The following is a 288,358-nucleotide window of genomic DNA, read 5'->3' as shown; positions in this document are numbered from 1 at the left end:
CACTGCCACTACCCTCCAAGGCCCTTTAAATTACCACCCAAGTCCTGTTGCTGAAGCCCTGGAGTAGCAGCTGCAGGGCTCTGGCGGTGATTTAAAGGGCCAGGGGCTCCCGGCTGCCGCTACTGCAGTGGAGCCCCGGGGCCTTTAAAGCTCTGCCAGAGACTGGGGCCCCCTCTGATGGTGATTTAAAGGCCCTGGGGCTCCACTGTGGTAGCAGCAGCTGGAGCTCCGGGCCCTTTAAATCACCCCCAGGGCTCCCAGCTGCCTCTGCAGCTGGTAGCTCCAGGGGTGATTTAAAGGGCTCAGGGCTCTCAGCTACTGCTACCACAGCCCCAGCCCCGAGCCCTTTAAATCCTCATTTAAAGTGCCTGGGGATTTAAAGGTCCCACCTCTTCCGGTAGAGGCCATGCCTCTTCTGGTTGAGGCCCCTCCCCTCCCAAGGACTCCAGAGTACCGTAAGTCCTTTAAGTTACTTTCACCCCTGATGATGCCACACATATTATGTGTCATACCAGATCACAGTAATTCCAGGACATCAACAAGAGCTAGGCACAAAACAGTGGGTTAAAAGCAGTGAATTTGATGTCTCAAAATTTCCTTACCTGTTCTCTTAGTGTGGACTATTTGTTATTTCACAGCCCCCAACAAGTTTGCTGGAGCTGCACAGTATAACACGGATTTTAAGGACTTGAAGTTTAATTTAATGACTTAATGAAGGGACAAACGAGTAGGGGAGGTACAACATGGTAATATGATGCTGTTACACAAAAAAGGTATGTGCCTAGCATGTGCGAACAAAAATGAACGGTGTCTCATTTGTGATAAACATATGTTCATATAAATTAATATAATGTTCTATAAAACAAATGTCTTGGCTGACTGGCTTCTTGCTGGCATCACAGTGATCTTAAGGAATTATTTGAATGAGGGTAGAGATCTAGCAAACCAGTTTGGGAAGGATATTCTAGGCATAGAGTCTGGTGCAGAAAAGGACCAATGAAAAAACAGCTGAATGGGGCATCACTAAGGCAGGAGGGGGAATGACTGAAGTCATTGACTGATGTGGGTGAGTGTTTTCATGCACTACTTTAAGGTGATAACATAAGGGCTGGTTCTTAAAAAGCTGATTCAACCTCAGTGGGAAGCTAACAAGACGGACGGTCCTATCACTAAGAGTATAAGATGTTTTTAATTTTGCTTTCTTTAACACATCTTTGCCTTTGGAAGAGGACTCTCGATTTTAGCAAGTCAGCTAAAATTCCACAACAATATTAAAACCAAACACTTTGTAAAAGTCATTCGGAACAAATGTTAGGGTCTGTACAGTAAGCTGTATGTTTGGGATGGACATTCTATGTGGCCTAGCTCTGCTCCCACTGCAGTAAAAGTTCCATTGGTTTCAATGGGAGTAGAGATAAGCCATTGCCAAGTATTTCTAAAAATCCCACCCTTACTGTAAACCAGGGTTTCTCTTCCTCTGTGAATGCCACTGAACAGATAACGGAATTCATTATATAAATACTTCAGGCAACACTGTAACTAAAACAGCCATTTACTGTAAATAATTCTCAGTTTCTTCAAGCTCAAATAAATAAGCTACTTATTTTTCACAAAACCTCTAGTATTTACACTTAAATGATTTAATTTCTATTTAATTATCAAGTACTTGACAGATCTGGGGTTCTATTAATGACCAATAAAAATGTCTACAATAAATACTAAGAAAATACAAAATTGATAGCCAGGCCCAGAGTCAAAGCATCATACTTCAATTTACGCTTACTGAACATTTTGCTGACTTTGAAAGCAAGGTCCTATATGTTGGGATATGGGCATAACTGCAGCATTATGCAGTCTCTCACCCCTGCCAGGGAAGAATTTCAAGGGACATCTGAGCTAACATTCCAGTCACCTCCCAATACCAGTCAGAAAAGTAAGATATTCCTTAGGAAGATCCACTGCAGTTCTTCCTCTGCCAAATATTTCCTTTCCCCTGGTTCCAAAGAACAGAGGACATATCACAGGGGGAATATCTTCCACTTTAGCTGTAATTAAACTGAGTATGATCCACATTAAAATATTTCATGATCCACTTCAGCTGGATGACTATTTCCCCATGGAAAAATGAAGGACTTTTAGCAGACAGTGACAAAGGCAATGGGTTGAGTACAAGCACAAAGGAGCCACTTGTACCAAAATACTCATGTTTGGAGAGTTTTAATCTCTTCAAGTGCTCCAAAGCAGAGTACTGGAGGGCTACCCACTTCCAATATGATACTTACATTGTCTCTGTAAATTTAATCCTTATTGATGGCACCTCACTATTACCTAGCTCTTACCAAGTTCTGAACTTCTTTGCTCTCTACCTTATGATGAAGTGTCCTCCCCACACTTGCCCTGAAAGGGTTGAGGCAGGCCAGAGGGGCCAATTGGCCTATTAGGTGGCAAACGGGGGGGAATTAAGACTTCAAGAGAAGCCTTAATTAGAAGAAACTCACCGGTGCAGGAACAAGGCCTATATAGGCCAGGAAGCTGGCAACAGAAGGGGCTGCTGGGAAAGGCTGCAGGCATTTCCTGGTAAGAGTGAGGAGCCTCCAGTTGCTCCCCAGGAGGATGAAGGGTGAAGTTGGCAGACCCAGTGTCATAAACAGATAGCTAAGGGTTAATGTCTCTTTCACCTGAAGCACCTGACCAGAGGACCAATCAGGAAACCGGATTTTTTCAACTCTGGGTGGAGGGAAGTTTGTGTCTGAGTCTTTGTTTTCTGTCTGCCTGTTTTCTCTGAGCTTTGGAGAAGTAGTTCTGCTTTCTAATCTTCTGTTTCTAAGTGTAAGGACAAAGAGACCAGATAGTAAGTTATATGGTTTCTTTTCTTTGGTATTTGCATGAATATAAGTGCTGGAGTGCTTTGATTTGTATTCTTTTTGAATAAGGCTGTTTATTCAATATTCTTTTAAGCAATTGACCCTGTATTTCGTCACCTTAATACAGAGAGACCATTTGTATGTATTTTTCTTTCTTTTTATATAAAGCTTTCTTTTAAGACCTGTTGGAGTTTTTCTTTACTTCAGGGAAATTGAGTCTGTACTCACCAGGGAATTGGTGGGAGGAAGAAATCAGGGGGAAATCTGTGTGTGTTGAATTTGCTAGCCTGATTTTGCATTCCCTCTGGGTGAAGAGGAAAGTGCTTTTTGTTTCCAGGACTGGGAACGGAGAGGGGGAGTCACTCTGTTTGGATTCACAGAGCTTGTGTCTGTGTATCTCTCCAGGAGCACCTGGAGGGGGGAAGGGAAAAAGGATTATTTCCCTTTGTTGTGAGACTCAAGGGATTTGGGTCTTGGGGTCCCCAGGGAAGGTTTTTTCAGGGGGACCAGAGTGCCCCAAAACACTCTAATTTTTTGGGTGGTGGCAGCAAGTACCAGGTCCAAGCTGGTAACTAAGCTTGGAGGTTTTCATGCTAACCCCCATATTTTGGACGCTAAGGTCCAAATCTGGGACTAAGGTTATGACACCCAGAGAAGGAAGGGAGAGCCAGAAGGTTAGGAAAAGTCTCAAGGAGATGCAGCAATGTACAGGGTGTAATAGGCCTTGATTGCTGATTAGAGGGTCCCTGAGCAGGAACCTGGACTAGAAAGCGGATCAGGATTCCCCAGCCAGACACCAGGGAAGTGGCACCAATGAGGCAGTGCATAGGAAGACCGCCTGAGCTGGTTTGGGAGAAGAGACCTCCCCCTCCTCCCATGGAAGGGGAAAACCACATAATGACCTCGCTGGAGGGCTAAGTCTTGAAGAGGCCACAAGAGCAGCTCCTGGAGTGAGAGCGGGGCTGCAGGCAAAGAAACAGGTGGGGGGATAACTTGCAACCATGGGGGAGAGGTGTCAGCTTGGTGAGCTATTCCTCAAAGTGGCCAGGAGGAGATTTCATATTTTCAGTGAGTAGAGCACCCTGTCATACATCTATTGTAGTGAAAAAGTTATTTTCTACTGGACTCTCTACATTTAAACCTGGTATCATCTAGTATGTTTAATGGGAGACTAGAGTTCAGTATCTTTGCAAAGTTAAGGTGACTAGAGTGTCTTCCTACTCTATTTTAAAAACAATCAATACATTTACTGAAATATATCCAAACTCATGCCCAAAGTTATGCCCGATATTCAGAATTCAGGTTGAGCAAAAAGCTACACTATTCTTATAAAAATACATCAGACTTGGTCGAAGATTAAAAGAGGCACAGACAACACAGAGGCCTGATTCACCTCTTATTTAAGTGTAAATCAAGAGTAATTCCACTGAAGACAGGAGAGAAACACTGGTAATAAACAAGAGAAGAATCAGGACTTCAGAATCCTACAGTTCACTAATAGTGCAAGTCAGTGGGCCAGATACTTGGTGTAAATCAGTTCAATTGAAGTCAGAGCTACGTCAATTTATAGCAGCTGAGGATCTGGCCCAGAATGCATTTAGTTCATATAGACTGGTTTGTTTTAATACAGAGAACCAGAATTAGTGAGGGATCGGAATACAAGATATTTTAGTCAGGAGATCACCCTACTTAATGTGCCTGCACTTCCTCAGTCCCACTACCACACCACATGTCATACCACCCCTTTTTGTCCTCAGATAAACTAAAGGCAATGTTTCACCCATCACTGTGTTGTCCAGGCACTTCTAATGTTAGATTGAGTCTGGGCCAGTTTTAAACTCCCACTTCATGTCTCTCTATTGACTTTTCACTGATTCCTTTCGTAATTTGTAAAGATAGCATGTTCTGGGTATTCAGAGAAAGGATGGTCCAACGGTTAGGGCACTAACTTAGGAGTCCTAGGTTCAAGTCCCTGCTCCCTTGTGACCCGGGCAAGTCCCTTTGTCTCTGTGCATCTGTAAAATAGGAATATTAGTATTTCCCGACCTGAGAGGCGTTCTGAGGATAAATACATTAAAAATTGTTATGTGCTCAGATATTATGATAACGGGGGCTCTATAAATCTCTAGGATAGATATCCAGTCTCAACGTACTATAACAAGATGATGTACGGAGAGTATTAAGAATCTAAATGCTTTGCTTTGGATTGGCATGATAGCTCTGCCGTATTATTCCATGACATTGTGGGGGGAGGGAGTTGGGTTCAATTCCCCTAACAGCCTTCAGATATCTGTCTTGCAGGGATTGGGATCAATGTGGTGGCTACAACAAGGACCTTGAAGATGGGTGGTGCTGGAAATAGAATTCCAGCAAAGGTAAGTGGAGTTCTCTCCCCTCCTTGACGAAGAAGAAAGTTGTCATGATTCACTACACAAGCAGCATTTGAAATCTTTGCTTTTGTGGAAACTTACGGCTTATAAAGAATAGCTTTATGAGCATTTACTGCCTTCTTGTGTTGCATCTCTGCCACGTTGTGTAAGATGGTTAGAGAGGAGATCTTCATCCACTCCACACCGGGTATAGTCAGCAGAAAAGACCCTGGGAAATCTCAGTCATAACCTTCAGCTTTTCTGCTCCCATGCCCTGTACTAAAGATCTGGCCAAATACTTTTACAAAGTAATTTCACTGATAAGAGAAAACTCTGCTTATTTAGGTGATTTCGTTGCTGCCACTTTAACTGAACAATTAGGATGGGAATAACAAAAAACAGGGTTGATTCTCATGTCAGATTCTTTTTAAATTGATGCAACTCTAATTATTTCAATGGAGTTATTCCTGATTTATATTAGCATAAGAGAAGAATCAGGGAGAAAAAATATATACTCGGATCCAGACCCTTTTTTTTTATTTATTTACATGAGTAGTCCTCAGGTGAACAGTCCCACTGATATCAACAGAACTATTTGTGCGAGTAAGGATTACCCCAACGAATCGGTACTGCAAGATCTTGTACTTAGCCTTTACTAGCTTTCACACTGATAGAATATTTGTTTCCTCAAATAGGCATTTGGAAAATGGACAGGGCAGGAGGAATAAAACTCATAGTTGGGGCTGTTTTGACTACTATTGCTTTTGCTTAATTGCCTTTGAAAGGATTTTGCTTAATTATTTAAACAGGATTTTAGGAAGAGAAAAATCCAGCATTGAGGCCAGTCTTTCAGCACTTAAACATTTCCAAGGAGATTTACAGACATGATCTTTGGTACTAGAACAATCAAACACAATCCCAAGCTCGAATCAAAATGTTAGCCTACTTAGGGCTTTTCATCTCCCTTGAGAAAGCATGGGCTCTTAAAAGACTTTGGCAGACTTGGCTGGATACTATGCTACTTAATATGCAACAGCAAGAGTGAACAGGCTTGTGAACAGCCATTAAATCACAATCAAGGATGCAGTTTAATCAAGTCTAAAAAGAGCAACATTACGTTTGAGCATGCAGTTTGTTATCAGCTGAACACATTAAACCATTTAAAGCATTCACACATGAATATGATGAATAATTTCACAGATAGATAATACCAGGATTTGAATATAAATATAAACTGGCTTTGGGTTGAAATGCCTTTTATGCTTTTAAACTGATGCCTTGCACAGTGGTTCTTGTCTTGGATGACACATACTTCACCGCTACACAAAGGTCTGAGGTAGGATGCAGGAGATGGAGGAAAAGACATTACTATTAAAGAATAAATCCTAAAATGAGAGCAGCGGGGAGGGGGCGGGGGGAGGAGGAGAGCGGTAGCAAATATTTTCATCTCAGCTGTTTCCACCTGTTTAGACGAGAAGAGAAGTCGATGTCTCAATTGTAAGTGACTGTGACAGGAAATCACGCTGCCAAGTTTATTTGGATTTTTTGTCTCCATCTGCTGGTAGGAATGCATATGACTAATATCCAGATTAATGTAAACTACTACTATTATATTAATTTTAGAGAAAGAATGACACAGAAAAGATAAATGAGTCAGCAGCAGAGCCAGGAATAATATATAAATGAATATTTTCACTTATATAGCAAGCTTTTATTCAAAGACTACGAAGTCCACTACAAATATTAGCTCTCACAGCAAGACCGTGTGGTTCTTATGATTATGTCCATTTTGCAGAGGGATAAACTGAAGCATGAAAAAGTTAAGGCCAGTGTTTCCAACTCTGAGTGCCTAAACTTGGTCTGAATATGAACTTAGGAGACCACGATTTTTAGAAGTGATTAGTGATTTAGGTGCCTCAATCTGAGGGTGACTTAAAGGGACCTGATTTTCAGAAACTACTGAGCACCAACCCTGTGAAAATCCCTTTAGCAAGTCTCAGGTTGGGTATCTAAAAGTGATGCAGCCGTAACCAGTCACTTTGAAACTCTCGGTAGTAGACTACTAAATAAATCTGCTTTTATTTTACAGGTATTAAGCCCCAACTGAAGGCAGTGGGAGCTGCAGGTGCTCAGCACCTTTGAAAAATCAGGCCCATTTTTATTTAAAGGCCTAAATATACATTTCAGATGTATATCCAATATCAGATTTTGTAGTGTGTTCGTACAGCACCTAGCACACTGGGATCCTGGTTCATGACTAGGCCTCCTAGGTGCTACAGTAATACAAATAAAAACAACAACAGTAGTGGCAGAGCCAGCAACTGAATCCAGAAGTCCTGACTCCAAGCCTCCTCCTATAATAGGGCCTCCCCAACAGAACCCAGAGATCCTGGCTCTCAGTCCCATGTTCTGACTACTCCATATTAAAAGGCACAAAGTGGATTTAGTTAGATCACTTCCTTAAAATTTGTCTCAACTTCAATAAACCTTGAGTGTGACAGAAAACCAGCAGATAAAACAGGAGTATCAACAGCATGTGATTGCACACCAGAGACGGTGGCACTGCCAACTAATAACAACATTCAGAAGACTGACTCACTGACCATCACAACAATCCACTCTTTCTAAGTCTACCAGTTCACAAAGAAGGCAAAGCAGCAGCAGTGGGGCATCTTAAAGCACTAAATAAAGCATAGGCATGTACACAGACAAAACACAGAGATTAAATTAAAAGTGAATACATTATGCAAAAAAAAATTCAAAGATTATTCAAATACATTGGAGATTACATGTACAGTAGGGTTGGGGCAAGGGTAATTCTCAAGGTTGTGCTGTGGCATAGATCACTAAAAACAAGTTGGGAAGCACTGTATTCAGGTACTATTAGAAAATTGATTAGAAAGGGAAGACTCATGTTGGCCCACCTGAACTTTGTAGGTTCCGAATGTCTACTCCTGTTGGGCAGTTGGGTTAGGGTGACCAGACAGCAAATGTGAAAAATTGGGACAAGGGGTGCGGGGGTAATAGGAGCCTATATAAGAAAAAGACCCAAAAATCGGGACTGTCCCTAGAAAATCATGACATCGGGTCACCCTAAGTTGGGTTCACGTTAACATTGGGGAAAACTGAGAAAGAAAAGTTCCATTAATAAACTAAGGTGAATAGTGGAACTGAAAGCAGGAGGAGTATAAAAGGAGAACATGAATAAAGGAACAGAGAGGGGGAAGAGAGAAAATTTCTAATGCAAGTATAAATACAGAGGACTGGGTTACACTCATGCAACCCTTCTGGATTCAATGGAGTTGCACAGACATCAGAGACATTCTATACACTTCTTTGGATGTCCAGGCCACTAAGCAGCTTGCAGTAAGTGCTAAGCACCTCAGAGGACTGGGCCCTTTAACCCAAGGAAGAATTTTTCCATTATATGTGGTATGAAAAGTACATACAAGACACATATTTGTACCAGCCTAATATTTAATGGACAGTAATGAGGCTTTATTACTGCAATAGAGCACAGGTTTCTCTTAATCTGAAAAAAATAAGCGCCTGTGTTCTTAACTGAACCAACCTTGAAAGAAACAATTGTTTTAAATTACAAGGAAAAAGTTGTGCAAACTCAAACGGAACAAAACAAGTCTTATTTCACATAACTTCACAGGTTTTACCTAGTCCTAGACATACTTAGCAACATTATCTTCTACCCAGAAAAATATTTCAACTATTTTCTGTGCAGTCAAACCTGAGAGGCATATGATTAGATAATATTAACACTCTTTCTGGGTACTACATTGCCCTGATCACCATAATATCAGATCATTAAACACACCTTAATAAATTAATTCTCACAGTAACCCTACAAGGTAGGGAAATCTTATTAATTCCATTTTACAGCTATAGAATTGAAGCACAGAATTCAAGGCCCTGGGACTCTAATGTTTCAACTTGGGCACACACAGTCATTGCACCCGAAGTATTCACTTTTGAAAATTTTGGCCTAAGTGACACTTGGCATCTGTGGCGCAGCCAGAAATTGAAGCCAGAGCTGCTGACTCTCAGTTCAAGATCCTCCTCTCTCATCCCAAGGCTCCAATCCTGCACACACTTACACACATGCTTAACCTTCAGCATGGGAATAGTTTCACTGAAGCTCCATTAAAGCTAAGCTTACATGTGTGCTTGCAGAACAACGGCAAATGACAGTAGTCAAAAGTCAAAACCTGAGTGAAGGGCCACTATGAAAAACAAAAGGTGAAATACATCAAAGCTAAATCTAATACAATTTACAAATACAGCAGCAACGTACTCTGGGGTGGGAGTTTTGCTCATGGTCAAACGTGTTTGAATCATGGTTGTAGCATTTTCCCAAATTAATGCTAGGTTCCTTTCCTATTTTTATTAAAGGTTCTCTCTGCTATACACAAACTCACTGCTTGCAAGAGGGGGAAGTATTGCCTCTTAGAGGCACCGAGGAGTGGTGTTTAATTTTCCCAGATTACTGGGTGAGGACTCAAGATGGATGTGTATTGTGCTGTTAAGAGGGACCCCGGATATTGAATCTGCCCTTGTTGCTGCCAACTTCACCTGGCAGAAGGGTTACATAAGAGACAACATAATCGGCTGGAGCTTACATCTCTAGCTCCTTCTGTGCTTCCTCTATGTAGTGATGTAAAGACAGCAGAAGGAAGTTAGATGGCAAGGCAAACACAAATCATCTCCTCTAATTAACATCACACTTGCCTTCCTGTTTCCTGGCAACTCAGAGTTTCACTCGTCAGATGGCAAGGATCTGCTTGATACAAATCACCAGAAATTCCTCATCACAGTTTTTACAGGGGGAAAAAAAATATTAGATTATGGGGGATGGAGGTTGGTCAAATCAATATATTGTTCCAGTTCTAAAATGTATCGCCCCTTGTTTCACATAGAAGACAAAACAACCTACCCTTGTTTCAAATGAATGATGAAAAAGGGGTCAATCTGGGTGCATAGACTCTCTTTGGACATACTTTAACTAGGCCTGTAATCATGTATGAATTAATCTGGCCTGTTCTTTTTGCCAAGAATCTGTACACCCATTTGTGAACATAACAAGCAGTTAGTGCCTAGGCTATTAAGACAATAAGAAAAAATGCCCTCTATATCAGTGGTTCTCAAAGACACACAATCAAAAAGAGTGACAAGAGACCATCCTTCTAATGTGGCCACATTGTTTGCTCTCACACAGAAAACCCTCAGTAGAAAAGAATTCATCTCCAGTTCTTATACCGCCTGTCACCATAGCATCCCAGCACACTTGTGTAAATCAGGAATAACTCCAATGAAGTCAATGGAAGAAGACTCGGGCTCTCTAAGCAGGTGTCATTTCTAGCTCTTTCTCTTCTGCTTTTCTGCTATATGACCTAATCCAAATCCCACTTAAGTCAAGTCTTTTCATTGACTTCAATAGGCTTTTTGGATCAGACCCTGTATCTCGAAGTTTCTACCTTGTAAGGGAAAGGAAGCAAGTCTGTTCAGAAAACCTTTTAAAAAGGGTTTCTTCCATGACGTTTTTCCAGGGTCACTTTAATGGAAACGACATCCCTGAGACATCTCCCATGAAAAGCTGGTCTTGGAAACTTGACAGAAGTCACTTCATCTTTGTGGCAATCTAACCACAAATCATTCTGTTAAGAATATGGTGTCCATAACGTGGCTTCACTAAATATCCCTGCTACTGGAAGGTAAGTGCTGCTAAGAGGTCCTGAATCATAGTTTGATACAATCAATCCTCTTAGGCCTCTGTTCTAAATCAGAACATTTTACATCGATAGGGTACTCAGAATTACACAACAGCTAGAATGTCTTCCAAGTGCTTTTGAGGCTTTCCTCCATTAGCCCAGATTATATTTCAATGCCACAATATTCACTTCCTCCCCCTCCCCCTCCCCCTCCCCCAGCCCATTTCTGCGGACCAATGGATAAACCCTCTCACTTTGTTTTGCTCCGTTATCCCTACGCAAGGGAAAAAAATATGCCTTTTCAGTCTGGATGACTTTTATTAGAGATTAAGGAAAGCAGCAAAGAGAACCAACAAGTCTCAGAGAGCACACATGTTGTGTTACTCGAAGAGATACTGATTGACTCACAGCACTATTCCTGAGCAAACAGGCATGTAAACTAACATTTGAAGGTGCAGTATGCAAGACAGAATCAGATACTATTCCTTTTCTGGCTTGTCTAACTTGCCTATTAATTTCTATTATCTTCTGCCTTTCTTCTTATTAAAACAAATGGAATATGGATGTTCCACTTTAGGCTTGCTTAGCATCTAGCAATGACCAGCAAAAAAAAAAAAAAAAAAAATCTCCTGACAGATTTTCAAAGCAATTACAGTACATAGTTAAACTAAGGGGATTCGGAGCATCATCATTTCTTCTTCCCTGACCCATAAAAAACTCTGGTGTCTGCATAGTTAGGGAAGCAGGGGTATTCTGTTCCTCTATCCCAAGCTGCAGAGATTCAAACTGTTGGTTTTGCAGAAAGGAAGCCAATGTACTAAAGGAATCAATAAACTTAAGTGTGATGAAACAACTTGCCCCTTCAATAACAGTACTGCACAAATTCTAAGTCATCTTCAGGCTCAAACAAAAAAACCTGTTCTTCAACAAACCCGTTGTTTAAGGAGTTACTTTAAAAGGCAACGTGTGCTGTTGTAAAGGATTCTTGGGCTCAGCCATAGCGGTGTTTGTACATCTCACTCATAACCTCTACTTATTCTATTGATTCAGAACCAGTTCCTCAGGGGCAGTACTAACCAAAGACCACATGGTAACTGGTCCCTGTGTAGGAAAGGAGAGGGATGGAATAAGAAGCTGTCCTCCCCTCTTGCATGTTCCACACCTCAGTCAGTCACAATTGCAGGCTCCGAGCAAGGCAGCAGGATGAGACTGGAATTCCATCCCCTTACTCAAGCAGCCAGTGAAGCAGCCCAAGTGCACAGAGGGGACGATTCTTCACCATCCTAAAATGGATGGTGCATCACATGCAGTCCCCCTGGGAGTTATAGGCACAGACATCCTGTGCATGAGTGCCTGCAGTGTTTTTTAAAACACCGTTTTCTAGAACCCCTGGAACTCCTGTGGCTTGCCAAACAGACTCAAACCATTTGGCACTGAGGTTTTAAAACACTCTCTCTAGATTGTAGGAAGTTGTATAAGTGAGTGTTAAGGATTAATATTGCAGCAGGATACGACTGTGTCCTCTCCTTGGCAGTACTCGCTCACCAATGAAATCTAGCCACTGTGGTTTGTTTTGGGGGGGTTTCCCTCCTCCATACTGGATGGGATGCTCACTGTCAGACACGGGTCTGAGTCACAAAGTTCAGATCTAGATTATTACTATTTAACAGTGTATATAGTGGTATCAGAGAGAACAATGACTTAGCACTGGCCCTAACAATGCAGTAGTCCAGTTAAATATCAGATATGACACAAGGAGAGAACATCAGGCAAAATTATTCATCTAAACTGTAGCTGGTTTGTGTGAGAGTGTGGGTTGCTGTAAAACAGATTACCAAAAGAAGTGGAGCCAAGACGCTTGGCCTGACATTTTCTACAAACACATGGTATGAGAAAGTCATTGCATTCAACAGCTTATCTAAACAGGCAAACAAAGAGGAAGAGAAAGAAATTATTCCCATTTTAGAGATGGGAAACTAAGAGAGACAGAAAGACTAATTGATTTGTTCACATTCAGGGTATGTCTACACTATGGGATTATTCCGATTTTCAGAAACTGGTTTTGTAAAACAGATTGTATAGAGTCGAGTGCACGCGGCCATGCTAAGCACATTAATTCAGTGGTGGGTGTCCATGGTCCAACACTAGCGTCGATTTCTGGAGCGTTGCACTGTGGGTAGCTATCCCATAGCTATGCCATAGTTCCCGCAGTCTTCCCCATCCATTGGAATTCTGGATTGAGATCCCAATGCATGATGGTGCAAAAACAGCGTCGCAGGTGACTCTGGGTAAATGTCGTCACTCAATCCTTCCTCCATGAAAGCAAAGGCAGACAATCATTTCGCGCCCTTTTTCCCTTGGATTGCCCTGGCAAACGCCATAGCATGGCAACCATGGAGCCTGTTTTGCCTTTTGTCACTGTCACCGTTTGTGTACTGGATGCTGCTGACAGAGGCGGTACTGCAGTGCTACACAGCAGCATTCATTTGCCTTTGCAAGGTAACAGAGATGGTTACTGTCCCTATTGCACTGTCTGCCATTGTAAACTGGTGATGAGATGATGGTTATCAATCATTTTGTACCATTTGCAACTGGAAATTGGTGATGACGGTTATCAATCATTTTGTACCGTTTGCAATTGGAAATTGGCGATGACGGTTAACAATCATTTTGTACTGTCTGCTGCTGTCATGGGTGCTCCTGGCTGGCCTCACTGAGGTCGGCTGGGGGCGCATGGACAAAAATGGGAATGACTCCCCGGGTCATTCTCTTCTTTATGTTTTGTCTAAAAATAGAGTCAGTCCTGCCTAGAATATGGGGCAAGTCTACTAGAGAGCCAGAGAGCACAGCCGCTCCATGTCAGATACCGCAGAAATGATGAGCTGCATGCCATTCTAGGGGGTACCCCTGCAACACCCGTTGCTTCCCTCCTCCCCCAATCCTCCTGGGCTACCATTTGTACCTCAAATGCTGGATCTGATCGCTGTTTGGGGAGACAAATCTGTTTTATCAGAGCTCCGTTACAGAAGACGAAATGCCAAAGCATTTGAAAAATATCTCCAGGCTATGATACAGAGTCCACAGCACAGTGCTGCATGACAAGCGTAACAAAAAGCCAAAGAATCAAATGGATGGCTCAAGAAGGGAGGGAGGGAGTACCAAGGACTCCAGCTATCCCACAGTCCCCACAGTCTCCGAAAATCATCTGCATTGTTGGCTGAGCTCCCAATGCCTGAAGGGTCAAACACATTGTCCGGGGTGGTTCAGGGTATATCTCGTCAATTTACCCCTTCTCCCCCCCCCCGTGAAAGAAAAGGGAAAAAAAATCGTTTCTTGACTTTTTTATATGTCACCCTATGTCTACTGCATGCTGCTGGTAGACACGGTGCAGCGGCAGTGAACAGCAGCATCCTCTCCCCTCCCTTCCCCGGTGGCAGACGATACAGTACAAAAGGACTGATAGCCGTCCTTGTCATCATCCCGTGAGTGCTCCTGGCTGGCCTCAGGTGAAGTCGGCCGGAGGCGCCTGGGTAAAAATAGGAATGACTCTCGGTCATTCCCGGTAGATGGTACAGAACAGCTGGTAATTGTCTTCATCATAACAACTGGGAGCTGAGCTCCATCAGCACCCCCCCCCCTTTTAATGTCTAAAGAAAAGATTCTGTACTGCCTGGACTATCATTGCAGCGGAATGCTGGGCTCCTCTCCCCTGCACCGTTTAATGTCCTACCTCGACTATCATAGCAGCTGGAGGGCTGCCTCCCCCTCATTTTATCTCACTAAAAAGTCAGTGTTTCTTATTCCTGCATTCTTTATTACTTCATCACAGAAATGGGGGGACACTGCAACGGTAGCCCAGGAGGGTTGGGGGAGCAGGGAAGCAACAGGTGGGGTTGTTGCAGGGGCACCCCCTAGAATGGCATGTAGCTCATCATTTCTGCAGGATCTGACACGGAGCAGCTGTGCTCTCTGGTACACTGGTTCTCTAGCATACTTGCCCCATATTCTAGGCAGGACTGACTCTAGTTTTAGACACAACATAAAGGAGGGAATGACCCCGGGGGGTCATTCCCATTTTTATCTTTGAGCCCCCAGCCGACCTCAGCCAGGGGCACCCATGACAGCAGCAGATGGTACAGAACGACTGATAACCGTCATCTCATCGCCAATTTACAATGGCACAGCAGACGGTACAGAATGACTGCTTACCATCTCTGCTATCTTGCAAAGACAAATGAATGCTGCTGTGTAGCGCTGCAGTACTGCCTCTGTTAGCGGCATCCAGTACACATACGGTGACAGTGAGAAAAGGCAAAACGGCTCCATTGTTGCCATGCTATGGTGTTTGCCAGGGCAATCCAGGGAAAAAGGGCGCAAAATGATTGTCTGCCATTGCTTTCACGGAGGAAGGAATGAGTGACAACATTTACCCAGAATCACCCGCAACACTGTTTTTGCACCATCATGCACTGGGATCTCAACCCAGAATTCCAATGGGCGGGGGAGACTGCGGGAACTATGGGATAGCTACAGGATAGCTACCCACAGTGCAACGCTCCAGAAATCGATGCTAGCGTCGGACCATGGACGCACACCACCGTATTAATGTGCTTAGTGTAGCCGCGTGCACTCGACTTTATACAATCTGTTTTACAAAACCGGTTTATGTAAAATCGGAATAATCCCGTAGTGTAGACATACTCATTATTTTGCTTCTCCCTTCCACTGTCTGAATGATCCTACAGGAGATCCTATCACTACTAAGGCCCTGGCCAGAGACATGCCTTTAATTTATTTTACATAGCTTGTGCATGATCGTAGCTCACTTTTATCTTTCTCTAGGAAGTTGCTTTTGGATTCATGCACAGGGAAGGAATTGTGTATTTGTGAATGTTACTGCAACACATTGTTTCAGGATCTTTACGAGCAGCAGTGACAATTTATGCCACTCAGTAAATTCCATAGAGCGGACTGAAAAGAACTAGGGCCACTTAAAGGCTGTACAGTAAAGGGAGATGCCTGCTTCTAAACTGCTGCCACATACAGAACACTAATATTTGTTGTCTATTATTGCAGTAGCACCTAGAGAGACTCTTACCAAGATGAGGGATTTTGTTAGGTGATATATGAACATATAGTAAGAAAGTATCTCTGCTCCAAGTGCTTACACTCTTCATAGGCAATATAGGCAAAGAGGGAAGCAAGGGATGCAACATACAAGCAGAGTGACCACAGTAATGGTTTGCAAACATTATTTCCATGCTTTCTGAGGTAGGACTGAGAGGGAAGAAGATGAAGGGCAGATTAAAATATTTATGCACAGAAACACTCTATTATGCAAGTTAGAGATACGACAGAAAACAGAAGCAGAAAATTCACACTTTAATGGTGAAAAACCACCTGTAACATCTACTCTCCAATACCTATGCAATAGAATAACACATTTAAGAGTCAGAGAAGGCAGCACACAAAAAAAGTGCAAGGGACGGAGCAGTGTTAGTAGCTGGACTGCTGCAGAGTAATTTTGGAGACCAGGTTTTCAGACTTGGTTGCCTAAATTAAGCTCTCAAAAAATCTGTGCATGAAAAACAGGTAATCGCTTTAATGAGAAAAAAAACAAACAGGTAATTGCTCACGTCAATGATACATGTGGGTACCTTCAAAGGTTGAATCCCCCCCAGCAGCACATTGCCAGGCACAGTTGGGGAGGGGATTAACATACACACCAGTTTTGTAAACACAGCGTAGGCAGCCAGTTCTGCAAACATAGCTGTAAGAGTGCATAAGGCAACTTCTACTGAAAGACAGCAAAAGACTGTAAAAGGGTTTGCAGGCATCTAAGAGATTTCCTTATGTTTCTATTCTTTAATTCCTGTTCTGTAATTTTCCCTCAAAGCGCCTGCTGGGTTCCGTTCTCATAGCAGTATATGATGGATTTTTGTATATAACTCTACACAAATCAAGAGAATGCTATACACATACCCATGTCACATCCAAGCTATACCACTGTCAAATGTACACCTAATTGGGCTTTCCTTTAAACTGATTTGGAGGCTATGACTGCAGCAGAACCTAGGATGGACCAATGGAGCCCCCAGGGAACTGGAGTGGCGGTCAATACTGCAAATTCAATTCAGGGCCTTAGTGTTAAACAAAGCCCTTCATTATCTAGACTTGTAAGCACTTCTATAGTCACCTCTGAGCTTATAACCCTGCCCAGCAGCTAGAATTGGCCAGAGCGGGTCCCTAGGTTCAGTCAAGAATGGGCTGGGGGCAAGATCATCTCAGTCAAGGGTACTGGGCTGCAGCAGTCCATCCCAGAGGTAGTCTGCCAGGCTTCCTTTTTGGCTGACTTTAGCATTCTGCAAGCCCCATTTATTTCAGAGGCTTATTCCAGACCAAATTGTATACCTCCTTTTGTTTTAAACAGTGTCTGCTATCCGCATCCCCCCTATTTTTATGCCAGTTGGGACAAGGTTCCTCTTGTTAGTGGGTGGCTGACTTGCTTGATATTAGGTTTGCCATGTGCCCAGTTTGACAACATTTTCTGGCTGTGTAGTTGAGCTGCCTAACAAAAGACTTCTAGACTTTTTATAGCTTTGTATCATGTTTTTATATGACAGTTTCAGTAGCTGTTTTGCAACAGGCAATTTATATGTTGATTCAGTCGAGGATAATACCCCGTGTTCTGTACATTGCCATCAAGAGTAAGCAATCATGACTTTGGTAATGGAAGTGAAAGGTAAGGTGCAGTACCCCAAACCTAAAATATTTACATTAATTTCTCATGCGCAGCCTGCAGCAGATGGTGAGATATTCATTATTTTCCAATAAATCTTAAAATAGGGTAGCTCTTTAAAACCAAATGCATTATGACCATTAGCAATGTTAATGCAAAGCCCATTAAAAATGAATTATCTACAGATCATAAATTAAAATCCCCTTCAAGTATATCTAGGTGCAAGATAAATACAGAGGTTTATTATGTCTATAATTATAAACAGTAGGTTATTCAACATTAAACCATCTAACTATTTCACCATTTAAGGCCTACTGCAGCAATAGAGCAGTGAATCTTCTGCATAGCAGATGTGTAGATTCCAGGCCTCCAAAGGAAATAGCTTAACAGATTATGAGATAGGTACATTTAAGGTAAATTGAATTTGTAGCCTATACATCTTAATAATGGTCTATCTAAAAATAATAAGGGCAAAGTTAAATTCACATCCTCATTTCAGACATGGAGAAACTGAGGCACCGAGAGGAGAAACTGAGGCACCGAGAGATTAAGACCCTGATTCTGCTCCCATCAAAGTCAACTGAAATTTTAAATCACTTCATTGGGAGCAAGACCCAAAAGAGTATTGCCCAAGGTCACAATGGTAGAGCCAGAAATAAAACTTAAGTCTTCTAACTCCCAGCCTTGTGCTCAATTCACTAAACCACAGATATCTCATTACAGAACTAAGACATGGCAGGTTTTTTAGCCCAAAGAAAAATTTTACAGCACTTCACTGCTTTGTAATTCCTCCACTGTGGAGAAATAGTTGTGTTACTTAGCAAACATTTTAAATACCAATTATTTTCTTTGCTGAACCCTGCAGTGAAGCTCATACCTAAAAGAGCTCCTGTAAAAGTATTTCTAATACTCTGCTGTTCAAACAGCACTACTCCTCATCTGCTTCAGTGATTTTCTACCCAACAGGTATAGCACTGATGTAATGAGCATTGTAAAATTTAATACAGTGCCATATATATTTTATGGCCCTGCAGATTCAGATCACAGACCATCCAGATTGTTTTTAGAGAAATAGAGAAATAATGCTGAATGCATTTCTAACTGCTATGTGTATGATGCGTCTTCAGAAAAACTTAGCAAATTAAAGCAGAGAAAAAACAGTAATGAAAATGTATGAAAAACAAATGTTTAAGGAAGGTAAACACTATGTAAACACTGTGTACTCAAAGTAGATAGTCATCCAACAGAAAACTGCACCTATTTTGTTCAGCACAATAAAGTAAAAGCTAACATAGTAAGAAACATGTACTTCATGTGAAATGTATTTAGAAGGAAGAAAATCAATCTTAAAATCCCATCCCTGACATGATACAAAGCAATAAAATTTAGGACTTTAAATCACATGGAACTCAGTGTAAGAAACTATACTGGATTAACATGAGAAATATGACTTACCTATTTAACCTGCATCTCTGTCCTTCCATTTATCTGAGCTACCTTATATTACCCTCATTATCACTACCAAATTTACAGCCATGAAAAACACATCATGGACCATGAAATCTGGTCTCTCCCTGTGAAATCTGGTCTTGTGTGCTTTCACCCTGTACTATACAGATTTCACAAGGGAGACCAGCGTTTCTCAAACTGGGGGTCCTGACCCAAAAGGGAGTTGCAGGGGGGACACAAGGTTATTTTAAGGGGGTCACGGTATTGCCATCCTCACTTCTGCGCTGCCTTCAGAGCTTGGTGGCCAGACAGTGGCAGCCACTGATTATGGGCCCAGCTCTGCAGGCAGCAGGGCAGAAGTAAAGCTGGCAATACCATACCAGGACATCCTTACTTCTGCGCTCCTACTGGCAGCAGTTCTGCCTTCAGAGCTGGGCTCCCAGTCAGCAGCTGCCGCTCTCCAACTGCCCAGCTCTGAAGGCAGCACTGCTGCCAGCAGCACAGAAGTAAGTGTAGCAGTACCGCAACCTGCCCCTACAATAAACGTGCAAGCCCCCCACTCCCACCCTCAACTTCTTTTTGGGTCAGAACCCCTATAATAAAACTGTGAAATTTCAGATTTAAATGGCTGAAATCATGAAATTTACTATTTTGAAATCTTATAAGCATGAAATTGACCAAAATGGATCATTTGGTATGGCCCTCATTATCACAGTACTGTAGCACACTGCAATCTTTAATGTGTCCTTACAACACTTCTGTCAGTTAAGAGGGGGGAAACGCATTTTACAGATGGGGAACTGAGGCACAGATTAAGTGACTTGCCCAATGTCACAGAGGGAGTCTGTGCTACAATAAGAAATTGAACATAGATCTCCCAAGTCCCAAGCTAGTGCCTTAGCCATTAGACCATGCTTCTATGGCAACATCACCTGAATAGGAAAGGTATAACCCACCACCACTCTGTCCCCGCACTGGCATAGAATCTACTACATTCTATTCTCATGATATTGCTAAGTCTGGGGGGAAAGCTCATAGGATTGCAAATCCCATAAGAGAGGCTGGTTTCGGAAGATTTCCAGACCAAACAGCTTCAGCTAAGCATCCATACACGATACACCCTAACCAGATTTTCAATCTGTCAGAAGTTTGTATGTCTCTATTTGTTTCCAACACCTGCTTTGGTCTCCCCAGACCAGAAAAGAATTATGAACTTGCCCCTGCACTCACTGCTACTTGGGAGAACTGAGATGCACTGCTCATGAGCTCAGCTCTCTAAAAACGGTGCCATAACTGAGGCAAAAGGCACTTAAGAACACCCTAGGACTGACATGTCCTGGCTCCTCTCCCTTTGTCTCAGGAGGATTCAGGGACCTCCTATCTCTGAATCTCCCTACTTACCACCTTCATTGCAAACTTTCATATGGTAGTTGTATTTGTAGATATGTGTAATATAAAAACATCCTGAAAGATGTTTACATGAACAGGAAGAATCTGTAGGTGTTGGTCCCTGTCTGAGGGGTTAGAGCAGATGCTCTAACCCCTCAGACAGGGACCAACACCTACAGATTCTCCACCAAGCATTCTCAAAACTACAATACCCGCACGAGGAAATAAGGAAACAGATCAACAGAGCCAGACGTATATCCAGAAGCCTCCTACTGCAAGACAAACCCAAGAAAGAAACCAACAGGACTCCACTGGCCATCACATACAGTTCTCAGCTAAAACCCATCCAACGCATCATCAGGGATCTACAACCCATCCTGGACAATGATCCCACACTTTCACAGGCCTTGGGTGGCAGGCCAGTCCTTGCCCACAGACAACCTGCCAACTTGAAACATATTCTCACCAGTAACTACACACCGCACCATAATAACTCTAGCTCAGGAACCAATCCATGCAACAAACCTCAATGCCAACTCTGCCCACATATCTACACCAGCGACACCATCACAGGACCTAACCAGATCAGCCACACCATCACCGGTTCATTCACCTGCACGTCCACCAATGTAATATACGCCATCATATGCCAGCAATGCCCCTCTGCTATGTACATCGGCCAAACTGGAGAGTCTCTACGGAAAAGGATAAATGGACATGTCATAAACAGATAGCTAAGGGTTAATGTCTCTTTCACCTATAAAAGGGTTAACAAACAGTGACCTGAAACACCTGACCAGAGGACCAATCAGGAAACAAGACTTTTTCAAATCTGGGTGGAGGGAAGTTTTGGGTGTGAGTCCTTTGTTCTTGGTCTGTTCTCCCTCTCGGCACTGAGAGTGCTCTCTCTATCGCCAAGCTTTCTAATCTTCTGTTTCCAAGTTGTAAGTACAAGGATAGTAAGACAATAGGTTTATATTGTTTTTTTTGTATTTACATGTGTGTAGTTGCTGGAATGTGTTAAATTGTATTCTTTTTGGATAAGGCTGTTTATTCATTTTTTCTTTTAAGCAACTGACCCTGTATATTGTCACCTTGATACAGAGACCATTTTATGTCTTTTCCTTTCTTGTTATATAAAGCTTTCTTTTTAAGACCTGTTGGATTTTTTTTTTAGTGGGGGCTCAAGGGGATTGAGTCTGCAGCTCACCAGGGAATTGGTGGGAGGAAGAAGACAGGGGGAAAGGGAAAATCTCTTTGTGTTAGATTTACTAAGCCTGACTTTGCATACCCTCTGGGTGAGGGGAGAGAGAGATTGATCTCTTGGTACTTGTGTTTCAAGGACTTGAAGCAGGGAATATCCTAGAGTACCCAGGGCAGGGAAATCTGGGAGGAGGTAAAGAGGGGGAAGGGAAGTGGGTTATTTCCCTTTGTGGTAAGACTCAGGGCATCTGAGTCTTGGGGTTCCCCAGGGAAGGTTTTGGGGAGACCAGAGTGAGCCAGACACTGGAATTTTTCTGGCTGGTGGCAGCGATATCAGATCCAAGCTGGTAATTAAGTTTGGAGGTTTCATGCTAACTTCTCATGTTCTGAACTCTAAGGTTCAGATTTGAGTAGGAAAGTTATGACAGGACACAAATCAGATATTAGGAATGGCAATATACAAAAACCTGTAGGAGAGCACTTCAACCTCCCTGGCCACACTATAGCAGACTTAAGGTGGCCATCCTGCAGCAAAAAAACTTCAGAACCAGACTTCAAAGAGAAACTGCTGAGCTTCAGTTCATCTGCAAATTTGACATCATCAGCTCAGGATTAAACAAAGACTGTGAATGGCTTGCCAACTACAAAACCAGTTTCTCCTCCCTTGGTTTTCACACCTCAACTGCTAGAACAGGGCCTCATCCTCCCTGATTGAACTAACCTTGTTATCTCTAGTTTGCTTGCATATATATACCTGCCCCTGGAAATTTCCACTACATGCATCTGATGGAGTGGGTATTCACCGACGAAAGCTCATGCTCCAAAACATCTGTTAGTCTATAAGGTGCTACAGGATTCTTTGCTGCTCTTAGGAAGAATCTTAGCTCAGGAAAACCATTAATACGCATACAGGTTACTTTACAAGTAAATCTGATAAACAGACAAAGCCAATACATACTGTATATTTAAAGTGAGAAATTTTAAGAGGAAATGCAATGGATTCTAAAATTGTACATGTATTTTTTCATGTTTCCATTTTTTCCTGTACAGAACCTCAGACTTTTGCTTACAATCTGGTAAATAAGTGTTGAACTAGTTGATTTGTACATGTAACTTCAGTTTGTACACACAAGTCTGAGATTTTGTGCATTCTAACACTTTCAATGTGAGAAAACCAAGACCCAAAAAACTGCAGCTGCAATTTTATAGGTCACTTTTCAAAATCCAACCAAATCATTTCATAATGGGATCACTAATCAAAAATTAAGCCTATCACTGATATGCAAAGCTTAAGTAATAAAGGACTGTTTGCTTCTCCCTAAAGTTTGAAAAAGCTATTTAAAAAAATCACTGACCAAACCTACATCAGACAGGACTAGCCTCCATGGACCAACCAGATGAAACTTCAGCTAGGCCAGAGATCAGATTTGTGCATAAAAATCAGAGACATTTCAGCTTGGAGAACAAACATATAGTTTCACAACTCTCTGATAGGGAAACTCTCCATCATGATGCCTTTAGGGCAATGCTGGTTAGATTAGGTTCCCTTCAGCACATTCTCATACATCTTAAAGACATTGCATCCGGGCCGCTCTATGTTTTTAGCTTGCCGGATGTGCCTGCCGCTGAATTACCGCCGAAACCGCTGGACCGCAGAACCTCCCACAGAAACGCCACAGAAGGCAGCCTGACTGCCACCCTCATACCAACCAGCAGGCCGCCTCCCGCGGCTTGCCACCCCAGGCATGAGCTCCCTGTGCTGGTGCCTGGAGCCAACCCTGCACTGCATTTGATTCTGCAAGGCACTGAAAGGTGCAGCACACATTCAACTTCCATATATCAAAGCAACTCTCAGGAAACAGTATCTTGCTGGCTCAGGCCAACTCTATAGATACGTTACATACTACTGCTTTAAGTTAGTTACATTTAGTTAACTGAATAAAGCTATCCCAGTTGAATATGCCCTGAAGTTATGGTATAAGACAAGGATCGGCAACCTTTGGCACACAGCCCGCCAGGCCAAGCACCCTGGCGGGCCGGGACAGTTTGTTTACCTGACAGATCTGCAGGTTTGGCTGATCGCAGCTCCCACTGGCTGTGATTCACTGCTCCAGACTAATGGGGGCTGTGGGAAGTGGTGCGGCAAACCACGGCCAGTGGGAGCTGCAGTTGGCCAAACCTGTGGACGCAGCAGGTAAACAAACCAGCCCAGCCCGCCAGGGGCTTACTCTGGTGGGCCGCGGGCCAAAGGTTGCCAATCCCTGGTATAAGAAATACTGTCCAGTATGTTTTGGTATTGCCTTTAATCAGTCCTGAACGAAGAGACGTACAAATAAATACAAAGCCATTGTCTTCCATGTCTCTCTTCTTGTAGCATTTAAATTCTGTCGAGCCAAAATTGTTCCAAATTATTTTACGATTCTATGGTTTAGAGTTGAAGATCCTATATTAGTTCCTGATCCTGCAACACTTACAAAGACTTCACCTGAATAAAGACTGCTGGGTTGCCCTTGGACTGATTCATAATTTGTAGGTGTCAAAGCTGAAGAATGTTCTAATTAAACACATTAGCTACTGAAGAATGGTCAAACTGATTGTTTAATAATTTGCTCCAGGCTCTTTCCAGGTATCAAAGTTAGGCTGACTGGTCTATAATACCCCACGTCCTCTTAGTTCCCCTTTATAAAGAAAGGTACTAGGTTTCCCTTCTCCAGTCCTAGTGGGATCTCACCTGTCCTCCAGGAGTTCTCAAAGACAATCATTAACAGTTCCAGGATTGCTTTAGCTAGTTCCTTAAGTACCCCGAGGATGAATTTCATCAGGCCCTGCCAATGTGAATACATCCAACTTATTTAAATAGTCTTTAACTTGTTCTTCCCCTATTTTGACTTGTGTTCCTTCTGCCTTGTTAATATTAAGTGTGTTAAGTATTTGGTTGCAATTTATCTTTTTAATGAAGGCTGAAGGAAAACAGGCCTTAAACACCTCAGCTTTCTTGACAACAAATTATAAGTTCTTCTTCTCTAGTAAGTAAAGGACCCATACTTTCCTCCTTCTTTCTGTTGCTCCTAATGTTCCTCTAAGAACTATTCTTATGGCCTTTTATGTTCCTTGCTAGGTGTAATGAATTTTGTACCACAGCCTAATTTTGTCCCTAAATGCTTGTGCTATTCTTGTGTACTCCTCATCAGCAATTAGTCCATGCTTCTACTTTTTGTAGGCTGCTTTTTGATTTTCAAGTAATTAAAGAGATGGAGTCATACTGGCCTCTTACTATTCTTCATATTCTCCTTCGTATCTGGATAGTTTGCTGCCTTTAATATTGCCTCTTTGAGAAACTGCCGGTTCTCCTTATCGACTTTTCCCTTCCTGTTTTCTCCCTGTAAGACCTTAACTATCAGTTTTCTGAGTTTGTTAAAGTCTGCTCTTTTGAAGTCCACTGTCCTCACTCTGCTGCTCTCACTCCTTCCTTTCCTTACAATCAAGAAGGCTATCATTTTTTATCGCTTTCACCCAAATTCCCATCAACCTTCAGATTCACAACCAATTTCCCCATTACTCAGAATCAAGTCTAAAATGATCATCCCCGATTACTTCCTCCACATTCTGAAACAATAAATTGTCCCCAATACATTCCAAAAACCTATCAGACATTTTTTGTGTTCTGCCACATACTTTTACAACAATTATATGGGCAATTAAGGTCCTCTATTGCTTCTAGGTCTTGTGTTTTAGATATTTCTATTATTTGTTCTAGAAATGCCCATCCACCTCATCCTCCTGATTTGGTAAAGTAATAAAAATACAGAGAGCAAAAGCTTACACTAAACTTCTGATTGACCTTGTTTACCTCATATTTAGGAATAATCTAAACAGGTTCATTTTTTCAAGATCAGTTAGGGTTGTCCCTTTTTAAAAGCTTGTCTTTAGTGACAGATTTGTCATCACAACATGGTGACATTTGCCTCATGATATGCTGACTGTATACTACCACATCAACAAGCAAATGTCACCATGTTGTGACATAACACTGAGGCTAACAGAACTTGGTTGTATGGCAATGATGTTGCATGACAACATTTTGACTCCACCATGAAAACTGGAACTAATGACACCCCTGGGATCAATGCAGGAATGATTTTAGGGCAAATATATCAGTTTATTTCTGAACTGACAGCACCAGAAAAGCTCTAAGTAATGTGTGTTCTGATACAATGAGGATAAAAAAAGACATATCAGAATAAGAACAATGTTCTCCTCCAAAGACCATTTAAATGGCCAGGCTAAACAAGACAATATCAAACCCCCTCACCTGACATTTCTAAACCTAGAGATAAGGGAGGAGAGACCAAGTTAATCTACTAACTGTGTCCTCTTTAACTTGAAAGACAAGGTGGGTGAACTACTATCTTTCACTGGACCAACTTCTGTTGGTGAGAGAGACAAGCTTTTGAGCTTATACAGAGCTCTTCTTCAGGTCTCTCTCACTCTTTAACCTCTTTAACTTGAATGTTTAAGCCATTACTAAGTTCTACAGTCCATGCATGCAAGTTCTGATGTACTTTTGTTCCTTCATCCAAAAAAGTGAAGGGGAGGAAGAAAAGAACCAGAATGTTCCCACATAGCATCATGATAGTCCATCTATTAACATATTTCCTCACTCTCCACAACAAAAGTACTTACTAAACTTAGTTTGCATATAATGTTACAGTAAGTACAAAAGAGAAGGAAGTTGCCATACTGAGTGTAGTCAAGAAAATATCCCAGATTTCCCATTAAGTTCAGCCTCATAAAGATAGCAAGTTAGGGATTTCATTTAATACTTGTTGTGAATGGCAGGATCACTACACTGATAAATATCCACTATGCTTCAGTGTCACTCTAGATGCATCTTGATTAGCAGACGTGAAACCAGCCCAGCCAATCTGGTATTTCAGTGGTCTAATCCAAAGCCTACTGAAGTCAATTAAAAGACTCCCACTAACTGCAGTGGACTCTGGATCAGATCCTGGGAAAGTAAGGCTTTACATGTCTGATCCTGAAAGAATTGAGAACCACAACTCCCTATACCTTTGTGATATTACAGTGCTCTGCATTTCTTAAAATCAGACTGCACAGAGGGAGCCTTCTGCAAAGGGAAAGTGATTAGGATTGTGCAGTCTGGGACACTTTTCCTCTGCATCAGGTTCAGTGTGCAGAAAGATTGATGCAAAAGGTCATTAACTAATTCCAGTCAGTTTCCTTCTGTATGAAAGGGCTGCAGAGGGAAACTGACCAGGATATTAGTTTCCTTTCAGCTGCCAGCCCTTCTATATGTAAAGTGTTAGTGTAATAACCTTAGTCCCAGATTTGGACCTTAGCGTCCAAAATATGGGGGTTAGCATGAAAACCTCCAAGCTTAGTTACCAGCTTGGACCTGGTACCTGCTGCCACCACCCAAAAAATTAGAGTGTTTTGGGGCACTCTGGTCCCCCTGAAAAACCTTCCCTGGGGACCCCAAGACCCAAATCCCTTGAGTCTCACAACAAAGGGAAATAATCCTTTTTCCCTTCCCCCCTCCAGGTGCTCCTGGAGAGATACACAGACACAAGCTCTGTGAATCCAAACAGAGTGAATCTCCCTCTCTGTTCCCAATCCTGGAAACAAAAAGTACTTTCCTCTTCACCCAGAGGGAATGCAAAATCAGGCTAGCCACTTCAACACACACAGATCTCCCCTGATTTCTTCCTCCCACCAATTCCCTGGTGAGTACAGACTCAATTTCCCTGCAGTTAAGAAAAACTCCAACAGGTCTTAAAAGAAAGCTTTATATAAAAAAGAAAGAAAAAATACAAATAGTCTCTCTGTATTAAGATGACACAATACAGGGCAATTTCTTAAAAGAATATTGAATAAACAGCCTTATTCAAAAAGAATACAAATCAAAGCACTCCAGCACTTATATTCATGCAAATACCAAAGAAAAGAAACCATATAACTTACTATCTGATCTCTTTGTCCTTACACTTGGAAACAGAAGACTAGAAAGTAGAACTACTTCTCCAAAGCTCAGAGCAAGCAGGCAGCCAGAAAACAAAGACAAAAAAAAAACTCAGTTCCCTCCACCCAAAGTTGAAAAAATCCGGTTTCCTGATTGGTCCTCTGGTCAGGTGCTTCAGGTGAAAGAGACATTAACCCTTAGCTATCTGTTTATGACACGCCCCCCAAATTGCAGACAGTGGGGAAGCTCACTGGCGGCGATTTCCTTCTAGAACTTGAAAATAAACAGATTAATACAACACATACACCTTTACATATACTCCTAAGTATATAACTAACAGACTTCTACATTTTAAGAACACTTTTTAACTACTGAATTCTGGGAAACTCTCACGGGAGAGTGCATCAGCAACTTTATTAGAAGCTCCTGTGATGTGTTGAATTTCAAAATCAAAATCTTGGAGAGCTAAACTCCAACGAAGAAGTTTCTTGTTGTTCCCCTTGGCAGTATGAAGCCACTGTAGTGCAGCATGGTCAGTTTGTAGTTGGAACCGCCGTCCCCAAACATATGGGCGTAGCTTTTCCAGGGCGTACACAATGGCATAGCATTCCTTTTCACTGACTGACCAGTGACTTTCCCTCTCAGACAGTTTCTTGCTGAGAAACACGACAGGATGGAAGTTGTGATCTGTTGCTTCCTGCATGAGCACCGCTCCTATACCACGCTCAGATGCATCTGTGGTTACTAGGAAGGGCTTGTCAAAGTCCGGGGCCCTGAGCACAGGGTCCGACATGAGCGTCGCCTTAAGTTGGGTAAAGGCCTTTTGACACTCATCAGTCCACTTAACTGCATTTGGCTGGGTCTTTTTGGTCAGGTCGGTCAGTGGGGCAGCGATTTGGCTGTAGTGTGGTACAAATCGCCTGTAGTATCCGGCCAAGCCTAAGAAGGATTGGACCTGTTTCTTGGACCGTGGGACAGGCCACTTTTGGATAGCATCCACCTTGGCCTGTAGGGGGTTTATGGTTCCTCGACCCACCTGGTGCCCCAGGTAAGTCACTCTGTTTTGGCCTATTTGACACTTTTTGGCCTTAACAGTTAGTCCGGCCTGCCTGATGCGCTCAAAGACCTTTTTCAGGTGTAGTAGGTGTTCGGGCCAGGAGTCTGAAAAAATGGCCACATCATCGAGGTAGGCAACTGCAAATTCTCCCAGTCCCGCTAGTAGACCATCTACCAGCCTCTGGAAGGTGGCGGGTGCATTTCGAAGGCCGAAAGGAAGGACATTGAATTCATACACCCCCGCATGGGTGACAAATGCTGACCTCTCCTTGGCAGGTTCATCTAGTGGTACTTGCCAGTACCCCTTGGTTAAGTCTATTGTAGAGATGAACTGGGCACGTCCCAACTTTTCCAATAGCTCATCGGTACGTGGCATTGGATAGTTGTCCGGACGAGTTACAGCATTTAGCTTACGGTAATCCACGCAAAAGCGTATTTCCCCATCTGGTTTGGGTACCAGAACCACTGGAGATGCCCATGCACTGGTAGATGAGCGGATTATACCCATCTGTAGCATGTTCTGGATCTCCCGTTCTATAGCAGCTTGGGCATGAGGAGACACTCGGTAGGGTGGGGTTCTGATTGGGTGAGCATTACCTGTATCAATGGAGTGGTATGCCCGTTCAGTCCGTCCTGGGGTGGCTGAGAACAATGGGGCGAAGCTAGTGCACAGCTCCTTGATTTGTTGCCGCTGCAGACGTTCCAGGGTGGTTGAGAGGTTCACCTCTTCCACGCCACCGTCTTTTTTCCCGTCGTAGTAGACACCGTCAGGCCACTCAGCATCCTCTCCCTGGACTGTAAACTGACAAACCTGTAAGTCTCTGGAATAGAAAGGCTTGAGAGAATTAACATGGTACACTTTAGGCTTTAGTGAGGAATTGGGAAATGCTATGAGGTAGTTTACAGCTCCCAGGCGCTCTTGGACCGTGAAGGGCCCTTCCCATGATGCTTCCATCTTATGGGCCTGTTGCGCCTTCAAGACCATAACCTGGTCTCCTACCTTGAAGGACCGATCTCTGGCATGTCTGTCATACCAGGCCTTTTGCTCTTCTTGAGCATCCTTTAGGTTCTCTCTAGCAAGGGCTAAAGAGTGTCGGAGGGTGCTTTGTAGGTTGCTTACAAAGTCCAGAATGTTAGTTCCTGGAGAAGGCGTAAACCCCTCCCATTGCTGCTTCACCAACTGTAATGGCCCCTTAACCTCGTGACCATACACAAGTTCAAATGGTGAAAACCCTAAACTGGGATGTGGTACAGCCCTGTAGGCAAACAGCAACTGCTGCAACACTAGGTCCCAAGTATTGGAGAATTCGTTGATGAATTTTCGTATCATGGCCCCCAAAGTTCCATTGAACCTTTCAACCAGGCCATTGGTTTGATGGTGGTACGGGGTGGCAACCAAGTGATTCACCCCATGAGTTTCCCAGAGTTTTTCCATGGTCCCTGCCAGGAAATTAGACCCTGAATCTGTAAGGATGTCAGAGGGCCAACCTACCCTGGCAAAGATGTCTGTTAGGGCCAGGCACACAGTGTTAGCCCTGGTGTTGCCTAGAGCGACTGCTTCTGGCCATCGGGTAGCAAAGTCCACTAAAGTCAGTACGTACTGCTTTCCTCTGGGCGTCTTTTTTGGGAAAGGACCCAGAATATCCACAGCTACTCGCTGAAATGGGACCTCAATTATGGGGAGTGGCTGGAGAGGGGCCTTGACCTGGTCTTGAGGCTTTCCCACTCTTTGGCATACCTCACAAGACCGGACATACTTGGCAACGTCCTTGCCCATCCCCTCCCAGTGGAAGGACTTCCCCAACCGGTCCTTGGTTCTGTTCACCCCAGCATGGCCACTGGGATGATCATGGGCTAAGCTTAAGAGCTTCTCCCGGTACTTAGTTGGAACCACCAACTGTTTTTGCGGCTGCCATTCTTCCCGGTGTCCACCAGAAAGAATTTCCTTGTATAAAAGTCCTTGGTCTATAACAAACCGGGATCGATTAGAAGAGCTGAGAGGCGGTGGGGTGCTCCGTGCCGCCGCCCAAGCTTTCTGAAGGCTGTCATCCGCTTCCTGGTCAGTCTGGAACTGTTCCCTTGAGGCTGGGGTCACCAGTTCTTCCTCAGACTGTGGACTTGGGCTTGGTCCCTCTGGAAGCGATGTAGGTGATGGGGTTGTTTCCGTTGCTGGTGAACCGCTCTCCGCTGGTGCACCTGAGGGTATTTCAGGCTCTGGCTGAGCCTTTTGGGTATGGCTGTCTGTTGCTTCTGCCAGTTGTGGCTCGCTGGCGCCCACTGGCGTTGAGTTTGAAGAGGGGGTTTCACTTGCTGGTGCTGGTTGCTGTTCCAGTTCCGGGCCTGGGACTGGAGATGCTGTGGCTGTTTCAGTGGTAGGCATGGAATCCGGGTCCACTACCTCTGTCTGGGTCTCTGGTAACACAGACGGGGCCTCTGTGGACGGTTCAGGAACAGGAATGGGTCTGGAAGCTTGCCTGGTTGCTTGCCTGGTTTGGCTACGTGTAACCATTCCCACTCTCTTGGCCCGCCTCACCTGGTTGGCCAAGTCTTCCCCCAGTAGCATGGGGATAGGATAATTGTCATAGACTGCAAAAGTCCACATTCCTGACCAGCCTTTGTACTGGACAGGCAGTTGAGCTGTAGGCAAGTCTACAGCTTGTGACATGAAGGGGTAAATTGTAACTTTGGCCTTTGGGTTGATGAATTTGGGGTCAACGAAGGATTGGTGGATAGCTGACACTTGTGCCCCCGTGTCTCTCCACGCAGTAACCTTCTTTCCGCCCACTCTCAAATTTTCCCTTCGCTCCAAGGGTATTTGAGAGGCATCCGGGCCTGGGGATCTTTGGTGTGATGGTGGTGTAATGAATTGCACTCGCATGGTGTTTTTGGGACACTTGGCCTTGATATGTCCCAGTTCATTACACTTAAAGCATCTTCCATCTGATGGGTCACTGGGCCGAGGTGAGTTACTGGAGACTGGTGAGGTTGAAGGGTAGGGTATCTGTGGCTTTACTTGGGTGGTATGTGGGGTCTTTGGCTGTCCTCGGTTGTAGGGTTTATGGTCTGTGTGCCCCCTGGGGTAATCGTTCCCCTTGACAGTAGCTTTCTTGCTTTCTGCCAGTTCCATCCATTTGGCTCCAATCTCCCCCGCCTCAACGATATCTTTGGGATTTCCATCTTGTATGTACCGTGTGATGTCTTCAGGAACACCATCCAAGAACTGCTCCATTTGTATGAGGAGGTTCAGTTCTTCCAAGGTTTGAATGTTGTTTCCTGTTAGCCAGGCCTCATAGTTTTTTGCAATGTAGTAGGCGTGTTTGGGAAATGACTCCTCTGGTTTCCACTTTTGGTTTCTGAAACGCCGACGGGCATGATCTGGGGTTATCCCCATCCTGTATCTGGCCTTGGTTAGAAAAAGTTTATAGTCATTCATTTGGTGCTTAGGCATTTCAGCTGCCACCTCTGCTAAAGGTCCACTGAGCTGTGACCTCAATTCTACCATGTACTGGTCTTCGGGAATGCTGTACCCAAGACAGGCTCTTTCAAAATTTTCCAAGAAGGCCTCGGTGTCATCACCTGCCTTGTAGGTGGGAAATTTCCTGTGCTGTGGAGCAATATTTGGCGCCGGGTTGTTAGGGTTGGCTGGCACATGCAGCCCAGCTTTTGCCAACTCCAGTTCATGTTTTCTCTGTTTTTCCTTCTCTTCATTTTCTTTTTGTTGTTTTTTCCATTTCTCGGCGGTGGGCCGCCTCTCTTTCTCTTTCTCTTTCTCTTATTTCCATCTCTGTTTGTTTGATTTCCAGTTGTCGCCTGTGTTCAGCTTCTCTGACTTGCTCTTGGGCCTCAATTTTTGCCTTAGAAGTCATGATTCCTGTTTTCTTGTGTTGGGGTGCCCTCCGGTGTTTATCTTCTGAACTGCAGGTTCTCTGTTGCCTCCTGAAGTCTGCCTAGCAACAGTGTTTTTTGTCCTTTTCTCTCTTTAGCTAATGTTCAATGAAGGGAAACCAGAAAAACCACTTTATTTGCATGCCTATAAGTGCTGGTCTTGCCTCCTAATGGGAGGGCTATTGCATGACAAAAGACCCTTAACAGGTTCTTAATGGCTTCTCGCTTAACATGCAAGCCACAAACTGCGAGAGAGAGCAGAAAAAAAATTCTCTCTGGTTCCCTTTTAAAACCAACTGTTTCTCTCTGCTAAAAAGCCCTTAGCAGAGAAAAGAAAAATATAATATTCCTACTGGCTTCTGGATTCTAGTCCCACCAGCTGCACACCATGTAATAACCTTAGTCCCAGATTTGGACCTTAGCGTCCAAAATATGGGGGTTAGCATGAAAACCTCCAAGCTTAGTTACCAGCTTGGACCTGGTACCTGCTGCCACCACCCAAAAAATTAGAGTGTTTTGGGGCACTCTGGTCCCCCTGAAAAACCTTCCCTGGGGACCCCAAGACCCAAATCCCTTGAGTCTCACAACAAAGGGAAATAATCCTTTTTCCCTTCCCCCCTCCAGGTGCTCCTGGAGAGATACACAGACACAAGCTCTGTGAATCCAAACAGAGTGAATCTCCCTCTCTGTTCCCAATCCTGGAAACAAAAAGTACTTTCCTCTTCACCCAGAGGGAATGCAAAATCAGGCTAGCCACTTCAACACACACAGATCTCCCCTGATTTCTTCCTCCCACCAATTCCCTGGTGAGTACAGACTCAATTTCCCTGCAGTTAAGAAAAACTCCAACAGGTCTTAAAAGAAAGCTTTATATAAAAAAGAAAGAAAAAATACAAATAGTCTCTCTGTATTAAGATGACACAATACAGGGCAATTTCTTAAAAGAATATTGAATAAACAGCCTTATTCAAAAAGAATACAAATCAAAGCACTCCAGCACTTATATTCATGCAAATACCAAAGAAAAGAAACCATATAACTTACTATCTGATCTCTTTGTCCTTACACTTGGAAACAGAAGACTAGAAAGTAGAACTACTTCTCCAAAGCTCAGAGCAAGCAGGCAGCCAGAAAACAAAGACAAAAAAAAAACTCAGTTCCCTCCACCCAAAGTTGAAAAAATCCGGTTTCCTGATTGGTCCTCTGGTCAGGTGCTTCAGGTGAAAGAGACATTAACCCTTAGCTATCTGTTTATGACAGTTAGTCTGGTCTATTTCTGCTGACTCTGCAGATATTGAAAAACAAATAGAAAAAAAGAAAGAAAAAAGATGAAATAAATGCACAGAAAGGAGGCAAGGGGCAAAAAAGGGAGTAAAAGCAAGAGCAAACACAGAAGGGGGGATCCATGATTGAGTTAACAGATTCTTTCTACAAAAATGTAATAAAAATGTTAGAAAAAGAGAATGGTGAAGATATAAAAAAAGAGAAATGCAGAGAGAGGAATGCAGAACCACTGATGTTATCTGGGTCTGTTCCATGTGTTTCTTGCTCTCCTGTACCTTCCCTCTTTCCAACACTGTGTGAAGGAGTTCCAGGGGCAGCTCCAGGCACCAGCACGCCAAGCATGTGCCTGGGGTGGCAAGCCACGGGGGGCGCTCTGCCGGTTGCCGGTTGCAGCGGCATGCCTGCAGAGCGTCTGCTGGTCCCGCGGCTTTGGCAGACCTCCAGCACGTGCTGCCGAATCCGTGGGACTGGGGACCTGCCGCAGGCAAGCTACCAAGAGGGCCCCAGTGGCCTAATGGATAAGGCACTGGCTTCCAAAGTCAGACATTGTGGGTTCTAGTCCCATCTGGTTTGAAAATCTGCAAGCTGCCAAAGGCAGCCTGCCTGCCGTGCTTGGGGCAGCAAAATACCTAGAGCTGCCCCTGAGGAATTCACTCACCACAGGTGCTGTCTCTTTGTAGCTGCTCTGGGGATCAACTCTGACCTGGTTTGGCATTCTCTTCCATCAGTTAGTGAAGCTACAACCCCTCTCTCTTCACATGTCAGAGAACTCCCTCTTTGTGATTGGGCCCTCTGGCCAGGTCACCATATAGTCCTCCCCTTCCAGGGTAAGGAAGTCTCTCCAGACCAGCTGTCTGGTTGGCATTTCCAATGCTCCTGTAATACTTCACAATGGCTGGTAAGAGAACACAGACCCATTTTTTTACTGGATTCCAGCCCAGGGACCCTATAGCAAAGAGCCAAGGTCTGCACAGTCCTACCCTTTGCTGCTATTTCCCTGCATTTCTTCTTACTTGGTTCTCTCAGGTGCTCTTTCCCCACAACCTGTCTGGGGATGGCCTTTCTTCCACAGCTAGAACCCCAGGCTTATTTTCTCTTCTTCTCCCTCTCTGCTCCCAGGGAGTGACTGCAGACTCTCTGTGCAGCCTCTTTCTGCCGCACACTTCCTGGCTTTATAATCCAACCCACTCCTGCCCAGCTGGGCTTCCATTTCTTTTTCCTCCACAGAATATTCGAGTTAGAAGGGACCTGAGGAGGTCATCTAGTCCAACTCCCTGCTCAAAAAGTAAGGCCAATCCCCAGACAGATTTTTGCCCCAGATCCCTACATGGCCCCCTCAAGGACTGAGCTCACAGCCCTCAGTTTAACAGGCCAGTGCTCAAACCACTGAGCTATCCCTCCCCCTAGCTCTCCTACTAGGAGGTGACTGGCTACAAATTGGCCCCTCAGGCCCACACTAACCCCTTCAGGGCCTGGCTGGGGTGCACATCCCATCACACACAGGTTCCTCCTCTTTTTTTCAAATGAGAATTATAGAAGAAACCAAGATTTAGGAGCTAGATCTACAGCTGATGTAATTTAATATCGCTTCATTGAAGTCAATGACACTAGGCTGATTTATACTAGCTGAGAATTCCCTGGGGCCTAGAGATAGATAGCCCACTAGATTGTCACACAGTAGAATGATTTAATTGCTGCCCTTCTAGCAAAATTTTAGAACTATAGAGGAAGAGCTAGACATTTTTTTAAGAAGATCATGAGACATTCATAAATGAGAAAAGACAAGAAGGTTTTCCAATGATCTTTGCCCCCAGCCTTTCCCAAAACCCTTGGGGACAAACAGGCAATAGTCAGGCCTTTAAAACAAAACAAAACACTACTGGGCTTCAAGTCACTGCCATGACTCTCCATTTGATCAGAAAGTTGGTGGGATTCTTTGTTTGGTTTTTTAAACATTTCCACCAACCGTTTTTATTGAACCAGCAAACCAAGCCTAATTATGCTACAGAAGCCTTGAGCTAACAAGAAGCAAAGCTTGTGTACATCAAAACAGCTTTCCCACACAGCACAAGGAAAGATCGATTATTTAAAGTCAAGCATTCAGACATCAAAGGCACCCATTTCTTAATGATTTAGAAAGGGCCAGACATTTGAATAATGTCAGGTAAACTTTCATAAATAAAAGATGAGACCTCACTTGTAGTTAAGAGCATCTACCACTCATGTACGAAGAGACTAATGCCTTAAATTCAAGATTAATCCTCAAGCAGACAAGACTGTCCATTTAACTAGCATTAATCCCACTTCAGATAACTGGAGAAAACATTCAGGACATGTATCCTGTCTTTCCAATGAATGAATTATTGAAATATTTCTAAAAATAATGCTTCAATACACAACAGCAAAAAGACATCAAGATGACAGTTTTTCATGTACGTTTCACCCCCTGAAATAACAGTCTCTAACCCAAGCGACAATACACGTATCTCACTAAGTCGGAACCTCCTACTAGATTTTAAGAGCAAATGAAAACAATAAGTTATTTTAACAATGGCACACAGCAGGGCGTGGCAATGCTTTTTAATGTCACCATAACCCTCAGAGGTCTTATTTGCTATTTTTAAGAGACTCTGCTGGAAATAAGATACCACTTAAATCAAACTATTTAGAGATCATTTTCAAGATTCTAAGCTCTGGCTACAATGTTTAATATTTCTACTGCTTAGAATATTCAGAAGCCAAAGCTCAAATCTGAACCCCTTTCAATTTGGGACACGACGGGTGTCATTCTATCTGCAGTGTGAGTGCCAACCTCAGGGCAGACTGTCAAAAGCAGGGCAGTCGCCCCAAACTGGTGATATGTTCTGTAATTAGATTTCATCAACCCAGTAACAAATGTGAACTCCTGATATAACATAACAGTCTTACCACAGAGTCAGACAGTCCCCTTGGGCATTCCAGTCTATCCTGCTACTCAGGCAAGCTGGACTTGGTGATAAATGACCACTTATACCAAAGATCACAAAATATTCAGGTTGCTCCCAATCCCATGAAACCAGTCGTTTACCCCGGGGTCAATTTGTACCTTAGATCTCACATCAAAGACAATCCTGTACTAACTAACTGAAGGTTTATTAGCAGGTTAAAGCAGGCAACATATACACATGAGTTACAGTCTACGGTTCTGAAAGGTGACAGTTATAGGAATCTGTCAGCACTGAATGTCTTTCAGGGCAGTGGTTCTCAACCAGCGATCCGGGGAGCTGTGAGCAGGTTTCAGGGGGTCTGCCAAGAAAGACTGGCATTAGACTTGCTGGGGCCCAGGGCAGAAAGCCGAAACTCCATCACCTGGGGCTGAAGCCCAGGGCTACAAGCCCCACCAACTGGAGCTGAAGCTTGAGCAACTTAGCTTTGCAGGGCCCCAGGAAATTGCCCTGCTTGCTACCCTCTAACGCTCGCCCTGGCTTTTATATGCAGAAAAACAGTTGTTGTGGCACAGGTGGGCCATGGAGATTTTATAGCATGTTGTATGGCCTCAAAAAGAAAAAGGTTGAGAACCCCTATTTTAGGGCTAACCCAGGTTGACCCTGGGGTCCTCTGCTTTTGTTTCCTAGCTCTAGCCCTGTGAGAGTCCAAACAGCAAAAAGATGAAGACTTTTCAAGTCAGCTATTTTTATTTCCCTCTCCCAGCATTAAGGCTGATGCAACGTGCCTCCTTGCACATAGTATCTTCACAAGTGTGACAGGACCATTCACCCAGTCTTTGTATTGTGATGCTTCACAGTGGCCCACTTAGTTTTGATAGTCCTTCATGATAGCCCTCCTGCCTGGGTTCACAAGTTCAGACAGGTATGACAAAGCAAAACTTACATGATACCTTATAGCATAGGATACAAATATTAGAAGTAAAGATTAATGCATCCAGCAACTTACAAGCATTTTATAGAGTCTAAACACATCTTTATAAGTTTAATACCTATCTTGAACAATATTAACATACAGGAGAGCTGGTCTAGTTTCCAGCTATGAATTTGTCAGTGCTCAGCTGACACCTACTAGCTTGTCAAGAGCTGGCACTGATCTCCCAGTATCACAAAGGGAATAGAATTCAAAACTCTGTGTCTAAACTCACACCTACAATTTCAGAACCAGTAGGGGTCCATTTTCTGGTCTTGCCAGAATCAAAAGACTTTGGTCCAAGGTGATAGAAACTTCACAATACCTTCACATGGAACCTGATCTTGCTACACAAGCACAGATCCAGTGCCGCCCCTCCCCCGTTTGATCTTAATATGCCTCCCTGCGTCAACCTATTTCCTACTGCAGTCCTCTCTTAAATTATCCATAATGAAAATACAGCGTTTCTGCTTAATTGCATGAGTAGTTGTGTTGTTTTCCACAGCAAGATCAAATTCTTTCCCTGGATATACACCAAAGGCTCCCATTAATATCTATTCCTTCACTCCTGCATTAATATAAATATAGCTTGTAAAAAAAGGACACAGTCAACTTAAAATCAACCTTGTGTCTATGTTTTCTGCCTACTATTGTTACAAGTCACACATAGGACTCCAATCCAGCCAAGACTTACTTAGCTATGAGCACATAAGTAGTCTCACTGACTTGAATGGCTATATTCACATGCCTAAATTTAAGCATGTGAAAATCATTGCAGGAACAGGGCCTAAGATTGCTAGTCCAAAACCAAAAAGCTTTAACCAGTTTTGAAACAAAGGCTGCTAAATACTGAGATAGCTCTTCAACACATTATTTACAAAGATCAAGCATCGGGGGTAGCCATGTTAGTCTGGATCTGTAAAAGCAGCAAAGAGTCCTGTGGCACCTTCTAGACTAACAGACGTTTTGGAGCATGAGCTTTGCATCTGACGAAGTGGGTATTCAACCACAAAAGCTCATGCTCCAAAACGTCTGTTAGTCTATAAGGTGCCACAGGATTCTTTGCTGCTTTTAAAGATCAAGCACTGAATAGTTAAGGATGTTGTAAATCCTGCACTGCTCCAGTAATAAGCAAATACACTATTATTATCAAGCATTTTAAAAAACCTAAATATTTAATCAATCTACCGGCTTTGATTAAAATAATAAAACAAAGAAAAGTTGCAAAAGTTAGAAGTCAGAGCTTGACAAAGGCAAGAAAAGATCAGCCTCTTTAGAGCTGCCCCATTACCCTCCTCCCTATGCAAGACAGCTGGGCTTGGTGAGGAGTGTAGCTACTTGTATGCTGCACCTGGTACAGGGTACTTCCTTCGCAGAATGGCTCTCTGACTCTGAGTCACACGGTGCCTTTCTGTCTGTTCCAGGGACAGTGTAACAGCATACTGCCCCTTGCTCAGAGCTGGTGGCAAAGATAAGATTGAGCCCTAAAAGTTCAGTAATAGGCAAACATATCAACAATGAAAAGCTAACAGAGACCTTAATTTGAGACCTGCTGTGTCAGAACACACACTCTTCAATACACATGCACATTCTTTGATGCTCATGTCTGTAAAATAAGATGTATGATTTATGCATCTGAAAAGTTTTCAGTTATTATAATTCAGCTCCTTAAGACAGTGTCACTTTCATATTAGATCAAAGCATCCTAATTCTACCAATCTCCTTCGGTGCATAAACTGCAGGGACTGCACAACAACTGCTATCAGTGAAACAACTTACTCCAGACACACTATATAGCCTTAGTACTTTGTTTTCAGTTAGCGGCATCAGCTGTGTTTGTTGCTTTTAACTTCACCTTTGCAAGGCTCAGTTATAGCCATGGGAGCAGTTTAGCCTGAATGTTGAGCTGCAAAGTCTCCAATCATGACAGCTTCACATACATTTGCTGTCTGTTCTCTCTGCAGCTCACCTTTGCTTTTCAAAGTGTCACTCATTTTAATTATTGCAGATGTATTCTTATTCAATAGCTGCACTATGTCACAGCCTGTAAATCTTTAATTGCATGGGAAAACAGATTTGTTACCAATACATTGCAACAAAAAGTAATGAGGAATGCTTTGCAAAAAGTCATATCAGTATGAGTCCTCAGCCGGAGTACAATGTCCAATTCTGGGCATCACACTTCAGCCTGGTCTACACTATGCGTTTATACCGAATTTAGCAGCGTTAAACCGATTTAACCCTGCACCCGTCCACATAACGAAGCCCTTTATATCGATATAAAGGTCTCTTAAAACTGATTTCTGTACTCCTCCCCGACGAGGGGAGTAGCGCTCAAATCGGTATTGCCATGTTGGATTAGGGTTAGTGTGGCCGCAATTCGATGGTATTGGCCTCCGGGAGCTATCCCACAGTGCACCATTTTGACCGCTCTGGACAGCAATCTGGAGTCGGATGCACTGGCAGGTAGACAGGAAAAGCCCTGCGAACTTTTGAATTTCACTTCCTGTTCGCCCAGCGTGGAGAGATCATCAGCACAGGTGACCACGCAGAGCTCATCAGGTAACAATGCAGTCTCCGGAGAATCGAAAAAGAGCTCCAGCATGGACTGCACGGGAGGGACTGGATCTGATCGCTGTATGGGGAGAGGATTCCATGCTAATAGAACTCCGTTCCAAAAGACAAAATGAAAAAACATTTGAAAAAATTTCCAAGGCCGTGATGCAGAGAGGCCACACCAGGGACTCCGTACAGTGCTGTGTGAAAGTTAAGGAGCTCAGACAAGCCTACCAGAAAACCAAAGAAGCAAATGGAAAGTTTGGGGCAGGGCCGCAAACATGCCGCTTCTATGCTGAGCTGCCTGCAATTCTAGGGGGTTCCGCCACCACTACTCCACCCCTGTCCATGGATTCCGAGGTGGGAGTGGTAATCGCAGCCATGGCTGAGGATTCTGCGGATGGGGAAGATGAGGTGGAAGAGAAGGACAAGCTTGTAGACAGCACACAGCGCTCCGTTCTCCCGAACAGCCAGGAGCTTTTTCTCACCCTGACGGAATTACCCTCCAAGCCGTCCCAAGCCACTAGCCCAGACAAGCCATGGAAGGGACCTCTGGTGAGTGTACCTTGTAAATATAAGACATGGTTTAAAAGCAAGCATTTTTTAATGATTAATTTGCCCTGAGGACTTGGAATAAATTCGCAGCCAGTACAGTTACTGGAAAAGTCTGTTAACATGTCTGGGGATGGAGCGGAAATCCTCCAGGGACATCTCCATGAAGCTCTCCTGGAGGTACTTCAAAAGCCTTTGAAGAAGGTTTCTGGGCAGCGCTGCTTTATTCCGTCCTCCATGGTAGGACACTTGACCACTCCATGCATGTAGCAAGTAATCTGATATCACTGCATGACAAAGCCTAGCTGTGTATGGTCCTGGTGATTGCTGGCATTCAAGCAACATCCGTTCTTTATCTCGCTGTGTTATCCTCAGGAGAATGATATCGTTCATGGTAACCTGGTTGAAATTAAGGGGACAGAGATGGCCATTCCTACTGGGCTGTTTGCCTGTGGCTTAAAAGAAATCCTTCCCTGCAGGTAGCCAAGCAGGGGGAGCGGTGGCAATTGGCGCTGAGCTTTTCTGCGTTTGGCTAGCAGTGATCTTCCCTGCTACCAGCCATGCGGTTGGGGGGGGGGACTGTTTAGCAGTGATCTTCCATGATACCAGCACGCGGTTGAGGGGGGGGAGAGGGTGTTTAGCAGTGATCTTCCATGATACCAGACACAGGGTGGTTTCTGCTGCTGCACGTTAACAGGAAAGAAGCAGCACTCAATGGGCTTTGCCTGCTATTTGGGAAAGGAGGGTGCTGGACAGATGAAATCTGCAGAAGACGAAAGACAATGGCTTACCATGGCTGCATGCAAGCCGAATTCTGCTGCCGGACCTGCGTCAGTGATCTGTAACACCAAAGCCGCAGGCACTCAATATTAAGATGCAAAATGCGACCTTGTAGTGAAAACACACGTGCTATGTAAGGTGAATAGTGTTGTTCACCGTGAAAGAGTATGACCATTGTTCTCTAAAAGATATCTTTTTAAATACTTCTCTCCCTTTTTTCCCTCCCTCATGCAGCTGCAAATTTTTCAAGCCTCCCTACACTGTCCCGAAGGCTATCTCAGATAAAGTGGCGGAAAAAAAAGAGGCGAGAAGAAATGTTTCCGGAAATCATGGAAGTGACCCACAATGAAAGAGCTCATCTGAATGAGTGGAAGGACATGGTAGCAAAGTACAGGAAAGATGCCAATGACCATGAGGACAGGAGGTACCAACGTGAGGACAGAAGGGACCAACGTGAGGACAGAAGGGACACTCGAGATGAGAGGTGGTGGCAGGAAGATCAGTGGTGGCAGGATGCAACTCTGGGGCTGCTGCGTGATCAAATGAACATGCTCCGGCGTATGGTGGAGCTTCAGGAACGGCAGCAGGATCACAGAGGGCCGCTGTAGCCCCTGTGTAACCACCCTCACCATGTTCCTTAGCCTCCTCACTCGCCAGACGAGTAAGACAGGTAGTGGACAGCCCAACCAAAAGGCTCTCATTATTATGAAATTTTTCTACTAGCTTTTTCCTTCCCTACTATCCTCCTCCCAAATCCCACCCAGGCTACCTTGTCAGTTCTCCCCCTCTTTTTATAATTAAGTAATAAAGAATACATGATTTTTAAATGAGAGTGACCTTATTTCCTTAGAAAGCAAGCTGTGATCGAAGGGGGGGTGGCTTACAGAGAATGAGTCAATCAAGGGGTGGGGGGTTTCATTAAGGAGAAACAAACACAACAGTCACACTGTACCCTGGTCAGTGATGAAACTGGTTTTCAAAGCTTCTCTAATGTGCACCACTTCCTGGTGTGCTCTTCTAACCGCCCTGGTGTCTGGCTGTGCATAATCAGCAGCCAGGTGACTTGCCTCAGCCTCCCACCCTGCCATAAAGGTCTCCCCCTTACTCTCACAGAGATTGTGGCACACAGAGCAAGCAGCAATAACAACGGGGACATTGGTTTGGCTGAGGTCTGAGCGAGTCAGTAATGTGCACCAGCGCGCCTTTAAACAGCCAAATGCACATTCTACCACCATTCTGCATTTGCTCAGCCTGTAGTTGAACAGCTCCTGACTACTGTCCAGGCTGCCTGTGCATGGCTTCATGGGCCATGGGATCAAGGGGTAGGCTGGGTCCCCCAGGATAACTACAGGCATTTCAACATCCCCAACTGTTATTTTCTGGTCTGGGAAGTAATTCCGTTGCTGCAGCCGTTTAAACAGAGTAGCATTCCTGAAAACACGAGCGTCATAAACCCTTCCCGGCCATCCCACGTGGATGTTGGTGAAAGGTCCCTTGTGATCCACCAGTGCTTGCAGCACCACGGAAAAGTGCCCCTTGCGGTTTATGTAGTGGGTGCCCTGGTGCTCTGGTGCCAAGATAGGGATATGGGTTCCATCTATCGCCCCACCACAGTTAGGGAATCCCATTGCAGCAAAGCCATCCACTATGACCTGCACATTTCCCAGAGCCACAACCTTTCATGGCAGCAGCTTAGTGATTGCTTTGGCTACTTGCATCACGGCAGCCCCCACAGTGGATTTGTCCACTCCAAATTGATTCCCAACTGACCGATAGCTGTCTGGCGTTGCAAGCTGCCAGAGGGCTATTGCCACTCGCTTCTCAACTGTAAGGGCTGCTCTCATCTTGGTATTCTGGCATTTCAGGGCAGAGGAAAGCAAGTCACAAAGTTCCATGAAAGTGCCCTTATGCATGCGAAAGTTTCGCAGCCACTGGGAATCATCCCACACCTGCAACACTATGTGGTTCCACCAGTCTGTGCTTGTTTCCCGGGCCCAAAATCGGCATTCAATGGCTAGAACCTGCCCCGTTACCAGCAGGATCTCCAAAGCGCAGGGGCCCGCAGTTTGACAGAATTCTGTGTCCATGTCCTCATCATCGCTCTGCCGTAGCCACCGCCTCCTTGCCTGGCTTTGCAGGTGTCATAAACAGATAGTTAAGGGTTAATAGAACAGGAGTACTTCATGTCTCTTTTGCCTGAAAAGGGTTAACAAGTCCAGTGAGCCTGGCTGTCACCTGACCAGAGGACCAATCAGGGGACAGGATACTTTCAAATCTTGAGGGAGGGAAGTTTGTGTGTGTGCTGTTAGTTTTTGGTTGTTGTTCTCTCTGGGTTCTGAGAGGGACCAGACGTGCAACCAGGTTTCTCTCCAATCTCTCCAATACAGGCTCTTATAAGTTCAGAATAGTGAGTACTAGGTAGATAAGTCGAGTTAGGCTTATGGTTGTTTTCTTTATTTGCAAATGTGTATTTGGCTGGAAGGAGTTCAAATGTGTATTTGGCTGGAAGGAGTTCAAATTTGTATTTTGCTGAAAGGATTTTAATTTGTACTTGTATACTTAGGCTGGGAGGGTATTCCCAGTATCTATAGCTGAAAGACCCTGTACTTATTCCATTTTAAATTTACAAAGATAATTTTTACTGTTTTTCCCTCTTTTTAATTAAAAGCTTTTCTTGTTTAAGAACCTGATTTTTTTTTTATTCTGGTGAGACCCCAGGGGACTGGGTCTGGATTCACCAAGGCATTGGTGGGGAGAAAGGAGGGAAGAGGGGGAGAGAAAGTTTAATTTTCTCTCTGTGTTAGGATTACTTTCTCTCTCAGGGAGAGTCTGGGAGGGGGAGAGAGGAGGGAGGAAGGTGAATTTTCCTCTCTGTTTCAAGATTCAAGGAGTTTGAATCACAGTGATCTTCCAGGGTAACCCAGGGAGGGGAAGCCTGGGAGAGGCAACGGTGGGGGAAAGGGTTTACTTTCCTTGTGTTAAGATCCAGAGGGACTGGGTCTTGGGGGTCCCCGGGCAAGGTTTTGGGGGGACCAGAGTGTACCAGGCACTGAAATTCCTGGTTGGTGGCAGCACTACAAGTACTAAGCTGGTAATTGAGCTTAGAGGAATTCATGCTGGTACCCCATCTTTTGGACGCTAAGGTTCAGAATGGGGAATTATACCATGACAGCAGGTCCCGGTTCAGCGTTGACTGCACGAGAATGCGCGAGGTGTTTAAAACGTCCATGATTGCTGTCTTGAGCTCAGCAGGGTCCATGCTTGCCGTGGAATGGCGTCTGCACAGTTCATCCAGGAAAAAAGGCGCGAAACGGTTGGCTGCTGCTGCTTTCACGGAGGGAGGGGTGAGGCTGTACCCAGAAGCACTAGCGGCAATTTTTTTGCCCCACCAGGCACTGAGATCTCAACCCAGAATTCCAATGGGTGGGGGAGACTGCGGGAACTATGGGATAGCTATGGGATAGCTACCCACAGTGCAACACTCTGGAAATCAACGCTAGCCTCGGTACATGGACGCACACCACCGAATTAATGTGCTTAGTGTGGCCTCATGCACTCGACTTTATACAATCGGTTTTAAAAAACGGTTTCTGTAAAATCGGAATAATCCCGTACTGTAGACATACCCTTCAGCAAAAAGGTGGATGAATTGGAGAGAGTGCAGAAAAGAGCAACAGAAATGAAAAAAAGGTTTAGAAAACCTGAACTATGAGGAATGATAAAGAAACTATTGAATCTTGAGAAAAGAAGACTGTGGGGGGGCCTGAGAACAGTCTTCAAATATGTTAAGGGCTGTTATAAAGAGGACTGTGATCAATTGTTCTCTGTGTCCACTGAAGGTAGGACACAAAGTAATAGCCTTAATCTGCAACAAGGAAGATTTAGGTTAGATATTAGGAAAACCTGATTTATAAGGGTAGCTAAGCTCTGGAATACGCTTCTAAGAGAGGTTGTGGAATCTCAATCCTTGGAGGTTTTTAAGAACATGTTGGATAAATACCTGTCAGGGATGGTGTACGTTATTTGATCCTGCCTCCACACAGGCTGAACTTGATGACTTCTGGGAGGTCCATTCCAGGCCTACATTTCTATGATTGAGTCATATGAATTGTGAGTATCCAGTAGTATCTGAACTAAATTCCGGTAACAAAATCTGTAGTGATATCTGGGATTATAGCAAAATGCATAGTTTCCCACAGAGCCTCATTTGTGTATTAAACATAGTATTTAAGAGTTTTTATTAAACTGGAGTGAATGAGGTTGGATGACTCCGTGGCACAGATACCACAGTGTGTGGGGGTGGGTGCAGGGGATATATAAATACTTAGATTAGGGTGGTATAGACAGAGAGACAGATTACACAACTGGATGACTGATAATGGGATATGGAGCTTTTCATTTGAAAAGTGATCAATCAAATCCACTCAGGAAGGTGATGACTGAAAGCTGTTCCGCTCCATGGTAAGGATGTCAAACATCCGACCCACAGGCCAGATTCAAACCACAGGATATGTTTATGTAGGTTGCACTGAATCCCATCTTTCAATTTTTAAAAAAACGTTTCTAGATCCTTGTGGCTTCAGAGGCAATCTTCCAAATGGGAGCCTCACGGAGCCAAGGCAGTGATGTCTTCTATCTGAGTCTACAGACAGCATGAAACAAGGACTAAGAGGTATGAGCATAGCTCCAGTTGCTCCACTGTCTGCTTGCTTGCCAGGCAGTGGGAGCTCCAAAGACAGCAGGATCAGATCTCAAGTCGCTTTGCCAGTGCTGACTCCCCTCCCCTACACAACCACTCAGACCAACCCAGGGGAGGAGAAGGAGAGTAGCTCAGAACCAACAGCCAGTTATGACTATAGAAGAAAATGCCCCAAATATCAGGACTGTCCCTATAAAATAGGGTCATCTGGTTACCCTAGCTGCAGGAATGCTGATCCCTCTTTGAACCCATTGTACTTCCTGAAGATGAGGGATTCCCAGCTAGAACCTGTAGGTGGTTTTTGCTCCCTTTATGCTGCCTGAGCCAGAAAGAGGGGGCAGAACAGGGCGGAGAATCTGCCCCGACCTGTTTTTTGTAGTCCCTTGACTGAGTTGAAATCATGTATTTGGCCTGCAGGCTGGAAAAGTTGGGCACCACTATTTTAGAGGGACTTCCAGAGCCCTATGAAAGTTTACCAGTTTCTCTAAAATAAGAGCGGCAACTTGGATAAACTCCCAACCTCTCTGCTGGGCAGTCCAGCCCAGGTGACAGGATTCCATCTGAGCACTCACACACAGCTACCTGCTTTATTCTAACCATAAGGGATACAGAAATATACAAGAATCCTGATCAGGTGTTTCTCATTTAGTAATACTCCTGCTGTTCAGAGATTGAGAAGACAGAGGATGAGAGAAGTGATGTACACATGCAGATCCACAAACCAAAGAACAGCTGCCAGGTCTAATTTTAGATTTCCAACCCTTGACAGTGTCTTTTAAAGTAGTCAGTGCAAGCAGTCAGTATCTGGGATATAGGTGAATCCAAGGCACCATGTAGATCCACAAAAGGAACAAATACGGACATTCAGAACACTTCTTGTCTACCACAGAGGGCCAACGCTAATATTTAATGAACGCTGCTCATTAGTTTTGTGTGAGAGACCCACAAATAACTCCGATCCTGCAAAAGGAACAACTGATAAGCACACTCCCAGGGAACCAGATACTGAAGAATATCTTATAAAGCTAGACACCTAGAAGATCTAGTGACAGCTGACAATCCCCTGGTGCAATCATGTTTGTGATAAAGAAACAAATACTTCTTCAAAACTGGTCACGCTGAACAAGGTGAAACACCGCCCCAAGCTGAAAGTGTATATTCCTGCTAACCCTTTAACTTCACTCCCTCAAGCATCTGCCTTTCAGGAATGATGGTTGTTGGAGGCAAGTATGGGTATGCATTAATCATAAACAGGCTACTCTCCAGTAGCCGAGAAAAACAACTCTTTTATGCAGTAGCTTAATGAGAGAGTCTAGGGAGACGGAAGTTTCACAAAGCCAGAGCTGAAGGATGGGACAGCTCAATTCTCAGTCATCATCACCATTATTTGTATTACAGTATCATGTAGAGCCCTAGTCGAGGATCAGGGCCCCATTGTACTAGCTCTTGTACTAACAGAAAAAGACAATCCCTTCTCCACAGCTCTTACGTTCTGGGGAGAGAGGACAACAACAACAGCATGTTTTTGTATGGACTAGCACTGCATACAATGTAGCTTGCCACCTGCCTAGCCTACACACATTAGCCCAAGGATGATACAAAACATGCGCACTGTCCCGCCACTGGGGACAGGGACACCCGTCTGCTTTCCAACAACTGGAACTGGACTTCTACAGCATTGTCCATAGAGCTGGGAGGAAAATGGTTTTTCCATCCAGCAAAAATTTAAGATGTTTAAAAAAAAAACCTTCTCATTCCAAATCAGGACAAAAAGTAAAAAAAAACCTCAAAAAAATTTGGGAGCTGGAAATACATTTTTTTTATTCAGGTCAGTTGAAACATTTTGATAATTTTGACTCAACTTTTTGAAGTTTAAATTTAGTAGATATTGAAGCAGTCATTTTGACTCAAAAAAAGGAACTTCTCATTTTCAAAATGTCAAAACATCCCTGGTTTGACAATTTTGAAACTTGTTTTCCAATAATTTTTCAAATTGGGAATTTTGTTGAAATTTTGCAAACTGTTGCAAGTTTGATGAATTGACATTTTTGAGCCAAAACACACCCAAACAAACAGTACATTGAAAAACTCCTGCCCGGCTCCAATTGTCCATTTGGCACATGCTTAAAAAGGAAGACATAAGAGACACAGATCTCAGGGAAATGGACAGGGACATGTATAAACTGTTAATTTATTGATTCCATCTGAAAGAACAAAATATTAACAAACAATGTCATTTTAAACAATGCATAAAAATGAGCTTTAACCCTTTGGAATTTAAGTACTGGCCAAATTTATCAAAGTACTTTTAAATTCTCATTATGAAAAAAAAATGAATCACAGTTTACTAACAATGACTTTTCTACAGTTTTATTTTTGGAGGACCCGGGATAATGAAGAAAGAGAAATTGGAGGAAATTCAGAAAAGATCTAGTCTCTCTCTGTCTGTGTTTATAATAATGCATCAGTCACCATGGTACCTAGGTGCCATGATTAGAGAGCTGGCAAGTCTGTTTCAAGAAGGAAGATTTAAGTGAGTTTTACTTAATGAAACAATGACTAAAGGGAAAACATGATTACTATTTAGAAGAATCTGAAGGATATGAAGACTAAGAAGGAAGTAAAATTATTCCAGGTGGTGTAATGGAGTACCTAGGAATAATGAGAAATAATAATGAAAAATAAGAAGAGAAAAAATTAGGTTGAATTACCAAAAAAAAAAAAGAGAGACACACTGTCCTAACAGCAAGAACTCAGACTTATGAAAAAATCTGCCTACAGATGTGACAGAAGCCCAGTCACTTAAGGTATCGACTGAACTAAGCATTACAAGATCCACTTACGGGAACAAGCATGCATTAGTAGTAGGATAGACTAAATGAACCTCATAGAATTTTTCCATTTCTGATTTCTAGGATTCTGCCATTTTAGTGCATTATGAAGTAGTTGCAAGAAAGCTAAAAACCGCCAAGGCTATAGAAAATCTAATCTATTTTAGGTACATATATGGCTCCCACTACTATAGTATCTGAGCACCTCACGATCTTTAATGCATTTATTGATCCTTGCAAGAATCCCAGGAGATAGGAAAGTACCATTATCCCCATTTTACTGGCTCTCCCAAGGTCACATAGGTAGCCTGTAGTGAAGCAGGGAATTGAACTGAGTCTCAGGCTATCCTAAACACTGGACCATACTTCTTACTCCTTCTTAATGTCCTTCAGAATTCTGATTAACTTTCACCAGGTGAACTTGCAGTCACTGGCCCCAATCCTTAATACTGTTAAACAGATAAAAAATTTGGCTCATGTAAGTGCTTATGTTGAAATCACTGCAGCTACAGCTGTTAGTACCATTACAGTGTGCTTAAGCGTCTGCGCGATCATGGCCAAAGTCTTTCCACTGCCCTCCATGCACTGCTGAATCAGTCAAAGATACACACTACTGCCAAAAACAGTATAACATATATGTAAAATATTGTTTCTAGCTACGGCTATTATTAAAATGTGTATAGACATTATCAAAATACAACATCATTCTAATAATAAACTCATCAGTAACAAATGTATCTATTTAGGAAAACTTTTTCAGATGAGTTTGCAACATGTGTCAACGTGTTTCCATATCGATGTGTAAAAGGGGGATCCGTTTGTGCAAATGCTAGGTGTACCGTACACAATCTCTATGCACCAATGCCTATTGCACATGGAAGTCTCATTTCTTCTACCCAGTGGATATATAAAGAATTAAATTGTAGATTGCAAGATTGCTCTTTGGGGCAGGAAGCATCTTTCTGTCTATATTTGCACAGTGCCTAACACAATGGAGTCTTGTTCCATGACTGGAGCTCCTAGGTGCTACCCAATGCGAATAAAAGAATAAGAACTGAGGAACCAGTTGGATCACTTAAGAGTTCATTCTAGACATTTTGGTTATTTAAAGGTGTCAATTTTTTAAAAAGAAGGTTCTGATATGTTATGGTGTCAGCCAGATTCCACTGAAACACGCTTCCAACTTGTTTTTTGTTTGTAGAAATGAAGTTTTATTTGCAGTTGCAACAAGGACTCTACTTACGTTATATGACATATTCTTTCTTTATATTAATGCTAATCTAATTGGCCTTAATTGACAGAGTGATAGAAACACTATTTGGGAATATACTAGGGGCTCAGACCTCTAATGATACAAAGTTTTCCTCGGTTTGAAGAAGTGTCACTGCCGATCTCCTGGCCTTCCCAATATAAATATGTCCAGTGAACGCAAACACACTGAAAGTGCCTATTCAGAAGGGACAGTCCCTGTTCTTCAGTAAAATAATCATCATTTTCCCTACTTCTTCCGTCCAAAAGATTCTCCTACTCACTGAATATCAGTAGTGTTAAAAGTTTTCTCATTTCTCTCCCCAAACGTCTCTATTTATAGGTGTCTAATATTGTCAATTCTGTGAAGGGCAGTGTCTGATATTTCCACTTCAGGATATATTCCTGATGCCAAAAGCCTAGATAATCTCTAATGAGATATTATAAATCCCGGTTTGGTTTATCCATGCACACACTGTGTGTCTGCGGTATTAGAGATATTACTGTTTTGTATATTATGTCTTTATTATTAGTTGCTACATTTCTTTTACCTCCATTTTCATTTCCCCCTACTTTCCTCCAAACACCTTGCCTCTAGCCATAGCAGTAGGGAGGTATTTCTTTACATTCTGCTCCTCTCCTTGATGAATCAGGTTACTCTGAAATCTAATACATCCTTCACAAACACACACACACATACACACAAAAGGGTTGGCGCACACATTTAAGGATGAACTTATGGGTCAATTTCAGGAGTCTGCTTGAGAGGTGCTGGGGCTGGGTGGGTTGTCAGTGTCTACAGAGGTGCTGCCCCCTACCTTCACTTCATAGAACTGTTGAGATACAGAGAAATTACAAAAGAAAGAAAAAATGGTAAAATGGAGGGGAAAAAATTACAAACTACAAAGTTTATGTTTTGTTTTATCATTAGATTAAACTCAGAATATAATTCAGCCAGTAAAGAAATCACTGAGAAGCTCAGTGCTTTCGGTGTAAGATTCTGCAAGTCCCTTCAGAAAAACTTTGTTTTTATTTTCACCAATACCTCAAAAAATCTTTTTAAAAAAAAATCTTCCCTGTGGGGAACTTGCCTTGGTGTCTGCAATACATCTGTCCTTTATTAAGTCCAGGAAGTTAGGATTTTTGACTATGTTCTCTTTTTTGTCCCGTAAGTATTAATCTGGCCCTCTTGATAAAGAGAACCAAAAATCACCAAGATGGAGTGCTGTTTAGTTTGGATAAATAGTTACATTCACAGTTACAGATATTGCTACAGGAATATTGAAGTCAATCTTCTTTACGGATTCCAACAGTGCAATGTATTGCAAATTGAACAAAACAGAAAACCAATTAAATAAAATATCTGCCAAAAGAATACATTTAGCGGTCACTGGATTGTATAAATCATATGCGGTGAAACTGCATCGCAAAAAGTAACATTTTTAAATTAAGCAAAATACTTTGTTTATCAAACAATGATAACTGGATTAACTGGGCTGTTAAAGTAGATAAATTTCTATGTATAGTAACTACTGTATATATACACAGCAAATCTTTCTTTCTTTGATAAACTACTAAATACTGGATCTTTTTAAAGGTATATAAAAGCATTTACTGTATCCCTGTGCTACACATTTATGAGGGCTACACAGGACCAAGACACCAACCTACTGGGCAAATGAGTGACTGCACAGACTTAATATTGTCAAGCAAACAAAAAAGGAAGTACAGACACTGTGAAACTGAAGACTTAAGAACTAGTTGGCTGAAGTCCTGTTCACAACACTTTAGCAGTCTGCACAGAGCATCCAATGAATCAAGATCAAATCTGAATATGAGATTCATTCTTCAAGTATTTCTCTTAATTTTGATTTTTTTAAAAACACAAGTGAACACTAAGGTCAAATAGATATTCCCTATGGGAGTCAGTAAGAGTCCAATACTGCGAAGAAACTGTTTACTTTGTAATCACAGAACACTGAATGGCTTTAAATTCTCTACTTCTAAAGAATAATTGTTTGTTTAAAGCTTTTCACTAATAAATTATATTCCCCTAAACTGGATACGAATACTGTATCCCTAGTAAACTTTAAAAGCTGCATATTAAATTTAGCACAGCATAAAGATGATTTGTACAGATGGCAAACTGTAAATATTGTGAAATACACCCTGATAGAAAAAGTATTGTTACTTTATCAGATAAGTGACTACCAATCAATAACTCTTGTGGATGTTAATGGCACATTGTGCAACCCAGCGGTCAAGCCTCCAGTTTATGATTTTTTAGGACAAGTTAGTAACTTAGTTCCACTTGCAAGAACTTTTGTTTGGAAGTAGAAGTGCAAGACAGATCTTGCACTTTCAAAGCAACAGGGGAAGGGGAAGTGCAAACATTGACTGTAGGAATGAATTAACCAGCTAAGCTATTAACATTAAAAGTACCAGCTTTGCAAGGCTTGCATCCCCAACGTTTCTGATTAGACAGACTACTGTCAGAAAAGGTCAGGAACAAGCTTGCTGTTTATGGAATTTATAAATAATTAATTCATCAGAATACAAAACAAAGTAATGAGGACACAAAACAGGAAGCAATTTACACAGCTCCTTATATTAACAGAACGAGGAAGTGTTCAGTGATCTTCCTAGCTATTCAAACTCACTTTACAACCATTCCAACTCTATATGCCCCTCTGCTATCAAACCTAACATTTCCTTAATTCTGAAAAATAACTACACTAAGAAAGGATAACAGAAGTACACAGCAGAGTTCTAAAGCAAAGAAAAGAGGGGGTAAAGGATACATTTAATTTATGGCCTCCTCATGCAACTATAAATTAAGCACTTCCTTTGAAGCACAGTAGGATTTACAGGATGATCACAGAGCTTTTTAAAATTTATTTACATCAAGCAGTCTAAGCCCTTTCCAAGTTTGTTTATTTGTTCTGGATCCACACATGAGTGTTCCATGGCAGCGCATTCAATGAACTACTCATGCAGGTGAACAACCTTCTGAGAAACAGTTGCCCACTCACCATTTATGATTACTTGTCTCTCTGTCAGGGAGCTCAAGGGAATAATCCTACTGTGTGTTTCTCCTTTATTTATTTTACAAGGTAAGGTGTTTAACAGGATATGATTGTCTAAAGCTCACTGCTGTCAAACTTTCAACCACCGCTCCTGTAAAGAGCGAGAGTAGTTTAGTGCCTGAGCCTACAAAGCATTGAGTGCCTCCAAAGAAGTTCCCACCATCCTCAGGCATAGATACAGGAACAAGGGGTGCAGGGAGTGCTGTCACACCCTCTTGCTTGAAGTATTAATAACAAGGTCTCTGCCTTCAGCACCCCTTGTATAAAAATTGTTCAGGCACCATTGTCCTCAGGTTACGTCCACATTGCAGCTGAGAGGTGTGATTCCCAGTGCAGGTAGGCAGACCCACACAAGCTCTGCTGGAACTAGCATGCTAAAAATAGCAGCATGGGTGGCAGCTCATGCTAGCCACCCGAATCCAAGCCTGCCTCACCCTCTGCATCTGAGTCTGGGTGGCTAGCCCAAGCCACCACCTGTGCCGCAACCTCCACACTGCTATTTTTATGATGGTAATTCAAGTAAAGCTAGCATGAGTCTATGAGAACTGAAAAATGACACTTCACAGCTGCAGTGTAGACATACCCTCAGTGGCATCTGAAAGTGCTCAGCACCTCACAAGGAGGCACTCAAGGCCTCATCTAAAGTCCATTGTTACCAATGGGAATCTTTCCATTGATTTCAGTGGGCTTTGGATCAGGCCCTCAGTAGTTTCTGGCTCCATCCTTCTCTACTGAGGTAGAGGGGAGTTATGACATTATAACAATGGTGAAGGATAAGGCACGAGATTGGTAACCATTTCTATTAATTTCTTCACTTAGATTATTGTTCCTTGCTCCAAATACTTATCAGAAGTTAATCAGAAGCTCCTCCTGCTCTCTAACATGGATATAGAGCCTGAACCAGCCCAGTGAAGTCTCCCACAGACTTCAGTGGATTGTAAATCAGGTCCTTGGTTAAATTCAATAGGGTTTTTTGTTGCCTGAGGTATTTAAACTCACAACAGAGTGAAGAACAGTGACATTTGCTTGTATCATTTTCATCTCATCCTTACTGCATGAACTAGTCTGTCTGAGAAAAGTGGAAGAAGTGTGTCTAGTTCTGTACCTCCTTTGCAATCCTCGGATCACTTTTTGTAGCAGCTTTTGGTTCCTCGTTATTTTATCAACTTATATTCTACAACAAAACCAACCAAACATGTTAGCAGACAAGTCTAATGAATCAGGGGGATGAAAATTCCTGCCACCTACCTATTTTTTAAAAGCATGCTAAGCAAAGGAACTAGGTGCTCAGGTGTCTGGTAATGGGATATAGAGCCTTTCACCTCCAGGTTATTGGTCCAGCCCACTGTGGGACAGTCCAGCTGATAGCGGGCATGCGGAAAGGCATGATTTTAAAATAGCACAGCACAACTAAACCTTTTTGTCACTGAATTAGTAAATACAGTAGAGAACATCTATTTGCACTAATGATGTGGAGTCCTGCCACACATTAATAAATGTAGTAAACTAATAAGTGCACAAACAATAAAAGTATAAGATAATGCATCAACTGTATTCCATTCTGACAGTGTAATTTATTTTTACTACTGAGGAAACTACTTCATCATATACTCGTACACACATTGTAGAATATCATGAAAAAATAATGAAATCTTAGCAATACAAGCTAACACTGCAGCATCTGCTATTAAATCTTTGCAGAGAGATGGGGAGAGACCACTAATTATAAGTGCGGATTATAGTGTGTGGATTAGCAAGGTATTTGTTTTAGAGCACAGAGTACTTTGCATGAAAGCTCTTAAATTTTTTGTACCCAAAAATCTGAACTCGAGCCAACTTTTTTAATAGTGATCTCTTCAAGAAAGAAAAATAGCCCTAGCAGCCTGCAAGCACTGCCCATGAAAAGAAATGGCATTATTCTGAAAGCAGAAACAAGGAAAGGACCAATCTAGAGAAATAGAAGCTGCTGATGATTTGCAATACTTTCTATGGAAAGAAAATGGCTATCAGTGCAAACTTCCCTCCTAAGTAAATCAGAAACTGGGTGTCAAGCTTTGTGATGTTGACTCCAACTCTGACACATGAAAATACCAAATTATATAATAAGCATTAACACAAACAGCCAGCCTGCTCACTGGACAGCTCTTGTTCTTGTGTGACCCACTAGCAGAGCTGGCACAAAGTGGATTTGACAACCCAAAGGGGAAGATGTTAATCCACACATTTATGGAAAATACAACACATGCTTTCTGAACTGTGTCAAGTTTAAACGAACACTATGCATAATTTGCAAAGCTCAAGTTCAAACAAAGGCCACGATCTCAGCTGATCTACAATAAAATAAAGCTGAGATTTTCCAGAAGTACTAAAATCTTGAGGAGAAAATCATGCTAGATTTTTCATAAGATTTCACTGCCTATGTGGTTATATAGACATTACACAATGCCTGGTGCTGTGTAATATTTACCTATGTTACACAGTGTTATGAAATAATGTCTTAGTGCAGGATAAATTCAGAAACAGCAAATCCCAGAAACCTTCTGTACAAATATATACCCATTATCTATGGATATAAAGGAAATAAAGACAAGATTGAATATTAGCTACAAACAGATAATGGGCTAAATCAATGAAATTACCCCAGCAGAGAAGTTGGCCTCGTATAATTAGTTAATTTAAATATTACAAAGTCACACACTGCTTTAACTCTGACAAAGTTCTGAAACTTGGTGTACATACAAAAAAGCATCAGTGTCAGCAAGATATCTGTATAAAACTTCAATCAGTACATAAGAAGCCAGCTTGTTAAAAGATTCAAAAAGGGGCAAGTATAATGGATATATTAAAATAAAGTTTCATCATTCGTTTACACCATAGGACAGAATGGGTCCCCTGGGTTTCCGAGCTGAGAGATCAAGACACCTGACTCCATAAACTCTACCCACTTTGACCAAATCAAACAGCGGAGCCTTCATTTGTGTGCTACTTGCACAGGTGAGACCAGACCAGGGTCAGCTGCTGCACTGAGCGATAAGAGCTCAGTTTTCAGCGGCGAGAGAGGAGGCTTTGGGGTTGACCAAAAATAAAGTGTAACTTTGAAATGAAACAGAATAACAGGGGTGAGGGTCATGGTGAGGCTGGAAGGCTCAGTGGGTGCGTACGCGCTAGATCGAAGTGTTCAAGCTGGAGCATCCCCACCACTCGTGCCCTTTCCCCTGCGCGTTAGCAGACCCAGGAACGAAGCTCAAACTGAGACCAATGACCTGGCGCTACTGCGCCTCTTCCGACTCCATTTAGCCGCGAGAGAACAATTTACAACCAAGTGCCTCCGCTGAGTTTTTTCACCCTCTCGGGCCTTTTAGCAATCGCCTCGCCCACAGGCCAGGGATTCGAAGCAGGCGATTGAGCTGAGGTGAATCGATTAAGCCTCGACAATTTAATCTGGCACTTTTATGAAAGGCTGGGGGGATGGGGGGGAGATAATGCTCTGGCCGCAGCTCTCCCTCTGCGTCTCCTTCCCCACCACACTGGGTGGGTGTGACCAGCCACCAGGCGTCTCCTGGAGCTGCCGACAGCCTCCCGAGGATAAGAGACTGAAACAACTTTCCATCCCTCGGGCCCGATCCTCCCCACAAGTCATCCCCAACCTGCCTCTTCGCCCCAGCGGCCAATGCAGCCCGAGCAGCGTCGCGGGCCAGAGGAGGCAGCCGGAGCCCGGGAGACTTGCTCCAGGTGCAGTCCCACCCCAAAGCCCCTCTCTCCATGTATGTGCGGGATGCATGCTCCAAACTTTCCAAACTTCCCGGCGAAGTCGCGCAACCGGGATGGGGCTTGCTGCTGCCGCTGCCCCCGGTCTGGTCTCTCTTCCTCCTGCCCCCCTACATCAGGGCGACCCCCTTTCCTCCCCGGCCAGTGTATTGGCGTGGCCAAGGAGGAGGCGACTAGTTTCCGCCCGGGACCTGCCTGAGCCCCAGCCGGGGATGCAATTGTCACCCGCCGCCTCCAGCCTCGCACGCAAGGGCTGCGTTGCTGCGCCGACTCCAGAGTCCCAGACTCCCCGGCAAGGCTCCCCCGGGCAGCCGGGTGGGGAAGGGAACAGCTACCGTAATACAGCACGGAGGGCTGGGGCCATCTAGTTACAGCGCAGGGGCGGCAGCTGCTGGGCTCTCCGCTGGGGGCTGCGATGCCTTCCGCCCCCCCCCCCCCGGGGTGGATGGCTTTGCCTGGGGAGGGGCCCCTACTTACACTGCTGTTCTCGCCCGTCCAGTGCACCATCGCCTGGTTGTGCGACGCGTCCCCTTTGAGCACGAAGGAGGTGCTGATCAGAGAGACCTGCTCCCTGGCCGGGCGGGAGGAGGTGGAGGATGCTCTCCTGGAGCGACTCCCCGCAGCAGCCCCCAGCGCCCCAGCCTCCTCCCGGCCGCCGCCTCCGCCGCGGAACAGCAGCTCCCGCGGGTTCCTTCTTGCCCGGGTCACCCAGCTGGGGCTCTGGCCGCCCAACTGCTCCGAGGGGCGCGCAGCCCAGCAGGCACCGAGGAGGAGCAGCAGCAGCAGCGCCAGGCTAAGGGCTGTCCTGGGGACGGTCCCTGTTAGAGACACGGGTGGCCCCCTTTGCGCCATGCTCGTCTTCGGATGTGCTAGTGACAGGCTGGGATGTGAATGTGAGACAGATACACAGCCTCCGGAGGGGGAGGGAGGGGAGGAAGGCAGGGTTTGTAACCAAAGCGAGGGTTTACACTGGAAACAACGTGCTCGGGACTCCTCTCCCAGCGAAGGAGAGGCGCCGCCATCTGCTGGCTCCTCTCTGAAGCCCAAGGCGCTGGCAACCTCAGAGCCCAGCACAGCCGCACATAATGTACTGGGAAAGCTTGTTCCCACCCACCCCTGGACTCCCTGTGCAATCATTCGTGGCCCTGGCGTGGGAGCCGCTTCCTGCTGCAAATAACGGACATCAGAATGACAGGAGCAGCGCTGCTGGCAGTTACATCCTGCCTTGCAAAATCTAAACTCCTGCAGTTCTTGAATGTTCTTTGTGTGTGAATGCCTACCAGAAGTGAACAGAACCACTCCACACTGTCACAAGTTACTCCATCTTCTCAGCTTCAAAGTGTGTCTAGGTCACAGGAACTGGCCTTCTCCTGTAACTTGGGCTCAGCCTTGTACAGAATAAGTGCTTGATAAATAATGGTGTGGGTGTGTATATAATTACACGCACACAAGACACATTAAAAGAGTGTTAAGGTTGCAAAGTCAAAAACTCAAACATTAGGAATTGCCAGAATTGTCTGTGCAACCTCAATTCCACCCCCTTGTGTAAATGCATATGATAAAAATACTTTAATTCAGCAGTGTTCAAACCGTGGATCAGGACCCCAATGTGGGTCACGACTCTCTTTTAATGAGGTTGCCAGGGCTGGCATTAAACTTCCTGGTGCCCAGGACTGAAGGCAGAGCCCAAGCCCCACTAGCTGGGGCCCAAGCCCGAGGGCTTCAACCCTGGGCATGGGATTCAGGCTTTGGCTTCAGCCCTAGGCGGCGGGGCTCAGATTACAGGCCCTCCACCCAGGGCTGAAGGCTTTTGGTTTTGGCCCCACTGACCCAGGAGGCAGGGCTCAGGCAGACTCAGGTTTTGATCCCCTCTCCTGCGGTTGTGTAGTAATTTTTTGTTGTCAGAAGGGGGGGGGAAGTGCAAGGTGTTTGAAGAACCGCTGCTTTAATTACATGATATCTTTTTCCATAGGACCCCCTACTCATTCAGTACACTGCACAAGATGGAGGGTGGTCAGTTAAAGAGCAAATATTCAATATTTTTTATCCTCGTTGTTCAGTGCATGTCCTTTGGTGTTAGTTATAGCACACTAGTCAACCCTGCTCTGAAGACAGAATTATTAATTTCCTCAAGGACTTTCCCACAGAATTAATCGCTATAGCATTGGAGTGCTTCACAAACATTTTATCTTCACAATATCCCTATGATGGGAGATGGTGGTATTATCTCCCCTTTTACACATGGGAAACTGAGGCACAGAGAAACCCCCCTACTCATTCAGTACCCCCATAGGACCCCCTACTCATTCAGTACACTGCACAAGATGGAGGGTGGTCAGTTAAAGAGCAAGTATTCAATATTTTTTATCCTCGTTGTTCAGTGTGTGTCCTTTGGTGTTAGTTATAGCACACTAGTCAACCCTGCTCTGAAGACAGAATTATTAATTTCCTCAAGGGCTTTCCCACAGAATTCATCGCTATAGCATTGGAGTGCTTCACAAACATTTTATCTTCACAATATCCCTATGATGGGAGATGGTGGTATTATCTCCCCTTTTACACATGGGAAACTGAGGCACAGAGAAACTAAGTCAAAAGTGTCCACTACTTCTGGGTGCCCAACTTGATACATCTAGGATCCGATTTTTCAGAATATTAAGCATTATATGGCACTTTATGTAACCAAGCACAGCTCCAAGTGACTTCAATGGTTGCTGAATGTCAACACTTTTGTCCCGTTCTCCCCCAATGACTTAGAGTCCCAGTCACCTTGTTCAACCAGTCCCAGTCTTTCCCTGTTCCCCTTCCCCATCCCCTGGCTCCAGTCTATCATCATTTCCCTCATGACTCCAAGTTCCAAAATTCCCTTCCCCCGCCCTTCTCCCAGTCTCTTTGCCCAACCACTGTCAGTTACAGTCCCCACCACCACTCTGGTGAGACTCTGTCGCAATCTACTCTTTCCTCTTCCTGCTGGTCTAGCTAAGACTGAGTCAGACAACTTCCTCCTCTACATTGGCTGGTGCCAGGAATGGGATTACTGAGTGTGCAAGAAAAACAGGATCTCAGTTTCAGTTCCAGTGCCTGGCCCCACTCCCGCCTGGAGCAGCCAGTCATTACAGGGGAAATCCTTCTCTCTCAGCCCCCTGTAGTCCTAGGCTGAAGTATGTTTCAACTTCAAAGAGCAACTGAGCATATGCAGTCAGGTCAGTAGTAGGTGCTGTGAGGAGATGGTACATGCTGTGTCTACTAAGAGCTGTGAGAGCCTTGAGCATGCTCAGTGAGAGTGGATTCTTCAGAGATTTTAGCTGTTAAACTCTAGCAAGTTGCTACTGAACATATGTGATTTGAGATTTTTCAAAGGTTTATAACTGGTCCAAATTTGGGCAAATTTTCACAGAGATGGCAAAAGGCAATACCTGATACAAAGGCTACAAATACCTGCCTCTGCCTCTGTCAAATTTCAAGTCCCTGCTCTAAAGCATGGGAATGCTGGAGTTTCTTTAAAATGAAGTTTCCAGAATTTGTTAACCTAGGCAAAACAACATATATTTCCTTAGCCTCATTCTTGGAAACAACTCAATCATTTTGAAATTTTCCCCCAAAGGTCAGACAAAAGCAGACAACCAGCATGTAAAATTTCAGCCCAAAAGGTTAAAAATGGATAAAATTGTAGGCAACTTAAAACAGGGTCTTATAGTGGGATTGTAAGCCAACCTTAACAGCCTTGTACTAGCACTGCCTATAAGAGAAGTATGTATATTTCCTGTGCACAGAATGTGGCAAGATTCCCATGGAAAAAGGAGTAGGTGGTCACAAAATTAAAGATTCAGGCCATGTTTACACTACAAACTTAAATCAGCTTAAGGTAAGTCGACGTGCAGTCAGTTGTGCATTTTCACACCACACTCCTTGTGTTGGTGGAGCACGTCTTAACTAGCAGTGCTTGCATCCATGCAGAGAGCAGTGCACCATGGGTAGCTATCCCACAATGCAACCTGCCCTAGGGAGTTTTGGGAAGGGCTAGCAATGCCTCATGGGAGCAAAACATTCTTGCAGGAGTGACTGGGAGCAGGGCTTGAACATCCCATGATGCAGTTTTCTCCCTCCCCTGATTTCATCCACATCCCATATTTCATACCTTTTTTCAAAAGCCTGGCATACCCATGTATCCACCATCTCTAGAGAGGCACCGACCTCGCACAGCTGTGCACTATTGTGGTGAGTGTTGCAAACACAACACGCTTTATCCTGCAGTATTTCCAGACCTGCGAGAGGAACTGCTGCATGGAAGTAGCCTGGAACGAAACAATTCGTGGTTGCTGTTGACAGTCACAGAGCAGCTGAACATGGTACAGTGCCAATTCTGGTCCCAAGAAACAAGTACTGACTGGTGGGATCACATTGTTAATCACCTTCTGCTAGGAAGGGTAATGACTCTGGGCAATATGCACGAGATACTGGATGGTTTTGCCACATTGAAGTTCCCTAACTGCAGTGGGGCAATAGATGGCATGCATATCCCTATCTTGTCACCACACCACCTTGCCCTTGCCACAGAATATATAAAGAGAAAGAGATAGTTTTCAATGGTGTTGCAAGTGCTGATGGATCACCAGGGATGTTTTACTGACATCAGCGTGGGATGGTTCGGGAAGGTGCATGACCCAGACATCTTTAAGAACACAGGCCTGTTCAGAAAGCTGCAAGCAGGGACTTTCTTTCTGGACAGTAAAATCACCATAGGAGATGTTGAAATGCCAATAGTGATCCTGGGAGACTCAGTCTACTCCTTACTCCCATGGCTCATGAAGCCGTACACCAGACACCAGCAGCAAGGAGTGCTTCAGCAGCAGGCTCAGCAAGTGCAGAATGGCAGTTGAATGTGCTTTGTCTGCTTGAAGGTTCGCTGGCACAGTTTGCTCACTAGGTTAGCCCTCATAGCTGCCTCCTGTGTGCTTCATAATATCTGTGAAGCAAAGGGAGAGAAGAAGTTTCCACAGGGTGGGGCATAGAGTTGGATACGCTGTCTGCTAATGTTGAGCAGCCAGATACCAGGACTACAAGAAGAGCTCAGCAGGGAGCAATGCGGCTCAGGGAGGCTTTGAAACCCCATTTTAATAACGACCCACACTAATGTGTTGCTTTTCTGTGTTGTACCTGCCAATAGTCTGAACCTTGCTGTGACTGCTCTGTGTGTAGTAATGTAACCTTGGAAATACACCTCTTGATTTACTCTAAAAATGACTCCCAGCCCGCACCCACTACAACCATTAGAGCCCCCTCCCTTGCTACAGCTGGGCAGACAAATCCACACTCCATTCAGTCTGTGGCTTCTCCAAAGACACTGCCGGTGAGGGGGGTGTACTTGATGCCCAGGGAATGGGTTGAGACCCACCAACTAATACCTCACAGAGGCCACCACTGTGGCTGCCATGAGTGAGGGGAGTGTGGGCTACTGCTTAGAGTGTGGAAGGGATGGGAGCAAGGATTCTTGGGTTCTATTCATAGCTTTGGCTCTATGTGAACTCATTCACATCCTCCCTCTGTGCCTCAGTTTCCCTCTCCCCACCCCCTGCACTCTGAAGTAATAAAGGTTATTTCATTTTCAAGAAATTGACTTTTATTGCACACAGATATGAAAACAGAAATATATGTCACAGAAGTAAACCTCAGAAATACAGGGGAATACAACTGGGAGGGGAAAAGCACATTCATCTTCTGTTCAAAATCACACCAGCTTTGCCTGTCACACATCCATATATGAGCGGGGAGGAGGAGTACAGTGATGTTGGACTCAAGTTCTGGATGGGATGTAGAGGAAGTCAAGTTTCAAAGTGTTTCTCCTGAAGGTCTACCAGATGCCTCAGCATGTCTGTTTGTTCGTTCAGAATCCTTAGCATCTCTTGCTGTTTACCACGCTCATTCTCCTGAGCTTTTGTTCTGCTCAAAATTTCCATGTTCATTTTTTCTGAGAGCAATCCTCCATGCCCTCTGCTCAGAGTCCACTGTCCTAGAGGTGTTGATTATCTCATTAAACATATCGTGCATTCTCTTTCACCTTCATCTTATTTGTGAGAGCCTCTCTGCCAGTGTGGAGAAAGAGTTGAAGGCCACACTTTTCAGCTGTAAAACATGCAAAGCGCAAAGGAACCATTGTCAGTGCAGATCCAATGTCCAGTGCAGACCTGCTATATAAAAATCAGGGCTGTCGATTAATCACAGTTAACTCACACTATTAACTAAAAAAAATTAATCATGATTAATCACAGTTTTAATCACAGTTAAACAATAGAATACCAATGGAAATTTATTAATTATTTTGGATGTTTTTCCAAAATTTTCAGATATATTGTATTCTGTGTTGTAATTGAAATCAAAGTGTAGGTTTTTTTATTACAAATATTGGCACTGTAAAAATGATAAACAAAAGAAATGGTATTTTTCTGTTCACCTCATACAAGTACTGTAGTGCAATCTCTTTGTTGTGAAAGTGAAACTCACTCTATTTTTTTTGTTACACAACTGCACTCAAAAACAAAACGATGTAAAACTTCAGAGCCTACAAGTCCACTCAGTCCTACTTCTTGTTCAGCCAATCGCTAAGACAAAGAAGTTTGTTTACCTTTACAGGAGACAATGTTGTCCACTTCTTATTTACAATGTCTCCAGAAAGTGAGAACACGCATTTGCATGGCACTTTTGTAGCCAGCATTGCAAGGTATTTGCGTGCCAGATATGCTGAACATTCGTATGCCCCTTCATGCTTCGGCCACCATTCCAAAGGACATGCTTCCATGCTGATGATGCTCATTAAAAAAAAACGATGCATTAATTAAATTTGTGACTAAACACCTTGGGGAAGAATTGTATTTCCCCTGCTGTTTTACCCCGCATTCTGCCATACATTTCATGTTGTAGCAGTCTCAGATGATGACCCAGCACATGCTGTTCATTTTAAGAACACTTTCACTGCAGATTTGACAAAACACAACGAAGGTACCAATGTGAGATTTCTAAAGATAGCTACAGCATTCAACCCAAATTTTAAGAATCTGAACTGCTTTCCAAAATCTCAGAGGAATGAGGTGTGGAGCATGCTTTCAGATATCTTAAAAGAGTAACACTCCAATGTGAAAACTACAGAACGCGGACCACCAAAAAAGAAAATCAACCTTCGGCTGGTGGCATCTGACTCAGATTGAAAATGAACATGAGTCAGTATGCTCTGCTTTGGGTTGTTATTGATCAGAACCCGTCATCAGCATGGACGCATGTCCCCTGGAAAGGTGGTTCAAGCATGAAGGGACATAGGAATCTTTAGCTCATTTAGCACGTAAATATCTTGCAACGCTGGCTACAGCACTGCCATGAGAACACCTGTTTTCACTTTCAGATGACAGTGTAAACAAAAGCGGGTAGCATTATCTCCTACAAATGTAAACAAACTTGTTTGTCTGAGCGATTGTCTGAACAAGAAGTAGGACTGAGTGGACTTGCAGACTCAAATTTTACATTGTTTTATTTTTGAATGCAGTTTTTTGTACATAATTCTGCATTTGTAAGTTCAACTTTCATGATAAAGAGATTGCACTACAGTACTTGTATGAGGTGAATTGAAAAATACTATTTATTTTTTACAGTGCAAATATTTGTAATAAAAAATAAATCTAAAGTGGGCACTGTACACTATATATTCTGTGTTGTAACTGAAATCAATATATTTGAAAATATAGCAAACATGCAAAAATATTTAAATTAATGGCATTTGATTATTGTTTAACAGTGTGATTAATCGCGATTAATTTTTTTATCACGTGATTAATCATGATGAATTTTTTTAATCGCTTGAGAGCCCTAATCAAAATCACTCTCCTGAATCCAAGCAAGGTGTTCATTGAACCTGTTTGCTTTCCCAGCCAGGGTGAGTACATCCCTGGGCAGGGGCGCCAGAACATCTGTGGCAGTGGAGGGGTAACCTGTGGCAGAACTAGGGTGGCCAGTGGGCCATGACACCTCCCCTTTGTAACATGGGCATAGTGTGGAGGTCAGGGACTGGCATTCCTCCCCCTAAATGGCAAGCCTCAGCAGGGGCAATGCTGGGGTGAGGAGGGGGGCTTGCGGTGGGCTATAGCCATCATATTTTCCTTCACCACCACCTCCTATAGCCGCTGCTGCTCTCTGGCACCCAAGGCACCACCCCCTGCCCAGTCCAGAAGCTGGTCCCAAGCAGTGGTAAGAGACACCATGGGAGCCTGGGCTGCTGTGGGGAGGCCCAGACTCTCCACCTGCTCTGGGCAGGGGGATGAATGCTCAAAAGCAGCACCCAGTCTATGTGCCCGCACGCTGCCTGCCTGAGGCTTGCAATTTGCGGGGGCAATGCTGACCCCTGCCACACAAACTACAGCCATGTTAAGCCGTGGGTGGCCATGGCCCCCCCAATTCCAGCACTCCTGCCCCATTGACCCCCCAGGTTCCAGCATCCCTGTCCGGTGGTGGGGGAAGGGGTGAGCTATCACAAGGGGGGGGCACAAAAGCACTAGTGCTTGTGGTTTGAGCAGTTTAAATGAATACTACCACCATCTCCCATAGATGACCCTAGCTGATATCATGCTCTTGAAGGTAAGAGAGGTGGAAAGGGAACAGCTGCTGCATGCCTCCAGGTACAGACTAGGTCCTTATGATGCTATGTTATGTACTGCGATGATGCCTGCCGAACTAATATTGGAATGACATGGGAAAGTGTCCTACCATGGTGGAAGAAATAAGGCAGCCCTCCCCAAAAACCTTCTATAATAGATTGCAGACTACCTCCATGAAATTTTCCTGGAGCTCTCTATGGAGAATTCCCAGGACATCCCTGTGTACATAAACAATCTGTTTCACAGGGCACACTCTGACTAGCAGGTCCAGCCACCGAGAAGCAGATAGCCACTCTACTGCCACTAGCTATTTAAATAAAAAATAGCAAATAAGAACATGTACCCTCACAATATTAATGCTAAATGCGTACTCCCCACAGGTTCCTTCCTCAGCATCACATTCAGCCATGCTGCGGCGCTGTGACTGGCTGGACTACTCCGGAGTTACAAACAACTCCTGGCTGTCCAGGACAATGGATCCCCCACTTGCCTGTCTCCCATTTTCTCGCTCATCCAACACCTCCTCCTCAGCGTTGCCTGGGGTGGCTTGGGACTCCGACTCCTCTGAAGTATCCATGTGGCTCTTGGGGGGAGGGGTCACTGCAGAGTATAGTCTGCAACTCCTTGTAACTGTTTGTCTCCCTTGCCTTCTGGTACGCCTGACCCAACTCCTTCACTTTCACGTGGCACTGCTGCAGGTCTCTCCAGTAGCAATTATCCACCATGTCCCAAGAGATCTTCGCGTAGATGTCCACATCTCTACAGCTTGATCTCTTCTCTTCTTTTCTCCCCACAGACCAAGGAGATCCACCTCCTCGTACATATTCCAGGCAAGAGCATGTTTGGAGCATGGAGATGGCATGCTCAGCTGGGCAGGGGAGCGCTGCATGCCGAACAAACAGGAAATGGAAATTCAAAAGTTCCTGGTCTTTTAACCGGGGAGGGACTCTTTCCTGTGTACCTGGCTACTGGGCAGCAGAGTTGAGAATGGTGACAAGACCGGTCACAGTGGAGCATTGTGGGACACCTCCTGGAGGTCATCTAAGTCAACGTAAGCAAGACAGTGTCTACACTGCTGCTACATTTACTTAACGACATTGACTTAAGCACTACACCTCTCACGGAGGTGGAGTCATTAAATCAACATAGCAGGAAAGTTACAGCCATGTGAGGGATCTTGTAGTGTAGATACAGACATTTTTAGGTTAACGTAAGCTGCCTTATGTCGATCTAACTCTATAGCGTTGACCAGACATCATTAAGATTGTACGTGCAACCTGAATTTTGATATTTCCTAATTTGAGTGCTTGACTTTGCACTAGGCTGGGCTTAGTGTTCTTTTGTGTGTAATATAATATACATACACACAAAAGCTTGCATTCTGGTATATGTAACATACACTAATATATATCTACCTATTTGAAGTGGCGATATGATAGCCACATGATAAATTTGATTAATAATACATATTTTATGTTTCACCAACCCTCTGCTTCACTTATCTATCTCCATGTGGAATTCTAACATAGCAACTCTACGAGCAGCCTCAAAGAACCACCATTTTAAAGAAGACTGCAAGAACAATCTTTTCCTCTTTCCTCAGCAAATGTGGAATTTCTTCCCCAGCACAGAGACTATTCACTTTGTGACTGAGTAGCAGATTTAAGGTCTCATTTCTTATGAGGCTTCATGGCTAGAAATGGAAGGTGCACACTACTGAAACAAGATATATGCGTTCACAGCTTTTCCAGTGGGATACAACACTTTTTGGAAGATAGGCTTTAGCCAAACACAAGTTATTGGGCTCAATACAGGGGCCATGGGGTGAAATCTAATGGACTGTGACATACAGGTGGTCAGACTAGATGATCTAAAGGTTCCTTTTGGCCTAAAACTATTACTCTAGGAGCATTTACTGCTAATCTTCAAACAATTCCAAGATATCTTGAACTCATTACATTCTTTATGAGAAAACTATTTTGGATAATTTTTTTAAGTTTCTAAAATTTGTTTTGTTTTAATTTTCCTCTACCCCAGAGGCCTGCACAGTTGGATTCAGAATTCCAAGAACTTTTATATGTGGATGAATCTGAAATATAGTATCAATATTTTTAAGCTTTCCACATTTTAGAGATTTGAGATGACCAGAACAACTCCCTTGAGTAATGTGGCCATCCCAAACTCATGCAGATAAAAATTTCATCACACCACTCCATCACATAATCTCTACATACAATGACCACAGTTGGAAGATGCAATGGAAGTGCAAAATGTTAATATTTACATGCAGAGATGCACAGGTCAAAGAAAAATTGTAAAAAAGTTTTATAAAAGGAAGTCAAACACAAGTGTCATCCGTCAGAATAAAAGTAAAGCCTGAAGATAAAACCAAAGAGAATGATCATTCACCTTTTGCTTCATCATATGTTGTTTCTTCTGTTTGTGTAAAATTAGATTTGAGAAAGTGAAAATATCTGATTTTACGGTGTGCAGAAAAAGATGGTTACTCACCTTTGTAACTGTTGTTCTTCGAGATGTGTTGCTCATATCCATTCCAGTTAGGTGTGCGCGCACTGCGTGCACACTCGTCGGAAGATTTTTATCCTCGCAACACTCGGTGGGTCGGCTGGGCACCCCCTGGAGTGGAGCCGCTATGGTGCTGGATATATACCCCTGCTGACCCAATGGCCCTTCAGTTCCTTCTTGCCGGTTACTCCGACAGAGGGGAAGGAGAGCGAGTTTGGAATGGATATGAGCAACACATCTCGAAGAACAACAGTTACAAAGGTGAGTAACCGTCTTTTCTTCTTCAAGTGCTTGCTCATATCGATTCCAGTTAGGTGATTCCCAAGCCTTACCTAGGCGGTGGGGTCGGAGTAAGATGTTGCAGAATGCAAAACTGCTGAGCCAAAGGCTGCATCATCTCTGGACTGTTGAACCAGAGTGTAATGAGAGGCAAAGATGTGGACCGAGGACCAGGTAGCTGCGCGACATATCTCCTGGATGGGCACATGAGCCAGGAAGGCGGCCGATGAAGCCTGAGCTCTGGTAGAATGAGCGGTGAGGTGGCTCGAGGGATCATGAGCCAAGTCATAACAAGTACGGATGCACGCCGTCACCCAAGATGAGATCCTCTGGGAGGAGACCGATAGGCCCTTCATTCGGTCTGCCACAGCGACGAAGAGTTGGAGCGTTTTACGAAAGGGTTTGTCCGCTCAATATAAAATGCGAGCACTCCATGGACATCTGGGGAGTGCAATTGTTGCTCCCATCGTGATGAGTGCAGCTTCGGGAAGAAGACCGGAAGGAAGATATCCTGGTTGACATGAAAGGCCAATACCACCTTAGGGAGGAATGCCAGGTGTGGTGGCAACTGCACCTTGTCCTTGTGAAACACGGTATACGGTGGGTCCACCGTGAGAGCCTGAAGCTTGGAGACTCGTCTGGCCAATGTAATGGCTATGAGGAAAGCTGTCTTCCGGGACAGGTATAGTAGCGAGCAGGTTGCTAACGGCTCAAATGGGGCAGACATAAATCTGGTTAGAACCAGGTTGAGGTCCCAGGTAGGGGCGGGGCAGCATACTTGGGGGTATAGGTGCTTCAAGCCCTTGAGGAACCTAGAAACCATAGGGTGCGAGAACACAGAGTGGCCACTTTCCCCTGGGTGGAAGGTAGGGATGGCCGCCAATGGTGATACTGCTAGGCCCTGCTGTTTGAGAGACCAGAGGTAGTCCAAAATGGTGGGGATCAAGACCTCGGTGAGAGTAACATTCTGTGATACCCACCAGCGGGAGAAACGCTTCCACTTGGCCAGATACGTTGACCGAGTGGAAGGTTTCCTGCTACCCAGGAGTACTTGTTGTACTGAGGCAGAGCAACGTAACTCTGACTGGCTTAACCATGCAGCAGCCATGCCGTGAGGTTAAGAGACTGCAGGTCTGGGTGGTGAAGTCTGCCGTGGTCCTGAGTTATGAGGTCTGGGCGAAGAGGCAGGGTAATTGGGTTGGCTATCGACAGGTTGAGCAACATGGTGTACCAGTGCTGCCTGGGCCACGCTGGAGTGATCATGATCAAGCGAGCTCCATCCCTGCAGAGCTTTAGCAGGACCCTGTGAACCAGCAGGAACGGTGAAAAGGCGTAAAGCAGTTGGCTTGTCCACAGCATCAGGAAAGTGTCTGAGATCGAACCCAGGGAGAGACCTTGGAAGGAGCAGAACAACTGGCATTTCCTGTTCTCGCGGGAAGCGAAGAGGTCTATGTGGGGAAATCCCCACTTCCAGAAAACAGAATGAATAATGTCCAGACGAATCGACCACTCGTGGGACAGGAATGATCTGCTGAGTCGATCCGCCAGAAAGGACACTACCAGATCTATCGAGTGGGCTATACAAAAGTCCCAGAGTTGGATGGCTTCCTGACAAAAGGGGAAAGACCATGTCCCTCCCTGCTTATTTATGTAATACATGGCCGTTGTGTTGTCTGTGAACACTGAGACACAACGGCCTTGCAAATGCTGTTGAAACGCCTGGCACGCAAGGCGGACTGCTCTCAGCTCTTGGACATTGATATGCAAGGCCAGCTCCTGAGATGACCAAAGGCCTTGAGTGCGAAGATGTCCAAGGTGAGCACCCCAGCCGAGAGATGACACGTCCGTCGTCAGGGACATAGAAGGCTGGGGCGGATGGAACGGCATCCCTGCACATACCAGGGAGGGTGTCAGCCACCAGTCGAGGGAGCCTAGGATGCTCGGGGGAATGGTGACTATCATGTCTGTGGCGTCTCTGCCCGGGTAGTATACCAAGTTGAGCCAAGATTGGAGGGGACTCAGGCGTAACCTGGCGTGTTTGGTCACGAACGTGCAGGCAGCCATGTGACCCAGGAGACCGAGACAAGTGCGAGCCGAAGTCGTCGGAAAGTTCTGCAGGCCTCGGATAATTGTTACCAATCGCCTGAAACCAAGGCTGTGGTAAGCAGGCTCTGGCGAGATTGGAGTCCAGGATGGCCCCAATGAAGTCTATCCTCTGTGTGGGAACCAGAGTGGATTTCTCTGTATTGATCATCAGGCTTAGACGTATGAATAGGTCCTTGAAGATGCCCAGATGATGGGTGACTTGTGTCTCAGAGGTCCCTCGGATGAGCCAATCGTCCAGATACGGAAAAACATGCATCCGACTGTGGCGGAGGGAGGCAGAGACTACAGCCATGCACTTTGTGAATACTCTTGGGGCTGTAGAGAGGCCAAACGGTACGACCGTAAACTGGAAATGCTGACGGTTGGCTACAAACTGGAGGTACCGCCTGTGTGGAGGATAAATGGCGATATGAAAATACGCATCCTTCATGTCGAGGGCGGCATACCAGTCTCCGGGATCCAAGGACGGGATGATGGTCCCCAGGGATACCATGCAGAACTTCAACTTTATCAGGAACTTGTTGAGTTCTCGCAGGTCTAGGATAGGTCTGAGACCTCCCTTCGCCTTGGGGATTAGAAAATAGCGGGAGTAGAACCCCTTGCCCCTTTCGTCCTTTGGTACCTCCTCTATGGCTCCCATGGCAAGGAACGTCCGCACCTTTTGTTAGAGGAATTGCTCGTGAGAGGGGTCCTTGAAGAGGGACGAGGATGGGGGGTGGAAGGGAGGGGGCAAAATAAACTGGAGGTGGTACCCAAGTTCCACCGTGCATAGGACCCAACGATCTGAAGGGAGGAAAAAGGAGAGGCAGTTGGAAAAAGGAGGGAAAGGATCCTGGAAAGTAACTGGTACGCCGTCCTCGGGTGCACCTTCAAAAGTTTGGCTTTGGCCCCGTGGGTGGTTTGGTGGGACCCTGATTTTGGCCCCCTTGGGGTCCTGACTGTCGTCTATGACCGGCTCTACCACGCCTTCTGCCAAAGTCCTGCCTCTGTCTAGGCAGAGGGTAAGGGCAGTGAGGCTGGGGGCGGAAAGGCCGGCGCTGAGTCACCAGCGTGTGCATGCCAAGAGAGTGCATAATGACCCTGTTGTCCTTCAGGCTTTGCAGCCTAGGGTCCATCTTTTCAGAAAACAGGCCTCTACCATCAAAGGGCAGGTCCTGTATCGTATGTTGCAGTTCCGACGGGAGGCCTGAAACTTGAAGCCATGAAATGCGTCTCATGGCAACTCCTGATGCCAGAGTCCTGGCTGCGAAGTCAGCTGCATCCAATGAGGCCTGGAGGGAAGTTCTCGCCACTTTTTTCCCTTCCTCCAAGAGGGCCGCAAACTCCTGATGGGAGTCCTGAGAGACTAACTCTGTAAACTTGCCCACTGCTGCCCAGGTGTTGCAGTTGTAGTGGCTAAGCAGGGCTTGTTGGTTTGCCACCCGGAGTTGGAGGCCCCTGCAGAGTATATCTTACAGCCCAGTAAGTCCATGCGCTAGCCTCCTTTGATTTTGGAGCCGGAGCTTGCTGGCCATGACGTTCCCTCTCATTGACAGACTGTACGACGAGGGAGCAGGGAGGAGGATGGACGTATAGGTACTCGTACCCCTTGGAGGGCACCATGTACTTGCGCTCAACTCCCCTGGCAGCAGGTGGAATGGAGGCTGGAGACTGCCAGATGGTATCAGCATTGGCCTGGATCGTTTGGATAAATGGTAAGGCCACTCCTGTGGGGGCGTCAGCTGACAGAATATCCACCACCGGGTCCTCTATCTCCGGGACCTCCTCCACCTGGAGATTCATATTGAGTGCCAAATGTCTCAGGAGGTCCTGATGGGCCCTCAGGTCAATCGGAGGAGGGCCCGTGGAGGATGTCCCCGCCACTGCCTCACCGGTAGAGAAGGAAGAGGAAAGACCAGGGACAAGCGGGTCCTGTGTGGCCTCATGCTCTTGGATGCCCTCTGGCTCCCGTGGGATCTGGGAGTCTGGTGGCTGAACTGGCGCCTCCTCCGTATTGGTAGGAGGGGGATGGCTGATAGTCGCCTCCGGCACCCGGTGCTCCGATGGGGCAGAGCGAGATGGGACCGGAGGTACACCTTGGGCCTGATGATACGCCCGAAGTGTCCAGAATGACCACTGATGGGGGCCTTGATCTTGGGCCTGGGTCTCCTGGAAGATTCTGGCGGGCACATCGGAGTCACGGTCCTGTGCATAGGAACTGTCCGCATGAGACGACACCGATGCGTGTTGGGATGGCCAAGGAGGGGCTGAAAAACCCTGGGAAGAGTCTCCCTCTCTGATTGATCTTGCTCTGTGTGGCACTAGGGAATGGTACCGGGAGCCATACGGGACCTACGACCGGAGCGGTGCCGGGAGGTCAACCGGGATCTCAAAGCTCGGCGTCTGGAGTGGCTATGAGAGTCACGGTGCCTGGAGCGGTGCCGGGAGATGGACTGGTGGCGAGAGTACCGGGCCAGCGAACGGGACGCTGATCGGTGCCGTGAGTGTGACCGGTGCCGAGAAGGGGATTGGTGCCGGGACTGCGAGCGGCGTTGGGACCGGGATCGGCGACAGGACCTGGAACGCCGGCAGGATTGCGATCGAGAGCGGTGCCGCTCTGCGGTGCCGAGAGAGGGTAGTCTCATCAAGGCAGGCATGCCCACAGATTGTATGACCCGCACCGGCGGTGCCACACCCCCTGTTTTCTGAAAAGGGGTTGAGGCAGCGCAGACTCTGTCATTGCGATCAGATCCCTCACCGTGGAAAATGTCTCCGGCTTGGAGGGAATAGTGAGCTCAACCACGGCTCTTAGCAGGGAGCTTTGAGGCACCGGCCTCAACGGCCCTTGCGGGACCGGAATCAACAGTGCCAATGATGTCGGTGCCGCAGAAGGTGTAGGTGCCGGGCGGTCCGAGCTAGCCGGGTGCTCTGGCTGCGGTGCAGATGGCACGGAAGCAGCGGATGTCTTATGCCTCTTCACCCTCGAGGAGAGAGAAGGGTGCCGAGCAGACACCGGTGCTGGAGATGGTGCCGAGAGGCCTTAGCGGTACCAGTGCGATCTGGTGCCGAAGAAGCGCTTCTTCCAGCGGATTGACCAGCGCTCGGTGCCGAGGGTGGAGGAGTAAGAGCTGCCTCCATCAGGAACTGTTTGAGACGAAAGTCTCGCTCCTTCTTTGTCCTCGGCTTGAAGGCCTTGCAGATCCAGCACTTATCGGCTAGGTGGGATTCCCCAAGACACTTAAGGCAGGAGTCGTGAGGATCTCCTGTTGGCATCGGCTTGTGACACGCTGAGCATGGTTTGAAACCCGGCATAGGCCTCGGCACTGGGTGCGGGGAAGGGGCTAATCCCCGAACCCCTCTTAACTATATACATTAACTATATTATAGAACTAATAAAACTAACTGCAAGTATAGAAATTTCAACTATATACACAAGAATAATGAGAGAACTACGAGTAGCTAGGGAGGTGGAGGTCAGCTAAGCTGCATTCCACTGTTCCAGTGACCGACACATGCGGTAAGAAGGAACTGAAGGGCCGTTGGGTCAGCAGGGGTATATATCCAGCGCCATAGTGGCGCCACTCCAAGGGGCGCCCAGACGACCCACTGAGTGTTGCTAGGGTAAAAATCTTCCGACGAGCGTGCACACCTAGTTGGAATCGATATGAGCAAGCACTCGAAGAAGTTATTTTTCCAGACAAAACCCTGTGACTCTTGCAAACTGGGATCAGTAACAGGTTGTGGTAAAATGCTTATTTGAATCATTGCAACCGGGACCCGTTCTCAGAATTGTAGAGATTAGGCCGGGTGGGCAAACTTTTTGGCCCAAAGGCCACATTGGGGTTCTGAAATTGTATGGAGGGCTGGGTAGGGAAGGCTGTGCCTCCCCAAACAGCCTGGCCCCCACCCCCTATCCAATCCGTCCCATTTCCCACTCCCTGACTGCCCCCCTCAGAACCTCCAACCCATCCAACCCCCCCCTGCTCCTTGTCCCCTAACCACCCCCCAGGCCCCACCTCCTATCCAACCCCCCTGCTCCCTGTCCCCTGACTGTCCTGACCCCTATCCACACCCCTGCCCCCTGACAGATCCCCGTGGGACTCCCACGCCTATCCAACCTCCCCATTCTCCATCCTCTGACCCCTATTCACACCCCTGAACCACTACCCCATCCAACCCCCCCTGCTCCCTGTCCCCTGACTGCCCCTGTCATAAACAGATAGCTAAGGGTTAATGTCTCTTTCACCTGAAAAAAAGTAACCTGAAGCACCTGACCAGAGGACCAATCAGGAAACCAGACTTTTTCAGGTCTGCGTGGAGGGAAGTTTGTGTCTGAGTTCTTTGTCTTCTGTCTGTCTCTCTCGGCTATGGTTTCTGTCTCTTGCTTTCTAATCTTCTGTTTCCCAGTTGTAAGTACAAAAGATCAGATAGTGATTTATATGTTTTTTTGTATTTTACATGTGTGTAGTTGCTGGAGTGCTTTGAATTGTATTCTTTTTGAATAAGGCTGTTTATTCATATTTCTTTTAAGCAATTGACCCTGTATTTGTCACCTTAATACAGAGAGACCATTTTTATGTATTTTTCTTTCTTTTTACATAAAGCTTTCTTTTTAAGACCTGTTGGAGTTTTTCTTTAGTGGGGAACTCCAGGGAATTGAGTCTGTGCTCACCAGGGAATTGGTGGGAGGAAGAAGTCAAGGGGAAATCTGTGTGTGTTAGATTTACTCGTCTGACTTCGCATTCCCTCTGGGTGAGGGGGGAAGAGAGATTAGCTCTCGGTACTTCTGTTTTGCAAGGCTGGAAACGGGGAGGGTGGAATCCCTCTGTTTAGATTCACGGAGCTTGCTTCTGTGCATCTCTCCAGGAACACCTGGAGGGGGGAAGGGAAAAGGTTTATTCCCCTTTGTTGTGAGACTCAAGGGATTTGGGTCTTGGGGTCCCCAGGGAAGGTTTGGGGGACCAGAGTGCCCCAAAACACTCTAATTTTTTGGGTGGTGGCAGCTTTACCAGGTCCAAGCTGGTAACTAAGCTTGGAGGTTTTCATGCTAACCCCCATATTTTGGACGCTAAGGTCCAAACCTGGGACTAGGTTATGACATGGTGTGCCGTGGTGGGATAGATAGAATCCAGAAGCCAGTAGGAATATTATATTTTTCTTTTCTCTGCTAGGGGCTTTTAAGCAGAGAGAAACAGTTTGGTTTTAAAAGGGAACCAGAGAGAATTTTTTTTCTCTGCTCTCTCTTGCAGTTTTTGGCTTGCATATTAAGCAAGGAACCATTAAGCTGTGACAAACAGGTCTTTTGTCAGACAATAGCACTCCCATTAGGAGGCAATTACCAGCACTATACACGTGAAAATAAAGTGGTTTTTCTGGTTTACTTTACATTGAAAAGATTAGCTAGAGGAAGAAAGGGGAAAAGGCACTGTTGCTAGGCAGACCCCAGGAGGCATCAGAGCCTGTAGTTCAGATAATAAACACCAGAGGGCACCCCAACACAAGAAAACAGGAACCATGACTTCCAAGGAAAAAAGGGAGGCAGAAGAACAAATCAAAGAAGCTGAACACAGGCGACAACTGGAGCTGAAAGAAAAGGAAGAAAGCATCAAACTGGCAGCCTACAAAAGAGAACAAGCAGCCAAAGACGCAGCCCACAAAAGAAAACTAGAAGAAGAGGAGGTGGCCCACAGAAGGAAACAAGAAGAAGGAGACATGGCCCACCGCAGAGAAATGGAAAAACAACAAAAAGAAAGTGAAGAGAAGGAAAAACAGAGAAAACATGAACTAGACTTAGCGCAAGCTGGGCTGCATGCGCCAGCCAATCCTAACAACCCTTCGCCAATTATGGTTCCACATCACAGGAAATTTCCCACCTACAGGGCAGGTGATGACACTGAGGCCTTCTTGGAAAATTTTGAAAGAGCCTGTCTTGGGTACTGCATCTCTGAAGACCAGTACATGGTAGAATTGAGGCCACAGCTCAGTGGACCTTTAGCAGAGGTGGCAGCTGAAATGCCTAAGGAGAACATGAACGACTATAAACTTTTTCAAACCAAGGCCAGATACAGAATGGGGATAACCCCGGATCATGCCCGTCAGCGTTTCAGAACCCAAAAGTGGAAACTAGATGTGTCATTTCCCAAACACGCCTACTACGTTGGGAAAAATTATGAGGCCTGGATATCAGGACACAATGTTAAATCCTTGGAAGAACTGCACCTCCTCATACAAATGGAGCAGTTCTTGGATGGTGTTCCTGAGGACATAACACGGTACATACAAGATGGAAAACCCAAAAAACTCACTGAGGCGGGGGAGATTGGAGCCAGATGGATGGAAGTGGCAGAAAGCAAGAAAGCTACTGTCAAGGGGAACGAATACCCCAGGGGGCACACCTACCATAAACCCTACAACCGAGGACAGCCAAAGACCCCACATACAACCCAAGTAACGCCACAGACGCCCTATTCTTCCACCTCACCAGTCTCCAGTAACTCACCTCGACTCAGTGACCCATCAGATGGAAGATGCTTTAAATGTAATGAACTGGGACATATCAAGGCCAACTGTCCAAAAAACGCCATCCGAGTGCAGTTCATTACACCACCATCACACCAAAGATCCCCAGGCCCAGATGCCTCTCAAATACCCTTGGAGCGAAGGGAAAATTTGAGAGTGGGCGGAAAGAAGGTTACTGCGTGGAGAGACACGGGGGCACAAGTGTCAGCTATCCACCAATCCTTCGTAGACCCCAAATTCATCAACCCAAAGGCCCAAGTGACAATTTACCCCTTCATGTCACAAGCTGTAGACTTGCCTATAGCTAAACTGCCTGTCCAGTACAAAGGCTGGTCAGGAATGTGGACTTTTGCAGTCTATGACAATTATCCTATCCCCATGCTACTGGGGAAAGACTTGGCCAACCAGGTGAAGCGGGCCAAGAGAGTGGGAATGGTTACACGTAGCCAAACCAGGCAAGCTTCCAGACCCATTCCTGTTCCTGAGCCGTTCACAGACGCCCCGTCTGTGTTACCAGAGACCCAGACAGAGGTAGGGGACCCAGATTCCATGCCAACCACTGAAACAGCCACAGCACCTCCAGTCCCAGGCCCAGAACTGGAACAGCAACCAGCCCCAGCAATTGCAACCACATCTTCAAACTCAACGCCAGAGGGCGCCAGCGAGCCAAAACTGGCAGAAGCAACAAACAGCCATACCCAAAAGGCTCAGCCAGAGCCTAAAATACCCTCAGGTGCACCAGCGGAGAGCGGTTCACCAGCAACGGAAACAACCCCATCACCTACATCGCTTCCAAAGGGACCAAGCCCAAGTCCCCAGTCTGAGAAAGAACTGGTGACTCCAGCCTCAAGGGAACAGTTCCAGACTGAGCAGGAAGCAGATGACAGCCTTCAGAAAGCGTGGGCGGCGGCACGAAGCACCCCACCGCCTCTCAGCTCTTCTAATCGATCCCGGTTTGTTATAGACCAAGGACTTTTATACAAGAAGATTCTTTCTGGTGGACACCGGGAAGAATGGCAGCCGCAAAAACAGTTGGTGGTTCCAACTAAGTACCGGGGGAAGCTCTTAAACTTAGCCCATGATCATCCCAGTGGCCATGCTGGGGTGAACAGAACCAAGGACCGGTTAGGGAAGTCCTTCCACTGGGAGGGGATGGGCAAGAACGTTGCCAAGTATGTCCGGTCTTGTGAGGTATGCCAAAGAGTGGAAAAACCCCAAGACCAGGTCAAGGCCCCTCTCCAGCCACTCCCCATAATTGAGGTCCAATTTCAGCAAGTAGCTGTGGATATTCTGGGTCCTTTCCCAAAAAATACGCCCAGAGGAAAGCAGTACGTACTGACTTTAGTGGACTTTGCTACCTGATGGCCGGAAGCAGTAGCTCTAGGCAACACCAGGGCTAACACTGTGTGCCTGGCCCTAACAGACATTTTTGCCAGGGTAGTGTCGTGGAAATGATCACCACCCTGTTGAGTTGATCAGACAGCCTGAGGCTCCTTTATTGATCAATCAGAGATACATGTGTACACACGGAGAGACGACAAATCCCCTAGCAAGGGGTAAGTCGCTCTACCTTACAGCAGTGATACCTGGGTTTATAAAGCCGAAAACCGCAAATTATCATATGAACTCATACATCCGATGATACCTTATTTGGTTAATACAATAACACCTTCTAACCATCTGCTAAAAACAATTGCTATTAATATACCGGTTATGAGCTAATTTGCAAGCCTGCTCCTTTGTTACTTCCCCATTTTACAGGTTTCGCGATCGTCAGGACATTGACACCTGGTTTTCCACCTACTTGTGGTTACGCTATTGCACGTAGCTCAGGCCTTTTTGAGGAACTTGGGTCCAAAAATACCTATTGGTGTACCTTTGGTCAAATGATCATGAGTTATATTTTACGCCCACACAAGCAACTTAATAAACCATAATAAACTAAAAGCTGTTATAACTTAACAGATTTTCTGGTTCCCCTTTATCCAATTCCAGTTCCTCTTTTTGGGGCCCTGACCACATTTTTTTTGCCTCAGCGTGCCCTTTGTACAGAAAAACAAGTTTAGCAGGAGTTAAAACTCTTGCTTCTAGCTAAGGGCCTACTCTTACTTTATTCTCAGAAAAAAACTTGGGGCCTTGGGTAAGGTGGGGTCGGGGGGGTTTCCCTATCAACTCCCTCCTTTTTGATGCCTTTGTCTTACATGGCATCAAACTCCTCACTCTGGATATCCATTAAGTCCTGGATCTCCGGATGAGGGTTAAGTTTGGAATGCTGGCATAGGTGGCTTCTTTTAAGGAAGCATTTAGCGTGGCATAATGCAGGCGATCCTCATTGGCTAAAGTCGATTCCATTAATGGGTTAAGGGATACTAACTGTGGTGGGGTATAGGAACGGGAAGTTGCACAAGGGCATGTGCAATGTGACCAGCAACAACAGCAACACCAGCAGCAGATACACACAACAGTAAACGTGCTAATGCCAAGGAGGAGCCATACGTACCGGGGTGATGAGGTGACTGAACAATTTTTTGTGAATTGGCAGAGAATGTCGCTTTTAACACAGAGGGAAGATACTAAGTGAACAGTTTGGAGGGCGTTCATAGCTTCCTGATAAACAGTTTCTAAATAATGAATTTGAGTTTGCAATTGTGAAATAGATCGGATTTCTGGCAGAAGAGATAACAATGAGTGAAATTTGTCAGGGACAACAGATGTCCAGTCGAAAGGGACCTGAAACTCCAAATAAACCTGATAATCCTTTTTTGCGGGCCAATAAATATTATGAGTACCTGAGTTAGTGTGGAGGTTAAAGGCCACATCATAGATAATAGATGAATTGACATGGACACAACTGTTATTGGCGGACACAAGGGTATGGGAGGCTAAATCTTGCAAGCTGCCAAGACCCTCCCAACATACCCGGTGATGGACAGTTACCACCTCTCCGGGGTGTCGTTTTCTAAAGCATTGTAGTTGTGGGGGCTGTAAGGGCCAATAGGTCCAGAGGTCACCTAGACCTATCCAAAGGTCAGGGGCTATAGCTGGGGCACCGATTAAGAAGCGGTTAGGACCGCCAGGGGGCTTAATTTCCCAAACATCTCGATGAATTACCCAGTCCCACAAGCAACCACCCCAAGGGCCTGGGAGAATACGGTAAGTGGGGGCCCAAAATCCTTTCATGGGTCCATAAGCCCGGAAGGAACACTGTGAGCGCCAACACTTCCATTCAGAAAACTTCCAAGTATGTCTCCATGGCCACAAATAGGGGGGTATACCAGATGTATTAGTAAGGGCAGTGGGCCAGCACTGCTGTTCGAGGTCCTTACGTAAGGAGAAAAGGATGGTATTGAGATAATCCTGTACTTCTGAACACGCCTGATCCCACTGCAATGCCTTTCCTGATACAGTAGCCTGATGGACCATATGCTTAAGCAGGTCCTGGGTAACAATGCTTAGTGCTGAGATAGTATGGAGTGCACCTATACCGGCCTTTTCCTCAGTAATCTGAGTCCCAGAGATAAACCCTGCGGCCTGGTCTAATTGTCCCAGATGGCCCTCATGTTCCTGCGTTTTGTAAACAGTCCAAGCTGAGGCTGCAGTGTTAGCACCGTGCAGCAGAGTATCAACAATATCTCTCCTTTTTCTGCTATCTTTAAGTCAAGCTTGTTGTTCCATCAGGCGTATGGCTGCGCCTTTAGAGCAGTTAGAGTAAGTGGCGGCGATTTGAAAGTGAGTGAGGGGAAAAGAAAAATGGATGGTTCCTAAAGTGGCATTTAGGATTGTCCATTTAAATCCTGATAAGTGAGGTTTTTCTGTAGGCTCATACCATAATTGTTGGTTCTGAACCTGAATGCCCTCCTTAGCCAGGAAAGTGTTAATTGAATGGGAAGGGGTGTATTGAAGTAGAGTACAAGTGATATTTACAGTGAGGGGAAGATCCTGGACACAAAGAAATCCTACAGTGGCTAAGCATATCCTTTCAACTGTAACATTAGTTCTGGTGGCACGAGTGGCTATAAAACATTCTGGACCCTTTTCAGTAAGTGGCCAACAAGTGCCTGGGACTAACACGAGGTCTATATCATGGTCAGTGTCCCACGTGTCTATGTAAATTTCAGCTTGGTCAGGTTCTCCTGTATAAGTAACATAAGAGGTTATATTACGGTAACTAAGATACACCATACCAAACGCATTCCATTTAACATACCGTTGGTATACATGGCCATGCAATGAGAAGATTAACTTGGATACGCAATAGGAAAACAAATCACCAGAGGAAGAGGGTCTGGGCCATTGTATAATGGTCGAGGTCTTGGGTAAATATGGGTCTGATTGGGGCTCGGAACAGGCATGATTTTCTGAGATATTGAGGGATGGAGTTACTACGGGAGGCTTAACTAAAGGGGAGGCCGTGGGGGGAGCAAGGGAAGGATGGGATTCGTCTAGTAGTTCTGGAATAGCCTGGCATGGCCAGGGGACCTCACCTGTACGGCAATCACCTGAACTGGGAATAAATCCCAATATCCATTTTATCCCACATTGCCATGCCTGTTTCAGCGATGCTTAAGAGCATTTTAGCAGTAAATCTTGGGTTAAAGAACTAAGGATGGAGACAACATGTAATTCGTCCACTCCAGCCCAGATACTGCTTACTTGTGCCCCGGAGATAAGCCTATGTCCTGGGCCAATTGGCCCAATTTTCATTATGCTGTTGATTTTTGTAAATATTTCAGACAGGAGCGGCACTATTTGCCCCGTCCCGCAAGGAGCCAGTTAAATCCCTCCTTTGGTAGGAGGATGCACCCCAAGTCTATACCAACCCAAGGGTAGCCCCTCAGGAGCAATTGGGGCAGGTAGAAGTGATCTGGAAGTGGGATAAGGGCAGGGCAAATTTGATAGTTCCTAGCCTGGCATTAAGTATGGTCCATCTGAACCCCCTTGGGTTTCTTTTTCCTAGAAGAACCATACCACAACTGCTGGTCATACACTCAGATACTTTTTCAGGAGGCTTTAGGTTCATTATATGGGAGAGAAAATACTATAACAGGGTACAGGCTATGTTGTTGGTTACTGAAATAGTCTCTAAGTAGAAAAATATTCCCGTGGTTAGACAAGTCCTGTGGGTATATGTTTGGTTATTTACTAGTGGTGTCAGCAGTGAGCTTACAAGTAAGGCTACTAATTGGAGAAATATTTAGAAAATATTACTTTTCCATCCCCATCCCAAGGTCATTAAAGAGGAGAGGCTAAGGAACATTAAAAGTCTCATTTTCAGGTAGTTTTGGCTAGCTTCTGCAAGCTATTCTTCAAGATTTCGTAGTCTTAATTCACTTAGCTGTCCAGCAGTGAGGCAGCAAGGGAGAGGTTACTAGCACAATCACCTTGCTTGCTTGGAGGCTTTATTATGTCCTCAGGTGGAGAGGTTGTTTTCTTAGCAAAATTCAAAGGCTCAGTGGGTCTGTCAGCAAGCAAAGGAGAAGTTACCAGTTCTTTTACCTTGTCCTTCACTCCTGCCGTCCAGAAAGAGCAACAACACCAGAAGGAAAGATAGACCAATCATTAGTCAGAGAGTCATCACAGTGAGGAACATGGGCAGGTAGTCAATTCTTGGCACTTCACAGCAGTGTTGGTAATTAACAGGATTTGATAAGGGTCTTTCAGCATGGAGCCAGGGCAGTTCCTCACTGGTGGACCTCCATGTACACCCAGTCTTCTGGTTTCAGCAAGCAGCAGAGCTACTGTATTTAAAAAGACTTAACACATTTTATTAGTGCCTGGCGATAATTATGCATTGTGTCATTTATTAAATAAATGTCCACCTGAGCCAAAGCCAGCAGGGCACTGTTGATAGTTGCATTGGGTGCCCTGGTAGAAATTTTATAAGGGCGGAGTGCGTTGGAAGTGGCCTTGTAAGTGCATTTGGCCATACTAGATCTGTGAAGCTGCACATAACTTAGTTATAATTTGTCCAGTAAAATTAGGTTTACATTCACTGTTGCTATTTACAAGAATGCCAAAGCTTCACAACCGTTTTGGCATAAGCCTTTTTATAAGGAAATATATTACTAAAACTAACACATACTGATAAGAACAGCATTTTGGCATGTTTATAAAGTCAATCTGAATATTTACAAAGGGTCCTCATGGAGTGGGGTGAGCTGCAGGTCTAGTCTGGACTGGTTTTCCACTGTTGTGTGCCAGACAAATAGGGCAAGGATTACAATATTGTTGAGCCATGATTAAAAATTTTGAGGCATACCAATGCCACACCCCTGATGCAATCATCCCTCCTTTTCTCAAGCGGGCCAAACCATGGGCCACGCGAGCAAGGTAGGGGAACATAGCCCGGGACGCAACCAGATGACCATCTGGAGTGCACCACAAGGTGTGGAGAACACCCATTTTTTCCCCATCCGTCCTTCTCCTTTTTAGACACTGACTCTTGCAATAGTGCCAGGTCATGAGGGGACGCAGCTGGAGAAAGAGGTTGCAGCATACAAAGACAAAAAATTTCAGAGGGAAGCCATCAGCTACTGGGTCCAAAGAGGAACTAAAATATGCAACGGGTTTGCGTGAGGACCCCAGGGCCATCCCCTCCTTTTTTCATGACAATAAAGAGTAAAGAGTTTCTTATAATCAGGGAGGCCCAGTGCCAATGCTCAGGCCAGAACATGCTTAACCTGAGTGAAAGTCTTATTAGCCTTTAATGTCCAAGGGATGGGGTCTGTGACCTTATTTACGGTCAAATCTTGCAATTACAACATTTAAACATTTAAATAAAATTATTTTGCTTAAAATATTTTTTTCTTTACATATATCCTTTCTGATTGCAGGCAAAACTGAGGAATTACTTAAATTACTCCCCATATTTTTCTGTATTTGTTTTGTAGGCAGGTCAAGTTTTAATGGTTTCTATCTGCTATTTATTACCAAAACAGATTCAAAATCTTTTACCATTCTCCTGGCCTTGACTGCCCTGTTGCAGCCACAACTTTGGATTGTTTTCTTGTTTAGTTTTGTGTTCTGGCAAAAGTATATATATATTTTTTACAACCCAAAACAACACCAATTATTATAAAACAAAAATTATACACACCAAGAGTGCTGATTATTTACAGACATTCTAAAGAAACCAAGATTTTTATTTTTATAACACCTTCTTTTAACATTTGTACTTAGTTTTACTGCTTAATTTTTTTCGAATAACTACAGAGTTAACTTTTAACTTTTTTTTTTTCTCTCTTACTTCCTTAAACCGCGGTTGCCGTTTGTTTGGGCCCGATCCTTTTTTCTTGCTGCATTATTATTTTTTTTTTTTATGGGCACAGGCATTGTTTCACTACCAATTTGGCAAGGAGAGCGGGCCTCCCGACCAAATCCCCTTCTATCTATCCACGCACACCCATCCACATACGCACACCACATCCAGAGGCATCCTGTTCAATGATCAACATTTTTTTTTTTCATGTCTGGACTCAACACAATCTTTCCCTGAGGCAACAACAACCCCTCAGCATCGGTGCACTACAAAAGAGAATAATAACAGGGCTACAAACAATAAATAAAATAGGGAGAACAACAGCATAAGCAGCACAATAAAATTCCTTCCTCGGTATAGTTTGAGAGGAGGGATTTAACTATATTTTTGGGAAGTGGTCTTGCTGGGTTCAGGCAAATTTCAGCCAGCTGGGCAGATCCAATGTGCCCAACCTGGTCAGCATGATCGGCTCACAATGCCCACAGGGAGGGAGAGACCTTAACCAACAGTTCCTGTTGCAACGAGGAAGGGCTGGGGTCAGTCTTCTCCTTAGAGTGTTCCTTTAAAAAGCTGCCAGGGCCTTATTGTGAGCGGGATCAGGCATATCCAGATACACACCATTTGGGTACAACAGATTGTACAATTTAATTCACACAACAAAATTTTTTCCTAATGGGTTGACGGGAGAACACAGACTAAGGAGAAATGCATGTCGGTTAGAGAGACCAAAAAAAACCAAAAACGGTACAGAGTGGGGAATGGGAGCATTTCCCACTCCTACTGCAGTCACAACTTTGGAAGAAAGGGGCACAGTGGAGAAATCTTGTGCCCTTAGAGTAGAGCTAGAAGCTCCCGTGTCAACCAAGCAGGGGGTAGGGACACCATTTATTAGGGGGGCGGTGGAGCAGGAAGAGGCACTCCCTCCTGCCATGGGTACTGCCTAGGGGGTCACGTAGGGCAGTTTTTGATAAGGTGTCCCTCCTTTTTACAGTATTTGCACTGGACTTTTGGGCAATTGGCTTTCCAATGTCCCTTCTGCCCACATAAAAAGCAGGCCGAGGGGTTAGGGTTAGTCAGGGGGTTATTTCCAATATAGGGTTGGGCTTTAGTTACTGCCTGTTTTGGTCTCCGCCTGGGCCCTTTCCCAGCGGAATCTTGCATAGTCTGGAAATCTTGTATAGTCTGGATTTGTAAGACCGTAAGCTTAGACTCTGTTTCATCTTTTTTTCTTTCTATATTAATTCTTAACTGTTCTCCCACCTTTGGCAAGAGTTCTTGCACAGAGGCAGCCACTATTGCCTGCGTAGCTGCATGTTCTGCATTTTTAATCCCTGAATACCTTTCAAACACTTGCTTGGGTATCTTTTAGACTCCTAACTTGGGATTCCTGACGTCTTTTACCCATTTCATCATGCCATTCAAAATAAGCATCAAACTGTCCCTGTCCTACAGAATTGGCAAGAAGGGCACCCCGGAGGTGCACGATCCTGTCAAGATCAAAACTGCCCTCTACAGGAAATTGCAGTTTTGGGTCATCTCTGATATATCAATTCCACTTTTGCAAATATTTACATGTCGACGGGCCACGGTGCACATACATATAAGCAGCAGGAGTGCCTTTTGGACCAGACTCCATTCTTACTGCAGACAAACACTTCTCTCAAGCCACTCACACAAGGGAACGCTTATCAGGATTACCACGGTTCTAACACCAATGGCATCTTTGCCTGCCCTGGGCAGGGGAAATGGGAGTAGGCTTTCGCCGACCCGCCATACAGCAGGTACCTACAAGGAAGGAGGTAAAGGATGGGACGGGCTTCCTCCCGGAGAACCCGCGGTCCCCGCACGCCTGTCGTCAGCCCAGAGCACCAGCCTTAAGCCAACGATGCTTCTGAAGCTACGGACCCAGCGGTACGGTTTTCCTGGGGGCTTCCCTCCTCTCCGAGAAGGGAAGGGAGCTTATGGCTCCAGTGGGCAGAAAAGGGACCCTGCGGTCCTGAAAGGACAGTGCTCGAGGAGCGGTCATAGGGTCATAGGTCATGGAAGGGAAGGGAAAAGGGACGGGGAAACACACAAGCACCCAACAGGCTAGCCACTTACCAAGGCCTGCCAGCTAGGAAGCTTCACAATCTCTCCACACACATACACAAAGCTCAGCTGTGGGGCTTGCTTTCGAGACACTCCCGGTTACGAGCTTTTGCTTCGCAGGAGGCTCGGGGCGTCTTCCCACAGCTGTCACTCACACTGGCCGCTTGGCCCTCACACACACAGACACAGGCACTTTCTTGACACAGGCATCAAAGCGAAAAACTTTAAAACCCGGATCCCCGCCAGACCTGGTAGGAATGGGGACCCCCGATCAACTCCCAGGGCGCGCTAGCCCAAGAACGGATCAGGACTCTCCGGACCGAAAGGAGTGTGGTCCGTGGGTTGCCGGCAGTACCTTTAAAACCTTAGGAGCCTTTGGAAAGACTTCATACCTTTTCAGAACCTTAGAAAGACTTCATATCTTTAAAAGTTATCTAACCTGGGACTTTCAGAGAAAAGGCGTCAGGTCTGTCTGATGGCTAAAAGTTCGAACCCAGCTTGTGACTTACCCCAAACCGGAGCCTACAGACCAGTCCTCTGCCAAACCCCATTAGAGATTTCAAAAGGTCTCTTACCTTTTAATTGGGCCCTGGGGTTGGAAAGAGACTGCCTGCGGTCCTCCGATCCAGGAGAAGCCCTCTCGTGGGTTCCCGGCCAATGCACCAAATTGTTGTGGAAATGATCACCACCCTGTTGAGTTGATCAGACAGCCTGAGGCTCCTTTATTGATCAATCAGAGATACATGTGTACACACGGAGAGACGACAAATCCCCTAGCAAGGGGTAAGTCGCTCTACTTTACAGCAGTGATACCTGGGTTTATAAAGCCGAAAACCGCAAATTATCATATGAACTCATACATCCAATGATACCTTATTTGGTTAATACAATAACATCTTCTAACCATCTGCTAAAAACAATTGCTATTAATATACCGGTTATGAGCTAATTTGCAAGCCTGCTCCTTTGTTACTTCCCCATTTTACAGGTTTCGCGATCGTCAGGACATTGACACCTGGTTTTCCACCTACTTGTGGTTACGCTATTGCACGTAGCTCAGGCCTTTTTGAGGAACTTGGGTCCAAAAATACCTATTGGTGTACCTTTGGTCAAATGATCATGAGTTATATTTTACGCCCACACAAGCAACTTAATAAACCATAATAAACTAAAAGCTGTTATAACTTAACAGATTTTCTGGTTCCCCTTTATCCAATTCTAGTTCCTCTTTTTGGGGCCCTGACCACATTTTTTTTGCCTCAGCGTGCCCTTTGTACAGAAAAACAAGTTTAGCAGGAGTTAAAACTCTTGCTTCTAGCTAAGGGCCTACTCTTACTTTATTCTCAGAAAAAAACCTGGGGCCTTGGGTAAGGTGGGGTTGGGGGGGTTTCCCTATCAGTAGGTTGGCCCTCCGACATCCTTACTGATTCAGGATCTAATTTCCTGGCAGGGACCATGCAAAAACTGTGGGAAACGCATGGGGTGAACCACTTGGTTGCCACCCCGTACCACCATCAAACCAATGGCCTTGTGGAAAGGTTTAATGGAACTTTAGGGGCCATGGTACGTAAATTTGTCAACGAACACTCCAATAATTGGGACCTAGTGTTGCAGCAGTTGCTGTTTGCCTACAGGGCTGTACCACATCCCAGTTTAGGGTTTTCACCGTTTAAACTTGTGTATGATCTCGAGGTTAAGGGGCCATTACAGTTGGTGAAGCAGCAATGGGAAGGGTTTACGCCTTCTCCAGGAACTAACATTCTGGACTTTGTAAGCAACCTACAAAGCACCCTCCGACACTCTTTAGCCCTTGCTAAAGAAAACCTAAAGGATGCTCAGGAAGAGCAAAAGGCCTGGTATGACAGACATACCAGAGAACGTTCCTTCAAAGTAGGAGACCAGGTTATGGTCTTGAAGGCGCAACAGGCCCATAAGATGGAAGCATCATGGGAAGGGCCATTCACGGTCCAAGAGCGCCTGGGAACTGTGAACTACCTTATAGCATTTCCCAATTCCTCACTAAAGCCTAAAGTGTACCATGTTAATTCTCTCAAGCCTTTCTATACCAGAGACTTACAGGTTTGTCAGTTTACAGTCCAGGGAGATGATGCTGAGTGGCCTGACGGTGTCTACTACGACGGGAAAAAAAGACGGTGGCGTGGAAGAGGTGAACCTCTCAACCACTCTGGAACGTCTGCAGCGGCGACAAATCAAGGAGCTGTGCACTAGCTTTGCCCCATTGTTCTCAGCCATTCCAGGACGGACTGAACGGGCATACCACTCCATTGACACAGGTAATGCTCACCCAATTAGAACCCCACCCTACCGGGTGTCTCCTCATGCCCAAGCTGCTATAGAACGGGAGATCCAAAACATGCTACAGATGGGTATAATCCGCTCATCTACCAGTGCATGGGCATCTCCAGTGGTTCTGGTACCCAAACCAGATGGGGAAATACGCTTTTGCGTGGACTACCGTAAGCTAAATGCGGTAACTCGTCCGGACAACTATCCAATGCCACGCACCAATGAGCTATTAAAGAAGTTGGGACATGCCCAGTTCATCTCTACAATAGACTTAACCAAGGGGTACTGGCAAGTACCGCTAGATGAACCTGCCAAGGAGAGGTCAGCATTCGTCACCCATGCGGGGGTGTATAAATTTAATGTCCTTCCTTTCGGCCTTCGAAATGCACCCGCCACCTTCCAGAGGCTGGTAAATGGTCTACTAGCAGGACTGGAAGAATATAAAGTTGCCTACCTCGATGATGTGGCCATTTTTTCAGACTCCTGGCCCGAACACCTACTACACCTGGAAAAGATCTTTGAGCGCATCAGGCAGGCCGGACTAACTGTTAAGGCCAAAAAGTGTCAAATAGGCCAAAACAGAGTGACTTACCTGGGGCACCAGGTGGGGCGAGGAACCATAAACCCCCTACAGGCCAAGGTGGATGCTATCCAAAAGTGGCCTGTCCCAAGGTCAAAGAAACAGGTCCAATCCTTCTTAGGCTTGGCCGGGTACTACAGGCGATTTGTACCACACTACAGCCAAATCGCTGCCCCACTGACCGACCTGACCAAAAAGACCCAGCCAAATGCAGTTAACTGGACTGATGAGTGTCAAAAGGCCTTTACCCAACTTAAGGCAACGCTCATGTCTGACCCTGTGCTCAGGGCCCCGGACTTTGACAAGCCATTCCTAGTAACCATGGATGCATCTGAGCGTGGTATAGGAGCAGTTCTCATGATGGAAGTTGTGATCCGTTGCTTCCTGCCTGTCGTGTTTCTCAGCAAGAAACTGTCTGAGAGGGAAAGTCACTGGTCAGTCAGTAAAAAGGAATGCTACGCCATTGTGTACGCCCTGGAAAAGCTACGCCCATATGTTTGGGGACGGTGGTTCCAGCTACAAACTGACCATGCTGCACTAAAGTGGCTTCATACTGCCAAGGGGAACAACAAGAAACTTCTTCGTTGAAGTTTAGCTCTCCAAGATTTTGATTTTAAAATTCAGCACATCTCAGGAGCTTCTAACAAAGTAGCTGATGCACTCTCCCGTGAGAGTTTCCCAGAAGCCAGTAGTTAAAAAGTATTCTTAAAATGTAAAAGTCTGTTAGTTATATACTTAGTGGTATATGTAAAGGTGCATGTGTTGTATTAATCTGTTATATTAAAGTTCTAGGAGGAAATCGCCGCCAGTGAGCTTCCCCACTGTCTGCAATTTCGGGGCGTGTCATAAACAGATAGCTAAGGGTTAATGTCTCTTTCACCTGAAAAAAAGTAACCTGAAGCACCTGACCAGAGGACCAATCAGGAAACCAGACTTTTTCAGGTCTGGGTGGAGGGAAGTTTGTGTCTGAGTTCTTTGTCTTCTGTCTGTCTCTCTTGGCTATGGGAGGATTTCTGTTTCTTGCTTTCTAATCTTCTGTTTCCCAGTTGTAAGTACAAAAGATCAGATAGTGATTTATATGTTTTTTGTATTTTACATGTGTGTAGTTGCTGGAGTGCTTTGAATTGTATTCTTTTTGAATAAGGCTGTTTATTCATATTTCTTTTAAGCAATTGACCCTGTATTTGTCACCTTAATACAGAGAGACCATTTTTATGTATTTTTCTTTCTTTTTAAGACCTGTTGGAGTTTTTCTTTAGTGGGGAACTCCAGGGAATTGAGTCTGTGCTCACCAGGGAATTGGTGGGAGGAAGAAGTCAAGGGGAAATCTGTGTGTGTTAGATTTACTCGTCTGACTTCGCATTCCCTCTGGGTGAGGGGGGAAGAGAGATTAGCTCTCGGTACTTCTGTTTTGCAAGGCTGGAAACGGGGAGGGTGGAATCCCTCTGTTTAGATTCACGGAGCTTGCTTCTGTGCATCTCTCCAGGAACACCTGGAGGGGGGAAGGGAAAAGGTTTATTCCCCTTTGTTGTGAGACTCAAGGGATTTGGGTCTTGGGGTCCCCAGGGAAGGTTTGGAGGGACCAGAGTGCCCCAAAACACTCTAATTTTTTGGGTGGTGGCAGCTTTACCAGGTCCAAGCTGGTAACTAAGCTTGGAGGTTTTCATGCTAACCCTCATATTTTGGACGCTAAGGTCCAAATCTGGGACTAGGTTATGATAGCCCCCCAGGACTCCCTGCCCTTTACCCAGACCCCCTCTGCTCCCTGCCCCCTTACCATGCTGCTCAGAGTGGCAGCAGCTCGCAGCCGCGCTGCCTGGCAGGAGCAGTGGGCCACTGAGCACTGGCAGCGCGATGTGCTGAGGCTGCAAGGAGAGGGGGGACAGCAGGGAAGGGGCTGGGGGATAGTCTCCCCGGCCAGGAGCTCAAGGGCCAGGAAGGATGGTCCTATGGGCCAGATGTGGCCCATGGGCCATAGTTTGCCTACCTCTGGATTAGGCAATAATTCAGCCACTCACGGAAAACACAACAAAGTGACTTAGTGGAAGGTTATGCCTGCTTGGGTAATTTTTTACGTTGTGTTTATGTTATCTTCCCATTCTAGGCCTCAACACCAACTCTCTCATCTACCAAAGCGTTTAACTGTAATTTACTTCATGTCACAATGAAGTATATGGGTCAATGTGGGGAGGAAGAAAAACTCAGTCACCCACAATTTTTAGCACATTTATAATTACTATGGGGTGTGTCTAAGGAAAACACTGATCTATCTCCTGCGGAATCACAACATGAACTCCAAACTCAGGTCTCAGGTGTGGTCTCTCAATTATTGGACAAGGAGCCAGGAACTACCGGTTTCTAATTGTTACTCTCTGACACTAACTCTCCCTTGCCTTGGACAAATCATTTAACTACTCTACCTCAGTTTTCCCATCTGAAAATAAGGACCATACTACTTTCTATCTCTCAAGGATATTGAAGGTTAGTCAGTGTTTGTAAAATACTCCAAAGATAAAAGCTCAGTATACCTGGAAAAACCCAAGTCTCTGCATGGGAAAACTGGCTTTAGTGAAAATATTAATAATGTATAAACATTTAGTATAACTATTTTCTTAACTGGCTTACTGCCCTACTTCTCACTGCGTGATAGTACCCTTAGATTAATGGGAGCAATGAAAACATTGTGTCTCTGCACCACCATGAACAGCAGATAAGAAAATAGATGAGAACATCCAGGTTCTAGAGTAGTGGTGGGCAACCTGCCATCTGTGGGCTGCACGCAGCCCATCAGGGTAATCTGGTGGTGGGTCGCCAGACTATTTGTTTACATTTGCATGGCCGCCTGCAGCTCCCACCACTGTTCTAGAGAATCAAGATCCTTAACCTTCTCAGTCACTGAGATTTCCCATAATAAACTGGAAAAAAAAACAACAACTATGGAATGTAATCAAGAGGATTTCAAAGCCAACTGGAGTGGATTGCTCAGGCAATTCCCATCTCCCTATGTCCTTCCCCATGGCATTTGAATGCAGCTGATGTACATGTCTGCACTATTGTACTTGCCACTAACTGGTTCCCTCGGTCTCCAGCTCAGGAGAGGCCAAGGACTGAAAGGACATGAAGACTGGATTCCTTTCTTTCACCTTTTCAGAGATGGCCATGGTTAAGACAAAGGGGGATGTGGTTATGGAAAAAGCTTGTACTGACACACACAGAAACTCTCTGGATAAATACAGGGGATTTCTGTCAGCCCAGCAATTTTTACAGCAATCAAATCAGCTTTTAAAAGTGTTTCATATTATTAAACAAACAACATAAATATACATGTTTTATATATTAAAAACTCACAGCGATAAAAGGTTTGTGACTCTGTATAATAGGGAAATGGTGGCAATAATATCTGTACTGTATTATACAATTACTGTGTTTGCCTAATGAGATTTTCAAAGCCAACTAGGGGATACAGCCACATAACTCCTGTTAATTTCAACGGGAGCCCTGTAGCTAAATCCTCTATTAATTATTATTTATTTATATTGCAATAGCATCTAGAAGCCTGTAGAAGAGTGGACTCACTGCTAGAGCACCTGCTTGTGGCTAGGCATGGCACTGAGTTTGTGTTTTGGAAATAAAACAAGCCCTTAAGAAAGGGATGTAAAGAGACCCGTTGTTGGGACTACATTTCTCCATCCTCATTGGTGAGGCTGCACATTAGTTTACATGAGACAGAACTGGGAGTTGAGGTAAAAGAATATTAGAAATACCACCAACAAAATTTGCTTAGAACTATGTCTTATGCCTGGGGAATCTGGATTTGCAGCATCTAAATTATAAAAAATATCAAGGAAACAGAAGGCAACTTTTAAATATTTTAATGCCAAGATGCTCTTTAAAATCCCATACAAATTACTATGATTTCATCGGAAATGCAGAGCCTGGTATCTGGAAAAGCAATGCATTTATTCTCTCTATATATGTATGTGGAATTTTATTTATTTGCAAGACAAATTGATCAAAAAAAGTAACTTAAATTAGACCATGGATTTGTCTCTACTATATTTTTGTGATTTGAGTCTGCTATAATCATATAAATTCATCCATCAATAAACAAATACTCCCATTTTTTCAGGAAAAATCATAAACAAGCTGTGAATGGCAGAGCAGAGATAACAGTTGCTGACAAACCTTTCTTTGACAGCTATTTTTATAAAACCTAAAATACCTACACAGTCCTGTCAAAAATTACTTTTCCCCATGAATTTTTAAAAACGGTTTCATGTGGCAAAAATAATCATCCTTTGTGCCTACAGTGCAGTGTTTATGTGTTTTCCCTTGTTTAGCTTGCAGCCAAGGAATAAATCATTGTTCCTCCAATTTTCCAGCAGTGCTCTTATAGTTTCAAGCAGCATAAAACTGCATTGCAAAACACACAAATCTTCTGTTTTGGAAGGAGCGGTGGGAAATGCACTCATGGGGTCTCTGTTGTCAACAGAAAAGTATTACTGAAGATACTTTGTTATGGCTCACTTAATGCAGAATTTTTTTGTCTCCTCTGTTTATTCTTCACCCCTCCCATACAATATCTTCCTTTTCTATGTTTTCCATCTCTTAGCTGCAGTTACTGGGTGTTAGTGGTCCTCTATCAGTGGGAGAATAAGTTGGATTCATTCAAGTTTTTTATATACTGATTCAGACAGCCACTGATTTTTGAAAACATACTATCAAAGACCTGTCTGGATGTCTTGCATACTGCATGTGGCCTCTGGACTTCATTACTTCAATCAAACAATCACTAAGTAGCAACGCAACATTTGATAGAGTGCCTGTCACGATCAGATTATGAATTATGGAGCACATTAAATAATGATTTTATAATACTAATAAAGAAAAATAAAGGACCTGTTCTGTGCACAGGCCCCTACTCAGCAAAACTCTTGAGCACATGCTTAATTTTAAGCATGTGACTAGCCCCATTGACATCAGTGGGTTTATTCACATGCTTAAAATCATGTTTGCAGGTTCAGGGTTTAAACCTGCACAAGAACAAAATCCCACAGAGTCTAATCCTGCATTCCTTAACTTCACTGGGTATCAATACCTCACCGGAGGATGATCAGCACATGCAATATCAGCCCCAAATAAGTAAAGTATTTGCGATACTAATGATGCACTATAACCCAGAAACAGATTGCTGTATTTGTGTAATTCTGGGGTTTTGCATTCAAGCTACACTGAGGGCTCATCTACACAACCCAGTCACAGCACAGTTAAAATGTATGCTGGGGACAAATGTATGCTGGGGACAAAAGCTAATGGTATCCCCATAACCATGACCATTTACTTCTATATTTTCCCCTCATACTATGAATCATTCTCTCCACCCTTGTGCAGTCTAGCTGTAGTGTAGATAGGGCAGACCTAAGATTTCTTTTTTTTTCTTAAAGTTAATTTAATGCCCACGTAGTGTACTGGACTAAATCCCTCCACAAAACAGAGAAAACTTGTAAGTAAGTTGTAACCAGATGTGACTACATTAAAGCCACAGTTCAAGTGAAGAATTGTTTTCCTAATAGTCATCCTGAATTGTCTTACTCTCAATTTCATTCCATTACTCCTAATTAGATAGAAGTCCCCAGAGCCACCCTGAACAGCTCCATCTCTTCATTACAGTGTTTTCACCCTTCAAATATTTTACCACATCCACCCTCCACCCCCTTTGGCTGAGATGTAGCCAAGTTATACATATCAGGCCAGATTCACTTGTGTTGGCAAACTAAGTGTAAATACTACCTCTGTGAACCAGCCTGGCTCACCGTATTGCAGAAAGAGATTCACCCAAAGAATTTGCTTTCCCTCTGATTTCTGCAAGCACAGGTCAAGCTCAATCTCCTCTCTACAAAAGCCCCACTGATGAATGCTGCCTAGGGAATGAGCTGAACCAGTTCGTGTTCTGGCTGCCCTCATATCACCTCCCCAGCCAACGTACTCACTTTAGAGACTGCACTAAATAGTCGGGCATCTCGCACCATTGTAGTCCCTCTTGTGGTGGACTTTCCAACAGCAGAGCCCTTCAGCAGGGTCTGCAGTAGGCTACGGTGAACCTGGCCCATTTTGTGATTTGACTCTTCTCTCAAATCAGCATCTCCAATGCACATTTCATTTTGGAGAACTATCTTTAAAGGCAATAGTTCAACTAGCACTGTTTAAGGTCTGGTTTTCTAAGAAAACTGAGTTTGACTTTGCATTTGGAGTCACAGGTCCACACATTGCTTATCAACGCAGATACAACTTTACCGAAGTCAATGGAGTGTGAAATGTGATAGAGATAGTAAATCTACACTGAAATTGCAACAAAAAATGTTTGTGGAACAAAAAATCAAGTGGAACTAAGGATGGGAATTCCTTATTTTAAAGAATCATAGATTCATAGACTTAAGGTCAGAAGAGACCATTATGGTCATCTAGTTTGACCTCCTGCACAATGCAGGCCACAGAATCTCACCCACCACTCCTGTAACAAACCCCTAACCTATGTCTGAGGTATTGAAGTCTACAAATCGTGGTTTAAAGACCTCAAGGTGCAAAGAATCCTCCAGGAAGTGACCCATGCCCCACGCTGCAGAGGAAGGCAAAAAACCTCCAGGGCCTCTGCCAATCTTCCCTGGAGGAAAATTCCTTCCCGACCCCAAATATGGCGATCAGTTAAACCCCAAGCCTGTGGGCAAGAAAAGGAGATGTGAAATGTAACCTGATAAAATGTTGCTAAAGGACACATTAAAGACACTGGGAGTCTTGCCATTGACTTAAATGGGAGAAAGATCAGGCACTAGACAGTGATATCTTTCTACCAACAGCCTGCTGAGCAAGGCCCAGTCTTGCACGGTGCCGAGTGGCTCCTGAAAGGTTCTGGAGAGCACCTTCCTCTCCCATCAACTTCAGTACAATAAAGGCACTCTGCACTTCACAGGATTGGGTTCCCCTTATAGGCTCCTTTGATATACCTGTGTATGCCTGATGCCCCTCAGGTATCTGGTCTGGGGATATTGGTACCTTGTAGTTTAGAAAAGCTGCTGTTTGTCATGTCAAGAGATGTTAAGAGTAACAAGAAGAATTTCTTCAGGTACGTTAGCAACAAGAAGAAAATCAAGGAAAGTGTGGGTCCCTTACTGAATGAGAGAGACAACCTAGTGACAGAGGATGTGGAAAAAGCTAATGTACTCAATGCTTTTTTTGCCTCTGTCTTCACAAACAGTAGTCTTTTGCCTCTCAGACTACTGCACTGGGCAGCACAGCATGCGGAGGAGGTGACCAGCCCTCTGTGGAGAAAGAACAGGTTCAGGACTATTTAGAAAAGCTGGACAAGCACAAGTTCATAGAGCCAGATGTGCTGCATCCAAGGGTGCTAAAGGAGTTAGCGGATGTGATTGCAGAGCCATTGGCCATTATCTTTGAAAACTCATGGTGATCAGGGGAGGTCCTGAATGACTGGAAAAAGGCTAATGTAGTGCCCATCTTTAAAAAAGGGAAGAAGAAGGATTCGGAGAACTACAGGCCAGTCAGCCTCACCTCAGTCCCTGGAAAAATCATGGAGCAGGTCCTCAAGGAATCAATTCTGATGCACTTAGAGGAAAGGAAAGTGATCAGGAACAGTCAGCATAGATTCACTAAGGGAAAGTCATGCCTGACTAACCTGACTGCCTTCTGTGATGAGATAGCTGGCTCTGTGGATGAGGGGAAAGCAGTGGCCGTGTTATTCCTTGACTTTAGCAAAGCTTTTGATTCGGTCTCCCACAGTATTCTTGCTGGCAAGTTAAAGTATGATGAATGGACTATAAGGTGGATAGAAAGCTGGCTAGATCGTTGGACTCAACGGGTAGTGATCAATGGCTCCATGTCTAGTTGGCAGCTGGTATCAAGCGGAGTGCCTCAAGGTTCGGTCCTGGGGCCGGGTTTGTTCGATATCTTCATTAATGATGGGAGGATGGCGTGGACTGCACTCTCAGCAAGTTTGCAGATGACACTAAACTGGGAGGAGTGGTAGATATACTGGAGGGTAGGGATAGGATACAGAGGGACCTAGACAAATTAGAGGATTGGGCCAAAAGAAATCTGATGAGGTTCAGTAAGGACAAGTGCAGAGTCCTGCATTTAGGATGGAAGAATCCCATGCAATGCTACAGGCTGGGAACCAAATGGCTAGGCAGCAGTTCTGCAGAAAAGGACATAGGGGTTACAGTGGATGAGAAGCTGGATATGAGTCGACAGTATGCCCTTGTTGCCAAGAAGGCTAACGGCATTTAAGGCTGGATAAGTAGGGGCATTGCCAGCAGATTGAGAGACGTGATCATTTGTCTCTATTCTGCACTGGTGAGACCTCATCTGGAGTATTGTGTCCAGTTTTGGGCCCCACACTACAAGAAGGATGTGGAAAAATTGGAAAGAGTCCAGCGGAGGGCCACAAAAATTATTAGGGGGCTGGAGCACATGACTTATGAGGAGAGGCTGAGGGAACTGGGATTGTTTAGTCTGCAGAAGAGAAGAAGGAGGAGGGATTTGATAGCTGCTTTCAACTACCTGAAAAGGGGTTCCAAAGAGGATGGATCTAGACTGTTCTCAGTGGTAGAAGATGACAGAGCAAGGAGTAACGGTTGTAAGTTGCAGTGGGGAAGGTTTAGGTTGGATATTAGGAAACACTATTTCACTAGGAAGATGGTGAAGTACTGGAATGGGTTACCTAGGGAGGTTTTTAAGGCCAGGCTTGACAAAGCCCTGGCTGGGATGATTTAGTTGGGGATTGGTCCTGCTCTGAGCAGGGGTTTGGACTAGATGACCTCCTGAGGTCCCTTCCAACCCCGATATTCTATGATTCTATGATATTTATATTTAAAACCTGGGCAGGGCTGATAGTCAGAAAGGTGCTTTGCTTAACTGCCAAAATATTCCTCACTTGCACACCTGCACTTCTGGGTGAAGATCCAGAGGCTTGGAGACTGTAAGTGGTATTGCTGTTTGATAAATACTAATGTTGATAGTAGCAGTTTTGCATTAACTGAGCCAATCCAAATTAAATGGATGGCACTGTCCAATCAGCTAAAAATATAGTGCAACCATGTCAGATACTTAACCCTATTGGGAGGACAAATCAGAGAAATGGATTTGAGTTCAGCTGTTTAGGAGTTTAGATTTGCTTATTGACAGTATGTTTTGCAATAGCCAATGCTAAAAAAAAACAAAACACTATTCAGCTATCTTTCTTTTGTCTGAGCTTCTTTCCAAGTCTTCAAGGAATCATATTTGATTAGACATTTAAAAATGATTTCTGCTTCCAGACAGTTATCATATTTACTTGTATTGACAGTCACCTCTTCAGGTTCAAATTTCAACACAACATATGCTACTTTACTGTATTCAGCAGCAGCCAGATCATTAGTATCCATAAAATAATACAAAAACACACAAAATGCTTTTTTTTGTTGCATGAGTAATATATCAACTCTGTTCACTCAGAATGCTTTGTCACACATCTACACTGTCTTGCTTCCCTTGTCCTGGTTTCCTTTCTGATCAGCTTTGATTGCTGAAGAAACCTGCCCTTGAGCTGAACACTTCAACTCTACATGAACATTTGAAGAACTTTTGTCGTCAATTGTTGATAAACAATTGATAGAAATTGATGGTGCTCTGTTTTTCTGATGCATTTCTTAAATAAGTGCCACCATAGTTTATCCGCCTACAAAAATAAATATTCCCATTTTTTCAGAACAATTCTAGCTGACATTTCATATCAAAATGAGATTGTCTTTTCCTTTTTCCTCTTTACCACATTTGCACATTTGTCCGCCCCCCCCCCCCCCCCAAAATTATGCCCCCATTTTACTTACATGCGTTCAATGGCATTATGTAATTGAAGGCAGAATTTCACCCTAATAATTTAACAGGCCAAATCTTGCAGTCTTTACACCTGTATCAAGCTGCCCAATCCCACTCTGATATGCAATGCTACTCTAGGTGGTTCGTCATCAGATGGGGGAATGCCAAGTGAATCCTGGCCATAATAGAATTCCTCATTTTTCCCTCACAAGCCCACCTCACTTTCTTCATCACAATGGACAGCACCACCATTCTCACCATCATTCAGATTCACAACACTGGCGTCAACTTTGACTCTTCTCTCCCTTTTCCTTTCACACTTCCAGGCTGTCTCAGGACTTCCTGTTTCTTCCACCATAGCCCAGCAAAATCCTACACTTCATTTCCCAGAGGCTATAACACTGGTATATACCCACACTACATCCTGCCTCTCAATGACTGCAACTGCATCCCAGCAGACCTCCATGACTATGGCATTGTTCTCCTCCAGCCCATTCAAACATGCAGCTGCTAAAAATGATCTTCTCCCAATCAAGTCTACATTACTCCCTTCTTTGAACCCTCTCATTGGTCCCTCTTGTCTACTGTATCAAATGGAAAGGCACTTCCTTACCTTCAAGGCCCTGCAAGACTCCAACCTGGCCTGCAGCTCAGATTTTATTCCTTTTAACATCCCTCCTTATCCTATTAGCTAGTTTGAGCCAGATTTTCAAAAGTATTTAGGCCCCAAAGGATGCAGATAGGTGCCCAATGGGATTTTCAAAAGCACCTAAACAGATTAGGCACCTCACTCCAGGTAGATGCCTAACCTGCTTAGGAGATTTTGAAAATCCCAGTAGGTGTCTATCTGCATCTTTATGCACCCAAATACCTTTGAAAATCTGGCCTAAGATTAGCACCTTCCCCTTCCCCTTTGTTTCTTTCTTTTACTTCCCTCTTCATGCCTTCAGCACTGTCCCCTAGAGATAAAATAACCTCCCACTCCACCAAGCCCTTACCCTGCCTTTGTGCAAAACCCTGCCTAGAGTCTGCCTACTTCTGGGAGGCCCACAAACACTAAACCATGAGAATAGTTTTCTCCACCTCAACATTTATATCTAAATTAATTTCATTGGTAATAGGGAGCCTAAGAAATGCAGGAATAGGGTCCCCAGCCTTGACTTTATTTCTTACTGACCGTCACATGATGTCAGGTTTACAAAGTCAAATGAGGTGATCAGTCTCCCTTGACTGTTATAATAGGGGCAGCAAATATGCCTCATGGAATTCACCAGTAAGAGAAAACAATAAGTGAGTCAGTGGACACTATTTAGAATCTCTTGAGCTCTGAACAGTACAAGGTTTTAAACTAAAACATAGAAAAGCTGCAGTACACTGATAGTTACTCTGGGCCAAGCAATTAGAGAGCAGACGCATGGGCTAGATAAGGGGTCAGCAACCTTTCAGAAGTGGTGTGCCAAGTTCACTGTAATTTAAGGTTTGGTGTGCCAGTAATACATTTTAACATTTGCAGAAGGCTCTCTCCATATAAACAAACTATTGTTGTGTTTAAAATAAATAAGGTTTTTAAAATATTTAAGAAGCTTCATTTAAAATAAAATTAAAATGCAGATCTTATCAATTAGTGTGATCCTTGCCTGGGATCCTTGTCTGGGGTTCCAGCCACCAGCCCCGCTCAGCCTGCTGCCAGTCTGGGGTCTAGCCGTTGGCCCTGCTCAGCCCGCTGCCGGTCTGGGGTTCCATTCACTCAGCCAGCAGCGGGCTGAGCGGGCTGGTGGCGGGCTGAGCAGGCTTGGTGGGGGGCTGAATGGCTCAGCCCGCTGCTGGTCTAGGGTTCTGGCTGCCAGCCCCTTGCCAGTCGGGGTCCCAGCTGCCAGCCACGCTCAGCCTCCAGCCGGCCTGGGTGAGCAGAACCCCAGGCTGGTAGTGGGCTGAGGGGTGTTGGCAGCCGGGATCCTCCGGCTGGCAGGAGCTGGCAGATGGAACCCCAGACTGGCAGCGGCTGAGCAGCTCAGCCCGCTGCCGGCCTGGAGTCCACCGGTCCCGCTCAGCCCGCTGCCAGCTGAGTGAATGGAACCCCAGACCAGCAGCGGGCTGAGCAGGGCTAGCAGCTGGACCCCAGACCAGCAGCGGGCTGAGTGGGGCTGGTGGCTGGAAACCCAGACAAGGATTCCAGGCCTGCTCAGCTCACTAGCGGTCTGGGGTTCCGTCCACCAGCTCCTGCCAGCTGGGATCCTGGCCGCCGGCCTCCCTCAGCCTGCTACCAGTCTGAGGTTCTGCTCACCAAGGCCAGGAAGGCTGAGGGGAGCCAGCAGCTGGAACCCCAGATTGGCAGCAGGCTGAGTGCTGCTGACACCCTGCTGAATGATGCCAGCACCCCAGACTGGCAGTGGATGGAGCCACTCAGCCCCCCGCCAGCCCTGCTCAGCCCACCGCCGTCGGAGTGAATGGAACCCCAGGCCGGCAGCGGGCTGAGGAGCTCAGCTGGTCACCATTCTTGGGTTCGGCCACCAGTTCCTGCCAGACAGGGTCTCAGTCACCGGCCTGCCCAGCCCGCTACCAGCCTGGGGTTGCCTGGGGGTCTCCAGACCAGCAGCGGGTGCTGAGTGGGGCTGGCAGCCAGGACCCGGCTGGCAACGGGGCAGCAGCCAGAACCCCAGAGCAGCAGTGGGCTGAGCTGACGTGACCCCTGGACAAGATCCTCTCCTTGCATCTTTTCAAGTTGGATATTCCTTTTCCCTGTTTCAGATTACAGTCCTCCCATCTATATACACATGACCACCTCTTGCCCCCTTTACAAAAGTCTTATCAAAGCTCAACAATTCTTCTGTACCTTAAGCTTACATTATCATTTAGTTTTCCTCTCACTCTGCGTACCACAGTTTCTTCATCCTCTATTACCTTGTCTGATAGAATTTAGATGCAGTTCGAGTATCTATTTCACTGAACCATTTAAAAGTCATTCTTAAGCACTCTTGTATTATTTCTATAGTGACTTTCACTTACTATTCTCCAAAAGTGTGTATGCTGTATGCACAGCTCCAACATAACCTCTTAGATTAGGATACTAAAACGAAACTAAAGAGAGGAGAAAAGTACCCCTCAGGTAAATGTTTGTTGGTAGTGGAGTATTTTATAGTTTTGGTTTTTTTAAAATCTGCTGATTTATCTATCAAATATCTTGTTAGGAAGTCGTGCCTGCAAAAGCCTTCCTGAGCATTGTACGACTGCAAAGTTTCAATAAAGAATGTTGTTGTAGTAAGCCACATTCTGTATTTTTTTTTCAGTACAACTGCAATCAGAAGCTTTCCCTACCCCGCACTTATACCTAAACGTGGGCCCATGCTATGAAAGATGCAGATCTGGATTTTAACACCCCTTTCTCACTAAGTTCACTGATGTTCAAATAAGGCATTTGATTCAGCCCATTATAAAAACAGAGCCATTAGTAACAGGATTTTGAGCCCCAATTCTCAGGGTTTGGCTACACTTGCAGCTGTACAGCACTGGGAGTTACAGCTGTCTTCGTACAGCTGTGTAGGGAAAGCGCTGCAGTGTGGCCACACTGACAGCTACCAGCGCTGCAGTGTGGCCACATTTGCAGCATTTGCAGCGCTGTTGGGAGCGGTGCATTATGGGCAGCTATCCCAGTGTTCAAGTAGCTGCAACGTGCTTTTCAAAAGAGGTGGGTGGGGTTGAGTGTGACAGGGAGCGTGGGGGAGACAGAGAGAGTGGATTTTTGGAGCTGACACTGTGTCAGCTCCCTGCCTTGCAAGTTCTAAGGACTTGAAGATACACAGCACCTACCTTCAATCATTTTAAAAGTTTCGACCCCTTCCCCTACCCCTCTCTCATTCACTAAATGCAAATAGCCTTCAGACCAGATAAGCAGCTGCTCCAAAACGGCCCCCTCACACCCCCTCCGGGCCGCTTCTCTCCTCAAGCAAACACTAGCTGTGGACATTCATCCCCCTGCCTGCCTCTGCTGGAGCAAACAGTAGCTGTGTTTGTTTTTTAGATAAGCAGCTCCGGGAGCCCGGAGTTCACAACAAAACAAAGAGAGGCATCACAACAAAACAAAGAGTGTCATCTTTACTTAAAAAGCATTATGGGAAGGTTCCGGAGGTCAGTTACAGCGTAGTAAGATTAATCACTGTTTACACTGGCACCCCAGCGCTGCAAGAGCAGTGCTGTTCTCTTTATTCCTCTCATCGAGGTGGAGTACAGCCAGCGCTGTAGCCAGGGAGATACAGCGCTGTATGTGCCTTGCCAGTGTGGACAGGAAGTAAGTTACAGTGCTGTAAAGCCACCAACAGCGCTGTAACTCTCAAGTGTAGCCAAGCCCTCAGATCAAAGTTCCAGGGTATTTAAATCTCAGGGTTCAGCTCATACCCATATCTAATTGTAATGCAATTGTGACTGCTGCTTATTCTGTTTATGATTTATAACTGTGTCATTATTATCTTATATTCCCCTCTTTCCCTTGTCATACCTACCTATATGGGGTAGGGACTGTCTTTTTGTTATGTTTGTACAGTGCCAAGCACAATGCGGCTCTGGTTTTTAGGATCCCATTGTCAGGCATTGCACAAAACTTATGAACAATAATAATCTCTGATTTTTTTCCAGAAGACATCGGCATGGGGGCAGGGGAAAAAAAGTGTCAACTGAGTGGCAGGGGTGGCTCTACGTATTTTGCCGCCCCAAGCATGGCAGGCAGGCTGCCCTTGGCAGCTTGCCTGCAGGAGGTCCCTGGTCCCGCAGACTCGGCAGCACGCCTGCAGGAGGTCCACCAAAGCCACGGGACCAGCAGACCCTCCACAGGCATGCCGCTGAAGGCAACCTGCCTGCCACCCTCACTGCGACCGGCAGAGCGCCCCTCGTGGCTTGCCACCCCAGGCACGCACTTGGCGTGCTGGTGCCTGGAGCTGCCCCTGCTGAGTGGAGAAGTGGGAGATGCAGAGGGGAAGCAGTGGAGGAAGAAGGAGGAATTAAGCCAGAGCATGGAAGGAGATGTAGGAAAGAGGGAATGTAAGGGATGCGAGGAACTGAATGAATGAAGTGACTAATCAGGGCAGCAGGCATGCATGAGGTAGCACCTCCACATAGTCAATGCAGGGAACAGCAGCTGTATCCAGCAAGCATGCAGTGCTAGGAAACGGCATACTTTTTGAGGGGAAGGGAAAGAGAGTGAAGAGGCAGGTGTCTGAGGGATAAGAATAGGAGGTGGGAGAGTGAGCATACATGCTGGAACTACGGGTGCTCCCACACCACCTGGCTTGAAGTGGTTTCCGTCATATACAAGGTTTACAGTTTGGTTCAATGGCTCTCAGCACTCATACTGTACAAATTGTTCCTGCACCCCTGAGAGTGAGGTGCTTCTGAGCCAGCCAGAAAAACTGGGCCTTCAGATCAAATCAGTTGTAGCCCTTTAGGAACAATGAAACTCTTTGAGCTGTTTCTGTTGCACCCTGTGATAGAGTATCAGATAAGACCAGAAGGTTAAGTGTCCAGTCTTGCTCCCTCTGAAGTCAATAGGAGTTTTTGGCAGTGATTGCAACAGGGACAAGATCAGGCAGTGTGAGGAGGTGGTGTGTAAATGCTTAGAACAACTCTGTCCTAGCACAGTGTCATTCCACTTACAGGTTTCAGAGAGGTAGTCGTGTTAGTCTGTATCAGCAAAAACGAGGAGTCCTTGTGGCACGTTAGAGGCTAACACATTTATTTGGGCATAAGCTGGATACCATCAGACTAGGTCTGAATAAAGACTGGGAGTGGTTGGGTCATTACAAAACCTAAATTTAATTTCCCCAATACTAATTTCTCCCTACTGTTACTCACAACTTCTTGTCAACTGTCTGTAATGGGCCACTCTCTTACCACTTCAAAAGAGATTTTTCCTCCGTTGGTATCCTACTGTTAATTGATTTATCTCATTAGACCGACCTCGCACTTGGTAAAGCAACCCCCATCCTTTCATGTATTTATACCTGCTCCTGTATTTTTCATTTCATGCATCTGATGAAGTGGGCTCTAGCCCACAAAAGCTTATGCCAAAATACATTTGTTAGCCTCTAAGGTGCCACAAGAACTCCTCATTATTCCAGTTACAGTAGAGATAGTGGCCAAACAGCTTGCAAATGCAGTGTTAAGATATTCAAGAACTGTCACTCCTCATTTTATGTCTTTCACCATTTAGTCATTCAAATGAGCCAGGGAGCTTTACCATAATAGAAGAGTGGTGACAGAAACACATCTTAACTGTTTCTGCAAGGACACTGTAGCTCCAGACATGGAGTGATGCTGACAAACATGAGAGCTCAATGCATTTGAAATCAAATTACTTATTTATACAACTCTTTCTACTAGTTTCTAAAGGTTTTACCAAATTGGCATGACAACTACTGGAATCATGTCATATTACTATTAACCTGATGAAAATCAATAACATATTAGTGCATATTTTATAAGTATATTCTCTTTCACAAGCCTTTGAGTGAGTTAGCCAGGTGAACATCATGGGTCCCAGCAAGATAGAATACGAAAGATGAAGGCATAGGGTACAATTCTAGTCTCAGTTACCCCTGTTTCACAGTATAATTCCACTTTATTCAGGGGAGGTACTCCTGATTTACATTAGTGGGAGAGACTGCAGAATCAGGACCATAGAGTTTAAAGGAGCAGTTCTCAACCAAGAGTCCAGGTCCCTCTGGGGGACCACGAGCAGGTTTCAAGGGCTCCGCCAAAATAAACTAGAGAGCAGAGTGTTAAACTCACTGGGGCCCAGAGCAGAAAGCTGAATCCAGAGCCCTGCTGCCAACCAAGGGCTGATGTTAAAGCCTGAGCACCTACTCTCTGGGCAGAAAGCCACACCCTGAGCTCCTCCACCCCAGGCTGAAGCCCAAGCAACTTAGCTCTGGGGGGCTCCCTGTAGCATGGGGCCCTGTTCAATTGCTCTGCTTGCTACCCCCTGACACCAGCCTTGGCTTTTAATCTATTGAATCTAGTTTTTGTGGCATGGGTGAGACATGGAATTTTTATAGCACATGGTAGGAGGGTGGGGAGACTCAGGCAGAAAAAGGTTGAGATTCCCTGGTTTAAAGAATGCATCATACAGTGAGGTGCAAATAACAGTGGAGGCTCCATAGATACAATAAAAATGTATCCCTAGACCGCATCCATACTTACAGAGTATGACAAAACACATCACATACTGACTCAATTGTAAAGTAAAAGAAAATGAAAGTTTTAAGAGATTTTAAATGGGGAAATGACTCAATGTCTCCAAGACAGGGTGATGGTGGATTAGTTCATGCATTCTGGACAGTTGGGATAGACATAAAATAATTCCATTCATGCAGCACACATTTCCCCTCTCTGGTATCTAAAATTCTTAGGTTTACAAATCAGATAGGAGAGTGCATCCCTTTAGACACTAAACATCTTCAGCAACAACTTTTGTCTAAAGTTTAAAAAACATTTAAGCTTCACGTAATGCTGGACTGGGTGAGAAACCTACAAACTATTAAGTTCCTGAACAATGGGCAATGTGTTCTACAACCAGTTCTAAACCTCCTTATAGAAGCAGCTTCATTTTTAGGTTTTAATTATAAATGAATCTTTTGTATGTTTACTGCTCACCTGTATGAAATCTGGAGATCTGAAACCCGACATGGTACACACATGTGATTTTGGCTTTGTACTAAGATACAAGGTCTGTTATTATATGGATTCGGGAGCAGTTCTATCACACACCCAACATAATGTCAGTGATTATAGGTCTAATTCTGATACAATTGAAATGCATGGGAGTTCTGACATCAACTTTAATGGGAGCAGAATTTAACCCACTGTTAGGAAATAAAATGTAGATCATAAACCTGTATGATCAGTGAAGGATTAACGCATGGGCCCCCATGGCTCGTGCTCAGGGGCCCTGGCCAATTTAGGACCCCACAGGAGCACCTGAACCTGGGTAGAAGTAGGGGTGCCACCCGTGCCAGAACTCCTCCTCTTCCCCCAGGGTCCCTGCCCCCAGCCAGGCCAGAGGCCAGAGCTGGGCAGTGGTAAGAGATGCCCATGGAGCCTGGACTGCTGTGGGGAACCCTAGACCCTCTGCCTGCCCTGCCCAGCATGCCCAGCCTGTGTTCCCACCTCACCCTGGACATGCCGCTGCTGGTGGGACCCAGGGGTGGGGGCTCCAGGTCAACCTGCTGCCCCTCCCCAGGGTCTGCAGACACAATCTGTAGGGAGAGGAGGCCCTATCCTGGCCTGGGAGTTGGCGGGGAGCTCCAGGGCATCACAGGCAGTGAGGAGCCGGGCTGGGAGGGCTCCTCCGGCGCAGCTCCCGCTGCTACTGACCTGGCCTCAGCTTCACTCAATACCTGTGCCAGGCTCCTTCTGCCGAGCTGCCCCCACCACGTCCCGCTTCTTCCAGGCTGCCCCCACTGCCACCTGGGATTTGTGTCTGAGGCAGCAACCCCATGTGTCTCCACTCCTTCTGTTGACTCTGGCCCAAAGGCTGCAGTTTGGGGGGCAATGCCCCTGCCTCCTCCAAACTACAGCCATGCCACTGCCAATCCATGCCTGCCCAAAGCTACTATGCCATGTTAAAAAGTCATGCACCTTTTCTGATGCCCTGGACCCTCAGGGTGTGGGGGGGCCCAAATGTTCTTTGTGCCCAGGGCCCCAATAAATCTTAATCCAGCTCTGTATCTGATCAGTAGTGGCAACCAAAAGAAAGTAAGTGAACAGAGCTCAGTCCCGTCTCATTTGACTAGAGGGTACATTTTCTATTAGGTTCTTTTCTGTGATAAATGGCTTTACAAACAGTTCAGCAAGTAGGACTATTTTACAGACTTACAGTCTTCATTACTCAGGAAACTGCCACAGTGCTACATGGCTGTTATGTATGCTGGCTGACTTTGGATACAGACTTCATTTAACTGATCCTCATGACTGAAATTTTTACTGACCTGACATATTATTATCCCAACATAAAAGGGGCTTTGGAAACTAGGTTTTTCCCCCTGGTTAATGACCACTACATTTCCAGTCTTTCTATAGACTATTTTTTCTTGTCTGAATTATAACCATTATGTAGACTTAGATTTTTTCCCCTCATTCTTACTTGTATCCCTAGTTTATCTGTTGAAAGACTGAATAACAGATGTATTCAAATAATAAAGCTAGTTATGTAGTAATTGTTACAATGAGGAAACAGGAAGGGCCCAGATTGCAGAAACAAAATGCATAAGTAAGAATGCAGGTGACTTAGGGGTTAGAAAAGTCAGCTGGCATAGATCAATAGGGAAATTTGAAAACTAGAAGGATAACTCAACTGAAGTTAAATGCATAAATCAGTGTAGATTGAGAATGGAGATTAATATGGTCACACCTCCTGGAACAAGACTGTACATTCTGTACACTCTGACAGTACGTTTACACTACCCGCCGGATTGGTGGGTAGCGATCGATCTATCGGGGATTGATTTATCGGGTGAAGTGTAGACGCAATAAATCAATCTCCAATCGCTCTCCTGTGGACTGCTGAACTCCAGCTTGGCAAGAGGCGGAAGCAAAGTTGACAGGGGAGCGGCGGCCGTTGATCCAGTGCTGCAAGGATGCGAAGTAAGTGATTCTAAGTCAAGTTAAGATACGTCAACTTCAGCTATGCTATTCTTGTTGCTGAAGTTGCATATCTTAGATCGATCTCCCCCCGCACCCCGCAGTGTAGACCAGGCCTGAATGTACTCTGATGTACTGATGAGCGTATGTGTACCAGTGCCCTCTTCTGATAGAATCAGAACTGCTTGTCTGGGTCTCATAGTCCCTATACTGCTGACAGCAAAAGGAGAGATTCTCCTTTAGGTCAAGTGGTAGGCCGTTATGCTTCCTGAAACAGGAAGATTTGAGTTCAATGCCTGCTGTTGCTCTAAGGTTTCCAGTGGCCATGGTATGACAATCATGAAGTTCTTAGGCAGCCATGGAAATATTACGTTACAGTCTGCCTTTAACTCCTCTGAGAGCATTAGTAGTTGAAGGTCCTGCTATAACATTAGAAAGGTAACTTTCAGTAGATTTTAAGGCTAGAAGAGACCATTACGATCTAATCCTTGATAACACAGGCTATAGAATTTCACCTAGTAATGCCTAATAATTTAGAGCCTATCTTTTACAAAGCTATCCAATCTTGTTTTAAAAGACTTACTGTGCTAGAATACACCATATCACCTGATTAGTTGTTCTAACTGGGGGTTGGGACCCCTCAGGGGGTCACGAGTTTATTACATGAGGGGGTCGCAACCTGTCAATCTCCACCCCAAACCTTGCTTTGCCTCCAGCATTTATAATGGTGTTAAATATATGAAAAAATTTGTTCTTTATTTATAAGGGGGAGGGGGTTGCACTCAGAAGCTTGCTGTGTGAAAGGGGTCACCAGTAAAAAAGTTTGAGAGCCACTGTTCTAATGGTTATTTACTCTCCCTGTTTAAAAATCTGAGCCCTGTTATTATTACTATTAGCAATTATAGGTGGGTGACTGGCTGTTTGTTGCAGTTCCCAGGGAAAGAACGCTGCTGTATCTAGCAAGCTGGGTAGTCAGCTGCAAAGTCACAATTTAATTCATTGTCTAGGTGTAAAAAGAATGGACTCAGTTGCAGGAAGCCTAACAGAAAAGTAAGATGCTTCTAGCGGTTTAGTACTTCAGCCTAAAGAAGGAGCTTCTTGCAGGAGTGAGGCCAGTTATGGAGATAAGCCGAGGAGCATGGCAACCTGACTCCCAACAACCACTCACTATCCCAGCTTCTCCTCGCTCCTAGTTATAGTACTTTCAACCATCATTTCAAATTTCTCATCAAAGCAAATTCTTCCCCCGGTTTAAATAAAAACAGAGCCAGATTCTGACTTCAGTTATACCTGTGAAGTCCACTGAGTGACTTTGGGTTTTCACTGATATTACTCGAGATTTACTTAGGAAGCAAGAACAGAATCTGGCCCAGCTACTCTTCAAGAGCACAGGGGTCATTTCGTCAATTCGCCGTGGGATGGGCTTGTGAAGAAGAGGGACATAGGATACCTCACACCACTAACTTGGAAACTTCAAATGACATTATCAAGTCAAAAAATCTCTCAGCTTCAACGTAAGAGATATTACTAGGGTTTGTTTTATAAATATAATATATATATTTATACACACACATATATAATAAAAATGTGTGAAGAGTTAAGTGTAGACCATCTCCTACATTAGCAGTATGGCCAGCATTTCATACCTATAAAAAGGGAGAACCTGTAAAAAAAATATTTATATTGCTAATCATGAGTCCCAGATAGTTTCTTCCCCTATATAAGCAGAAACAAGTGGTTGGAAAGATAAGATGAAAGCTAATCAAGCATTACTCCACATTGGCCATACAGAGAAGAGTCGAGCGATGAGAACACTGATCTATTGTGTCAAAGGCTGCAGATAAATTGAGTAGAATCTAGACTGAGAGAAGACCTTGGAGTTTAGTAATAAATAAGTCACTAGAAACTGTGTCCAGGGCATTTTCAGTGGCGTGAACCAATCTAAAGATAATCAAGCCACAAACACAGCAAGCTGGGTCATACTCACGCCAGCTACACAAAACAGTCCTAGAACAGTAGAGAGGGAGGTAGAGGCTTGTATTTTACTTATTCAGTGGAAGGGAACTTACGTGACATGTTTATAATTTTATTTTGATCTGATTGGGGAGCTCAGTAGAGTCCAAATTCAGCAAACACTCAAGTGTGTGCTTAACTTTGAGCATGTAAGTAGTCTTGTTCATATCACTGGGAAAAAAGTTTACAATTAAGCACAGACTTAATTACGTTTTTTGCTGGACTTGGGCCTATATAAATTATATTATAGTATATGAGCTTGATATAAAACAAAATGGAAAACCTGACTTGCATAAATGTGATAAAACCAGCCAATATTGTGCAATTTGATTATTTCAGCTGAGTGGGGACTGCCCCTACTGCTATTAAAACTGGGGGGCACACAAGAGGAGGAATGTATCAATTGAGCCAGCTGTCCTTTCCCGCCCCAGTGTGGGAGTGCCTCAGTTTCCCTCTCACAGGGCAGTTTCCAAACTGGCCCACAGTCTCCCCCTTCCCATGGGGTAACTTGTGGCCACTGTTACAGGGGTGTTCTGTAGAAGAGAGATGTCTGTATAGAAGTAAATAGTTAATAGTTAAAGTGCCAGTAGATGGTGCTTTGAAATAAGCAGCATTATTCCTGGGTTTTGTAGCACCAATAAAACAACTTCCTGCTGTGCACACTGTCTTTAATAATCTCCAACTATGAGGCGCTGAGCAGATACAAAGATCTGGGACTTGTAATGTGTGGACACAAAGGCTTCAGACAGGATGCAAGACCAAAGCATTCCAGCCAACAATTTGTTGCAACATTTTTTCCACCTAAAATAGACAGAACCAAGAGTGTGCAGAGTGCTAAATTTTGTGTGTGTTACAACTGTACCCCCAGTGATAGTAAGTTATCTAATATATTCTAGATGGATTTGCATAATATCTCTCTATTTTAGGTACTTCTAGGCCCCTGTTACCACAGTATCCAAGCACCTCAATCATTAATACATTTATCCTCACAGTACACCTGTGAGGTAGGGAAGTGCTATTTTATAAGTGTAGAACTGAGGCTCAGAGAGACTAAGTGACTTGCTGATGTCAGACAGGACATGTGTGGCAGTGCAGTGAATTGAACCCGGGTCTCCAGAGTGCCAGATTAGGATCCTAATAACCGGGCAATCCTTCCTCTATCACTCACCTCTCCCGTAACGTCTAGAAGAAATCAGCCAACAAATGAGTAGGCTGCGTGGCAACTGAATATATTAGTCTTATCTGTTTAGAACAGCAAAAAACCTGCCAGTATATATATATATAGATATATGCCAGTAGTGTAATATATATTTAACTGCTCCCCCTTCCCTCCTCCTTTGGTACATAACTTGTCTTCTTTGATTATAGGCTAATTGACGCAGAACAGTCTCCTACTATACATTTGTCCAGCACTTGGGAACCCTGACCCTGTTTGGGGCCGCTGAGTGCTACTGACCAACAACTGTTCAATAATAATGCTCAGTGACAGAGTTTTGAATTATGCTAACACCAAATAGACTACTTTCTCTTGGTATCTGAAGGGTTAGAGAATAAATATGGTCCAGTGACTAGGACGTTAGCCTGGGACTTGAGACCCAGGTTAAAATCCCTGCTCTACCACAGATTTCCTATATAGTATTGGGTAAGTTATAGTACCGCTCAGTTCCTCATCTGTAAAAGGAATAACAGAATTTCCCTACCTCTCCAGGGTGCTGTGAGGATAGATACAAAAAAGATTGTGAGATACTCAGATATTATGGTAATGGAGGCCAGAGAAATGCCATAAATAGGAAACTAATGGCACTGCGCTGTATTCATCCTTGGTGTAGCTGCATTGATTTCAGTGCAGTTATGCAAGGGATGTATTTGAGGCCCAGTTCTCATTTATTCAGTGCAGCTGCCAGTTTTACTCCACGTCTGACAAAGGAACACAGAAAGAAAAGATGTTGGAGAGCCTGACTTGACTAGAGCAGGGAGAAATATAATCTAAGTGATAAGTGCCAGATTGACCAAGGGAAAAAAACCAAACCCTCACATTCTTCTGAACAGATGCATCACAGACAACAGCAACACTCTGCCACACTGAGTTAGAGGGGACAATCTCTACATGAGCTCTGTGCCTATGACATCCTTGGCCTCTCTGCTTCTTCTTCCCAAAAGGGCACCAATTGTGAAAGTGGGTTCAGCAATGTGAACCATGATGAGGTCACCAACCCACTCCACATTTAGACACCACAGAGCTGTCAAATGGTGGTGACTTTTGGTCACTGTTGACCTGGCCAGGATTCAAACCAGTCGACTAGAAGTAAATGGCATTGCCCTCCATCCCCTCAGTAATTCAGTCCCCACCCATGCATAATTATTTTAATCTGGGGACTGTTCAATGCACATTGATCCAGTATGGACTACTTGCACACACTGATGGGCTCTAAATTAACTGGAACAACTCAGGAAAGACCCAGAGCATTAACAAAGACAGCTCAAATGAAAAACTTCTCACTGTGCAGCATCAGTCAAAAAAGCAAACAAAATGTTAGGGTTCATAAAAGAATGGAATAAAAAAAAGTTATAATCATCATTTTATACACATCAATAATATGCCCTCACCTGAAATACTTCATTTAGTTCTGGTCCCCTTATCTCAAAAGTTTATAGAGAAACAGAAATGGTTCAGAGAGGAGACAAAAGAGGACACATGAAAGAGATTTACAAAATGGTGTGTGCTATAGTAAAGGTGAATCAGATGCTCATTTACTCTCTCCATAAAGAGCAAGGGGACATTAAATAAAACTAAAATATGACACATTTAAAACTGATTAAGTATTTTTAAATGCACAAAGCGTAGGTAACCTGTGGAACTCATTGCCACAAGATATTGAGGACAAGTGCAGACAAGACTTAGACATTATACATAAAAAATTCTCTTCAAGAAGGAGCATTAACCCTCATGTTCAAGGAATAAACCACTTATTGACCAGAATAGGAAGAGTCAGCCTCTCTATGCATGTTATCACTTAATGGTCTACTGTAGAGTTTCTTGCTCCTTCCTCTGAACCATCTGATACAGACTACTATCAGAAGCAGGAATCGGACTAGCTGGAACAATGTTCTGACGTGTATGGCAATTCCTATCTATTCACCTATCATTATTTACAAAAATGATATTTCATTTTCACTTGGTCACTATTCATCTTCAATGACAGTACAAGATAACACATATTGCCCACAACTGCATATTTTTATCCACTTTAGACCAATACAAAATACCTGTCATATTGGGGAAAATATATTACAGTTTCAATTTTCTAAGCTGCTATCACCATTTCCACCTGAGAAAATCAACTTCAATTATTTCTGAATTTTAATTGGTTTGCTTTTGCATGCAGACAAAACACTCTTTACTTTGGCATCTAAACCCAGAAAAATGGTGTTCTTATGCAGTGAAGCCTGACAATGTTCTCAGCCAGTAGCAAGATATGTGTTTATTAAAACAAAATAAGAAATTCATATTCATTTTCTGTTTGATCAAAATTTGAATTTCATATTCGTTAAAATGTTTGTTCGGATTTCATAGCATCTGTCGTCTGAAGCCTACCAATCAATATTTCATTCATCACATACCAGCTAACTCTATTGAGAGCAACCTGAAGAAATAGCACGAGAAATATTACAGTTAAAATATAGCTCAGTATTTTCAAACCAAATGAATTCTCTTGTTTTTTTTCCATTAAGTTCATATCCAAAAGGTGAACTGCATTAGTTGATCCACTTTCCATTATACATTTAATCACTTATGGACAGAAATGGGTGGAGGAGGGCTAGAGGGAAGTAAATAAGAGGAATAAGAAACTAGAACACTAAGGGACAGGTTGTGATACTCTTTCACATGCTAAATTACTCCACATTACTCCGCAAATGGTCCCACTGAAGCAAGTGGGGGCACCTGTAGAGTCAGGTGCTTTTCAGCATGTACAAGAGTATCACAACCTGGCCCTACCTGATGAATCAGCCTTACACCCTTTCAGGATGTTACTAAAAATATCAATTTCCTTCTGCAAAACAAACACTCCGCCCCTCAACATCTCTATCTTAATACAGTCAGATTGTCCAAAAATAAGGAGAGTCATTGGCTTTGACTAAGTTTTTGAAAAGCTGCTTTTCACCTCTCATTACAAATAAGCAGATCATGAGCTGATAAACCATTTTTATTTGAACTGTGCGCTCATGACCACATAGGTCAACAGAAATAAGAAGAGTTGTGTAATCATGTTTACCTGCTTAGAATTCTCACACATTTTAAATTCTACTGGGTGAGTGTCATAAACAGATGGTTAAGGGTTAATGTCTCTTTTACTTGTAAAGGGTTAAGAAGCTCAGTAAACCTGGCTGACACCTGACCAGAGGACCAATAAGGGGACAAGATACTTTCAAATCTTGTTGGAGGGAAGTCTTTGTTTGTGCTTTTTGTGTTGTTCGCTCTCGGGACTGAGAGAGACGGGACATAGAATCAGAATGGGGCTAACATCTGAGCATGCCCGTCAGCGGTTCAGAGCCCAAAGGTGGAAACTAGATGTGTCATTTACCCGACACACCTACCACATTGGAAAGAATTGGAATGATGTCCCGTCTCTCTCAGTCCCAAGAGCGAACAACGAACAACACAAAAAGCACAAACAAAGACTTCCCTCCAACAAGATTTGAAAGTATCTTGTCCCCCTATTGGTCCTCTGGTCAGGTGTCAGCCAGGTTTACTGAGCTTCTTAACCCTTAACAGGTAAAAGAGACATTAACCCTTAACCATCTGTTTATGATAGTGAGATTCTGTGCTGTGCCTCTGCAGTCTTGACTTTACTAGGAAAAAAGGTGTGTTCTTTGTCAGACTCCCAGGTCTGCGCAAGGGCACCCTTTTAGGTGTCAGTCTTCCAGCTGTCACCTCTCTATAGGAGGGGACGTCCATCCTTCTCCCTCCTGCCCAGCATTTAGACTTGTAATGCCCTGCAATTCAGTATGCTTATCCCAGCAGGTCTGACCTGAATCCAGCACCCTGGAGTTCACGCTCTCTCAGGGTATGTCTATACTGCATTTAGACACCCATGACTGGCCACGGTCAGCTGATGGATTAAGGAGCTCAGGCTAACAGGCTTTTTCATTGCTGTGTGGATCCTCCTCTCTCACAGGGTTTTAGAGCCTAGGCTCCAGCCCAAGCTTACACCTCAATTCAACAGCTCCTTGGCAGGAGCCCAAGTCAGCTTGTAAGGGCCAGGCGCAGGGTTTTAATTGCAGTGTAGGTATACCCTCAGGGACAATATACAGGGTTACCAGTGACTGGCCAGCTTTCACAGAGGACAATAAATTTGAGGACACAAGTATTATAGAGAAAACAGGTAATAAAACAATAAGCATTCTACACTCTTGCTAAGTTTACCAGATGTCACCATCTTCCATATGGAAACCCTGGCAGGTTCCAGTTATTAAACTCATCCAGCTGAGGGTTTGCCCTCTTGGTTATAACCTCATATCAGTTTTTGGATCAAAATGAGGGATCCTCAGCAAATTCAGGCTGACCTTTATACACAAGCTTCCTTTGTCTCCTCAGCCTCTTGAACCAGGTCTGAAGCAGTATATTCAATTCACCTCCTGGGGTGGAGTTGTTTACCTGTCCCAGGATCTGGAGTAATTACCCCCATATACACCAATGTTAGTGTTTGTAGGTAGTTCTTCAGCTCAGTAACCCTCCCTCCTGGAGCTAGCATACAATCCCTTGCTCAAAGAAGGTACAAATAATAGTTATAGAATACCAAAGTTTATGATTAATTCCATCCCACAACTCAATACAATAGTCTTTTGAAGTTTTCATGCTTCCAGGATCTTGCATCTGTCACATTCTTAAGCTGAGATAACTAATATGAAGACAAGGCAGTCTGTAGTTTTCACATGTGTTAGCAGGCCTAGATAAAGACTATGGGGATGCCTACAGTTTAACTAGGACTTTAAAGCTGGACTTCTTTATAGTGGCTGCTTGCTACAGCTCCTGGCCAAGGCCAGGCCAGACACTGGCATTAAAGCCAGGTAGCCCCATCTCTCCTGTGCTCTGCGTCCCCACCCCTGCCTTGCTGGCACCCCATCAGTGTGGAGAAAGAAGCCATCTGATTTGAATGCAGTGGGGGAAACAGCTAGAAACAGGGGAAGTAAAGAAGTAGATTGGGACAAGAAATCTGCCAAGTTTGAGACTGGAGATGAGGAGAGAAACAGGGAGTGGCTGGGCAAGGACTGGGAGCTTGGGGTGCGGGGAGGCAAGGACTGGTTGGGCAAGAGACTGGGAGCTAGGGAAAAGAGGAAACTTGGACTGGTGACTTTAATTCTGGCATTACTTAACTTAAGAGTGCTTGACTCTGCAACCTTAATAATGTTTTTTTAATATAGTGTTTGGGGTATAATTAAATATAGTTACACAGCTCAGTACAACAAATATACTGATATAAAGAAAACTGGTTTTGCTCAGGAACAATTTACTGAGCAGGGCCCTGATCCAAAGCACTACGCAAAGGAGAGAGACTTTTCGTTGACTTTAGTCGCCATTGGATCATGCTCCGAAAAGGTAAATTGGTAACCAGAATTATTCATAAAGAATAGAATTGGTCAAACTATTTCTGGATAAAGAAATTACTTCAGTTTCTAGATATATTAGTACTGCACCATTCATGAACATTGGAAGTACTTACAATTTTTAAAAATTTAACAAAAGACTAAAATGAGAGATTCAACCAAAGTCATAATCCAAATATAATCAGTCAAGCCAGTGCGTTAGCAGGCGTCTATATGAAAACTGTCATTACCAACATGAGGATCATAGTGAGGGACAAAGCAAGCAGGGTCGGCTCTATGTTTTTTGCTGCCCCAAACACAGCAGTCAGGCAGCTTTTGGTGGCATGCCTGCGAGAGGTCCGCTGGTGCCGCCTCATCAGCGTCCCTGCTGCCGATTTGCCGCCAAAGCCATGGGACCGGCAGACCTCCCGCAGGTGAGCCGCCAAAAGCTACCTGCCTGCTGCTCCCATAGTGACCGGCAGGCCGTCCCCCGCGGCTTGCCGCCCCAGGCTCGTGCTTGCTGCGCTGGTGCCTGGAGCCACCCCTGAAAGCAAGCGCCACATTTTAGAGAATTTTAGGGGAAATCAGAAGGGAAATTAAGCTAAGTTTAAAACCAGTACCCCAGAGAGCAAAGCAGACCCTGGGGTTTGAAACAGCCAAATTAGAGCTCAGAATACAATAACTGAATTAATATCAATGTTAAAATGTGCTTTTGTAAGAGAACTATAGGCTTTGTCTACATTAAACAGCTTTTGGTGACATAGCCATATCGCTAAAAGTCAGGCAGTGTACATGCTGTTTGTCAGCACTTTTGCTGACAAAATACTTCCACCCCTTACGAACGGGGTTCGCGTTCTCCACAGCAGAGAGCTCTTGCTGACAATGAGACGATTAAACTGCCACTTGCCGCAGTAAAAATTTTGTCCTGGGGGCTTGGGGGCTTTTTTAACCACCTGTGAACAACAAAAGTTTTGTCGTTCAATTGGCAGTGTAGACAAAGCCATAGACTCAGCTGAGGCAATACTGATCGCAGCTGGGGAGTGTGAGGAAACAAAAGAAAATGAACCCTACAGGCGCATGGCAGAGAAAGCAAATCTTCATGGTAACATTTGACAGTAATAATTGGTAAGTGGGCGGCACCGCTGGCGATTAATAGTTCAACTGAGTTACAGCCTTTAAATCTGATTCAGATGCAAATGCAAATTTGATCAGCAGGAATGTCCAAGAGCCTGAAATTAAGACCACACATCAGAAACAGGAAGTTTGTGCTTAAAAACAAAAAAACACTGAGTGCACTGGAAACTGAGTGTGAAAGCAAAAGATAAAAAAAATTGTCACAGTTTGTATTAAAATTTGTTTTATAAATAGTTTATAAAGACTAAGTACATTATAATCATGTTACAGATGAGAATATGTGTTACAAGAGGACTATAAACATGTCAGTAGGTCTTCTAGGTGGTTAAAAGACATGATTGCAAAAAACCTAATTTACTTCGATTTCAGTAAGGCATTTGACACGGTTCCACATGGGGAATTATTAGTTAAATTGGAAAAGATGGGGATCAATATGAAAATTGAAAGGTGGATAAAGAACTGGTTAAAGGGGAGACTTCAACGGGTCGTACTGAAGGGTGAACTGTCAGGCTGGAAGGAGGTTACTAGTGGAGTTCCTCAGGGATCAGTTTTGGGACCAATCTTATTTAACCTTTTTATTACTGACCTTGGCACAAAAAGCGGGAATGTGCTAATAAAGTTTGCGGATGACACAAAGCTCGGGGAAATTGCTAACACAGAGAAGGACCGGGATATCATACAGGAAGATCTGGATGACCTTGTAAACTGGAGTAATAGTAATAGGATGAAATTTAATTGTGAAAAGTGCAAGGTCATGCACTTAGGGATTAATAGTAAGAATTTTAGATATACATTGGGGACACATCAGTTGGAAGCAACAGAGGAGGAGAAGGACCTTGGAGAGAATTTTAGATATACATTGGGGACACATCAGTTGGAAGCAACAGAGGAGGAGAAGGACCTCAGAGTATTGGTTGATCAAAGGATGACTATGAGCCGCCAATGTCATATGGCCGTTAAAAAAGCTAATGCGGTTTTAGGATGCATCAGGCAAGGTATTTCCAGCAAAGATAAGGAGGTGTTAGTACCGTTATATAAGGCACTGGTGAGACCTCATCTGGAATACTGTGTGCAGTTCTGGTCTCCCATGTTTAAGAAGGATGAATTCAAACTGGAACAGGTTCAGAGACGGGCTACTAGGATGATCCGAGGAATGGAAAACCTCCCTTATGAAAGGAGACTCAAAGAGCTTGGCTTGTTTAGCCTAGCCAAAAGAAGGCTGAGGGGGGATATGCTTGCTCTTTATAAATATATCAGAAGGATTAATATTAGGGAGGGAGAGGAATTATTTAAGCTTAGTATCAATGTAGACACAAGAACAAATGGGTATAAACTGGACACTAGGAAGTTTAGACTTGAAATTAGACGAAGGTTTCTAACCATTAGAGGAGTGAAGTTCTGGAACAGCCTTCCAAGGGGAATAGTGGGGGCAAAAGACATATCTGGCTTCAAGACTAAGCTTGATAAGTTTATGGAAGAGATGGTATTATGGGATAGCTTAATTTTGGCAACTGATCTTTGATTATCAGCAGATAAGTATGCCCAGTGGTCTGTGATGGGATGTTGGATGGGATGGGATCTGAGTTACTGCAGAGAATTCTTTCCCGAGTGCTGGCTGGTGAGTCTTGCCCACATGCTCAGGGTTTAGCTGATCGCCATATTTGGGGTCAGGAAGAAATTTTCCTTCGGGGCAGATTGGCAGAGGCCCTGGAGGTTTTTCGCCTTCCTCTGCAGCTTGGGTCATGGGTCACTTGCTGGTGGATTCTCTGCAGCTTGAGGTCTTCAAACCACAATTTGAAGACTTCAGTAACTCAGACATAGGTTAAGGGTTTGTTATAGAAGTGGATGGGTAGGGTTCTGTGGGCTGCTTTGTGCAGGAGGTCAGACTAGATGATCATATTGGTCCCTTCTGACCCTAATGTCTATGAGTCTATGAGTCTATTGGACTCTATAACATCTGATTTGCCATTTATTAAAAACATCCACTAATCATTTATTAACCCTTTAAAAATCACCTTAATATAAACTGTGACCAAGTTATGTCTTGCAGATGTTACCCCTCTGAAAATATGTTGGTCCCTATCCACCTGACACACTTTCCATATGGTAGGGAACCACTTTAGACACCGTTTTAAAAAAAAAAAAAAAAAAAAAAAAAAAGGTTATGCCAGACAGTGTGGGTAAGGCAAGGTAAGCCCTTTCCTGCTGGAGAGGATAATACTGTTTACAGAAAATATTTTTTAAAAACTAGAGTTTAAAATTGGCTCCTGCTCGCTCCCATTTCAAGTCTACAAACATTCTCTTAGCCCTCTCCCTTTCAGTATGTTTCCCAGAGGATATATAGATGTAGGTAACAATGAAGCAGGTGATACAATTAAAATAAATGCAGCAAGCATGGGCAGATCCATAGAACCAGATCTTGTAAGATTCTGACTGCCTGCAACTCAAAAACAGACCCTTAGAGCCATATGATAAAAGAAGCAAGCACAAAAAAAAAAAAAAAGGGAGAGAGAAAGAACTACACTCATCAATATGGAAAAAAAAAAAAGGGGGCATCTCTTTCCTTATTGATAGGAATGATGTTACTGAACCACTGCAATGGTCAATTAACCAGGACATCATTGCAATATCAATTCCCATCTGTCTTCTATAATCCTATGAAAATCAATGACTGTACTATTGATGCATATTAGTTTTCAATTACTTTGAAGCTACTATATCTTACAACTGCTGAAGCCAATAATTGCTCTTACAGTATGCTCTTTAGATATAAAGTGCTTATAAGTATATAGTACTTAATAATTAATATATTTAAAGAGATAGTGTGACACTGGCACGCCAGATGCCAGCACTTGTCCAGGCTGCAGGCATTAGCTAAGAACTGAAACTCATTGCTGGAGACCAAACTAGCTCACCTGCATGTTAGATTTGCTCAGAACAGGTATTAGTCTTATAAGAACATCTTTAGTGTTTAGACTATGAAATGTTTGCAAGTTGCTGCATGCATTAATCTCATTTTCAATGTCTATATTCCAGGCTATAAGAAAATATGTAAGTTTTGCTTTATAACTTTGAAAATGTTTGCTCTGAACTTAGGCATGGGAATCGTCCCCTCTTCCCATCCTGAAGGACTATCAAAATCAGATGGGTCATCAAGGATCATCGCAATACAAATGATTGGTTAATGGCTCTATCGCACCTGGGAAATGCTACATGCAAGGAAGACTATCCAGTGGGCTTGGAAGCTGAATGAAGGAAATAAAACAAAGCCACAGGAAAAAAAAATTGTCTGTGGATGAAATCCTCATGCTCCCAGATACTGTGCAGACAAGCCACCTCCTCCTGCAGTTCTTTTACCTGCTTTCTGAGGGACTCCACCAACAGACACTTTTCACACCAGATAGTTCCCCCTGCCTGGCTTTCGTCAGTAGGGACATTCAGGCTACTTTCCCAGTAAGTCAAGACCAGGGCCTGGGTAGAAGCCTCCAGGGTCAGGATCCCTGTTTGGTCAGGACCCCATGAGTAGAGGCAGAGGAAGACATCACAGTGGGGTTGGCTGTCAAGCTATCAGGAGTGACGCACAAGTGAGAGTACCTCAGGGCAAACTGCGAAGAAGCAGAGCACAAACCTAATACTTAGATTTTACCAACCAAGCGTGAACTCCCCATCTACTATAATAGCCTTAACATGGAGTCACAAACAGTCCCCCTGAGTACTCCAATCTATCTTGCCACCCAGGCAAGCTTGCCTTTGTGATAGATCGTCCCTTAGACCAAAAAAATCACAACAATATTCACGTTACTCCAAGTCCCAGTCACTTACCCCAGGTCAATTGCACCTTAGATCTCACACCAGAGACAACTCTTGTAGTTAATTTATTACAGGATTGACTAAGAAAAAGAAATAAGAACTATTTACAAGGTTAAAGCAGGTAAATGCACACACACAAGTTAATCTTAGGTTCCAAAGGATGGTAGAAGCTGCTGTAATATGCAAGTTCTATATGTCCTCAAGGGCTACCTCAGGCCAGGCACTGGGGATCTTTTGCTTATGCTTTGTAATCCTTTCCCCTCAAGAGTCCAAGCAGTGTATCCCAGTGGGCTAGTTTGCCTTTGTTATATTCACCGCTGCTGTAGCCAAGTGAGCTAGCTTGTCTTTATTATATTTACTGCTTTGCATTATATTCAGCAGTAATGCACAATACCTACAGGCCAGTATCTTGTAAGATGTTAGCTTCAGACTTTGAACAGATAAACTTGGCACAGATAAACGGCCCAGTGGAAAACCCCAAGTATTTGGGGAGTTGAAAATAGAATTTAAGGGGAAGTTCTGACCACAGGTACATGATGTCCTGGCAACAAACTGACGCATATAACAGGTACATAAGATACATTTAAGGTTAGCCTGCTTGCTTGCCTATATATCTTTTCTTATAAGTTTCTTATGGGTTTGATTATTTGTTTTATTATACACCTCTACCTCGATATAACGCTGTCCTCGGGAGCCAAAAAAAATCTTCCTGTGTTATAGGTGAAACTGCATTATATCGAACTTGCTTTGATCCACCGGAATACGCAGCCCCACCCCCTGGAGCGCTGCTTTACCGTGTTATATCCAAATTAATGTTATATCGGGTCACATTATATCAGGGTAGAGGTATAATAGGTTTATAGTAGAGTATATTTTGGCTGTAACATAAGGGACCTGCAGGCCACATCCTTTATGTTGAGCTAAGACAAAGTTAGCATACATGTATTTGGGACCTTTCACCTAGATAGATGGTGATGAGCTAAAGCATAAGGTCCATATATGACTGTGACTTTTAACACAGAGGATGCATTAAAGCAGGTTGGCATAGGAAATTTCCTAAGTTCATACTCTTTTAAACGTAACAGGTACATTATAGCTTGGAAAGAACCAAAATAATGAGTCAGGACAGAAATAATAAATGTGATACATAATCACAAAAGGTACATAGTAATGGATTGACATATATGATAATAAACTGAGATCACTGATATACTAACCTATAGGAAAAGACACTACAATATTAATAAGCTGAGGAAATACAAATAAGGAAAAAGGGAAAACTCCCCTACTGAATATACATCTAACATAACAGCATCAGCGTAACATATTATAAAAGTGGCATCCCACCCTAAGGGTGATAGGAGAAGGAGATGTTGTCCTTGGGAACTGCCAGAATGATGGCCACTGGTAATGATGAGGAAGATGATGGCTAACACTTCAGGTTGTTCTACAAGGGATGGTGAGAGTATATGGATGTGGAAATGTACATTCTGTAGTATCTCTATCTACCTTACTGAGTTGGGGTGTTTGTGACTGTGCTAAATGTATTAATAAAATATATTTGTAAATATAAGAGAGTTCCTATAGTGTGAGTGTTGCAACCATGCACATCAGGGTTCTCAGCTATATAATAGTTTAAATACTATGCCTGATCTTGGGACAAGAATCTATCATCCTCAAAGTAATAACAGGGTTCTTAAGTAATCAATATAATTAATACATTATCCAAAGATTGGGAAATAGCAGCATGAAGATCTATTGCCTTCTTGTCAGTAATTTTTATTCCCTTCCTCCCCAGAGCTCAAGCTGATAGGATGAGTCCATCTGCATGTCTTCTCTTCATGAGTGTGGGGGGAACAATCAACAGAGTCTTTCGTCCTCTGATGTTCAACAATGGCTTGTCTGGTGTGTTCTGGCCTTCTTTTGTTGGGCAGGAGATGACACCTCTTGTGGAAAACTAGTATTTCACTCTTGGTAATGCTACTTTCCTGCCTGGGCTTGGAGGGTTAACGTTTCAGAGCAAACACTTAAATGCTACCTTATAACATGGGATACAGATATTATAAGTGAGATTAATGCATGCAGCAACTCATGAGCATTTCATAAAGTCTAATTATTACATTTTTATAAATCTAATACCTATTTTAACAATATTAGCACAGGTGAGCCAGACTGGTTTCCAGCTTTGCATTTGTCAGTGTTCAGTGAGGCTCAGGGATCTTGGCATGAGCTGCCACCTGGTCTAATAATATCGCACTGGCACCTAGCCATTTTCCTCCCATTGTTGGTTCTTTCTTGTAGAATACTTGCTAGCTAAGGGAGCAAACCTTACTTCCCAGCCTTGCTTGGAAGCGGTGTAGGCCAAGGGATGTGCTGGCTGCCCTTCCTGCAGCCCCCATTGGCCTGGAGCGGTGAACCGTGGCCACTGGCAGCTGTGATCAGCCAGATATGCGGACACGGCAGGTAAACAAACCAGCCAGGCCTGCCACGGGATTTCCCTACACAAATGACGCCCCAAGTTTGGGAAACACTTGTCTAAGGGAATTGCTTGTGTGACTGTTTTTACCCCACAGGCTAACCACAAGTCCTCTCTGTCTGACTGGTTTGGTTTGCCTTAGAGGTGGAAAAACCCCAGCCTGGGGCTGTAACTGCCCTGCTCTAAGCAATTTGTCCTGAATTGGCACTCTCAGTTGGGTCCCACCAGAACCAGCATCATTACAGCTGCCAACTCCTTCAGGGGCCAGAGGGAGGTAATGACAGAGCTGCTAAGGCATCTCTTTGCCACTAGTGGATTTTCCTGCCCAAGAGTAATCCTCCATCAGGCAATTAAGCCTACATTATGGCTACTTTGCACTGCCAGAGTAGTGGCAAGCAGCTGTTGTGGGAACCAGAATCTGAGCCCCTAGATTCAAGTTACAGGAATGTCATACAGAGAATTCCATGTAGTTTGAAAGCTTGTCTCTTCCTCTAACAGAAGATGGTCCAGTACAAAAAATATTACCTCACCCACCTTGTCTCTCATATGTTGGGACCAACGCAGTACAACATCAAATACACACAATTTGCATGCGAAACATTTAAAAGCTTCCTTTCATTTTGAAGAATGAAAAAAAAAAGTCATAATAAGAGAATTTGCCAGAAACGGTTTTAGTAGCAGCAAAGTTGGCCAAAAGAGAATTCAAGAGCCTGTGCAATCTTGGCAGCCTCAGCATAGGGTGACAGCACAGAAATTTTTCTTAACAATTCTGGCTCTTAATTCTGCAAGCATCTCACATCAGTCAGTGGGAGTTGAGCATGCTCTTCACCTAGGATTGGAAAGTACAGCATCAGCACGGAGAAAGTCCAGCGATGAGCTGTATAAAATTGCAACCCAGAATCATGCTACTAGATTTTATTTTTTAATTTGGAGAGGGGGGGAAATGGATAAGAGGGGGGAAAGTGAGCCAGGGAAGGGACTGGCTTCCAGGTGAAGAATACAGATTCTTCTTCAACATCCTCCTCCTGGATGATTTTAACTAGCCTCACCATTCAGTCTCCCTCCCTAAACACACTCCTCAGCCAGCATCGCAGCAAAATCAACAACATATTATATTTTGGTATTGGCATCACTGCAGCTTTGAACATTTTCATTTTCTCTCATGGTTACATAAAAGGTAGTTGACTCTACTCAACATTTATTTTCAGAGTCTCCTGTTACAATGTCATGGTGTACAAGCATGTAGTTTATAAAGAATGACCCCTTTCCCCTCCCCGCCCTCAAAAAAAATCTATCTATCTATGAAACCACAGTAGTAATCACAAATTTTGCCCACTGAAGTCAGTGGAGTTGCACAGATTGGGCCAAATTCTGTCCCGAGCCCTATAATTTTAGTGGTACAAGCAGTGTTGACTGAGGCTAGGAACCAGGACTGGGTTCTTTTTCTGAAACTGCCACATTTTGTGTGACCTTAGCCAAGACACTAGGAAATGGGGGTAGTAACACCTATGTACCTCAGACAGGTATGAGTACACCTAACTTGATAATGCCTTCATTTTCAAGAGTAGCCTCCAGTTTTGATTGCCTCCTTTTTGGGAGACCTAATGTTACCCACTGAAGGCCTGGTTTTCAGAGATGCTGGGCACCCACAATCCTAACTGAAGTCAACCGAAGCTGGACTCCTTAAGGTCGATTGAGGAGGGGCAAGAAGAAGGGGAATAGGCCCTATGAGTCTAAAACTGGACACCCAAACATTAGACATTTATGTTTAGAATGTACTTCAGATCCTCATATGAAAAAAGTGTTCCAAAAGTGCAAAGTGTCATGCTAACACTGAGAAATAGTTCTGCGAAATAGCTTGCTCGTGCATACATAGAAGGGAAGAGTAAGACAGATGGAAATAAAAGATGCCAAAATGTTGAGGGAAGGGACATTGGGAAACTGGAGGCCTCATCTTTGTTAGACCTGATCCAATGCCCATGCAACTTTTCGCTTTGACTTTCAAAAGGATCAAACCCTCAAAGCCAAGTCCAATGTCCATTTAAGTCAATAGAGAAGCACCTTTGACAGGTTTTGGACAGGGCCCTTACATAGGTGTAAATCAGGAGTAGCTCCACTGAAATCAATGGAGTTACAGAATACAAGACTGGTGTAAATGAAAGGAGAATCAAGGATGTATGAAACCTAGCACCACAGCCAGTTATTGCCAATTATGAGTGGAATCAATAATAATTTTCATCTTGAAACACCCTGGAATTCAAAATTAATGACAGAATCTTTAAAATAAAAAACATCTGTGTTACCACACTGACAATTAAACAGAGCTAGAGGAGAGGAGGATACTTGGAAAACACTACAGCATTCAGCTCAATAAATTAAACAAGATGTTATTTTAACCAATATGGCTTCAGTGAAGTGTTTCCTAACTTCACCTAACTAAGGCCTAAATAAATGTTTAAAACAAACAAACCAAAAAACTCCCTTTCTGAACCTAACTGCACTTAACATTTGCAGAGGCATCTCTGTATATAATATTTCTTTCGTAATATTCATTTGTTATTTGGCACTTTTAGTTTCTTTCTGGTATATCTTTGCCAGAGATTCTGGTTACCTTTTTCCTCTAGACATTTATCCTCCCCCGCACCACCACTTTCTTTAGATTTCCACATCGCAAGAGACAAAAGATCAGGACGTAAGTGGCCAGGATGAGTTACAGCTCCTTTCATTGATGCGAGTTTAGTCCAGATCACAGTGGAGCTGCTCTGTGGCCTATACAAAATGAGTTTCTACTAGGCCTAGGGTAAAAGTTTCAAAAGCACCTGGGTTACTTAGCAGCCTAAATCCGGCTGACTTTCAATGAGACAGGCTCCTAAATGCCAGAGGTCAGACTAGATGACCTAATTGTCCCTTCTGATCTTAAACTGTAAGAAACTATGAAAATGGGACTTGAGAGCTTTTGAAAATATTGCTCTCCAGGCTACATATAAAGTTACACTAGTTTAACTAGAGCCCTAGTGCAGCTTGATGCCCTGACTTTCTTGGGTTTAAACTTGGCCTTATATAAGCAGATGCAAACTAAGCTGATATCCATTTAGTTAGTAATTTACAGGTACAAGCTTAACAGAGATAACTAGGTTTTAAATAAGTGTCCACACAGCCTTTGGCATGAGTTTAACATCACACCTTTCATTAAACCAATGCAACTCTGCATACAGACCAGCCTTTAGAAAGGACATCATCATCGTAACTAATATTAATTGGCACCCTGCAGTCTCAACAAAGAGACCAAAGGTACTTCTACACTCAGAAAACAGGTGTACAGCAAAACCTCAGAGTTACAAACACCAGAGTTACAAACTGATCGGTCAACCACACACCTTATTTGGAACTGGCAGTATGCAATCAGGTAGCAGAGACCCAAAAAAAGCAAATGCTGTACTACAGTACTCTGTTAAACGTAAATTAATAAAAAAAGAAAGTTAAAAATAAACAATTTGACAAGGAAAAGAAAATATTTTTGTGGTTATTTCATTTAAATTAAGATGGTTAAAAGCAGCATTTTTCTTCTGCATAGTAAACTTTCAAAGCTGTATTAAGTCAATATTCAGTTGTAAACTTTTGAAAGAACCACTATAACGTTTTGTACAGACTTATGAACATTTCAGAGTTATGAACAACCTACATTCCTGAGGTGTTGGTAATTCTAAGGTTCTACTGTATACAACAACATGACCACTAGAATTTTATAATGGGTTAGCTATCCCATTGTAAAAAAAACACACACCATTTTTTCTACTTGTAGATAAGGTCAATGTATCTACTCTTCATTGCCCTGTATGGCGGGTAATAATTTAAGCTAAGGCAGAATGGGTATGAAATGCTACTAATTCAGAATGGCTGTGCTTTTGCATTCACTTTACACTGGTGTAAGTGACTGCACATGGGGCAAGGCAATGGAGAATCAGGCCCAAACAGAATGGAGAACGAACATGCTTTTACTTGTAGAGGTGGTCCTTCTATGTAAGAATAGGACTGGAGTTATATTGGTCACACAAGACAGGGAAGCTTACATTGCAATTGTCTATGCTCCATCTGTTCTGTGGATAACTAGACAACTACTGTCTCCGAGGCAATTTTCATACATACTAACTTCATTAGCAAAATTAAACAAGGAACTTTAATTCAAATAGAAAGTCAATAAAATGATTAAATGGCAACAAATTAGTTTGAGCAATGCAGTAGAACACTGTTAAAAATGATCAAGCAAAGAAGTATACCTAGGTATTTCTTTTGCATCCTTCTCCATCGTGCCTGAATGGCTTTGAAAGAAACTTGTCATCATTGCAGTATTTGGTCCAATTAATAACAGCACTTAAATTCCACATCTTATTTCAACATTCAGGGCTTGAAAAGTGTCAGAAAGTGCTGAGATATTTATTTTGGAAGGTTCTTTAAAAAAAAAATCTAAAAACTCCACCTTTACCTGAACTTAGTAGAACACCAATTTAGGTCTCAGTTCAGCTATTACTATATCTATGCAGGTGGACCCCTGGACCCATCGTCAGATCAGGACTACAGGAAGCAACACTTAGTGTGATGTATACATGATACTGCTGAGAGAACAACAAAGCTTCTGGTTTCTTTTAAAATTAGCTGGCATAGCCAATAAGCCAGGAAACCCCTCTGTTTTTTCTTTAATGGAAAGAGTTTAAAGTAACTCTTTTTTTCATTCTACTCCAGCCTCATTTTTCATCACACTGAAAATCAATAGTTTCACTAAACCAAGAAATCACATCTTGGTTTATATCTTTTAATTTTAGAAATAAGGGGGTGAAGGAGAAGAATTTGATTTGTAGAGTGACCCTTGCCTATGTCTATAATTCTTGTTGTTTGGATTTCATTTTTTAAAGTTCATTTATTGATCTGTGGTAATACAAGCAGTACCACAACTGGGTTCCATAAAATATTCTTGTGTTGAGGTTGGGTGGAGTTTTCTCATGGAGCTCAATTCACGTAGGACAATTTTTGCAAGCTGATCAAAGAAGAGTACGATTTTGTGGCTTCTTATGGTAATGAAATAAATTCTGCAGTGATAATAGAATATCCTTGGTTTTGTGCACCTTTTGTAAGACTATGAGAGATGAACAATCACAGCATAACTAGATCAGACAGAAGCAATACAAGGAGGGAATGCAGTGAAGAGAAATATTATTTAGCTTTATGATGAGTCAGGGAAGATGTAATGGGTCTGCCATATAGCAATCTGGGCTCTATTCTCACATGATGTAATCACTCAGTGGGGAATGAGGTCTTCCTCAGTAATAAGGATGATGGCAGCAACATCCATTCTTCCTGTGTCCAATCCAGAGGTTCAGTTCAGTGCAACATGTTGAAGCAAGGGGGTGGGAAGCATATGTAACACCAACAGAATGAGATGGGGACTTCAGCAGCACTCTCTACTGAGCAAGGCACAGATGGGAAAAGACTATTTTCAATTCGTTGTAACTCAGCCAATTCTAAAAGGATTTTCCTGACAGCAGCAAAAAGGTAGCTCTGTAACCCCAGGATTTCCCCCTACCAAGTCACAGAAGTGTAGGACTGGAAGGGACCTCAACAGGTCATTTAGTCCAGTCTCCTGCACTCAAGCAGAGCTAAGTAATAACTAGACTATTTCTGACAGGTGTTTGTCTAACCTTAAAAACCTCTTATGACAGAGATTCCACAACCTCCCTAGGCTATTTGTTCCAATGCTTAATTACTCTGATAGTTAGGAAGTTTTTCCTATTCAAACCTAAACTTCCCTTCCTGCAATTTAAGCCTATTGTTTCTTGTCTTATCCTCAGAATCTAAGGAGACCAAATTTTTCACCCTCCTTGCAATAACCTTTTATGTACCTGAAAACTGTTATGTCCTCTCTCAATCTTCTCTTCTTCAGACTAAATAAATCTAATTTTTTTTTTTTAGTCTTCCTTTAGAGGTCATGTTTTCTAGAGCTTTAAGCATTTTTGTTGCTCTTCTCTGCACTCTCTCTAATTTGTCTACATCTTTCCTGAAATGTAGTGCACAGAATTGAACACAATACCCCAGCTGGGGACTAATCAGCGTAGAGTAGAGCAGAAGAATTAATTCCGGTCTTGCTCAGAACACTTCCGATACATCCCATAATGACGTTTGCCTTTTATGCAACAGTGTTACATTGTTGACTCATATTTAGCTTGTGATCCACTATGGCCACTGGATCCCTTTCTGCAGAACTCCTTCGTAGGCAGTCAATTCCCATTTTGCTTGCGTGCAACTTGTTCCTTCCTAAGTGGAGTACTTTGCATTTGTCTTTACTGAATTTCACGCTATTTACTTCAGACCATTTATCCAGTTTGTCCAGATCATTTTGAATTTTAATCCCATCCTCCAAAGTACTTGCAACCCCCTCCCAGCTTGACATCATCTGCAGACTTTAAGTGTACTCTCTCTATGCCATTATCTAAATCATTGATGAAGATATTGAACAGAACCAGACCCAGGACTGATCCCTGCAGCACTGCACTTGATATGCCCTTCGGGCTTGACTGTGAACCACTGATAACTACTCTCTAGGAACTGTTTTCCAACCAGTTATGCATCCACCTTTTAGGAGCTCCAGCTAGGTTATATTTTCCTTGTTTGTTTATGAGAAGGTCATGCAAAATAGTATCAAAAGCCTTACTAAAATCAAGATATACCACATCTACAGCTTCCCTCTGTGACATTATGCCTCATATTCTTCACAGAAATGTTGTTATGAAAGGAATATGGCATAACTTTGATATTTTTTATGCAAGATGGGTCATGTGAGGTATCCTTGGAAAGATTATGATTACTGAATGTGATTATTCAATTTGTATGCATGTATCATTCCTGTATCTGAAGTTAGGAATATTGACTATGTAACAACTACAACTGTGTGTGTACTTGGGTAACACCCACCAGACAGTATGCAATCAGCCTGCATGGGCCATTAGGAAGGAAATGAGACTTTGAATATACTAATCTTCCTCCTCCTGAGAACCTTCCTGGGATGCTGCATTGACACTACAAGGTCATGTGATCATGTCACCTGGTACAGGACACTATCTTGAGCTGGTATTTTTCCACTGGAAGGGGGTGGGAGTCAAACTAAGAAATAAAAGATTCCTGCCATACGTAAATCATATTTAAAGCTGGGGAGTGAGTTAATCTAGGGTCTTCTCAACTGCCTGCCCGCCCAAGAAGAAAGATTGCTGAAAACACCTGAAGCAACAAAGGAACTAAGGTGGGAGAGGTAGGGGGTGAGCCCAGGCAAGACAGATCAGCCTGTAAAAGGAATCCCTGGAGATTCAAGCTGCAAGCAGTGCAGTTTGCCTTCAAGAAACTCTGCAACCTGCTTGAAACAACATTTAGGGTGATAAATTATTATTTGTAGTCGGTATTCCTTAGTATATTCAGCTTAGTTTTCATGTATTTTATTTGCTCAGTAATCTGCTTTGTTCTGTTTGCTATCCCTTATAATCACTTAAAATGTACCTTTTGTAGTTAATAAACTTGTTTTTTATTTATTCCAAAACCCAGTTTGTGCAATTCATACCTGGGGGTGGGGAAGAGCGGCACATATCTTTCTCAACATTGAGGGAGGGGCAAATCTCTATACAATGCAAGACAATATTATTTTGGGTTTACACTCCAGAGGGTGTGTGCACCAGAGCGCTGGGCAATTCTCTGAGCTGAACCCTCCCACACAAAGCTGATTGCAGACTGTGTGATTCTACAGTGGGGTATGTCCCTACCTGTGTGTGTGCTGGAAGGGGGCTTGAGAGCTGACACATCAGCACAGAGTTGGGGCGGGACCCAGGTTTACGGTTAGAATTAGGGTTTGGGACTGGCGGGCTCAGCACATCAAGTGGCACCCTGGAAGCTGGGTCCAACCCATCACACCCCTCATTCACAAATTTCAGACTCCTGTTGCAAACCATGTAAGAAGCAAAGTTTTAGGAAACCTTGTACATAGAAGTGGTTCCTTCTGTAAGGTAGTACCACTGAAATGCAGCTCCCTCTGTTGGAGAGCAGAAATCAGCTGCACACATAGTACCACAACCTCCAGCATGGAACTGGTAAAATATACCCAAAAGTGTCATGACAAACCCTTACTCTTATGAACAGTACCACTGAGTCTTTAATATCCACAGATAGCAAAATGGACTGTGCTTTTAAGGTCTCGTCTGGAAGACTCAGATGGTGAACTACATAGAACTGTTTATCTACATCAGAAAGAATCTTCACTAATACTTAAACCAGGGCTACAGGAGTCTGGAAGTGTTAAATCTAACACCTAGATTACTAAAGCACTTTCAGGCAACAATTATGACACTATCAAAAGTACTACTAGTGTCCGAGGATAACTACATCACAAAAAAAGCTTTTATGTTCACTAAATAATATGGTCACAAAATTCTTACCTTATGATAGCAGGAGCTTTGTTTTTTTAAATAGGAGAGAGCAGAAAGCTTTCCTTTAAGGTACAGAACTTCGCTAGTCTGCCATCATTTTCCTAGGGACACTGTTGTACCAAGGGGCCGGGGTGACTCTATGTTTTTTGCTGCCCCAAGCATGGCAGTCAGGTGGCCTTCGGCAGCATCCCTATGGGCAGTCCGCTGGGGACACAGATTCGGTGGCGTTACTGCAGGTGATCTGCCGGTCCCGTGCCTTTGGCGTACCCGCTACCGAATTACTGCCGAGGCTGCGGGACCAGTGGACCTCCCGCAGGCGTGCTGCCAAACGCTGTCTGACTGCGGCCCTCACAGCAACCAGCAGGCCGCCCCCCCACAGCTGGCCACCCCACTTGCTGTGCTGGTGCCTGGAGCTGCCCCTGGCAAGGGGTGAATACAGTTGTTAAAATAGTATATATGCACATGTGACATTCACTATGAAGTATCTACAGCGGTGACAATTTATTTTGAGTAATACTAGAGAGAGAGAGAGAGAGAGATCTATATATAGATATAGATAAAATCACATTACAAGATAATTTGAGGTTTCATTAGTGATTCCACTTTGCTCAGTGGAGTTAATGTGACATGCTTCTTTGTGAGGTAGAATAGAGTAATACGAGCTACTTTTATACCTCTAATAAGGAGTTATATTTAAAACAAGACCCAGCTCAAACCTTGTTTACAGGGCAGCATGTCTCACGGCTAATGGGATTGCTCAGGGAATGGGTAGTAAAAAGGGTCACTTCCAATGGAAATGCTTGGCAACTATTTAAGAGCATTTTTTTTTAACTCTGGTTAGCTGGGTTGCAATATATTAAAAAGGTGTCATGTTTGTAAAGTACTTTGAAGATGTAAAGGACAGACATAAGTTAATAAATCATTGCAACATACCCAAGCGTTGTTATTTAGATTTAAGTAACTGGAGAGGTTGATCCAAGGCTCTAGTAGGCCCCTAACACTCCATTAACAATACAATTAAATCCCAGAAGCTTTAAAATGATCAATTCAACAGACAGACACCTACAAATACCTCATTCTTCCCCTTTATTGTCCAGAAAGGAAAGTAGCATCATCCCCATTTTACAAATGAGAAAACAGAGCTGAAAGGCCAGATTTTAGTTATTAGGCACCTAAAGATGCAGACCGAAAAAAAATCCCACTAGATGCCCATCTGTGTCTTTTCATGCCAAAATACCTTAAAAAGTCTGGTCTAAAGTGACTTGCCCAACACCACATGGAGAGTCTGCTGATCCTTGCTGTGACACTTCAGGAATTCCATTCTCAGCCTTACACTCTTCCAGCAGAATTGCTAAATACATGTGCACAAAAAGTCCTTCACTAATTCAGATTCTTTAGCAATAAATCTCATTCATCCCTGCTTTCACCTTACTCATTGTATGACTTTCCAGTCAGTCCTTTCTCTCTCTCTCTCCTTTTTTCTTTTTTTAATACAAGCATTTCTTTGAGCAGCAATAATCTGATAACTAGCGTGTGACACGACTGATGCTAGACATCCAGGATGATATAAGATACCTTATCCTCCTCAGAAACAGGCTCCTCTCCTAAATTGTTGAGTAGTTCCATTGTACACTGTTAAAACAGTTGGTGCAGCATTTGATCCAGAGACGGTTAAAATAATTTCCACACACGCTTTGGAACTCTATACCTAAACCAGCTCACATTGACTTCAATGGAAGCAGGATCAAGTCCTTTTTTCACCACCCTTGGTCCCCAAGGCTAAAGCAGAACAAGACATGTATGGTATACAATATATATGAATAGTGCCATCAGTAATTATATAATGCACTACTATAGCATTCCCATTCTAAAATATTATCATCCCCATGTAGCAAATGGGAAAACAGATACAGAAAAATTAGAGACCCAATTTTTACATTTGGATGTCTAAAGTAGGCTACTTAAGCATACAAGTCTTGATTCAGTGGCCTAAAATGTCTCTTTGTGCCTAACATTAGATGCCCAAGTTTGAAGTCTAGGTCCTAGAGGACTTGCCTAAGGTGACCCAGCACATCTGGTGCAGATTCAAGAATACACAGTTCTGTGCTTTCTATAAGACTATCCTAACACTCTTAAAACCAATTATATCCTTTGCACTCTCCTTTTTCCTGTACTGCGTTCATGCAATAAAATTGGAGATGGGTCTGACCCAAAAACCCTGAATCCAAACAGTCCTGAATTTTAAGGGGCTTAAAATCTAGACCTCAGTTTTATGCTATGACCCCCATCTGTAGTGACAAAGTAATATTTATTTTACAAGCTCACTTCTGCTCCTTCTGTTGCTTCTAGTTTGCTTTACAATCCTAATATCCTGCAATTTCTTCTTATTAGGCCCCTGTGATATTCTGCTTTGGAGCCTCCCTGTTCCGGAGATAATGGAAACTGCAGGCAAGGAACAAAATATGAGAAGCTCAGTGTCTCAGGAAGAAGGCAGTGTTAGCGTCCCATGTTTTATATTAATATTTACTGAGCTACTCAATAAAAAATTCATACTTACCATAGCAACCCCTGTACCACATGGTGCACATACTATTGGCAAGAATAAATGTAGTCTTTAAAGAAATAAAAATAAAAATCAGACAGTAAAAGAGCATGTACACTTTTGGACATTTGATATTTTCAATGACTGGAAAAGTAGGATCTGCTTTAATAAAACCAGATTTTCACACCCAATGTTGGGCTTGTCTATAAACAGGGGATTTGTATTTCGTGTTGGGAAGCATGGGTTTGCCATGGCTCCTTAGAGAGATAAGGGCTAACCATGAAATATGGTCAGCCAGGAATCAGATTTTGAACTGGATGTGGGATTTCAGGTTGGACCTAATTCTACTACAAAACCTATTTCTGTCTCCTCCTTCTTTCTTTTTGACTTATTAAAACATATACTGAAAATAGAAACTTTAGGAAAAATCATGCCAGCCCATGCCCTTTTGAACTATTTGTTATTCTTGTCTAAAGGCAAGAAAAGATGCTAATACAGGGATATGAACCTGTTTGGTCTACCAAAACCTGACTGTCATGCAGGAGCTAATCCCAATCAGTTTCCACAATTCTACTGCTGAGGACTGCCATTGTTCTATATGTATAATTTCATATTGTGGAGTATTTTGGAATAGTCTTTCTGAAAGATGAAGTTATAGGGTATGGAATATCAACTGTCCCCTGAAGTAATAGATACAATCAAACATCATCTCACCCAGCTGAAAGTTGCAATATCTAACACTATGGGTATGTCTATACTATGGGCTTATTCTGATTTTACATAAACCGGTTTTGTAAAACAGAGTGTATAAAGTCAAATGCATGCAGCCACACTAAGCACATTCATTCGGTGGTGTGCGTCCATGTACCGAGGCTAGTGTTGATTTCTGGAGTGTTGCACTGTGGGTAGCTATCCCGTAGCTATCCCATAGTTCCCGCAGTCTCCCCCACCCATTGGAATTCTGAGTTGAGATCCCAATGCATGATGGTGCAAAAACAGTGTTGCAGGTGATTCTGGGTAAATGTCGTCACTCAATCCTTCCTCCGTGAAAGCAACGGCAGACAATCATTTCGCGCCCTTTTTCCCTGGATTGCCCTGGCAGACGCCACAGCATGGCAACAATGGAGCCTGTTTTGCCTTTTGTCACTGTCACCGTATGTGTACTGGATGCTGCTGACAGTGGCGGTACTGCAGTGCTACACAGCAGCATTCATTTGCCTTTGCAAGGTAGCAGAGATGGTTATCATCCCTATTGCACCGTCTGCCATAGTAAATTGGCATGAGATGATGGTTATCAATCATTTTGTACCGTCTGCTGCTGTCATGGGTGCTCCTGGTTGGCCTTGTTGAGATCGGCCAGGGGCGCATGGACAAAAATGGGAATGACTCCCCGGGTCATTCCCTTCTTTATGTTTTGTCTAAAAATAGAGTCAGTCCTGCCTAGAATATGGGGTAAGTCTACTAGAGAGCCAGAGAGCACAGCCGTTCCAGGTCAGAGCCCCAGACACCCCGCAGAAATGATGAGCTGCATGCCATTCTAGGAGGTGCCCTTGCAACAACCCCACCTGTTGTTTTCTTCCTCCCACACCCATCCTGGGCTACCATGGCAGTGTCCCCCCATTTGTGTGATGAAGTAATAAAGAATACAGGAATAAGAAACACTGACTTTTTAGCAAGATAAAATGAGGGAGAGGCAGCCTCCAGCTGCTACGATAGTCCAGGCAGGACATTAAAGGGTGGTAGCGGGGAGAGGAGTGGCTATGGTAGTCCCCGGAGTACAGAATCTTTTCTTTAGACATGAAAGAGGGGGGGCTGATGGAGTTCAGGCTCCAGCTGCTATGATGAGGATGGTTACCCAGCATTTTGTACCATCTGCCAGGAATGACAGGGAGTCATTCCCATTTTTACCCAGGCGCCCCTGGTCGACCTCACCGAGGCCAGCCAGGAGCACTCACGGGATGATGATGGTTTTCCACCATTTTGTACTGTCTGCTATCAGGAAATGAAGGGGAGAGGATGCTGCTGTTCAGCACGGCAGCACCGCGTCTACCAGCTGCATGCAGTAGACATACGGTGACATTGAAAAATGGCAAGAAATGATTTTTTTCCCTTTTCTTTCACGGGGTGTGTGTGTGTGTAAATTGACCCACCCCGGACAATGTTTTTGACCCTTCAGGCATTGGGAGCTCAGCCAAGAATGCAAATGCTTTTCAGAGACCGTGGGGACTGTGGGATAGCTGGAGTCCTCAGTCCTCCTCCCTCCCTTCCTCCCTCCATGAGCGTCCATTTGATTCTTTGGCTTTCTGTTACGCTTGTCATGCAGCACTGTGCTGAGTCCCTGCTGTGGCCTCTGTCTATCATAGCCTGGAGATTTTTTCAAATGCTTTGTCATTTCGTCTTCTGGAACGGAGCTTTGATAGAACAGATTTGTCTCCCCAAACAGCGATCAGATCCAGTATCTCCCGTACGGTCCATGCTGGAGCTCTTTTTGGATTTGGGACTGCATCGCCACCCATGTTGATCAGAGCTCCACGCTGGGCAAACAGGAAATGAAATTCAAAAGTTCGCGGGGCTTTTCCTGTCTACCTGGCCAGTGCATCCGAGTTCAGATTGCTTTCCAGAGCGGTCACAATGGTGCACTGTGGGATACCGCCCGGAGGCCAATACCGTCAATTTGCGACCACACTAACCCTAATCCGACATGGCAATACTGATTTCAGCACTACTCCTCTCATCGGGGAGGAGTACAGAAACCGGTTTAAAGAGCCCTTTATATCGATATAAAGGGCCTCGTTGTGTGGACGGGTGTAGGGTTAAATCGGTTTAACGCTGCTAAATTTGGTTTAAACGCATAGTGTAGACCAGGCCTATGGCTACATTAGAGAGCTTACAGAGGCGCAGCTATAAATTCTCTAGTTTAGCTGCTCTAAATGGATGAGAGAGAGAGAGAGAGAGAGAGAGAGAGATCTCCCATTCACTTAATAATTCACCCCCATCCATTATCTCTAAGAAGGATCGCCCTGGGGGGATGAATGTTGATAAGAAGATATTGATTGAGGGTTTGCTAACCTTTGAAGTGCTGAGGGGGGCAGATGAGTGGTAGGGAGGGTCTCTCTCTCCTGTTTCCCATTGGTAAATGTCCAGGTACACAAAATAAATGAAATGTTGGTGGCTAGCAAAATCACTTTACTATCCATTCCTACTTATTAGTTAATTCAGTTCAAAACAGGAAAGCTGGCACTGCTGCTACCTGTCATTGGCTTGTAGTGAAAGAGATCATTATGTTTCCTTTGCTTATACTCCCTTTAATTTCACAAGCACAAACAGGTATCTACTTCCAGACAAGTATGCAGACATATTTATGTAGTACCATACCACACAACCTGGCTCTATTTTAAAAGTACTGAAATATTAAAATGACAATTCTTCCCTATAATTTGTATAGTGTGTGAATGTATGTAGATGGAGAGAGGAAATTCCGCATTAGAATTTAGTCCCTTTGAAACAGCAACTAAGCCAGAGACAATGAGAGACGGCAGGCCACCTTCACAGCTGGTGTAATTCTAATGGCTTTAGAGGAGTTGAACTATGGATAAATTTGACCCTGAATTTTAACAATGAAGGGAGCTTCACTACCACAGAATTATTAGTTGCACCCTGTCTCCATTAATTAGACTTAGCCCTGGTCTACATTACAGGGTTAGGTCAAATTTAGCTGTGTTAGGCTGATTTTATAATGAATACATCTACACAAGCAACCCCATTCCGTCGACCTAAAGGGCTCTTAAAATTGACTTCTACACTGCTTCCCAGTGAGGGGAGTAGCTGGGTTGAATCTGGGGTAGTGTGGATGAAAATCGATGTTATTGCCTCTAGGAGCTATCCCAGAGTGCTCCATGGTGATCTCTCTGAACAGCACTTTCAATTCCGATGCACTAGCCAGGTACACAGGAAAAGCCCTGGGAAATTTTGAATTTCATTTCTTGTTTGGTCAGCATAGTGAGCTCAGCAGCACAGGTGACCATGCAGTCCCCCCAGAATCCCAAAGGAGCTCCAACATGGAGCAAACAGGAGACACTGGATCTGATTGCTGTATGGGGAGAAGAATCTGTGCAGGAAGAACTTCGATCAAAAAGAAGAAATGCTGATATATATGCCAAAATTGCACCAGGCATGGTGGAGAGAGGCTACAACAGGGACACACAGCAGTGCCGCGTAAAAGTCAAGGAGCTCAGGCAAGCCTATCAAAAGACAAAGGAGACAAATGGTTGCTCTGAGTCATACATGCCACTTCTATGATCAGCTGCATTGCATTCTAGGGGGGGACCCTACCACTACCCCACCACTGTCCGTGGACACCTGCAAGGGAGGAGTCTCACACTGAGAAGGATTTTGTGGATGAGGAAGAGGAGGAGGAGGAGAAGAATGCGCAGCAGGCAAGCGGTGAATCCATTCTCCCTGGCAGCAAGGACCTTTTCATTACCCTGGAGCCAATACCCTCCCAAGGCAGGATCTTCGACCTTGAAGGCGGAGAAGGCACCTCTAGTCAGTGCACATTTGTAACTACAGTACAGGATTTAGAAGCAATAGCATTTAATATTTGATTTGCCCTAAAGACTTGGGATGCGTTCGCAGCTGGTACAGCTACTGGAAAAGTCTGCTAACGTGTCTGGGGATGGAGCAGGAATCCTCCAGGGACATCTCCATGAAGCTCTCCTGGAAATACTCTGAAGGCCTTTGCTGAAGGTTTCTGGGGAGGGCTGCCTTATTTTGTCCTCCATGGTAGGACACTTTACCATGCCAAGCCATTAGCAAGTAGTCTGGAATCATTGCAGCACAAAGCATGGCAGCAAATGATTCTGGGTTTTGGTCACATTCAAGCAACATTCGGTCTATACCTTTCTGTGTTAGCCTCAGGAACGTGATATCATTCATGGTCACCTGGTTGAAATAGGGGAATTTTTTTAAGGGAACAGTAAAAGGACCCCATTCATGCTGGGCTGTTTGCGCTTGGCTAAAAGGGATCATCCTTGAGAATAGCCACATGGTGGGGGGAAGGGATCATCCCAAATAGCCCCGCGGAGGGGTGTGGGGAAGTGTGGGCTGCACATCCACCCGAAAACCACAGCCCTTCCTTTTAAATGGCAAACCCAACTGACATTGATTGCTACAGGAAAGGAGGGCACTGAAGTTTGAAAACATTCCCACATGTTTAGGAGGATGTTAGAAGCCAAATCTGCATACCCTTTGGCTTACCCTGGCTGCCTGGAAACCAAATTCTGTTGCCCAGCCATGTGTGATGTGTTGCTGCAGGTGCTCAATATAAAAGGCAAAATGTGACCTTGTACCTAAAGCCCATGTGCTGTCTGCTGGGAATTGTTTAATTCACTGTGAAAGAGTCTCCTTTTTGTTCTCAGAAATGCATCATCTTAAATTTTACTCTCCCTTTTTATCCCCCTGCAGGTGCAAATGTTTCTAAGCTCCCCCTATCATCTCCATCCCTGAGGTTGGAAGCTCTGGGCACCCAACCACTGGACTGCAAAGGATGGTCCAAGCAACAGAAGGCTGTCATTCAAACAGTTTTGATTTGTAGTGTGGCTACAATAAGCAATGTGGCCTTGTTCTTCCCTCCCTCTCACCCCCCCACCCTCCTGGGATACCTTATCAATTATCTCCCCTTTTTAAAAATTAATAAAGAATGCATGGTTTCAAAACAATGGTGACTATTTCCTTTGCCAGCTGTGATTCAAGGGGGGAGGGTGGTTGGCTTACAGAGAGTTAAAAATCAACAAAGGGGCAGGTTTGCATCAAGGAGAAACACACACAACTGTCACACCGTAGCCTGGCCAGTCATGAAACTGGTTTTCAAAGCCTCTTTGATGCGCAGCATGCCTACCAGTGCTCTTCTAATCTGGCTGTTCAAAACTGGCAGCCAGGCGATTTGCCTCAAACTCCCACTCTGCCTTAAACATCTCTCCCTGACTCTCACAGATATTATGGAGCATACAGCAAGCAGTAATAACAGTGGGACTATTGGTTGCACTGAGGTATAACTTAGTCAGCAAACAGTGCCAGTGAGCTTTTAAATATCCAAAGGCACATTTACCACCATTCTGCACCTGCTCAGCCTATAGTTGAACTGCTCCTTACTACTGTCCAGGCTGCCTGTGTATGGCTTCATGAGCCATGAGAGCAAGGGGTAGATTGGGTCTCCAGGGATAACTATTGGAATTTCAACATCCCCAACAGTAATTTTCTGGTCTGGGAAGTAAGTCCTTTCTTGCAGCTGCTCAAACAGCCCGAAGTTCCTAAAGATGCGAGTGTCATGCACCTTTCCCAACCATCCCGCGCTGATGTCGGTGAAACATCCCTTGTGATCCACCAGTGCTTGCAGCATCATTGAGAAGTGCTCCTTGCGGTTTATGTACTGGTTGGCAAGGTGGTCCAGTGCCAAGATAGGGATATGTGTTCCGTCTATCGTCCCACCACTGTTAGGGAAACCCATTGAAGCAAAGCCATCCACTATGACCTGCACATTTCCCAGAGTCACTATCCTTGATAGCAAAATGTCAGTGATTGCATTGGCTACTTGAATCACAGCAGTTCCCACAGTAGATTTGCCCACTCCAAATAGATTCCTGACTGATTGGTAGCAGTCAGGAGTTGCAAGCGTCCACAGGGCCACCACCACTCGCTTCTCAACTGTCAGGGCAGCTCTCACCTTGGTATTCCTACACTTCAGGGCAGGGGAAAGCAACTCTCAAAGTTCCAGGAAAGTTCCATACGAAAGTTTCGCAGCCACTAGGAATCATCTCATATCTGCCACACTATGCGATCCCGCCAGTATGTGCTTGTTTGCTGGGGCCAGAGTCAGCGTTCCACTGTATCAACCAGCCCCACTGCCACCATGATGTCCCAATTGCCACATCCCGTGCTTTCAGGAACATCTGTGTCCATGTACTCCTCACAATCGTCCTCGCAGGGTTCTGCACATACTGCAATATAATGTGCAAGGTGTTTACAATGCTCACAACAGCAGCAGTGAGCTGAGCAGGATCCATGCTTGCCGTGCTATGACATCTGCACAGGTAGTCAGGAAAAAAGGCGCAAAATGATTGTCTGAAGTTGCTTTCACGGAGGGAGGGAGGGGATAGGAGACTGACAACATGTACCCAAAACTACCCGCAACAATGTTTTTGCCCCATCAGGCATTGGGAGCTTAACCCAGAATTCCAATGGGCAGCGGAGGATAGCTTCGCAGAGTGCACTGCTCTGTGAGTCGATGCTAGCCATGGTAGAGAGGACGCACTCTGCCGACTTAATGCGCTTAGTGGGGACATACACAATCAACTGTATAAAATTGATTTCTAAAAATCAACTTCTATAAAATCGACCTATTCCGTAGTGTAGACATACCCTAAAACTGCAGAGGGAGAGCATTCAGTATGGTCTGGATATTTTTTCCTCTACATGCCAAAGGATAAAAATATTTCTCCTATTAGTAAAAGCCTATCACTTCTATACCTTCTGCTCCTCTTTAGCTTGAGAAGACAGATGCCAACACACCATGAATTATGGTTTTATACTGGATGTTTATCTGCAAGACTCCTTTGCCAGTACAAATAAATATAAGAATAAAATACAGTCTTTGCAAATCACAGAATATACTGGATCCAATTTGTTCTTATTGATTTTTAAAGACATTTACAGAACACAAACAAATATAAGTGAGAATATATAAATAATATATTCAGCATACTGTTTTCCCTGCAAATCTTTTGAAAAAGAGTTGAAGACCATTCCAATCGGCCATGTGTGTTGGCTGCCACTTCAGAGTGGCACAAAATAGCATTTAGGATCAAGCATGGTGCTTTTCATCTCCAATATGGTCAGGGCACCTGGTGAACATTTTTGTTAATGTCACATAAGTCAGCATGAGCCCTGATAAATTAATGAGTTGGAACAAAAACATAAAACGTGACATGGCTGAAAAGAGAAATAAGATAGAACACAGTGATAATAGCAGTCTTTGAAAAGCTCTCGTTAGTGCTACATGCTTTATATTCCATTAAATATATTTTATGATTTTCTTTAGTTCAGTCTGTTATATGCATCTGTCCAGAAATCAAGGCACATGTGCAGTACATTGCAAAAATGAAAGTGTTGAGTTAACCTAATGTCAATTTATACCGTGCATCAACAACATAGTATCCAAGAAACATCAGCAACAAATGGTGTGTGTTTAGTATGCCCCAGGTCCTGTTGGAGAAAGGGGGCCTGGTAGGTGATATGGAAGAAGGGCTGGCAAATTGAACTTCTGCTCAAAGTCATGAAATTCATTTATTTCAGAACCCTTCCCACCAATTTATGGGCCCTCTGTGTTACTCCTCAGACCTCTCAACTTAAAGACAGGCAAGGGAATCAGCAAAGCAGTGGAGACAAGCAGACTTAGCAAACCAGCAGAGAGGGGAGTTAGTATAGAAGGCAGTAAGGGAGGTAGCAGAAGTGCGGGCAAATGGAGAGGCTAGCTGGGCTTTCCACCTCTCCTGAATAGTTAAAGAAGCTCATTGGGGCCACCACTGTGCATATTAAAAGGCTCATTAGAACACCCTCACAACTACCCTATCCTTAGGAGGCTTACTAGCTCAGCAGATCCCAATGAGCTAAAATACGATCCTCAGAAGGATTACAGGTGATATTTTCATAAGTGTCGTATTTCATTGAAAGTCATTTGCTTGGGCAAATATGAAAGTTTTACCCCTGTGATCCTATTGAGCCTTGTTTAGTGGTTGACTCATCCATGACAAATTTTGAGCCTCCTAAGACCTGCAGTGATTCAGTGGCTCTTCCAGAGCACTTAAGGCTCCCAGAGAGTGAGGACTGAGACCCCACCTCACAATCACAAGTCTCAAGGAGGAGAGGTATGAGTCTCTCACTGCCTAGAGAAGGGGTTGGAGGGCCACAATGAACTTCTTAAGGCTTATGGAGGGGTTTCTCCAAAAGCCTTTTAAGAGCTATGGGTTAGGGGATACCATATATATGTTAGGAAACTTATTAGCTGCCACAAAGCCTTATGAAGAGTTTCTTAGGGCTTGTGTGGGGGCAGACCACAAGCCTCCTTGACCCAGGGTGGGGTTGAGAGAAGCCCCAACTGCCTAAGGTTTGCAGGGGGAAATCTTCATCAGAACTGATACTTTGCAGAATGACTCTCGCAGAGGGAAAAATAGAACTCTGCTATCATCATAAACAGAGGTTTCTCTGGCTTTCCCACAGAGCCTTGTCCCCTTCTTGGGGCTTAGACCACTTTGCCTGTGAGGGAACCCAGGCCCACCCACTACTCCAGGTTTCAACCCAGGGATCCTATAAACAGTAGCCATGTAGGGGGTCCTTTGATTGGTTGCTGCTCTTTCCCCTTAGCTTCTTCCCACCTGATCCCTTTACCTTCAGCCATTTCCTTAGGATTACAGTTCTCAGGTCCTCGCTCTCGTAGGGCCAGTAAATACAGCCCATCGAGCTCCCTTAGCCAGAGCAGAACAGCCTGCTTCACTCCGCTGCAGCTCCTTTTATCTGAGACTGCTGGGCTCTGATTGGCTGCTTCCATGCAGCTTTCTAGGCAGGCTTGGAGGACCACCTTCACTGCTCCTCTCCAAAGGCAGGGCATAGTACAGACATGCCAACTCTTGTGAATTAATCGTGAGAGATGTGATTTCTAAGTAAAATTAAACCTTGCTCTCAAATATGAGGATTTTTTTTTTCAGCCATGGTTCCCACTGTCAGTCCGCCCCTGGCCTGCTGGTAGGAGCCACAGCCACAGCAGGAACTCCTCCTCGTGGGGTGGGCTGAGAGCAGGAGCCACGGCTACCACAAGAAGTCTTCTGCTGTCAGCCAGCCCCTATCAGCGCTCCTGCTGTCAGCCACAGCCCCCCAGGGCTCCCGCTGTCAGCCTGGGAAGTGGGAGGGTGAAGAACCCTAGGAAGAGCAGGAGTGAGGTTGGGAGGGCTGAACTATGGTCTGGAGGCTGCAGTGAGGAGGGGGGGGGCTGATGGGGTGAGAGGGCTGTATTGATGGTGGGTTCTGAGCAGATGAGGTGAGTGCTGGGGGGGTGAACTGAGGGCAGTGGAGCTGAACTGATGGGTCATGATGATGGGAGCTGAATTGCAGGGGGCTTGGGTGGGAACAGAACTGATGGGCAACTGGAGCACAGAATTAATTGATGGTCAGGAGGAGAGCAGCAGATGCAAGGGTGAGCCAGTTGTTAATATGAGAGAAAAAACTGCATGCTCCAGACTCGGCCTGCATGACGCAGAGTGGGCCTCCTTATGGCTAAGTGAGCCATTTCCCTCTGCTAAGAAAGAGGGAGTCCTGCTGGAATCACATGGTCATAGGTGCTGGAACTAGGGGTGCGGAAGGTGCTGCTGCACTCCCTGGCTTGAAGTGGTTTCCATTACATACAGAGTTTACAGTTTGGTTCAATGGCTGTCAGCACCCCTGCACACAGTCCCACGCTGAAGTGACTCTTTGCTATTACTTTTGATTTCTCTGCAGGGATTTTACTTATTGAGACAAATTCTTCACTCACACTCATGTAAGTCAAGAGTGACTCAGCTGAAGCCTTTGGAGTTGCATTAGTGTACGATTGGTGTGGCTACTATTATGTTATGGAAGTCATGGAATCCGTGACTTCCAGAGTCCTCCATGATATTTTCTGCCCCAAGGCTAGAGCTGTCAGCAGGCAGCCCTGCAGCTCTCAGCCGCTGCTGGAGGTGGGCCACCAGCAGCTTCAAGCCACGGGGCAGCAGGGGGACCCTGGAGCTCCCAGTGCCCATGGGCAGTGGGGGGACCCCAGCATCCCCTGCCGCTGTGGGTACTAGACCCTCCTCCTCCCCATTTTGTCAGGGATATTTTTAGTAAAAGCCATGGAGGGGTCACAGGCAATAAACAAACATTCACACAAGCCTGTGACCCCTCCGTGATTTTTACTAAAAATATCTGTGAGAAAATCTGAGCCTTAAAGACTGACACCAAGGGAGAATTAGATCCATTATGTTGGAGTGACAGATCAAATGTACAGCACTTGGATGCACTACGGAAAAAAACAGAATCTGCACAACTTGCTTATTTCTCAGTGAACAACTGAAGTTTCTTTCAGCCAGGGTTTACTTTTTTTTTTTTTTAAAATAGTCAAGCACCTAAAGCTCAAAATGAATGGCAGTCACCCCATAAGGGGACACAGATTGGGTCTCCTCAATAGCCCAGCATCTCCCTCACTCCTATACTTGCTGATCTTATATCTCCACTCTTTGGGGAATTATGGTGTCTGCTGGCAATTAACTTTAAAGACCCAACAAGAGTTTCCTTAAAGAAATATTGGTAAGCCTAACTGCTAGCAGCTATACTGCCTCGAAAATCTGTCCCAGGTAGCCAAACCCCAGCTTGCCATGCAAAGTCCAATCACTCTGTGATAGTCTGCCTAATGGAGGTCTGTTCTTTCCTACCTAGTGCAGCCAATCTTACTTGCAGGCAGACAAGCTTTTCTGTAGTAGAGGGGGAAGGTGAGAGTGGGAGGTGTGGAAAAATCAATATCAAACCACTTTCCACTCTAGTCCCACTGCAGGAGGCTAGCTTATGATCTGCAAAGTGAGTTCAAGACTTCAAGGCCTCAAAACATCACATGTACATCTTATGCTTAGGTGAGACCTCCTACAATGCATATAGTGTTGAGCTGCTATAGTTACTAATTCTTATTGAAAAGGAAGAGCTGACAGCTTAAAACAATTCTTTCCCTGCATAGCAAAGAGAACGTGGCACTGGTACATGAGTAGACTACAGTTTGGCAGGATATGGTGACACTTCTTAATAGATCATAACTGCAATTGCAATCAACAGAATCCATTTAAGGATGCGTTTTCATTTATTCATTTTATGTTCCTTAAAATAATTGCAAGGTTAACCTTATGCCAGCAGCTAGTCTTCCCATCTTTCTGAGCTCTTTCAAATTTACAAGCCTCATTCACAAGGAGAGAATATTTTTATAGCTGTAACATGACAATTTTATTTATTAAGCGTTCGCCAGCCAAGGCACTCAAGGAGTCACACAACACAATAAACACCTGATTAAAAACACAGTAGAAACGTAATTTTAAAACAGATGCTTAACACCTCAAACAAAGCAAGCCAGCTGAGGGTCTAATAAATATGATGGCAGCACTGCCAGACAAAAATAAATAAACCTTTTGCAATGGTAAATTTTTGATGTTTTGGGGTTTGGTTTTGTTTAGAGTAGGGAGAGATGAACTGAGTTAGATGTCAAGAGGCGAGGGAGTTCCACCTCCACAGCAAGGGCAGGTACGTACTAGCTGACCTTATTAGCAATGTGTATCTCCACAAATATACACAGTGCTGTATAAAGCAAGTTTAGTGTCAAATAGGTAAAGGGGTTCCTGGCCAGAAGGGCTCACAATCTAAAGCCACTGATGGAGACGGACATTACAAAAACAACAACATGCACAGAGAGGGAGTCCTTCTTAGAGCCTGAACAATTCATAGAAAAGGTGGCATTTGCATAGTTTCTTGAAAGTGAAGATGGAGGAAGCTTGGTGGAGAAGCTATTTCAGGCAAAGGGGACAATCTGATAAAAAGCATGGAGGTGAGATGAAGGCAGAAGAGAGGCAAGTAAGGATGCAAACTTGGGCAGTGTTAGGACCAGCTAGGTTCAGAAAGGAGTTCTAAAGGCAAGGAGAAGCAGCTTGACCATACAGAACATGGAAAACCAATGTAGAAATTCAGAGATAGGGCAAAATGTGATCAGAGAGAAAGATTATGAGGCTGAAGGTGCGATGGTGGAACCTCTGTAAAGCAGCTGGTGACTGCACATACCATCAAGGTTAGGTGACTTACACAGCCAGTTTCTAGACCACCACTGTGACAGGACCCTCAGAGTGCAGCTTGAGCCACTGGAACTGCTATGCCCCCTGAACTCTCTCCAGCCTGGGTTGTCTCTCACAATGCCTTGTGAGTGACCAGCAGCAAACCCCTCCAGGTGCTGTTATCACTCAGCACAACCACATGTGGAGCCCCAACACCCAGCTAGATTGCATGACTGTTCCTAGATCCATTCATGAATCACACAGAGAAAGGCATCAGAGCCAAACCCTCCCCCCTCACCCAGCTCTCAGCACTGTACCTCAGGAACATACAATTTATTAATTGGTTCACCACTTCATCAATGGAAAGTGGATATACACTAGCCTTTGTACCCTGAGCAGTTTTGCCACACACTTCATACAAACTCATTGGTAAAAATAAACAGTTAAACAAACGTATTGACTACAGAAGATAGATTTTAAGTGATAGGCAAAAAGTCAAAGTTAGTTACCAAAAGAAATAAAATATAAGCATGCAGTCGAAACTCTCAACCCTATTAGGCTGGGCAACAACTAGAATAAGCAGTTTCTCATGCCACTGGATATTGCAGTCCTTAAAAAAGGGATTTGTCCCTTAAATCTGGGCCAGTCTCCTCTGTTGGAGTCTTCAGTCTTCTTCTCAGTGTCTTTGTCACTTGCAGCATAGGTGGGGGCAGGAGAAAGGCCTACTCTGTTCTGTTCTATACCCTCAGTGCCATGTGCTTGGTGAACACACAAGTCCAGACATGTCTGGTGGGCATTACTGAGTCTCTAGGCAAGGTTGAGTAATTCCCCTGGTGTGGTCTCATGCAAGTGAGTCATTGAATTGTTGCTCCTTTGCTAGACAATAGCTGTTGATAGGTAGTTTGATACCCTGCTCTCTCTAATAAGCTCTCTTCAGAGACCTGCGGTTATAACTGTTAGATTTTTGAGATACAGAGAACATTCTCCAGGAAACAAGACTGTTAGTGCATTGCCTCTTGAACAAAAACTATGGGAATTTGGAGCAAAGTGCTGTCTTTTATAAACAAAGATAGTAAATTATTCCATATATTCTCTGTCATACATATGTAGAGAGTAGAAGGGAAATATTTCACTTTGTTTCTTGGGAGGTATAAAATTCTCCGTTTGCATTAAAAATCATAAATTTTGAATTGTCAGATTCACCATCTTAGCAATGTTCAAATTAAGGGGGTCTGATTAGCTTTCATCTCCACTTCATATTGCAGGTGGTTAAAAATTTTCCAATTAATGCACTGGGTTATAGGTTCATTTACTGCTTTTCATCTGCAGTGGATCAATGGTGTATGTGACTCTTGATCCTGATAGTCCTTTTAGAGGACATAACTTTTTATTATATTGTTCAAAGATGGTTCTCTTAATGATTTTTTTCCCCCAACTGGAATGCTCCCTGGGACACACTGCAGTATATTATGAGTAAGTGGTCTTGTCTAAGAGCTTTTCTAAAGGGCACAGGTGGGAGTAAAAATTTGTCTTTATTTTTTGGTAGCTTGTTCAGTAATGCTCTTGCAGATGGGATAACTTTTTTAAAATGAAGTTCAATTCATACCTCTGTTTAACTGGTTTGTAAATATTCTAGTGCTCAGCTTTCAAAGATATTTTTGTATTTCACTTTTGGCTTTTCCCTCTCAGTTCAATATTTGAATTGATTAAAATCATATACAAATACCTGATCAGAGGAGAGATCATATATGAAAGTCACCTTTGCTCTCTTTTACCCTTAAGGCATAGTTAACACAGTTATGTTTCACATTTGTAACAGCATGTAATAGGATTCTGTTTACCTATTGAATATCAGTGGACTGAATCATAGCATTAAGAGAAAGAACTATTACCGTGTCTCTTCACTGAAATAAAAACAATTTTAAATTTAGCTTCAAACTAAAGCAGATATTATTTAAGAACAAACATTACATTTATATAGCACTTTTCATCTTGAAGGACGCCAAATCCTTTTACTATAAATAAATAAAAAAGACTTCCCACTTACCTGACACTTTATATTTTCGTAATACTATGCAAAACATTAGCCTTCAAAGCTCCACTGTGAAGGTCCCACATCAGAGATACAGAGACTAGAACCAGTTGAGAATTTTCAATGAATTTTTTCATCAATTTGTCAAAACTGAAACAGGTGCTAGGTCTGACAAATTTCCCAACCTGAAAAATTGTTGAGAAAGTTTTGAACTTGTCAAAACATTTTGTTTGGTCATTTTCCAAATGACAAATTCTAGTTTTCCTGTTTGAAACAACCTTTATTTTGAAATTTAAGCTTAGACTGAAATAACGCTAAAGAAAAAAGGTTGAAATATAAATGAAATGTTTCAAAGTTCTTGAGATGAAATATTTCAATAGCAGAAAAAAGAGGAATTGGCTTTTCAGTTCACAAATATTTTCAAGATTTCAACTTCTGATCATGATTTGAGAGTGGAAAATATTCACAGGTCAGGAAAACTGTTTCCCGCTCAGCTGTAATAGAAACTAAGGCAGAGAGTTTAAGTGACTGGCATGGGCCACAGAGGGAGTCATTAGCAGAGCGGGGATTAGTACTCTGGGATTCCTGGCTCTGTATCCCATATTTAGACCATTAGCCCAAATGATATGTAGCAGAATCACTTCATACACCTCTGGGGCAAAATACTACATGAATCTGTTTATCATCTCTCAACACTTGGGATTTAGGACAGCAACTAACAGAAGGCATGGCTACACAGTGTTACGCATTATGAACATATGGCATTTATGTGTTGGGCAAAAGACTGCCCAGCTTGACATTGTGAGAACTAGTCAATAACACAGGTGTACAGGCTATTCAAGTGCAACTACACAGAACAGTTCAGCAAATATATATTGGACACTCTTATCTGCACAAATAAAATAAACTCACTAGGTGGCACTATAACTGAAAGAATACAAGCTGCAGTATTTTAAGTAAGAGACAGCGACCACATTCTCAACATATTTTAAGTTGAAATTAAGCCTTTTGGAGGTGGAACTTTCTTACTGTGGGTATTCAGCATAATGGGGCTCCAAACTCAGCTGAGCTCTCTAAGTGCTCCCTTAATACAAATAATAATGTTAATGTAACTGGACCATTAGCCTTGGCCAACAACAGTCATAATGCAAACAGGCAGTGTGTAATCTTGCAAGCTTTGCTTTGCCCATGCACCTCAGTCTTGACCCATCAAGATCTGTGCTACTCTAGTTGTGGTCTTTTCTTCACAGCTGTGGAAGTAATGAAAATCCCAACACTCACTTTCACAAGGGTCATTTCCAAATCTTGATTTGCCTTAAGCTTGTTTACTTGCAGAAAGCTTCTGAACAACCAGTTGGATTAGTGCATTCTAAGGGCAGAACAGACAGGGCTGGTGCAACCGTTTAGGCAACCTAAGCGGTCGCCTAGGGCACTGGGATTTGGGGGGTGCCATTTTCTTCGGCAGCGACCGCGGCAGCTGGATCTTCGGCCACCTCGGTCGCCGCCAGCATTTAGGCTGAGGGATCTGGGGCAGTGGAGCGCGGGAAGCGCCGCCTGCAGCAAGTCAGGGGTAGGGGGCAGCATGCAGGGGAACTCCCCGCTCCAGCTCACCCCTGCCCCGCCTCCTCCCCAAGCACGCCGTAGATGCTTCACTTCTCCCGCCTCCCAGGCTTGTGGCGCCAATCAGCTTAGGGGCCACAAGCCTGGGAGGTGGGAGAAGTGAAGCAGCGATGGCTGCTCGGGGTATTCGTGCTTGTGTGCGGAGCAGGGGTGAGCTGGGGCGGGGGGGTGCCTCAGGGCAGAGGGTGGGGAATGGGGAGCTGCCGCAGGGGAGGCACCTCAGGGCAGAGGTGGGGAGCAGCCACGGGGGCGGGGCACCTCAGGGCAGGGGCTTGGGGGAGGGCACAAGGTGGAAGTTTCACCTAGGGCGCAAAACAGCCTTGCATCGGCCCTGAGAACAGAACCTAATTCACTTTGGAAATATTTAGTCTAATATTTATTTCTTGATCACTAGTCACATCTGCCACCAGAGGCTGCTCAGCCACAGCTTAGCTCAATCCTGTAAGCTTCTTTTGTTACAATCATAGCAATTGGAGCTTTCAGTGACGATAATAGTATAGCATCAGGACCAGAGGGAGGAAGTAGAGAAGGGCTAAACAGGAAGACCCAGGCAGAAGGCATCAGGGGAAGGTGACAGGCACAAAGAATGAAAAGGACATACTGAGTTTTTAAAAATAGACCAGTAACCTCCCCAGGAAACATTAATATGTCAGGCATTGAGCCTCCACTCCCTGTTCACTTTCTTCCTACCCTTCTGCCTGCATCTCCCTTTATGAGCCTTCTCCACTCATTCACTCCCCAACCTCAATCCTGCTACAATATTATCAGCATTGTGTCAGAATCTACAATGTTTTTCTTGAATCTTGGTGAGGACAAAAATTGAAATTCAACAGTATCTTTGAAAGCAACTTCACAACACAAAAAGAAGGGGGGGCGGGGGCGGCCAGAGAAGCAAAGCAGGGAAAAAAAACAAAAAAAACCCCATAGCACGGCCGGAACGGCAAAGTGTGTGTGCGCGTGTGGGGGGTGAACAAGAATACAGTATTCTATAGTACTGCATTTTTTTTTAATGGAAGGGGCCCCTGAAATTGCTTTGCTCCAGGCCCCCTGAATCTTCTGGGCGGCACTGACTATCAGATCATTTATTGGGACGGCCAACTGTCTTCCAAAGCATCATATGCTAAAAGAAAACCCACTTAACTAGTGTGCTAATAAAGATGCAACTGCTACACTCACTGTTCTTGGAACATTGGATTTGTCATATATCACAAAGCCACTTGTCTTGTAAGTTATATATGCTGCTTCCTGCAGCAGTCAACCAGTGATGCTTCAGAGGAAGGCAACTGCTGCCCAAAAGAAACCCGTGCTCAAGACCATGTGAGCTTTACAGCAAGCTTAACCTAAAAGTTGTGCACTAAAGTCACTGGATGCTGCAGCACTCTGGCATGGCAGACTGGAAATGCTGCAGCAGCTTCAGACAAATTTTTAGGGGAGGTTCTTTTTACTGAATGCTATCAGAGCAGTATTTCTTGCATTTAATTGGATAATAAATTAAGTTTACTGTACTTTTTTTTTTTTACTGCCCTCAAGTTTTCAGTGTGCTTCAGATTTTGTATGGACAGTCCATAAATGAAGGAAGAAGTTGTCAGGCAGCAACAGTATGATATATGGGGCTTTTAACACCAGTGAAGGCATGGGAACTGGTTTGAGATAAATACATCAGCTTGATGTTTCTGCTAAAATTATAACAGTGAGATAATTAACAACCATAATGTCACTTGATACCTCATTGAAATGAACAAGGGCAGTTCACATTTCTTAGAATATTTTTCAGGCTGCCCATAGACTCAGGCAAATACAGTATGTGTTTATGCTGTTCACATTTGGAAAGTCATCTTTGGAACAACTGGCAAAGAAACTTTAATGTTCTTAAATAAAAGTATAGACTCTAGACCGGGGTGGGCAAACTGTTTGGCCTGAGGGCCATATCTGGGTATAGAAATTGTATGGTGGGCCATGAATGCTCACAAAATTGGGGGTTGGGAGGGGGTGAGGGCTCTGGGGTGGGGCCAGAAATGAGGAGTTCAGGGTGAAGGAGGGTGCTCCGGGCTAGGAGCAAGGTGTTTGGAGGGCGGGAAAGGGATCAGGGCTGGGGGTTGGGGCACGGATGGGGGTGAGGGGTGCAGGCTCCAGGCAGCGCTTACCTCAAGCAGCTCCCAGAAACAGTGGCATGTCCCCACTCTGGCTCCTACACAGAGGCGCAAACAGGCAGCTCTGCACACTGCCCTGTCTGCAGGTGCCACCCCTGCAGCTTCCATTGGCCGTGGTTCCGGGCCAATGGGAGCAGCAGGGGTAGCACTTGGGCAGGGGCAGCACATAGGAGTCGGAGGGGAGACATGCCACTGCTTCCAGGAGCTGCGAAGAATGGGGCAAGCCCCAGACCCCGCTTCCCAGGGGGAGCTCAAGGGCCGGATTAAAATGTCTGGAGGGCCAGATGTGGCCCACAGGCCGTAGTTTGCCCACCCCTGCTCTAGATGACAATTGTGCATCTGGGTTGTATTCTGCAGTCAAATTCACAGCCACGGGATTGTACTTAACACCTAACCAACTATGCAATGCTATATGTGGGGCAGAGGACACACATTCCTAACGTGTAGGCAGCTGTTTCTCAGAAACATTAAGTTTCTCATATCTTTCTAGACTGGGCCATGACTTTACTTGACTGTCCCTTGTTCTTGTATTTCAGAACAAAATAAAGGGGAGAGACTGACCAGCTTCCAAATACAAATGTTCTGACTACCCCACTAACTTTTGTCACTGTATTGTTATTTAGGTAACCCACACTTACACAATGTGGCTCTTTATCCCATACTTTGTAAGGATGGTACATTTATATCACAGCAGTCCCAATCAGGGGTCAGGAAAACAAAGAGTCTCTGCTTCAGAGAGGTCCCAGCCCAAATTTAGGATAAACTAAAACAGACAGACAAAGATTGGAGAGAGAAAAGTAAAGATGGATGAGTTTGTGTAAGTTAGTAGTCTAAGTGATCAAACTAGTCTTAAGTGGCCACCATCCTAAGCAATGCCTAGTCTAGCTCCAACCAGATATATTGCTTAGCTTGAACGTCTTTCCTAAAACCTAAATGAGGTACAGCAGCACCAGAAAAAAAGGGCATACTCTCCCTAGATACAATGTCACCATAGCATATTTGGCTATGTTTTTATTTATGGTAGCCTGTAGAGTACATACACCACACACCCACTTAGCACTGGTATATGTAGCAGCATAGACTGTGAGGTGGGTAAAAACACGCTAGAACCTTAGGGTATGTACCCTACACAGCTCTGTACACCCCAAGCAGCACCTCCCACAACTACATTGCTATTTTTAACAGTATAGAGTCCAGAGGTAAAAGTAAGATGGTACAGCGTACCAGTAAGAGCCAGTACACAGCCAACCATACTGGCAGGGGGCAGCTTCTCCAGTGCCCGGCAAATTAAAAGGACCCAGGGCTCCTGGCTGCCACAACCATGGGGCTCCAGCAGTGATTTAAAGGGCCCGGGGCACTGGCAGCAGCAGCTTGTCCCTTTAAATCTCTGCTGGGCCACGCTGAACGGCTGGCTGGGGGAGTCTGGCCCCAGCCCCGCCCCTTCCACCCAAGACCCCACCCCTTCCAGTTAAGCACCACCCCTTGCCTTGCTCAGGACCCCGGCCACCCTCCATACTCCTTAAGTTACTTCCACCCCAGTAGAATCCCACTGCCTGAATCTTTCCCTGCCTCAGAGAAAGGCATCGGACACGGGGAAAGGCTCCAACAGTTCCCTGTTCCAACTTCATGATTGCCTGTTCTGTTCATTCCCTCTGGGGCACCTGGCGTTGGCCACTTTGGAAGAAAGGATGCTGGGCTAGATGGACCATTGGTCTTACCCAATATGGCCATAACCCTTCTGATGTTCTTATATAAAACCCAGATGTATCTGCCTCTCGCTAGACTCTGCTTCCCTCCCAGAGTGGAGCTAGAACCCAGGAGTCCTGACAGGGTCTCTCTCTCCTCACAGAGCTGGTAACAAAGTAAGAATCCACATGAAAATTTTAAACCCAACCAGTGTCCATTAAGTGACTTGCCACAAGATGTCAAAACATGTTATTAGAACTGAGTGGGTCAAATATTCAATGTTCTTTCTAAAGGCATTAGACACAGGGCTCCTGTCACTAACTGCTAAGTTATCTGCCAAAACACTGAGTTTAAGTGCTTAGCAAGCCCCAGGAACCACAGTTAAAGTTGCCCCCCCCATCTGAAATGGGCACCCCGACCACAGGCAGCCCTGGATGAGGGGGGGAGGCACTGGCTTAGGCCAGGGCAACAGAGGGCCCCAGTCCCCTTCCCCAGAGAGCCCTGCAGGCCTGAGCCCAACAGAGCGGGAAGAGCTGCTGGGCAAGAGCAGCCTAGAGCGCCTACTGTCTCCCCCTCCCCCCATTGGCCACGCCCACGCCTGACCAGCGGCCTCCCCCCTGAGCGAGGGCAGCGGAGTCATCTGCGACCTTTCAACTCGCCTCACCGAAGCGTGCTATGAGTCAGGAAGGGGCCAGGCCCCACCCCCATGTGGCGGCCGGCCCGGCTGATTGGAGCTTGGGCCCGTCACTCTCGGCCCCAGAGGGGTGCCCCTCCCGCTGATTGGGCCGTGACCCGGGCGTTGGGCGGAGAGCGAGCCGCACGCACTCAGCTCGGAGAAGCCATGGCGGCGGCTCGGTGCATGCGGCTGTTGCTGAGACCGCGGCGCTACCCGCTGCTGAGCTGCCCGCTGCGGTAAGGGCGGGGCGGAATGAGGCCTGCGCACTGGCCCCGGGAGCGCGCGGAGGGAGGCACGGGCGGCGCAGACCCTCCCCCGAGCTACCGCTGAGCTCGCCTGGGGCGGTGGCGGGTGGGAGGCTCCCCCGGCCCGCTCGGGGAGCCGCCCGCCTGTTGGCCGGGCCGCAGGCCTGGGCCTCCGCCAGCTCCTCCGGCTTAGCCAAGCTCAGCGCCTGTCCTGGGGCCTGTGTTTTATAGGCGAGGCCCTAGGGAAGCCCCGCCCACAGCAGGGTCTCTGCCCTCTCACCGCCTGCCCCCCGCTCGCCCCGCCGCCCCTCGCCGGGGCTCGGCCTCCTCCTTCCCGAGCAGGCTCCAGTGTCCCCCCACCTGGGGAGGGAACACTGGTGACTCTCTCCCGGCCTGGGCAGGGGAGGGAAGATTCCTGCACCTTGCCCCACACACCTAGCCTGGAGAGCCGCAGAAAGAGGGCGGAGGCAGGGCCTACAGAGATAGGGAGTCACTCAAGGGGAGACAGTGTTGGCAGTTTGCTTTAGGGGATGGTGTTGTGCAGCTCCGTGTGCAGTCTCCTTGCCATTAAGAGAAAAATGTCCTTGTCATGGTCAGATCCTCCCTCCGACCCCCCAAGAGTGGGAGAGAGGGTTTAAGCTTGACCTGGTTGTTGGGAGGGAGGCAGCTCATGTGATTACTGCATGTCATGTTTCATGTCATATTTTTCCCCAAAATGTCATGTGTCACAGCTCATGCAGTTTGGATGCATTTCTGTTGAAGGATTTAATGATAGACAAAGCAAAGGGGTGGGAGCCAGTAGTTACTGTCATTCAGCAATGGGTATTTAGGATAAAGGTGCTTTATTTCTTAAAAGAGAGCACAGGTTGGAGTGAAGAGACTCTCGGGCAACTTTCAAACTCACTCAAGTTAATCAGCTGCATCTGTATTTATTAAGGCATCTAAATAAATATGGCAGTGCCTAGCTGTGTGTAGGCTTATAGGTTTTAAGTTGTTGATGCAAGATGTAAGAGGGAGGTGTTCTAAGCATATGGGGCTTTGTGACTAAAGGCCTAGAGTCACTTGTAGGAACAGAGGCAAAGATACGTGAGGGAAAGAAGATTGTCCTCGTGTGCTATCTTATTTCTGCACTTGCTGCCCCAACACATGCACCTCTTACTCATGGAAAAATGGGCACAAAATCATTCTAAAGCAGAGATTCTCAAAGTGGGGGGCGGGGGCCAGCGGCATGCAGAATGTATTTGAGGGTGAGGGGCATGACAAGCTTTTAGGACAAAAAAAAGATTACTGTGCACACTTTACCCACAGCAATGAATAGCTAGCAAAGCTGATTCATCCAGATATATCAAGTCCTCAGATGGCACTGTGCATTTTGATGGATTTCTGTTAAGATTGCATAGAATTATGCCAAGTTGTTAATCCATTTGCAGCATCAGCCACAATCGCAGTTTTGCTTTTGCTCTTATTACAATGGATTCTTGGCTCATTTGTGAAATTCATAGAATTGCTGTGTTTCAAAAACCAGGCATACTCATCACACTAGTAACAGGAGTGTGATGCCTCTACGCAGCATCTTACTTAAAATTTACATTGCTATATACTGAAATGGCTCTGTTTGAATCAATGTCTAACTGGTTGTTTTTAGTATTTAGAGAGAGTTGCATATTGATTTTTTTTATCGGTATATGTACTTGTGGGGTGAGAGGGTGTAGACTGCTAGAGACACAAAGAAGGGTGTCACAGTCAAATAAGTTTGATAACTACTGTCCTAAATAATAGATATTTTAAATTAAATGAACCACTAAGAAATGTCAGATACAGATGATTATGCAAAGACCTCCATTTCTGCTGATGCGAAAGAATCAGTAGTGTAATAGAATTCTTTTGCTGATTCTGAGTTACTCACAATACTTCAATTTTTGGACTAGCCATTTACAAATGAGATAGCAAGTGTTTTCTGGATTTTTCACCAGCAGGTAGTTATTCCAATTCCTTTGTTTTAGAGGAAACTTAGTGACTGAAGTGTTGCAGATTATTGCATCATGAGACTTCAGCCTTAAATGTAAGTTAATCAGGACTTTAGGAAAGTAAATTGTTGATTTGTTTCCAAATTATATTCCCAATGAAAAGGAAGTGGCCTTCATTTTTCCCTCAACCATCTGAAACGTTCCCTAGTAAACTTAATAAATCTTTATTTGAAATAATTAAAATGTGCTTGCCTGTATTGCCTGCTAGTGGTGGCTGTCTTGCTGCAGAATCGCACCTGCAGTTGTACAGGAGAACCTGAATCCAGCTAATGAATAAAAGACTTCCATCATGCTTGAACACTGGAGAATAGTAAATTGATGTGACTAAAGACTTGAGGCATCAGCGTACCTTTCAGGCCTGATTTAGTTCTAACGAGTGTTCCTAAATGTGTTCTCAAATAAGTTTTTATTTAAAAACATGCCAGGCCTCATAATAACTTCAGGATTTGGGGCAAAAAAGCTAGTGAGCAGTCACCTCTTTTTAAACAGGGAAGGAAAAGACTACCTTTGTTATGGTAAGGGTGTAATTTCAAGCTTTCTGTGCATGCTTCCAAGATAATTTTTCCCCAGGATAGTTTGAATAGGAGCAGAGGTGCAGGGAGATGGAACAGTGATTAGGCCAACTTGTAGGGTTTTTCTAGTTTTGGGCTGTCAAGACTGCAGAGATTCTTGTGGTCACCATTCCATATCACATTGGGTCAGGGCTTTGGAGCAGATGGCTGGAGCGCGGAGCAACTCTGGAGCAGTGGAGCTACAGGTTTTTGCCTGGACCTGGAGCGGAGCCAGAGCACAGCTCCAAAGCCCTGCATTGGATACAGCGTTACAGTTAGCAAGGAGCTACAGACTAAGGTCTTGCAAATCTTATGCACTGTGGGACTACTCACAGTTTAGCATATGCACATGGCTTGCAGGACTGTAGCCCTAGTTTCTCATAAATCAATCATTTTTCTGGCTTTAGGATAGAGGTTTCTTCTGTATATGATAAAGGCAAATCAAGTGTTCAGTATGTCCAAAACCCTCTAATCTTTCCTAGGATGAGCAGCTGACTATTGCTCTGACTATGTTTGCTTTAGGACTTCTCCACGGTTGCTTTGCATAGCAACACAACAGAAAAGCACTGGACAGAACTTGGAAGATGACCAGAGTCAGAGCCAGAATAAACCGAAGGCTGAACCAATGTCTGCTGAGAAGATATTTATTGAAGAAAAAGCCAAATTGGAAGAACAACTAAAAGAAATGACTGTAAGGTTCTTTTGGTCAGCCAGCATGCACACATTTTAGGAAAAGTGTGAATTTCCAAGTCCACTGTACACAAGGTGGAGAAGACTATGTAGCATTTATTTCATGAATGTAATATTATAGATTTGGATTATCCTAATTGGACTTTTCCCTTTAAGTTTAGTCCATTAGTAGTACATAGTCATTTTGCTGGGAACAGACTGCTAATAGGTTCGCTGGGTCTTATTTTTCAACCTAGCAAAATGTGGGTGATAATACTCCCCACTGAGGCCTGGGAACATAAGCTACTTTATCTTTACTCACACTTTCTCCTTAGCCTCTCTTTCTCGTTTAGTAATCATGGAGAAGTTATGCTTTTTATCTAGTATAGAACTAAATCGGAGTTTAGTGGTTATATTGATAACAATAGCAGTGGCATGAGCGAGGCATAACATATGAATACACTCTGCAGAGTTCTCCAAATTCTGCCAACCCTCTTTTTCCCCATCCTGCAGTGGCAAAACCTACTGTTTTGCTTCTTGGCATCTCTCTCTGACAGGGACTTCCAGTGGTGCCAAACTGCATAATGTCTTTGTGCCTGAACTGAGACCAAATTAATTTTTACTTATAACCTAAGACCTGAAGCCGTTTCCTTTATTTTTAGCCTTCTGGGTCTGCATGCTGATTCCTTCTTCCTGGAATTGCACTCAAAAGCTTATCTCTTTCTCACCAACAGAAGTTGGTTCAATAAAAGATATTCCCTCACCCACCTTGTCTCTCCCTTAGTTAAGGAAGCATGAGCAGACGGGTTTTGGAAGGTAAAGCTGAGCAAACAGGTAGCCCCTGCAATCTGAAGATGTTGGCTATTATGATGAAAGAACTAGTATATAGTGACTTTGCCATGTGATAAATTTGCATTCATGGAGTAAATTGTAGCTTTCCTTCCTCAGCTGGTAGAGAGCGGAGGTGCCAGGAAGCAGAGGTACGGAAGTTCCTATTCCCTTGTAGTGTGAGGTTAAACAGGAGGTTTGGGAGGATGTGGGAACAGTTCACCAACCAGTGACTAAGTAAGACTGTTTTGCTCTGCTGCTAACAAATGGATTGACACAAAAATAAAAAGACAGCTTCATGCCGTGCTTGTGGCATAATGAGTCAGTGCAGAGGTATCCCATGTGATATACTAAGTCTGGTCTGGAATGTACAAGGGATTAGGAGAAGCAAACTTTTTGACATTCCAGTACTTCACAGCTCTAGTTAGGAATAAAAAAAAAAAAACCACCCCACACTGATGCCCAGATCCACCAAGGTATTTAGGTTCCTAACTTCCATAGATTTTGATGGATGTTAGAAGCCTAAAATATCTTGGTGGATCTGGGCCTGAGAGCCTGGAAGCACATCTTTTCTTCCTGTGCCACCTCCCTGTATCTCCTCCCTGCCCCAAGTCCCCTAAAAAACAAAAAGAACCACTTGTGGGCAAGAGAGTGAATACAGAAGTACTGCACCCTCCCCTGTTTTTCCACCTGCCACATGAGGCTAATGCATGCCTACATCACAAGGACATGAGGATTAGTCTTTGTACACTCATTTGAAGTGCTCAGTACAAATATTGTTTGGAATTTAGATGTAACTTTTAATAACATAATAAACCACAGAGTCTAACTTGTTAAACTGCTGCTTTGTAATGAAATTAATAGAATAAGAGCCTTGGTTTGAATTATTGGCACGCAGTATACAGACTGTAATGGGATCTTTTCTGCAGTATGCTTTATCTTCTTCCTCAGGACAAGTACAAGCGAGCCCTGGCAGATACAGAAAACTTGAGGCAAAGAAGCCAGAAATTGGTAGAAGAGGCAAAGCTGTATGGTGGGTGGAGACTTTACTTGTGTGCACGAGTTGTATTGTAAGGTGCTGTAATACTAATTGAAAAATTAAACTTGGAAATTCAGAATGGACACTGCCACTCACCCACAATTCCCACCATTTGGAACTCCCAGATATATTGTCATATCCTTGTTATAACGTGTTGCTGAGAACCTGGAAATGTTAGTGTCCTGATTTAAATTTAAGTGATTTGAGATGTTTCAGTGTCATTAGTTTCACTGGATGCGTGTAAAACTGTGTGAGTTTTAGAAGCATTAGATTTAGATGTACCTGGATTCATCAAAAAACTCTGGATTGCTTGGTGTCTGCAAAATTTGCCAGAAACTTAAGGTTGTATGAGTCGTAATGGCCCTTGTACACTGACATGATGTATAATCTTCATGATTGGATCTGCATTTGTTGGATTTATTACATGTGGCATTATTATACCAGTTTCACAAGGAAAGTATTTCCCTTACTGCACTGAAGTGTTGCTGCTTTTACTAGGAAAGTTTTAGCTGTTTAATACCTAGGGGCAATACAGTCCATATTATGAATTTAACTGCTTGTGAGCTTTGATTGTAGAAAGTGAGGGAGACAAACCCAATACATATAAGACTGGTGAAGTATCAGTGCAACTTGTAGTGTGAATTCTCTTCCTCTTCCCAGGTCTAACACCCCACCCCTTCACCCCCAAATTCAATCTTAAATTTGAGTGCAAGGGATCTCAACTACTTGCTTTCTTATTACTTTGTGAAAACCTGTTGAAATTTAAATAGATTTTTCTGGTAAGTCTGAATGCCAAAACTCATGAATGCTTAATGTTAACTTAAGTAAATAGCTAGATTTTCAGAGGGCTGAGCACATGCAACTGCCACCAACTTCAAGGAATGCTAATTGTGCTAAGTGTCTTTTTATGTCATGTTTGACAGTTCTGATTTAAGTATATATTAATAGCTCTTTTTATCCTTTGAAAACAAATGTGCAAAATGGAAATGGTATTGTATTGTAAATATTGCAGTAGCAAAAGATAGCACTGTGACCCAGATCCACAAAGTGACTTAGGCCTGGTCTGCACTTATAGTGGTATAACTATGTTGGTCGGTGTGTGGAAAGAACTGTTTTTTGCCATAACAGTGGCAATATCCACCTAACTCCATACATACTGGCTACGGGCTGCCTACCATATAACCTTTAGCCCAGTGGTTAGGGAACTCGTCTTGGATGTGATAGACCTGGTTATTTCCCCCCTCTGCCTGAAAAGGAGAGAGGATTTGAATAGGCATTTCCCACCACTCAGGAGAGTGCCTAACCACTGGACTGTAGTTGTATTCTTACTTTATCTGGCCACTGCAAATATACAAAATTGAGTGACTTCAAAATGAGATATTGAGACCCCTACATCAGAATATCCCATAGTCCTGTGACCAGGGCATTATTGACTTGTGAGGTAGGAAACCCGTGTTCAGATCTCTTTTCCTCAGGCAGAAGGGACAGTTGAACTGCAATCTCCTGCTTTCTAAGTAAATGTTCTAACCACTGCGCTAAAGGTCCCTCTGCTGCCATGGCCTGCCCCCCAACAATTTTGTGTTGAGTAAGGCAAACTTAGCATATGCCCACCAGATAAGGCCTCATGGGCAAGATAGCCATTGCCCTACCTATCTTCCCCTGGTTTGAAGATCGCTTTAGGGCTTAGGCATAAGGGTAAGTGTCTGGGCTCTTGCCTGAGGCAGCAGTGTGCATACTCAGAGATAGAAACTTAGGCATTTCGAAGACACTTACAGAATAAATTTAAGTGTTGAGTTTAGGCACCTACAGAGTTAGGAGGCAGCCAAGTGGCAGTTTTGTGAATTGCAGTGGTGTCTAAATCTGGGATTTAGGTTCCTTTGTGGATCTGAGCCTATAACTGTTTCATCTTCTTTCCTAACCTACAGTTGACAAAATGTAGCAATATGAACGGTTACATGTTAACATTAGTTTAACACAGTTAAAGCCTAAAAACAGGATAGCCAATTAAATAAAGATTAAAAAGAAGCAGACTTCAGTTCAGCAACATTCAGGACTCTTGTACAGTTTCCATGAACATTTGAATACTTTAATTTGAAATTCACTTCTCACAAGCATTCATACTAGTATGATGCCTAGCACAGTGGGGTTCTGATCTATTATTGGGGGCCCCTGGATGCTACAGCAGTATGAAAAACTCAAGTAAATCTTGAGTGAAAATAATTTCAGATTGTTTACATGATTGTAAAATTGTCCATTCACACTTGGCTAATTATTTCATTGAGGAAACAGAAGCTCTATGCTGAGATTTATTCAGATATCCACAACAGCACAAAGTGCAAGTACTTGTAAACTGCAAACTCTTACTGGACGAAGCTTGTCAATTTCAAATCTGAGACCTCCTTAGATATCTTGTAAGCAGCAGAAGGGCAAAGCAAACTAGAGAAATGCAGTCTAGGTGAAATTACTGTAAGGGGGGCACATAAGCGTTTGAAAGACCCACTCGAAAGGTAGTTATTCATGGTTTGTTATCAAACTGGGATGGCATATCTAGTGGGGTCCTGCAGGAGTTAGTCCTGGGTCTGGTATTACTCAATAGTTTTCACTAATGACTTGATAAAGGAGTGGAGTGTGTGCTTATAAAACTTGTGATGACACCAGGTTGGGAGGGATTCCAAACATTTTAGAGGACGGGCTTAGAATTCAAATTGACATTGACAAATTGGAGAATTGGTCTGAGTTTAACAAAATGAAATTCAATAAAGACAAGTGCAAAGTACTGTACTTAGGAATGAGAAAAATCAAATGCACAGCTGCAAAATGGGAAACAGCTGAGTAGGTAGGAATTATAGTGGATCACAAATTGAATGAGTCAACAATGTGATGCAGTTGTGGAAAAGTACACCCCAGAATATTAGCCGAACAGGAGTGTTGTATGTAAAACGTGGGAGGTAGTTGTCCCATTCTGCTTTGCACTGGTGAAGCCTCAGCTGGAGTACTGTGTCCATTTCTGGGCATCACACTTTAGGAAAGATGTACATAAATTGGAGAGAGTCCAAAGGAGAGCAACAAAAGTGATAAAAGATTTAGGAAACCTGACCTATGAAGAAAAGTTAAAAAAACCAAAAACAAAACACAACTGGGCATGTTTAGTCTCCAGAAAAAAAAACACTGAAGGAGGACCTGATATCAGTCTCCAACTACGTTAAAGGCTGTTATAAAGAGGATGGTGATCAATTGTTCTCCATATTCACTGAAGATAGGACAAGAATGGCCTTAATCTTCAGGAAGGGGAGATTTAGGTTAGATATTAGGAAACACTTTCTAACTCAGCGTAGAGTTAAGCTCTGGAATAAGCTTCCAAGGAAGGTTGTGGAATGGAGATTTTTAAGAAACAGTTGGGCAAACACCTGTAAGGGATGGTCTAGGTTTAGTTGGTTCTGCCCCAGTGCAGGCTGAACTTGATGACTTCTCAAGGTCCCTTCCAGCCCTACATTTCTATGATTCTCTGAAAGTAATAAGTTTTCACTCTGCTCTGGACCATAAACTATTTGCATACTCTGTGGTGTGGCCATTTTATCTGTAAGCTTAATTTGGGTCTTTCAGTGTTTAAGGTAGCTATACTTGAAGTTTTGGTTAGTTAAGTTTGAAATCATTTGCTTAGCATTTGACAATCCCATATCCGTTATCGGAGTCTAAAGATACCTGTATCAAACTATGCAGATATAAAAGTGACTGCATGGCCTTTCTGGTAAAGTCTGCATTGTTTTGCACAGGTTCTAGACCTGCATAGAGGAAGGAATCAAGTGGACTTGAAACTTACTTGGAAAGTTTCCCTGAGTAGCCAGGGTCCCTATAGAGTTCTTGCATGGATACTGTTAGCTCAGCACCCTACTTCAATTTTAGCTGATATACATAACTTTGCCCCTTGGTAATACCCCAAAAAAGCCTTTTCAGCAGAGGAGGGAATATCTAAATGCATTAAATGGCACCCACATAGGCCAGTCTCACCCAGTGCTCTGCTAAACTTATTCACAGCTAATCCTGGTGTCCTGACTACACCAATTCCCCTGGTTATAATCTAGGCTTTAATATTCTTGACTTGATTTTGTCCATGATGCAGCATCTCATTGGCTCACCTTTATATGGAAATCCATCACTCCTGAAAAATCTCTCCCACTCTCCGTGACCACTTTTCTGGAGACAGCCCTACAGCTGGCAAGATGACATTAACTGATCATGACTGTAGCTAGCCAGGAAGCAGCTTTAGGGGATACAGCCATTATGCTATAGCTCTTCTTGGAGTGGGATGAACTGGAAGAGCTTTATGGGACTCAGTTAAAATCCCCTATGGAAACTAGCCAATGGAGTTTTGGGCAGAAGGTGTGGCTTCAGAACCCACCTCTTTAAATGGCACATGGGGGAAACGGGGAGGAGTTCTGCTGAATAAGATCTTTAGCTCTGTCCCTGTTCATGTCAGTTAGGCTACCGGTTGAGTAAGGGCCTGCTTCCTCTCCCTTTTTTCTCATTCAGTGCTATTATGAGCAGCTTTAGCAGCTCAAGTGAAGATGCAGATGTGGGACAACAATGTGAGAGATTGGACAAAATAGGTGTGATACCAGAAAAATCCCAGGATGGGAGAGGAAAAAAGTGAATTACTTAACTTGAGAGTGGTGATTGTGTTTGTGTCTCTTGGCTAATTTAATAATAATTGGACCACTTGCTGAGGGAGTCTTATATTTTCCCTACTTCAGAATCAAACAATCCACTTCTGTATTATTAGGTTGGTGGCCTGCAGGAACTCAGAAATCTAACTCCCTTGATAAGATGTTTGAAAAAAAGTGCATAAGTGAAATTAATTTAGTATCAATTTGAAATCTACTCATAATTTTAAAAATGAGTAGTTTTATTTATTATACCTGCCCATTTGTCCACCTCTGACTTTTTGGTTTTATAATTGCATTTTCCTGTTCTAAGAACTCTCTCTTCTACGGCTGTATGACAAAATCTACACAAACAAGGGATGCTGACACTGCATAAATGCACAGACTAATAAGGGGGCATGAGTGAGGGATATTAACTTTCCCCTGATCTCAGATAACAGCAACAATACTAGGGTGTGTTTAAATGTAAATTTAACTATATCCCCTTAAGAAGAATTAATTTGATGTTGCTTGTGATTTATGGCTGTCCATCTCTTTATAGGGATTCAGAGCTTCTGCAAGGACTTACTAGAAGTTGCTGACATTTTGGAAAAAGCAACTGAGAGTGTTCCAAAAGAGGAACTCAAGGATGAAAACCCTCATCTGAAGAACCTGTATGATGGTCTTGTCATGACAGAAGTACAGATTCAAAAAGTGTTCAAAAAGCACGGCCTGCTCAAACTGAATCCTGTTGGAGCCAAGTTTGATCCCTATGAACATGAAGCTTTGTTCCATGCTCCCATGGAAGGGAAGGAGCCTGGTACTATTGCATTAGTATCCAAGGTTGGCTATAAGCTGCATGGGCGTACCTTGAGGCCTGCCTTGGTGGGAGTTGTCAAAGAATCTTAGCGGCCCAATTTATAAGAATTAAAAATGCCATACAACTATTAGATGGCTGACTAGTTTTCCTCTTCCAGTGTGCTTTTTTTTCCATTCCCACACTCTGTAGAAGGCTTAAATTAATAGTGAAACTGAAGCAAATGCTGCAATTGCCTTTCTTAATGGACCATAAATAATTTGATGGACCTCCAGAGTGCATTTTTTGTATTGTCAGCTCTGCTTAAGTGCAAAATACAAGAGCCCTTAAACCATCTGTATTTTGGATAACATTTTGTCTGTAATAATCCTGGCTACTGAAGGTATGTGAAGTTGAAAGGTACAAAATATATCCACAGGAAACTGCATGGTAACAGTTGGATCACTATTTAGAAAGAAGAACCCTTTGACTTTGTGTCCTTTTGTGTTACGTTTCCTAGTATCACTGTGAAGCAGTACGTGTAAATAGCTGTCTTTAAATGCCCACACCAGCTTTCACAAAGCAGACACTCATCAGCTGCTTGCTCACTTGGTGGATTGCTGTTTCTATGATGTGTCTATTTCCTGGAATAGGGCCTTTCTTTGAACAGCAAAAGTTTCAACACCTGTGTGATTCCTGATCTGGGCTTAAGAGGTTGTAAATAAATAAAATATAGGGGGGAGGGGATTGGCTTCATTGCTTTTATTCATATGCTTCATAATCTCTTTTCAAGGAAACCATTTAATACTTGTATGGCATTGAAGTAGTTATAGAAGAAAAAAGTGTTCAATCTCTGGATTTTTGAATACAATCAGTTTGCTATGCAAATTTTATTTGCAACTATATTGAAGGTCAAAATAGTAACCACCAGAAAAGTTAAGTATATAAAAGTGGTTTTGGCATCTGTTACCTTTTATAATTCACATGGATGTATAAAGACCTGGTGATCGTGGTTAAAAGTAACTGCATCAGACCACACAAGTGAACTCTACTTCATTTACGTTCCTTAATAAGAGTTATTTTCCTGTTTATTGGTTTATGTTTGTTTTAGCCTTGACTACACTAGCTGGGAAGCAGCATCACTTTATGAACAGACTAATGGTTATGCTAGGCATTTACTTCGATCTTGTTCCTATGTTAACCTCAGCTACGATTGGCTATAACCAGGCCTATCCCTTCCCTCTTAGTACCCATGTTGTGAAACATTCTCCCTCTACTTCATCAAATGTTTACATCCCACCCACTGGACAGTGAGGGTGTGACTTTCACATGCACTCCAGTGGCAACAGTTAGGCCCATGTTGAGTCTTGGGTAAAACTCTCAGTAACTTCAGTGGGAACAGTTAGGCTAAAGCTGAGCACTCTGAAAAATTCCACCCCCAAATTTTTGGGTGTTGATTTGTGGTGTAGGTATGTGTTGCTGTAAACCTGGGAGTCAGTCAGCTGTGAGGAATTCTTAGCGATAGTTACAGGGGGGCCTGTCTCCAGATCTTCTCTGACCTCACTCTGTGTAGTAGTGGGAGGAAGAAAGAGAATGACTTTTTAAACCTCCTGCTGCTCCCTTCATGAGTTTGATAGCACCGTGCCAGCTGATTTATAATAGCAGAGGGCCTAGTTTGTTCCCTTTAAACTGGTCTCCGTTCAGGCAAAAGGTCTGGATATTTATTTAGTTTCAAACATGACAAATTAGAAAGCAAATCAAACACTTCTTCGACTCCCTCCCTCTTAACAAAAATCAGTCTTTCATCTCTCTCTCCATATATATATATAGAGAGAGAGAGAGAGATTTTATCACTGTTGTCTTGGTCAACAGCTGCTGCTTTCATACCAGTTAACTGCTCAATGAATAAATCATCAGGTATTTGTACGTTAGCCCATGGTGTCTTCATCCTTGAAGTTATTCTACAACTTAATTAATAACATGGTGGAGAATGCAATAATGGCAAACCCCCCCAATCTGGCTGCATTAATTTAAAGCATGCTGGTGCCATAAGTTTTTAAAACCTGAATAAGAAAACAATTAGCAAAGTACTTTGTGCTCCAATATACTTTGTATCAATGGATAGATGTCACCCTACTGGTATTTGGTTCTGTGACTTTTACAGCAGGTGTTGAAGGGGGAAAGGAATAAAAAGTGGTAAGGCTTTGTTACATCCACAAAACAAGCTTTGCCCACGGCTGTGAGAAATCTGTCATTGTGCTAACTGTAGGTGATCCCAATTAGACTCCAGCAGACACAGTCATGACTGTCTCTCCTTTGGGGTTTGAGTGCCTCAGTTGTGTCTCTGTGAGGCCTGGGAAGTGTTTGATTCTGCTTACAGCCTCGTGCTTTTGTTAAGCAACTGTTTGGACATAACATGACACTAGCACAAACAAGGGGGATTGCTACAGTATGGGTTGTTTTGGATTAACTGACCTAGACTACAGAGCACTATATTTATAACATCAACATTGTCTCTGCAATGAGCTATCAAGGGGGCACAGTAAAAGTGACACACATTCTTGAGATCTACTTATATCTATGGACAGCTTTTCACTGCTTTCCACCTGATTACTGAACAGTGGCTTACTTAGGCAACGTTACTCTAGTTACAAATATAGCAGCTTAAGGTGCAGTTTTTGGTTAAACAAGTTTGCTGTTGAAAGAGCTGAAAATTCCCTCCCTTGAAAAGGGGGAGAGCATGCAATTAATATGACACTAATTGTTTCAGTTGTAGCTTTTCCCACTTGGGACCAGGCTGGACCTTGCAGCAAAAAGGACAAGGTGAAGTGATTCATACATTGTGCATACAGCTAGATCCTGCCCTAAGCACAAATCCGTAAGCAGGAAACTGGATTTTTTTTAAATTGAGGCAGTATTAGCCCCTTTTATTTTAGTGTGTCTGTGCCCACTGTCTCCTTTCCTGTTTGAGAGTCCATGTAACAGAGACTGTATAATGAGCTATATACCAAGAACCAGTGCAGGCAGGAGGGCGTGGGGGAAAATAGGCTCACCTACCACCTCTTTCCCTTCAATCTGCAATCTAGTATGAAAGAAACGGGGAAGAGTAAGATGAGTAGCAGAAAGTACAGCATATGGAGTTGAGGAAGGAGACAGAAGCAGCCCGAAGCCAACATTGGACCAGTAACACAAACCTGACACTGCCTTTCCTTAAAATAGAGGCTCCATCACTAACAGTAATGAAAAAGACTTTATTAATGGAAAAGCAACTCAGATATACAATGGGAAGAAATCTGTTAAAATGTGTATATGCACAATGCCCCCACTAGTTAGATTTTACATGACTGCAGCACATGGTGTGGGTATAGCAACACCAGAGCACACTTCAAATGAATGCACTGTTTGATTTAAAAAGCCTACTGACCTGAATACACTTAACACAAAGGTGCTATCTTCCTTCTTTGCAGTATTATGTTACCATCGTTTAAGAGTAATTGGGGTACATGCAAAAGCATCATGCAAGAACTTTATTAAAAAGAGATTGAGGGGCACACACTACTGCTACAGCAGAAGAAAAATGGTAAAGTGCTTTGGCTTAACTGAAGCCCAAGGCTGTTCCTGCACCCTGATTCATGCAAGTCCATTAGAACCATTCTAGCACCTTGAACAGCTACAGAATACTGGGGAGGGTTTCCCTAATTCCAGCATACTGGTACAAGCCCTCCAGCAGCAAAAAAGTGCTAAAATCAAAATTGATTAGTACACATTAGTAAAGGGAGGGTGAATGTTTCATAGTTACAAAAAGAGCTGGTTGGCTAAGGCCTCATTGGAGCTTGGTTGATCACAATAGATGTATAGTATTAGGGCTAAGATAGAGTAACCTACTTAAAAGTAGAGGGTATCACTACTTGTAGTACAGGGTCAGTACTCCAAAACAAGCTCAGCTGTCACAGTTTAAGCTCATTTCAACTCTTAGGACAGATAAGATATATTGCTATTTGAGGCATCCACTGAGTCAAAAATAGCATATATGTTTAAAAACAGTTCTTCATGAATTAGCAACATGCAAGTTAGGATTAATTCAACACAAGAAGGGATATTATGTATATACACTGGTATGGTTTGGAGAGCTTTTATGAAATATTACCCTCTGCCCCAGAAAAGCAGTACAGTTTCAGTAAGTTACTGGATTAGGATAACTGCATGGCACATGTAAAGAGTTCACTCATGACAGAAGGCAGGCTTAAGTTGAGAGATCAATTCCATATGAAAATGCTGAAGAGCAGTATCTAGCACAGGGGTGGACAGCCTGAGAAGGAGTCAGTATTTACCGATGTACATTGCCAAAGAGCCACAGTAATACATCAGCAGAATCCCTCCTCCCCCCCCCTCCCAAATCAGCTCCTCCACCCACTGGCAGCTCCACTGATCAGCTGTTTCATGGCATGCAGGAGGCTCGGGAGTGGGAGGGAGCAGGAAGGGATGGAGTGGGAGAGGGCCTGTGGCAGAGCCAGGGGTTGAGCAGTGAGCACCCCTCAGCACACTGGAAAGCTGGCACTTGTAGCTCCATCCCTGGAGTCAACAAGCTGCATAACTTCTGAAGAGCTGCATGTGGCTCTGGAGCCACAGGTTGGCCACCCCTGCTCTAGCCCAAGACATCTTTAAATAAAAAGGATAGTTGACAATGAGACCTTGCTTCTAGGGAAGCCCTTTCCAACAGATTAGCATTCAAAGCTAATAAGCACTCTTGCACCATTGAATCTGCTTCCAGGATTGAAATAAGTATTGATATCCATGGTTTCCATACATTAAAAATACTTTATTTTACATTCATTCAGATCTTCAATAAGTTATGTCTAGCACCAAAGTAACATTTTTGGAAGGGCTGAGGAATTCAGAAACTACAAAAAGTGTAAATGCAGAAGAACTGAGTTATACAATGTTAACATTGAATCATATGAGTGCCTAGAAGTCTGATTCTTTTAGTTATCCATCAGATGGGCTTCAGAATATTGCTTCAATTAAACCCACTAAGAGTTGTGCCAGAGCACCTTAGAAGTATAAAAGTGATGTAGATTTAAAAAACTACTAAATGAAAAAGTTACTTATGCAGCTGAGGTTCCAGAATACTGAATGTATGGTGATGGGATGGCACCCAGATAACAGAGTTTACAAATTGAAAAGAAGAACCACCATCTAATCCAGTACCATGCTTGAAAACAGACAGCTTGAGAACATCCTTCCCCTTTCCATGTAAGTAGGGGATGGAAACTTATCACAGTTCGTAGTATCTGAACTTGTGCATGCACAAAAGGATACACACAGCAAGTGGAGGTGGTTCTCATAGCTGTTGAGCACACTGCAGTCACTTATACTGCAAACAAAAAAGTGGGACTGACAGTTTTGTCTTGTCTTGTCTTAAGTATTTTACAACAAGCCATTTACAGTTATGACAAACAAAGCATTACACAGCTCGGGACGCAGTCCTTGCCTTTCTGAAGAGACTTAAAATACCAAGCTCCAAAGAAGAAGGCACCATAGATTCCCTTGGAAATGCTGGCTTTTGTACCAATATTTTTTTCTTATTAGGACTCACTGTTAACACTGTTTTGGTAATGCTGGATACACTGACAATTAAGAACACTCAGAATTCACTCTGCAGCTTGAAAGAATATTACATGGTTTGGTGATTACTTCTCTGTCCACTGCATGAAATATCAAAACAAGTGTTGAGATATTCTGAATGCTCTATTTTTTTTTTCTAGTTATCATAAATAAATTTTCAAGTCCCAATTTTCAGAGTGCCTGCATTCCAAACGTATCAAGTTAGCTTACTGTTAGAGACCTTCCCAAACAGGGGCACTAAGGAAGGAAAGCCAGCACGAACACAGGGATCAAGGAATTAAATATAAAACCCAGAAAACCCTACATAGCAAATAGTTCCCTGCATTTTACAAGAATATCAGCTATAACCAATTTGTTTTTATTTGATACATTCAGGTAAGGTACTTGTAGCCATAAAAATTCTGCTTTAGTTCTTCAGATTCTCTCCCTGCTTCAATTAAAAATCTGATATATAGGATTAACGTTTTATGGATCAGATACTTCTTTTTGTATGCTCGAGTTACGGAGAGAAACTTGTGCTTGTTGCAAGAACCAAACTTGGACTGTAGCCCCTTTAACAATAGTTTAAAAAAAAAACAACCCACCAAACCAACCACCCCCCACACCTTTCCCCCCAAAAGCTACCTACGAGGTTGGTATGTCACATTTTCAGTGAAATATCACATTATTTGTACTGAAGTAGACCAAGTAGCAAATTAAGATTTTTGCTGCCATTTGTAATGAATTTGTCACAAAACGTATTTTAAGCAAAATACGTGCAATAGGCAACGTAATGGCTTGATTTAGTTTCATATTTTTTAAATGAGCAGGGGACTTTAGCTGCAAGTCTGAAGTAGCTCCCATGTTTTTATGTCAGTGGTTTGTACATCAGTATTAGATGAAAGTGTACATTAAACAACTGACCAGAGTCAGAACATTACATTTCGCTGGACCATTTAAGGCCCCCATGCCCAGAGTAGGGGCAAGGAACTTTGTTGCTACTGAATTATCTGTCTGCAACAGAAGTTTCTTACAAGGTCTATGCCAGCACAGACCCTGGAGTAATCTGCCTAAGAGGCAATTCAGTGTGAAAATAAGTTTTTAAGAATCTGCTCCATGAGGGATGTGACTGGAAGCAACTTAACCACCATATTCCATGTCCCTGTCTCATCCTGTTGACTCACCTCCTCTTGCATTTTCTATATGTTCTCACATCACTCTACCACAATACAGGTCCTTGTTGCTGAGTAAAGAGTGCTGGAAGCTAAGCACTATTCACAAAAATGCTCACTTCAAGTGTTCTGTCCTTCAAAGCTCAGAATTTTTGTAAGTTTAATTTGGCTACCAGCACCATGGAGAGAGATACAAGACAGGCTCCACCAAATGACTGCTTCCATCTCCCACCCCAAAACAAGCACGTGTTGCACTAATAACCCTTCTGTCCAACAGCAGAGTGTGTAACAACTAGCCTTGGGCTACTGGATTTGAATAAATCAAAGTAAGAACATATCCGTTCCAATAATGTTCCAAAAGAGATGAAATCTGATCCACCTCATTCTGCAATGAATATTTAGCGGCAAATCCTTTATCTTAAAAGTACTTAACCTTAAGATCACACAAGTAGTTACAGTTTGGTATTTTCCATGATTCAATGTAAGAGCATCCTTTTGGACAGAAGTTTGTAAATACTCATGTTTTACAGGAAAAATCCTATCTTTCGGGAGGGAGAGAAAGTAACAGAGTCATTTGGCCCATGATGAGCCATTTATTCACATTGACTCAACTTTCAAATCAGATGAGTTTCATGAAGCATCCCTAGATATCCAACCACTTTCTGTTAGGAAGTTTAAAATCCTTTTCTTTAGTACCTTGTCCAAATAACTGGGAAGGCGACTTTTTGAGGGAATACCCTGTCTTTTTTGGAGATGGTCTTTAATAATTATAGTTTTCACAGTCACATAACGTGCCGGACTCAGATTGAGAGAGCTACAGAGCACCTTTTCTCTGTCTGATAGGAGTTCAAAGCCAGGCAGATTTTCAATTGCAGCAAATTCCCCATCCTTACCATCTTCCTTTCCTCTCTTGGAATTGGCTATATTTTTATTCTCCTTCCTCTTCTCCCGTTTGTGTCTAGCTGCCTCATATTCTGCTGATTCTTCCATTTTGGTGATTCCATTTCGACGATACCGCTGCAGTTCTCGAATCTTTGCTCGAAGTACCCTCTCCTTGTGCATGTTCTCAAAGAAGTCTTCAAACTCCTTACAAGACATGAATTGATAGAGAGGCCTCAGTTTTAGCCTCAACTCCTTTTCTTCTTTTGTGATCTTCCGTTTTGGAGCTTTTTCCTTGTCCTTTTTATCCTTCCCAAGAAAGGCAGGTACCAGATTATAATCTCGTGCAATGTTTTTCCTCCGTTGCCTCTCCTTAAGTTTTCTTACATACATATCAACGTGGGCTCTTTTTAATTCTATTTCCACATCATCATCATCATAGTTCACTGAAAGGCCACTGATCAGAGTCTCCGCATCTTGGTCATACTCAATCTCATAGTCATCTCGAAGTGGCATATATCCCAACTGCTGCTGCTCTGCCACTGATATGTCCAAAGGAGGAAGGGGTGTGGTCAGGCTAGGAGAAAGTGGGCCACCACTGGGACAAGTATGATCTGTCACTCTGTTAGGTATACTGTCAGGGATGCAGGCTTTTCCAAGGTTGCCATGGATATACATGCTTACGTAGTGTTCCATCACTTCCTGGGGAGTTCTGGATGCTCCAACATGAGCAGCCATATCCTCCTAGAAGGAGAAAGTTAAGGAAAACCATCACTAATTTCCTTATTAGCTCAGTTCTAAAAATACACCCGATTATTAGGGACAACCTCTCATGTTTCCCGCCCCACCCATCAACCTGAAATATCTTTTTTTTTTCCTCTAGTAATATGTAGGTTAACCATTCTACTATCCGTTCACATCATTGTCTTCTGGTCCAGTATAAAGTCCACCCCACCTATAATATCTCTTTATTCCACCAAGATGTTTCCTCAATCTAGCTAGATTTCTGGAAGGTATACAGATGCCAACAGCACCACAGTGACTAAGCTCTAAGACAGATGCTACTAATAGTATTCCATGAAGCTGGTACGGTATTAACATAGCAAGTACTACATCAGTTTCTCAGTGAATCCCAAGACACCAGGATCTACATGAGCACCATCTGCAAGTGACATCCTCAGGGCCACTGCCAAATATAGGCCTTTCATGTCTCAATATCAAGTGCACCTTAACAGTATTGTAGTGTCCCTGAAATCTAGCAAAAAGAGTAATTTCACTGGTTGAATCATATGTCAAAATTCTCTGGGGAACAAACGTTAACACATTTCTTTGCAGAATATAAAATAGGATTGTTTGATCCTCTCTATTCAACAGCTTGCTTGGCACATAGTGTAGGAAAAATAAGTGGCAATCATTCAACTCATAAAAGTTGTTTCCATGGCTCAGGTCCTCCCTCCCAACAGAGTTTCATACTCTCCACTCCAACATTTTACAGAAGGGGGAAAAGATTACAACACTGAAACTGCGTACATTTAACCAAATGAGAGGCCTTAGTCACATGTGTATGTGGTTGTTTAACTAGAGAAACATGGAGGAAGATGAGGACCCACAATTTTAAGAAGAGGGAAAACTCTAAACAAAATTTTAAGAAGTGTTTTGTCCTGCAGAAGTTGGTAGCAATTTTAGATGCAAAATTCAGTTCTATGAATATTTATTGTGCCAACATTTTAATGATTATTGAATTCAATAATTAAACCATGAAATGGAGCTATTTAGTTCTTTAAATGTAATTCTTAATGCAGTCTTAGCCACGTAGTCAAAACGGATGCCTTCATATCTAATTTTGGTCATTTGGAAGTGGAAGTTCAATATTTGGATCATATCCCCCGCCCATCCCTTTTCTTTTTTTAAAACAATACACAGTACACAGGTGAGAAAGATTAGTGCTTGCAGGTCTCTGCAAGAGTCGTCAGTTAGGTAACAAAAAGCCACAGCCATCAAAATAAGAAATGTATTTAATGAGATTAGGTTTTATTAAGCAATAAGAATTTCAAAACACACAAAAAAAACAACAAAGACTTGCCCTCGTATTTATGAAAAAAATGGGATGCGGAGTAGGGCATTAAACAGTATGAGCTTGGATGAGTTGAGGTATCTTGCTGTCTTTCTGAAGAAAAGCCCTGTTTCAAGCAATTATCAACATAAATGGTGACTGAGTCAGCTTCCTATATTGTACCAAAACAAAGAAAATTTTGTTAGTGTAGATTAAAAAGGATGAGTGTGTGAGACCTGACAGTTGTGACATAACAGAGTGAAAAACAAACACAATGAATATAGGTTTGATGTGAATAGGGAACAAAGGAGTAAACAGAGTCAAATTTGCAATGAAACTGGGATGGAGAGTTGTGTAAAAAGGGAAATCTGTACGGTTCTTTTTTAGATGACAGATTCTGTTGTCTTTGGGGGAAGCACTTCCTTCACTAGAATCCCCCCTGCACATACTAAGTTATTGTGCAATCTGTGGGATTCTTTGGTTACTATTTCTACACACACACAAATCTATGGACTATGAAACAGGTACGGGGGAAAAAAAGGCAGGCTGTCAGACATAAAACTTGATTGACCCTTTCTGAAAGCCATGTTGCTGATAGGTCAGTTTTAGATTAAAAACAAAAATAAAGCCCCAAGGTTTCACAAAAGCTTTTTATTAAGAAAGTATTCTTAATGTAGCTATTTTTTAGAGCCTTTGACTTTAGACACTCACCTGCAGGGTTTGTATCTGAAGTACTATATACAATGCCACAGGGCACAAGAATATTTCAAAAATGATGTTATTCATACCCTGCATACTATCCTAACACAAACAGATGTTTGTGTTAACATGATCAACAGTTAATGCTAACTTCAAAAGTGTCATAACATTTCAATGTTATTTTCTTGAGAAGAAGAAAGAAGTTGCCACCTCCATGTTACCATTTTGGCTCCTGCAGCTCAGCAGAATTTTGTTCAGGTTTTTTTCATAGATGTAATAACCACAAATTCAACATTCCCTCCGACACTCCCTTAAAGGGAAACCTTAAGTTGGACCAAGACTGTTGGTCTGGTCATGACCAGAAAGTTGCTGTATGAGCCATCAGTAGCCAGAGACTCAATTCAACATCTATGCATGAGACCCAGAAAGTGACTGACCACATACACCACATAGAGTTTGTCCAGCAGCAGCAGAAACAGTACTAGCAAGTCTGATGGTGTGGAAAGTGTTCAAGTTTCAGTGTTTGCAGGTATCACGAGCAACAAGAAGACAGAGTTTATATTTTCAAGGCTTGTGACTTTTACGCAGACCACGGAGCGCGGCTGAGCGGAAAGGAGCAGCTGGAGAGGGGGGCTGCCTGGCTGTCAGCACCGACACGCTGTACAGGAGGTGGATGGGCAGAAGGGCAGCGGGGAAGGCCGGATCAGCCTCCTGGGGAGCTGTGGCCCCGCTTTGCGGAGCGGGGGGCGATAGAAACGGCACATCACAGCCAGAGGAGCCCCTCTGAGGAGCGGAACCAGGTCCCGACGCACCGACTCAGAGACCGGCTCCCTGACAAGCCCACGGCTTGACAGGCCAGCGCAATGCAGGCCGGGCGGGGAGAGGGGCTCTGAGCTCCGCGCCCCCCTGCGCTGCCCGGCGGCTCCTCGCTTACCCAGTTGCCGAAGCCGAACTGCTCGATCGCGTCCAGCAGCAGCTGCTCCTCCCGGCTGCTCCAGCCGCCCTCGGCCTCGGCCCCCCAGAGGGTGAAGCGGCCGCCGTCCACCAGCTGGTAGCCGTGCCATCGGCGGTGCGGCCCGATCTCGGCGCCTGCCGAAAAGCAGTCTGGGCAGAGCTCGATGTCGGCGCACTCCGTGCAACGGAAACGGAGCGAGCTCACCTCAGCCAGGCAGTACACGCAGTACTTCTTCCCCAGTTCCGCCATCTTACCCCGCCCGCCGCGCCACACTGCGCACGCGCGGCACCGCCCACACCCAGGGACGGCCAATGGCAGCGCGCCCAAGGGGCGGGGACCCCTAGTGGGAGCCCAATAGAGCCAAACAGTCTGACACGCCCCTCGTAATTGAACCAATAGGATGAGGGCGACGAGGCGTGGCGAAAAAGCAAAGACCAATAGACTTTGAGTATCTGGTTCCGTCCGCCTCCACTACAACCAATCACATAAAAGACCCTAGGCAGCCCCTTCACTGAGTGGTCGACCAACAGTTTAGGGCGTCGGCACAGTGTCTCCGCAGGAGGAGGCTGCTCTTCCCATTGGCTGATCGAGTCCAGCTTTGTTGTCTTGGCAACGGAGAAGACGGGTAAACAACGAAGCGAGTGGGCTGAGACCGAGCGCGCCCGAATCGAGCCGTGGACCAGCCGGTAGAGGGGCCAGCTGAGGGGATGGAGGGGGAGGGGGCCGAGGCCCCGGTTCACCCCGGGGAGTCCCCTGTGGAGGCAGCGGCCCCGGGGCCCGTCGCGGAGGAGCAGGCTGCCGCAGAGGAGGCCGGGGGCGATAGGCCCCCTGAGGAGCCGGCGGGGGAAGAGGCTGCCGCGGAGCAGGAGGAGGCAGAGCCGGAACACAGCGCGGGCACGGAGCCTCCTTCCCCGGCCGCTGAGGGAACCGCCCCGGAGGCGCCCACCAGCGCCAGCTTCACGGAGGGCGAGGCCGAGGAGCCGCCCCCGCTGCAGGTGGGGGAAGTGCTAAGCCCCCGGGCGAGCTGGGGGGAGGGGCGGCCGAGCCTGCCCCTGCTGGAGCTGGGCAGCCCCCTGGAGGAGGAGGAGGACCGGGGGGAGGCGGCGGCGGCGGAGCAGCGGCAGCGCGCGGAGCTGACCGAGCAGTACCGGCTCCTGCTGGCCGAGCGCGAGCGCACGCGCCGGTACAACGGGCACCTGCAGTTCAAGCTGTACGAGCTGTTCCGCAAGAAGGGCGAGGAGCCGCCCCGCGCGGAGCTGGAGGAGCTGGTCTCCGACAAGGAGCAGCGCTACGCCCGCTACCTCGCCATGCTGGAGGAGCTGAGGGGGCAGCTGGCCCAGCGGCGGGCCTGGTACCAGCTCCAGATAGACGCCCTGGCGCAGCGCTGCACGGAAAAGCTGGACCGCGTGAAGGCCGACTGGCTCGCCTTCCAGGCCCGCAAGAAGGAAGTGACCCTCTTCACCATGGGGCGCCAGCTGGGGGGGAAGGAAGCTGCCGTTAAGGAGGTGGAGCACATCCAAGCCAAGGAGCAGCGCAAAGAGAACGAGATGAGTGAGGTGAGGCCGGGGCCCGCGCTAGGCACCAGCGCTCCTACATGTCTTGATTTTATAGGGACAGGCCTGATTTTGGGGTCTTCTTATATAGACTCCTGTTACCCCCAACACCCTGTCCCGATTTTTCACGCTTGCTGTCTGGTCATCCTAAGTTCTCCAAGCATGTGCTTGAGGCATCACTTTTCAAGGGGCGGCAGTCTGGCCTTTGGGGGGCAGCACTTTTCAAGGGGCGGCAGTCTGGCCTTTGGGGGGGCAGCACTTTTCAAGGGGCGGCAGTCTGGCCTTTGGGGGGCAGCACTTTTCAAGGGGCGGCAGTCTGGCCTTTGGGGGGCAGCACTCCGTTTTTGGTTTGTTTTTGCTTTGGCAGCGGCACTTCCGCCCCCCCCCCCTTATTTTAGTTTTTGCTTGGGGCTGCAAAAACCTCGAGCTGGCCCTGGGTGAGGCTAACCCCTAACATGGTACTTGGGCTTCCAGAGCAGCATCCGTGAAACCTATGGGATGTGGGGCCACAGCTAGCATCACATTAGAGTACCTCTCCCTTTAATGTAGATATCTTCAACGTTAGGCCAGATTTGTAAAAGCAGTTAGGCACCTACAAATGAAGGAACCACTTTTTGAAAATCCTAGTAGGTACCTGGCACCTGCTAAAAATCAGTGGAAGATGCTTCATAGATTGCCATTTATACTTAGCCTTATGCTGATACAGAGGTGGATTGTAAATCTTTCCTGGTTTCTCTTTTCTACCATTCTAGGTCCGCCTGGAAAACATCAAGCTGCAGCATAAGATTGAAAAGCTTGAAGCAAGCCTGAAAGCTCAAGAGGAGCTGGCAGAAGGACTGCACCTGATAGACTTTGAGCAACTGAAGATAGAGAACCAGACCTACAATGAGAAAATTGAGGAGCGCAATGAAGAGCTTCTGAAGCTCCGGAAGAAGATCACTAATACAGTGCAAGTCCTGACCCAGCTTAAAGAAAAACTGCAGTTTGTAGAAGCTCAGAATCAAGACCAGAGGGCCCAGCTGATAGAGACTGAGGCACTGGTGGCACAGAAAAGAGAGATACTGACCAAAACCAAACAGGCTAGGGATAGTTTACGGGTACACAACTTGAAATTGCGACAGAAGTGTGGGCTTCTTGGAAGTGAGGCACTGCTGCGGGACTTCGAGAACAAGGTGGATGCTGCTGAAGTGCTAAGTCAGCGGCTGGAGATGCTGAAACGTCACCATGCTGGACTTACCCTTACTTGCAAAGCTGTAAAGAAAAAAATCAAGGAAGCAAAATCCTTTCTACCAGAATGAGGATTTTGGAGAAGAAAGTGAGGTTAAAAGACAGAAGAACAAAAATTGAGCACTTATATTGGTTTATTTGTCTCTGAAATTGTTTTTCATGTACAGGCTTTGAATATAGTAAAAGGGTGAAATAGTCTCAATTTCACATCTAATGAAAACTTTGTTTCTGAAGTTTTAATGTTATACATTCCATCAGGAGACTGCCCTGAAGTTCTGCCTTTTTCAATGGCTCATGAAGAAACCAAGCATATGTGGCTAATTACTCTATCATATTGGTATTTTAAGTATGCATTTAAAACACACACAGGCACTATTCTGATCGCTAGAGCATCACCCTCTGGTGTAAGCAAAAAACTGCAAGTCAAATACCCTCAGATTCCAGTCCTGGTTCTGCCACTAACTCACTGTGTGGCCTTGGCAGTCTGTTCCCCACAACTCTAAAGTAGGTGTACTTACCTACCTGTGTGTCAGACATGTTTTCAGGATTATATCTTCAGAGAGTTTTACAAAAATTAAAGTGATACATATATTGTAAATAATACAATTTATCAGGAGCTTGTTTTAGAATTAATACATAGCAATTGTCTTGTATTTATATGCAGAATACACTGTACAGGTGCTAACTAACCTAATTATCCTCAAGCTACAGTTGTTGAAGCACCAGTGACCTGCAGTGTTTTCCCTATTGGTCCACAGAATTAAACATTTTGACAGCCAAGCAGCAGAGAGGTGAAAGGGAAATCCATGAAAAGTTCTCTTATGAAGATGTTCACAGAATGAAAGAGCTGCAGAACTATGGATGCTAATGAATCCTTAAATCATCCCTGTAAGGGAGTTAACTTATTGGCCACTGGTGGATGAAGAATGCTTGCAGAGGGCAGAGCTGGAGAGGGCTCTCTCAGCCCACTCATAGCATGCACTAGTCTAGTAAGTAATGAGTGGCTAGAGTAGTGACTGACCTTTTTCTGGTTTCTAAAGCTAGAAGAAATGTCTACAGCAGTGAAATGTGTGGGTCAGAACAGTGGCAGGGGGTTATAACTTCAGTACTTAGAGAGCAAGATGACAAGCAGTAGTTTTAACACTGGCATTTACATACTAAGGCAGTAGACACCTTAGATCAGAGGGCAGGCAAACTTTTTGGCCTGAGGGTCACATCAGGTTTCCAAAATTGTATGGAGGGCTGATCAGGGGAGGCTATGCCTCCCCAAACAGCCAGGAGTGGCCAAGCCCCCTCAGCCTATTCGACCCTCTCTGCTTCTTGCCCCCTGCCGCCCCCCCTCCCAGGACTCCTTCCCCATCCAACCCCCCCGTTCCCTTGTCAGCCCCTCAGGGACTCCTTCCCCATCTAACCACCCCTTCTCCCTGACCACTCCTGGAACCCCTACCCCTGTCGGCCCCCTGCTGCCCCATCCAACCTCCCTCTCCTTCCTGACTATCCCCCCAGGACCCCTTCCCCCATCCTCTGCCCCAAACTCCCCTGCCCTCTATCTAGCCCTGCCCCCTTACCACGCTGCCTGGAGCACCAGTTGCTGGCAGTGCTACAGCCAAGCCACCCAGAGCACCAGGACAGGCAGCCGTGCCACCTGTCTGGAGCCAGCCACAGCACCATGCAGCACAGAGCACTGGGTATGGCCCCAGCTCTGCAGCTGCGCTGCCCAGCAAGAGCTCACAGCCCCACCACCCAGAGCATTGCACCAGTGGCACAGTGAGCTGAGGCTGCAGGGGGGGGGGCTGGGGGCTAGCCTCCCAGGCTGGGAGCTATGGGGCTAGGCAGGAGGGTCCCATGGGCCATAGTTTGACCACCTCTGCCTTAAACATACTTTACATGGAGATCCAACTCTCTCCTAATCCCAATAAGTCATGCTGGTTCATCTGTGGCCTTAGTACAGATCCTAAACTGCACAAGTTGATGCAATAAGCAGCATTAGACATATGAGTCTCAAGGTCTGCACATGTTCAACATACATCTGAGAAATGACAGCATCATGAGGTTCTAATTCCAAAATGAACAACAAATATTCTTGCCTTCTCAGTAACAGTTCAGTGCACTAGATCTGGGCTAGAATCAGCAAACAAAGTTATTCTGAGTTTTCTTAGCTAAGATATATAAAAGGAGTAGTTTAAAAAGCATTAAGTTTCTACAAATGTTTACAACTATTTTTTTTCTAGGTGAGCTCTGAAGTAGCTTTTCTGAATAACCTCAACGTTGGGAAAAAGAATTGATACCACACAGAAAAAATTCTCAGTTGGGAGGGAGGAATTGGGATCATAATGGAAAGCTGACCATTTTGTTACTGAGAGCATAAAAGCTGGAAAGATGACAGTCTCTGAAAACAATCCCGCACAGGCTTGGAAAAGATTAGATGCCACAGTATGTGTTTTTCATCTTCTCTAATTAGTTTGCTTTGCCTTTTTTTTTTTTTTGGCACAAAATGGTTGAAAGTCACAACAAAACAATTCAACTGTACTAAATACCCCATTCTTATGTCTGTTGGGTTCTTGTGTTCTACTAAATTTCCAGTAGTGATGAGAGACTACAAAGTAGGTTGACTAACTGGGGCAAAACACCACTACCCAATTTAATGTCTTCTAGACACTAGCCAGCACACAGAGACATATACCAATAAATATAGTGGTCAACATCTTAAGTGAAAAAGGGAAATTATTTATAAAACCCTGTTTCTTTCAGGTTAAGCTGAGTTACTCAAGGAAATAGTTAAGCTCTTCTCCAGCTAAAATTTTAAGTTAAAGACATCCTGTTGTGCAGTAGAGCATCTATTTGGTTTCGTACTCAATTGTTTTGGTAAAGATAATGTCATATGAGTAATAGGCTCCCTGTAACAGAAATTACAGTCTATCTACTTGAGCCTCAGTATGATGATCAAGTTACAGTTCTCTCTCACCATAGAACAAGCTTCATAAACACCATCTTCTGTTGTACTTACTACTCCAGGAGAATAGTATCTGTTATTCCTATTTTTTGGTGTATGTTCCAAAGCCCTACCAGTGTAGTTGGATTTCCTTTAGTCATAAGGACATAAAAATGGCTATCCTGGGTCAGACCAATGGTCCATCAAGCCCAGTATCCTGTCCTCTGACAGCGGCCAGAGTCTTCTTACACTTTGTTCCTTTGGTCTTAAGCCTCAAGTAAAAGAAAAAGTGTCATGTAAGCCATTTTCTTTTAAGACTTAAGCAGCAAAGGCTAACATTCCTTTCACTTTCAGGTACATATGGCCTAGGGGAGGAGAGGCTAGTAGGCACGGAAAAGCAGCTGCTCAGTGTGGAGGTTTGAGAATAGTGGAAGAATGTAGGGAGCAAATGCACTCTGCAGCTGTTAAAAACAAATATTCACTTAATCTTATGCAACTTCCTTGGGACATAATGAGGAAAAATTCCCAATGTTGTGAGAACAAACAGTTACCACTCTGGTATTCCAAAGCCCGTCTTTCCAGAGGAAAATGATTAGAATTTGAAACTGTAACCAGAGGTCAGCAACATGTCCATACATGGATACAAGTGTCCATGGTAAAAATTTTGAGGTCTGGGGAGGTGCTCACTTCAGGCAGCTCCCCAACAAGTGTCTCCCCCGTGCTGTTGCTGGCAGAGGCGCTGCCAGGTGCCTCTGCAGGAACCCTGACTCCATCCCTCCCAGCCCATTGGCCAGAAACCACATCCAATGGGAGCTTTGGGGGCAGTGCCTGTGGAGAGGGCTGTGCGCAGAGCCGCCTGGCCGTGCCTTCGTGTTGGAGCCGGAGAGGGGACGTGCCGCTGCTTCTGGGAGCTGCTTGAGGTAAGCGCTTCCTGGCGTGTGCACTACTGACCCCCTTCCACACCCCAACCCTCTACCCCAGCCCTGATCCTGCTCTCTAAACCCTTCATCCCCTGCCCCTCCCCAGGGCCTGCACCCCCAGCTGGAGCTCTCACCACTCCCCAACCTCCTGCTCCAGCCTGGAGCCCACTCCCATCCCCATAACCTCTCATTTCTGGCCCCACCCTGGAACCCACACCCCCAGCGCAGAGCCCACACCCCTTCCCACACTACAACTCCTGCCTCAGCCCAGAGCCCCTTCCCACCCCTCGCCAATGTCCGTCACTATGTCCAGTAATTTTGTCAAGTGTCCATTGTGCTATACAGGGGTGCTGACCCCTGACTGTTACATGAGACTCAGGAGATCCATGTACGACTGTTCCCTATAGGAAAGTACAATATGGCACCATACAGGAACTATTAAATCTGAAAATTCCTTTCTTTGTAAACCTTATGTGCTAGTTGAAAAAAAGGAAGCAATTCCAAATATTTTCAAGCAGACTGGGATTATAGCAGTCAGAACAGGGAAGGGAAAATAAACAACTTTTAAAAAAACACTATGAAATTGTAGCATATGCAAAGTTGGGGTTTCTGTTTCATTCAGTGAATGGAGTCAGGAAGAGGAGTTGATGCCTTATCAACAGGTTGAGTATTGATATATAAACTCAGGAACTTCAGCCTGGATTACACTGTAATTGACACCATGTAATCTAGGTAACTTCACATGACTTTCTTTAATAAAACCATATTTACAGTTCAAAAAAGTTCCAGTTTGATACACTTACCTAAACAAAAATTGATAATCGTACATAAAAACAAACATGATATACAGACAGTGTCTCAATAGTTCTTGACATATCGTTCTAGTATTTAAAACATTCAAAAATATAAGCCATTATAAAGTACCTTTCAAAATGAAATTCTTTACTAAATGATGCATTTTGACTATTACTGATTGAAGATGCAAAATATTTTGTTTTACTGTAAAGTGCAGGTTGCACAAAATTCCAAACCAGGTTGCAGTCTTCCTAGTTTCTCTTATTTGCTGCATGTAAAGTGAAAGTTGCAGACTTCTAAATTATTGCAGCATTTTCATTTTTTAAACCCGTTGGGGGGAAAAGAACAGCTCTCTGTTTTGATAGAGAATAGGGAAATCTCAATGCATCATGTTACATGTACCTCTGAACAATAAAATCAAGATGACAAAATCTGGTATGCAATCCCTGAATTTAATTATGAAAACCTTCCTTAATAGCTAATTAAGATATTTGGTATGCTGTCAGAAAATTAAAAAGCTATAGTGGCAAATAATCCTATTCCATTATTACACATCTCAACAGCATTATCAAAATTCAAGCGTATTTTCAAATCAAGTATACTGAAAAGTTTAAACTGCATCTTTAGGCAGGTGAAAAGTTTTCCCAAATATAGGTTTTTATTTTAAAACAAACTGTGCAAAGCTTCTTATTGCATTGCTTTTCTTCAGTACTTAAAGAACATACCTTTATTTACACAAATAAATCAATTAGAAAATATATACATCTTCTAAGAAGAAAAAAAAAATCAATCACAGAACAAAATAATTACATTTGCAAGAAACAAACAGTGCACAAGTGCTGCAGCAGGCCTTTTTCCACAACCAAGTCCATTTTCAGTGTTAACATTAAACATCCAATTAGGTGGGGAGCAAAATGAGACTGATTGGGGATGGCTGCTAAATATCCAGTGGCAAACACTGCATTCCAGTAAGGTAGGTGAACCGTGTTCTGACACACTTGGTTTAAAAGAACCTACAAATAAAGTTGTAATGAAGACTAAGTTACAGTTTCAAAGCCAGCTACAGTACCATCTAACTGGATGTATACTGTGGAAAAAGTTGGTCTACATAAATACGTAATGTATAGTATGTAAATGTATAGTACAAATGTTCTGGATGTTAGGCCTCTATACGCCCTCACAAAAAAGGCATATCTGTGATATTAAAAAGATAATGTAGATCAAAAGGTACCAACTTTCCATTGCACTTCATAGCATCTACAATGTCAATACCAGTCCTGAAAGGACTAATGCTAAGCTATTTCTGATGAGAGAATGGAAATGCTATTCTGATGCCTGGCCATTTACCTTCAGTAACTAGCAGCACAGTAAAAATTCTAGTGACAAAATTAATGACCAGCACCAGAAATAAGCTAAGTAGCTAATTATGGTAGGTGTACAAAGTGCGGAAGGGGAAGAAAGGCCAAAGAGGTAACAGACTAGCAAGCTGCATTTGCATTACATTATCTCTGAAGTGACAGAATCCTGAAGCACTTATTTGGAAAAATCATTGTTGCATTTGAGTCTTTTTAAAGATTATGGTCAAAATGCCACTTAAGGAAAATATATTACTTCACTAATGGATAGTATTTTGCATGTATCCTATAGACATTTTACATTATATGCTGTATGTACTTGGAATTCAATAGTGTGTGCAAGTACACTTTCACTTTTATTCCAGTTGTGTTAGTTCAGGTTCTCTCTCATCTATACTTGGGTTTCAGACAACATTAGAGCAGCCAGCATAAACACAGACTGAAGAGTGATTGTGAACATAAGATCCAAAGCTAGAGAGGATTCAGAAATTCCCATTTACAGCTATCAAATGCATTTTGCTTCAGTTATTTTCCCTTTTCAGTGTTGAAATTATTATTTATAAAGCAATTTATCCCATGCAGTTTTTTGTATAGTGTACAATGTAAATCATGGACACTTATGATTTACAATCAAACATTCAGTTGATGAAGGCAGAGAAAATCTCAGCTGTATAACGATAATATGCAATTGCAGTTTGCCGTCTGCGTAACTTGCTCAAGTGTAGTACCGTGTTGTACAGGCTGGTCTTAAAAACACCATTATCCTGAAAAAGAACTAGATCAATGGATGAATTTTACTCATCCCTTTAGCAAATTACCATTTCTTGACACTTTCCCCAGCAAACCTCACTTGCTAATTACCATTTACTAGCATCTTACTTCTGTTCAATAGGGGCATGGGAGTGAACCAATGGGAAATAATGCTATAGTAATACTACAGATCATCCCTTGGAGAGTTTAGTATCCAGTGGGATTAATGTGGCACTTTCCCAATGCATCCATATTGGGAAACACTGTTGCAATGCAGGCTGAAAATGGACTCTGTTGCTGTACTGCTAGTCTGACTCCTCCCTCCCTAGTTTTTAAGTGTATTTCCTACTTACCAGGGTGTTTTTTTTTTGGTCTTTGTTTTCAGTTAATGGGCTGGAATGTAGTTCTATTTTACTTTCATAGTCTCTTTGGTAAATGAGGCCTATAGCTTTTAAAAATAGGGGACATTTATAAGAAAGTGATCCTTACCTCACTTTACTATAAAGTCCAGTACCAGGTACTGAACAGGTTCTCCAAATCCACCTACTCTTATGCATGTATATTCTGGTTTAAGAATAAAACTGGGGAGTAGCTTTCAAAGCAACTCACACTGTTACCAATTACCAGTATTTAAAAATACTTATACTGAAATTAAAAAAGGCAAGCTTAAAATTGCCTGGTTTCATTGCCTTCATTAAAAGTGCAGAATGCATAATGCTGTCCACAGCACTCATTCCAGTAAGCTTCTTAAGGCTAAGCCTTGGTTTTGTTACTTAAAAAGTTTTTCTTTTCCATTTTTTTCTTTAAGGCCAATTCCAGTGCTAAACAAAACTCAAACCAACACACTTATTTGCAGCTCTAGTTATTGTGTTCATCTTGACATACATTTGCCACTTCAGATTCTTTTCCCTTGAATGTCAATTTGAGGCAACCATAGTTTCAGTGCTTGAGTGAAGGGCTTCCTCTTTCCACTTCCCGGTTGTCTTTCTGCAGTGCAACCAGTACCTGGACATTTCAAAAAAAGGGAGTTGAGAGAAAGAAAAAACAAACAAAAAAACCCCACCACAATTAAGTTAAAATATACTTTAACACATTTGGTTACAGTGCACCAAAAAGCTATTGCATGATTTTCCCATTCAGTTACCTCAGAGCAAGAGTATTTAAAGAAATTATTTTCAAAAAAGTTTCAAACATTGAAAGAACCTCTGCACTAAATGGGAGGTCTGAAACACAGCTAACATGAAAAGACTTTGGGGGCATTCTGCCATGTGGGCACTGTGTCACTTTTCCATCCCATTTGACAAGGTACAAAATCTAAGGTGGAGAAAAAACCAAAACCATAACCAAACCTCTAGACTTCATGGTGTATCTATTCTGCCATACTTATAGTAGAACATCTCCTTCTGCCACCAGAAATTGACTGAGAAAACACATAATACCAAATGAATCTTAACTGCCTGAGACTGCAGTGAATAAGTGTTATGTTAGATGATGACAGTGGTAGCAGTAACTATCCAAGAAAAGGACTGAGTTACTGGGTTTCAAAGGAAGATCTCAAATGGCACTGCACTGATTTGCTTGTTTAGGTCAAGGCACTGAAGTGAACACATTTATACCTTGTAGCCCGGACGCTCGAAACAAACATTTGCTGCAGGACACAACTATTTGTGGTCTACCCTAGGGCTCAGCTAAGTTGGTCTCTACATTTTCGCACTTCAGCACACAAAGAAATGCAGCTACCGGTAAGCAGTTTCTTTCTCTGCAGAAGTATGAGCAGAAAGCCAAATTTGCCTTGCCATACCTGACCACTATTTGGCTGAGGTTATGACTGGCGATCCTAGTTTTCGGTGATAAAAACAACAAAATTATCTGATAAAAACATACATACGAATGTGTGTTTCCGCAATTAAAATGAAGTGCTGAACTTTAGTTTCCCTACTCACCATATATACAGATATCAGTTGAACAGGTTTTTATTGATATATTACAATTTTAAGCACGTTTGAAGCCTATCAGTGCCAACCATTATGATAAAATAAAATTAATAGAATAATTCAGTCACAGTGTCTTGTTTCTTTACTGTTGTCGATAGCCCTGCTGTTTTAGCCTTGTTTTCATTTCTTTTCATTCATTTTTTTGTTTAGCGCTTTCCATATGTTCTACAATTGTCTGCCTTTGAATGTAATCTACAGCCCTGCTACATACAGTACAGAACAGCCTATTACCGTCAGTGTGAAATTTGTCCTTGCCAATCTCAATGACATGGTGTTTAAGAGTGACAAAATTACTCACATCTAGAGGCTGAAGGGGAATTTAAGGTGCGTTAAAACACAAACCCTTATATGCTGTTGAATAACCTCTATATGCTGAAGCAGTTTATTGAAGTATGCTTAGTTTAAAGCGCATTCAAAAATCAACCACAACAGGGGGAGGCTGCATGCATTGCATAAGTGACATTGGTACTTTCAGTAAAATTTAGTTAATAGTAAATGTTTTTATTTTTTCACAAAATGTAAAAACTAAAGATTCTCTGTAAAAATTGCAAATTCCAGGTTTTCTGGGGCAATTGGATTTTTAGGATTCCTGTTAATTACAACAGTTTGGCAACAGAGTGCTGATGGAATGGAGAAAATTCATAACTGAATCCTGTATCTCATCTTTTCCAACAAAGCAAACTTTAAAAAAAAAAAAATATGAAGTTTAATACTGAACTATGTCTGAGGGGTTTTTAGCCTCCTTTGCAATTAATAATAGGAGAAAAATGCTGTGCACTGCCATGATTCAAGCTTGGATCCACCACAATTTTCTCGTAATGAGTATTGATCCAGTTCCTGATTTCCAGAGGGGAAACGTTCAGGACAACCAGCCTTTTCACTAAAGGTTCACCTGCCAGCATTATAAAGTGATCTACAAATCTACCAAACCGTAAAATATACTCCGCTGCACTGTTATGCATTTTCTCATGCGTTGCCAAATGCTCCTTCATTTGTCATACGGAGGAGACATGAGTTCTCTTTACCTGAGCCCACTTTTTGTTTCTACTTTGCATCTGAATTGCAGCAATAGATGTGAAGAATTCTTCTGAAGGCAAGTCCTCTGGTAACTTTGTTAGGAACTGGGCTATGTGAATAAAGTCCATTTTGGTCAAAATATCTTCAAAAAGTCTTAATATTCCCAAGGCTGTACGGAATAGGAACTCCTCTCCATCCCGGCAGAACACATCCCAGACACGACATGCAAGGTCTAGTGGCAAAGACTTGCTGTACAATGTGAATATCCTGAAAACAGAGGAAAATCTTTAGGGTTAGGGTGTAAGAAAAAAAATTTAAGCAGTAGCAGCAGCACCACCACCACCGAGGCACACAAGTCTTAAATAACAGCTGAGTAAGTTTGTTAGTGATCAGATACTGGAAAGTTCATTTATATTTGGTATAAATATATACACTGGTTCACAGAAAGTATAATTTAGATTGCAAAGCTATTCAAAATGTGCTAGGTGACTTACATACCTATAGGAAGACCCAGTTCCTTTCTCTAATGGGCATAAAATCCACCAAGAGAAAGAATGGGGGAAAAGGGATGTAATATATAGAATAGCTTGAGTGGCATTAGACATGTCTTATAAATTAAGTTTCTCCACTGCACTCCCCTGCCAAAACTCATTTTGTCTTTTCTCATGCTAATTTCCAGGGATCTTATGCCATGCCTCTCCCAACATTTGACCCTGCTCCCCTCCATATAATAATAAAATATATGGAGATATACCTATCTCATAGAACTGGAAGGGACCCTAAAAGGTCAAGTCCAGTCCCCTGCCTTCACTAGCAGGACCAAGTAATGATTTTGCCCCAGATCCCTAGGTGGCCCTCTCAGGGATTGAACTCACAACCCTGGGTATAGCAGGCCAATGGTCAAACCACTGAGCTATCCCTCTCCCCTTTATGATGAATAGTTCTCTTAGGATATATAAGTGAAATAGGTGGCTTATTTTGTTTGTTTCAGCTGCCATGGAAGAAGTAGGTCTTCAGGTAGGATGTGTGTAAGGAGAGAGTAGTGGAACTTTGATATCCAGCTCCGAGGAAGATGATGAAGAAGGTGTGGCAATGGTTGCAGAAGAAACAGACAAATTGAGCAACATGACTGACAAGCTGGTGGAACACAAGGGTAGAAAAGTTCTGGTAATGAGATAAGAAGGTAGGGGAACAGTGTTTAATCTTGAGAGTGATCACAGGAAGCTTGAATTTAATGCAAGAGAGAAGGGGAAGCAGCTGGTAGGATTTAAAAAAAAAACAAAAAAACAAAAAACAAAAAAAAGACAGACATGGGGCCAGGAAGAGTAGTTTAGAGACTGTATTCTGAATAGGGCCTGGAGGGGGCAAAATGCATGTGGAGGTGGCCAGAGAGGAAACAGTTCTAGTAATCATGATGGGAGATGAGGGTTTCAGCCACAGCTAAGACTGAATCTTACTAACATTGTTTAAGAAGCTGCAAGATTTGTACGCAGCCAGGAAGTGTGCCGAAGGGAGAAAGAGGAATTGAAGATTACCCCCCTCACACACCTCCCCAAGTCCAGGCCTGACTGACCAGGAGAATAGTGACAGAAAATGGGAGGGGGGGGGAGAATTTTGGAAGAAAGGTCAGTTCAGGCCACCATGAATTTAAAGAGATGTCAAGATAACCAGTGGGGAATGGATGAAGGGAGAGGCAAATGTGTCAATCACAGGGAAAAGATTGGGTAGTTCAAACTGCTTGAGTAGATGAATGTGCCAGAGAAAGGCTACAGAAACAATAGCCTAAGAGAACCTTCTACTTGGTTACCAATTCCATCATTGGCACCAGTCCCTGTCTAGTTCTGGGCGACACATCAGTCAGACTGATCACTCAGTCCCTCAGGACTGGCCTCACCTTTATCCCAGAAACCTGAGGCTCCTGAACATCAAGGTGGGGGTCTTCCTCCTCCTGCTATCCATTGTTGGCTCCATATCAGCGACTATTTACGGAGTACTAAGGGCACCAGCACTCATCTCATAGACTCATAGACTCTAGGACTGGAAGGGACCTCGAGAGGTCATCGAGTCCAGTCCCCTGCCCTCATGTCTCGCAGTCAGGCTGGGACATCTATTGGCCACCCACAGCCTATCCTTACCAGTAACCTCCACAGAATCCATGGGATGCTGCTCAGTCACAGAGGTTGCACTCAGCTCGCTCTAAGGTCAGATTGCTGGGCAGATTGGTGATGGGAACTGTGGACCAGTGAGCCACCAGTGAGCCTTTCCTGTGCAGAGCCCATGGAGCTGCCTCTTCCAGCTCCGCTAGTCCAGGAATAGGAGCCAGACTTGACAAAGTTAACCACCCTTTCTTCATACCAGACAACAAAGCAGTGCCTAGTTCTTCCTCTTCTCCAATGCTGAAAGATTTCAAGGGCTATAAGGACATTTTGCGGCACATGGCTGCTTCACTGGGCATTCAGGCAGAGTTCTTGCAGGAGAATACCCATAAGTTAGTGGATATTCTGCAGCTGTCTGCTCCTGGGACAGCAGCCATGCCTCTCAATGATGCACTTCTAGAGCCTGAAAAAGGTCCTCTGGAGCATGTCATGTTTAGTACCATATACTGTAAAGCACACAGAGAAAAGCTATTTCATCCTGGTGCAAGATTTTGAGGGCTTTTACTTCCACCTGGGCCCAAACTCCGTACCTATAACCACAGTAAACAAAAGGACGTGGCAGGGCAGGTTTAAGTCCATTCTTAAGAAGAAGGTATGACACTACACCTCATTCATCATGGGGGTATGACAGAATTATGATTAAATTTGTACAAAATGGGTTGTGAGGTTGTCATAAACAGATGGTTAAGGGTTAATGTCTCTTTTACCTGTAAAGGGTTAAGAAGCTCAGTAAACCTGGCTGACACCTGACCAGAGGACAAATAGGGGGACAAGATACTTTCAAATCTTGGTGGAGGGAAGTCTTTCTTTGTGCTTTTTGTTTTGTTCGTTGTTCGCTCTCGGGACTGAAAGGGACGGGGCATCATTCCAGGCTCTCCCAATCTTTCTGAATCAGTCTTTCATGTTTCAAAATTGTAAGTAATAGCCAGGCAAGGCGGATTAGTCTTATGTTTGTTTTCTCAACTTGTAAAGGTTTCTTTTTGCTGGAAGGATTTTTACCTCTGTTTGCTGTAACTTTGAATCTAAGGCGGGGGGGGGGGGGGGAAGGTCCCTCTGGTCTATATGAATGTAAGTACCCTGTAAAGCATTTTCCATCCTGATTTTACAGAGATAATTTTTACCTTTTCTTTCTTTAATTAAAAGCTTTCTTTTTAAGAAACTGATTGATTTTTCCTTGTTTTAAGAGCCAAGGGATTGGGTCTGAACTCACCAGGGATTGGTGGGGGAAGGGAGGGAGGATGGTTAATTCCTCCTTGTTTTAAGATCCAAGGACTTTGGATCGGTGTGAAGCCTCTCAAGGCAACCCAGGGAGAGGAAAGTCTGGGGGGGAAAGGAGGGGGATGGTTAATTTCTCCTTGTTTTAAGACCCAAGGGGTTTGGATCTGTGTTCCCCAGGGAAGGTTTTGGGGGAACAGAAAGTGTGCCAGACACTAAATTCTGGCTGGTGGCAGTGTACCAGACCTAAGCTAGTAATTAAGCTTAGAAGTGTTCATGCAGGTCCCCACTTCTTTGTGCTCTAAAGTTCAAAGTGGGGAAAAAACCTTGACAGAGGTGTACTGGAAAAGTTATGATTTGCTGAATATTATCTTTCTTGTGCATGCATCATTTTTATATCTGAAGTTATGAATATTGACTGTGTATTTGTATTTCAAATGTGCTTACTCTGGGAACACCCACAGCTAGCCTTGCAGGTACAACAATGAAGACGCTAAACAGTGTGGATGGCCTATCAGCAAAGACAATGGACTGTGGAAGAGCTGAATCTTCCTGTAAAATGTTTCAGCCAGCCTGTAAGTAATGGCTGCTATGACTCAGTAAGAGCATGTGACTACTGAACTCCACTTTGGTACCTGTATTTTTCCACAGGCGGGAATGGGAACTGAGTTTGGAACAAAGGGTTCCCGCCCTATGGTAAAGCTATACAAGGTGGGGCGTTACATCATCTAGAGGCCTCACTCCCTACACAAGGACACTTCTGGAAATACCTGAGGAACAAAGACTGAACTGGGGGAAGTGCTGGTCCCAGGCTAAAAGGATTTCTAGCCTGTGTATGTAAACCTGGTGGACTGCTTCTATTATCAGCCAGAGTGAGAAATGGCTAATTCATATCCCATGTAGTATGTCAGACAGTTAGACTTAGTTTACATTTTATTTGCTAGGTAATCTGCTTTGTTCTGTTTGCTATCACTTAAAATCTATCTTTTGTAGTTAATAAACTTGTTTTTGCTTTATCTAAGCCAGGGTGCCTTTGAGGGAAGTGTCTGGGGAAAAAAATCTCAGCTTAGGTAACAGAGATTTGTTGCATATCCTTCCCACATCGAGGGGAAGGTGAACTTTATTAATGAGCTTACCTTGTACAGATCCCTGTGCAGTGCAAGATGGTATAATTTTGGGTTTATACTCCAGCAAGGGTGCCAGGTGGAGTAGCTGGGAAATTGGGTGTTGATGCCTGCCTGTCCTTCAGTGGTTTAGGTACAGAACTCAGGTAGCTCAGTTTTGGTGTGTGGCGCCACCTGCTGTTGTGTTGGGTGCTAACAGAGCTTGGAGAGGCTGAATCACCAGCAAAGCAGTGTGAGCAGGGCCAGCCCAGCTGGGTGGTTAAAGAGGTGCAGGGGTTCCCATGGCTCCCATATGGGGGTGATAACCCATCACAGAAGAACTCCAAAAAGATGGGCGGCCAGGAAAAAAGACGGTTACTCACCTTTGTAACTGTTGTTCTTCGAGATGTGTTGCTCATATCCATTCCAGTTAGGTGTGCGCGCCGCGTGTGCACATTCGTCGGAAAACTTTTACCCTAGCAACTCAGTGGGCCGGCAGGTCGCCCCCTAGAGTGGCGCCATCATGGCGCTTGATATATATCCCTGCCGGCCCACCCGCTCCTCAGTTCCTTCTTGCCGGCTACTCCGACAGTGGGGAAGGAGGGCGGGTGTGGAATGGATATGAGCAACACATCTCGAAGAACAACAGTTACAAAGGTGAGTAACCGTCTTTTCTTCTTCGAGTGATTGCTCATATCCATTCCAGTTAGGTGAATCCCAAGCCTTACGTAGGCGGTGGGGTCTGAGTGAAATGTGGCAGAATGAAAACTGCTGAGCCAAAGGCTACAGCATCTCTTGCCTGTTGAACCAGGGCATACTGCGAAGCAAAGGTATGGACCGAGGACCAATGGAGCTGCGCGACAGATCTCGTGGGTAGGAACACGAGCCAGCAAGGCGGCAGATGAAGCCTGAGCCCTGGTAGACTGCACGATGATGTGGCTTGGGGAAATATGAGCCAAATCATAACAAGTGCAGAAGTCCGCCATCACCCAAGATGAGATCCTCTGAGAGGAAAACAAGCAAGCCCTCCCTTTGGCCCGTTACCGTGACAGAACTGGGGCACCTTACGAAATGGTTCTGGCAGCGCAATATAAATGCGAGCACTCCACAGATGTCCAAGGAGTGCAATGGTTGTGCCCATTGCGTTGAGCTGTGGGTAACATGAAAGGCCGAAACCACCTTAGGGAGGAAAGCCGGGTGCGGTCATAACTGCACCTTGTGTTTGTGAAACCTAGTGTACGGCGGGACCCTCGTAAGAGCTCTGAGCTCGGAGACCCGTCTGGCCGATGTAACAGCTACGAGGAGAGTTGTCGTCCAAGACACGTATATCAGAGGGCCAGTCGTGAACGGCTCGACTGGGGGAGACATAAGTCTGGTTAAAACTAGGTTGAGGTCCCAGGTTGGGGCTGGGCGGCGCACCCGAGGGTGCAAGCTCTCCAAGCCCTTGAGGGATCTCGAACCCATAGAGCGTGAGAACACGGAATGTCCACCTTAGCCTGGCTGGAAGGTAGAGATGGCTGCTGAGCGTATCCTCAGCGATGATACCGCCAGGTCCTGCCGCTGAAGGCCAGAGGCAGGCCAAATAGAGGGGGTCGAGACCTCAGCAGGAGCAAGATCGAGCGTATTGCAGCTGTAGAAGAAACGCTTCCACCTGGCCCGGTACGTTGACCAGGTGGAAGGCTTCCTGTCACCCCGGCTCAGTTACGCAGCAGCCACACCGTGAGGCGAAGAGGCTGCAGGTCCGAGTGACGAAGCCTGTCGTTGCCCTGAGTGATGAGGCCTGTGTGGAGTGGCAGGGTAATTGGGTCTGTTATTGACAGGCCGAGCAACGTGGTATATCAGTGCTGCCTGGACCACTCTGGAGTGATCATGATGATGCGCGCTCTGCCCCTGCAGAGTTTGAGCAGGACCTAATGAACCAGTGGGAACAGTGGGAAGGCATAATGGAGTTGGCCTTTCCACAGCATCAGGAATGCGTCCAAGAACGATCCCGAGGAGAGACCTTGGAAGGAGCAGAACATCTGGCATTTTCTGCCCTCTCGGTGAGCGAACAGGTCTATGTGAGGCAACATCTCCGCTTCTGGAAAGCGGAACGCCTCACATGGGGCAGAGTGTTCACTCGTAAGACAGGAAAGACCTGCTGAGTCAAAGCGCCAAGACGTTCCGAACGCCTGGGAGAAAGGACGTCACCAGCTCCATGGAGTGGGCCATGGAAAAGTCCCGGAAATGGATGGCCTCCTGACAAAAAGGGGGGGGGGGGGAGGACCATGTCCCTCCCTGGATATTTATGAAGCACATGGCCGCTGTGTTGGCTGTAAACACCGAGATACAACGGCCTCGCAGCTGCCGCTGGAACCCCTGGCACGCCAGGCGGACTACTCTCATTTTTGGGGCATTGATGTGGAATGCCAGCTCCCGAGAAGACCAAAGGCCTTAAGCTCGGAGGTGACCATGAGCACTTGAGCAGAGAGATGACGCGTCCGTCGTCAGGGGCAGTGAGGGCTGGGGCGGATGAAACCGCCTCCCTGCCCACACCAGGGAGGGAGTTAGCCACCACTCTAGGGAGCCTAAGGTGCTCGAGGGAACGGTGACTACCATGACCATTGGCTCCCTGTCCGGGTGGTACGCCGAGGTGAGCCGGACTTGGGGAGGACGGAGGCGGAGCTTGGCATGTTTGGTTACAAACTTGCAGGCAACCATGGACCCAGGAGACTGAGACAAGTACGAGCCGAGGTCATTGGGAAAGTCTGCAGACCTCAGATGATTGCCATCGCCTAAAACCGCAGTTGTGATAAGCAGGCTCCGGCTAGGTAGGAGACCAGGATAGCTCCTAGGAAGTCCAACCTCTGCGTGGGAACCAGAGTGGATTGCTCTATAGTAATCATCAGGCCTTGACCTGTGAATAAGACCGTGACGATGCCCACGCGCTGAGTGGTTTGTGTCTCAGAGTCTCCTCGGATAAGCGAATCGTCCAGATACGGAAAAACGCATATCCGACGTCAGCGAAGGTAGGCGGCGACTATGGCCGTAAACCAGAAGTACTGACAGTTGGCTAGAAAGCGGAGGTATCTCCTGTGCGGAGGGAAGATGGCGTTGCGAAAGTACGCGTCCTTCATATCCAGGGCGGCATAGTAGCCCCCAGGAGGCAAGGATGGAATAATGGTTCCCAGGGATACCGTGCGGAACCTCAACCTTATCCTAAACCGGTTGAGTCCGTGCAGGACTAGGAAGGTCTGAGACCTGCGTTCGAGTGGGGGACTAGGGCATAACGGGAGTAAAACCCCTTGCCCCCATCGGTGTCTGCACCTCTTGCCCGAGGAATTGCTCGTGAGAGGGGTCCCTGAGGGGGGGACAGGGCTGGAACAAATTAGAGGTGGTACCTATGCTCCACCGTGCGCAGGATCCAGCGATCTGAAATTAACTGGGGCCACGCCAGGAGAAAGCGGGATTGGGATCCCGGCCTGTGACTGGTACACCGCCCTCAGGCGCACCTTGGAAGGTTCGTCTTTGGTCCCAGTGGTAATTGCAAGGGACCTTGACCTGGGCTCTTTAGGGGTCCTGACGTTCGTCTGCGACCACCTTGGCCTCGCCGTTTGCCAAAGTCCTGTCTCTGGCTAGGCACAGAGTATGGCGGCTGGAGACAGAAAGGCCTGCGTTTGGTCGCTGGCATATGCATGCTGAGAGAGCGCATTAGGACCCTATTGCCCATCAGGCTTGGCAGCCTGGGGCTGTCTTTGCCGCGAAAGGCCTTTACCAACAAAGGGTAAATCCTGAATGGCATACTGCAGCTCCGGCCGGAGGTTTGAAACCTGGAGCCATGAGATGCACCTCATGGCGACACCAAAGGCCAGAGTCCTGGCTGCAGAGTCTGCTGCGTCCAACGAGGCCTGGAGGGACGCTCTGGGTACCTTTTTTCCCCCGTCCTCCAAGATGGCAGCGAACTCTTGGCCGGTTTCGGGGCTGGCGCCCGCTGGCCATCATATCAGAATCGTGGTCCTGAGCATAAGATCTGCGCATGTGGGATGACACGCATGTGTGTCTGGATGGCCATGGAGGTACTAAAAGAAGGCGCAGGCAGAGTCTCTGACTCTATCGGACCTTGCCCAACTCGGCACCGGGAACCGGCACCGGGATGCGTACCGGTACCTGGAACGAGATCCAGACCCGCAACCAGAATGGTGCCTGGAGGTCGACTGAGATCTCGAGGCTCGGGGAGAGGCTACAGGAGTCAAGATACCTGTCGCGGTGCCGGGAGTCGGAACGGTGCCGATAGCGGGTCGGCGAATGGGATACCGACCGGTGCAGCGAGTGCGACCAGTACCGATGAGGAAAACAGCACCGGGACTGCAAGTGGTGTCGGGCGTGCCGACAGGATCTGGAGTGTCTGCGGGACCGTGATCATGAACGGTGCCGCTCTGCTGTGCTGACAGAGGACGGTCACATGAAGAGACTGTATTACCCGCACCGGCGGTGCCGGGGTCAGGCAGCATCGACTCTGTCATGGCAATGAGATCCCTCGCCGTTGGTAATGTCTCCAGCATGGAGGGGACAGCAGGCTCAACCACAGTGCATACTGGGGAGCTGTCAGGCACCGGATTCGACGGCCCTCGTGGGACCGGGATCGACGGTACCGAGGTCGTCAGAGCTTCGGTAGGCGTCGGTGCCGGGCGATCCGAGTTAGATGAGCTGTCTGGCTGCGGTGCCGTCGGCACGGAAGCAGCAGGAGCAATAAGCTCAACCACGGCGCGTGCCGGGGAGCCGTCAGGCACCGGATTCTACGGCCCTTGTGGGACCGGGATCGACGGTGCCGACGTCGTTGGTGCCTCAGCAGGTGTCGGTGCCGGGTGATCCGACTTAGACGAGCTCTCTGGCTGCGGTGCAGTTGGCACGGAAGCAGCAGGAGCAGTAAGCTCTACCACGGCGCGTGCCGGGGAGCTGTCAGGCACCGGATTCAATGGCCCTGGGGGACTGGAATCGACGGTGCCGATGTCATCGGTGCCTCTGCAGGTGTCGGTGCCGGGCCATCCGACTTAGGCGAGCTCTCTGGCTGCGATGCAGGTGGCACGGAAGCAGCAGGAGCAGGGGGCTCTACCACGGCGTGTGCCGGGGAGCCGTCAGGCACCAGCAGGAATTGTAGGCTCTCTCAACCTCGGAGGAAGGGAGCGGTGCCGAGTCGACTTCGGTGCCGGCGACGGCCGGTGCCGAAAGGCCTTGGCAGTACCGGCGGGGTCCGGTGCCGAGGAGGTGCTTCTGCCAGCCGCTTGATCATCGCTCGGCGCCCAAGGTGGAGGGGTAAGTGAAAGCCCCGCTCCTTTTTGTTCTCGGCTTAAAAGCCTTGCAAATGGGGTACTTAGCTGTCAAGTGATTCCCTGAGGCACTTCAAACAGGAGTCGTGTGGATCTCCCTTCGGCATCGGCTTCTGGCAGGCCGAGCCCATTTTAAAACCCGGTGAGCCGTGCATGGGCTCCGGCACCGGGTTCATGGAAGGGGCTACTTCCTGAACCCCGCTAACAATTATCAAACTAACTATGTTAGCAGAGAAAAAACGTATAACTATACAAATATATATATAAAAGGATTATAACTGTATAACTATATACGAGAACTACGAGTAGCTAGGGAAGTGGAGGTCAGCTAAGCCGCGCTCCACTGTTCCAACGACCGACACGGGCGGTAAGAAGGAACTGAGGAGCGGGTGGGCCGGCAGGGATATATATCAAGCGCCATGATGGCGCCACTCTAGGGGGCGACCTGCCGGCCCACCGAGTTGCTAGGGTAAAAGTTTTCCGATGAATATGCACGTGCGGCGCGCACACCTAACTGGAATGGATATGAGCAATCACTCGAAGAAGAATTTACAGTTCCTCCTTCCTGCAAATGCAGATTGCACACTGGCAGGCATTGTCTAAGTACAACTTTGTAAAATGGACAGCTATGTCTAAGTTTGTGGACCAGTTGCCTGAAACCTCCAGACAGGACGTTCATGCATTTGTTGGCAAAGGCTGTTTAGGGGCTAAGACATCACTGCACTTCACACTGGATGTCACAGATGCTTCAGCCAGAATTATGGCCTCTACCGTGACCACAGAAGGGCATCCTGGGTGTAGAATAATGGGCAATACTCCAGATGTGCAGTAGGCCACAGAGGATTCCTCAAGGAATCCATTTTGGGGCATGTGGAGGAGAGGGAGGTGATCAGGAACAGTCAACATGGATTCACCAAGGGCATGTCATGTCTGACCAACCTGATTGCCTTCTGTGATGAGATAACTGGCTCTGTGGATATGGGGAAAGTGGTGGATGTCATATAATCTTGACTTTAGCTAAGCTTTTGATATGGTCTCCCACAGTATTCTTGCCACCAAGTTAAAATAGTATGGATTGGATGAATGGACTATAAGGTGGGTAGAAAGCTGGCTAGATTGTCGGGCTCAACGGCTCGTGATCAATGGCTCAATGTCTAGTTGGCACCTGGTATCAAGCGGAGTGCCCCAGGGGTCAGTCCTGGGTATGGTTTTGTTCAACATCATCCAGATGATTAATAAAGAACTGCACCCTCAGCAAGTTCGCAGATGATACTAAGCTGGGGGCGGGGGGGGGGGGTGAAGAGGTAGATATGCTGGAAGGTAGGGATAGGGTCCAGAGTAGCCTAGAAAAATTGGAGGATTGGGCCAAAACAAATCTGATGAGATTCAACAAGGATAAGTGCAGAGCCCTGCACTAGGAAGAATCCCATGCACTGCTACAGGCTGGAGACCAACTGGCTAAGCAGCAGTTCTGCAGAAAAGGACCTGGGGATTACAGTGGATGAGAAGCTGGATATGAGTCAGCAGTGTGCCCTCACTGCCAAGAAGGCCAACAGCATATTGGGCTGTATTAATAGGAGCACTGCCAGCAGATTGAGGGAAGTGATTATTCCCCTCTATTCGGCACTGGGGAGGCCACATCTGGAGTACTGTGTACAGTTTTGGTCTCCCCACTACAGAAGGGATGTGGACAAATTGGAGAGAGTCCAGCAGAGGGCAATGAAAATGATTAGGCGGCTGGGGCACATGAGAGACTGAGGTTATTTAGTCTGCAGAAGAGAAGAGTGAGGGGGTATTTGATAGCAGCCTTCAACTACCTGAAGGGGGGTTTCAAAAGGGATGAAGCTAGGCTGTTCTCAGTGGTAGCAGATGACAGAACAAGGAGCAATGGTCTCAAGTTGAAGTGGGAGTGCTCCAGGCTGGATATTAGGAAACACTATTTAACTAGGAGGGTGGTGAAGCACTGGAATGGGTTAACTAGGGAGGTGATGGAATCTCCATCCTTGGAGGTTTCTACGGCCTGGCTTGACAAAGCCTTGGCGGGGATGATTTAGTTCGTGTTGGTCCTGCTTTGAACAGGGAATTGGACTAGATGACTTCCTGAGGTCTCTTCCAACCCTAATCTAGGATTCTATGAAATGGTTTCAAATTTAGCTACCTGAGAGATTCCCTCTCCACCAATGTCATCATACAGCAACCGTGATCAGTGGAGAAGTCCGAGTTAACAGCCACTGGTTTAAAATGGGATGGTTACTGGTAACAACATTTTCCATGAGAAAAGTCTTCCTCCAGCACTCCCTCCCCCAACCTGATCCAACACAGCCTAAGTTTCTTTACCTCTTGGACACACTGTAAATTTTGTTTCTTTTCCTTTGATGAAGGGATGTTATTTTGTTTGATAGATAACTTGTAAATTGGTAATTATATGCTGGGCTTGTCATAAAATTTAGTGTGTGTGTATATATACATACATACACATATATATACACACATACATACATACACATACACACACACACACACACACACACACACGTATAAATCCTTGGAGCTTTTGGAGAGCTGCTTTTTAAAAAAATTTGGGAAAAAATATTTTTTGAAATTCAAGTCATTTCAATTTTTGATTTCCTGTCTACTGAAACTGACAAGTATAACTAGTTGACACTAGGGGGAGCTAAAACAGCTGCAAACTTTAATGCCTCTTTTAGCCCCTTGGACATCACTCAGGAAAAATTAAATATGGAGGAATGAGATTAACTTGATTTTACTGTTGTAAATTTTCCTCTTTATTCCCTCTACTAAAGGGGCCATCTTGGCAGGTGGATACAAGACCTTGTGAATCTTCATCTGTTTTTAGATGTCCATATATCAGTAGAAAGTGCTCTCTCCCGCTTGGGGTTACTTCTGTTAGATGCAGACCTTTCTAGTTTTCTTGTGTCACACTACCTCTCGCACATATGCTATGATCCAGTTTGGATCGACAGTTATCAAAGTCATGTGTGCTCTGCTTGGGAGTTAACCTTTAGGGTATCTGGAAACTTCAGCTAATACAAAAATATGGCTGTCTTCTTGCTTAACTATATTTCTCACAAGAAGCATATCACTTGTTCTTTGGAGACTGCACTGGCTTCCAATTCTTTTTCAAGTGAAATACTAGGTGTTAGCTAAGATTTATAAAACCCTTCATAGCAGGGGTTCTCAGACTTTTGTATTGATGACTGCTTTCACATAGCAAGCCTCTGGGTGCAACCCCTCTTATACATTAAGAAGACTTTTATATATTTAACACCATTACAAATGTTAAGTATCAGAGGGGTAGCCGTCTTAGTCTGGATCTGTAAAAGCAGCAAAGAATCCTGTGGCACCTTATAGGCTAACAGACGTTTTGGAGCATGAGCTTTCGTGGGTGAATACCCACTTCTTCAGATGCATGTGGTGGAAATTTCCAGGGGCAGGTATATATATGCTAGCAAGCAAGCTAGAGATAACGAGGTCAGTTCAATCAGGGAGGATGAGGCCCTGTTCTAGCAGTTGAGGTGTGAAAACCAAGAGAGGAGAAACTGGTTCTGTAGTTGGCAAGCCATTCACAGTCTTTGTTCAATCCTGAGCTGATGGTGTCAAATTTGCAGATGAACTGAAGCTCAGCAGTTTCTCTTTGAAGTCTGGTCCTGAAGTTTTTTTGCTGCAGGATGGCCACCTTAAGGTCTGCAATAGTGTGGCCAGGGAGGTTGAAGTGCTCTCCTACAGGTTTTTGTATATTGCCATTCCTAATGTCTGATTTGTGTCCATTTATCCTTTTCTGTAGAGACTGTCCAGTTTGGCCGATGTACATAGCAGAGGGGCATTGCTGGCATATGATGGTGTATATTACATTGGTGGATGTGCAGGTGAATGAACCAGTGATGGTGTGGCTGATCTGGTTAGGTCCTGTGATGGTGTCGCTGGTGTAGATATGTGGGCAGAGTTGGCATCGAGGTTTGTTGCATGGATTGGTTCCTGAGCTAGAGTTATTATGGTGCGGTGTGCAGTTACCGGTGAGAATATGTTTCAGGTTGGCAGGTTGTCTGTGGGCGAGGACTGGCCTGCCACCCAAGGCCTGTGAAAGTGTGGGATCATTGTCCAGGATGGGTTGTAGATCCTTGATGATGCGTTGGAGGGGTTTTACCCAGAAGCCTCCTACTGCAAGACAAAACCAAGAAAGAAACCAGGACTCCACTGGCCATCACATACAGCCCCCAGCTAAAACCCTTCAAAGAGAAACTGCTGAGCTTCAGTTCATCTGCAAATTTGACACCATCAGCTCAGGATTGAACAAAGACTGTGAATGGCTTGCCAACTACAGAACCAGTTTCTCCTCTCTTGGTTTTCACACCTCAACTGCTAGAACAGGGCCTCATCCTCCCTGATTGAACTGACCTCGTTATCTCTAGCTTGCTTGCTAGCATATATATACCTGCCCCTGGAAATTTCCACCACATGCATCTGAAGAAGTGGGTATTCACCCATGAAAGCTCATGCTCCAAAACGTCTGTTAGTCTATAAGGTGCCACAGGATTCTTTGCTGCTATTATAAATGTTGGATGCAAAGTGGGGTTTGGGGTTGACAGAAGTTGACAGCTCATAACCCCCCCATGTAATAACCTCAACCCCTTGAGGGGTCTCAACTCCCAGTTTGAGAACCCCTGCTTTATAGTGTGGCTCCTGGATATTTTGAAGTCCACTTCCCTCCACATGACTTAACTCAGCAGTTGAGATACTTACTCCAGGAGTTCCTAAAGATCAATTCTGAAACTTACTGGAAGATAAATTCTTGTGCCTTGAATACTATAACTTCTTCCCCTCCAGCTGCTCTGACACCCAAATAACCACCTTGTGTGTCCAAAATGGATTTGCTAAAAGAACGTCCTTGCTCTATCCCAGGGGTTCTCAACCTTTTTCTTTCTGAGCCCTTCCCCCCCGCCCCCCGCTATAAAAACTCTACAGCCCACCTGTGCCACAATAAAAGCCAGGACTGGCATCAGGGGGTAGCAAGCAGGGCAACTGCCCGGGGCCCCATGCCCCAGGACCCCCACGAAGCTACATTGTTCAGGCTTTAGCTTCAGCCCTGGGTAGTGGGACTTGGGGCCTTGGGCTTCAGCCCCATGCAGTGGGGCTTCAACTTTCTACTCTGGGTCCCAGTGAGTCTAATGCTGGTCCTGTTTAGCGGCCCTCCCAAAACCTGCTCACAGCCCCCACAAGGGGCAATTGATCCCTGGTTGAGAACCACTGCTCTATCTGACATCTTTGACTCCTCTCCACTGGCTTCCCCACTTCCTCCTTGCCTTGCCTAAGCTTTTCAAGGTTGCTTCCAAGGCTTTGTGCACCTCCAGCTGTCTCCCCCTCCTCATCCTAGTTATGCCAGCTTCACTGTCCCCACTTTGTCCCCTCCTACTTCCACTTTCATGCCTTCTTTCATGCTAGCCCTGTGCATGAAACAGCATCCCAGCCCCAACTCAACATGTCCTCATCCTTCCATTACTGCAATCCCTCTCAAAAGTTCATACCCCCCGCACCTCCAAAACTACACCACAGCTTTTCCATTCCAATTTTACATTCAAGTGGGCAAAATCAGAATACCCCAAATTTGCACTCTCCTTTGGATCTCCTGGTATGTCTTGTGCTATGTATCGGTCTCAGACTGCAAGCACCTTGGGACAGGGATTGACTAAGATTTGTTCCATGAATACTGTATAAGCACAATGTTGGTGCATTAACAGATAAATAGTCTTGAAGATCATTAACATATCCAACCTAGATTTCAGTACAGACTATTATATTCATGCTATTTGTGCAGTTTTATGTTCAAGGTTTTCAAAAGTGATTGATGATCTGTAAAATGGGAATAATACTTCCCTACCACACAGGGATATGGTGAGAATACATACATACAAGCCTGAAGTGTTATGAGATCTACTGATCAAAAACACTATGTAAGAGGTATTATTTTTATTTTAGGTGCTTCAGTTTAGGGGTATTTAAAATTAAACACCTCAAAGTGTCTGATTTTCAGAGGACAGGAACTCAACACTTTCTGAAAATCGGATCCCTTCTAGGGGTCTCCAGTTGACCACATCAAAATGGAGGCACGCAAATTCAATTCCCATTTTAGACAGTCTGAACCACTAAACGCTAAGGCATTTTCCAACCAAAGTATAATATTAAAAAAACATTAACTCTGCACAACAAGCCAACTGAAAAGAATGTATGGTTAAGGCCGAAATGTAAAACAGGTTTAACCATTGGCAGAGATTTCTGGATGTAATCTGACCACATTCGAATGCTAATGTGGTTTTCCAGTCTCAAATAGTGAGTTTATCCAACCTAGTCACAGCACAAAAAATGGACAATACAAACCTATCTAGGTTACTTAGCAGTACTTATAATCTAAGGAAGTCTCCTGCATTGATGCATGTATGGATTTACTGTGGCTGGTGTGCCAAACCCCAAAACTCTGGGGCTGCACAGGTAGTTTAAGGAGGAGAAACTCCTTTACAATAAGGTGCCTCCCGTTATATTAAAGGAGCTTATGTAGAGGATACATTAAATGTGAGATGTGATAGCACACACTGATTAACCACTTTTAACCTGAGCCAATTTAACATTAAAATATTGTATTCTGAGATTGCTATCAGGACGAATGGTTGAAATCTTGCCTGATCAGCCGTTAATGAAATTTCAGCTGTATCCAAACCTCAACTTGCAAAACAGTCCCCTTGGAGTTCTGAAGCCAACATACTATCAAAACACCAGTAGCAGCCTCATATCCATCTACTCTCTTCACCCTGAAATTTGAAGGGGTTCCAATTTGTGGTTCCATTTCTAGCCAAAAGGCACTAAGTCAGATTAAGGACTAACTGAAGGCAATTTCACATTTCAAAACACTTCCAATTGCCAGAAACTAACAGATACTCTTTTGTTCTTGCCAAACCAAAACATTATGTTCCTGTCTACACTTCAACTTTTAACTGGTTTGTACCAACTAGTGGCACAGTTGGTTATAAACATGATTTGTGTCAACACACACCACAGTTAATACTGTGTTAATAACTCTGAAAACTAACCATAATTCATCCAACTAGACAGAGGCCTAAGACAACATTTGTTTTCCCATAATCACTGAAATATTGTTGTGTGGCCAAAAACTTATAGCCATGCCTGTGCAACCTGCTTTTCTGGTTCTCCCTCCTTCCAGCTCTGTGCAGAAAATCCCATGCTGCGGCTCCCCATGTGCTGTTCTATATGCAGGTCTCCCAGGCACTTTATCACCTACTCATGCAGTATGGGATAGCTACCAGTTTTTGCCCAGAATGCAGATTCTAATGTGTGGTAGATAGGGAGGTGCAAACGCTGTTGACACACAGCTGATTTGTGAAATAAGCTGATGCATGGACACAACTCAGCCATGAGTATTATAAAAAGGTTAGATGAATATCACAAACTGCTTATAGAAATACGTTTCTACTTATAGCATGGATAGGAGTTTGTTTCAATTTTAACATAAAAACTACATTTTAACAGTAGACAGTTTTGAAACAAAGTTCTTTGTTGAAAGAAAGTATTTAAACAGAAATGCTGACTAAGCCCCTACAAATTTTGTAAACTCTTTATCATCTATTATGTAAACGTGTATACGACAACACAAACTAATATGTACACATTTATACAGTACTCTGACCGTCTTACCAATCAATAAGATAGATGTCAGGAGTCAAGTTATTTTTTTTGAAGTGAGCAAATAACTTTGGCAGATTTTCCTCAAAGAATACCTCAAATGCTGCAAAATAGGTCAACATCTGGGAAAAATAAAAGAAAAATCATTAGTTAACTTTTTTTTTTCCTACTGAAGTTTTAAGGATTTTAATTTCCAGGACCGCTTCTTGAAACAGGCACAAAACCCCAATATGAATTATACACTGTAAAGTATGCAGACAAATGTTTACACAAAGGGCTTAAGTGCTGGCATGTGCATGTATGTTTGAGTTCCACTCTGTATAGCCTCCTAAAGCCATTCAATAGAAGAAATGATTGTTTTGGATCTAGGCCCTTTTCCTTTTGGAAAGAAAAACACCAGCAGGTGAAATAAGCAATTTATTGGTTATTGCACTTAAATGTAATGGAAAATTATGACGACGACGACTACGACGACAACAACTTCTTAAGGGTGCTTTCTGTTTATGCAGTAATCATCTTAGACTGAATGAATTCCAATCCGAAGAGTTTACAGCCAATAAAGGGAGGTCGGAAGCTAAGAAGTTTATTAACCATTATTAGAGAGTTAATAATGAGAGGTTATACTCTTACACACAATTTTCACTCATAGTATTCCAAGTGATTTACAAAGGAGGGTAAGCATCACATGCATTTTACAGGAGGGGAAACAGAAGGCTGAAGGTCACTTTGCAAATCAGTAACAAAGATGGAAACAGAACCAGGTTTGACTCCCAGTCCAATGCCTTACTAGACCTTTAATAGGACAGAAATTGATTGTGAAATTTATTATTAAACAGCCAAATAAAAGACAAAACACAATATGATGTGTCACACAGGTGGAGAGGCAAACTATTAATGAGTTAAAAACAAAAAAGATTTGCTCTTTTCTTGCTCCTCCCCCATCATGCCTTCTCTCAATCCCACTGGCTCACCAATGTTCTTCCCCTCTCCCTCCATTAATATATTTTTGGTTACAATAGGTATTTACAACATTTCCTCCCTAAAATGGGAGGAACAGACTGAGATTCTCCCAACAGAAATACAACCGTTGTAAGTGCAGGACTCTTGGTCCCACCACAACACAAGGGAAAGTGAAGTGGATGGAAGGAAGAATGGAAGCAAGTGCGTTTTTTTTTTTTAATGTCCCCTTTAACCATTTGACAGACCCATTTTCTTTGCTTTTTAATATTTTTCTTCTTTTCCATGTACATTCTGGAGCTTTTCTGTTTCAGCTGACTGGAGTGTTAAGCAAACAGCTGGAAAACTGAGCCAAGGAGCACAAGAAGAACTTAGAGCAACCAATCAAAGAGCAATTACATGGCACAGAAATAATTATACAATAATTCTGCAAAATCCCTGCATTCAATGTGTCATTGAGAAAAAGCTGTACAGTGAACATGAAAATCAGAACTAAACTGCAGGGAACTGTGTAACTGGAGGAAAAAACGTCCAATTATGCATTAGTAACAGTACAGAGTTCCTGCAGCTGGCTGTGAACTCTATTTCTCTACAGTGTAATTTAAAAAAAATCTAAATGTAGGTAGATAATGCAACGTCCAGTCCTAGCTTCTAAACTATCTTAATATTTAGAGGTTAATGCCAGTGCATACTAAAGCCTTTCAATTGCACAGCATTCCAGACACTGTATTTTATGTAACACTCTTACAATGGTCTGAAAAATGTGGTGCTGTATTGCTTTCATTAGACAGACAGCCTTACTAGAACTGAAATAATAGCTGAAGGGTATTTTATCTTGATCCCGACAGATTAATTGGTAGGTATTTTTACTCAAGATTGTATGTAACAGTGTTATTCTACCATTTTCTTAAATATATATCAAGTTTCAAATACTGTGACCAGCACAAGAGCATGGATGTATAATTTTTATTTATACGTGGAATAAAGTGAAGCCCTGAAATGAATATGTAATTATAGACTCATGAAACAACATGAATTCAATAAAGCAATTACTCAACAAGCTACAAAAAAAATTAAATTACTAGGACTAGTAGTAGTACTAATGGTTCTATGGCCATAAATGGAACATTTCCAGATAGTTTAGAAAACGTGAAGAATGCATGAATAGTACATAGGTCGATTTCTCATTTTGGCAATCAAGATGTATTGCATTTACCTCTTGGATCAATAAATCTCATTTACCTTAGAGAAGCAGAGAGTCAGATCATCATATCTGTTCCACAGATGGTTGAACAGGCACATCGGATAAGCACTGGATCTGGAAAGACGTCCCATCTCAAGCTCCCCTTACTAACCATCAGAAAACTCATCCTCAATCATCCTATCAAGTCGGTTACTTTTTCCTTACTACATCTCACTACGTAGGGTGGCAAGATTTTCCCTAGGATTTTAATCTAGGACAGGCAATTGGGGAATACTGTAGTGTTATTTCCACAAGCTCTAACAACCACTACTTTCCTAAAGGTATTTGTTTACTACACTTTCCATTTAGTTAATAGGGGCTAAAACTGATTTGTAGGGCAACAGTCCAGTGGGCTACCAGGGCACTAACCTTCCACTGGATAAAAACATTGTTTTAACAAGTATCACTCTGCTGCCAGCCTCATGGGTAATGTGTTTGTGTACATGAGCAACAGCAGTACTCCCTCCCTATTGCTGAGTGCAGCCAACTGGAGTTAGAACAAGATTGATCTTGCTGCTGCCAATGTGAATTGAGTTGCAACCTATCACATTAAAGGCTTCTACTGCTGATGAGTTTCAGGAATTGCAACAGAGCAGTCATATGTATCAGTCTCCTACTACACAAGGGCTAGGGAGGAAATGCTGACAGTCACTCCCACAGTGATCACTCTGTTCCCACTCCTTTTTTTTCCTCGCACTTGAACTTTTAAGAAACTAATATCATATTTTTATGCATATACTTCTGGTTTAAAAAGGAAAAACAGGGAAGACATACAGAATGTCACATTTCTTTGTCAAAGCGACTTTCAAAAAAACTTATGAGGCACCTACAGCAGATTTGTAACAGCTACAACAACTGGAATGAAGTTTGGAAATTGTGGTATTTTCTCCATGTAGTACGTTATACATGCCAGCTGGGAATTTCAAAGGAGCCTAAGGAAGTAAGGATTTGGTTGCCTAATCCCCTTAGCTACCTTTCAAATCCGAGCTGACACAGCAAAGCTATGAGAGAGAGAAATGGGGAACCTGATTCAAATTGTAAAGCATTAACAGTTTGTTTTTAGCAACCTATTCATTTGGGATAAAAAGTGCCTTCCAATCCATTTTTGTACGTCTGTTAAGCTGATCTGGGCTCCGATTTACAATGCATGCATTAAATTGGTGCACTTAGAATAATCATGCTCATAATAATCTCTGAGCATCACACAGTACTGGGCAGCTATTTCATTCAGTTTTCCCCTTTCAGTAAGTTTTATTTTTTAATTGTTGCTTTAAAAATAGGTTTGTTAGAACTTTGAAAAACAGACTATAAACGCTTGCTGAAGTTCTGTCTTGTACCTGAACAGATTTTCACTATAAGCATAAAGGGATTAGAGTTTCCTGTGTACTTACAAGGCCATGGTCCACTCGAAAAAATGCCATCTGACAGGGTTTATTCAGAAGGTTAGAAAAAGCAATGAAGGCATCTGCAGTATCCAAATTCAAGATCAACACTGCAGCTATGAATGACATGCCCTGAACCTAAACAAAGAAGATACAGTTACTGGTGAGTAACCTATTTCTACAAGAATGTTGCCTCTTCACAATCATACTTGTGTGATGCACCACTGAGTTTTGTAAACCTTCCAGAAGGATGTGCTTATTGGGGGGCACACAAGCATCCTCTCTCAGAGCATCAAATTTTCACAGCAGAGGTTTTAACAATGCCACAACCATCTCAGGTTTCAGAGTAGCAGTACCAACTCTAAGAGGCAACTGTCTGAAATGGGCCATCTTAATTATCACTATAAGTTTTTTTTCCTCCTGCTGATAATAGCTCATCTTAATTAGCCTCTTAGAGTTGGTATGGCAACTTCCACCTTTTCATGTTCTCTGTATGTGTGTATATATCTTCTTACCATATGTTCCATTCTATGCATCTGATGAAGTGGGCTCTAGCTTATGCTCAAATAAATGTTAGTCTCTAAGGTGCCACAAGTACTCCTGTTCTTTTTACAACCATCTCAGGTTTTTTCCAGTAAACCAAAGAGCCCTCAGGAAAAGGACAGGATGACAGAAGTGTGAATATGCAGAAGCAAGGCTCTCAAGGAGCCAGTTACTTCTCCTTCTGAGGTGGCCTGTGCATGGTCCCACTTGCAGGAAGCTGGGTTGTGGCATTCACATTAAACAAGGACTGGCTCTCCTGAAATATCAGAGCTAAACACTATGTTGAGGGACAGAAGTACTGAATAAAGGCATAAATAGAACTACAAATAGCAGCCCTATAGATCTCTGATGGAAACAGTAGAGGCATGCCATCAACACTACTGTAGATCTGGGAGAGTGTGCCTTAAGTGAGCCCTCAGTAAGACCTTCAGGTACTAAGGCTCACCCCAGCTAATGTGCCTCAGTACTCTGCCACAACCACTTAGCTGACTACTGCTACTGCATGGACATTTGCTGCAGTTCTGATCGCAGCACCAGATATTTCTGAAACTTTGAATCCAATTGTCTGGCCTTTTATCAGACACACACACACACACCCCCCCTCTGTGGAAGACCTCCCATTTGAAGGGAAGAATCTCTTCTGCCTGAAGATGGATGAAACACTGGCAAAAGAGAAGAACACCAAGACGACCGCCAGCATTTGGGGTTCCTAAAACCTGACCGGAGGACGAGGACCTACACTTCAGCCTCCCACTAGTGCCACAGTCATCATCTTAAGGCCACTGGTTTCTACCACCTTTAGTACCAGAAAGGGCAGCCTCTTCAACAAATGAAGTAGGGCAATGAGAAGCACTTCATATATCTCCTTTCCCACTGACTATTCCTATGTCTTCCCTGTCTGCAAGACCTCAAATATGGCATGTTACCTGAGAGTCAGAGCCAGCTTAACATCTGTTTCCCTCCCTTCTCTCTTCCCTTTGTGGATTCTTTCATTCATTTCTTTGCAGCATGGAGTGTAATTTCTATTCACTGCTAGTTACTAGAAGTGATACGGCTAACACATAAAACCAATCCACTCTGTGAGCTTGTCTACACACTGACTTTGTCCACACCAGCTGGGCTGTAAATTTTAATACCTACCAGCCTGTTGTGCACTAACTAGCCTATGTGGATCCTGCTGGCACATGCTAAAAGTTCCCAAATGTGCATTCATGTAGTGCAGTTTCTGACAGTACTATGTTAACGTGCACTAGGGAACTTCTAGCGCGCCAGCAGGGTCCACCATCTTTACAATTTACACTCCAGCTGGCATGGACTACGGCACCATGTATTGGAGCGTTATGCTGCCTACCAACCGACCATTTCCATCCCTTTTAGGGATCTCAGGTTTCTGACCTGTCCAACAGATTTCTTATCCTGATTTGCCTGACAATGAAGCCAAAAATGATCTGATGCTGGATCCAGGGACCGGGCCTCCTCCATGAGGAAATCTTGGACCCTCTGCTGCCAATCTAAGAAGGCCTGAGTTGTGAAGATGCAGATGTTTAGAACAGTGAGTGTACATACTGGCCTCCAGAAACAGAGGACTATGAACTATACCCATTTCCAGTTCCTCAGGAACCAGATCAGCCAAAAGTCACAGAAAAAATTATTAAAACATGGAAAAAGAAGAAAAGGAAATTCTGATTTGGGGTATTACCACCTTCTCCACTCACACTCTCCCAAAAATAACTGAGCCAGAGCCAGACTGAATGCCCTTATGTTCACACCTAGCCATGGAAAAAGAACTGAATGAAGCAGTTGGAGCCATATAGTCCTTTTATAACCTGCATTCTGACTGTTCAGTGGTGTGAGGGAGCTTACGCAGCCCCAATGGGCACTGCTTTACAGAATATTCCAGAAGCTTTGCAGTGCCAGGGCATACATCCCAGAAGTGTGAACACAGAGACCCTCTTGAAGAAGAGATAAAATTTTAAACAAGCTGTCACCTCAGTAAGAGTGCAATGAAACACAGTATGTGGTTCAGAGGAGTTAATCAGATGGCTTATATTTCAATTTTCCTTCAGCACATGTGCGCCCTACATTTTGTTGAAGTCTTATCTCTACTTCATTAAAAACATTCAAATCTAGCAGTGTAACAGCAAAACGTAACAGTGCACCTATCCCTTGATACAACATTTTGTATAAAATATACCACAAAATAACCAAGATGTACAGGAAAACAAAAAATACTCAAAATCATTTTACAACAGTCTAGCAAGTGAACAGAAACACTCCCACATAATTGCAACTTACATAGCCAACATCAGGTCTGTAACACGTATAGGCGCCTAAAATACTGTGCAGCGTGTCATGGTAAGGACCACCCTATAATGAAAAATAAAAAAACCAAACAGTCATACAACTGCTGTAAATATCCACAATGTGAGAGAAACTCCTAAGCTGTGTAGAGGATTAATGGAATGCCTACACAGCAAAGAAAAACCCACAGCTGGCTTGTGCCATCTGGCTTGGGCTCAGGTTGTGGGGCTGCTTCATTCCTGTGTAGACCTCTGGGCTCACAAGATCCTGGAGCCCAGAAGTCTACACAATAAGGAAACAGCCCCACAGCCCAAGCCCTGTGAGCTTGAGTTCGCTGGCAGGGGCCAGCCTTGGGTTTTTCTTTGTTGTGTAGACATACCCTTAGACACATATTCCACTAATTTTTTAATAAAAGAGGTTTCCAAATCACCAGCAGTTCTCAGACTGTGGGTCGGGACCCTAAAGTGGGTCAGGACCCTATTTTAATGGGGTCACCAGGGCTGGCCTTAGACTGGCTGGGACATGGGGCCAAAGTTGAAGTCTAAGCCCCACTGCCAGGGGCAGAAGCCTGAGCTCCACCATCCTGGGCTCAGGCTTCGGCTTCAGCCCTGGGTGGTGGGGCTCAGGTTACAGGCCCCCCTGCCCAGGGTGGTGGGGCTCGGGTTTTGTCCCCCTCGCCCAGAGCCGTGGGCTCAGACAGGCTAAGGCTTTGGTCCCCCATCTTGGGGTCGCGTAGCAATTTGTGTTGTCAGATGGGGGTCACGGTGCAATGAAGTTTGAGAACCCCTGCCCTAGACTGCTTTGAAAAAAAAATCTTCAACTCTTTCAACTTTTATATGGAATGCATCACTGTAATGTCACTAAGGAACATCTTTCCACACCTATTTATTCCAAATGCACACAGTTAATCCAACAGGTTAACGACCAAAGTGCAAAAGGACACAAGCATTAGAAAGTCACTACAGCTTTATGAATTGTTACATATTAGTACCAAGGAAGCTGAACACTAATCAAGTTGGTTTAGCTCTATTAGACTAGCAGTAAGGCTGAGCCATAAAGAAAGGGATAGCAAGAACAGTGGCAATATATTAAGGAGGATTCTCATAAAAACTACGTTAATTTCAAGTCCTGAGAAGTCTTACAAGTTGCCATACATTACACTGAGCAGTCTTAGGCTCTGCTGAAATCTTTTATACTTGTCATTCAGGAACATCAGACATGAATTTTACCACAAACTACTGTATTCATACATTTAAATACCAACATGCAAGTTTGCACTAAAGACGACTTCTTCTACAAACATTTCAGTACAGACTTTTCAAAAATTTGTTTTTACTACTTAAGTGTACACTAAAAAATAGTGTTATTAAAAATTAAATCACTTACTTGCTGGAAAATACAGAGATTGGGAAATGTTCTAGAAATATCCAGTTTTATTAATTCCAGACTTGCTTCCCTGTCTGCTGCAGAAAATCCAGCATCTGCTGAAATCAAAATAAAATTACCGTGTTTAACACCTTTTAATACACACACACACACACTCTGGCTTGAAGCAGTCCCACGGTGCAGGTTATTCCTGAATAAGTCTGAATGCAGTGATATCAGAGAGAAGAAGGAAGGCTGTGTAACGGTAGTACTGCCAAGTACAAACCTGTGTACCATACTCTAGGATGCCGAGGGCCTGCAGTGTTCCTCCTTTTGCAGGGCCTGCAGAGCAAGTAACCTCTCTGAAATTGTTTTCGAATAAGGGTAAGTGAAATATAGGGGCTGACAACTTCTGCCCCACACCTCTAACTTCTTGCTAAAGGTTTTTTGGAAGGCACCTAAGTAAATTTTCTGCAAAAAACATGCGAAAAAAGTGACATGTCACACACTGAGCAAATTTGGTATTTTGTAGATTTAATTTGCCATTGTATTTACATTTACAGATGATGCAGAATTGTAATATTCCCCCAGCAACTTTCTAAATGAATTTTAAGCCAAGAAAACATGCACCTACAACATGAACTCTTCCCTCCCCCGCCACCTCCAGTGTCCAAATATTCCTTTCTATTCATGTTTTCTCTGTCCTGCTGAGTATCGTCATCAACTCTACCTGCTTGGGTTTTTGCAGTGAAGGCAAGATACAAGGCTGCTACCTAGCACTTACACTAACCACATGTTGATATAAACTCTGGACAATGAATAGTCAAAGAAGCTAAAAACCTATATTAGATACCATCCCTGTATCCTAAACAAGATGTTTTAGCAGAACAGAGCGTGGAGACTCCCATAAGAAACATTTTCATTTCGTTGGGAAATGCCCTTGATTAATGCACTCCTGGTTCTGCTCAACATGTCTCCTTAAAGAGGTGGTCATCCTAGCACATTAAAGTATTTTATTTCAAGCACTCATATCTTTTTTCTCATCTCTTCTCTCCATATTCAGCCAATTGGAAAATCTCAACATGCTGAGTCTGTGACAACAGGCTTGAAACTCTTGTGGGAACTCAGTGTTATGCTGAGCTATTAAGAAAACAATTTGCTATTACTAAAGTTTCAAATAATTTAGATCCCCTGAACTAGAGAAAGAGAAAGCAACACATTTTAAGGTATTACAATACAAACAGCAAAACCTAAAATATGTATATAAATCACTCATCCAAAGGTCTTTAAGCTATTGGTAAAGGAAGGTTCTGCAAAACAATTTTTTTTTTTAAATTATAGACAACTTAATTTAAAGATACTTTAAAAAGAGGAAAATAATGAAGTCAGCTACAGCATGCAAGAGATTTATTTCATTTAAAAACATTTTTACCCTCCTGCAGAAGTGTTTTTAATACCCCTTGACCAACCACATATCCCATACCTAATATGCTGATATTTCTCCCAGCTTTTTAAACTGTATTATTTCAGTTTAACATTTAGGAATGATTTTAAAACCACCACCTCTTCATTTTGTAATGGAGAAAGTTATCACACAATACGGAACAATATTTTGCCAAATAAAACATATACCTTCACATTCTCCTTCAGAGCCTCCTGTGCTGAGTGATCGCCACCTCTCTTTGGCACGAGACAAGCAAATATCATAGAGTTCTAAAAAACAAGTACTTTTTAAAAATCTATCTTCAATTACTGATTACATGTTAGCATGCTAACAACCCCTGTCTCCCATAAGAAATAAAGTAAGTATCTGTAAAATAAAAACAAATTGAATTTTAGGTAAGTTAGAGTGCTGGAAGCTTTGTTTCATCGGGGTATAATTTTGATGCAGTGAGCAGACGTAATCCTCTGGGGGAAACTGATTACATAAATATTTCTTTGTATTTGTTTGGGTAACATACTTCTGCCACTCAAAAATTCCACTCAGAACTGTGACAATTAGGTCACAAACTCTTCCAAGTCCATCCTATAGCAATATCTGAGATATACTAAACAGCCACAGAAAAGGCATATGCAGTAGAAGGAAACCACAAGAGTATACGCAAATCCACAACATTTCCCCTTTGTCATCACTTTGGAATTGTTTAAAAAAAAAAAAAAGACTGAAAAAATAACACAGCACAAAATCAAGGAAACAGACTAATGTATTACTGATATAATCACTAATGAACATGCAGGAAAGAGGACTAATTCCACACCAGGTTTTGTTTCCAAGTTAATCTCTCCTTCACTCACAAATCAAGTGTCTCACTTCAGAATAAAACCAGTATGTGCACACCCACAGGCACTACATAATTAACAGTAATTATATGAAATATCTTATTTTCTGTTGACTCTGAAATGGGGTTGTTAACGCTGAACATCTTTACTTATCAAAGCAATGCGCAGCAATATTATTCCAGGACTATGACTCAGAGTGAGCAGTGGAATAAGAAAATCCCAAGAACATCCCCGAAATTAAACACCCCATGCAAAATAAGACTCTGTGCACTGTAGAGCAAAACACAGGGTATCCTTAAATGAAAGCAAAGTACAACTGACCATGACTTCATCGTTCCCCCAAGTTCCGACACATTCTAACTAAATGGAAGTCTCTCTGCTAAAGCGTGATTTATCTGAGTGTTTCAAAATGCAGACAGAATACATATCAGTCTCACCATGGGTGATATTTAACTCATTGCCGATTGCCAAGCTCCAGACTTTGCCTCTCACGCTTGGAGGAATACCTTGCCACCACAATTCTCGAACTTTACGGGAGCAGCACCTGTTTAAAATAAAATGTGTTCTACTGAACTATAGGTAGGACAAAGTGTTGTAACTACACTGGAGGATTCAGGCCCAGGTGTATGTCGGCCTGCCATGGGCCCCTTGAGAAACCAAACAGGGATTGTGCAGCATTCATTCATGCTTTTGTACTATCTAAACTTTGAGCTTTGTTTTACACATTACCCTCTTCCCCAAATTGAAGGCTTTTGACTGGAACCCTGCAACCAAGACTGCTAGAAATCTGCCACTCTGTATGGGCCAATGTGAGAGAGACAGACAGAAAGTGCACAAGTGGGGAGGGTGGAGAGAGGATTAGGAGACGTAGTCCCTGATTGTCCATTGCATGAACTAGAGACTGGACAAACCCAGGTCTGCAGTATAAAATAATTTTCCATTCCAGTGATAAAAGATTATCTCCTCCTCCATTCAAAACCCTGCCCATGAGATGAAAATTTTCCAACTATTAAGTGGTGTGGACCCTCCAGGGGCAAAAAGCACTGTACATGGCTGCAAAACGCGAAGCAGCAAATTTGGAGATGGAGACAGCAAGAGTCAAAAACGTTTAAATGAAATAGTTCTAAACCATATTAAATTGATGGCCAATAATCCTAAAGCTGCTGTAAGGAAGACTGGGGAAGCATTCCACCACCAGTGGCAAGTGTGTTGGGGGGGGGGGGGGCAAAACCATGGAAACATATCCACCTAAAAGCAGACTGCTGTATTAACCACTGAACCAAGTGGATTTATTTTGGTCACAATATTCCATTTTTCACATTTCTAAGGATCAGAAAATTGACAAGAAAAGCACTAACCAAAAGTTATGCTTTGGTATAAACTAGAAGTGGTAAGCTTTTAAAGCCTTTGTTTGTGGGATTGACTGCTTTCTTTTACAAAGGTCAGTCGAAAACAAGAGTTTTAGAGACAAGTAAAATTAGGACTCTTTCAACTATTAAAACAGATTTAATTTAACTAGTTTTTAATTTCTTCTTTCAGTTCTCTAGAAATTCCTTCATCAAGTACCCAACACATTTCAATACACAGCTGCCCAGGATTTTTTAATCTTTTATTTGCTAACTTATGGTATGATCATGCAAAGTTACTTGTGGGGGAATTCTGCATCATTGTGCACATTCAGAATTCATGTCCCCCGCAGATTTATTTTTTTCCTCTGCAGAAAATACATTCTGCTGGAGAGGTACTGCAGTGGTGCCTTTTGCCCACCGAGGGCTACTGTGACTCCAGAACAGAGAGCAGCTGGCTCATTGGCAGTAGCAGCCAGCAGCATTTCTCACAGCACTCTGCCCACTGGTCCAGGTTAGGAGGCATGGGATGCAGGGGGGGGAGTGAGAGAGAAAGAGAAAATGAGGCATATGGGCTTGCTTGGGGGGGGGGGGAGGGTGGTCACAGACGGCGATTCAGAAAGACTAATGGAGGGGACAGACTGGGCAGGGGATGAATGGGCATGGGGTGCAGGGACACATGGGACAGAGCAAGATGTGCCTGACTGATTGGGAGAGGCTGGGGTCAGCCAGGGTCTGCATGGGGAAGGCTCCCCAACTCCCTAACAGTCCCTCCCTTCCCCTTCCCCTCTGCCCTGTTCCATACTTTTCCTACCCAAATCCAGCAAGCCCCCAGTTTCACTCCCAGGCTCCTTCACAACAACTACTTCCCTCTCCCTCAGCTCTTCCATTACCCTGGAGTCCCACAAGCCTTTGCACTGCTTCTGAGGGATGCAGGAAATATGTCTGCATTGTAGTTTAAATGAATTATTATTTAAAATTCTGTATTCATATGCCTAATTAGGAATCTATTTGTCAAAAAACATATCCTGAATCTTTTTTGTCCTCTGTATTGTTACAGATATACTTGCTGTCAGGTACTTTGAAATAAATTACCAAAATAATTGAAGCTGTCAAAATAACACAATATAATCATGCCAAATAAAATATGCAGAATTTTGTAGAACTTTAAAACATTGTGTACAGAATTTTTCATTTTTTGCCACACAATTCCCCCAGGAGTAAAAGTTCTGTTCAGTCAAAGTCAAATAAGGAGAAATGAAACAAACAAAACCCTTAAAAACAAAAAACCCCAAACCCCTGTTTTCACAACTAACATTTTTTTAAAAAGATACAGTGCAGGCAGTTAGCATGCCTAAAAACATCAATATCCTGCCTACCACAACAGCTACATTCAGCTGTTCACATTTTTTTGTTTTTTTAACTATTGTTTTCTCTATTACCCCCCCACACACACTTAGTTTGGCACACACAATAAATTAAGAGGCTTGGTCATACCTGTGCGTAAATCTACAGACACATCTGGGAGTACACTATCAAAAACCCAAGCAGTCATGGAGAACCAAATCCTGACAAATGGATGGCTACAAGTGTTATGTTTCCTAGTAGTTTTCTAACAGAGGTCCCAGTCACCAACCACTCCCTGATCTTAGATTATTTTTGAACATCACTGATGTATACAACATGCTGAAAAGGTTAGAAGAAATGGACAGGAATTAAAATTCCCACACCAAGAACTAAAGCAAGATTTAGAAACTCATTACTTTTCATTAACAGCAGTAAGAGAAGTGGTCATTGTGATGAAGCATGTCTCTGAAACATGGGTTTTATTCCACATGCAAAGGAGACCATAAATTAATATGCTCAAGCTAGTTTAAATTATACGGCTATCTACAACTGTAGTCAGGAAACGGATGGCTACATGGGTCTATATAATAGTACGTTATACACATAGTTATGTTCAGTCTCATTGTCTAATTTCTAAACTCTATTAAAGGTAATAAGAAACGGAATTAACAAAATCCCATATACTTTGGCAGCACCACCTAAATGCCTTCCTTAAACAGACCAATTCCCTTTGCAAGTCACCTTTGACAGTTATACACACTAGCTTCTAGCACAGTTGAAATAAAGTAATCTTGACTAATCTCTTAATTTCTGAGGATATAGGAAGTTACCGTTAAGCACAACATAAAACATACTGTGTCTTACATTGTTTCCCAGTTAGGTAAGATGTCATTGTTCCAAATTAAAACTGCATTGCCAATGCTTTCTTCCAGTCTACATCTTTCTTCCAGTTGTTTCTTTCGCCTCTGGGCTTCTTTAAGCTCTGAAAAAAGAAAATTACAAAGTCAATAAAGGTAATACTTAAAGCTAAGGGCCATTAATGCTTCATGGCCATAAAAATTCAACCTGTACATGCCTGTAATCAAATTCACCTGCTCAAGCAATTTCAAAGAACATCTTAGACACACTACAATTTTCAGGAGTAATGTATTTGTTACCAGGGCTGCAGAGAAGAAATGGAGTTGGAATGGCTGTAGAGAGAAATGAAGGTGAGCCTTAATCTTTAGCTGGAGATGAACAACATGCATTTCTTTGGCCCTATACACAATGTAGGAGTGCTCGTCCAATAAGCATAGCCTGGATGGCATACTTGTGCTCAAAGGGCAAAAACTGCCTACAGTACAAGCAGAGAGAGGCAGCATTCCCCGGGATTGATGCCTGAGAAATGGACCCAGTGATATGGTGCTGCATGACCAAAGGGAAGATTACGTTTACTGCTATGCAAAAGACACTAAAAACCCCTACAGTAAACACTTTCAGTAGAGGATTAAGAGCAAGTACCAAGCAGATACTTGGTTCACATCACTACATGTGGTCCTAGGCATGCTGTCCAGCAGGCTGGACATTATCTCCAAGGACTTGGACATGAACAAATACTCAGAAGATCCAGTCTCAGGTTGTCCATTGTTACATACTCAGTTTTCTTACCTGCATTGGGAAATGGTGGTGGGCAGTCAGACCTGGAGTCTGCATGGCAGAGTGAATCCACTATTCACAGTGCCAGATCCACCTCGAGTTCACAGCACAGCAGGGGAGAGACTGAGGTATTTCCACTACCAAACAACTGCAGATAAGGAAAACCACTAGCATAGCCTGGGGCACATATACCCATGTCAGTGAAGAGGACAGAGATTACAGTACAAAATCAAAAAAGTGCAGTGTTTTTGTAAAAATTCCCCTCAGAGTATTTAAGCCATGGGATGTTTTTTGTGACATGTACTGACAAAGAACCCTGTACTCATCCAATAAGATCCCATTTAAAAATATCCCACCTGAGGGATGCATTTCATTATAGTTCAGTATTAGAAAGCAATTAAATACAATGGCCAATGATTTTTCAGTGGGTTTGTGGAGTCATGGAATTAGTAACTGCCACACAACTTTAGCTCTTCTCTGGAGGATTTTAGTTCCTTTTTTGATAAATAAACCATCTGGGGAAAAGTGTCTGGATTCCTCTAGTCTGAGGGGCTGCAAAAGCACCGTAACTGGCTGGTGGATAATTCCCCCAGATCAGCAGAGGCTGTATACTTCTTCCCTTGCAGCCACTGGCCTAATGGTAATCTCCACAGCCATTTGGAGATGCTGTACTGAGAACAGGCCACAGGCAGCCCAGTTCAAGCCGCTGTAAATTACAGCAGCCTATAGGCTACTTTAATTTATGTCGTGCTCCATCAGCCCACAAACTGATCTAGGACCCGAGTAGCGTAAGGATGATTTAAAACTACCTTTGCCCATGTTCCTGGATTGTACTTTCTATAAGGGACAGCACTGAATCTCTGTCATATTAAAGGGCAGATATTGAGGCAAGTATATTTTTAGATTTAACATCCCTTTACGTTTCCTGATGTTAAGAGTAAATCCATCACCTCTTTTTTTTGCTTGCACCACCATTTCTTCGTATTGTTGTCTATGTTTCTGTGCTTCTTCTGCTGGTTTTGCAGGGAGGTTCCTTGATTAAAAATATAACATTTTAGTTTGGCATTCATAACTTCAAAATCTCTGGGCAAAGTAAGGAGGAAGCATAATACCGCTACTTGTCAGTTTTTGGGGGAAATTTTTCCACAAATGAGAAAAAAAAGAAAAGAAAAAAACAATCAATCATTCTACACAGAAAAAATGCTGAATAATTTCCTTTTGTTTTGTAATTTGAGCACTTTTTTCAATGAACACACTGAATAATTTTCGTAAGCCAATAGAATATACTGATGCTTATCCAATTTACGTGTTTAAGGCTGCTATACTGAATCAGAGTATTTTCTACAGCTACTTGTCAAGGAGGCAAAATTTTAATTCTGTCTACCTTGTTTCTTCCTGTCACAGATCCTCAGTACACAGACTCCGCCCACACTCCCTCCTTTACTTGTGCAGTCACATCTCCCAATTCTAACTAATTCTCTCCCTCTGCTCTCAGCGACCTTCCTCCCTATTTCAAAACCTTGTCTCTAACTCCTCTCCTCACTCCTCCAGTGGCAAGGGTCCCCTGTTTCTCACCATTACTAGCTAATCACTGAACCCTAGGTCAACAATTTGGTGTTAGTTCAATTACTAAAAGCCCGGATTATATTCTCACTGCACAAAAGCACACTGTCAAACAAAGATCTTTATTAAGTTAGAGTTAATGCTGCTGAACTAATCAACATAACCATTATACAAAATATACTACAGCGTTATCCAAGTATTAAGACAGGAAGTGACTAATATGTTTGTATGTATTCTATTATCCTTTATAGTTTATACATTTAGTTAACACTGACATGTGGCATTACCACCTCACTCATCTTGTCTCTCTAATTCACCTTACACATTCCTGTAACAACTCTTGCTCAGCTATCTACTCTCAACATACACATGTTTGAACATCCAAGTCATTAATTCCATAATTATTATATTTGTGATGTATAAACTCCAAGCATTCATAAGTATGTGTCTTGTGGCTAAGAGTCAAAGTTGTTATAGAAATGGGTAAGATGAGTTTTCATGCAGCCATGTATCTTTAACCACGTATATGAAACCACAGAGGTAGTAGATTATTCTACATAAGTCACTTCCTGTCTTCTTAATACTTTGCTTTCTTACAGGTGATGCTGTAGTTCGATAAGTTGCATAATGGTTAAAAGGGAAAAACAGGGAAGATAGGGAGTACACAGCATTCACTGAATCAGCAAATAATCCCATGTAAATTTGGGGGGGGGAGGGGGAAGGATCTTCTCACTTACTTAACCTATGCCTCAGGTATTAGCCATACAACATGCGCCATGATTAAGGTTCGTGCCTTCTGAGGGTGTTAAAAGTAGAGGGATGCAAAGAAAACATAAAAATGTAAACTTGTTGTTCAAGAGTTTTTCTTCAACTTCCTCACTCCCTGAAGTAGGCCCTTGGAAGGGGAATACAGATGACCCGCAGGCTGTGCTCTTTGAGGAAGAATAAGTATGCTGTACTGAGAGGAGAGACAACGGCAACACAGCAGAATGCCTAGGCCACTGCCAGTACTGGAATATCAATTATTTTGTTTATTGCCAAACAAAGGCCTGTAAGGCCTTTTGTAGGAATTTAGCTTAACTAAGGCAAAGTTAGGAGGGAGGGAGCAGCAATCACAAGGAGTGAGCCTAACTCTGTGCCCTTCCTGATACACTGGGGTAAGAATCTCTGAAAAACAGAAAGTCTCTCTATATTTGACTTCTGGTTTGTGTGTGTCGGGACTCCTGAGACTGCAGACTCTGCAAAAACACAGCTGTATAACCAATGGCTTAAAAATGCTTGCTTAATTGTTTTTCTTGGACATGTTGATATAATTGTAGCAGTTACTAACAAAGGGGGTAGACAGGTGGAGGGAATTTGGATTTGACTATCTGAATGTGTCTTGCAATCTCCAGTGATAGGCAGATACCTGAACACTCGAACCTTGTCATTTGACCATCCAAGACCCCTCCAGACCATGGGTAACTATTGTTTGGGAGTGCTCTATAACTTATTGTATTTGTATGTACTTGACACTAAATAAAGCAGCAGCTTTGAGTGAAGGCATTCCTGTGAGAGTGCAGGAGACTAATAAAGTAAAGGCTTTAAGTGAAAGCACTTTACTTTGTGCAATTCATGCCAACCATCTAGCAGATGGAGGTGCTAGGAAATAAATTAATGGAGACCCAACATCACCTTGCAGAGAGTAAAATTACCAAGCATTCTGAGTTTAGGGAACCTCAGGTAACAGTACCAAAGGAGATGTCCATAGACAAAGCTTGGACTAGAGCATAATTCCTGGTGAAGGTGCATATCGATCCCCAAGTAGCTGCTCTGTATATTTCCGTAAGAGTGATTCCCTGTATGGAGGCTACTGAAGCCACGGGGGTGCTCACAGAATGGTCCCTGATGATTTGAGGAGAAGGGGCTTTCATATGATCATAGCAAAGGATGATGCAGGAGAAAATCCTTTTAGAGAGTCTTTGGGGGGAAAATACACTTTCCCCTTCATTCTTTCAGCAATAGCCACAAACACCTTTGGGGACTTCTGAACGGGTGCTATTCTGTGTAGGTACAAGATTGGACCCCTATGCATGTCCAAGGAATGGAGTCTTGTCTTCTCCATGCTGTGGTGAAGCTTAGCATAAAACACTAGAACGTGAACAGTCTGGTTAGGGTGGAACTCAGAAGGTCAGAAGGCTTCAGGTATGAACTCTGGATGTAGCTTCAAAGAAATCTTGTCCTTATATACAGTTTTTCCCCAAGGTAAGTCCATCACAAGGACCCCCACACTCCCCAACCCTTCTAACAAAGGCAACTGCTGTTAACAAGGCAACTTTCAAAGAAAGGTACACAGGGGGAATAGAAGGCCAAAGGTTTGAATGGCAGCCTCATGAAAACAGAGAAGACGAGGTTCAGATTCAGACAATGACTGGTTTCAGAGCTGGAGGGGGGAAATGTCCTTTTGACACCCTTCAGTAACTTTGTATTAGTAGGATGATTAAAGCTTGAGTAACCCTCCACCTGATTATCAAGGACGAAGAGTTATGGCAAGAAAATCATACACCAGTGGTTCTCATCACTACACCAGGAAGGCATCCCCTTAGATGCCTGGAGAAGTAGTAAGCCAGGCGCTTTGTTATGCTGTGTTGAGACATTCCAAAACATCACCACCCCCACCCTGCCACCATTGTTGGAAGATGTGCTGTGTTGTGGATGGGTGGCATTCCCATACCTCGTCCATGTGTAAATGCCTGCTGAGGCTGTCTGCCAGGGAATTCATCACCCCTGAGATGCGTACTTCTAAAAGTATGATTCTGGGCCTGATGCAAAAATTCCAGAGGTGGACTACCTTTTTTTTTTTTTTTGGGGGGGGGGGGGGGGGAGGGAAGTGTGGAGAGGGGAGAATCTTGCTCTTCCCTTCTTGTTTATATAATAGATGGGTGGTTGTCCGAATGTGAATGGACTGAATGATGGGTACAAAGCCTACAAGCCATTCCGAAACAGCTCAAAACCTGAATAGGTTGATATGTAGTCTGGAATCCTGAGGGGACCAGGTACCTTGGGCTGTCTTGTCCTCAAGAGGTGCTCTGCATCCTAGCAGGAAGGCATCCACGATGAGTCACTTTGTAAGTGCTGCAGGAAGAAAGAGGGTCCATACACATACTACATGGTGTTTGGGGCATAGGTTGTCCATAACTAGATCTGAAGGCACTTTAGTTGCATTCATACAAATGGAGTGACAAAGGTACACAGAGCCATGTGGCCTAAAAGGATGAGGCAGGATTGGGCTGAAGAGTGAAGGCTAAGACAAAGCTGGTTGATGAGATCCCTCATGGGGAGGAATTGGTTGTGAGCTAAATAAGCCCTTCCTGTGACTGAATTCCACCCCAATTAAAACTGTGGTTTCTGTGCGTGTCAACATGAGCTTGTCTAAATTTACTTGTAGTTCTAATGAATGAAATAGTTGGGAGTGCAGTGATGGTTGTTGCTTGTACCTATTGGAAAAACTGATCCATGAGCAGCCGATCAACCAGGAAATATCAGTCTTCCTTGTCTACAAAAATGTGGCCACCACTGCAAGAACTTTCATAAACACCCTTGGGGCCATCAAGAAGCTGAAGAGGAGCACCTTGCATTGAAAGTGCTCTTCGCCCACTGTGAAGAGCAGAAAACTTCTGATAGCAGGGGGAATATCCAAATGAAAATATGCATCTTTCAAATCAAGGGCCATAAACCGGTCACATGAGTAGAAGGAGGGTATTAAAAGGCCAACAAAGTTCCTTGAGAAAAAGTTCTTTCCTACATGAGGGAGTGGTATGGGCTCTATTGTCCCCAACTGAAGGAGGAAGTCAACCTCCTGTTTGAGAATCCTCTTATGGGAGTGGTCCTTGAAGAGAGATGGGTCAGAGAACTGGGAGAGAAGCGATTCTAGCTGGTAGCCATTTGATACAACATCCAGGACCCATTTGTCCATTGTACTAGTGCACCACATCGGAAGAAAATGGGCCAGGCAATCACTGCAGGGTGTGGTAGCAGGCATTGTGGAGACTGGCTGTCGAACCTCAGCTGGGACATCAAAAATGACTTTTGAAGAGGTAGCAAAGTGAAGGATGGTGATGCCAGATGCCTCTCTCACTGCATCCTTTAATTTCTTAGGGGGTTCATACATCTGCTGTTGAAGGAAGGATGAAGGCAGTGATCGACGTTGAGAGAGAAGAGGCCTGAAGTATTTGCTTCAGAGGTGGCAAAGTATAAACATCCAGAGAGTGGTAGGTAGCTCAGAGTGGCTATCCTCAAAGGAAAATTCCTCCATGGTGATTTGGATCCCTCAGGGGAACCGCAAGGCCTACAGGCACAAAGTCAGTCTCATGACTACTGAGGTAGTCTTTAGAATGACACTGTCAAGGGATGCCTGGAGGGAAGATTCTGCAACTGATTAACCAGGATAACCAGAACCAAAGTCTGCAATCCTGAGGGTGTTTTCTAACGTTGACAGCTTGTTGTAATTCAAAAAGTCACACTTGAACAACAAAAGCATGATAATTCGCCATTCAGAATGCTAAGCTAGCTCAAAAAATCTCTTCCTTCCAAAGAGGTCAAGTCATTTGGCTGTAGTGGATTTGGACTGGTGTAGCTGAGTTCTTTCCATAACAACCTGGACCACCAGGGAATTGGGATTAGGATCTGAAAACAGGAATTCTGCTCCCGTGAGGAGAATAAAGAGGCATTTCTCAGCCCTCTCTGCTGCCACCTGTGCCCAGATGCCAATGTGCCAGTTCACTGTGGCAGGTTCCATGATGGCCTCATTAATTGGGGGTGCCAGTTTAGAAGGAACCATAGCCTAGAGGATGTCCAGGAGCATGTGGGCTGCATCCTAGACCTCTTTCAGTGGAATCTGGAAAGAGTCTGTGATTCTCCTAAGAAAGGCCTGGTACTGTTTAAAATTATCTTGGGGTGAGGGAAAGGCTGATAATACTGCCTCACTGGGACAAGATGAAGAGAGTGACGCAGGTGGCTCTGGTAGCACCAGCAGTTCTGGCCAATCCTCCATCCACTGCTCCTGTGGGGACTGCAGTTCTCCATCTGGTGGTAACCACTGCTGGGTGTGGAAAATAGGGTCCTCATATGCAGGTGCCCAGAAATATGGAGCCCAGGGGCCCAAAAAGGATGATGGGCTGCGCTGCTGGGGTATGGAGGCAGACCCCACAGTGGGTATCATTGGTCCTTGGGCCACAATTGCTGATGGTGAGAATGCAATGGCCAGAAGAGTGGATCTGGAAGCCCTGTCTAGGTTGATAGCTCTATATCAGGCATCTGGAGGGATGAGCATCAGTTTGTTTTTAATCGAATGAACAGTCCTGCCCCAACACTATATAGGAGTGGACACTTTAACAACATAACATATTTTACGATTGAACACTTATACCTAGCACTTAATACAAGACTGGACCACTGTTCTGTATGTGCAAGAAAAATACTACATGCTTTAGCACAACCACAGCCAGACAGCTTTATAAGCTAAGGCCTGGACTCCACTAGTGGGGGGTTCAAACTAAGATACGCAACTTCAGCTATGCTATTGGCATAGCTGAAGTCGAAGTATCTTAGTTCGACTTACCTGGCCGTCCTCACGGTGGCAAGTTGACTGCCACGGCTCCCCCGTTGAATACGCTTACCCCTCCTGCAGAGGTGCAGTATGGCCGTCGATTCAGGGACCGATTTATCGCGTCCAGACGAGATGCGATAAATTGATCCCCGATACATCGAACACTACCCGCTGACCCGGCGAGTAGTATAGACATACCCTAAGTAACTAACAATATATTAGTAGACAATTTGATATGAGCTATTTTCACTGTCATTAAACAGTGGAAATGCACTTGTGAAAAATATGTAATATTATTCTACATCAGGTTTTGTTTTCATTTACTCTTATCTTTAAACTGCACACACAACTACTTTAAACAGACTATTTAAAATTCAGCTTGCCATGGTGATTTAGTTTTCTTTTATCTGTTTCTGCATGCAGTAAAGCCAGACATTCAGCATAAATTCTCCCAAAAAAAGCATACGTAGAAGTAAGAGACAAACCATAATACAGTTCTTTCCAAGAAGTCTGATATGGGTTTGGTTGTATAAGAATACTTCTGTGTAAAATGAGAAGGATAAGCCAACGTATCAAGTGCCTGACAGCCTTCATATTGTGACACTGAACCCACCACAAAGCATTCTCTGGTACACTGCTTCATTATTTATGAGGACTGGACATTTGCTGTACCAGGGACACATTACCCTTGCTACCCTCAGATTCTTCAGCAAGTGCTTGTTAATTTTTTTATTCTTGGGTTACCTTAAAGATAAACTACTTAACCACTCATGCTTGTAAGCTAATTTTTTTTTAAACCACCACTACCACCAGTGTTACAGTAATTAGTTCATTTTCTTGTATACAAAAAGATTGAAACTTACAGTAAAGTAGATTTTATTAATTTGCCTTAGAAATATGCCACTCATTTATACAGTAGTTTGGAAGGTTTTTTTGTGGTTTTTTTTTAAACTCATCTGCTTAAATAATTTATAGTCATAAAATATGCGCAGTGAGAAAGGTTTTTTCATCCTAAGTTTAAGAGGCCTCTACTATGGTACTATGCAGAACTTACGCTGGCCTGTCTTCTAGAATAAGCGCTGTGGTGGAGAGGGGTTCAAAGTCAAGATTTTTCCTCACATTCTGTTTAGGAGAGAGTGGCTTGTGAGCTTGTCCAGTTTTTTCTTCATATTCCTGCACAACAAGAATATAATTGGTTATACTGATGGAGAATATCAAAGCCATGAACTGTATTGCAACAGCTACAGAAACATGCAAGATGAGAACACTTACAGGAAAACTTATGAAACCTTTCTGTACAATCCATAATCAAACTCCAATCATTATTTAAAAAAAAAAATGTCTTGAATCAAAGTCAATAGTAATCCCCCAAAGTGAAGACAACACTTGAAATTGTATTGAGTAATGGTCTAATTCCCTTCATTTTAAAAAAAATGAGTCTAAATTTACTTCTACTAGTAATATTTTAAAAACTCAAGTTGAAGACACTGTGTATGAGCTGTTGCTAAGAGGAATACTTGAATATGCTAAACATTTTATGCTCATCTGTAAGATTTGATGAAGTGCAGAAAATAAACTATTTCATGACTGCAGACTTCCAAACCAAAATTCTTTAAAGCAATAAACACTGTCTTTATATCTTGCTATAAACTATTTCTCCTACTCAAACCATTTGCAAATATACCCAAACAGAATGAAGAAAAGAGACTAATTGTGGCTAAACAGAAAATCTATTTATTGCTTATTTCATCTTGAAATATTGTTTACACTAGGCCAAAGGTTCTAAACTTTAAGACCCAGCATAGTGCCATGTCTAAAACACAAACCACCTTAATATTTTTTTAAATGTAGTTTTAATGGAGCCTTATTCTGATACACCAACCCATGTACCACCCTACTATGGCACGTGAACCAGTGAGTTAGGCATATCACCAATGATCGTATTCTACAAATAAAGCTAATTTTAAAATGTTCACATTTGATCAAGCAGTTCTATGAGGAAAAAAGGCAAAATTATAAATACTTAATGTATGGTAAGAATTTAACACACCTCCCACCTCACAAATGCAACACTGTCTGCAAAATCTGAGTGCTATAAGCAAGTAATTTGCGGGTGCATCCATGAATAGGGTTTCATCCATGAGATTCTTCTATATTCTCATTGATGCAAACTTCTTCCAAAGAATACTGAGAGGCTGCGTTATTTATTTTAAACTACAACGTAAACTATATAGAAAACCACTAAGGAAATATTTTTAAAAGGCCCTAGTACAACTGAAGTAGGTTGGTCATTCAGGATTTCCAAAGTAGGTTCCTAATTTACTGCAAGGCATGAAAAGTACTTTTTAAAAAAAAAATGCAGCATCTTTGCTTTCACTGCTGAAACAGATGCAGAATAATGTGACAGTGTTTTAACTGTCTACACACTACAGACCACATTAATAGAAAACTGCTACATCTGTGCTGATGGTCTGCCATAGCAGATAGCTGCAACACATCAGAAAAACATTTTTAAACACTCTGCCTCAGCTGCGTGTATAACCATTAATATTTGCACCAAGAGGAAAGCCAAAGGTCTTCTCCCAAACTCTCAATCCCTTATTCCTTCATGCTTCTGCCATGATGAATCATAGAAAAAAAAGTTATTACTACATGTAATCTGGACCTAGTATCTGAGATTTTAAAGGAATGAGACATGGGGGGCGAAAAGAAGTAGTTGGAAACCACTGATGGGGAAGACAGGACACTGCAGGACTCTGGAGCTGTTAGGCCAAAGTTAGAGGAATCTCCAATTTTCCTGATTTAGGAACACAAATTGCCTCACTAGGTTAGACCCATAGTCTAAGATTACCAATACCACATGCTTCAGAGGAGGATGCAAGATACTCTGCAATAAGCAGTTATTCCTTAATCTGTGTATATGGAAACTTTATTCCTAAGTCCCTTCTCAAAGGTGGTTTCTGCCCCCAAAGCTTGAGGGTTTCTATCAACTGTGGTGTATACAGAGGTATGTGTTTCCTGTCTCTCTCCCCCCCTCCAAAGAACAAGATTCATGTTTCCACAGCTCTATGAATGAAAAGGAAGCATATTACGATCCATCTTGAAAATCATGGTGCTATCATGAGGTCAATTTCCAATATATGTTAAATAATACTGTTGTATTAGTTTGACTTCCAAGGAGTAGCAGCCATCAGACTGATTTAAACTATCATGAACAGTATTTATGTATTGGCTATTTAAGGGAGCAAGTTTGTACTGACTAAGCTCTTCTCTATGCAAAACTATATCCAGAGAGTAGAGAAGAGGTACAAAGAAACGTGCCAAGGGTAGGGACACTAACAGATTACATACTTGGAAACCCAAAAAAATCAAGTTGCTATTCTTAAAATTTTAAGAACCCCCTGGAAAACTACTGATCTTAACTGAGATAGAAATGTATTAAAAGGCACAATGCCAAAACATATCCTCAATTACACCATCAGAAATCTGGAGTACATCAGTTTTACTCAGTTGAATGAAGCTGTTACAGCCAAACTCCACTCCCTCTCTCAATTTCTCTCTATCAATTACAAGCCTGCATTTTATTCTTATACGATAACATTAGTTGTTTTTGAAAATTAACTTAATCTGCTTCCAATGGCCACCTGATCCTTGTTCCTAAATTTACAACATTTTAATTGTTTGGATTATTACTAATAGAAAGCACATTAAAGTTAAGAAAAAATTAAAGATGATGTATGGAACTCATTACATATTGCTCTTCCTAACGCATACACAGAAGACAGACTAAAAAAAAAACCAACACAATTTTAAAAAGGAATGAGAATTAAGTGACCTGCTGGAATTTGTGAAAATACATGTTTTAGAAAGGGTTTGCATTCAGTTAAAGAGTGACTGAAAAACAGAACTGCTTCTGGGAGGTTTAAGGGACTTTACACTGTGTTCTGGAGTGGAGATATTGTTTTCTGTACAGAAGAACCAATTTTGAAAATACTTGATTCACACAAGACCCATTTTTTTCCAGCCCAACATCTTTTTCCACTGCACTCACACAGTTACTATATAATTATTATATTGAAACTTTAGAGGCTACTTTGTTGTGGCTATTTAAGATGCTGGCTTAAGAGATACTATTATTCCACCCCATCTAAAGCCCAAATCCTCCTCTTCTATATTTTAGCAAATGTCTTTGGATGTTTTACTGAACACTACAGTGTAAAAGAGACCAGTGAACTTGTATCATCATCAGCATGCTCCTAAAATGGGAGTGGCACATATTATAAGACAAGCGGTATGAATTGTCAGTAGTATTTTTACCCTTTCAAGCAATTTCCAAAAAGGAGTAAAAAAATGACAAAATTTGACAGTCAATAGTCACTTATTTTAATATATTTGTTACGTTATTAAAAAAATCAGAAGACAACATCTTTTAAATAATCCTCACATTAATGAGCAGAGGATGCAGTCTCTGACATAGCATACTCTGAAGATACAGTTATGAAGAAGATTCTGAACTCTATGCAAATTCACATTAAAAATATTTGCTAATTGAGAGTGTAGGAAGATCTGTACATGCAGACATACTGTAGCTAGCAAACACCTCTTGAATTGCTGAACAGCTCTTAAAATAATATTTTCATTACGCTTACTGGTTTATAAATAAATACAGGTTAAGGGGTATTAAACCAACATAGTAATAGACATGTGCAATTAATATAGGATGAAACAACCATTTGAGACTTGAGTCTCCAAATAAAACTTAAGGTATGTGCCATGACAGCAGGTCTACTTTAAAATTTTAAGTGAGATGACAAAAACAGTTCAATAATAACATGCACACATTTTGCTTGCTTTACACCTCATTACCAATAAAGATTCTGAAGCATGATGCATAAGTGGTCTTGAAATTTATATTGTGTATTTATTTTGAAAGCTACTGAGTTAAAGACTAAATGTACCTAACATCTGTTTTTATCTTGCTAAAGATGAATAATAGCCTGATTTATTTTTCATTTAGCAGTGGCATTCTCTTAGTCGCCACCTTCATGAAGACACAGTATTTCAGTGTATTTCATGGCTAAACAACCTTGCTCTGCACAAACAGAAAATGTTCTCCTTTTGAGAAGTTGATTTTACATATTTTTAAAAAGGATTTTAATTCCTACAAAAAGATTATCTTAAGGTTTACATTTCTAACTATGCATTTGAAAGTTACTTTCAAGCCTATTTTGATTTTACTAGCAATCAGCATAGTAACAGCTTACCATTCTCTGTGGTGGTGCTGCAAATAATACACTATTTTAATATACTGCCTAAGATGTTGCATACATTCCGAGCATCATGTCTGATACATTCACTCACCATGAAAGCCGCAGTTCTTCAGAGACAGTTACACTGGAACCCCATTTCACCTTACATCATTTAAAGCCTTGCTGATTCAATAATATAAAATTAAAGACCTTCATTGTCTTGATTCCACAGAAAAACTACTGAACATGCAAACATCAAGGAGATCAAACAAAACTACAATTTAAAAGGCTATCATATGTTCCTCCCTCTTGCTTTATTTCTCTTCCACAACCAAAGCTGTCTGCAGTTGAACGCTCGAACACTGAGGAAGCAAGCTGCAGCAGTCATGTTAATCGTCTGCAGATGCAACACATCCAATCAGTTCTCTCCTTTTCCTCCTGTCGTGCCTTAATTTACAAAATGCACACAAAGGACAAGAGCAGATCTTTATTCTACAAGCAGCTGCTCATTACATCAATGCATTGAAGCTATCTGATAGTACAATCTCTAATTGAACAAGAAAGCAGAAAATATTTAAGAGTTAAGAAAAATTTAACAAAATGTTGCTGCATTTGGTAATGTACTGCAAATTCAGTATATTTTTAGAAAGCAAAAAGGACAATGCTCAAATTCAACACCTTCTATCCTGTGCCTCAAATCTCTTAATGTACCTCTAAAGTCAATGTGCCATTATTGAATTGCAGCTATGTCTAGGGTGTAATTGGGCTTCCATTAAATGCTAGCAGTACACAACACAAGGCTTTTCATCTTTCAGATTTTAGTTATTGTTTATTCTCTAGGGAGCGAATGTAGCAGAAACTATTCACCTGAATGTGTTTCACAGGCATCCTAGGCTAGCACTGAATCCAGGCTCAAGATAAAAATGAACTCCAAATAACCAAGGAATGGAACGCTTCTACCAAAAATCCCCCATTCCATTAATCTGACATTAAAACTGTAAGATCAATCACACTGAAGTCAGGAAATTTAGCTTTATGGTTTCCATAACAAGTGTAATTTGGTCAACTTGTCCCTAAATATATGTACTCCTTTCCACTCAATGCCTATCCATGCAAAGAAAAAAAATAAGGTAGGCAAGGTAATATATTTTATTGGATCAACTTCTGTTGGTGGAAGGGACAAGCTTTTGAGCTACACAGGTTTGGAGAAGGTGACCAGAGTGTCAGAGCTCCGCGTAGCTCGAAAGCTTGTCCCTTCTACCACCAGAAGTTGGTCCAATAAAAGATATGACCTCACCTACCTTGTGTGTCTCAGACTTATATCCTGGGACAAACATGGCTACAACATTGCAAACATCTGTGAATTAAAAGGTGGTCTATAAAATAAAAAATAGAATAATGCCTTTTTATTTCTTCACGTGGTATAAATGCAGCATGAAACATTTTTGGATTTTTCTGCCTTTTTTTTTTTTTTTAAAAAGACTTTGAAAGTGTCAGGAACGTCACATCTTGTCCTCTATTTTTACTCGATGTCTTCTTGGAAGACCAGAGAATTGGGATCTCTCAGTGTAAGTTCCCTCTAAGCTGTGTGGCCATGCAGCAGCCTATTAAATGCTGTGCAGGTGTTCAGGGGTGCCACTGAGAGAAATGCCCCTCCCCTGGCCCAGATCTGCAGCAGTTGGGGAGAAGTGCCTATCCCACGGCTGGAGCTGCCGCCGTGGGGAGAGATGCTCTCCCGCAGTCATGGAGCATCCTGCACCGCAAACCCCTCATCCCCAACCTCACCCCAGAGCCCATGACCCCAGCTAAAACCCTCACCCCCAACACCTCAACTCTCTGCTCCTGTCCTGAGCACTCTCCTGCACCATGAACCCTCACCCCCTGCACTCCAACCCTCTGTCCCAACCCTGAGCCCCTCATCCATGGCCCCAACCAGAGCCCACAACCCTGGCTGCAGTCCTCACCCTCCCAACCTCTCAGCCGCACCCCCACCACATGAATTTTGTTATGTGCACCAACATGGAGGTGATGTATCACACTGAAGCACATAACAAAACTCATTCCGCACATGAGTGGGAAAAGTTAGTGGGAACACTGCTCTCAGTCCATAATCAAAAGGAAAAGTAGCTTTGAAGCATCAAAACAGATCCTTTTTAAATTGTCTGTATAGTATTTAAATTGAAGATTTAAATAAAGAAATATAAAAGACTTTCAGACAATCTAGTAATTCCTTCCTCTCTTAAAACTTCCCTTCCTTAGTGTCATCCTACTAGACCCCCAGGAAAAACAAGTAAATGGAACAGAACTGATTAGACGGCAGGAGAGGTCACCTAATGACACAAGAACTACTCTACTCCAGACAGAGTGCTGTGTCTAAACTGGAAAAATAAATGGTGTTTCAAAACATGTTAGCTAACATGAGTTAATTAACCTGTCTTTAAACAGTTTACAACAGAATAGACAATGCAAAGGTGGATTAGGGTTTTGTGGGGCCCCTCCCCACTCCTTCTGCCGGCAGTCATCTCCCCAATGCACCTCCCGCTCCTGACAGGGAAATGGACTCAGGGCACAGAGGCTTCCCCTGCTCCCTGGTAGGAGCGTCGGGTGGACAGAAGTCCCCATACCCCAACTTCACTCCCTGGCAGGAGCACTGGGTAGGCAGAGCAGGTTGGGGCATGCCTATTTTTCTGGGACCCACCAGTTGGCCCATTGGCTAATCCACCACTGCGCTGGTGATGTTTAAGAATGTATTAGCTGGTCTTAGTTTGATAGATTCTAAACATAGTAATGATGACACTGATGTATATAGATTGGCCCCATCACCATAACATCTGAGTGTCAAGTGGTCACTATCTTGGGGAATAAATCTTTCTTGTGCAACTCACACGCAATAAATGGATAAATTTTAAACAATGATTCAGAAATGCTAATTAGGTATTCAAGAAAGTATGTGAAGCAACAGAGCATTTGAAGCAGAAAAGCTTTCAGTGTGATACCTGGATATCCAAAGTTAAAAAACTTTACATCAGGTATGAATGGCATAAGCATACAGAACCAAACTGAAAGCTAAAATCATGATGAGAAAAGCATGTGGGCAATAGTCTTCCTGTGGTAAACCTTTGTGGTTTCATCTCCTGCAAACAGACTATAATGCAGCTCTTTTTGAGGTTGAAATATACAGGAGTTGTCAACTCAACAGGACCATCATCAACCAAGGAACTCTTCCATCAATAATGCACCTTTCAAAGAGTTCATTTGGCAGAGATGGAAACCTGATGAAAATGAAAGGTACTGCTATGGAGTTAAAAATATGTCACGTGTTGGTTTAAACACTTATCTGAACATTAATAAGGGGCAGCTGGTAACACTACTTTTAGATTGTTTAGCACTATAAAACATTGAGGTTGCCCATCCAAATACATAACAATAGAGTCTTTAGTTACATAATCCCATGCTACTTTTTCCACAATACACCTTCCTCATTCAGAATACAGGATGGCTGCACAAGAAGAAGAATTAAGGTTACAGAGACAATTGTAAACTTAGCATTTCCTAAATTTTGAAGGTTTGACTTTACAATCATAACGTTGTCTCACTGTGCGCATCCATCTGATGTCTCGTGTCTTATATTTAAGTTTGTAAGCTGTCTGGGCCAGGAAACAGCCTTTTTGTTCTATATTTGTATAGAACCTAGCACAATGGAGTCCTGATCCATGACTAGGGCTCCTTGGCACTATGGTAATACAAATAAGTATTAACTTTCTTTTAATGTAGTTTTTTGGATAGAGAGATGAGAAAGAACATTTCAAGTGTCTACTATAAAACGAGATCAAAAATAAAAGAGAGAAAGCATGTAGGTCATCTATTCAAGAAGACAATTTAAAGTCTGATCTTTCAATTTTGTTTTGTTTTCAAACAAGATGTAAAGGAGCAAAACCAAAAGCTATTCTCAGAACTGCAAATAAAGTTGATATTATTGAAAAACTAGATAGACTTCATCCTAGTAGTCTTTACAGATTCTGCTTATAAACAAGACCATTGTTATGGCTAATTAACTGAAGAGCTAATAGAAGTTATTGAAAATGATAAAAGGAAAACAATAGGATGCAAACTATTTAAGTTGACAAGGAACAGTAACTAGCACAAAGTGGACAGCTAATCAACATAGTTAATCAGAGAGCAACAAGGCTCAACACTACACAAAGCATCAACCATCAAGGCAAGATTAATGACAATCTAGACTAAACTTAGAACAAGGGATCTTTCTGTTTGACTTAAGATCTATTTCCTAGCCTAAATAAAATTTAAGGCTGATAACTAGAGCTCTCTGGAAGATTACATTGCCATTTCATGGCATATTTTTGTTCTGCACTGGAACGAAAACAAAAAAAACCCTTTCAAAATGGTTTCACAAAACAACTGTGGCTTCTAACATGTATTTCCCAAACTGAATGACAACTCTCTGGGAAAGGCATGTAAAGAACTGGAGGCAACTGAAGACGACTTATCAGATGACCTACTAGAACAGAGGTGGGCAAACTATGGCCCGCGGGCCACATCCGGCCCATCCCCTGAGCTCCTGGCTGGGGAGGCTAGCCCCCAGCCCTCCTCCACTGTTCCCCCCTCTCCCACAGCTTCGGCTCACCCCATTGCTGGTGCAATGCTCTGGGTGGCAGGGCTGCTAGGTCTTGCTGGGCAGCGCAGCTGCACAGCCAGCCTGACCCAGTACTCTGTGCCGCGTGGTGGCATGGTGACTCCAGCTGGGCAGCACAGCTGCCTGTTCTGGTGCTCTGGGAGGCATGGCTGTGGCACTGGCGGTCCAGGCAGAGCGGTAAGGAGGCAGGGAGCAGGGTGGGTTGGATAAAGGGCAGGGGAGTTCGGTGTGGGGGTCAGGGTCAGGGCCGGCGCTTCCATTTAGGCGACCTAGGCAGTTGCCTAGGGCACCAGGATTTGGGAGGGTTGCATTTTGCCGCCCGCGGTGGCAATTCGGCGGCGGGGGGTCCTTCCGCGCTCTGGGTCAGCAGCAGCAATTCTGCGGCAGGTCCTTCACTCGCTCCGTGACCCGCCACCTAAGTGCCCTGAAGACCGGGTGCGCGGAAGGACAGCCTCCGCCGCAGAATTGCTGTCAACAACCGGGAGCGCAGAAGGACCCCTGCCTAGGGCGCCAAAAACCCTGGCGCCGCTACTGGTCAGGGGGCGGGGGTGTGGATAGGGGTCAGGGCAGTCAGAGGGCAGGGAATAGGGGAGTTGAATGGGGGCAGGGGTCCCAGGGGACAGTGGAGGGCAGTCAGGAGCAGGGGTTTCAGGGATGGTCAGGGGACAAGGAGAAGGGGTGGTTGGATGCGGCAGGGGTCGAGGGGGGCAAGAGTGGCAAGTCAGGAATGAGAGGAGGGGTTGGCAGCAGGGGGAAGTCAGGGGCAGGGGGTTCAGGGGCGGTCAGGGGACAGGGAGCATGGATGGGGCGGAGGACCCAGGGGGGCTGTCAGGGAACAGGATGGGGCAGGAGTCCAGAGGGGACAGTCAGGGCAAGAAGAAGTGGGGTCGGATAGGAGGCAGGGGCTGGCCATGCCTGGCTGTTTGGGGAGGCACAGCCTTCCCTAACCGGCCCTCCATACAATTTTGGAAACCCAATGTGGCCCTCAGGCCAAAAAGTTTGCCCGCCCCTGTACTAGAAGAACGTGCGACAGTAAAATGTACTTTCAACACAGATTAAGTAAAGACTCCACAGGAGATTCTGAACTTTATCTCAAACAAACTGCACTTAGTATTTCCCAACGTTTACCTAGTATATCACAGCTTCATAGATTCTAAGGCCAAAAGAGACCACTGATCATCTCCTCGTACCCCTTTTACACCTGGGGGAATTCTGCACCAAAAAAAAAAAAAAAAAAAATCTGCAAATTTTATGTGTCAAAATAATGCAATATAATCACACCAGTTTCAGTTGTTTTGGCAAGTTACTTAAACTACAATACAGAAAAAAGTCACAGTAACTATTCAGCATGTCCTGAACACATGAAAGTTAAAGGTACAAATACTTGGAAACTAATACCCTGCATTCTAGTTATAATCCTGGATTTTAATTTAAATTACTTTACAGAACACCAAATAGGGGGGAAAAAAAGGTAGAACGTCATTTTTAAATGGCTCAGACTTTCAAAAAAGTTACACATACACAGCAAAGTCATACAGTTTTGCTAATCATTGTCCTGAACCTAGCTAGGTACTTTGGGAAGTGCTTGGTTCGGATTGTCCTGACATTTTATTGACTGCGTGGTAAATGTTTATTTGCCCTCAAAAGTCTTTTTTCCTGTGCCATTTGAAAAAAAAAGTGAGAAAGCACATAGACCTTCCTAGCCGATTCCCTTACTGTCATTCATAAGGCTTTACACCACTCTGGCATGGCATGGGCCTTAGAATGGGAACAGTTAACAACAGAATAATTAACAATGTTACTATGCATATAGGTTGCTACATTTCTGCCTCAGAGAATGAGATCAATTAACCAGCAACATTGGCAAAATGTGGGTTTTTTACAAAAGCTATTTGCTTTAACTTCAGAACAGTTTTCAGTAACATAATACTAATATTTAATTAAGTTTTTTTTTTCAATTCTCAAGAAGTTACATTTTACTAAGCAGGCAGGCTGCTACACTTCCGTCTTAGGGACAGAGCCTTCCTCCCGCATAACAGAGAGACCTACCCTCCTCCACACCCCTGGAGCCGCAGTATCAAGAGAGGAACAGAGTGTCTCCAATTTGTTGGCTAGTCCTGTCCCCTGACGGTAATCGATGTCTCCCCCACAGGCGCACACACACACCGAGCCTCCCCCACACAGTGATTTTCATTTCTGAAGCTGCTCCAAGCACACTGGAACAGATGTGCTGCTTGGGAAGAGACACTCATCCCCCCACAGATTTCTTTTGTTTTTATGAGTGGGTGGGGGAGCACAGAAACGTAGCCCATATGAATTCTGCACCTCTACATTGGCGCAGAATTCTATCAGGAGAACCTCCTGTATAGCACAGGCCACAGAACTTCCCAACAATACTTCCTACAGCACATTTTTTTTAATAAAAATATCCTATCTTGATTTAAAAATTGTCAGTGGAGAATCCACCATGACTCTTGGTAAATTGTTCCAAAGGTAAATTACTCCTCATTTTTACACCTTATTTCCAACCTCAATTTGTCTAGCTTCAACTTACAGCAACTGCTATTACATCCTTCTTTGGTAGATTGAAATCTTTGTTCCCCATGTAGGTATTTTCAGACTAATCAAGTCACCACTTATCTCCTTTTTGTTAAACTAAATAGATGGAGCTCTTTGAGTGTGTCACTATAAGACAGTGGTTCATAACCAGGAGTACACGTGCTGATAGGGGTACTCAGAGGTGTTCTGAGCGGTACAGCAACTTTCTAGATCAATGTTTTTGAACTTGGGGGTCACAGGACTGGTTTTGGGATGGTTGCAAGTACAGGGCCAGTGTTAGGGAGAGTGGCAAGAAGGGCAACTGCATGGGGCTGCACGTCACAGGGGGCCCCATGAAACTAAATTACACACTTCAGCCCCAGGCAGTTGGGATTGGGCTTGAGCCCTGGGTGGTGAGGCTCAGGCTTCACACTCTTGATAGGGTTACAATAATCTGAAAAGGTTGAAAACCACTGTTACAAGGCATGTTTTCTAATCCTTTAATTCTTCTCATGGCTCTTCTCTGAACCCTCTCCAATTTATCAACATTCTTCTGTGTCTACTTCTGGTGCCTACAGTTCAAGCACTCCAGAAGCGGTCACACCAGTACCAAATATCTAGGTAAAATAACTTCTCTACTCCTACTCAAGATTCCCCTGTTATGCATCCCAGAATTAAATTTGCTCTTTTGGCCAGAGCATTAAACTGGGTGCTTATGTTTAGCTAGTTATTAACCACCAACCCCAAAACTTTTTCAGAGTCACTTCTTCCCAGGAAAAAGTCCCCCATCTTCTAAATACGATCTACATTCTTTGTTCCCAGATCTATACACTTACATTTAGTCATATTCAAGTATATATTGTTTGTCTGTGCCCAGTTTACCAACCAATCTAAACTGCGCTGAATCCATGACCTGTCCTTTTCATTAGTTATCACTCCCCCAAATTTTTGCATCATCTGCAAATTTTTTTCAGTCGTGATTTTATGTTTTCTTGCAGGTTGCTGATAAAGATATTAAACAGCATAGGGCCAAGAACTCCCCATTGCAAACAGACCTGCTTGATAATTGCCCATTTACAGTGGCATTTTGAGACCTATCAATTAGCCAGTATTAATACATTAATATGTGTCACATTAAAAAAAATCAGACTATACAATTTAATCAAAGTGTCATGCAGTCTCAGTACATTACCTCAACACTATTACCTTTATCAACCAAATTTATAATTTCATCAAAAAAGTTTCACAGGATCTATTTTCCATAAGCCCTCATTGACTTGTATTAATTACATTACCTACCTTTAATTCTTTTATTCAGTCCCTTATCGGCCACTCTGTTGTCTTGCCCAGGATCGACATCATGCTGACAGGCCTGCAATGACCTAGGTCACCCCATTTACCCTCTTTAAAACTTGATACAACATTAGCTTTTCTTCCCATCTTCCAGAACTTCCAAGACTTAATGAAAAACCAACATTAAAGGTCCAGCGAGCTCCTGAGCTAGTCCTTTTAAAAGCTCCTGGTACTGGAATCTTATAAGCTCATTTGTAACTTTAGCAAACCCTTTGTAACTCGCCTTTAACTCTTTAGTAAAAGAGTATTTTGCAATCTAATTACATAGGCAGTTCTTCCCAGTATTGGGGCTCCTCTGCTTCTTCTTTTACGGTTTAAGCGTTACCCAACGCCTGGAAGAATCTTCTGCACTAGATAAGTTCCACCCTGGGTATTATGTGAACCCGAGTGGTTGAAGACACTTGCCAATATTTCTACTCTCTCTATGAATCCTCCTATGGTCATGATCGTGCTCAAAATCCAGAAAGATGACTGATGTGTATGCTGGGGGAATAATTTACATTGAACGTAAGGGATCCAAATCTCTGCATATTTAAGAGGTGTTTGTTCACTCCATATTATAATAATATGGTAACACAAACCCTACAGTTATAGACATATGCTGGGTTCCCAACTCACTCATAAGGCCTAAGAAGTTTTCCTTTAGACCAATTTCCATTCTTGATTTTAACCCTGAAGTGATTTACAGCAGAAGGATTAAGGAAAATACTTTATTCTGAAGGAGGGAGCTCATACTTAAAATCCTTTGGTTTATTTAGGGGGTAGTTACAGAAGAATTATAGGAAGGAATTTAAACTACCTCTCAGGGCATGGCTAAAATCTGTCTTCTCTCAATATACATCACTATCCTTGGAGTAATAACTTATTGCGTAGGACCTTGGCTAGTTACAGCCGACTCTGCAAACAGACTAAAACAAACCAGCTGATTCATGCAGTCACACCCTTACAACATACCACTTCCTGATAAGGAAACCGCTTTAAGAACACAAGACGAGTACAATTCTGTTCTCCCCTACCCTACAGGCTTTATATTCAGAGAGGCCTTGGGTGAAATCCTGGCCCCATTTTAAAGGGAGTTTTGCATCATCTTCATTGGACCCAGGATTTTATCCATTGTCTTTAAATGACTCTCCACTCACTCACCCACCCAGTCTGGCTGTTATACAACTTTTGACACATCGGTTAGCCAGTTTGACCTAACAGGCTTTTTGAAGGTAATTAGTATTCAAAACTGATTAAACAGGTGTGTGTTTTACATGCACTAACAGCTTGTCTACACAAAATTACACCAGTTTTATTCAACTGTTTATCTAATTTCATTTTTAAAGACAGTGCAAAACCCCTGTGTGAACACTCTCAGCTCTAACAGGTATATATGCTTATCAATTAATGAGCTGGTTCTATCAGATGTCAAATTCATTAATTGTAATTGGTTTTTCATGCTGACTGATCAGGATAATAAAACAAAAGAAAAAATCAGAGGGGAGAGAGGATGGAACCCTAAGAAAGCTCTCTCAATTTTTCACAGTTCAAAGATTTGTTTCCCCTCACCCTATTTCCACCCCCACAAAAAAAAACAAAAAAACTCCACACCACACATCCCCCCGTTTTATACTGAAACATCTCCTAAAATTATACTTTAACAGTTCAGCGAAACAGTACCTGTATTTCCTGTCTATGGGCACCCACTTTTAGGTTTTCAACTCCTAAGCCACTACCTCTGTTGGGCGGAGACCCACATCTCTCTCCCTCCTGACCAGAGTTTTTCTAGGCTGCACAGTTCACCACCTACGCTGAGAGTTCCCCAGCAAGCCAGACTGCCTAAACAGGCCTTCTGCATTCTGCTTTCTCCTCATAGGCTATGAACAGTTCTAATTGCCCCCAGTTATGAGTTACCACACAGCTCTTTCTAAGTGAACATTTATTCTTAAGGTGAAAGCATTACAGAGAAAACATCAGTCTTACGGGCCCTCAGCAGGTCAAAGTCCTACCAATCCTTCCCAGGAAGGACTGGGAGCCCCACTGGACCGAAGGCCCTGTTTGTCTGTGTGATCAGAAAGAAGGCGCAGAGTTCGTTTAAACTCAGACAATTTATTCAACAGTCTTATCTGCTGACTCTGGAGAATACAGTTTGAACTAGTATATATGACACTTCTCTGCAGGTGTTACACCCTAAATGAATTTGCCTAATCACCACTACTGTTCTTACTTCCATGAGGGGGACCATGCTCCCCAGGAGCTATATACTATCCCTGGTCCACAGGGATATATAAGCTTGCCATATCGCTCACATAATTCTTGCAGATTTCTTTCAGTCCCAAATGAGACTGACGGAAGGGAAAAAATACTAAGTACTTAAAATATTAGGGTAAATGAAAACTCTGAAGATTTTTAAAAGATCTGGTTGCCTCCTTCAAAACTGACCTGGTCTCGCAAATTCTAATGGTTACATCTAGTTGGGGGGGGGGGGGGAAGAAGAGACAAAACAAAAAAAACTTGTCTTGTACTCATGTGGTAGAAGAACCAAAAGAGTGAATCATGAATAAGCCAGTGACTTCACTCTATGAGTCTCTAATCAAAATACATGGCTAGTCACAGAGCTCCACTTAGCTGTCCTGGCACAGTATTCCCAGAAAGGATTGATGTCTGGGCCAAAACAAGAGCAGCTGACTTGACCAAATATTCAATGTATCAGCCATTTTGACCTGCTAAATGCTAGAGAGACTCCTGGCAGCAAAATCCAATCAGATTGGATTTCCCAAAATTTGGGAGATGTGGAGATAGAGTACTGCACATCTTATTATTCCCTAATGTCAGGCTATCCCACGGGTCGGCAGCTTTTCAGAAGTGGTGTGCTGAGTCTTCATTTATACATTCTAATTTAAGGTTTCCCATGCCAGTAATACATTAACATTTTTAGAAGGTCTCTTTCTATAACTCTATATTATATAACTAAACTATTGTTGTATGTAAAGTAAATAAGATTTTTAAAATGTTTCAGAACCTTTGTTTAAAATTAAATTAAAACGTAGAGCCCCCCGGACCAGTGGCCAGAACCCGGGCAGCGTGAGTGCCACTGAAAATCAGCTTGTGTGCCAAGCTTCAGCACGCGTACCATAGGTTACATACCCCCTGGGCTATCCTGTTGGGCTTTTATAAACACAAGGAAAGTTTCTAAAATCTAAACAATTCACTCACAGACATGATAGTTTGTGGAAGGAGGAAGAATCAGCATTGAGCAAAACTGAGGTGAATGGATAGCTTAGGGGGACGGATAATGGAATACAGAGCATCGCTTCTGTAGGATGCCAAGTAGAATTAACTCAGGCAACTCATGTCAGGATTTATTGACAGGACTGCAGCTCAGGAGCCTACATGAAGTAAGTTTGTGGACTCAGTCCCACTCCAAGCAGCTGTTTTACATCATTAAATCCATCACCACAACTGACAGATTTTGGGGATTACTGATGCAGATAGTTAATGCTTCCCTACAAGGGAGCAGGATGCAAGCCAAATTTAAACTGGCAGTGAAAAGGCCCCTGCTCAAAAAGCTGTCTCCATTTTAATTACCTTGTCAATATCCAACCAGTCTCTAGCTTTCCACCGTTGGAAAAGTTAAGAGGTGGTGGGACCAGAGCAGTTACATATGCATTTTGACCTCATTCATCTGCAAGTGTGGCTTTAAACACAGATTTGTTACAGAAATTTCTGTAAGTCATGAGTAATTATTTTCTCCTCCTAACTAAGGTAATGTGTCCATCTGATTGTTAGTTCTATCAAGGGCTGGAGGTTCATGAACTGAGAGGTTTTAGCAGAACTTTGTGTAAGAGGATAGAAGGCCCTTCAATGGTCTTATTTCGCTCACATTACAAAAGGTAACAAGTACTCTGCCAGCCCTCCTGTGGCCTTCTACAGGGATCTCTCTCATCACCACTCATTTAATGCATAAAGGGGAGGAGACAGAGTGTCCTTCTGGTCTGCAATGTCACCAATTGATGGGTGACATTCAAAGGCACATCTCCTTTAGTTTGCTGTGCTCTCAGTACCTGGAAGACATGGTGACAATTAGGAGAAAACTAACATGATTCAATCTCAAGCTGGAAGTGACACCATAAAATGGAGAACAATCTGAATAACAGGTGACATTGGAAGTTTTATTTAACCTTTGCTGATATAGTCAGTGGACTATTAGATCGATTGCCGATTCTAGATGCCAAGGTTATAGCTGTGGCATGCAGAGCCTTTTACTCTCTTCTTCTACCCTTTCTATAATCTAAAGGTGGAGAAAACAATCAGTTATGTGCACTAGTGTTTGTGGGCTTTGTACAAATAGTGACTCTAGAGATGGATATTAGGCTATGCAGCCTCAAAGTGGTCTGGGATACAGGTATCTCAGAGATGGCTTCCCTCCCTATGGTGCACCTGCTGGGCTGTTTTTGTCATGTGCTCTGGAGGTTAAACACAATAGGATTCTTGTCTTGTGCCCCCAAAGAAACACCCATGGTCTCAAACCTGATCCCTCAAGTAGTCTCCCAGAACCAGGGTTTGGAGAACTTCAGGTTGGAATGTAATACCAGTCTATTTGGTCAGATTTCACAATTTACCTTTTACAGACATACTACTAGTAGTAAGGTACAGGAATTCCAGAATTAAAATTTTTGCAGGGATAGTCACAATCAGATTTAAGTAAATACCTCTTGACCCTTCAAGTAGGAATATGCCACATATTATGCTCTAATGTTACAGGCCTAGACTTTAAATACTCTTTCTGGGCCCGATCTGCACCCAGATTTTGCAGAGACATTCTTGGAAACAAACCTTATGTAATAACTTCTTTATTCAAGACCAGTAAAAGGTAATTTAATGCTTTCCATTCCTCCGAAACAATAGAACTGACATTTTCCCTGAACAGACAGCATTCAAAGAACATGATCATGACTTCTAATTTTAAAGAGACAAGGTGGGTGAAGAAATGTTTTTTTAGTTGACCAACTTCTGTTGGTGAGAGACACAAGCTTTCAAGATTACATAGAGCTCTTCTTCAGGTTCACTAAAAGATATTACCTCACCCATCTTGTGTCTCTAATACCCTGTGATCAACACAACTACAATAATATTGCATACTTCTAATTTTAGGAAGGTTTAATAGCACAAACTATTATTAAAGTTTCCTGGAACTTCCACTGTAACACACTGCTTTCTGTTGTTTATAACTCTTCCAAACTTTAACCAATTAGGCTGAAATTTTCCATTTCCAAAAACGTTCAGCCTAAGGCAGTACCTGAAAGTTTCAGCCAAAATGGTTCAGCTGTTTCTGAGAGCAAGGTAATGAGAAGTACATTGTTTTGCAATGTCAATTTTTTTTCATCTTTTTTTCTGTATCTATCTATCTATCTATGCACATTGTGTGTGTCTATACTTGCCATTTAAAGCACAAACTGTCTTTTTTTGCACTGAAACCATGGGAGCGTCTACACTTGTTAATGACTTTTTGCGGTGAAACTCAGAATGACGGTTTTAGCACAAAAAAGGGACATTTTGCACTTTAAATGGCAAGTGTAAACGTAGCCTTACATCACAACATACAAAGGACTGAAATTAAACTAGTTCATTCCTCTCTACCAGCAGAGCAGCTATGTTATTTCTCATGGCTCCAACTTCTCTCTCTAGGAAATGAAGTGGCTGATTGGTTAAGGAGCTCAATTACAATCCTGAAGATCGAGACTTGCCCAGTCTCGCACTGAAAGGCTACTTCCAGTTCACCCAGCTGTAAAATAGGTACCTGATTCATTGGATTAGGTCAGTTAAAGGCTGCTTTAGGTCAGACATGATGCTGACCACTATACTCCCTTCTGTACCACTGGCTATGAAACAGATGTGCCTTAGACACCTTGGCATGATGAGCCATTGACTCAGGGGAACTTTGACACAGCCTTTCCACAGTTTGAACAGAGTCAGCTACTCTTCTGCTCTTTCAAGTCTGAGTCATGGTATCTAAAGTTTCAGAATTTCCACATTTTGAAAATTTGTTTCAGGAAAGAGGCAAACGAAACTTAACTTTCTGAAAACATTTCTATTTGTATTTGAGAGCAATTAGGGAAGACTGTTTAAACACTTCTGGTTCAGCCATAAACTCAACTGGCTAGTGTGAGTGAGTGTGATTAAAGCCTTTTGAGAAAGATACTGCAAAGCTTTGTAAATGATTGTTTATCCTTTTCTAAGGAATTCTACTATAAGATTTAACAGGTGTAGTATTTGGGAATACTGAATAGTTAAGGGTACTGGTAAGTTCTGTTCCATTTGAAGAGACAAAGTACAGAACACCGAACAACTGAAATTACAGGGAACAATCATATTCTGCCATAGGGCCTAATAAAACTCCAGGAATCAATGGTGGTAAGTGTTCACATCAAGAGTCTGATGCACAGATGGCCATTTGAAAAGCACCACTTCAGTAATTTTAGAAGAAGAAGTTTTCAGGGAAAGGAATACTTCAGGTCAGAACTTGAAAAAATCCTCTTACCAAATAGAAGTGTGAAGCTCTTTCCAGTAAGTGGGGTGGAAGAATTTAAGCAAATATCTGAATAATTTAACACTTCATTAAGAGTCAAATTTCCAGCTACTCCAGTTGCAAAGATGTTTCACATGACAACCAAGGACTTGTATACACAAAAAAGTTGTCAAACTTTAGTTATACTAGCATAGTTACAGCACTACAAAGCCCCGTTAGCATGGGCACATTTACACTAATGTAAGTGTGCTTATACCAATACATTTTATTCCTATACAAAGAGGCCAATAAAATATCCCAGCATAAGGCATCTTTATATTTGTATAACTGCACCCACACTAGGGATTATACTGGTATATCAGTTACAAAAGGTGTCATGCTCCTGATGGCTACCAATACAAAATATTTGTGTGTACCAATTAAGTACCATTCAGTGATACTCTTCCCCATCCCACAGCTCCTTCATTTTGTAACTATAGTCACAGAGTTTACCTATCCAGAACATTTCTGGCAGCCCTTTTCAGGTTAGGGCTGCTAAATTATTGTAGTAATCTTGCAGGCTGAACACATCTAAATTTGAGATTAAAAAGTTTAACAGAAAAACTCTTTGAAGTTGATAGTTATATTGAGTTGGCTAATTTCATCTATGACACCTTTAAATCAAATGCACACTTGAAAATACTACAGCATAGGTAATCCACCTCCCTGAGAGGTGGTAGCTAAAATAATGGGAGAATTCTCCCTTCAATCTAGCGCTGTTTACATGGGGGTTAGGTCAGTTTAACTGCATCACTTATAGGTGTGGATTTTTCACACCCTTAAGTGACAGTTATACCGATTTAATTTCCTCGGGTAGACCAGGTCCTAGTTTAGGCAAGGCCTAAGCGTCCAACCCTACCAGCAAGACAAACAACCCTATTGAGACAAGGTGCTAAGCTTATTACTATTTTTAAAATGGCACTCTGACTAGCTAACTGGATTTAAAAAAAATATAATTCAAAGAAAGAACATTCTGAGGGTGAGAGGTTGATTGGTTGTTCCAGCCCACCACTGAAAACTGTATTTGTAATTTTGTTTGTTTGAAGGGCTTAATATGCTTCAGAGACATGGACGTAAATCACACAACTTAACCAGACTCAATGTGCAACAGCAACCCTAAAGCAAAGGAAACCACCAAAATAAAGGATAAGCAAATACCTTCTGTGTTCTCTTTGGATCTTTCTGTGAATTCTCTCTCAGAGGTACTTTTCCAAATAACTTCCAGCTCAAATCATTTTGTTTCTCCAGTCCTGTGGTTTGTTTTCTAGTAAACAAATTCCTACAGAAAGAAAGATTCATGAGGATTAAAAGGAATTTAACATTGACCAGGAAGATAGCTGCACACTTTTTTAATTCAAGCTGTATGCACTGCACTGTCCTGTGTAGTAGCAGTTGTATCTTCAGAGGGTACCTGACTTCAGGGCAGGGATTCCTTTCTTTGTGTAGCACTCCAAACAAGCTAAGTACTGAAAGTTATCTCCAACTTTGTCTTACCTACTAAAATTCTTACCTAATCAAGTTCCTAAAAATATCTCCCATTATTGACAAAATAATGTATATACCATGTCTGCACTAGACTCTCTCTCTCTCTCAGATGTCCCACTGCTGCAGCTCCAAAGGACCTAGTGATAGCAGAAGCGCTAGTACACACTAGTCTCAAGGAGGAATGACAGGCTTTCAAGTAACATATCATTTTACCCTGCTTACAGCAAGTTTACACAACATCAGCAGCTACCAATACATCAGGCACCACTGGGACTGCACTGATAGTAGTAAGCATGGGAAAGCCTAAGGAAACTGTACTTGTGTATATAAGGCCTTCAATATGGAAGTGACATCAAGAATTAGACAATATCTGAAGTTCCTTCCTATGGTTTCATCTACAAGCATTGGTTGAAATTTTCCCACTGTTGCTATCACAAGTTCAGATCACCTGGTGGTAACTAACAATGGCAGCATTACTGGCCATCAGCCTTTGTAAGCGGTTTTGTATAGACCTTCTCTGAGCAGGATTAGATGATGCTGTGTTTACAGTATCAGCTGGTCCCTTCTTTCACTCACGCTCCCAACATTGTTACCACTGGTGGAGCTGAATTGGTGGTAGCAACAGCGGCACTTAAAGCAAAAATATCTTAGTATAGTGACAACGGTAGTCTGAGAGGAAATCTGATAAACAGTTCATGCATTTTGCTAAAAGAGCATGAAACAGAGTCAATTACTCCAGATGCCTTGAAACAAAAACCCGTACACAAATGAGAAGAAAGTCAAATACAAAAATCTCCTGTGCCCTGCATACAAGTGTTACAAAACCACGATTTAAAATTTACATTTAGGGGAAAATGTTCACTCTTCCCTGCAGCTGGTTCACTCATTTTGCCTGCTGCAGTTGCAATGGAATGTATTCTAGAGTATTGCAGTGTTTAAGGCACCCCTTCTATTTAATTTAGGATTGATAAGCTCTTTTAGTAACCTAACCAGCTCAACATCTCCAAGTGCTTTGTTCTCATTAGATATTATTGCAATTATGGAAGCTGTTGCATTGTATGCAAGTATACAAATCTATGCCCTAGTTGGCCTGCTTCAATTTAAAAAAAAACAAAAACCACCACATTAAATCTCTCCTGGAAGAGGCCAATAGTAGCTATGAAATGTACTAATTCTGATGTCTGCTAAATATCTCAAATTAACCAGTTTATTTATGTATGTAATAATACATATCACAAACTATTCCTTTAGCAAAGGCTATACAATTTAGACCAGTACATGTTCACAGCTAAGTGAACAGTTCTCAGTAGTTTATAATGTTTTATATTAACCTGCCATCAAAAACTGGCAAACTATCCCATTGCCTTGTTTCTGCTGAGCACATATGCATCCATTATAGGCAACACTGACCCACACATTCCAGAACTGATCAATTTGGGGGGGGAAGGCCTAATAATGTCATCACAATGTGTGGGGGTATGTATTGTAAGTGAGCTTTTTTTTTACTGGTTTAGAAACACCTACCTCAAACAAAAAAAAAATTTACAAGAATGGATTACATGCCTTGATACCCTCAAGAGTATAGTTAACTTGAAGGTCCTCTTTGGTTATCAGCTTAAGATACAGATAAGATCAAGAAGTTTATTAAGGAGTATGGAAAATCACTAGTAGTTAGAGGCAGTTGGTGTTCAAAGTAAGTGGTGGGGCCACACCTCCTACGCACACAAGCTGGCCATTTTTTCCATATTGAAAATATGAGACAGTGAGGGAAAAGGGAATGTTTTGGTGCAATATTATGGAAAGTGATAAGGAAAAGGGAGAAACCTAGTGCCCAGTCTCATCTTCCACTACCTGTTTTACTTTCAGAACGTAAAAAGACATTTTACAATAAGTGGTGGGAGGGGAGAAAGTGTTAATTTCCAATTCACCCTCCCCGCCCCCTGTCTACAAACCCATTCATTCACAATCAGGTCTGCCTAGCCAGCTCAGATCTCTCAAACCTCACCTTGTTGTGCAGTCACCAAGACAGCAGGTTGTATTGCACCTGACAGTAAAACAGCAACATTGGTAGCCATGTTATCAATAGGGATTAGTCTCATCATCCCTCCTTTCTAAGTGTTCTGATATTACCATCTCTATCAATGTTCAGATATCAAATCTTCATATCTTTGTCACTGCTATTATTTACAGAAATATCACTCCCAATTCCAATAATATCGAGCTACTGGTGTGCACACAACCACCACCTGACTTACAACAATAACGACTAGGTAGAATTTACAAGACAATTACAGAACCATATTAAGAAGTCGGACTACCCTGGTGAGTTAAATAAAGGATTATTGTATGAAACATTAGGGCTCCTACTTAGTAAGATGATTTCATGGAGTAAATTTAAAAAAAAAATCAAACACCAAATACACCACACTGCCTATAAACAATTTAAAAAAAATCAGTTCTACCTGAGAAGGTAATATAATGGCCAGTTTAATTGTGGAGATATGGACTTTGGAAGAAACGATTTCATACAACACTTAATATTTGTTCCAGAGATGGCGAATATATGAGGATCATTATTTAAGATTACTGTTGTGGAAATGCAAGAAAGGGACAAAGGAAATACCAAAATGTCAGGACCCTGACAAAAAGAACAAAGGAAAGCAGCAGCACACAGACTCCGGACTTCAGAAAAGCAGACTGACTCCCTCGGAGAACAGATGGGCAGGATCCCCTGGAAAGCTAATATGAGGCGGAAAGGAAGCCTTAACAAACATTTTAAGGAAGCCTTAACAAACTATCCTGATGCACAGAAAGAATAGAAAATGTGGCAGGTGATCAGCTTGGCTTAAAAGAGAAATCTTCGGTGAGCTTAAACACAAAAAGGAAGCTTACAAAAAGTGGAAACTTGGACAGATGACGAGGGAAGAGTATAAAAATATTGCTCAAGAATGCAGGGGTGTAATCAGAAAGGCCAAAGAACAATTGGAGTTGCAGCTAGCAAGGGATGTGAAGGGTAACAAGAAGAGTTTCTACAGGTATTTTTGCAATAAGAAGGCGGTCAGGGAAAGTGTGGGACCCTTATTGAATGGGGGTAGCAACCTAGTGACAGTGATGTGAAAAAAGCTGAAGTACTCAATGCTTTTTTTGCCTCTGTCTTCACAGAGGAGGTAAGTTCCCAGACTGCTGCACTGGGCAGCACAGTATGGGGAGGAGGTGAGCAGCCCTCAGTGGTAAAAGAACAGGTTAAGGATTATTTAGAAAAGCTGGACATGCACAAGTCCATGGACGCGGATGCAATGCATCTGAGGATGCTGAGGGAGTTGGCTAATGTTGTTGCAGAGCCATGGGCCATTATCTTTGAAAATTCGTGGCGACTAGGGGAAGTCCTAGACGATTGGAAAAAGGCAAATATAGTGGCCATATTTAAAAAAGGGAAGGAGGAGAATCCGGAGAACTACAGGTCCGTCGGCCTCACCTCAGTCCCTGGAAAAATCATGGAGTAGGTCCTCAAGAAATCCATTTTGAAGCACTTGGAGGCGAGGAAGGTGATCAGGAACAGTCAACATGGATTCACCAAGCGAAGTCACGCTTGACCAACCCGATTGCCTTCTATGACAAAATAAATGGCTCTGTGGATATGGGGAAAGTAGTGGACGTGATATATCCTGCCTTTAGCAAAGCTTCCGATACCGTCTCCCACAGTATTCTTGCCAGCAAGTTAAAGAAGTATGGACTGGATGAATGGACTATAAGGTGGATAGAAAGTTAACTAGATCGTCAGGCTCAATAGGTGGTGATCAACGGCTCAATGTTGAGTTGGCAGCCGGTATCAAACCGAGTGCCCGAGGGGTCGGTCCTGGGGCCGGTTTTGATCATTAATGATCTGGATGATGGGATGGATGGCACCCTCAGCAAATTCGCAGATGACAGTAAACTGGGGGGAGAGGGAGATATGCTAGACAGTAGGGATAGCATCCAGAGTGACCTAGACAAACTGGAGAATTGGGCCAAAAAAGATCTGATGAAGTTCTACAAGGACAAGTGCAGAGTCCTGCACTTAGGATGGAAGAATCCCATGTACTACCACAGGCTGGGGACCAACTGGCTAAGCAGTAATTCTGCAGAAAAGGACCTAGGGATTACAGTGGAGGAGAAGCTGGATATGAGTCAGTGTGCTCTTGTTGCCAAGAAGGCTAACGGCATTTTGGGCTGCATTAGTAGAAGCATTACCAGAAGATCAAGGGAAGTGATTACAATACAGACCCGTTTACGTGTGGATGTCGGGAGTCAAGCTGTCATGATCATGTGTTAACTGACCGCAGGTTAAGAGGGCCATGCTGAAATATCTTAAGATATCTACACACAGTTATCTAGGATTACATATGTATTCACAGTGTCCCAAATACTGCAGGCCTATCTGTTAATGGCACTTTGCAAGAATATAAATTCAAATGTGTAATCTAATAAAAACCACTACTACTACTACTACCCCACAGCCGTGAAAGTAACTCAGGACACTGACCAGTACAGTGCGGGGGCAGGGCCTTGGGTGGAAGGGGTGGGGCTAGGAGTCAGTATCACCCAGCCAGCCCTTCCAGGCTGCCTGGTCTGCACTGCCCGGGGTTCCCATGGTGATTTAAAGGGCCCAGGGCTCCAGACGCCGCTGCAGCGGTAGCAGCATCTGGAGCCCCGGGTCGTTTTAAATCGCCAGCCCCGGGGCAGCTGCTCCCTTTGCCCCTCCTCCCTTCCCGTTGGCGGCCGAGGGGGGCAAAGGGGCAGGGATCTTAAAGCGCTGCAGGGTCCTTTGCCGCGGCAGCACTTTAACCTTGCTTCACCCCCCGTCAGCAGCGGCTCAGTGCTGCCATGGCAAAGAACCGTCCTAAGTGCTGTCTCAGCAGCGCTTTAATGTCCCTGCCCTTTTTGCCTCCGCCGTCGGCACCCCTGCTGGCAGGGTCCCTATCGACAGAGCCGCTGGCAGGGTCCCTATCGGTAGAGCCGCTGGCAGGAGGGGGAAGGAAGGGGGGGAGGAACAGCAATGTTAAAGCACTGCCACAGCAAAGGACTGTCCTTGAAGTGCTGCTGCGGCAGTACTTTAACGTTGCTGTCCCTTTCCCCCCCTGCTCCCCGTTGGTGGTAAAGACGTACAACATGTTTCTGCTCCGGACTTCCTGTCGATTTCTATGTCAGTGAGTTAGTGAGCAAATCTGTAGAGCTACATAGCAAGTTCCTGTTCCGCGTGTTAACGAGTCTCGTGTATTAAATAGCCAGCACTGGGAGGCATGGCACTACCGCGTGTTAAGCGGATTCGGGAGTAAACAGGTCTGTAGTGTATTTCCCTCTACTTACAACTGGTTAGGTCACATCTGGAGTAAAGCGCCCAGTTTTGGGCCCCCCCACTATAGAACGGATGTGGACAAATTGGAGAGAGTCCAACAGAGGGCAACAAAAATGGTTGGTGGGCTGGGGCACATGACTTATGAGGAGAGGCTGAGAGAACTGGGCTTATTAGTCTGCAGAAAAAAGAAAAAAAAAAAAGTAAAGAGGTTCCAATGAGGATGGAGCTAGGTTGTTCTCAGTGGTGGAAGATAACAGAACAAGAAGCAATGGTCTCAAGTTGCAGCAGGGGGAGGCCTAGGTTGGATATTAGGAAAAAATATTTCACTAGCAGGGTGGTGAAGCACTGGATCAGGTTACCCTAGAGACGTGGTGGAATCTCTATCTTTCGAGGTTTTTAAGGTCTGACTTGACAAAGCCCTGGCTGGGATGATTTAGTTGGGATTGGTCCTGCTTTGAGCAGGGGGTTGGACTAGATAACCTCCTGAGGTCTCTTCCAATCCTAATCTTCTATTATTCTAGTGAAGAACGGCGTGATGAAAATAGAATGGTAAACCAAACCTGCTACCATAGGAAACACTAAGTATAAACAAGTATAGCCAAAACTTCTGGCAGAGCAAAGGTTTTCTTTAGAGCCATCATTAGATCTGGAGTCATGGGCAGGGCCAGATTTCCCATTAGGCACAGTACCTATGGGTGCCAATATTGTAGGGGCACCTAAAAATCCAAAATGTTGACACTCCCAGGTCCTGGAAGGGGCCAGGGCCAGCTGAGGGGGAGACAGCCCCATGCAGCCTTGTTGAGCACTCCTCGCTCAGCCTGGTGGACAGTCACCTCCCAACGGGGCTGGGGAATGCAGCCAGAGGGAAGGGCTTGGGAGAGTGGGTTTCTGAAGAGGTTTGTGGGGAACTCTGGGCAGTGATGGGGTGCGGGGTATTGGACAGTGGGAGAGGTCTGTGTCTTGGGGTGCTGGGCAGTGGGGGTGTGTGTCTGTGGACAGTGGTGTGCCTAAAAGTTAAAAGTGGTGGGACACCACCACCACCCACGGTGGCTCAGAGCTCCTAACTGCCACAGGCAGGTGGGGGGCTCCGAGCCACCACAGACAGCCGCAGCTCCCGGCTGCCGCAGCTGGCAGGGGAGACTGAGCCCCTGTGGCTGGGGGCACCCAAGATGTAAATCCAGCCCTGAACTAGAATTTTTAACCACAAACTATCTTCATTCCCTCAGCCAATTCCAAAACAAAGTCTTAGATATTAATGAGTTCATGACATTGACAGAATGATCAAAAATAGCTGAATATATATAGCATTGTTAAGTGAAAACTGGGGACGTAGTCTACAAATATCTGAAGAGTACAAATGCTGTGGAATTAGAAGAATTTAAAATAGTAAACAAGAGGTATAGTAAAACATTTAGGCTATACATCATGAAGAGTTCCTGATATCAAGTTTTATTAGGTTGTGGAAGTCTTGCACAGTGACCCAAAACAGAGTATCACTTGTTACTTATAGAACTAGACTAGAATGAACATTAGAATACGTGCTGTAGGGAACAAAGCTGCATTGCCTCAAGAAGGCAGAATGGATGATGAACAAATAACTGGTTTTCCAACTCCAGCCTTTGTATGGTCTGCCCATTAGTCATTGGACAGGTACATTACAAAAAGCAATCATAATTGACACTGACAGGCATCCTTTATGGCCACCTCACAAATGACAAAAATCTAAAATACTATGAAACCTAGAGGTGAGTGTACCTTTGAGTTGAGGTACATTCCATTGTAAGTATATTCAAGCTCCAATTCACTCCTTTGTAAATGAAATGCTTCCAGGGAAGTGGAATTCTTTTCACAAAGATGACAGTCATGTGATTTTTTTCCCTCTCCCTCGCTAACCCCCTACTGGAGGGTACTAGTACTTGCTATGACTACACAATTTCTCCCTCCTGGTGAGATTTAAACTACAGTCTATTCTTATCCTGAGAGCAAAGAGAAGATAAGCTAGTACAATAAATGTACAAATAAGGTATTCATTCTACTCTCTGCTAGGTATTTGCACAAAGAATTTAAGTGTACACAGAAAGGCCAAATCCACACATTTCTCTTGAATCCAAACCTAGCAAACACACGTTCCTTCTATTTCAATTTACACAAAAGTATTAATAGAGTCTTTCACAACTCGCCACTAGTCCACCACCAAAAATAAACTAACATTACTACTAAAGGGAGCTACATACAGAAGCAGCATTTTTCTTTAAGCATACACAGAAGCAGGCAAACAGGAATTACAAGGTATAAAAACCAGTAAAACTAGTCTCCATGTTATTGTGATTTTCAAGTCTAGAAGAGGACAATTCTCTTTCAGGGTTTGTTTTTGTTGTGGATTGTATTTATTTATCCTGCAGCATTTGCTATTCTATTTCATAGACTGAACCATCTTTTGTAACAAAGTTTGTTACATGCTGATTGCTTATTTCTCACAAGATCCTTCAAGTGTAAGGAACAAGTCTACCCAGGCATTTCTCATTAACCGATCACTGTAGTTCATATATGTAATTGTGCAATACAAATTACAGGTGCTATTTATATCCAAAAACTGTGTTCTTCAACTCTCACAGGAAGGTCTGCTTGGGGAGGGAGCATGCCCAGTGGACATGGCACTAGACTGAGAATCAGGAAACTTGGGTTCTATTCCATAGCTTTGCTGGGTAACTGTGGGCAAGTCAGTTCCCTCCCCGTGCCTCAGTTTCCTCATCTGTAAACTGGGATAATGATACTGAACTCCCTTGTAAAGCACTTTGAAGTCTACAGATAAAAAGTGGTATATGAGAACTGGGTATCGTTATCACCACCACATTTTTGGAAAAACAAGCCAGCTCTGTCCACACTACGAAATTTAACCATGTCTAAGCATGGGGTCAGCATGGGTCACATGGCTGGGGGCAGAAAATGATTTAGTACTAGCCACAGGCCAAGAAATCATATCCAGCACTATGTCAGCTAACCACAACTAAACATTAATACTGATACAAGGTTTGTTGTGTAAATTGTTGTGAGAAAGTAGCAGATTTGGTATATGAACTTTGCGTATTGGGCTAACTGGTGACCTCTTTCCACCAATCAATATTTTGTCAGACATCCACCTGCACATAAACTGTTTGCAACACTAACTGCATGTAGCTGTGTATCTCCTATAGCACTAGAACAGGGGTTGGCAATCTTTCAGAAGTGATGTGCCGAATCTTCATTTATTCACTCTAATTTAAGGTTTTGCATGCCAGTAATAGATTTTAACGTTTTTAGAAGGTCTCTTTCTATGAGTCTATAATATAAAAACTAAACTAAACCTCTACCCCGATATAACACTGTCCTCGGTAGTCAAAAAAAATTCTTACCATGTTATAGGTGAAACCGCGTTATATAGAACTTGCTTTGATTCGCTGGAGTATGCGGCCCCACCCCCCTGGAGTGCTGCTTTACCATGTTATATCTGAATCCATGTTATATTGGGTCACATTATATCGGGGTAGAGGTAAAGTAAACAAGGTTTAAAATGTTTAAGCAGCTTCATTTAAAATTAAATTAAAACGCAGAGCCCTCCTCCCCGGACCGGTGGCCAGGACCAAGGCAGTGTGAGTGTCACTGAAAAAATCACCTCGCGTGCCACCTTTGCCACACGTGCTATAGGTTGCCTAACCTTGCACTAGAACTTTACATGAGGAATTTAAGGTTTACATTTTTTTGGTGGGGCCAGAAAAATAGGGGGTCAGTTGGGAAAGAAACCAGCACTCCTCTCTCCAAGCTAAAATGTAACTGTATAAGTCTGGGGAGGAAAAAAAAAACCACCACATTAGTACCTGACCAGACAATTCATCTTGTACAGTGTGCAATAATCATTTAGCTCATCATGCCAAAATAATCTAACTGAATCTGCAAAAACAACAAGGAGTCCTTGTGGCACCTTAGAGACTAACAAATTTATTTGGGCATAAGCTTTCATGGGCTATAACCCACTTCATCAGACGCATGGAGGGAAAAATACAGTACACAGGTATAAATATACGGCATGTGAAAACATTGGGAATGGGCCATATCCACCCTAACTGAATTGGCCTTGTTAGCGCTGACCCCCAACTTAGTAAGGCAACTCCTATCTTTTCATGTGCTGTATATTTATACCTGCTTACTACATTTTTCATTCCATGCATCTGATGAAGTGGGTGACAGATCATGAAAGCTTATGCACAAATAAATTTGTTAGTTTAATGTGCCAAAAGGACCCCTCGTTTTTGCCGATACAGACTAACACAGCTACTCCTCTGAAACCTAATTGAAATTTTGTCTGTATGACTTCCACTATAAGGTCTTGGGGCAGTGGCCATATCTTCCTCTGCCGGTGCCGTGTCAAGGACCTATGCTCAATTAGTTAACTAGAAAGGCAGCTTTAAAAAAAAAAAAAAAAAAAAAAGATACAACCAGCACCCTAAATTAAGCAAATTATTTGGATTTCTTTTCTGTCACATCCAAATACTGGTACTTCGTTGGCCTCCAAATCCTGTTCGGTGCCCCCTACTCCCAATGCACCCACTCCTCTGACTACAATGCAGTTAGAGAGACAAGACAGGCAAGGTAATATCTTTTATTGGACCAACTTTTGTTAGTGAGAGAGACAAGCTTACCCAAAGCTTCTCTTCAGCTCAGCACAGTTGCCATTTGACATAGTGAAGACATGGCTCCATCTTGTCTTGGGTAGAATGGGGGGAGATTTAAAAAGTACTGCTTTATCAAACTTCTCCCACATTCTAAGCCCTCCCATTTAAAGTTCTATGTAGAGATTCCAAAACTCCACATTCAGCAGGTTGTACAGCCCTTCATATGACCACTGCTCATTTAATCAGCAGTAAAATAATTGTTGACATTTAAGTCATTGAGAGTCAGAGTCAACATGCATTGCAACAAACAAAGGCAGTTCAACTTTGCTCAGAGCTATTGTTTCTAGATATCCGCAGACATGGCATTGGTTTATCCTCTACGTATGGCTAGGGCTTCACAGCCATGAAGGCCAAGCGACTTTTCCTCACAATGAAAGTGTACATTCTGGATGGCAGTCTCCAAAAAAAGTATCAGATTCCCAAGCCAGCACAAACTGACCCAAATTAGATTTTGTAATATTAGTCAGAAGCTAACCTTCCTGTAACTGTAATCCTGTAATATCCTAAAGCCTTGGTCTATCCAAGGCTGTGACACGGTTAAACCACACTTTGGTCCTAACTACACATCAAGACAAATGTAAAAGAAAAATTTGCAAAGAGTTGCAATACTTTTCATCTGGAATGGTCAACTGATCATCAAGCTTTGTGTTATGTTTAATTCTAGTGCCACCTACACTAGAAAAATTGCTGCAACGTGGCATTTGGTTAAACACTGCGCCTCAGCACTTAAAATACTGTTCTGTCCATATAGCAAGGACAAGACCAAACTATTTTATCATTGTTCCCGAATCCTGCAGAGTCCAAGGAACCAACATGATTAGGGAATGTGGTTTTCAACCATTTCCAGTGCTATATCCAACCATTTGAACTATACCCGACACTATACTGTTGTAAAACTAAAGTCTCCATTCGACTCTCCTAGCACAGACAGAGCTCTGCAAGTCTCTGAAGAAGGAACCATTACGTCTTCTTCTGTTGTACGACTCAATTCATAATCAAAAGCTTTGCTTTAAGTTTGATTTACCAGAGCACAAACCCCTCCCCCCCCCGAAACAATTGTTAGAGGGAAACAACTTTTCCTGATTTGAGCAACTCTGATTAGAGTTTTTAGAAAACTAAATTGAGCAGCCTCATGTCTGAGCCAAGTTCATGCATGAAAAGGTTCAGTCCAAAGGATAAATCAGTGAAAAGGTCAGTAATGGCTAGTAAAGAGCTATAGATTAAACAAAAATCACTGTACTATGTTCTTACACAGTCTCTCTCACACACACACTGTTTTTGACAGACTCTAGACTTTTATTTTAAAAATCAAGTTTTCTAACCTCAAATTTCACAGTAGTTTTAAGTCACAAAAAATTGGTTGGATACCTTACATTTTTTTAAAAAGGAGGTGGAGTGGGGTTGAGGCATCAGAAAATTCATATACCAAGTATTCTCTCATCTATTCTAATGTATCCTGCACAGCCATTACAGTACATCAGGTTGATTCACATGAATATCTGACACGATGCATCATGTCCATTGTATCATTAGTATGGAGGAATTAAGAGTGTCATGGGTTTAATTTGCACGCCTACTAAAAATGTGAAACATAACACTAAACTGCAGCAGCAAGTTATAAAAGAGTTCTAAGAGTACTGACAAAGATGTCACCACACTGAAAATGGGAAATTAGTCTTTCCGCAGATTCCCCTGCAAAATGAAGCATGGCACATAAAACATGTTTTGCCTTGTTATTGCTGAAGTATTTTCAATTAAATTTGAGAGAAGAAAAAAACTCTCAACCTGGAGAGAATATAAATTCTCACTCAAGAGTGAGCTTTACGATGACCGGTCTTTTTAGATGTGTTACACATCTGGTTTAGCTGCTAGTACTTTCTGAAAACAATGTTCAATTCAGATTTAGCAATATATTATGGAAAAAACAAGGAGGAAGGGAAATGGTATTCAAGGATAGCTATATTAGATAACTTTAGTGTCTTCACTATGTTAAAAGATAATGTAATTCATCAGGAATAATGTATTTATAAGCTAACCTCAGTTTGGCCAAGAATGTTTTGTTTTATGATAAAATTTAAGAACTAATCAGCATTCATTTAAGATGTGTTTATAGCACTCAAATTATTTTATAGTACAAACTGAAAAAAGGTTTTCATACACTTTGCAATACCAAGACACATGCAGTATTGTGCCCTCCCACAGCTCTATGGAAGCCTTCTAGTATCATTCAATACCAAGAAAACTTAATAAAATAAAATAAATAAAATCAAATCAAATTCCACTAGCACACACACAAAGCCTTTTCAAGTTCAGTTTTTTTTAAACTCACACCACATACAAAAGAACGTTGTCTGCTGCTTTCAATCTTCCCAAAAGGCCAGGGAATCCCCAGCAGAAAATCTCAGCTCCCACTCTTAGTTGGATAGTTTATATAGCTATTCCATTAGCTTGTATTGTCTATTCAGTTATTTTCACACTCTGATGTGTCTTATTTACAGAGTTTAAAAATTATAAAAAAAAATTACTGAAGCTGAACTGCTGCCTTAAGCGAATACAGTCACTTTTCAATTAAAAAACAAAAACCAGAAAATTTTTGTATACAAACCTGTCCATTAAGAGGAGTATAGAAGGTGCTGCCATAATTTCTGTTGCTAATTTAATCCAGATTTGAAAGTCAGATGCAAGAGTCCTTGAAATGTCTCCGAATCCTTTCACAGTCAAATCCACACAGCTAAAGATGTAATGTTCTACCTTCATAGAATGCTGTCAGAGTCAAGGAACTCTACCTCTCAGTAATTGTCACTGTATCAACAGGAAAAAGGAAGGACTCATACACTGTGCATTCATCAGAGGGTGGGGAAAAGCAGAAAGGCAGGCAGGTAGACACACCTTTTGCAATCTGCTGTATACAAACTCAAATTACAGTCTCCCTTCTGGCCACGTGTACAGTATTGTATCCATCATTGTAATTCTTAGAAATAAAACCTTATGAAAAAAGTCAAATTTGCTAATTCGGCAGCTAAATCAAAAAACTGAACTTACTCATTGTAGGAAAGAATGGCTCAATATAATGCTGGGATAAGAACATCATACTTTTTCTGGTAGAGTACTTGACTTTAAATGTACACTGTCAATCTATAGGTTCTTTTAGCAATCAGCATAGATAATCAGTCTTCATTATAAAATTGTTAACTGGCAACAATGACTGACTCGACTCTCACATACAGGCTATCATAATTTCTTATTGGCCATCACCCAATGTTCATTTGTAACAACAAAAGTTTATTTTTGTCCTAATGGGAATCTGGCACTCAGTTACCCCTAACCTACTCACGGATGAATGTGGATGGTCATGTGGGGATGGGGAACTTCAATTAGGCTTCCAATGAAGGACACTACATTTCTTTTGGAAACAATCCCCTGCAACCCACCACTTTATCATATTTATTATCTTGTTTGCCATTGTATCCCTTCACCACATCAATTCATATAGCACCCAAAAGTATACTTAATGGCTTTACCGAAATAGACAAGTTTTATGTTTACTCCTACAAGCTTGACCCACACATCAATTTCTCCCAACCAAAAAACTGGGTTCTCTAATCTAGAGTTGATGTTATGTGTCTCAAAAGCTCCTCTGTATCCTTAGCCAGCCTCACTGGCAGCCATCTGAGAGAGGGCAGCCACACAAAACAGGCTGAACTATTTTGCTTCTTGGTCTCAAAGAAGTTTGCAGGGAAAGTGAGCTGTGAGGACACATATACAAAAAACTCCACTGGGTGAAAAGCCCAGAATTGAGATGTTTGACACACAGCACATCAGGCTCTTCCCTGCTTCCAGAATCACTGCTGGAGAGATTACAGAGTTAGGGCTTGTCCTCACTGGGGGGTGGGAGTGGGGTGGTAAATCGACTTATGTTATGCCATTCCAGCTACATGAATAACTAGACCTGCTAAACTGATCCCTGCTGCATCGATTGGAGCAATGTCAATCTCCCAGTACTGAAGACCAGCCCTAAGTTATGACAGGCCTTGACAATTTGAGGCAATACTTCTTGCATAATGGCCTAGATTACAAGATATAACAAGTTATATCCATATTAAGCAGGAAAAAAATAGCATAATCAACACCCTGTTAGAAAAAATATTAATTTCTAACAGCTGCTATGCCACCAATCTCAGAATATATTCAGTAGCACTCAAAAGTATCCTGCTCCAGACACCATATAACCTAAATTTAAGATTTTACTCTCTTAAGTCTAACAGATCTTCAATTATCCACTGCATTCTTATTGCAGAGTTGTAATGCAATGACCCCCTGTACTTTCTCTCCAGACCATTTTTGTCTTAGCCTTTATTACGTCACCTAGAGCAGAAAAGCTCCAACTGTATTTTTCCATCTCAATTTTGATATTATCAAACTGAAAATATAAGGGAGCTAAAAATAATGTACTATGGTAATTAAAGAATGGTTTAAAAGTTCATTGATTTATTATGAAAGCTCTCACTTAATATACAAATTATTTAGTCTATTTGCACCAGGCACAACTGTTTTGCAGAATCAGAGCCACTAAGTGAACACAGAATAAGGTAGAAATTAAGTAGGATTCTTGAAGGTCAAAGTAATGTTACTGTTTAATTTTTGCATACTGTAATAGTCACAGTGGAACTTACTGATAAAGGAGTCAGATTGAGATTAGGTGGTATTTTCATTATAGACTGTCAGAAATACACCAGTTATGTGACAGAAACTGTGCAGACAGCTGGCGTCATTTTCTTCTTTACTTAGTTGAGCTATTAGCCACTGCAGTCTGAACTAGGGTAATCACCCAAGCTACAAAAAATTGCTGCAAGCTCCTTGACATTGCCACCCCCAGACTGAAAGAGTGTACTTCACATTGGCTAGGTCTACACTGCCAAGTTTTTTGCCAAAAGTTATACCACCTTTATTAAAGTGCTTTAATTAAATCCTATGTTGCATATCCACACTAGCTCCTTGTGTCGCTGGAGCGCATCCACACTAGCAGCTCTTGCAACAGAGAGCAGTGCATTGTGGTAGTTATCCCACCATGCAACTGGCTACAAGGTGCTTTGGGAAGGATTTGCAATGCCTCATGGAGCAGGTACAGCATCAACATGATGCATCCTACTAGACTGCAGCCGCTTTTCAACTGAAGTGTGTGAGGGAGCGTGTGTGGATGGGAGAGAGAGTGTGTGCGCGCTGGCAAGCTGTTTCCCAAGTTCAGGCAGCTGCCCAAAGCAACCTGTTCTGAGGCAGGGAGAGGTAAAACCCCGGACATCAACTCCCACCTCCCTCCCTGACTTTGCACAGCACAGTCTCTCTCTCTCACACAGCCCTGCCTGTGTGTAGTGTGGGAGACAGCAGGAGCATTCCACATTAACGACTTACTGTGTGTGTCCTGGAGTAGAGCAGCACAGTACCCTGGCTGTCAGAATGGAGTTTTGAAAGGGGAGGGGTGCACGCCTGCAGAGTTCAAAACAATAGGCAGAGCTGTCACTGCAGACATTGCGGGACACCTCCGGGGGCCAATTATACCAATAAAACCAAGCAAGGTGTTTACGCTGGCACTTTGGTGATAAAACCTTTACGCAAAAAGCCTTATCACTCTCCTCAAGGTGACTTTATTACAGGGCTGCAACTGAGGAGTTTCATGGCAAAAAGTGACTTTACAGTATGTACACCTCTGCTGTTTCATTGCCAAAAGCTGCCTTTTGGAGAAAAAGCTTGCAAGTGTAGACTAAGCCATTGTGTGTAGGTGTTGAGCTCTCAGTTTCCTCTGCATATTAAATGTTCAATGCCTTCTACTCTATTCATATTGAGCTACAGAAAAAAAAGGGGGGGGTCCTCAAACACATCTAACAATGGAAATGCTTATTCTAGCTATATTTCTTCTTACTTAAAATAATTATGAAATACGTATTAATGGTCTGAGAAAAGAAAATACCAGAAATCACATAGGAATAGCAGTTATAATGTCTCAGATTTTACCAAAGACGTTAGGTTTTCCCATTAAAATGCTACTTCGGTCTCAGACATGCCTACTTTTAAAATAGTTCACTTCCAGTGAGCCATGGGTCTGACAATTTAGACAATTTTCTGAGTACAGCTTGTGAATCTGGTTCATGTTATGAACTTGTTGCATCATGGAATGACTCTGTAGGGATACGGAATCCACAGTTTGCTGACAGGACTGTAGCAAGTCTCTCCAAGACCACGTACAAAACGGTGAGTTCTGAGATCCTTCCTATTTAGATGGAAGCTGTAACAGTCTGTACCCCTATGTTCACTCCATTTACAAGACTATGTTAAATTTTGTACAAAGCATACTGTGGAAGGTATCATTTGAAAGCTCATGATTTGCTGATTATTGTCCTGGTAAAATGTGTGGCAACATTTTATGTAAAGATACAAGATCTCACTGTATGATATTATCAAGACACATTCCAACCTGTTCTGGAGAGCAGTCACAAACAAGTTCCCCAGATACAAAAGGCTAGCCAATGCCTCAGCTAGGTGTCAACAAGATCAAATGGACACTCTTCAGAAGGAAAGATACATTTTGACAAAGAAGTTCCTGGCCACTCAGACTCTGGCCTTGGCCACACTGGCACTTTATAGCGCTGCAACTTTCGCGCTCAGGGGTGTGAAAAACACACACCCCTGAGCGCTGCAAGATACAGCGCTGTAAAGCCTTAGTGTAATCAGCGCCGCAGAGCTGCAAGCTAGGCTCCCAGCGCTGCAAGCTACACCCGTAAGGGCAGTGGTTTACGTGCAGCGCTGGGAGAGCTCTCTCCCAGCGCTGGCGCTCCGACCACACACTCACTTCAAAGAGCTGCCGCAGCAGCGCTTTGTAATTTCAAGTGTAGCCATACCCTTTGTCTTCTTAACATCAGCTGGAGATGATTCTTGTGCAAGAGAAACGGCTATAAGAAGAGGGCAGTCACCCTTGCTCTCTACCCACAGTATCAATAGCACCTGAAGAGCAAAGGAATCAGCACTGGCTGGGGCGGGGGTGGGGGAGAGGGATCCTGACTGAAGGAGGTTCAGCCAGTAAGAGCCCTGGAATATGTGGTGGTATTCACTTAGCTTGTTAAGTCAGGTGTTAGTTGTGTTTTACTTTTAATTTCTTTGTAACCAGTTCTGACTTATATGCCTCATTACTCATAGTCACGTAATCTTTCTGTCGTTAAAAAATTTGCTTCATTATTTTTTTTTTATCTAAATCAGTATGTTTGGTTTGAAATGTTTGGGGAACTTCATTTAGCATAACAATATTTGTGCATATAGTTTTTTTAATTAGTACAAGACACTTAATATGAGTTTGTATTGTCCAGTACAAGATGCACACTTCTGGGGAAAATCTGGGACTGGAAGTTTGCTGGTATTATCCTGTAATGTATACTCATACAATATAGGTAGGAGTGATTTACATGCTGGAGGCTGTGTGTTAGCAGACCAGGAGTGGTTACTCTCACAGCGAAGCTGGGTAAAAAGTACACCAGGTTGGAAAAACATGGGGACACAGCTGTCCATCAGTCCAGACTGTACGCTGGGTAATGTCCCACGATGCTTCTGTGGCAATAGGTTAGCTGAAGCCCAAGGAATAAACTTGAAGGAAGATTCAAGCAGACGTAGGAAGCTTTTGGCAGGAAAGAGGAAGAGATGGACACGCTTTCCTAGCCAGGAAATTCAACTCAATTTGAGGGTCAGCCGTGAGCAAAGAGTTAGGTGATCTAGAAAGGCTCCCTGATTCTGAAAAGAAGCTACAAGCCGCAAGACAAGGATCCCAAACATGCCAGAGGACTCTGCAGAAGCCCAAAGAATGTTCCAGAGTGTTGAGGAACCCAGAGACAGGGAAATACATATAGGTGTCTGTGCTGTTTTTATATAAATTTGTATTTCTCTTGCTATCTAAACAAAGGGCAACGGCATTTCAGAATCCTGGGTAAAAATCCATCCTCGTGTCTGTTTGCTTTCATTATTGCATGCCCCTGAACAGGTTAACTGGAAGGCTTAGACCTGTGGTAGAATTCAGTGGGGAATATTCAAAAGCTGCTGGGGAGATGGCACGAGTTTCAGGGTATAGGGTCCCCACTGCTACCAGGGTGTCAGACATGAGGTCCATGCCTGGTGTGCATGCCTACAGGTAAAAGCCAGGGACAGTGTTGAAAACTCTGCATAGTTCCAGCAAGTTAAGTGCACATAGGATTCAGCATTTGGATTCCATCACAACAGCGGTAGCTCAACCAGATATGACAACAGGCACGTACAGGGGCGGCTCTAGGCACCAGCAAAGCAAGCAGGTGCTTGGGGCAGCCCATTTGCAGGGGCAGCAGCTGGCAGGGATACAGCCTGGGAGCTGAGAACCAACAGGGGGCCCTGGAAGCTGTAGTTCTCTGCCTACAGGCGGCGGTCGAGCATTCGGCATTTTGGCGGCAACACCTCTCGATGATGCCGCCTGCCGCCGACAAGCAATGTCATCAAGAGGCATCGCTGCCAAAATTCAGAGGTATTTCAGCGGATGCCACCATGGTCCTTCGTCTGGCGGGCAGTTGGGGATCGCTATTATAGAGCCAGCCCTGGAGCAGGGAAAGAACTACATTTCCCAGCATTCCCTTGGCCGCTATCAATAGGAAAGGAAGGTGGAGAGAGTATGGTAGCTGAAACCTCATGCTGCAGCTTCCTGTGAATGGAGAGCTCACTGCTAGAGCAGGGTGGCACTGTGAATGGGGAACAAGTGTGCCCAAGGAGTAGAAGGTTTTGGCCCAGATATCCCCTTCAGAAGACATCCCCAGACTGGATTAGGGATACTGGTGTGACCTTACCTTGTAGCCCCCAAAGAAGGAATTGGGTGGACTAAATGGACAGTGCCAGAGCAGCTCCAGCCAGGTCAGAGACATCCTCCCTCGGCCCTCCCCAGACAAGGTGGGAAAGGGAGAGTGTGCGGGTCCCAGGGTGGGGTCATGAGGGAGTGGTCACAGGGGTTACTCCCCTGACTCCCAGCTTCTCCCCCTCAAAAAAATTTCCCCACCAGTTGCTGCCCCATCCGGTCAGGATAAGCAGCAGGCGTGCCAGGATATTTTGTTTACTTAGGTTTACCTCCATGCCTGCGAATGCTCGAGGTAAACAAACCATCTCGGTCCACCAGCGGCTTATCCTGATGGTGCAGGAGCAAAAGTTTGCTGACCCCAGAATTATAGGGTCGACTTATGAACGGGTTATAAAATTTTTCCATTTTTACTTATCCATCTGGGGGGCGGCAGGGGTGTCAGCTTATAAACAAATCGGCTTATGGTCATCAAGTACTTATTTAAGCAAACTTTATCCATACCTGGCAGTACATAAAAGAATCCTATGGAAGACATCTCTGGTATCTCTCCTTGAGAAGGAAGCTCTGTAGTCAGTTCATATCTAATACAAAAGCCTGACCCGCAAGTAGCAGCCTTGCAACCTATCCTGTACAAGAAGTACATGATACTCCCTCCCGACTCCCAGCAAATTAACTGAATAAAATGGAGTCTCTTGAACAGTTACATCTTATTTCTCAGAGAGTTGGATAAATCTCCAAGGAAACAAAGAACTGAAGCTGTGGAGCAGACTCTTTCCAAGGCAAGCACTTACTAGAACCTCTAACAGATGCTACCTTGGAGACCACTGATATTGAGGCATGTGTTTCTGCACTGTAGGGAACAGAGGAAAGTTAGCACCAGGGTGCCATTCACACACCACTACAAGATCCCTTGCTGTTAGGTTGCTTTTTCCAAATCCACATATAAAGGAATGCCTCATTGAGGTAGTTCCACCAAAAACTTTGCAGGTTCATTAGATATAATTACACAAAAAGAAAAATAAAGAGAGGAACTGTGTGTCTAAGTGCCTACAAAGGCACGACATACAGCATTAAGTGCTTGGGAAATATGGTTGAGATAGCTGGGAAGTGGACAAATAGGTTATGTGCGCACACAGGAATGCTGTGTGAAAGAGACAAGGCCATATGGACAACTTCTAATGAGGCAAGTGACAGCAAGATCCCAACCAGTAAACAAGGTTTTCAGGGCTCTTTCAGGTGAAGCAGACAAGTTCAAAAGGTTTCTACTTGCCTGAGCCACATGAAAGCGACCCCCAGTTAAGAGAAGGAATAAGAGCAGTAGACAGATGGATTACTTTGCTTCTATGCTGAACTGAGTCTCATATGCACTCTGGTGGTATCGCTCAGTGTAAGAAGTTACCTGTTAGATACGATGTGGTACTTTGTTGAAAAATATTTCCCTTTTAGGGAATACCAAAGGTGTCAGTTTTGCTTTCAATGAGGGTAGATTTAAAAATGTAAATTAAATACAGATTTAACTATTAAAACAAACTATTTAAAATTGAATTTGAAATTATGACAACCTATGTTAATGCAAAAACTTCCTATAGCCTATTAAAATAATTTAAAGATATAAATTACTGCTTGAGTATTTATTTTTGCTGCCAATGTTTTAAAGAAAGTTAATTGAACTGGTAAAAGTTGATGGCTAAACAGCCAACTCTGGTTCCAGGTGAAGTGCTAAACCACCTGTGATAACAGTAGTCTCTTCTGCAGACATACAGAGAATATTTGTTTCATTTCAGTTTACAACTAGTTCAATTCAAAGACCAGTTCATTCCAATTTGAGAAGTTGAGTAGGAGTAAAAAGGAAAGCTTTCCCACTCAGTTTCTCTTTCATGGTGAGAGAACCTTGGTTAGTACTGTAACGAAAGAGAATCAAACTTTCTTTAGCAAAATAAACTACAGAGCACCAGTGCAAAACAAGATTGAAAACTATTTAAATCAAGGTTTCCTCACTTGCTGATTTTAATCATTTTAACGTAAGGGCTTGTCTATACTTAGATTTTATAGCACCCTAACTTGCTGGCTCAGGGCGGTGAAAAATCACCCCCACCTCCGAGCGCAGCAAGTTTGAGTGCTTTACAGCATTAGTGTAGACAGGCTGAGCACTGGGAGCCACGCTGCACGCTCAGAGCTATTCCCCTCAGGGAAGTGGATTACCAGAAGCGCTGGGAGAGCTCTCTACCACACTCACACTTCAAAGCGCTGCCACGGGAGCATTCCCGTGTAGACATACCCATAGTGGAGTACTCAAATATACTGGAACTACAAAATTATTTTATTGTTAAGATATTGTTCTTTAAGCTGTCATTTAGCAGTCAGTTTAATATTTCTAAATCAACAGCTTTTGTTTCCTCCCCCCCCCCCGGTTAAGGCACTCTTTCAGAGAAGTAACAGAAATGATTGTTCTGTCAGTGTTTCATCAGTCTTTTCTTTCGGCAAATAGAGAAGTTTAAATAAAGAAGAGTAAGTTGTTCATTGAAATAATCAGATAGGCAAAACAGGCTTTTTATAGCTAAAGCTGCAGAACACAGAAATAATTACCAAGCAATAATTGATTTGAATTCTACACCATACTAGACAACTTGCTCCAAAAATGTATTCAAACTGATTTCTTATCAAGCAAGTAGAGCTAGTACAAAAAAAAAAATCATGCGTTCCATCAAACAAAACAATTTAAGATGGCCCATGATTTTTTTTGTGTACTAGCTCTACTTATTTTTTATCAAGCATCAGTTTAAATGCATTACTTTTAATGTAGGAAGCCAGGGCAGCCTTTCAGAAATGTAACTGCTTCAGTGCTGCCCCAGATGTTGCCATTTCAATAATTAAATGCTCAAGTTCCACATTCTAACTCTGGTCTCGGCATTTTCCCATTATGAAGACAAGCGAGTGAGGTGGTCAACAGTACTGTTTCCTAATCTTGATAGCAAAGATGAGCAGTCTAAACACCACTGGTCATAAGGTTATGATTTTGTCATGGTTATTTTTAATAAAAAAGTCATGGACAGGTCATAGGCAATAAACAAAAATTCACAAAAGCCCACCATGACTTGACTAAAATAACCATAGGGGTGGGGGACTGACCACTGGGGAGACTGAAGCCTGAGCCCTGTGGGGGTGGGGGGCTGAAGCTGAAGAAGTCATGGAGGTTCATTAAAGTCATGAAATCCTTGACCTCCGTGACTAAATCATATCCTTAGTCATTTGTCACCTTATCAGTGAACTGATAACCTTAAGTCAAAACAAAATAAAGTGTTTGACGACTATGCAGACTTTAAGTGGAATGTGTTTACATTTAATATTAATAAAATACTTAGCACTGCTAGAACATTTTCTATCCCTAGACTTCCAAGCGCTTTACAACAGTGGGCAAGTATCCTCTTAATCTGGCCGACAGGGAAACCAAGACATATGATGTTTAGTGACTTACCCAAGGTCATACAGTAAGTCAATGGCAAAGCCAGGAAGAAAATCCATATCTCCTGGGGTCCAGTTCAGAGCCCTTTCCCCTGGAACCTTGCTTCCTCACTTTAAACACAGCTGGAAAGAAGAGTTCCACCTTCATTCACTTCATGTGCAGAGTTCAAGCTTCTGTGGATCCCAGCCACAGAATTTTACCCACTGCAGTGTGTCAGCCATGCGCAGCTCTGGCCTACTCAGGCAGAGCAGAAAGATGGCACTAATCTTGATACTCAGAGGAACTAGAATTGTTAGCTGAAGGTGTAACTCCTTACCATAAAACCCCTCAAGCACCTCCTAGACCCGAATACATAGTCAGAACACTAACTTTTTTCTTAAATATCAAAATCCAATTACCTGGCAAAGAAGCTAGAGAAGGGTCCCAATATTTTCAACTTACTGTCCACATCTGCTTCTTGACAATACGCCTGCTGGCTTTGTTCACTGGTCTCCTTAGTGGAATTCAATGTAACATCTGAAAACTGCACTTCATCAGTCTCCAGGGTCACTATTGCACTTGAGCTGCTTGTGACCATGAAGTCCAAAATGTCCTCATTGCTAACAGATAAAGTTGTTGACAGTTCTGTGCTGAGACTAGACACACTACAGACAGAGATATCATCACTTCGGTTCAGAGCTTTGGAAGTTGGACTGTATAGTTTAACCGTGTCATATCCAGTTCTCGGAAAAGTTGAGGACTTTCGTACACTGTGTTCATGTTCAGCATCCAAAGAACTTGGAGGCACATAAGACAGCAGCATGCATGCACTCTGAAAAGTTCTCTCAGGCATGATTTCAGACTCAGACTGTTTTCTCTTCACATTTAACACACTGCAGTGAACAGGCTCCGGATTCCCTATTTCTAGAGTTGGAATACCAGAATCTACAGATTTAAGGCTATGGCTATCTTCTAAAGTACTAGAGTGCTGGCTGGGTCCATACTCAGGCAAAGAGAGTGCTCTTGGAGCCCTTGAATTCAAGTTTTGAAGATTCTGGATACTGTTGCCCACTTTGGTGTCCAGAATTCCCATCAAGCTCAAGCCATTTAAGGAGTTGGATACATTTACATCAGTCATCTTGGTCCAGCTGGTAACTAGTAAAAGGAAAGAACAGTTTGTTTTTATTAAACACTTCAAAAAGTCTATTATTAAAGAACTAATTACTATCACGTAGCTGTCACACAGTACCTAGGGAAAAATCATACACAAAGAATAAACCAAGTAACTGAGGTAGAGGGGCACTGGTAACTGAAGCATATGTTAGTTACAACATAAAGCACTTTGTTTATAACAACTTAGGTTACTAGAAGTGAACATGTTTTTCCTTAAAAACTATGTCCTTGTTATTACTTATACTCTTTACTTTTTCACTTTACATGCTGAGACAAGTATACAATTCAGCATTGTCGGTTTCACTTTCAGTGCTTCCATGATGGGGATTTCAAAAGAGATGTTTTCAATGGAATCTTAAGATGTCAAGAAAGCTTTACAGTGACACAGGAGCACCACTTAGTTAAGTTCCATCACGACATCAGTATCAACTGGACCTTTTCAATCTCTCAAATCAATGTACACAAACTGATTTCTTTTAAATTTGATATGCCTCAGGAGGATGCAGAATAGGCTTAGTGATCCAAATTTGGAGTCAGTTGAAATCTATAGGTTCTGGAGATATATGCCTCTTTCCCCCAGCCATTTTTTCAAAAGCTTCTAGGCAGGATTTTTGTTTTGTCCTAGAGCTAAAGATCAAACTATTTACGTTATCTGGGTCAGAATGGTCTCAAACTGTCAAGTTTTACCCAAGCTAGTGCTTCAAGGGAACAAATCTGAGACTAGGGAAAAAAATTGCTTTGTTTTTTTGTTTTTGTTTTTAAATACACACACTGCACAGGCACCACTACAGAAAAACAGCTGGAGGGCTTCCATTCCTGCCAATTTATATGCTTTAATCTCAATTCTTGCAAGTGTGCTACAATCCAAATAGTTATTCAGATTGCTTTGAAATTTGGTGTGCCTCATAGAGGCACAGGGCAGCCTAACTAATACAAATTTAAGGTCATTTGATTTAGAGGTTTCCAAGTTACAGAGGCGGCTCCCAAAAAAACCTATTTTCTTCTGCTGCTTTGTACTGTTAAACTGAGAGCTACTAATAACTGGATGAAACACAGACCTATTGATGGTCATGAACTCACCCTTCTTTAACATATCTAAGGATAAATTAACCCACCTAAGACAACAGGAGTTTTGAACAGAGTGGCTGGAGATTGCTGCAATTTGAGAGTATGGGTGGCTATTTAGTTGGGGGAGGAGGGGTGTAATCAAAGTATTTGGGGGGCAGAAAGAGATTTGAATCTTTCCTGGGAGGAGAAGCTATTGGGGGTGGAGAAGAGGGGTCTGGGGCTACAGCAAGGGTAAGAGGAATGCGTGTCCAGATGGATGAATAGATAGGCAAGAGAAGTTGGGAACTCAGGTGAGGGAGGCATGGCACTCCCTGCCTGTGACAGTGCACCACCAATCCCCTACATACTCCAAACACACCTTTACCAAGGCCACCTAACTACTGCCTCCACCACTTAACTTGTGTGCACCTAAGGACTTGTCTACACTAGCACTTTACAATGCTGCAACTTTCTCGCTCAGGGGTGCGAAAAAACACCCCCATAAGCGCTGAAAGTTTCAGCACTGTAAAATGTCAGTGTAGACAGAGTACTCAGTGCTGGTAGCTATTCCCCTCGTGGAGGTGAGTTTTTTTAGAGCATGGGGAGAGCACTGCCGCAGCAGCACTTTAACGCTGTCAGTGAAGACATGCCCTAACATACTGACTGCACCTAGAGTATATGCAAATAAATTACCACCGGTTACTGCCAGCTCCAAGGGAACAGCAGAAAGGTATGCATACTCAATCTCCCTTCAACTTTCTGTCTTTTAATAGCATTAGATTGAATCCTGTAGGAGAGAGTGAATGGGTTGTACAAGCTTCTCAGCTCCTTTGCCAACCTCACAGTTGCTAAAGTAAGAGTAAAGGAATGTGTGTTAATGGGGCATAGCTAAGGTTGCATGCTCAATTCAATGTTCTGCATGGGGACAACACACTACCAAGCAATCTTAATGTGTTGTCTATTGAATATTTATTGGTTTGGGGCAGTTATAAAGCTTTCCCCCCCCCCCCAACATTTAAACCTTGGCCCAAATTTAAGCTGCATTCTTCTGTCGATTTCTTGACATCTGCCAGGAAAATATCAACTGTGTGAAGAAATATTTATGCCATTCAACTCAAATTTAACTTATTAAGCAAATCAGCTTGGTTTCTTTCCAGTCCACCCCGCTTTTATATTTCCCTTAACATGCTATCATTTAAGTATAGGTCAATACTTGAGGCTTTTCCTGTCTTTTATAGAGATCATTTGTTTAGTTGCATTTTAAAAAGAACAGTTGTTACTTTAAGAAAATTCCCAAAGTTCTAAAAGCCAACTAAATTTTATACATTCAAATCAACCAATCCAGCAACTGGCCATTCCTTTTGCTATAGGACATCATATTTAATAAGCTAATTTGTCAGTTAAAAGAGACAAAAGTGAATATTACCAAGAGTAATTAACTTGACAAGTAATTAACAAGAGAGTTAACTTGTCCCGTGCTTTCCCCAAGACTTGTTTATTGTGGCTATTTTGTTGTATTGTCAGGGCTTGAAAAGATTAGCCTAGTCCTACTAGCCCAAAGACTAAGGCCTTTGTCTTCACTTGGAAACAAGCTGTATTCCTACCTTAAAAAAAAAATAGCTCAAGATAACAAACATGAGGAAAAATACTAGTAAAGACAAGACACTCATAGTATTAACTTCTTAACACTGGCCTGGTCTATACCTAAAACTTAGGTACAACTAGCTACATGGCTATGGGATGGGAAAAATTTACATCCCTCTAAGACATATTAAGCTGATCTAAGCCCTGGTGTATACACTGCTAGGTTGACAGAAAAATTATTCCATTAACGTAGCTGCCACCTCCACAGGGTGGATTTACTATAGTGATAGGAAAACCACTTCCATGGCTGTATCAAGTGTTTACACTAAAGCCACAGAGCTGCAGTGCCACAGCTGCACCAGTGCTTATACACTAGACATACTCACTAATAATGTATAATAGTAAGGATCCCACTCCCTAGTGTTTACCTTGACCTATTAATGTGCGAGAACTACATAGGGCCTTGCCTTCACTAAGATTTTACCTGAGTTACTACATATTAACACACCTTCTTCCTAACATGGACACACCCTAAAACTAGTAGATAGGATCAAAAAACACATTGCCACACTGCTTCCTACAGTCACATTCTCCGCAATTTAAACAAACAGGGGCTTGGCTACACTTGCCAGTTGCAGCACATTAAAGGCACACTAGCTCACTCCCCATCCACACTGGCAACGCACACAGAGCACTCCTGGTACTCTACCTCGGCAAGCAGAACAACATTTGATGGGCCCCTGCTGGAGTGCCCCAGTGTCAGTGTAAATTAAGTGTTGCATTACTGTGCTCTGATCAGCCTGCAGAAACGTCTCAAAACGTCTTGTCATACGCCCTTTGACAGCCATCATGCTTATCTGCTCCGAGACAAAGCAACCATTACTGTGGAATGCTGTGCGTGTCAGAGAGAGAGAGAGGGGCAGGGGGGAGGGGAAGGTCTGCTGCTATCTGAATTTACAAGCCCCCCTCAAACCCACTCTCTCCTCCTCCCTCCCTCAACATACACACTCCCTGTCACACTCCACCACCACCTCCCTTATTTGAAAAGCACATTGCAGCCACTTGCGTGCAAAGCACAAAGCACTCTACAGCTGCAAGTGCAGCCATGCCCTAACACACTGTTTGTATGCTATTAATTGCAACATGTCCAACTTTCTATTTTAATATGTTAAAACTACAAGGACCAGCAACTTAATAGCTGAAAGACAAGTTTATTGAATACATTTGATTAATTTCACTAGTATTCTAGCATTTAACAAGCTATAAAGATGGCTTGATACCACTAAGTAACATTTGTGGATTAACTTAAGACAATATTTTGATTTTTTTGGTATTTATCAGTTTTTTTTGATCAGCCCTACCAACTTTAATTTGACCTTTTTTTAAACTGGTCCCACTTCAATTTTTCTTCTTTTCTAGAATAGATCTTCACTATCTGTTCTTCTCTTCCCTATATTCTTAATCTCTTCTCACCTATATATTAGGTTTCTCCTTATTTCTCAGCACAGAAGTTTCTCCTTAGCATGTATACACACATTTTCGCCTTTAATTAACAAATCAAATTTTAACCCATACCCATCCATGCAGCTACACTATACTGAGAAACTTAATCAGACACCTGAAAGCTAAATGACTAAACCTACTAACCACAGACCAACATGAACGGTCCCCTTGTCCAGGGCAAAACTCAACCCTCGCCCCCAATTCTGCTGGGAAGTGAGGAAGGCACTGGGATTCCATGAGTAGCACTGATACTATACTCTGCCTTGAATTTTCTCTCTCCTCATCTTTAAACAACAACAAAACCCCACAGCATTCTGACTAGCTGATCTGATACACGTGAAGCTCCTCCTTCCCCCAACATCACCCATATTTTGGTCAGTTTCTCTCTGATTCCCTCTCCCACCTCGGTGGAAAATTTCTGTTACTTCACCACTCCACAAGCCTCCTGGCTGCTGCAATGCAAGGACAGTGAGACGTCCTCACTATTCTACCCTTCCCTCAACTTTCTGGTTGATATAAAGGGATGTCTCTGCAGTATGTCCCCCAATCTGTGTGTTTAAGCCCTCTTCCCCAATGAAAAACTCCAAATGTCTGCCTCTGCTGCTGCTTAGTGCTTTCTCAAGCAGCAGCAAAGTGAAAGTGACCTGTTACTCCAGTTTCACTGCAGTTTTATCATTTGGTTCTTCTCAGGATACTTACAAATAAGTGTTCTTGCTGAAAACAAGAGAACACAGTAGCTCAAGAGGCTGATGAACCGTTTTCAAATGGTAAATTGATTCTTAGAGAAATCAAAGTAGGTTTCAATACAGCACAGCGCAATTGTTCTGACTTGGTTTAAAACTTTCTTTACGCAGGAAACATAACAGGAAGAGTTGCTTTAAATATGCAATCTGTAAATGCAGAAGTACATACAACTACAATTTTCTTTAATGTTTTATACAGCAGAAAGCTACAGAATGTCATATTTGCTGTACAATATATAAATTAAAGCAACAGACAGTATCCAATTGTCAGTTAAAAAAAACAACACACATTGCCTGTGCCCAGACCAGGTTATTTGTTTGTTTGAATATAGTGAAAGGATATTTGTTTTCTGGATCTGATAAATAAAGCATCTGGAAATTGATACTTACAATTCCAAGGGTTCTTGCTAATGCTACTCCCAATACTGACTTTATCCCTAATTAGTTTATGATCAGCATGGCAAACTGTTAGGGCTACATCTCATCACAAGTCTAGTTTTCTCATGTCATACACTGCAAATATAACAATTTTACTGTTAAACAAGACAATTTATAGCAATGCAACATCTCATTAAATAGTAGCCTACTGGTTAAAACAGGAAGCATGCAGTCAAGTCTTTTGGGTTCACTAGTCCTAGCTCTGCCACAGATTTGCTTTGCAACTTTGGGAAAATGACTTAACTTCCTTGTTTTGACCTGCATCCCTAATTTACAGAACAGGGTTCATATTTTCCTAGTGGTACTCAAAGAATTAAAGTTCGTATATTGCTTTGGGAGCCTCTAAGAACTAGATAGAACTTGGGTCATCTTGCATAGTCACCTCCATTACTCCTGTCTGACAAATAAATGACTACTGTATTTTAGGACCAATATAATCTTTGAACAGCAAAGTGGTTATGTTATATTTTCCTCTAAGACAGTGGTTCTCAAACTTTTGTACTGGTAATCTCTTTCATAAAGCAAGCCTCTGAGTGCAACCCCCCCCCAATAAATTAAAAACACTTTTTCATATATTTAACACCATAAATACTGGAGGCAAAGCGGGGTTTGGGGTGGAGGCTGACAGCTCACGACCCTCCAGGTAATAACCCTGCGACCTCCGAGGGGTCCCGACCCCCCAGTTTGACAATCCCTGCTCTAAGAGCTTCAGAAACACTCTTTGGGCAAATGGCAGTGGTATGTTTCACTAAGTATGTCAGATTCATGTACATAATGTTAGAAATCTCTACTGCAAATTATCTCTGCATACATTTAAACTGTGTAAAAGGAAATCAATATACATGAAAAGCATGAAATTTTGGGCAAACAGAATGTAAAAGCAGACCTGGAGGAAAACAGGTTAATACCACAGCACTGCCAGTAACAAAAAATTCCTTTAACTTGAATGTATCCACAACTTATATTCATCACTGCAAAAACATTAATGGAAGAAAATTACTGTTTTTAAAATGGAAAAAATCATAAGTAATTTTTAACTCTGCCACCACAGCCAAACCCCTCCCCTACAAACCAGCTTGCTATTGAGCAACACTCCATGAACTTTTACAAGTCCAGCTAAGGGTTGGAGAAAAGGGTAGTAAGCACAGGTTTTTAAATTACTTAAAACTATTTCCCCTTTTTCCCTCATGTTAAATAATTTAAATGAATCAGTTATAATAAACCTCTGTTTTAAGAATAATGTACAGCTCTTTCCAATAATATTGAAAACAAATATAAGGCCATGTCAAATTGGCAGTATTCTATCATAAGAGACCACTTTAACAATATCCCATGCACTCTCTAGTACTGTATCATTTCACTGAGTCTTTGAAGCCCAACTGAGCTTGTGGAAAACCACTGTTTCCATACAACAGGGTTCAAACTGGATCCCTACTTTCAGTTTTGCCACTTAAAAAAAAAAATCAACCCTCCCCCCAAGTACATTTTTGAAAAAGGTTGCATGAAAAATTCAGGAAGTTGAACAATTTTTCATAACACTATTTGTTTTACCATTTTTGACCCCCCAAAGAAGTTGTCTGAAATTTTTTCGAGCAGCTGTATCGATCAACTAGTTCTCTCTCTTCCCCCACCTCCCCCTTGCTAACTGAAAACAAACAACTGAGGAGAGCCAGAAGATACCTCACCGAGCAGCCTGAGAGAATCTGGTAAGTACACAAGAAAACAAAACCGAGGAGTGCTTGTGGCACCTTAGAGACTAACAAAGTCACGTGGGCATAAGCTTTTATGGGCTAGAAACCACTTCAGATGTATGAAGTGAAAAATACAGGAGCAGGTATAAATATGGGAATTTTTCACTTCACACATCTGATGAAGCGGGTTCTGCCCACGAAAGCTTATGCCCAAATACATTTGTTAGTCTCTAAGGTGCCACAAACACTCCTCGGTTTTTTTGCTGAGACAGACTCCCACGGCTACCACTGAAATCTGGGAAGTACGAATCTCAAGCGAACACGGAGGGGACAGTGAGTGGCTACCCGAGCTGGCTCCTCATGGGCCCAGCTGACAAACCCAAGCCCCACCCATCCAGGCGTGGAGGCAGGCAGAGAAAGCGCCGAGCACTCGGCGGGATCCTGCCGAACCAGCCCGGGGGAGTTTCGCAGGGGCACATTCCGGTGGCCTCTCACGCAGAGCCGCCGTAAAGCAGCCCCGACTCGCCTCTGCTCCTGGCCGTGCCAGGGTTCCACTACCGCGCTGGGAGCAGCAAAGGTGTCACCGCGTTTCCCCTTCAGCCCCGGGCAGCGCCACACTCTCCTGCCACCCCGGCCCCCGAGCGCCACCAGCGAAACACTTTCCAGGCTGGACTCTACCTGGGTAGCTCCGGCACCCACTGGTCTCCTCGAGCCGGGCCATGCCCAGCCCAGCCCTCCCCACAGCAGCGGCTGCGGAGCTAGGGGGCAGCCAGGGGCTGGTCCATTCTCCTCCTGCCCCGGGGAGCGCGGCTGCTCAGCAGGGGCGCGGCGCCTCAGCCCCTGCCGGCAGGGAGCCACCCCCAGCGGGGAGCAGGCCCCCCATCCCCGCACACACCGCCGCCGGGCAACAGGCAGAGGCGCTCGCGCTGCTCGGCGGCTACCACTGGGCTCTTCCGGGAACAGGCACGTTCTAACAGGGCCCCTCCTCCCTCTGCAGCTGTTCCGCCTTCGCGCCGCTCCCCCTCCGCCGCTGGGGCAGTCTCGATCTGCTGTTCCCCACACGCGCCTCCTCCCCCGCCGCTGACGCTCTTCCTCTCGCCTCTGTTGCGGCTGTTCCCTTTCCAGCAGCTCACTAGCCCCGCCCGCCAGCGACAGAAGCCAATGAGCGCCGAGAGAGCGACCGACGGGCGAAGCGTTTAACCAGGCGAGGGAGGGGGCGGAGCTAGCCGATCCCCGCGGCCGGGTTCTGTACCTGTTCTGAGCAGCTCCGCCCACCGCCATCTTGAATTCTCGGGGGAGGGCGGGGGCTGGAGGGCCCCGAGCAAGGGGAGACTAATGGAGCGGCCGAGAGCATAGATCAGCGTGGGCGCCTGCGTTGCTGTGGCTGTCCAGCTGCAAGGGAGGAAGGGGCCTGCGGTGAAGCAGGGAGACCCCGGGCAACTGAGGCGAGGAACGCGACCGTCTCTGCGGGTCTTTGTCACCCGATGGCGATTTGTCAGGGAACCCGCACAGCTGAGAGCAAACGCCAAGTCCAGACAGGGGGACAGAGGGCGCCCTACCTGGCAGCCCGGGGGAGCCCCAACGCGGGCACAGCCTGTGACATAAGCCCAAAGCGAGGGGCACCAAAAACCCCACCCACTCTGGAAACCTAGAGTGGCGGGAGAGGCTTTATTTTGGTGTAAAATAAGCTCAAGTTGGGGGGTTGGGAGGGGCTTATAAAGTCTTCTCACAAAAAGTTGGAAATTGAATCATCTTCCCTCACCACCCCCAGGGAGCTGCAGCCCTGCTGTTGCATAGACACTTGCTACAGCCACAGGAGGGGTTTTCAGTTGCTGTAGTATCACCTAAATTTGGGTTATTGCTGATTATGTACTCTGCATCATATGAATTTAAAAACAAACTTTGTATCTGTGGATGATCTAAGCACTATACCCAAACGTACAGGCACTCTTTTTTCAACCTATGTATTAGCGTTAAAAAATTTTCATCCACCCCTTTGAAAGGCAGTAGCTGGGTCTACGGAAGAACGTGCCTGTTGCCCTAGCTGACCCTATGGTGAAGGTTAGGTCAACCTAAGTACATTGCACAGGGCATGAAATTTTTCATAGCCCTGAGCAGTGCAGCTAGGTTGACTTATGTTTTAGGTGTAGATGGGAAAGCTAAGGGGGAGAGTTTAAGTGACTTGATAACTGAAGTGTTAAGGACCAGATTTGCAAAGGAGCTCAGCCCATTGGGTCCATAGTGCCTTTGAAAATCTTACCTGGGTGGTATTTTGGTCCCTAAATGAGAACTAAACTCTTTTGGAAATCTAGTCTCATCTGTAATGCCAGAAGAGGAACCTGTGGAATGATAAGAACTGTTGGTTTTTATACTGTGCCTAGCCCAATGGCATCCTGGTCCGTGACTGGGTTCCTTAGGTGTTACTGCAGTATAAACAGTAAAAAATAATAATACTGTTGCAGCTACATAACAGAAGTTTTGTTTCCTGAAGAGGAAGAAATGATGGAGGGGCAGAGATGGAAAAGACCTTTTACAGTAAGTAATCCAGGTTGAGATTTTCAAGGAGCATAAGGGTGTTGGGTGCCTCTGTTCAAATTGGAGTTAAATGCCTAATCACCTTAGGCTGTGTTGAAAATCCCAACCCTCATCCATACTCTGCTAGTACAGGATTGTTCTGTTGCTTTCCTTAGTCTAATTACAAGTATTTCCAGGGACTGGACTTCAATCTTTCTCTTGGGAGACTATTTCAAAGTCTTATAGATCTCATTGTCAGGACTTTTCCTCTATTATTAAACCTAATTTGTAGGAGACTGTCCAGTAAATTAAATAACTATGAACCAAAATTTACTGTACTAGATTTTTCCAGCTGAACAATTCATCCCCTCGCTGCAAAACCGAAAAAGCAAAGTTGTAAACGCATTGATGTATACACAACAAGGAATTAGTCACAGTCAGTGAACTGAAACGGATATTCCTCTTAACTCTTATGCAGAGCATAAGGAGGTTTATAATGATCCAAAACATCATTTCACTTTTATTTTCTCTTAATGTAACTAAAGTAATACATGATGTTCTGTAAAGATGACGCTGTGGTTCAGAGGGAAAAGTCTGTGGTTAGAAAGAGTGAGAGGAACATTTCACAGAGTTTACAGATCATGATTCTTTTCTCATTTTAAGATTTACATGCAGTGTACTGTAAACACATCTCAAGACAAAACTATAATTCAGATTTGTTAAATGGCTGTAAGAATACTGCATACCTAAAATCCTAACCCAAAGTGTCAGTTCGGAAAATCAGTGAAAACAAAATCTAAAAAATTATCAATACAATGTAATGAAATAAACAAATAACGTCCCTGACATCTCAGTTTCCTGTTCTCTCATCTTGGAAAGGTGATCTGAAATTCTGATCTCACACCAAGGTAAATCATGGGTAATGCCAATAGAAGTCAATGGAATTACTCAAATTAAAATTTACATATGGCCTGGTCTACAGACAGTTTTTGTACCAATTTAAGTATTTTGGTTAGGAGTGGTTTTAATTACCAAAATACTTATATTGGCACAAGCCCTAGTGTGAACACAGTTGTATCAGTATATAGGTGTTTATATCGATACAGCTTCTTCTACATTTATCAGAATAAACTATAGTGGTATAAACACAGCAATACTGGTATAGCTGCATCCATACAAGGGTTTTTTACAGCTTTAACTATACTAGTTTCAAACTAATATAATTGAAGTTGTATAAAAACTGTGTATTGACCAGTCCTAAGTAAGTGTGTGACCCTACAACTGGTCTAAGAGCAGTTCTATACTACAGTGGGGATTGACACTCAGATCGATCCACCAGCAGTCGATTTAGTGGGTCTAGTAAAGACCCACCAAATCGACTTCAGATCACTCTCCAGTCGACCCCTGTATTCTACCTGAGATGAGAAGAGTAAGGTAAGTCGATGGAAGATTTTCTCCCTTCGACCCCTGAGGTGTAGACCCCATGGTAACTCAACTTAAGGTACGTTGACTCCAGCTATGTTGTTCACATAGCTGGAGTTGTGCAGAGTAGGTTGACTTACCGCGGTAGTGTAGACATAGCCTTAGATCTGAATAAAGGACTACTGCTAGAAATACAGTCAAACTGTGGTGCCTTCTTTCCCACACACAGGCTATGTCTACGCTACTGTGGTAAGTTGACCTATGCTACACATGTCCAGCTACGTGAATAATGACAAATGTTTTGCCAATGAAGTGTCGGTGTAGACAAACCCTAATAAATAGATAACAGAACAGACAGACCTGATCACTGGTTTGGCAGTTGATTGATTGCACATGAGACTTAGGGTTTGCCGATGGATGAAAAGCACCAGTGTGAACAGCGCTTTGCTCCTGCCAACAAAGCCGCTGCCACTCGCGGGGTGTTTGTGGCTTTTAATGGCATGGCGGCACAGCCGTGTCACTAAAAGCCTCGCAGTGTAGTGATAGCCTAAAGCAAGTGTGTGTTGTAATTACATTGATGACAGCATGGAGAAAGGAAGGAAATGTTAGGGGTCTGATCCTGCGATATGCTAAGAGCTATAACTACATTGCTATCAACGTGGAGACAGGTGGATAGCATCTTGCACATGGTCCTCAAAATGTATAGGGGTGAAGAGATGGAAATCAAAAGAGGAGAGAGGGTAGAGATGGAAGAAGCAGAGATAAAAAAGAGAGAGGTGACAGGAAGAGAAGGAAAGTATGTAATGTGAGAACAGAACATTTTACTCCCTGCCTCTGAGATCTTACAAAATTATTGTCCTGATCAAAGTCAAAGAACCTACTTTTTTCTTTTTTTTTTTTTAATCATCCATGACATCTGATTTTATTAAGACCTTGGGATAAGGACAATAATTTTCGTGGTTGGAAGTAATTTGTTAGAAAATGTTGACTTTTGAATGTCAATGGCAAACACTGTCTGTTGTGGTTCCCCTCATTTGCAAATAGGATAGCTTTTATACCAGTGGTTCTCAAACATTTGTACTGGTGACCCCTTGCACACAGCACGCCTCTTGAGTGCCCCCTCCCCAAATTAAAAACACTTCTAAATATATTTAAC

At 43.6% G+C, this 288,358-nt stretch overlaps 5 protein-coding genes and 1 long non-coding RNA gene across 12 annotated transcripts in view; 2 read left to right on the top strand and 4 right to left on the bottom strand.

The window, feature by feature from the left end:
• SORCS2 (sortilin related VPS10 domain containing receptor 2) overlaps positions 1 to 58,251 on the bottom strand; it is an 859,447-nt gene extending 801,196 nt beyond the window's left edge. Inside the window, exon 1 of the mRNA XM_050948134.1 lies at positions 57,833 to 58,251. Within this exon, the coding sequence (XP_050804091.1) occupies positions 57,833 to 58,207 (375 nt within the window). The 5' untranslated portion in view covers positions 58,208 to 58,251. The remainder of the gene's footprint in view (positions 1 to 57,832) is intronic.
• Positions 58,252 to 78,869: 20,618 nt separating this feature from the next.
• LOC127048376 (uncharacterized) lies at positions 78,870 to 88,135 on the bottom strand. The gene is made up of 2 exons (XR_007773605.1): positions 87,622 to 88,135; positions 78,870 to 79,048 (listed from the first exon to the last, which is right to left on the bottom strand). It is a non-coding gene; the product is annotated as an uncharacterized LOC127048376 (long non-coding RNA).
• A 69,166-nt stretch (positions 88,136 to 157,301) lies between these two features.
• Positions 157,302 to 169,068, top strand: GRPEL1 (GrpE like 1, mitochondrial). The gene is made up of 4 exons (XM_050948023.1): positions 157,302 to 157,418; positions 160,528 to 160,696; positions 162,454 to 162,535; positions 167,744 to 169,068. Exons 1-4 carry the CDS (start codon positions 157,348 to 157,350, stop codon positions 168,088 to 168,090), a joined length of 669 nt encoding a protein of 222 aa, XP_050803980.1. The 5' UTR covers positions 157,302 to 157,347; the 3' UTR covers positions 168,091 to 169,068.
• Positions 169,069 to 172,775: 3,707 nt separating this feature from the next.
• TADA2B (transcriptional adaptor 2B) lies at positions 172,776 to 179,598 on the bottom strand. Its single transcript, XM_050947853.1, has 2 exons — positions 179,319 to 179,598; positions 172,776 to 176,376 (listed from the first exon to the last, which is right to left on the bottom strand). The coding sequence occupies exons 1-2, from the start codon at positions 179,586 to 179,588 to the stop codon at positions 175,384 to 175,386; spliced, it is 1,263 nt and encodes a 420-aa protein (XP_050803810.1). The 5' UTR covers positions 179,589 to 179,598; the 3' UTR covers positions 172,776 to 175,383.
• A 408-nt stretch (positions 179,599 to 180,006) lies between these two features.
• On the top strand, positions 180,007 to 186,621 carry CCDC96 (coiled-coil domain containing 96). 5 transcript variants are annotated; one of them, XR_007773579.1, is made up of 4 exons: positions 180,007 to 180,895; positions 181,645 to 182,521; positions 184,351 to 184,552; positions 185,406 to 186,621. XR_007773579.1 is itself a non-coding variant. In XM_050947812.1 (2 exons), the coding sequence occupies exons 1-2, from the start codon at positions 180,047 to 180,049 to the stop codon at positions 182,188 to 182,190; spliced, it is 1,395 nt and encodes a 464-aa protein (XP_050803769.1). In that variant the 5' UTR covers positions 180,007 to 180,046; the 3' UTR covers positions 182,191 to 183,617. The 5 variants fall into 5 exon arrangements, 1 of the variants encoding a protein (XP_050803769.1); XR_007773578.1 differs by adding an exon at positions 182,784 to 183,108 and having other exon boundaries at positions 184,351 to 186,621; XR_007773576.1 differs by having other exon boundaries at positions 184,351 to 186,621.
• An 83-nt stretch (positions 186,622 to 186,704) lies between these two features.
• Positions 186,705 to 284,227, bottom strand: TBC1D14 (TBC1 domain family member 14). 3 transcript variants are annotated; one of them, XM_050947608.1, is made up of 14 exons: positions 283,945 to 284,227; positions 275,507 to 276,242; positions 252,424 to 252,544; positions 231,976 to 232,094; positions 224,722 to 224,804; positions 223,001 to 223,118; positions 219,881 to 219,987; positions 218,796 to 218,876; positions 217,185 to 217,279; positions 215,793 to 215,864; positions 212,964 to 213,092; positions 209,385 to 209,494; positions 191,891 to 192,149; positions 186,705 to 189,876 (listed from the first exon to the last, which is right to left on the bottom strand). In XM_050947608.1, exons 1-14 carry the CDS (start codon positions 283,985 to 283,987, stop codon positions 189,811 to 189,813), a joined length of 2,139 nt encoding a protein of 712 aa, XP_050803565.1. In that variant the 5' UTR covers positions 283,988 to 284,227; the 3' UTR covers positions 186,705 to 189,810. The 3 variants fall into 3 exon arrangements, with proteins under 3 accessions (XP_050803565.1, XP_050803566.1, XP_050803567.1); XM_050947609.1 differs by lacking the exon at positions 283,945 to 284,227 and adding an exon at positions 275,121 to 275,230 and having other exon boundaries at positions 275,507 to 275,602; XM_050947610.1 differs by lacking the exons at positions 252,424 to 252,544; positions 275,507 to 276,242; positions 283,945 to 284,227 and adding an exon at positions 236,283 to 236,431.
• Between the last annotated feature and the right edge of the window lie 4,131 nt (positions 284,228 to 288,358).

This window comes from Gopherus flavomarginatus, chromosome 3 (assembly GCF_025201925.1).
Source record: "Gopherus flavomarginatus isolate rGopFla2 chromosome 3, rGopFla2.mat.asm, whole genome shotgun sequence".
NCBI lineage: Eukaryota > Metazoa > Chordata > Testudines > Testudinidae > Gopherus > Gopherus flavomarginatus.
Note: the sequence above shows the minus strand (reverse complement) of the source record. Positions and strands in the feature narration are given on the sequence as shown.

Excerpts from the sequence above, each read along its gene's own strand:
- GRPEL1 (XM_050948023.1), top strand. The coding sequence starts at position 157,348 with ATGGCGGCGGCTCGGTGCATGCGGCTGTTGCTGAGACCGCGGCGCTAC. Across the intron at positions 157,419-160,527 it reads CTGCTGAGCTGCCCGCTGCG|GACTTCTCCACGGTTGCTTT; the intron begins GTAAGGGCGGGG and ends TGTTTGCTTTAG. Across the intron at positions 160,697-162,453 it reads AACAACTAAAAGAAATGACT|GACAAGTACAAGCGAGCCCT; the intron begins GTAAGGTTCTTT and ends CTTCTTCCTCAG.
- CCDC96 (XM_050947812.1), top strand. The coding sequence starts at position 180,047 with ATGGAGGGGGAGGGGGCCGAGGCCCCGGTTCACCCCGGGGAGTCCCCT. Across the intron at positions 180,896-181,644 it reads AAGAGAACGAGATGAGTGAG|GTCCGCCTGGAAAACATCAA; the intron begins GTGAGGCCGGGG and ends CTACCATTCTAG.
- TBC1D14 (XM_050947608.1), bottom strand. The coding sequence starts at position 283,987 with ATGGCCCGGCTCGAGGAGACCAGTGGGTGCCGGAGCTACCCAG. Across the intron at positions 224,805-231,975 it reads ATTCTAGAAGACAGGCCAGC|GAACCTCCCTGCAAAACCAG; the intron begins GTAAGTTCTGCA and ends TTTTTAATCAAG. Across the intron at positions 189,877-191,890 it reads GAAACAAAAAGTGGGCTCAG|GTACTGGTTGCACTGCAGAA; the intron begins GTAAAGAGAACT and ends TGAAATGTCCAG.
- TADA2B (XM_050947853.1), bottom strand. The coding sequence starts at position 179,588 with ATGGCGGAACTGGGGAAGAAGTACTGCGTGTACTGCCTGGCTGAGGTG. Across the intron at positions 176,377-179,318 it reads AGTTCGGCTTCGGCAACTGG|GAGGATATGGCTGCTCATGT; the intron begins GTAAGCGAGGAG and ends TTCTCCTTCTAG.